This window comes from Canis lupus, chromosome 11 (assembly GCF_011100685.1).
Source record: "Canis lupus familiaris isolate Mischka breed German Shepherd chromosome 11, alternate assembly UU_Cfam_GSD_1.0, whole genome shotgun sequence".
Taxonomy (NCBI): Eukaryota; Metazoa; Chordata; class Mammalia; order Carnivora; family Canidae; genus Canis; species Canis lupus.
The window spans coordinates 14,670,997-14,931,849 of NC_049232.1; the positions used below are offsets into that span (position 1 = coordinate 14,670,997).

The 260,853-nt window shown below is 38.0% G+C and overlaps 3 long non-coding RNA genes and 1 other non-coding gene across 4 annotated transcripts; 3 read left to right on the forward strand and 1 right to left on the reverse strand.

Moving 5' to 3' along the window:
* Window positions 1-18,687: 18,687 nt before the first annotated feature.
* Window positions 18,688-56,426, forward strand: LOC119873875. The gene is made up of 4 exons (XR_005366613.1): window positions 18,688-18,884; window positions 26,511-26,740; window positions 55,054-55,190; window positions 55,834-56,426. It is a non-coding gene; the product is annotated as an uncharacterized LOC119873875 (long non-coding RNA).
* Window positions 18,749-186,516, reverse strand: LOC106559535. Its single transcript, XR_005366612.1, has 5 exons — window positions 186,195-186,516; window positions 128,405-128,523; window positions 87,720-87,880; window positions 21,707-21,798; window positions 18,749-18,832 (listed from the first exon to the last, which is right to left on the reverse strand). It is a non-coding gene; the product is annotated as an uncharacterized LOC106559535 (long non-coding RNA).
* A 9,899-nt stretch (window positions 186,517-196,415) lies between these two features.
* Window positions 196,416-208,861, forward strand: LOC111097924. Its single transcript, XR_005366353.1, has 3 exons — window positions 196,416-196,518; window positions 203,992-204,088; window positions 207,045-208,861. It is a non-coding gene; the product is annotated as an uncharacterized LOC111097924 (long non-coding RNA).
* LOC119874108 lies at window positions 204,783-204,889 on the forward strand. The gene has a single exon (XR_005367318.1). It is a non-coding gene; the product is annotated as a U6 spliceosomal RNA (small nuclear RNA).
* Window positions 208,862-260,853: the final 51,992 nt, after the last annotated feature.

Here is a 260,853-nt window from a genome sequence, read left to right on the forward strand (position 1 = left end):
CAGGGACAGGGCTCAGTCAGGTTTGCTTGCAGCCCATGACAAAAGATGCATGTTCCTCATCTGGGCTGTAAACCAACAGTGTACTCGGCGTCTACCTGAGCCACTCTGCATCACCACGTGGCAAGTGGTGCGGGTAAGGGAGATGGACGTGAACACGAAGCTCATGCTGTTTGCTATACTATGAGTAATAAAGTCCTCTGTCTCTGTCCCAGGGGTCTGTGTTTTCTGTCAGGTTCACTTGTTTGCTTGCAAGCAGAGTAAAATCTCTGATCCTTCAGTCTTGACACATGCTTACTGATCAACAGCTCCACGGAGCCCAAGATTGTCCTAATGTTGTATTTAGAGAACTGCAGCCCAAAGGACCTCTCCTTTATTCTATCTTTAAAAGCTTTATTATTATTATTATTATTATTATTATTATTATTATTATCATCATCATCGTCATCATCACCATCATCATCATCATCATCATTATAGAGTAGCCTGAGTGTCGCCCAGGTTCCACCATTTCAAAAATTAAGCATGCTCAGAGAATGAATTTTCTATTTCTCACAGGTCCTGAGTTACTTATTTCCATATAGAAATCCTTACAAACAGACATGAACAGGAAAGAGACCCTTGGCGGGGAACACAGTCCAACCCTTTCTCCTCCCAAGTCCTTAAACCCATCAGAAAAATTTTGATGAGTAAGGGTCTGTTCTTAAAGAAAATGTAAATTAGGCTGAGCTAGTTAATGGGATGTGGCTTATTTGTCTTTAACTGGTTGTGGACCTCTCCACACACAGTGTTGAATCCATGCCTGTAACTAGCTGGGAGCATCTGCCTCAAGCCTGTCTTCTCTGAAATGTATGGAAGGATTTTTTCCAAGGCAACCACTCTCTGTTGCTGCAACACTAGTTGTGACAGTGAGGACGCGTAGGATTTCAGGTTGCTGGTTTCAGGAAACCAGCCCACTTTTATCTCAAGAACTTTTTAACTTAAACCTGAACTTTCAGAGGAATTATCCCTAAAACACCTTCCTGTGTCTCTCCCTTCATTATTGGTATGTTTATAGGAAGTAATAAATATTTGTTCTATGACATGACAACAATAACCTTCAGTTTTCAATAGATATGTGTTGTCACCTCTATTCTTGAACCCCCAAATGATGACTTTACAAGGGTGACCACTGAAAAGACTCTCAGTTTCTCTTCTAACGCTATGGTTTACTTGACCTAATGGAAGCATGGAAGCATCCGCATATTGGTACACAATTTCATCTTTAAAAAACTTAAATAACTTTATACTCCCCTCATCCGTATCTCCCAGAAAAAGAAATGTTTTTTTTCAGTAGTGATGGTAGGAATACTTGGACCATGCAACTTTTTTTAAAAGAAGATTTTACTTACTTATTTTTGAGAGAGATACAGAAGCCAAGCATCAGCAGGGGGAGGGGCAGAGGGAGAAGGAGAAGCAGACTCCCTGCCAAGCAGGGAGCTGGACACGGGGCTCAATCCTAGGACCCTGGTATCAAGTCCTGAGCCAAAGGCAGACACTTTACTGACTGAGCCACCCAGGTGCCCCAGCACTGCAACTTTTATTAAAACTCTGCCGCCTACCCCTTAACAGCTAAAGTTCCTTATAGCCTCTCATTCTCCTACACCAACACCAGGTCTTTCCTATCCATGTGCCAAGTTATGCACAACCTCTTAGGTCTTTGATCCTCACTGTCCAGACCACACCTCCCATCTCATCTCCCTGGGCCAACTGTCCTCGCTTCCAGCCAGTAGTATAGCACCTCCAACAGCCTCTGTGAGACTATAGAGCTGTTTTATATTGGATCAGTTTTCTCTTGAGAACAGACTTCAGGAGCAGGTGCACTTTCATCCTTTAGAGATGCTATGCTGGCTACCCCCAAATGCTTTGTTCAAATAGGGGAAGGAAAGAGACTTTGACCTCTTTGCATGTGATTATTATTTTTTTTATTCTGTCTTACTGGCCTTGTATTCAGCTCTGCTAACTCTCTAACATCTTGTAGCTGATGATGTTATCACCTGATGGTTAAGGGCAACTGTTCCATGTTTTGATTCTATATTTGGGTTTGGTCCCTTGCTCCATTGGATAGAATTTCTTCTTAACAGCTCATATTCCCAGGGAGTTTATACAAGCTTTCTCAGCTGGTTCGGCAGGACAGTTAATTAGCACAGTCACCTCAGCTGTGCTGACATTGGTTGATGAGACCAGTGTAAAACCAGAAATGTTTTGGAATGATAGGCTGTGTGAACTGATGCCAAAAGAGCCCTGCTGCCTTTTCCTCTTCTGTTCAAAATATGTTTAATTGTAGCTCTCCTTCCAAAGTACAGATAACACTAGTGATTAAAAAACAACAACAACCAATACCCCCTCCCCCAAACCCACAACTGGTATTAGAGCAAGCCAGATAGGAGATAATCACTGGCCGTTAAACAAATCTTATTTCCAAAGAGACAATATAGAGTTGTATGGGTTTGAAAGCACAAAATGATGTTATTTTTATCTTGCAATCCAGTTCCACATATGGCAATCCTGCTGAGCAGTGTGACCAGGCAAAGTTGAGGGACTTGTTACAGTGAGTTTATTAGCTGCAATGGGAACTTGTTCCAGTTAATTTGTGCCAGGAGGCTGTTATATGCAAATCACCAACATGGTACTGAGTTGGTTCACAAGCAAATGTCAGGACAGAATGGAGAACTGTCTCCATATTCTTCTAAAAGTAACTCAATGGTATTATTTCACCCTACTGTTTTTTGGAGACATCTTAAAAGTTGCTTGCCATGTCCTGGTAATCAGAAAGGAAATATCTGAGATGAATTAAGGTCATCATAATTTAACACCCTGGGTAATTCATGTAAGGTGCCACTTTCAGAAACTGCAGAATTATAACTCCTCCTTAACCAAGAAGAAGGTGGTTCCCTACCAGTCTGAGGTACCCTGGAGTATTTCTTATTTATTTTTGTTTTTAAAAGATTTTTTAAATTGATTTATTCATGAGAGACACAGAAAGAAATGTAGAGACATAGGCAGAGGGAGAAGCAGGCTTTCTGTGGGGAGCCTGATATAGGACTTGATCCCAGGACCCCAGGATCACAACCTGAGCCAAAGGCAGATGCTCAACCACTAAGCCACCAGGCACCCCACTCTGGAGTATTTGGCTTCAATTTATTGGACTAGTGTTGTTAGTTCTGCTAGTGTTGTTAGTCTCTGCCCTTCTCCTAAGGGCACCTGACATAAGTGCTTTGGCAAAGCATAAGGACATTGCTCAACAGGAGTACTTCTTGGGGAATGGTGACTGGTTGTGTTCGGCACATGTTCTCTCAACACCAAGTTTTTGGACCTTTTTAAAAATTTTTTTCAGTCACAAAAGGAAGGACATTCAATCAGGTGCATTGGGGACTAAAGGCGACGACCAGGGAGAGGGCTACATCCAATTAAGTGGTCATTTTACAGGAAGACTTATGCTTCCCTAGGACTTCCAGTCTCAGCTTGGAGTTTACATATTTACATGTTTCCTTCAGATGTTTCCTGGCATACTTGAAATGTTCCTAAGAGGCTTTCCTAGACTGTCACTGTTGCTAGAGTCCTCATCTTTTCAGTTTGGCACATGAGACTACAAGAAGTCTACTCAAGGTTGATATTCCAGGGTCTGGCTGTACTGGTGACATTTAGACACCACCTATATCTCGGAGGGTGATATGGGTTCATCTGTTTGGGGAAAATATTACTTCCATTCTCATTTCTCTGTATTAAAAAAAAAATGAAAGCAGTATCCTGAGCTGAGATAGCTTTAATGATTTAATTATTCCAACTAAGAAGATACTTAGATGTGCATGTGGCGTAAAGGAGGCATAAAAGAGAGCCGAGAAATATGTGTGTGTATGAGGCCCATTTACCCTCTCCAGGCCAAATAGAAATTTTGCAGAACCACTGAGCTTTTGACAACTGTGAAGATATTTTAAATAGTCCCTCATGTTCCACAACACTTTTATGTATCTCAACCAGTCAACAGCAGTTGAATGCACAGAACATTCAGATTTTTAAAATAGTTTCTCCCCCAAAGTGTGGCAATCATTTTTACCTCATTGGTAGTTTAATGCCCAATAAATTATTTAAAATCAGAAACTAAACAACATGTGGTCTGACAAGCCGACTCCTGTTCTGCCTTTTAAAAATTGTTCAGCAAACATCAGTTGAAGGCCTCCTGGGCTCTATCTGGACTTCGGTTGATTGCCTTGTCAAGTCAAGCTCCACTAGAAGAGTCTGGGTATCTCTGCACAGACAGAGCACCTTTATGTCTGAATGTGAGGTGTTAATCCCCCGGTGAAGAAGGAAATCTTTTTCCAAGTTCTTGCCACACATTACCTCCTGTATCAGCGTGGAAGCAGGTCCAGGGGAAAATGATTCAGATACCCTCTGACCTAACAGATCTTTTATCCTGTTTTCCTTTTAACAATAATTATATCGTAACATTGATATTGGTGATTCAGACTTTGCCAAAAATGGTCTTATTAACTAAGCAGATAAAGGAAATATTACCACATGCAGTGCACTAGAATGCTTTGATAAAAGTCTCCCTTTGTCTGGCAAATGGAGCTAAGGAAACTCTCTGTTTTGAAGACCTTTTGCCTTCAAAACAAAGAGCTGAAGTCAAAAAACGACAGGCGCATGCCCACATCCAAGTCCCATGTTCTATGTCTGCTTAAAGACAACTCCGGCTGACTTCATATTGAAATTTACTTTTGGACACAATCTAATCTGACCTGTTTTTGCACATTTTTGGATGGATTTAAATTAAATTTAGGAAATAGCCACAAATATTTGCATGAAAAATGAAAGTGAGCTGTGCAAAATACACTTTTTCCTAAAGATTGTTTTTCTATTCTGACTTCATGAGGGAGAGTCAATACGAAAGCAGAATTTTGTTGCTCAGCTCATGGGCATTTTCAAAGAGGACCCACATACTAAAAAAATCCGATTGCAAAAAAACCAAGACAAAACAAAAAGTCAGATTCCCATAGGGGTCTATGTCCCAAAGAAAGGTTAAGTATCACTGTGTTAAACCGTGAACTCTGGAGAAGTTTCTGGTTAAAAGAAATACGTAGTCTTGTATAGCCTTCCATGAGAAGTGGCTGCTCACAAACACTGAATGAAACCACCAGCTAGAAGTAATTACTTAGAGCTTTGCACTTAGAGGATGCATTTCCTCTCATGGACCCAATCTTTTCCACAACGTGACAGGTAATTTGGTCTCAGAGCAAAGTGGCAGACCTGGGTAAGGCTCAAATAAAGGGAGAGGACTCACCAGTTCATTAAAACCAGTGAATACAACTCACTCCATTGTGAATATTGTAGATACATGTCTCTCCATACTGCAAACATCTTCAAATTATTGTCTATTTATTTATTTAGCGGGATGAGGCATAAAATGGAAGGACATGCCATTGTGCAAAACTGCCAGCTGTATAAGGATGTAGGGAATACTGATGAGGTTGACAAGGGTGCGGACAGAGATCCTATTACTGGCTTGGGTCTTCCTCACTCTCTCCTCCCTCTGTCACCCACCCCCACTCTCTTCCTTGCCCCCCTCCCCCGCCCTGTGTTCTCATGTTAGCACCAGCCTCAGATTATAGGAAAGCTATAGCTCTGTAAATGGCCTGAGGGAGGGACAGGCTCACATTTCATTCGCCTGGAAATTTAGAATTACAAATTAATCTACAGGAAACAATTGCTTGAGCAATTTAAAACTGATGTGGGCAACAGTCCACCCAGTCCCCTTCCAGTGGACGCCAAGACGGAGTGATGGAGGGGGCTGGTGTGCTGTGTTGTGCCTCTTCATGCAGGGCCTCACCGACAACATTTTAGCTTCCTCGAAGGGTTAAGGAGGTAATTGAAAATGTGTATAGCATTATGCTTCTAATACAGCTACATTCATTTTTGACTTGATGAAATTATCAGCTATTTAACAGCCTTTTACGTTGTTTTGACTGCAACGTTTTCATTTATACCTTAATGTAAAAATGCCAACTGCAGGATTCCTGTTTGCTGGTGGGGGTTGGCTGCTAAAAAGAAGCCTAGACAATGTGATACACACACAAGATGTGCTCTCAGGAGACAGGTGCTACTTTTGACTCTTTGGAAATTACTAGAACATTTAAATTAATTTCTCTCTCTCTTTCTCTCACTTAGCATCTGCTGAAATATTTGCTTAGGTGAAAAGACCTCGGATCCAGTGTTTTTTACGTTGAAAGTGACAAGCATCTTTACACACTTTGCTTTATTCAGTTTTATTCATGTATAAATGGTATGTCAGCAACATTTCAAGAAGTGATATAAAGTATTGATTTTATATCCATGATAGATTCCTGCATTTTGAAAACTTGGGCAATTAGGAGTCACGGTTTTCTCTATTAGTTTTTAAGGGCCCCAACAGAGGACAGAGCCAGCTCTAGGCATGGTTAATTTTAACGTGTGTATAAGGAGACTTCATTACATAGCCAGTATTTTAGTTAAGTTTTATCTTGGTAGTAGTAGCACATTCTTTCTGTTACTACTCCTTGTGACGGCCAGCCTTCACTGATACCTCCTTCATTATAACTCAAATCAAAGACAATCATGGAGAGTCTGAACAAAGTGGGAGTTCTTAAGAAGGAAAGACTTTTTACAAGAGAAGGACTGGGGAGGCTTTCTGGCATTGCCCGGGTATTGGAGAAAAGGGTAGGATGTGGGTGGGCCTGGATGAGGGAGGAACATTCTGATCACAGCTAGAGTGAAGTGATGGTGAATGGCAGTGGGCACACTGGATGCTGTGCAGACGTGCTGGGAACGCTGTGGAACCCAAGCCAGATGGGGGGCAGAGAAGTATCCTGGAAGGTGGGTGGAGGCAGACCATGGATGGCCTGTCTCGAGCTAGTGAGTGTGCAATTCTTCACCAGCTGGTGGAAAGTCGCTGAGGACTCTGGAACTCAGGGTACTGTGGCATACGGTCCACTCATACCTCCCAGCCCAGAAGCAGAAAAGATGGGAAGAGAGATCAGAACACAGGCAAATGTGAGTCAGCACCAATTCCCTTTCCCCCCACCCTTCTTTTTTTTTTTTTTTTTAAGATTTTTTTATTTATTCATGAGAGACACAGAGAAAGGCAGAGACGACACAGGCTTTCCAAAGGGACTCTGGGATCATGACCTGAGCCAAAGGCAGACACTCAACCACTCAGCCACCCAGGTGTCCCCCTACTTTCTTTGTTAAGACCAAAGAATAACTTTAAAAAGAGAAAGCAGAATATATCATGATACATTCTAGAAAAGCTCTAATCTTTTGGTCTTAAATTTTCTTTTTGTGTCATAATCACATGAAGAAGATCCCCATGTCTTTTCCTGTCTTTCTCTTCCCTTCTCTGCTGGTCACACCCCTCTTGTCTCTACTTAGCCTCATGAGGGGGCATTCTCATCACCAAGCTTTATGGAACCCAGTGCCGAATTTCCTAGACCCAAAGATGCTTTCATGTGACTGGATGTGAGATGACACAACTTAGCTCAAGTCGGTCATCAGCAAACAATTTATTGTTGTTGTTATTATTATTATTGTTATTGTTGTTATTATTATTATTTTGCTTAGCTCTGTAGCTCTATGGTTCTAATCTTCTCATCTGCCTGGAAATTCTGTTCCCCAGTTTGAAGGGCAGTGATCTCAACAGATGGGACAGTGACCCTTTCAAATAATCTATATTATTACATGCCTCTGATAGGAAATTAATAGCTCTAATCTTACTTTCTAATGGAACCAGCAACTTATGGGACCCATTAGTTAACTAGCCCCTTTAATGACTGGTGCTTACCAAAAAGCACAGGGATTTTAGTTTTATGTTCAAAGCTCTGTTTCAGAATAGAAGGAAGGTATTTGCTGAATTGACCAGCTTATCCTCAGTCATGCATATATCTTTCACTCAAAATTATTCTTGCTTTTCTTGGTTTACCCTATGTCTGCTGATGAATTCCTTGCTACATACTTTCTTTCCATGGACAAGTAACCAGGAAAGAACATAAAACACAACATGAGTTTTATACAGTATTTTTTATTTATAAAATTGACCTTTTGCTTGAATGGACAGTTTTCCTCTTTATATTTGATGCATACACCCGGGAACATAATCAGAAGATTCCTATTGATTGTTCTGAAGCAATTTAGTTCTGGTCATGGTTGTACTGGATTTGCAATTATACTGAGGAGAGGTATTATTGACTGGGCCTGGTAATTACCACACTGACATGGGATTCAGCCAGAGGTGAAACTACCCTACAGCTCCATGTTGGCGTTTCTCTTATAAAAGATTTGCACCGGTTCTTCCAAACTACGGAAGAGCAACATATGATGCAATGCATGTTTTAGTCACACAATTTATTTCACTATGCAGTTCATTTACTTTTGAGTATAAGCAGCTTGAGATACCTGACTTAGGAGGGGGCAAACATTCAGGAGGTTAATTATCGACCCATGACACATACACTTTTGTCTAGTAAAACAAATAGGTCACCTTTTGTATTAAAACAATGGTTTCTGGACAGGTCTTATAAGTAGATGGATTACTCTTGCATGTGTTAAATCAGATTGAATGTGGCCTTAAGTAGTGAGTCTATTTTTAATATGAATTTGAATTTCTTAGTTCATGTTAAATAAATAGTAGAGGATAGCCTCCTAGCAATAACTCTGTGTTTATGCTTAGAAAACAGAAATGTTTTATGCACAATAAACTCAGGTATAATTGGTAGTTTTCAGTAAGAAATTCAAGGAAACATGCATATAAATAAAGGTTATGTGGAACAAGCATTCTCTTTTACTTAACACCGAGCCTGTATATAAAGAAAAAAGTGCTAATGTGAAAATCCACTGGTCCAAATGCAGAGAAGGTTGGCTTAACTATAGACAGCAGGGTATGCACACAGAAAACAGGAAATGAAAAATATATTTTCATACTTCGCTTATGATTAACAAAAATCTACAAGTTCAAAGTAACTCCCGAATAGTAATTCCCAAATATTATGCCTCTGCATTTTACCTAATATGCTTACTTTTATTTCCTAATTAAAGTTAATATGATCAGAGTAAACCATAGGAATATTGTAAATGAGACTCTTCATATCTAGAACAGAAGGCTATTCTCTATCAACTATTTTTTTTCTTTAAAGATTTTACCCATTTATTCATGAGAGACACACACAGAGAGAGGGAGGCAGAGACATAGGCAAAGGGAGACACAGAGTCCATGCAGGGAGCCTGATGCAGGACTTGATCCTGGGACTCTAGGATCACGCCCTGAGCCGAAGGCAGACACTCAATTTCTGAGCCACCCAGGCATCCCTTCTATCAACTATTGATGCAATATGCCTTCAGGTTTTGTTTAAAAAAATACAAATTATGATTATAACTTGAAAGTTCAAATGGGAAACATTGTCAGTTGCTTCTGCCTGTAGAAAAAAATTCATTTAATTTGCAAAATCCAGATTATTTCTTCTTTGCTCATTTGGTCAGTTTTAGATCTGTTGTACTTGTATCTGAAGCTAGTTTATTTCACCAAAGATTCAATTCAATGAAAGACTACTGTTTTTTCATTGTCTCATGAACTGCAGTAATTCTAGGATCAATATAACACCCTTAAAGGGGTTGTACTCATATCTTTCTGGACAGAACTGTTATTATTATAGAGTGTAGATAGGATAGTTCTTTAACAGAAGATCCATCTAACAACTAAGAAATTCCTCATAGAGCTAAGAGATCTTGATCACATGACATTTCTGATATCATCTACCCCAGCCACAAAAGCACCAATTTAGGAAAAGGCGTATTGTAGAAGATGTAGCCCAACCATGTCCAATCCATCAGACTCTCATGTGAACCAGCCTATTGAGAAATCTGTGTTTGCTACCTTATGAGTAAGACAATGCTTTAGAAGACTAGCTTTGGGGCACCTGGGTGGCTCAGTCTGTTGAGCACCTGCCTTCTCCTCAGGTCATGATCTCAGGGTCCTGGGATGAAGCCCAGCATCAAGCCTCGCATTGGGTTCCCTGCTCCTCAGGGAGTCTGCTTCTCCCTCTCTCTTCTGACCTTCCCCCACCATCCTGTTCATGTATTCTCTCTCTCTTTCTCTCTCTATCTCAAATAAATACAATCTTAAAAAAAAAAAAAAAAAAAAAAAGAAGACTAGCTTTGAGGAGCTGGACCAAATAGAGATAAAGCTGTATTAAATGATTTCATTGTGGTGCAATTAACACAAAGAAGATAAATAACTGAACTTTGTGGTTACAGGACGCACACAAATATCTGCACAGTCATATTGCCAGGAGGGCCTCTGGCCTCTCAGGGAGCCTTAGAGTACGGATGACTCAGTGCAAACCCATTACCACCACTCAGAAAAACAATGTTCATCAGGGAAAACAGTGAAACTGTCTTAGCTAGAGATCCTTGAGGAAATATGGCAAATTAGACTGCGTCCCAGCTTCTGACATGTGAGAGGAGCATGAAGAAGGGAGGCTTTCTCTGCTGGCATGCAGAAATCACTGAGGATGCAATAACTCAGATGAGCAAGTTTTATCTGAGGTATTCAGACAATTTGGGCAAAAGCAAACATTTGGTTTAAATTAAGTGGATAAGAGACTCAGTTCCTTACTTTGTTTTTGTTGACAGGCCTGGGTTGATGCATGCAGAGAAGACGAACAAGTATATCCTACTTGAGACTCATTAAAATATTTGTAGAGCTTTACTACTATTTGTGAAGATCATGCAGGGAGATGTTAGATACAGAATATCTTATCTCTTTAACTGGACTCTATGCTCCTGCCTGCCATAGAGGAATTCTCATATTTCTTAGCCATTCTATATCTAGCATAGTACAGAGCATATAGGGACCAACCTCAGATTCTCTGTTAAATAAAATTAGTAATTAGTCACTATTACTATTGCTATCTCCCTTTGCTATAGAATATTTGAACCCCTCATTGTATGTTATACAGAATTATCAGTTAAGAACAAAATAAAAGTTTGAGTGGAGTCAAAACATCTAAGTGAATTTTTTTTTTTAAGAGGATTTTGCGGGCAGCCAGGGTGGCTCAATGGTTTAGCGCCGCATTCGGCCCAGGACGTGATCCTGGGGACCGGGGATCGAGGGCTCCCTGCATGGAGTCTGCTTCTCCCTCTGCCTGTGTCTCTGCCTCTCTCTCATGAATAAACAAAAAATCTTAAAATAAAAAAAAAGAGGATTTTGTAGACAGAACAAAGGATGTTGTGTAATTTTCAAACTAACATAAAATTGAAATGAAGGAGCAGCAGAAACTGGGGCAAATAATCCATTTCTTCCCCACCCAAGGTAGGTGCCCTTAACATTCTCAAAAATCATACCAACAGTGATATAGTTAACTCAGCATTTTGGGTACTTTTAAACTTCAATGATCTTTTAGCAAGTCTTATTGTCTTGGGACAGCTTGATGTTCCATGACATTACCCTAATCATTTAAAAAAAATTATTTAGGGGCACCTGGGTGGCTCAGTGGTTGAGTGTCTTCCTTCCACTCAGGCAGTGATCCCAGGGTCCTGGGATCCAGTCCTGTATCCAGCTGCCTGTAGGGAGCTTGCTTCTCCCTCTGCCTCTCTGTGTCTCTAATGAATAAATAAAATATTTTTAAAAACGATTTCATTTATTTGATAGAGAGCGAGTTTGAGAGGAAGCACAAATTGGGGGAGGGACAAAAGGAGAGGGAGAAGCAGACTCCCCGCTGAGCAGAGCCCACCGTGGGGCTTGGTCGTAGGACCCTGAGATCATGACCTGAGCCCAAGGCAGGTGATGCTAAACAGATAGAGCCACCCAGGTGCCCCTACCTTGATCAATCATTTAAAACATGAAGCTTCAATTAGTAGTCTCAGAACAAAGAGAAATGCAAACGGACAGATTTAAAACTAACAACAAAAGCTACCTTCTAGGAAGAGGACTGCACTTGTGTGAGTTTCATACAAAAGCGCAGAAACTAAAGCATGACACAAGGTGCTGTCTTTCTCTTCATAGACACACCTGTATGGATATGCATTGATAAATCGAAACGCGGCAGTCACCATTATAAATACAGCTACCTGGGGGATCCCTGGGTGGCGCAGCGGTTTAGCGCCTGCCTCTGGCCGAGGGCGCGATCCTGGAGACCCGGGATCGAGTCCCACGTCGGGCTCCTGGTGCATGGAGCCTGCTTCTCTCTCTGCCTGCCCCTCTCTATCATAAATAAATCTTTAAAAAAAAAAAAAAAGAAATAATAAATAGAGCTACCTGGCTGTCTGAAAGTCAGTATCACACAGCCTAATCTATTTTAAAAAATATTTTATTTATTTATTTATTTATTTATTTATTTATTTATTTATTTATTTATTTATTTATTTATTCATGAGAGACACAGGCAGAGGGAGAAGCAGGCTCCCCTGGGGGAGCCCAACGGGAGACTCGATCAGGCCAGGATGACGCCCCGAGCCAAAGGCAGATGCTCAACTGCTGAGCCCCGCAGGCGCCCCACTCCCTCTAATTTTGCCAGCGTTGTAGGGCCTGCGGAACCCTTATATTTGCAAAAACTGACTTAGAACTTTAATGCGCTGTAACACGGGATTGACCCAGGTGGGGTTTTCTTTAGAAATGAGGCGCTTGGGAAACCGTGAATCCTCTTTGGAGGGACCCCTGTATGTCCCCTCCAGCCCGTGTGCGCGGCGCCCGGCCGGTGGCCTGCGGCGGGCAGGCGGCCCAGGCAGAGCTGCCCGGGGTCCCGCGCGGGCCACACCCCCGGGGCGCGGTCAGCCGCTGAGATGGCTTGAGGAATGCTGCACCGAACTGTTGCTCCTGTCATTAAAAACTCAACTAGGCAGAAAGCTAGGAACGGAGCAGTTGACAAAGATAAAGCCGAGAGCTCTGTGGCTTATCCTTAATTAGGTGTTGGCATTGGTTCTTGTCAAACAACGGGCCGAGTGTGCGCCGCAGCACACTGACGCACGCAGGCAGCCCTAGTCACAGCTGGAGAGAACACAAAGTGCATTCAAGCTGGCACTGAAAGGGATTTAGATAAGTACTCGAGGTAACAAAAATCGAAAAAGGAGCATGATAGCAATGGAAGCTTTAGATGAATTGCAACGGAGTGCACCTTTATTACAGCTTATCAGCCTCCAGACAGCTACAGACCGACCTTCCTAGCGCATTTCTCTTCGTGCTCTCCTGGATTAAAGGTCAAAGTAACTCAAATTTATACGTCCTGTCTCGCTGTCTCCGGCTCTCCCGTGGCTCACATCGAGGCACCACACAGTTCAGGGATCGGGTGTCCCCGGCATGAAAGCTTCTACTCTTTGACGGAGGCAAAGCCCTTTTCTCATCCAAGAGGTTCCATTTATTTAAAATAATTCTCTTGCGGGGGAGAGGTTGCAAATAAGGCGCTATGGAAAGGTCACAATAACGCTACTGGCAGCAATAGGCCCCGGCAATGGGCCATCTCTAACCGCCCTGGTCCATAGGGTGGTTCTCTTCTGCGTCCACTTGACATATCTGAAGACCTAATATCCTGGTTTATTAGAACACTGTCTATATGGATTCTCAACATACACAAAAGCTGTGTGTTTTCATAATATGTATAAGCACTTCAGACGGTAAGCTGTGCACATTGCAGCTAGCAGATGGTAGCTCTTATCGCAGATAAAAGCACATATATATGTTTCTGTAACTACACCCTCAGAGAGAACGGATAAGAGAAGAATCCTCTCCACATCACAGCTTACATTACCCATCTACTTAGGCAGCAAACAGCATATGTTTTACTGCTGTGGAAAGGCTGTACTTGGGAGGAAAATATGATTAAAATAAACTTAGAAATAACCCAATGGATACATTTTTTTTTTTTTTAAAAAGTGTGCTCAATCCTGGAAGTTGGGAGTGTGTGTGTGTGTGTGTGTGTGTAGCACGGGAACTTTGCATATTCGGAAAGTCACAATAAAGAGCACATCTTGGGGTTGTCAGATCACATGCAAGATGCCCAGTTAAACTTCAAATGAACAGTGAATAAATGTTTGACGTAAGTATTATACAACTATTGCATATTCCACGGTTCATGCAATATCTGGGCTACACTTCTACTAAAACATCATAAGGCGTGTATCAGAAATTTAAATTTAAATGGGCGTCCTGTATTTTAATTTGCTAAATCTGACAACCACAGATCCTAGCTGCAGTTACTGAAGTGTTTAACCAGTGTTCCCAGTGTTCCAGGTGAAGGAAACCGTCAACAAGAATATCTATTTTGGAGTAGGTATGGGAATGATTCCAGGCTCTCTGTGTACACAAAACCAGCAAGGGTCTTGAGCATTTGTTTGAATGCTGCAGTCAATAAGAGATAGTATGGATAATTTAGGACACATATACTGCCCCCCCCCCCCCCCCACACACACACACTCCCCAACCCTGCCTCTAGAATTTTAGATCCCAGTTTGGAATTATCTGGATAATTGTTTCACATGGGTATCTAACTCAGCTTTTTAAAAAAATTATTTATGAATTTGGTTTATTATTTCAGACTAAGATCTATTTGCACTCATAAAAAAGGAGACAGACTTTAAACACTCCACATGTACACATTTGTATTCTTATGGTGAGATCAGCATTCAACTAGAAGGTTAAATGGAGTTCAGATAATTTCTTGTTTTATTCTTTGCTCTGGCTTTTGTCTCATGTCTTGCAGCAAAACTGAATAAAGATGTCTCCATTTTACACCCGAAGATTCAATTACTTTTCCAATGCCGGGTAAACATCTGCAGATGAACGATCTTAACAAATGTATTTTGATTCCACACAAACTTATGTGACACTTTTGTTTTCTCTCTCTGAGAGCAGAGAATAGATTCAAGCCTGCTTTTCTGAGCCTGAGCACTGCATTTTTGGCAGACAGCCAGCCAATCTCTGCAGTCCAATGAAACTCTGATCCCATCTGCTCCAGCAGTGCAATATATTCCACTTCAGGTCAAAAGCAGGGAGCCAGCAGTATTAACATTACACTAATCTGGAAAGACATTTTCACTGGGCTAGATAGGCTAATGTTACACAGGCTTTCAAAGCTCCAAGGGTAAGGAGCAACAGTAATTGTCGGGGGAATACTCAGTGGGCAGAGGATTCTGGCCGAGAATATTCCAAGATGAGGCTAGATGGATGGATCTAAAGAATGAGGGAATAAAGAACTATCTCTTAAAAAGCACAAGCCACTATCTTGTCAGGCGGGTAGCTTCAATACAGCTTTGAATCATATAGTTAGCAATACAAGCTCTTTTATTCTTTTTTTTTTCAGGGGGGTGTTTACTCCTGTTCCCAAAACTTAAACGCGTGTGTGCCCATGCATGCGTGCATACTCACATGCAGGCACACATGCACGCACACACACTGCCTCAAAGCCTACTAATAATTGATGAAGACTACAATCTCCATTACAAAACCTAGATGGAAATGGATTCCTCTCAGTATAACCTTGGCATTATGAAATCAGAACCATTCCCAAGCTCCTAAAAGATTTTTTAAATAAAAGGAAGCATGTGTCTAACCTCCCTCCTCCCCACCCCCAACCCTCCTAACTATTTTGCTGTTTGTAGAAAATATGTTCAGTTTGGGGATATACAGCTCTGTAATCAATTGCTCGTTAAACATAACCTACCAAGGACTTTATTATAGGCCCTTGATGCAAAATATACTGAGGGAAAATACTCTGAGAGCAGATTAATGTATACAGTGGAAATTTAATACCAGTAACCAAATGGGTCTTTCTCATATCCCTAGTTCTGTGGTTGGGGGTGGGGGGAAGTAGTTTAAGATTCATGCCTTTAGGCACATCAGAAACCATTAAGAACTACATTTCAGGAAATTGTAATGAATAAAAATTCAATTTAGACTCCTTGATTTTCTTTTAGCAGAAGACGAAAAATGTTGGGCTGGAAACGAACTATTTGAAAATCCCCACAATTAGTAAGTACACAGCTATGTTTTTGCCATAATTTAAAGTTATTCAGAGTTGATGTGAAAAACTACTTTGCGCCAGAATAATAGATTTTCCTCTATTTGTAACTATGCGATCTCTATAATGTAAGAAAGTAACAAAACATACACATAATCTCAATTTTCTTCCCTGGTAACAGAAGCCAAAATAGAGGATCGTATATTTTGAATAAGTTTTCGCTTATCTTTCTTTTTTCTTTTTTTTAAACTTAAATATGAAAGCTGTTTGGAAATTAGTAAAAAAAAAAATGGACTTTTCAACCTCAGAAAGTAATAAAAATCTGGCAAGCATTTTTATTGTACCGGTTTAACACTTAGCGTCCCTATCTTGTCACGAAAAATCGCTTGTACAAGGCACTAAATCTGCAGAGAATTGAAGACCCTCCCCCTCTAACCTTTTTTTTTTTTTTTTTTTAGTTCCTCGGTCTAAATGGAAAATTCACACAGGGCACAGATGAATGAATATGCATGAGTCTTCATGCATTGATATACATATGATTTCTCGTCTACAAAGACTGGTTTGGAAGACTTGTTATCTGACCAGGAAAGCCTGTAGTAAGTTGAGATAACGGAGACCGACTCCCATCCCCTCAGCCTTTGCAATTGCTTTATATTCTAATCACTGCACTAAGCATCTGTCCCCGGCAGGCAGCTTGTTCAATCTAGCAGATAACGGATGAGTGCAGCCCGCGGTGGCTGCGCGGCCCTTCGCGCCGGAGCTGACGGTCCATTCCTCTGATTAAACAGGCAGCGGGAAGGAGCTCTCGGAGCTGTAATTGCCTCCGTTATGAAACATCTTCACCTGTTAGCCAAAGCTAAGTTGAATCACAGCAGAAATTATTAACAGTGGCTGTTTTCAAGCCAGCTTAATTTGAGCCGATGCTGCTGTTCACTTAGCACAGATGAATAGGTGTGCAGGACAAGAGCCTAAGCGGAGATGACACCCCGATGAATATCTGCTCCCAGCCCTGCTGCGGGGAGCTGGCTCGCACAACCACACACACTTGTCCGAGAGCGAAACGGGGCTGGGCACCTCTGCCTCCCCTCGTGTCGCGGGAGAACTTCCTGACCGGTGGCAGCTTGTGACAGCTAAATCATTTTTTCAATTAGTTTCCACCAGTGTTGGCAAACAAACTGTTTTTTTGGGGTGGGGGGTGGAGGGGGCGTGCACGATGCTGTTGGAAACATTACCCTGCTTCAAACGTGGCCAGAAACCCTCTTCTCCGAGAGCCGAAAAGGCATTAAAATTTAATGGTCTGCTTTCATTTTCTCTGCAGTGTGCTTCAAGATGATTATAAATTATAGCATTCTGCTTACTTTTGACGGAATAAGTCATGTATCAGCATTTGATTTAGAAGCAATGTGTGCTTGACATATGAAACACATCTTGCAGATGTGATTTATCACAGAGCTCCTTTTTTTTTTCCCCCAGAAGAAAATAGTGGCGCAGGAGGGTCACCGCTGTGACAGTAACAGCCATCCTTAGAGTGGGGGTATGACTGTAGCTCCAGAGAATGAATTGTAAAAGTCTGAGAAGTCTGAATATAACCAGATTTTCCCAATTGAGGAATCCCTTTGTGTGTTCTCTGAAGCTTGACGCTGTTCTCCAAGATTTTGCTTTATTTATTTATTTTTTAATTTTTTTTCTGGGAAAAGAGGAGCAAGCCATTACTAGATATGGGAGTATTGTTTCCCGAAGTGGAGGGGGGTGTTTGGGACAAGAGGTTCTCCTGCAAACCCAGGGCCGTTTGGGAAGCTGCTGGTTTGTAGGGTCTCCTCTGGCCGAGGGGACCAGGGGTTGAGGGCAGAGGCAGGGTTTTTCAGTTGGGTGGGTGTGGGGCTAGAGGCATGGTGTATAAAGGCAGTGCCTGACTCTCATCAGCTGTTCTATTTCTTTGCTTTACAGGTTATGTTTGCTGGCAAACCGAACTGCAACCTAGCCAATCCATTTATATCAGCATCTTTTTACCTGGGTTCTGATGGCGACAGCCAAAAGCATTGTGTGGGGCCCTAGTGATCACTAAGTGGTTTAACCAAACCATCGGCTGCGCCATGTTTTATTTATCAAGTCTCACTAATCACTACAACTGAGCTGCAAAAATCCATATTATTTCAAAATCATCCTCTTACAGTACAAGGTGTAACTTAGAAATACGTTCCCCTTCTTTGTCTGTCTATCTTTGTCAAACCAAATGTACATGTCACTCATCTCTGTGCAGCTTTATCCACACCTCCAGTTGCTTATTCATGACCTTATCTGTCTAGACAGTTTATTCTGGTACTTGTGATGTTATAGTGTAATTATCTGTGGTCTTTCCCCCTCCTCCTACTATATTTTCGAAGGTAACTCTTAACCATTTTCTTTTCCTCAGTCACTAGTATACAGCCTGGCACAAATAGATTCTCATTAACATTTCTGAGTGAATTAATGTTGAGTGAATAAGTGTATAAATGAATACACGTGTAAATGAATGAATACTTCAGGCCCAAGGAAGAAGTGAGAGTGCAAAGCAGTGCTGACAATAGTCCCCTATCTGTTTCTTCTTTTCATATGGAAAAAGAAATCCTAGTTTTTAGTTGGGCATATGGCTTTCTGGAATAAAGACTTCATTTCCCAGACTGCCTTGCAGCTAGAGACAGCCATTTTCTAGATGTAGTCAATGGGATGTGGGTGAAAATGGTACAGTAAGTGACTGACCTTGATCATGGCCGGGAAGAGGTTTAAGAACTCAAGCACTGGAAGTCATTTTGGACCCTAGGGTGCCATTTGGACTGAAAACCCTGTAAAGCAGAGCAACAAGACAAGGAATTTGAGGCTTTGAGACCACAGAGAGTAAGTATATAAGCCTTGCACTGATTACTTCCAGGTTTCCAGAATATGGGAAGGGGGGCAAAAAAACTACCCGATATCATGCAATATTGAATTGAAATCCTTACTAGGGTTTACCAGTAGGACTAGCTACATCATTTGTGACATTCCATGTGAATAATTTTTGAACAGAGGAGCTCACTGGTCAAAAAACTGTTAAGAATTTCAAGACAGGAGGAGGAAAGATGAAAGGAAGCTCAGAACCTGTGTGATAGAAGCACCCCTGAGTACTAGGCCTAATACTATCTGACAATTGCCAAAACTTCTCTAAACTCATTTTGCATCAATCCTATTAAACTTACCTACTAAACTTTAGCTACATCAGCCTTCTTTCTGTTTCCTGAAAGTCCTAAATCCTTTCCTGCCTTAGGACATTTGCACTTGGCTCCTCCAAGCTGAGAACACTCTGCCATAGATGACTACAATCCTTGCCCTTCTCATGCTGGTTCCTGCTCTGCCTTTATGAGACAACAAATCAATGTGACCTCCTTACAAGAGTCCTCTCTGGGACCTCTTTACCCCCAGGGCCCCAGGGTTCTAAGTGCCTTTTTACTTCTTATGTAGCACACCTAGACCAGTAACCCATTATGTTGCTTCCTTTTTTGTTTCCTTTTAAAAACTACCCCGTTCTCCTGACTACAATATAAGCTTCCAGAGGGTAGGTACTTTCTGTGCCTTACTCACTGCTAAGAAATCACAGTGCTCCTTAGAACAGCTGAGGAGCTATCTAAATATTTGATGTATGGTGAAGGAAGCCAACCTCAAGCACGTGGGCAGTTGAACTAGATCACTTGGGTTCAAGAAGAGATTTCTGTTTTTAAAACATTTTACCAATTTATCCTATAATTACTTGATTTTCCGTATTTGGTTATATGGAAGTGGCCATGCAAAGATAGAGTTATGTGTGTAAATGTTTCTTGGATTTGTCAGATAAGTGAAAAAGGAGAGATCTCCTCTTTGCTGGACATCTGTCTGTATTGTGATGAACGCACACACACATACACACACACCCTGAGAACCAAAACTACCTATTCCTCTCTCACACAGTTTACTGTCTATACTAACATGACTAACATATTAAGTATTCCTTATCTTCATTAGCATAGCTGTACTCTTCCAAGAGAGTCTTGCCCAAGTAAATTAATGAGATTATTCATTACAAGAACTTTATGAAATATCCATCAATTTTCAAGAAAAAGCAACAACAAATATTTTTTGCCCTCAGATTCTTTGACTCCCTTGCCTCCAAAACCATTACTCTTCCCACCAATTGTAGACCTTTATGATGATCCTTAACCACCTCTAATCAAGTCCCCGCATTGGAAGACCCTTTTTAGAACAAACTTTCCACTCTCAATAAATTTTGATTTTGCCTTTCCTTTCCAAGATCCTGTCAAAGGCAAGGTGGTATTCTCCATTACTGTAATAAGCAATTCAGCTTTATCTTCTCAAGGGTTATATTGCTGACATTTGGGGAGCTGGTGTTTGACAAGTTTCATGCAGTTCTTTCTTTACAAAAAAAAGTATGAGCTTATGAATATGATTTTTCAGAATGATCAGTCGCAATTATTTGGAGAGATAAAAATAATGCACACCCTCTTTCTTTCTCTCAAAAGAAGTTCTGGCCTTATAAACATATCAAGATCAAAGGCTTATATAAATGGTAACATACAATACCCTTGTAAGTCCGAGAATATACAAACATATTTCCACACTCTCATTGCCAAATATGGCAGCCATTAGACACATGTGGCTATTGAGCACTTGACAAGTGCTTAGTCTGAATTGAGATGTGACCTAAGTGTGAAATATACCCCAGATTTAATGATTTAGTTTGAGGAAAGAATGGAAAGCATGTAAATAATAATTTTTTATAAGATTATTTAAAAGTAGTATTTTGGATATAGTGCAATATATGGATGTAATAAAATAGAATACTTTGATGTAATGTATACTGCATATGCATTAAATATATATAATATTAAAATTAATCTTAACCATTTCTTTCTACTTGTTAAAACTATGGCAAATACATAATTTCAAATGACATACGTTGCTTATATCACATTTCTATCAGACAATGCTGCTTTCTCTCTCTAGTTAAAAAGACACATAAAAATCAACTGTGGCAAACTGCATTATCAGTAGGGAGGCATGATATATATATATCATATATATAAACATATTTTATATGTGTATATATACACACATATTATACACACACACACACACATATATATACACATATTTTGTCTTAGTTCTTCAACATTAAATGCTTATTTAAAGGTTCTTACTAATATGACCATAGACAATACTTTCAAAGCATAAAATATTCTTGGTAAATGCACTTTCCTGTTCTACTGGAAAGCATTAAGGGGAATTACCCATAAAGGTTGAAAATCATTTATGAGTTGTTTTGCTTTTGAATTAAATTTTAGTGGAAATTCTTCCATAGCTGACTTTGCAAGAGATATTTAATGAAATGCACCAAACAAGCAACCCCACACATTAATGCAACTGTGTAAAAAGCCAGGTAGATCTGTGATCCAACATGTAATTCAATTGTACCAAGAGGCAGATGTAATCTGTCATTTTTCTCTATAGCTGGCTCTTTCATCTGAAGAATGAAGACTGCCTAGTGTTCACATTGTGGACCATAGAGAAAATATGCCTATCCCCCTCTGTCCTCTTATCTGCTTAAAAATACCCTAAACCCACTGGTGTGAGTTCATCAGGGTGGTATACAATTTCTTCTTGGAAGATGCTTCTGGAAGGATAATGCTTACTTTTGACTAGGGTGAGACAGGGACGTGACAGTCTTGGCCACCGACTAAAGTTAAACCGGAACAGGGGCAGCACTGGGGCAAAGGTTTCTGACCTGAAGTGAAAGAAGAGAGAAAAGCTTGTTAGCACAACAAGTGAATAAATAAAATGTCTCGGTACCCTGAGAGGAAGGAACGTCATGCTTTACCACTAAAGACAAGAAAACTCCGCTTCATTGCCACTTAATCTTCTGCAACATAAGAGTCAAACGGAGAGACCACATAGCCCCCGTCGGGTGACTAAGGTACTTGCTTAATTTTAATGTGTTGAGTTTTTGAGTTTCATCCTTCAAAGTGTTTCGTCCTCTGAAACTGTTTTCACGTTGCATATGTTTGACAGTAGTTTCTAACGTTAAAGTTCTCACATGTTGATAATGTAATGTCAATAAACCATAATTTCAACAGCATATCTCTATTTCTAAGCTGTTCCCATCTAGAAGTTTTCTCATGTTTGAAACAGAGAAATAGGACATGATTGGGGAACAACATGATAGAGTAGTTCTGAACTTGGACTCTTCAACTCAGCTATTCTGGCAGCGTTGTGACTCTTTCCTTGATGAAACTTCCTTAACACTGTTCTGTGGTGTAAGGAATCAAGAAAAAAGTACTCTGAGAGCATTTCACAAGAAAATCATTTGCCCTTCCATGGTCCTTCTAAGTCACAGAACTGCTGCTTCCTTGAACACCTCACATCCCCATACCACTATTTTCTGAGGAAAAGAGAAAACCTCTAAGGCTGGCTTCCAGGAAAATTAGTCTTTGTCCCACTCTATGGGCTGAATTGTGTCCTCTTCAAATTGATATGCTGAAGTCACAATTTCCCACTAGCTCAGTATGTAACTGTATTTGGAAATAGGAACTTATTTAAAGAGGTGATTCAGTTAAAATGAAGTCATTAGGGAGGGCCTCAAATCAATAGGACTGGTGTCCTCATAAGAAGATGACATTAGGAGACAGAACCTCATGGAAGGAAGACCATATGGAGACCCCAATAGGAGAAGATGTCCATCTCCTTAGCCAAGGAGAGTAGCAGCCTTGAGAGAAACCAGCCCTGCCAACACCTTGACCTCAGACTTCTAAACTCCATAATTTTGAGAAAATGAACTTCCTTTGTTCAAACCATCCAGTCTATGGTACTTTATTATGGCAGCCCTAGTCAACAAGCATTCAGAATTCTGAAGCAAATGTTTTGAGGGTCACTTTGATTCAACTAGCTGAGGCTGTGTGCCACCCCTGACCATTGCGACCAACAGCAGTAGGTAATGATGTCACTTGAGTCACCCAGGGTTTGCCCCTGGATCTGGGAATGGGGAGGAGCTCTTCTCCAACCAAACCCTGGGGCTGAAGTTTGGGTGGGAGGATTCTTCTGTAGCAAGTCTATAGGAATGGGCTCACCCTTTGTACCTACAACATTCAGAAAAATAGAGAATGCAACTCCCAGGATGGTGTTCTGTTCAAAGTCACGAAGATACGATGTTTAATCAGGCGAATTCTCCTACCATCACTGGAGATCTCTGTGTGGTTCATGAGTTCACTTCCTTGAGCCAACTGTGTGCTCCTGAAGCCTGCAACTATTTTTAAAATGTAACCTCTCCTTCAATATAGCTATCCTTTACTCACAGTCTTATTTTAATCCAGGTATTTTGGGTTCTCTTACCACAGCCTGAATTTACAGCTCAGGACCAATAGTAAAAGAGGACTCACTCATTTACTACATTTGTCCCCCTGGCAAAAGCCCATTGAGAGGATTTTACTGAAGAAGGAAATGGAGATCATACACTGCACATCATATAACAAATAATTTAGGCATACCTGGGTGGCTCAGTGGTTGAGCATCTGCCTTTGGCTTGGGGCGTGATCCTGGGGTCCTGGGATCAAGTTCCGCATCAGGTTCCCTGCAGGGAGCCTGCTTCTCCCTCTGCCTGTGTCTCTGCCTCTCTCTGTGTCTCTCATGAATAAATGAATAAAATCTTTGAAAAAAAAAACCAGTTTAATAAAACTCCTTACTGAAGATGAGCCAGCACCCTGCTCCTTTTCTGACCTCTCCATGTCCTCCACACCAGCGCGTGACTGCTTCAGGGCCTGGTCCGCATGGCTGCTACTGCTCAGAGTCTCTTCCTTGGAAGTCTACATGGCTACCATCCTCCCTCAGGCTTTTTGCTCAAACCCCATCTCATCTGTGAGGGCTCCTTTGCCATAGTGCTCTCTCTCTCTCTCTCTCTCTCTCTCTCAGTCTTACTTAATTTTGCAGCATTGTACTTGTCCTATATATTTCCTTGCTTCTAGGTCCATTATCTGCCTCCCTCCTTCAGAAGCTTCACAAGGGTGGGAAATTTTGTGTGTTCTATTTCCTGCTATATCTTTCATGATTTAAAATGCTGTCTGGAAAATAAGTCATGCAGTGAATTTTTGTTTAATGAACTCATGTGTTTTTCTCTTCAATAGCCAGTCACTGGGTCTTTTGCCACTGACACCTCCCCTACATGCCTCTTAACCCCAATGTCTACCGAGATAGAATTGCCTTAGAAGGCAGTAAGATGGTATGAAATATATGTGTGTATTTATGTATATTACAATACATGTATTACATTATATTATGTCTGTATTACACATATAGCTGGCCCTTGAACCATGTGGGGGTTAGGGGCATGAGCCCTCCATGCAGTTCAAAAATCCACATACAACTTTTGATTCCCTCAGAATTTAACTACCAATAGCCTACTGCTGAACAGAAGCCTTCCTGACAACATAAACAGTCAACTAACAGGGTTTATATGTTATATTATATACAATATTCTTACCATAAAGTAAGCTAGAGAAAATAGTAGGAAAATCACAATGAAGAAAAAATACATGTATAGCAATGTACTGTATTTATTTTTAAAAAATCAGTGTATAAGTGGACCTGCTCAGTTCAAAGCCTTGTTCTTCAATGTCAACTGCATATGTATGTCCATGTATATGTATATGTTCATTCAGATACACTTGTTCTGTGATACTGTCCCTCTGTCTTGATTGCTTGAATCACCTGCCCGCCAGCGGGAAAAAAACCACATGATCTTTCCAGGCTGAATCCAAGTTTCCCACTTGGTGACCCAATGAAGCTATTTCTCTCCCAGTGAATAGTGTAAAGATAAGAACCCAATGTTTCCTCATGTCTCCTTCAGTTGCTGATCAAAGAGAAGTCATAGCCATCAAATGATCACATTGAGGTGTTTTCTTTTTTTCAGCAGAATGTTTGTATCACTCTGAGATTTGTTTTATACTTTGAATTCATTTGCTTTCCTGAACCTTTAAAAAAATGACAGTACATTTCCCTTTGCCTTTTATATAAGACTCAATTTTTTTTTAACATGGTCATAAGGCTCCCATAATCTGAACCCCATCTATGTGATTACTTTCCCTTTCTCTCTTTCTTTCTCTCTTTCTCTCTCCCTCCCTCTTTCTTTCTTTCTTTCTTTCTTTCTTTCTTTCTTTCTTTCTTTCTTTCTCTCTTTCTTTCTTTCTTTCTTTCTTTCTTCTTCCTTTTTTGCCATACACTCTAGCTTCTTTCTTCCTCAAGCTTCCCACGCTCCCTCTCAGAACACACCACAGAATTTGAAGGTGAGGTTGAGCAGTTATGCTTGTCTTAATGTTTAAAGTCCAAATCCTTGAGCTGCCCCGCACAGCACCAATACTCCTCTACCTCTAAGGCATAAAAAGGGGCTGACACAGAATTAGCTTCATGAAAATCAATTGGGGTTCATTAGGTATAGGGAGAAGATGGAAAAATCATGAATTTTATGACATTCTTCTGGTACTCAGGCCAGATTCTCTGGTTGATGGAAATAGGGAGTAGGTAATTTCCATAAGCATGAGGATGCACAGCAAGCTTTTCCTGACCCGACAGAGTCTTTTAAGTGTGGGACAGTCATGGTTTCACCAGTTACTATCCCATCATCATAGAAGAAGAAAGCCAGCATTAGAAGTACTAGTACCTATAAGAATCTTTTTCTATGTTCTTGGCTCTCAAAGGCAGCTCAGCACTTTTTTGCCATATGCAGGCCCCCCCCCCCCCCCCCCCCACCGTGCTCAAGATTGCAGCTGCTCCTCTTATGCTATCAGGGGAGCCAGGGTTACTAGGCAGAGGAGAATTCTGTGACACACAGGTCTTTTCATATGCACTTTGCTTTGGCTCTGATGCTTACCCTGTGCTTGTTAACCTTTCCATAGGCCTCTAAACTCCATGAACACAGTGATAATGTTTATCTCGTTCACAACTCTATCTCCAGTGGCTAACATAATACCTTGCACATCATAGCACATAGTAATTATTCCTTACACTTATAAATGAATCTTTTATAGAACAAAATTTATACAATGAATAAAACTGATAAAAGGAAGAAAATTTGACACATGGCTTTCCAAAGTTATGTACATGTAAGGCATTTTAACTACCGTAGTCAGATATCATGACAGAAATCACAGAGGATATGCACATTTCCACTTGTGATAAACCACTGGTATGATATAGATAGGATTGGAAATCATACACTAAATTAAAATAACTATTTCTTAAGCATATGCAATTTGTTGTCACTTCAGTCAAAATTTCCCTACTTATTATAACACCCAATATTTAGTTCTTCTACTAAAGACACTAAAGTTCATTAAGGTTAAGGACTTTGACCAAACTGACACTGCTGGTTGGGTGCCTCAGTTGGTACTTCAGTATAGTGTACTCTTCCTGGCAAAAAGTCAGTAGCTTCTGTTTATATTTCCACAACAGGGTAACTGCTGTGGCCATCCCAGGGGCTGTACTGGGATTCAGAAGATCCTGGAGGACAGTTCATAAGATGTTTTAGATAGCTCCATGATCTGAAATCTCACAAGGGCTAATGTAGCCAGAGCAGAGGGCGTTTTGGCTACAGACTGAAAAGGAAGAAAGAAGAAAGACTCAAGAGAAAATGGGAGGAGGTTTATGGGAGTGGCTGCCATCACCCAGGACATCTGTTTTCTGTAAGTGCCGGGGTAACACAGAACAGCTTCGGAAAATGTAGTTAGACCTGGGGTACAAGAACAATGGGAGCTTTCTATGTCAGATGACATGCCAGTATTCTAAATGAAAGAACTGATCTCTTAAATAGGATCCCTTCCTTTTTTAAACTTCTTTTACTTGACAGGGTTTCACTTCCAATCTCATTTGTGGTGATGCTAGGACCAACCTTTCAGAGAAGCTGTAAGGGAGATCTGTGTTTTGGTTTACATACCTGGAGGATGGGTTATGTAAGACTTATTTTTTACCAGAGCAGCTAGAACTACCCCCTCGTTCCTTCTCAATCCTTCCCAAGTAAATAGGACTCAAAAGCAGGATCAGAGACAAGGAGCAAGAACAGGTCTCCATAAGAACATAAGAAACTATAGACTCATGTGAATTGAGAGTTAAGTGTGGAGACCTGGAAGGGTCCAGGACACTGAGACAGGTTGAGGCCATTGAGGCTGCAGCTCAAGTAGACAGGCTTAGCTGCTGAAGTTCTCATAGTCATTCATTCATTCATTCATTCACTCATTCATTCATTTTATATTTCAAATACACAATGGAGAAAGGGAAAAGAATACTCAATAAATAGAAAGAGGAAGTATAGATCATTAGAGGTGTGAGGGTGAGAAAGAAGAATTGAATAGTAGTTTTGGGGGGGGCCATACAGTGAAGTAAAAGTCCTCAAGTTTGTTTTAGGCAGTCACATGAGTGAAGAGACTGAGGATCTAGGAGTGATTAATAAAACAATGCCTGGATGATGTGATAAGACTCTATACCCAGATGGAGGAGTTGGGTTTGACAAGCTATAGGATACTTCTTCCTTTGAGACAGAGGGAGGAGATACTACTGTTTAACTCTTTCAGGAGGTCCTGTTCCAGAAAATCCAAGGTTTGCTGTTTATTAAATAACCTAAAACACCAATTAGCTTCATATATTGTCATGGATCAATGATTAAAAGTTATTATGGAATGGGTAAATTATAAATCATCTAATGCTTCAACAATATTTACTTATTATTAAGATTTTGGGGTATAAAATCTTACAAAAATACCCAGTTTCCACCCTCAGTGGACTAACAGAGTAATGGTGACAGGTAAGTAAATAGATCTTTATGAAGGTGCTTAACACAATGATGAAGCATGCATTGGGTATTATAGGTACCCCGAGGAGAGTGTATCCTTCAGTGGCTGGATATATATTCATGTATGTATTTGGGTATACATGTTAATATCAGAAAAGAAGTTTTGGAAGTAATGTGGTGTGAGGTAAACACATTTTAAAACTTTTACAACTTACTTAAAAAATTCACATGAGTATAATACATGTGCACTATAGAAAAGAAATTAAATAAACCAGAATTAAAAGAAAAAGAATCCTTTTATCCAAAATACAGTATCACTAAAGAGTACTGGACTTAGTGTCAGACTTTGATGTGTGTGTGTGTGTGTGTGTGTTTGTGAAAGACAGACAGACAGACACTTTGGACAAACTTTATCACATCTCTGAGTATCAGTTTCCTCATCTGAAAAATGAAGATGTTGGCTTCCAAGGCTGCTTAATCTCTGACAGCCTCTAAATCCAAGAATCTAAATCCAAATTAATATAGCACTGAGAGTATAAGTGATTTCTAATTGCTGAAGTATGAAAATTTTAAATAGGAAGACAAAACGGTCTACATAATTAGCTCTGACATATCTCCCTTTATGACAAAGGTCAGTCATTTCAATTTCCTCTGTCTTGGTTGCTCTGTCCCCAAAATGGGGATCACACTCTTGATACCTGCCTTTTTTTTTTTCATGAATCTTTTGTCCAGATTAATAAGGACCTTATTTCCCTGAAGGAAATAGCTCCCATGTTGGAGGTACATTAATTCTTTTAGGCCATTAGGGCACCATTTACTTAATTTGATTTCAAAGTGACAGCCATGTACCCTATTTTCCTTAGCAAGCTCATGACTTGCTTCAGTTTGAAATGCAGGAATGCTATTTAGAAGAAAGAGTATCAATAATCACAGAATCTCTAAAGAGATGCAGTTATGTTTTCATTTCCAGGTGTTTTTTCTCTTTAAAATATCATGCAGTTATTTACAACAGGCATTTAATTTCCCTTCACGTATCATTTACCAGATGGGAGACAGAGCTCAAGGTGGGAAAATTGTGAGATTTTATAAAATTAATTCTCAGAAGGACTGCTTTAGACTCATCTGAGGATATTAGAATCTTTATTAGGAGATACACAACAGGGGCACCTAGATGGCTCAGTGGTTGAACGTCTGCCTTTGGCTCAGGGTATGATCTCGGGGTCCTGGGATCAAGTCTCGCATCAGGCTCCCCACAGGGAGCCTGCTTCTCCCTCTACCTATGTCTCTAGTTCTCTTTCTGTGCCTCTCATGAATAAATAAATAAAATCTTAAAAAAAGTAGATACCCAAATAACTCAAACACCTTTGCTATCAACCTGTTCTTCACTAGCAAGAAGGTGGCAGTTGGTCACTGCAATGTAAATATGCCATATGGAGCTACAACATTTGCTGAATGAATTCAAGTCAAAGAACATCAGTTTAGTGCAAACTACCAGCAAGGCACTGTGTTAAAGGATATGAAGATTCCCTAAAAAGGTCTACAATTTAGAAGGATGGAAATCTGCAATGTCTCCCTAACTTCAAGAGGGGTCTAATTAGTGGTTCAAAGAGCTGTGGGAATTCAGAGCAGAGGCAGAAATGATAGAAAAACAGCACCTTTTTGGTGAGTCTTCGCTCTACTGAAATAAAATATTCCCATTCAAGTATGAAGAGGGGAAAAGTCTGTCTTGAATTTTTCTCCCACAGCTTGAAAGAAGGAGACCTTAACTGTTGACAGACACCATGCCTACATTTACCTCCCCAGACAGAGTCAAAGAGACAGATTGTATTGTTACTGGAATTACTGCAGACTGTGGCACTGATGAATCACTGCTTGCTTCCTTTCAAGGTTTAACTTCTCCAACTAGTGTCCCATTCATGACTACAAGATCTAGAGGAGAAGTGAAATCTCTAGGTGCTTTCCAATTTGGACACAGACACTTGTGCGGAAATAGCAATTTTCCCTTCCTTCTCCTTTGCCCTGCTTGACACGTTAGCCTCATTTTAGAGTGGAAGGAGAATGGATGCTAAAATGGAGAACTGGACCATTTAAAGTCTTAGAAGACTATGACTGCCCCTTCTGTTTTTCTGAAGCAATCTTACAAAGTAAATAACTAAAATGCTTGGAAAAAAAAGTAAGAAAAATATTTTAAAAATTGCTAAGAAGTAGAGTAAGTATATTATGTGTCAGATAATGCCATTTGATTTTCCAAAGTAGTTTTATATAGTTACAAGGCTAGTGGTATAGTGTAAAATTTCTGTTCCGCATCCTTGCCAACATTGGGTAATATCTGACCTTTAAATTTTTAGTAATCAGTTGTGTGTAAAATGGTTTCCTAGTATGGTTTAATTTGCATTCTTCTGATTATAAATGAGATTAAGCATCTTTTCGCATGCTTATTTCCCTCTCCAATTATGGGCTTGCATTTTTTTTTTTAGCTTTTTTATCTTGTCGATGAGTAGGAATTCTTTCTGTGCTTATGATTCTAATTCTTTATGTATTATATGTATTGCTAGTTTCCTCTTATAATTTGTGGTTTATCTTTTCACTTTTTTTTATAATGAGTGTTGATAAACTAGAATTCTAAATTTAATGAGGTTAATCAATTTTATTTCCTGTATTTTGGGTTTATTGTATCTTGTATTAAAAAACACTTTCTTGTCCCAAGATCATAAAGATATTCTTGTATATTGTCTTATTAGAAGTTATCAAGAATTGAAAATTTTGTGTAAGGCCACTCTTTCACTGAGATGTGGTTGGGATTGGGTCAGAATAATGATAGTTAAGAGTTGGAGGAAAAAGCAGGAGGAGGATTTTGAGGCAATAGTTTCAAAGAATCTTAGAGTGTAAACTATTGATACTTTCCTTCTAAGAATTGTTTGGTCATTGGGAAAATTCTTGTAATAAACTACCGAACCACTCACTTGGGTAAGAAAGAGTGAAGAAATGCTATGAAGACAATGGAATAGCACAGTCGTATTAATAATGTCAATAGGTGTGATTTTAGTTCTCACTGTCTAGGCTCAGTATGGAGGTCGAAGGTTTCACTCCTAAATGTATTTCTGTTCTGGGCTGTCTATTTTGTTCCTTTGGTTATTTGTCTGTGCTTGCTCCAATACCATCCTTTCTTAAAAAGTATTCTATAAGTCACAATATCTGGTAAGTTAAGGGCCTTTCATCTTGGTTGTTTTTTTTATTTATTTTTATCAGTTTCTTCAGTAGTCATGACTCTTTCCATAACAATTTAGAATTAGCTTCCCAAACTCCTTACACATATACAAATGTATGTATGTGGAATTTGTCATAATTCTGATTACATTTGTAGTGAGATACTGATAAATTGTGGCAGAAATGATTACAATATTTAGTTTTCTACATACATTACAGTTAGGTGTAAAGAAAAATTTTGCTTCTTTCTATGGATCACTCAGAATTTTATCTGACTACTAAAATTGGGTATTATTTACTATATATATTCAGTCTATGAAAGAATACTACTTAAGGGCAGATAATACAATTTATCTTATTCTACTTTTAGACTGTGGACATAAGAAATTATATGTCTCATCTTCTTTAATATAGAAACAGAAAACCATGAGATCCATAAGCTTGAATTTAACTCTAGCTCTTAAAAATCATGCTGTAGCCAGAGACCCTAGGTCTTCAATTAGTAATGGTCAGCAAAGAATTTGGGCAGGATAAGAAACTGGTGACTCAGGGTTCATGATGAGACAAGGCTCTGAACTATGAAAGCAGTTGGAACTGGACAGAGAAAGATGAAGCTAAGAATGTTTGTCTTAGATATACCACAAGTATTAAGGGTGTTAAGAATCAGAATGAAAGCCTTTTAGTGTCAGATTTATGGTTCTTATCAGAAATTCCTGAAGCTAGGTATAAAAAATTCACTTGTACAGAAGAGGTGTGAATTTCCATTATTACTCGGAGAATTCCATTATTACTCGGAGAATATCAGAATCCTTGTTTCTGTGTTTTTCTTAAAGCATGTTTATAATAATTGGCTTTAACAGCGTCATTAAAAAATGAACTGGAAATTAAATGCCACTCTCTTGAACAACCAATAAATTAAGGAAGAAATCACAAGGGGTATTAGAAAAATATCTTGAGAGAAATAAGAATGAAAACACAATATACTGAATTATATTATATACAGCAAAAGCAGTACTAATTGTAAGTTCATAGCAATAAATGCCTACATTAAAAATGAAGAAAGACCTCAAATCAGTAACCTATGTTTCTGCCTCAAAGAACTAGAAAGAGGAGGACAAACTATGCCCCGAATTAGCAGAAGAAACAAAATAACAAAGATTGGAGCAGAAATAAATTAAATAAAACCCAGAAAACCATAAAAAATCAATAAAATTAAGAGTGAGATTTTTAAAAAGATTAATAAGTTGGCAAACCCATAGCTCAACTAACTACGGAAAAAAGAGAAAAGGCCCAAATCAATAAAATCAGATATGAAAGAAGAGAATTTACAACTAATGCCAAAGAGATAAAAAAAGCTCATATTAGATAACTATAAACAATTATATGTCAACAATATAGAACAAATAAACAAATTCTTGGTAACATACAACCTGCCAAAACTAAGTCATGACGAAATGGCAAATCTGAACAGATGTATAGCCAGTGTGAAGACTGAAGTTATAATAAAACATCTCCTAACAAGGAAAAGCCAGATTACATGGCTCTGCTAGTAAATTTTACCAAATACTTAATGAAAGATTAGTAGCATCAATTCTCCTCAAACTCTTTCAAAAAATTGAATAAGAGGAAACACTTTCAAACTCATTTCACGAGGCCAGCATTAGCCTGATACCAAAGCCAGTAAGGATATCACAAGAAAAGAAAACAAAGGCCAATAATAATGCTGAATATAGATGTAAAAATCCTCATAAAGTACTAAAAAACTGACTTCCACAGCACATAAAAAGAATCATATACCATGAGCAAGTGGGATTCATCCCAGGGATGTAAGGATAGTTCAACATACAAAAATCAATGTGATATACTACATTCATAGAATTGAGTCTAAAAATCACATGATCATCTCAACAGATACAGTAAAACATTTGACAAAATTCAATACCATTTCATGTTAAAAACTCTCCACAAACTAGGAATAGAAGGAAAGTACTTCAAAATAGTAAAGACCAAATGAATATAAAAAAACTACAGCTAATATTCTTAATAGTGAAAAACTGAAAACTTTTTCTCCAAGATCAGAAACAAGTAAGAATGCCTACATTAACCACTTCTGTTCAATATAGTACTCAAAGTCCCAGCCAGAGCAGGGAGTTAAGAAAAAAGAAATAAAAGGTATTGAAATTAGACAAGAAAAAGTGTTCCTGTTAACAGATGATATGATCTTATACATAGAAAACCCTAAAGACTCTATCACAAAACTGATTAAACTAATAAACAGATCCAGTAAAGCTGCAGAATATAATATCAGCATACAGACTTTAGTCATATTTCTGTACACTAACAATGAACTATTTGAAAAGGAAAGGAGGAAAACAATCCCATTTACAGTGCACCAGAAAGAATTAAAGTACTTGGGGATAAACATAACTATGGAGTGTGAAAGACTTGTATACTAAAAACTATGAAACATTATTTAAAGAAATTAGAAAAGATACAAATGTAAAGATACCCATGTTCATGGATTAGAGGACTCCATATGGTTATATATGCACATATTACCCAAAGCAATCAACAGATTCAGTGTAATGTCCAAAATCCTGGCAGCATTTAAAAAACAGAAAGAGAAATAACAATTTTACAATTCATATTGAACCACAAAAGACAACAAATAATTGAGAAAGAACAATAAAGCTGGAGGCATCACACTTCCTGATTTAAAATATATTACAAAGCTGCAGTAATCAAAACAATATGGCACTGGCATAAAGTCACATACACCAATGGAACAGAATAGAAAACTCAGAAGTAGACCCATACATAGTCAACTGACTTTTGACAAGGGTGCCAAGAATACATGAAGAAAGGATAGTCTTTTCAACAAATTGTATTGGGGAAACTGTATATCCTCATGCAAAAGACTAAAACTGTACACTTATCTTATACCATACACAAAAAATTAACTTAAATGAATTAAAGACTTAAGTAGAAGACCTGAAACTATAAAACCTCTAGAAGAAAATACAGGGGAAAGCCTTCATGATGCTGGTCTTGGCAATGATCTCATGGATATGGCACCAAAAGCACAGGTAACAAAAGCAAGTAGGGCTGCTTCAAACTAAAAGCTTCTGTATAGCAAAGGACAGAATAAAATATGTGAAAAGGCAACCTACAGAAGGGGAGAACATCTTTGCTAACCATATATCTGATAAAGGGTTAATGTCCAAAATACATAAGGAACTCCTATAACTCAACAGCAAACAAACAAAAAAGCAAAACAAAACAAAAAGCCCCCTAATAATTCCATGAAAAATTGGGATAAGGACTTGAATAGACATTTTTCTAAAGAAGAGATAGAAATAGTCTACAGGCTTTTTTTAGATTTTATTAATTAATGTATTTATTTAGAGACTGAGTGGGGGGAGTGGCAGAAAAAGAGGGGGAGAGAATCCCAAACAGACTCCGTGCTGAATGCAGAGCCTGATATAAGACTCAGTCCCATGACTCTGAGATGATGACCTGAGCTGAAATCAAGAGTCAGATGCTTAACTGACTGAGCCACCCAGGTGCCCTGACAACAATGTTTAACATCACCAATCAATAAGGAAATGTGAATCAAAACCACAATATGATACCAAATTGTATTCATTAAGGTGGCCACTAGGAAAACATAGAAAATAACAAGTGTTGGCAAAGATGTCAAGAAATTGGAATCCTGTGTACTGTTGATGGGAATGTAAATTGATAGAGCTGCTATGACAAACTGTGTGGAGGTTTCCTCGAAAAAATAAAAAATAGGCTTTCCAAATGATCAAGCAATCACACTTCTAGGTCTATATTCAAAAGAACTGAAAACAGGATCTTGAAGGGAAATTTGCATATATGTTGTCTTTAGCATTATTCACAGTAACTAAGATGTGGAAGCCACCTAAACATGCATCGAGAGATGAATGGTTCAAGACAATGTGTATGTGCACACAGTGGACTATTATTCAGCCTTAAATAAAAAGGAAATCCTGTCGTATTTTATAACACAAATGAACTTTGGGGGACATTTACCCAGTGAAACAAGGAAGTCACAAAAAGGTAAATACTAAATCATCCTACTTATATAAGGTATCCAAAGTATTCAGTCTTAGAACCAGGAAGTAGAATGGTGGTTGTCAAGGAAAGGGGGGAAGGGAGAAAAGTTGAGCTATATAATGGGTATAGAGCTTTATTTTGCAAGATAAAAAAATTGAACTCTCATTTAATTCAGCAATTATAAGCTCTTTGTGTCAACTGGTGAGAATGTTCAGAATAGTGGCTTATACTGGGTGTAGGATAAATGCTCAATCTTAGTTCAACTAAACAATGCACACTGCCAAAAGGGAAGAAGTTTATTTACAAATCTGTAGAGTAGAGCAGTGTTTCTCAGCACTTAAAAATGCATTGCCAGGGCGCCTGGGTGGCTCAGTTAAGTGTCTGCCTTCAGCTCAGGTCATGATGTCAGGGTCCTGGGATTGAGCCCCATGTTGGGTTTCCTGCTCAGGGGGGAGCCTGCTTCTCCCTCTCCCTCTGCAGCTCCCCCTGCTTGTGCTCTCTTTTTCTTTAACAGATAAATAAAATCTAAAAATAAATAAATAAATAAATAAATAAATAAATAAATAAATAATAACAAAAATGCATGTTGTTTTCAGCCAAGCCCAAAATATCTCCCTGTCTTTTGATATTATTTGGAATTTAAAACTAAATGATAGAGCATGAATAAAAATGTGTGCCCATCCCTCACTGATTGTGAAACACTCCTCAAGTAATTACATTCTCAGGCTTGGAAATGCTGCTGGAATCTAAAGCAAAGATGAGAATAAAGACTCAGATGCTTGTCATTTTCCTCTTTTTAATCCATGGTAGGCATGGACCATGTCACTTTCTTTTCCAGTGAGCCCAGACACAGTATCTGAACTCTTCTCAACACTACCTTCTACACAGCTACATTTTTTTTTTTTTTTTTTTTGGCAGCTACATTGATAATATTGAATTGAGGTTGGCCTGTAAGGTGAGATCAACTTTCTTTAATTTTTTTTTTATTGGAGTTCAATTTGCCAACATATAGTATAACACCCAGTGCTCATCCCGTCAAGTGCCCCCCTCAGTGCCCGTCACCCAGTCACCCCATCCCCCGCCCAGCTCCCCTTCCACTTCCCCTTGTTCTTTTCCCAGAGTTAGGAGTCTCTCATATCCTGTCACCCTCACTGATATTTCCCACTCATTTTCTCTCCTTCCCCTTTATTCCCTTTCACTATTTTTTATATTCCCCAAATGAATGAGACCATATATGTTTGTCCTTCTCCGATTGACTTACTTCACTCAGTATAATACCCTCCAGGTCCATCCACGTCGAAGCAAATGGTGAGTATTTGTCGTTTCTAATGGCTGAGGAATATTCCATTGTATACATAGACCACATCTTCTTTATCCATTCATCTTTCGATGGACACTGAGGATCCTTCCGCAGTTTGGCTATTGTGGACATTGCTGCTATAAACATCGGGGTGCAGATGTCCCGGCATTTCATTGCATCTGCATCTTTGGGGTAAATCCCCAGCAGTGCAATTGCTGGGTCGTAGGGCAGGTCTATTTTTAACTCTTTGAGGAACCTCCACACAGTTTTCCAGAGTGACTGTACCAGTTCACATTCCCACCAATAGTGCAAAGAGGGTTCCCCTTTCTCCACATCCTCTCCAACATTGGTTGTTTCCTGTCTAGTTAATTTTCACCATTCGCACTGGTGTGAGGTGGTGTCTCATTGTGGTTTTGATGAGATCAACTTTCCATTCTTAGTTTAGGGTGTAATTTCCAGGTACCTGAATTTACATGTAAGGGTCTGTCAATCAAAATAATGAGCATACCAATGTAACACATAGCACACTCAGACTCTGAATGAAGGAGCTACTCCTCACTTCACTGCATCTCCTGTAAACTCTTAAAAGTGTACCTGGTCCAAGCATCTGCATATAGGAGAACATGGTCATTCTAGACATTGGAAATACCTTTTTTTAAAAGATTTTATTTATTTATTTATTCATTCATTCATTTATTCATTTATTCATGAGAGACAGACATAGGCAGAGGGAGAAGCAGGCTCCTCGCAGGGAGCCTGATGCAGAACTCTATCCCAGGACCTCGGGATCACGACCTGAGCCGAAGGCAGATGCTTAACCACTAAGCCACCCAAGCATCCCAGAAATGTGTTGAAAAGATAATAGAACTGTATTTGGATGATATACACGCAATAATGTGAAGTCTTTAACATTTACCATATAGATCCATATATGATAACATTTAAAGAATATACAAGGGAATCTGCTTTCAGCCTCTGTCTCCTAGGATGGCACGGCAGTTACTGAATCCAATGGGCAGGCTGTGGAACAGTGTCCACGAGCAAGTGTTCCGCAGTACCATAGCCAAATATACTGCACATCTGCTTCTTACTCCAGGGCTGAAAAAGTTTTTTGTTTTTATCTTTCCTAGGAAGATGCACTTTTACCTTTCACATCCAAGAATGCTTTGTCTGTGGACTAACACTAGCATCTTTCTGATCTGTATTAAATAGCAAGGTCTTTACAAGTCATTGAGCTGGGTCTGTGTACATGTGGAGGTGGGTTGGAGGTGGCATTAGGCTGAGAAGGGAGAAAATAACCCATTAAAATTTATTCTTTTAATTCAACAAATGTTATTGGGAAACCACTACATGTCAGGCACTTTCTGGATTCTAGGAATAAGGGTAGAAAGAAAACAAAGTTACTGACTGTCCTCCATCTTCTTGATATTTTTGTTTGAGGAGAGAAGGATGAACAAATAAGTAAAATCTACTGTGTGTTTATGGGAAATGAGTGTTATTTAGAAAAACAAAGCAGTGCAAGGGGATAGGTTATAGCCAGGTAGGGGTGATTATTTGTTCTGGAAAGGTCCTCGAGTATGTCAGTGATGACATTTGAGCTGAGGACTGGAGGGAGTGAGGGTGGAAGCCTTGTGGATGGATACCAGAGGGAAGGGCTTTGCAAGCAGAGGCCATGGACTGAAACAAGTTGAGGAAAGTTATGTGGCCATGGAATTGAGTGAGGGGAAAGTCGGGGGGAGAGGAGGTCCTAGAGTTCGAGAGGGAGCTAGAGAGTCATTGCCCTAGATGTCATTCTAACATCTCAATTTTCTCGGAGAGAGTTGAGAAGGTTTTTTGTGTTTGAGTAGAGGAAGGGCACGGCTATTGTTCTAGGTGAAAAGGACCCCTCTGGCTGTTATCTCAATGAATCATCCTACCATGGAAGGCCCTTAAGTGACATTGAACACTGTGCCATCAGCACAAGTTGCCCCTCTGGGAGCCCTTCTGGGTCTATTTGGGGGCATGCAGAGACAATGGGAAGGAGATCTAGCTGGTGCAGTAGGACAGTGAACTTCTTGCCCTACTGTTAGGGGAGACCTTTGCATTTCCCAAAAAGTCTTTCTAGACACCATAGATCCCTCAGGAACAGCGAAAGGTGGCTGCTTGAAGCCATTGTTGAATGACCACCTAGGTCAACCAACTTTTTGGAGGTGTGAACAACATTCCAGAGCATTCTCCTTCCATTATCTCTACTTGGCTTTAGCCATTTCCAGCAGCAAGGACCTCCTTTGAAAGTCAAGCTGTCAGGGTAGCTGCCCTGAATGAAGGACTGTTGAAAGGCAGGATGTGTGGCCGAACAATCTCCCGTCCTACAAACATTAACAAAGTCTGCAGTCCTGAGTCAGCTTATGGAGTCTTGAGAGACTCTTCCCTGCCCAGTTGTCACTGAGACAAAATCTGCCTGGTCAATTTGGAAAAAAAAATACTCCCCACCCCCCCACCCGCCCCCCCGCTTCAGTCTGGCTTTCTTATGAGAAATAATCTCTGAATTTGTTGGTCATTGATAGTCTGCTTTTTTGGCAGAGGTCAGTGCTCCTTATATTTTCCATTGACATCTAAGGTCAGCCAACACCAGAGGAAGAGATTCTATATATATTCTATATTATCCTGTATGGCAGCTGACTTCCTCATCCAGCTCAGGAGTCAGGCTTAGGAAGTCACTGGTTAAAATGTACAGAGTCGTCTCTGACCTGTCTCAAGGGCCCAGACTCACAAAAATATAGCTAAATCTGACAGACATTGTCATTTCAAGAATGAGACCCTTTGGTTTTCCTGTTTCCTGGTTTTCCTCCCCTCTGAGCAGTTCACTGAAACAGCGTATATCCTACATACTGAAGCAGGTGGAACTCAGCATCTACCGAGTTCTCCTCCATATCAATTTAACTGAAGTAGAAGAGAGAGAGAGACAGACAGACAGACAGACAGAATGACCCTGGAACTGTCAGACCTTTAAACTGGGAAGCACCCTTGACAGAATAAAGCAAAGAAAAACTAAGATTTGTTGTTGCTGTAATTTCACTGAGGGGCGGTGTCTTGCTTTTTTTTTTTCATTTGGTTGTTTTGCAAGCTTGGCATTATGGAAGAAAAATAGAATGTCAATAAATTCAACTTTGAACATCTATTCAATGAGTTATTTCCTAGTAGGAGGGAAAAAAATTGAACCAGCCGAGGCAGTCTAAAGGGAGACCGTGTAAATGACTTGTAACTAAGGGGATACGACCCTCTGCATAATTCATAATCATTAGTCTAAGTGACACTTCTGCAGTCACTCCACCAGGGCACTCGAACATGGCGGGGCTGAGACCCATGCAGGCCACTCAGCAGCCATCCCTGTGTGATCAGGTTTCTCTGAAAGACGACTCCCTGAAAGGCTAGATTTGGGCTGCAGGTTTTTTTTTTTTTTTTTTTTTTTTTTTTTTTTTTTTTTAAATGCAAGTTGCTGGCTCAGCTTCATCATGTGTGCAATTTAAGGGTTGCTCAAGTGATTCTTTAAAACTGCATAAAAGCAATTCTGCTGTGCCTAGGAGACAGTATTGCTATAATGTTCTGTGCATACATCTGCATGATTTCTCAGAGCTAATTCAAATTTAATGCATTGGTAATTCCTTTTCTGCCGAAGCCACCCAGCAGTAATCTGAAGGTTACAGAATGATCTTCCAGCTCCAATAACACTTTTAGACTAGCATAAATGGAGAGGCAGGAATATAATGGGCAGAATTAGGCTTGCAATGATACATTCCACCCTCATTACCACTCTGACTGAGGCTGACCAGAGTTTAGAGTGTTTTTAGAAGGATAATCATAATAGAGTTTTAATAAAACTGAAAGTCAAGCTATAGTGGTCTTTTATCAGAGACGGTGTAATAACCAAAATGACAGCATATGAACAACTTAGAAAATATTTCCCTAGCAAATGGAAAGACCGTTCTCAGGGTAAAATTAAAGCTTTGATTAGAACACTTAGAAGAAACCAACTCACAAGTTTATGGGGCATCAGAGAATAATAACTTAGCTTGGATGTCATAAAAATATTGACATCTAATTAAGGACCATATGAATAATAACAAGAATAAAGTGGGGAGTGTTTTTTAAATTTTTAATAAACTTTTAAATTTTATAATAAAATTAGATTTTTATAGAAAAATTGTGAAGATAGTACAGAGTTCCCAGAGGCCTCGGGCCTGTTTCTCCAATTATTAATGTTTCACATTACTGTGGTACATTTGTCATAATGGATGAACCAATATTCATACATTATTATTAATTAAAGCCCATATTGTATTCAGATTTCCTTAGTTTCTACCTACGCCCTTTTGCTGTTCTGAGATTCCCATCCAGGATACCATGATAGCTGTACTGTTGCCTTACATTTCTCCTCCTATGACAGTTTCTCAGACTCTCCTTATTTTTGATGACCTTGACAGTTTGGAGGAGTACTGGTCAGGGGTTCTGGAGAGGGTCCCTGAATTGGGACTTGTCTGACGTTTTTCTCATGATTAGGGTTTACAGGCTTTTGAAAAGACCACAGAGGACAAGTTCCATGCCTGTCACGTCATATCAAGGGCACATGCTATCAACATGACTTATCACTGTTGATGTTAACCTTGATCACCTGGCTGAGGTAGCATTTGGCAGGCTGATCTATCTTCCTATTTTCTATACTATATCCTTCGGGAAAAGATTACTCTTTGCAACCCACATTTAAGAAGTAGGGAATTATACAGATAATATTGTACTTGAATTATCTAGAATTGTTCTTCAGAGGAAATTTGTCTAGTCTCCCCATTTATTCCATCATTTATTATAATTAATTATTATCAATATATTAATATGGATTCATGGATGTTTATTTTGTGTTTTGTGTTATAATCCAATACTATCTTATTTTATCGTTCAAACTGTTACAATTTTGGCCATCTGGAACTTTGTCAGTTGGCTTCTATTTCCCTTTGATATAAAGACTGTTTTTTTAAAGATTTTATTTATTTGAGAGAAAGAGACAGAGATACCAAGAGAGCGCACAAGCAGAGAGGAAAGAGAGAGAAGCAGACTCCCTGCTGAGCAGGGAGCCCAATGTAGGACTCGATCCCAAGACCCTGGGACCATGACCCTAGCTGAAGACAGATGCTTAACTGACTGAACCACCCAGGTGCCCTGGTTTCTTTTTATTGTATGTTCACTTGTTTTATTGAGCACTTTCTTACTTTCTGGCACTACAGGATGCTCCAAACTCATCTTGTTATATTTTCTGTTCAAACTCTAGAATCAGCAATTTCTCCAAGGATGCTGGTTCTCTTTATTGGAGAACAGAATTAGAAAACAAAATCTGGGAGCTAGGTACACTGGTTGCTCCTGAGGTATTATTGTTTCTATGTCTTCTTGGCTAAAAGAGCAAGGAAGCACATGTGTGTAAAGTAACTCATGTTTGGTACTGTATCTATAAATGTTTCTGTGTCTGTAGAAAATATAACATGAGTTCATACTGAGGTCTCCAAGCCTAATATTCATAAATCACCATCGATTCCTCCCTCCTTTATCTGTAGCCTCCCACTCCAATACTAATAAACTTGGCCAACTTAGGAGTATTTTCCCCACTTACTTTGTGACCTCGGTGATAGTTCCTAACTCAAAGTCTGTCCTGTGTGACCCCCTCTTATCCTCTCCTATCTGGTGTAGAATGTCTTTCTATTCCAACTCAATATATTGACATTTCTCAAAAGTTTAAAGGTAATGAGCTCATGGGCCATTTCTGAAGTGAGTCCATGCCAAGGGTTAGTAGAGTCTTATCCTTAAATGGGGTTCCCTCAAGACTTAAAAAAAAATTGTGAAAGAGATGGCACAGCCTTACTCTATGGTGGTTAAACAAAAGCATTTGGCTTTCAGTGTTGTCAAACTAGTAAACTTCATAGGATTAAAATCACTAAAAGCTGTTTTTCCCTGAAACCAAGTATTAGTCATTGGCAGATGTTATCTGTTAGTAAAAGGATTGCAACCAATAAATGCTGGGGATCAAGGTCCTACTTAATACAAAAACCTGACATCATCTGTGTCACTTACAAATCTGGTATTAATTATTTGATAAGCTTGGGGCTGATTTTGTAACACAGACATTTTGTTGTATGAATGGTGAATGTCAAGGATGACTTATTACCCTGAACACATTTAAAAGGAAGGCTAATATGATTTCTTACAGGAAAGACCCAATGGCAGCTGTACCAGAGAGTGAATTACACCGTTGTGTGCACTGTACAAGACTTATTTTTTCCAGAGCCAGAGAAAAAGAACAAGGCATAGGCATATCTTCATAGTGATGGTGTTTTGGCTTCTCTGATTTTTGGGTTACAAATCCAGGAAAAGAAAAAAACAGAGGATAGGGAGGAGTGCAGCTTAGCAATCTGAAAGCAGGGTCTTTTAGTCCACAATGAACTCATGAAATTTCAGTTCACAACAACAAAACAAAAACAAAACCACCTTTAATAGAATACCAAGTTGAGAGGACATGGGGAAGGATGTCAACATTATCATCTAACACAGCTGGATTTTCTGTCCTAACAACTTTATAAGGAGACATCTCAGAACATAAGTTGTATAATTCATTGCTTTGTTTGTTTTTTGTGAACATGAGCAATGTTGAATGTGGCTCGTGAAGGAAAAAACAAATCAACACGGAACCAAAAATCAAACTTCACGAGACTGACTAAACAACAGTATATAGATATAGTATATAGATACTGTATGTATGTAGCATATAGTATGTAGTATACGATATACTACACTGTATAGTACAGTATATAGATATTTCCTTAAAGTCCAGTTTATATTGTGGTTGTTTACCCCAAAAAGAAGAGTAATCTTTGAATTAAGCTGAGGGTAAATTGAAGGCAAGCATGTGGTCCCTGAGCAGACCCTCCCTGCCTGTCTGCAACAGCAGAGATATATAAAAGGAAATGAGATCTCTGGCAGAAACAATCCCTGTCTGCTCCTGGTTGATCTGTTCTCTGGAAACTCCTAATTGTCCATATCCTATCTTGACAATTTTATAAACAATATTGTTACTGAGCATATAGTTTTATTTCCAGCATAGTCACACATCATCTAGGCAAACTGGCACCTGTTTTTTTTTGAACAAAAATACAGGTTTCATAGTCATAGCGGGTCAATGAGGCAGGAGGTGAACAGAATATACCCAAGCTTCATAAGAAAGGCTGAAGCTCTGTTTGCCTCTGAAAGCTGGTGTTAGAATGAAGTCACATGCATGATTATCAAGAGGCATCTGAAAGCCACCGCCTCCTACTATACCTGATTGTGTTCCACCTGCTACAGCAAGGCACACTCAGCCCAAGAGCTGCAATGGGGACTCTAGTGACCCTTTGGAAACACCATTTAGTCGCTATGGGTTTCTATGACCACTCAATACAGTGATGACTAAGTAATGGTCCATACTGTGGTGGAGAATCAGGGTGTGACAAATATTTGAGAATATGAATGACATGAAAGTTAGCCATTGTTCTTAGTCCAACCCCCCCCCCTTTTTTTAAGGAATTCAATTACTATGGCTGATTTAAGCAGAAGAAAGGAGTATTTGTTGAGAAATGATTGATAAACATGCTGATTTCATTGAGTTTATGTGGCTAAATATATAAGGCAGCACCCCCCCCCCCCCCATTGGTACTCTATGCATGAAAGCTTCACTCTTAGCTTTCTTGGGTAGGGTACTCCTAAAACTTGAAAGCTTGATTCCCCATCCAAATAATTTTTATTCCATAGGCTTCAACAGTAAATTTGATAGAGTCATTCAGAGTATAAATAAAAACGATAAGATGAAATGAGAATAATCACAAAATATGATTTGGTCCTTTCTCTTTCCATTTTACGAACCAGATATTATCAACACTTAACTTTTTTTTTTTTTTTTTTAATTTTTATTTATTTATGATAGTCACACAGAGAGAGCGAGAGAGGCAGAGACACAGGCAGAGGGAGAAACAGGCTCCATGCACTGGGAGCCCGATGTGGGATTCGATCCCGGGTCTCCAGGATTGCGCCCTGGGCCAAAGGCAGGCGCTAAACCGCTGCGCCACCCAGGGATCCCAACACTTAACTTTTAAAGATACAGTGATTTTTAGTTCCATGATAATGTTCAAATCTATTAGTATGGTATAAAGATTTCTTCAAAACCTGTGTCCAAAAATGGCTACACATAGGGGCACCTGGGTGACTCAGTGGTTGGGTGTCTGCCTTTGGCTCAGATCATGATCCCGGGGTCCTGGGATCAAATCCCACATCAGGTTCTCCGCAGGGAGCCTGCTTCTCCCTCTGCCTGTGTCTCTGCCTCTCTCTTCCTCGAATAAATAAAATGTTTTTTAAAAAAACAAAAATGGCTACATATGTTATGAAAATATGCTCAATTATACTCTTTTTAAGAGAAATACAAGTAAACAATCCAGAAGTGAAATGTCCCCCTAATCTATTTGAAAATTTTAAAGGCTTCATGATATCCAAAGCTCCTGACAGTTCTGTGGGAAGAAGAGCACACTTGATAAACTACTGAGGGAAGGAAAACTTGTTGGAAAGAGTCTAAAAAGTTATTTAGCCAAGACATTTATATACTAAGATATTGATAACATTGCAATTAACAAAAAATCCAGAAAGCTATGCAAAAAAACCATCAATCAAATCAGTTGTTTTAACTCTACAGTAGAATATAGTAGAATATGATGCAGCTGCTAAAAATACTCTGTAAGTTCTATATGTGTTGCTGTGGGAGGATCTACAAATGTGTTATAATGCTTCCAAAAAACCATCAAGATGCAGAAGAGCATGTAAGGTATAATTTATTTTATTTAAAAATTCAAATTATTCAAAATACATCTTCCTTAAAGGAAACTCAAAAAACTATTAAGCATAATTCTCTTTGGAGAGACACATCAGAGAAGAGAAAGTGATGTCTTTTACCTCCTTCTTGTCTTTTTATGTATGATTTAACAAAAAAACCATACATACATTTGTGATTTTATTTAGAACCTTGTCAACAAGGCTAGTTAATTATTGAGATTATGAATTTTTTTTTTTGCTTTCTTTTAAGATTTATTTATTTGAGAGAGAGCATGAGCTAGGGAAGGGGGAGAGGGAGAGGGAGAAGAAGTGCTCAACCCTGGGATCATGACTTGAGTCAAAGGCAGGCACTTATCTGACTGAGCCCCCCAGGTGCCCCTTATTTTTTTGCTTTCTTCTTCTTACTTCAGTATATTTAAAATTTTGTGACACGTGCTATTTAAAATTCGGAATAAAGACTAAATTGTCTTTTTAGCTCCCTTTCTTCCTACTCCATCCCCCTCCAACAACTTAATTTGCTATTTTTAGAATGGGTCATATATTTTCATTTCTTTGCATATAATGCTTTGTGCTGGGAATATTTTCCTCCCTCTTTGTGAATCTGGTAAACTCCCCTCCATGATTTCATAGCAACTCAAATATTCTGAGTCTGCTTTGTTCTTGGTATATGCACTGTTTAACCTAGTGTCGACCAAATGTTACTTGGCATTAATTAATTTTCCTAAAATGTTCTAAGTATTATGGCACTACTTTTAAAGATGCTTAATACTAAGAGTTTAAGAGCGTTTTTTTTTATAAGCTCCTATTGGTGAAGTTTATAATAGCTTTGGTTTCTGTACAGAATCTGTGATATTCTGAATCTGAAGACACTTGATAACAATAGTGTAACGATACTCATATCCCTATTTATACCTTACAGGTTCATCCAGCGATAACCTAAATCTCATGTCCAACCTCCCCCATGTGAAATACTTATCCCTGCTTTTAATAGACATTAAATGTGTAGGCTGGGGCTCAGAATTTTTCTTTTTTTTTTTTTTTTAACCTGCAGGGCAGACTGTAGCAGCAGAACTAAGGGAGAAGTAATGGAGTGCACTGCGTGAGAAATTTACATTATTATCTGGCAGTAGATTGGTTTACTTACTCTGTATCCACCAGCTCTGTCCCTTGATAATCACCTTCACACTCAGCTGCACTTCAGAGCTTGTTTACCATGTTGCAATGATGTTTATTCCCTGAGTTTATTTGATGTTGGCCATTTGAAAACATTATCATTTAAATTGGTTCCTGTAACTAATGAGCATATGTTTCATATGTGTTTCACAGGAATGAGCCAGGGGAAGTATCAGTGTGAGAGGACGGTTTCTGTAGGTAGTTATTTCAGCCACAGTATCATGTCAAATTTTAAACTGTTCAGGTGCTAAGGGGGGAGATCTGGCATGAAGTGATAACAGAATTTTGTGAGAACTAAGGAAAAAAAAAAAACTTGAAACCAAAGCTGAGATCATTATAAGCTAACTTAAGAGAAACCTTGAATGCAGAATCTTGAGACTTGCTTTGGGACATTGTGAGTCTACTGAATGACATAAGTATTCCCTTCAAACTTGCTGGAGGGAGATGACAAGAATGTCAAATTCCTCTCTACAACTACAGACTGCTGTAGTGGGTTACCCTGAATGCAAGCGTGCAGAATATAGTTATCTATAATGACATTGTGAAGGGTGAGGCTTGGTACCCAAAGCAATCCCCCTCAACTAGGAGAACATGAAATAACTGCACTGAAAGTGAAGAGAAAGAGAAAGGTGAGTAGGAATGAGAGGTAGACTCTGAAATATGATTTCGTGGAACTAGAAAACTAAAAAAAAAAAAAAAAAAATTCAAGTGTGAATTCGCCACTCAGTATGTCTCCAATGCCCTTCTGGGGTGCCACCCCCATATTTCCCTGGAGAATCACGTCCTCCTTGGCACTTAGCTCAGTGTTTTGGATACGGCTGACTTCTCTGACCCGAGGAGGGCACTAATTCTACTCAGTCAGAGTCTTGTCTTCTCTTGGCCTCAGGGCCTGGCTCAGGCATTAGTGTGTAACCCAGTCAGATTCCATGAAACCTAAGACTCTTGGCAGGGATTTCTGATAAATATGTATACATTGTCCTGTAGACGTGGACCTAGGGGAGTCAGATAGCTCTGATATACAAAAGGGACAAGAAGTGAGCTAAGATCTGAAGAAGGATCAGGCCCTGTGGCACTCTGCCACAGATGAAGCTACATCCATCCAGGACTTCTTAGTAACATGACCCAATAATGTGACTCTGCCTATTTGGGTTTAGCTTGGATTTTCAGTCTCTTGCAATGAAAAGCATCCTGATGCACTATAGAAATATTTAGATCAGTATTTCATGTAAAAATGGATATAATGAAAGTATCATGGTCTTCAAAGCTCTGAACCAGATACTAACTAATCTAGAACCCGATCATAATGTCAATGAACTATTCAAGAAGAGTTTAGACAATAGCCGCAAACATGACGGTTGGCATCACTTAGGTGTTTTTCATTATCTTTTCAGCTTTGGATAGTATTTTTCATTACCTGTACATACGCATATTTAAAATGTCAATTGTACTCCTTTTGCTAGAACAAGTGTGGCAACTGACTCTCTATTAAACAAGCAGGAATTTAACACCTTAAACAGCTTTTTAAACAAGTGAAAAACTTTAGCTTTATTATTGGGTCAAAAGGCTATGAAAGTTCAAACGATATTATTGGCATTTTTTTCAGCTCTGTTATAAATACGTGTAATAGTTACATGATTCCTTGGCAAATATTCATGACTATAAATTACACTAAGCAGAGTGTGCACTTAATGACAGAACAGTATTTTTCATTGTATAATAAACTCTGAAAGCATTTGCTACAATAAAAGAAACAACATTCATAAACCTTAGCTTGGGAACTGGATTTTCATTAATAGCTCTACATGCTGCTCTAGGAAGATGGCTGTCCTAGATATAGAGATAGTCATGCATAAGAGATACTACAGAATAAATGTCGGTGTCCCCCTCCCCTCAATTCATATGTACATCAACGACCTAGGTATATCTTGGGATTCCATTTCAGTAAAGCTCAAAGTTAGCAAAGCTAAGTAACGTATTGTTGAGGAATATGTACACATGAGCTAAAATCCTTTTTAAAAGCAAAGAAAAAAGCATAAGCAACAAAAGCAGAAGTAAACTAGTAGGATTAGATCAAACTAAAGAGTTTCTGCATAGCAAAGGAAACTAATAAGAAGGCAACTTATTACCGAATGGTAGAAAATATCTGCAAATTATAAACCTAATAAAGGATTAATATCCAAAATATTTAAAAACTCACACCATCCAATAGAAAACAACAACAGTCAATTGACTCAATTGAGAAAATGAGCAGAGAATCTGAATAGGCATTTTTCCAAGAAGACATACAGAAGGCCAACAGATACATGAAAAAATTCTCAACATCACTTATTATCAGGTAAATGCAAATCAAAACCACAGTGAGATACCGTCTCACACCTGTCAGAATGATTATGATGAAAAATAAAAGAAATAACAAGTGTTGGTGAGGATGTGGAAAAAAGGAAACCGCCATGCACTGTTGGAAGGAATGTAAATTGGTGCAGCCACTCTGGAAAACAGCATGGAAGTTCCTCAAAAAGTAAAACTAAGACTACCATATGATCCAGCAATTTTACTTCTGGGTTTTTATCCAAAGAAAATAAAAACGCTAATTCAAAAAGATATATGTATCCCCATGCTCACTGCAGCATTAACTACAATGGCCAAGATAGGAGAAGATAGAGCCCAAGTGTCCACCAACAGATGAGTGGATAAAGATGTGGCATATATACACAATGGAATACTATTCAGCCATAAAGAGAAGGAAATCTTGTCATTTGTCCAATACGGATGAACCCTGAGGACATTCTGCTAGGTGACTTAAGTCAGAGAAGAATAAATACTGTCTGATCTCACTTATATGCGAAATCTAAAAAAACGGAAAGCAAAACACCAAGTGAATAGATTCAGAGAACAGATTGATGGTTGCCAGAAGTGGGGGATGGAGAGAGGTGAAATGAGTAAAGGGAGCCAAAAGGTACAGATTTCTAGCTAAGAAATAAGTCATGCAGATATAGGTATACCATAATGACCATAGCTAATAATGCTGTATTACATATTTGAATGTTGCTAAAAGAGTAAATTTTATGAGGTCTCATCATAAGAAGAGCAGTTTTAACTGTGTATGATGATGGATGCTAATGGATGTTAACTATTGCGGTGACCTTTTCATAATATATGCAAATACTGATACATTATGTTGTATACCTGAAACGAATATGTCAATTATACTTCAGTTAAATAGAAAACAGAGCAAGGGAGTGATAAACCCAAATTCCAGATGGCAGTTATGTATTTTGGGGCAGGGAGCTGGAAAGGGCATGGTGAAGGGGTACAGAACTAGCTCCTCATGGCATGGGTGATGTCAGCAACACCGTAGGACTTGGGTTTGCTCATGGCATCACCAGTGTTTATTTTAATTTCATTCTTTGTAGTAAGTATATTAGTTTCATATATTCCTTTTCACATATCAAATATTACATAACAAAAAAATATCAAAGATGCCTGGCTAGGAGTGTATAAGTACAGATAGTTTTGACTGTATAAATCTAATAGTTAAGGCATTAAAATTCAGGCTTACCATTCAAAATGTATTAAACTCAAGGTTTAACTTGGGTCTAAATGGACACATTCTCAAATTCAGGATTATCCCCAACACCTTACATGCCTCTTTCCCCATTTTTTGACAAATATCAAACTAGTGGAGGATCCCTGGGTGGCTCCGGGGTTTAGCGCTTGCCTTCAGCCCAGGACGCGATCCTTGAGTCCCGCATCAGGCTCCCTGCATGGAGCCTGCTTCTCTCTCTGCCTGTGTCTCTCATGAATAAATAAATAAAATCTTTTAAAAAATATCAAACTAGTGGCAAAGATAATATTGGTAAAATATGTAAGAAAAGTTAGTAGTCACTTTTCCTTCCTAAAATTTATGTGAACTGTAAATTTAACTATTTGTCTACCAGTCTTCTCTCCCTTTTTATCTTACTAAGGAAGACAGGTTAAGATAAAGGCTTTCAATCAGCCAACCCAAGCTTCCAAACAAGTTCTGTGTCACTTACTGGTTGTATGACTTTGTGGCAAGTTACTTAACCTCTTTAAACTTCATTTTCTTGATGTGTAAAATGAGGTTAGTAATAGTACCTACCTTGCTGAGCTGTGGGGATTAAACGAAATGAATGACTATAATAAAAACAAATGTCTATAATAAACTTGGTCTCAGGCCTGGCAACTAGTAAACATTCAATAGATTTTAATTATTATAATTATTATGTCAGCAAGCATACAGTAGTTAAAGCTGGTAAAAAAAATTACTCTTAAATATCAGAGGGAAAAAAAAATCACTTGCTTTTCCAAGGTTAAGACCTCAAATGTATACTTACATTTGAATTCTAGAAAGTGTTACAAGAGAGCCAAACATCCCCATTATGAGTTTTCTCTTTCAGCTTGAAACACTTCCCTAGCATCTACTATATGAAAGTATTAAAGAACAAAAACCCCCAACTTTGTAAACTTAACATGCAAACCTATATGTGGACATGTTTTTCTTGTAACATTGTACACATTGTACTATCTGCCTGGGCAAGTAGCTCACAGAGTTGATTAAAAAAATTCAATAGCCAAACAACAAAAAAACACCAATGTAATGTGGGCTTGACAGTGAAACATGAGAAATCTTGATGATTGAACAATTACCTCATACTTGAAGAAAGTCATTCTTAATTGGGGCATCATAAAAAACAAACATGCAAAATGCTGTTTGTTCATATAATTCCAGCATTGCAAATATTTATATATAAATTTAATTCATTAATATTCATAAAAATTTGCCCCAAATATAGATGTTTTTCTCTGGGCTTCAAACATATAATTTTGCATTGGGTAACTATGACTTATCTCAAATTTGCCTCAGGAAAAAGTATAACTGAACTGAATCACAAACACTTAGTTGTAGTTGCAAATGAATAGCCTTTTTTCTTTCTGATAGAGTAATGTCTCTCCTCATGACTTGGAAGTCAGTATTTAAAAACATAATAATTTTAAAAAAATCCAATGTGTAGTTCTACACATCACCTTTCTTGTAATAGCCTAATATATTCACTTCTTGCCTTCACCAAATAAAGATTTATTTATATATTTATTTGAGAGAGAGAGAGAGAGAGATCTCTCATAGAGTGAGAGGAAGAAGCAGACTCCCCACTGAGCAGAGAGCCAGTCACAGGCCGATCCCAGGACCCTGAGGTTGTGACCTGAGCTGAAGGCAGATGCTTAACTGACTGAGGCACCCAGGTGCCCCTTGCCTTCACCAAATAAAGTATTTGGACTTTCCTACTATTTTGCCATAAAATTAGTCCTTTAATGCTGTATGTAAGAGAGAGATAGTGAATTGGATTCTTCAGGGGTTCATCAGTGGGTATTGTGGGGAGAAGTGACACCTGCACTAGTATCCCATCAAAACTTTCCTAGGATGGGCAACACTTCTAGCTTAGTGCTTGAAAACGAGCCTCATGAGCTCCCCTAATAGTTGATACATTTGTGAAGGTCAAGAGCTCATCTTATATCCTGTTGTCTCTAACATAGAGCCTAACACCTCACACAAGTCCTCAAACATTTGCTAACTTGTAAAACAGAACAAAAGAAAACAACAACTGTAAAACAATAGCCTGCATTTTCAGGCTTATATAATATTGAAACTAATTCTGTGCAGCTAATTAAAAGCAGAAAGGGGACATAACTGTGGATAATTGAGTAAAATTAAGAGTCCATTCAGCATGTTGATGTGCACTTACTAGAGCCTAGGTGGAGAGCTACTCACAGCTATAAGCCAACTGTGTCCAGATCGTGTGCACTTGTTGTTTGATTTGTGCTGTGAAGATCTATTTGTAGTCTTGGTGGAGTAACAAGATAAAAATTTATTTGATCCTCTTTACCAAGGGTAATTACAAACCAAATTGAAGTATCTCTCAAGTTCGGAAAAGTTCACCCAAACATTGCTATATTACACTTCCTATTACTCTCTGACTTTCCTGAGTTCACAAGGGCTTTTGTTCCAAGCAGATCCACTGATGTAACATGAAAGGCTTTATTCTAATTTTCACCTGGATAAATCAGAGAGTGTGGCACAGTTTGGCAGAGCAGACTTTAGTGCGATTTACTGTGTGAAATCTACCTCAAAGCAGATCATGAAAGCAAAGTTGCCAGATGATTGATTCAGAATTAAGTTGGGGTTTCACGTTTTGTCACTTCTGGGTTTCTAGTAAAAAAAACAAGTTTCTCTTTTTCAGTTTCACAAACTGTATGAAAGTCTGTTATTCCTCTGTGGCTTCCTGACTGCCACTAATGGCAAGATTCCATCTGTTTTGGCTTTCCTCATTTAACTCTGACATTTTGAGCTTTGGTTATTGACTAAATGACTGACTTGGGAGGCAGTCTCAAGTAATCTCAAGGTGTATGTGTATTCGTCCAGATGGCCTGTGTGCCTCCGTGTGTGTGCACGTGTGTGTGCAATGATGGACATTCTGAGCAGACAGGGATTATCATGTTTGGTATTCTGTTTTCACTATCTAAATCCTACCCAAGACAACAGGGTTAAAACCTCAGTAATTTGAAAAGCAAGGATCACCACTATTCTGAGCCAGTTTGGGTGATTTGATGTTTTAGTTAAACAGCTAAACAAGAGGGTATTTATTTGGCGAGGGAATCAGAGCTACTTAGAATGGTGGGCCATTTTGACTAGATTCAGACCAACTAAATGAGGTGTTTTATGTTTGTTTCCCCAAAGGATAAAATAGAGTAGAAAAGGTTTGTCCACATCCAAAATAGCTTGTCTCTTTTCCTTCAAACATCCTGGATTCCAATTTCTAGTTTCCTTTGATATAATGAGGTACAAGAAGATCTACACACTGAGCCCATCTTAAACATTTTCTTTTTCTCCTTTAGGATGAAAGGCTACTTTGTGAGTTGCACCTTCACACTCTAGTGTCTAGCCTAGTAATCCCATGGAGGTGCATAAATTTAAGTTGAATGATAGAACTGCAAAGTAGTAATTTGTTTTATGAATCTAGACACCATAGGTTTATATTTTAAAAAAAAGCTGTAAGTGGGTATAAAAGTGTAGATGGTCTATAGGTCCCTCTTTCCCTTCTAAACATAGGTAGTTTACATCTAGGACTTAAATTTAAGATCTTAGAGGAATTCCTATTTGTTTTTATGTGAATTCTACTCACCCTCCGCATGCTTCAGTTTTCCTCAGAAGCAGTAGCAATGGGACCCATTCTAGTGTTGCCGGAGCCGTCAGTACTCAGGCTTGGCCTAGCTGCCAATGCAGATGTGGATTCCAGAACATTTGAGGTTATGGGGATAAATAATGTGTTCCCCACTGAGAATACCTTAGGGTCGTTTCTTGCTTTGAAGTAACCTGTGGTAAATTTCTTTCTATAGGTAGCAGGTACTTCATAAAAATAGGTTCCAGATTACTGGGAACATGCTGGGTCCATGTGAATTTTTTAAGAGTCCCAAGGCTGGGAGGGAGAGCAAGGAATCCTGATTGAATGTCAGACATTGTTAGGCGCTCTATGTGGGCTGTCTTTTCAAGTCCCCAAAATAGTTCTGTGAGGCCAAAGACTTCTCAGTGATGAGGAAACTCATCAAGGGGTTCACCTGCCTGCTTGAAGCCAAGGAACTGAACAGAAGGAATGCAATCTGAATCCAGGTCTGATTCCCAAGCACAGTTTTTCTCACTGCACTGTGTGTGATGTGTCTGCAGGTCTCTTGCTAGACTGGAGGGTACAGTCAGATCTCAGTACGAAGAGATGGTTTATGAAAAAGAGACTCTTTGAGGGTGATGATTGGTCATCATTTATAGGGTGGTAGGAAGGGGTGCTTTTCTTTCTTTATGGGGGGTAATTATTTTTACTCTATCAAAGGGTTCTAATGCTATCCTCTGAAGACAGAGGCTTCAAACAACTTTCCTTAAATTATAGTTTTAATAGAATGAAAGGAAATGTCATATGAAGGGAGTGCTTTCCTGAGTTGAAAATGAAGAAGATGCCTGAGCATCCACGCTGATGCTAAGCAGAATCCTCACTAGGAACTTTTGTTCCTTACGCCCAGAGGACTGGTTTTGTTATTAATCAGTAAAGAGCTAAGTACGTACATATAGATGATACATTGCAAATCATAAGACATACTGGATTAACAAATTACAATTGATCATAGGATTTTCTTTTTCCTTTTTTTTTTTAACCTCTGGGAGATATTTTGGTTTTGTAGGGTGTGGTTTTCACAAAAAACTAGTTGTTCCCTTCTCCTTCAGTCCTTTACACACACACACACACACACACACACTTATTCTTAACTGCTTTTAAAAGATTCTTGAGCGTGGCTGGAGAGCAAAGCAGCATAGGCAGCAGGCTGATGAGGATGATGGAAGCAGACAGAATCAGGTCAGGGAGCTGGGTATGAGGACATGATAGGCATGATCGTTAGACAAACACTTTATAGGTTTTTAAGTTATTATCACGGTGTATGAAAAATTCATACAAAGCTGGGATGAGATATTTATAATGGACATTGAAATAACATATATTCTTCTTTCTGATCAGAAAGTAATACAGATATGTTTGGAAAATGTATGTGCACGGAAGAAAAGAAAAATCAAATAATCCCACCCGGCTGAGACAATACTCTCAATTGTATCAAGATTGTGACGTATTTCAGACCTTTACCACATCACTCAGAGGTAAAAACAAAAACAAAAACAAAAAAACCCCCAAAACCCAAATGACTATAAACCATATATTATTCCTGTAGGTTCTGTCCCTGAATGGTTGTGGGAAAACAAGGTGATAAAAAATGCTGAACTCCTTATAAATAGATCCAGATTGCATGACAGAAGTCAGAAGTTTTAGCAATTTCTATTACATGCTGGTTCATTTTTGAGGGTAAACACTAATGAAACTGGAGATGTTTAGGGTACTAGTTCTGGGTACAGAAACACTGTTCTGCACTTCACTTGCTTTTCTCATGCTTTGCAGAAACTAGAAAGCTCATACCAGGCTGAAATGTTAAATTTATAATTAATGATGTTTAACTTCTTGTAAAGAATGGAATTTATAGTAAGTGAAAGGCCAGGAAATATTGCAAAGGGAGTAAAACTATCAATGGGCAGTCAAGCATTTACATTTACTGTTCAAATACATTTGATTTTAATGCTGGAAAAAATCCTTGCACAAGGTATATATATATGTCAAATTATCATGTGTGCACTTTAAATGTTCTACAGTCTTGTCATTGATACCTCAACAAAGCTGGTGGGGGGGGGGAGGAAAAACAAGTCCATATTCTAACCCTTGGACCCTGCTGATATACTGTCTTATACACAGCAAAACACACTTTGAGGATGTGACTAAAGTTCCAGCTCTTCAGATGAGGAAGTTATCCAGGATTAACTAAGCCCAGTGTAATCACATGAGTTCTTAAAAGCGGAAAAGGAAGAAAGCTGGCAACTTCGTGAGAGAGAAGTGATATGAGAGGGTCCTAGCTTGCTATTGCTGTCTTTGAAGATGGAAAGAGCAGGTCATGAGCCAAAGAATGTAGGCAGCCCTAGAAGCTGGAGATGGCCTTCAGCTAATCACTGTACCCAACTGAATTTTGCCAACAACCTGAAAGAGCAAGAAAATAGTGACCTCAGATACAGAACTTTAAAGAAATGGATTCTCTCTTGATGTCTCCAATAAGGAACAGAACTCTGGTGACACATTGATTTTTAACCCTATAAGACCAGTGTGAGACACCTGGTTGGCAGAAATATATTAGATAATAAATTTGTTTTAAGCCTTGAAATTATGGTGATTTGTTACAGCAGCAACAGAAAACTAATACACCCTGCATAGGGTTTGAACCATTTTGCACTCTCCTCAGCAAGTGGTGAGTCTTTTCCCCCACATCTTCTCCAATAGAATATGTTGCCGGACTTGGAGATTTTTGCCCATATGGAGGGTGAGAAGAGTACCTCTGTGTGATTCTAATTTGCGTGTATCTTAATATGAATGAGGTTGAGTGCCTTTTCATTTATATTTATTTGTATTAAAGAAATGTCTTTTCATGTTTGTTGCTTATATTTCTATTGAGTTACTGGTATTTAATCAAGGTCTAAGGGTTCTTTACATATCCAGAAGATGTAGGCTTTACATGTAATGAGAATTACAACCATTTTTTCCCCAAATCATTCATTTTCCATGTGGATTTAAAGGTGAACACTGACCCCTTCACTATTATCTCCAGTTTCTTTGAATTTTTCATCAGATTGTTGTAGGTCTCTGGGCAACATAAGCTAAAATACCAAGAGAACACATTTTTGAGGGAAGAAATAAAAAAAGAAAGAATAGTTAAATAGACTTGCTTCTTTCTTTACCTCCTCACCTCCAGTCTGAGTCACTGTCATGGCTCCTTTACTTTTTTTTTTTTTTTTTTAGATTTTTAAATTTACTTTTTAGAGAGAGAGTATACAGGTGGGAGGGGCAGAGGGAGAGGAAGAGGGAGAGAGTATCTTAAGCTGATCCCATACTGAGCATGGAGCCTGATGCAGGCTTGATCTCATGACTCTGAGATCATGATCTGAGCTAAAACCAAGAGTTGGATGCTTAAGTGACTGCACCACCCAGGCACCCCATGTCATGGCTCCTCTCTAACACTTTGGACTGAAGTCTACGTGTAGCTCTCAATTCTAGAGTGGTTACCATCAGGAAGAAAAGGCTTTGTGTAGTATAATACCAGGATCACAGCAAGCACAGCATTTTGCAACAAAGTCTTCAGTTAAAAGTTGCATTCTTGGACTTTAAACTGTCCAAGAACCCCAAGTTTGGTGTTTCATATGAGCAGAGGCAGTGGTATCATTATTCACAGTGAAATGCTGACAGGCCCCTCTCTGCGGTGACACCAGCCAGCTCAGGTTATAATTATCCTTGTTACATCATGGCTTCCCTTGCTATATGCAGAACAAGCCAGCTTGTGCTTGGGAGACAGATTTGTGTTTATAGCCAAAGAATTGTTCCTTTCTAATTCAAATCAGGTTTGCTGATAGCTAGGGAGGGGGGCGGGGAGGGGGGAGGAAGAAAAACTGTTATAATTAGAGTATCATGAGGAAAAACAATAAACACATAAAGGATGAAGAGGTGATCATCATCTAGTTTGAAACAGAAGATCAGGGTGTAAGCCAGGCATTTCTGACAAGGATATCAGTACTAGGTTCATTAACTGCCCTTCCTGCTTTCAGAATATTTTAAATGTGGCAATTTACATTAAAATGGATTTAGTGACACCATCTTCTCATTACTGTCAGTTTACATTTGGGTTCATAAACTATAATTGTAAATAAAATATGCTTTTCATTACAATGTCTATTTAGTAGGATATGGTAGGAAATTAGAGGCATAATCATGATCTAAATTATTAATTCAGTGATATTTTTCAGGTGCCATATGTAGATTCTCCACTGTGCATAATGAATAGGCATGCAGCGGTTGAATCAGGTCTATATCTTCGTCTCCTCTTCCCTGCCTTTATGTTATTTTGTTTTTACTTCTTCACTTCCTCACAATGGTACATAGTAGAAGGGGGTTTCTCAAGTACTAAGTCTTTGATTATATGACATTATTTCCATTTCATTTCTCCTACTGAGTTTCAAGGGGAACTGTAAAAAATATCATACTTCCTCCTTGCCATATCCTAAACATTTTGAGAAATCATGAGTAAGACAGATTGGGAGATCAAAATATCAGCTTTATCATGGACAGAATTTAATTTGGAGTGTGTAACTTAGTCTGTGGGCCAAATGGACTAGAATTTGGTAGATTCCTGCTCTGTCGATAATGATGAAACTGGACAGCACAGGCTTCCTCACGTATTGGCCTGAATATCAGCCATCCAAAGATGTGAGATCTTAACTTCAAGCACCTGTCAATGTGATATGGTAAAGTTTTTGCAGATGTGATTAAGAATCTTGAGATGTGGAGATTTTTCTGGACATCAAAGTGGGCCTCAAGTACCTTTAACAGTGTCTGGAGAAGGCAATGTGACCAGGAAAGCAGAGATGAGAGTGATGTGGCCGTAAGCCAAGGAATGCCAGGAGCCCAAGATGCTAGAAGAAGCAAAGAGTAGCTTGCCTTGACCCCCCACCTACTCTCCTGAGGGAGTGTGGCTCTCCCAAATCCTTGATCTTGGCCCATTGAAACTAAATTTGGACTTCTGGCCTCCACAACTCTGAGAAAATAAATTTCTGTTGTATAAGCCACTAAATTTGAGATCATTTGTTTCAGTAGTTTCAGGAAACTATATGCTCCCCAACCATTTCTGGTAGAAGGCCTCCAGAGGTGCTGAGAATGAAGGCAGAAGTGCTGAGAGGGCTACTCACGTTCACTTCATGTGGCCCCTCCACTTTTTGTGGTGTGGAGTGATCAAAGAACAGGGAGAAGCCAGAGATGTATTTAGGGTAAATCCCTCTGCACAGAAACACATTCCTTCCCTTTGATTCATGGTCTTCCTTAAATTCTAACTGCAATGCTGAAGTAACTTTTGGTATTTAAATAGTATGGTCATTGTTAAGTTTGAACAAAGGCTAAAGTTGAAATTAGCTTCTACAGTAGAGAGTTTTGAGGTTCATGATTTCAGGGTCCTGGGATGAGGCCCCATGTTGGGCTTCCTGCTCAGTGGGAAGTTTGCTTCTCCCTCTCCTTCTGCCCTCCCCTCCCCTACTCATGCTTTCTCTCTCTCTCTCTCTCTCAAATAAACTCTTTAAAAAGAGACTATATTTAACTATTTGAAATCTTTTCTTTTTAAATCTTTTACTCTTGCCAAAAAATCTGACAAACTAGGGAAAGTTTAGAAATGCAAAATCATATATAACAAAACAAAACCATTACCTATTGATCTTGCCTCAAAGGAGTGTGATTCATGCGGCATAACCATGTGTTCAGCATTCCTGTCTTCCCTTTCATGTGGCTTTCCTAATATGATGTGTTAAACATTAGTTTCCAGTACAGGTCTAAATAAACTGTTAATTCAACAAATAGTTGTTGAGTGCTAGCACCACGTGCAAAGAATTATTCAATTAACAACGAGGGCCACTGTGATGGACTTACTTTTTGATGGCTATGGTATCCTTTGGAAAGCTTGATTTAATTCATTTGGAGGAACAGGTTTCCCTAACTGGGCATAGATAAGCAATGAATAACATATATGACATAGAAAACATTCAAGCAATGGAGAATAATCATTTTCTTTCTTTCAAATGAAAACTAAATGTTGGACAAAATATTTGAACAGGCCATTTCTGCTCATTGAAGAAGGGATAAAAAGAGATGATACTGTTCTACTGAATCCTTCACATTTACTCCTTAGCCCTTTGAAGCATATGCTCGAGATCTAAAAGAAACCAAATAGACATTTAGTATTAGAGTATTTCGTATTATAAGCATTGTACTTTTTATTTTTTTTATTTTTATTTTTTTTAAAATTTTTTTTCTTTATTTATGATAGTCACACACAGGGAGAGAGAGAGAGAGGCAGAGACACAGGCAGAGGGAGAAGCAGGCTCCATGCACTGGGAGCCCGACGTGGGATTCCATCCCGGGGCTCCAGGATCGTGCCCTGGGCCAAAGGCAGGTGCCAAACCGCTGCGCCACCCAGGGATCCCGCATTGTACTTTTTAAAAACAGGAATATGTTGTCTTCTCTATTTCTCTTTATATTCACAGAACTGTTTGGGAAGCTGTAAGTTGTTTTTGTTTTTGCTTTGTTTTGTTTGCCAACAATGAGCACTTGTGTTTTAGAATCTGGTATCAATGCTACACATAGTTGTTCTCTTATTATTCCATCTCTTTCCTACACAAATATATTTTAAATTCTTTTGTAAGGTTTCACTGTATTTTATGTTATTCTTACTATTTCAGAATACATGACATTTATACACTCCTCACTAGTTTTAAAAAGTTTAACAAGGAAAATACAGTATGGACATGCAGCTGACTTCTCTGACGTAATGTGCTCTTTTTAGTTTGTGGGGAAAAGATAAAGAATTAAATCAGGAAAGGAGGAAATGAGTGTGAATTATACATTTTTTATATTTGTTTTTTCTTTCTTTTCTTTTTGAGAGAGAGAGAGAGGGAGGGAGAGGGAGAGAAGAGAGAGGTGGGGGAGGGGCAGAAGGAGAACCTTAAGCAGGCTTCACAGTCAGCGAGGAGCCCAACACAGCATTCTATCTCATGACCCTGAGATCACGACCTGAGCCAAAATCAAGTCGGACACTTTAACTGAGCCACCCAGGTGCCCCATTATATTTGAATCAGTTTTGAATTCCTTTTGCCTCTAATTTACAGGGTTAAAGAAGTCTCACAACAACTTTGCAGAATATTCATCTCAAAATTATCATGCTTGACTACTGTTTATTGATTTGGTTTTATTCTTTATTTTGTGAATCTTGAATTACCCATGAAAAATATTATTTTTTCCTTCGAGAAGTCAAGGATTTGTCATTGCCTAGTTTTGTTTTTTGTTTTTTTTTTTGCTAGTTTTTTTTTACCATTCTATAAAGGATTCTATTTGTGCTCTTCCTGATTCCAGGGACTTGAAGGTATTTTAGTTCTCTCAACATCTATAATTTTGTTTGTTGAGTTCAAAATTAAGTTTTCACTTCTTGGTAGCAGTGTAGTTCACAGAGGTCACATAACTCGGAGGTGAGTGGCAGGGAGGCCATGCAGGGCTTGGTTCTTTTTCCCCCTTGATGGCCAGCTAGAAAGTATAAGTCACATTTCCTGTTTCCACTTTCATATCCTACTTATTCCTCAATCCACTGCAATTTGGGTGTCAATCTAACACTCCTTAAAATTGCTCTCTTTTCTATTTTGGGATTTTCTGGCCATCTGTTTCATCTGGTACTAGAATCAACATTCTACAGGAACAAGGATGTTTGTCTGTCTTATTTTCTGCTAGATTCCAGTGCCTAGCACAGAGAAGGCCTTCTAATGGTATTTGCTGTAGGAATGAATGTATAACCACACATTTTTGAAATTCTACTGTAGGCATCCCTGACACAACTCTCAGTTTTCTCTTTCCTCATTCCCTTTCAGGTTCTCTTTGCACCTGTCCCTCAGATCTCAAGGTTCCCCCAGGTTCAATTCTAAACCTACTTTCCTCCTCCTATGTACTCTACCTGGGCAGTTGCATCCATCCCTATGGTTTTAATTGGTACATATACATATACTTAACCTTCCCAATCTCTTATTTTTAGTCTTTTTCTCTTTTCCAAGCTTTTGACTGGTATTTCACCAAGTGGAGTTGACAAGCTACCATAACCCGAATCACTTGGAGCATTTGTTTTGAAATGAAGATTTCTTTCTTTTCCTTACTGAATAGATATTTATTGATCCTGAGAATCAGCCTTTTCAACCACCTTCATATATATTGTTGTTGTTTTTCCTAAATAAGTTTTAGATGGAGAACTGACAAGAAGCAGACTCAAGATGACACTAGTAACAGTGAACTGACTGGTGCTACAGGTATTCTGAGGAGGTAGTAACTATTGCAGGGCAAAGTCATGAGAAGCTAGGACTGAATCTGGGTTCTTACAAATAGGAACCCCAAATTGTTTCCCAAATATCCATTTCCCTTCATCCAAAGCTTTAACCCCTCAGTTTGATCCATGATCACCTCCCAGGTAAACTGTGGAAATGATAATTATAATGACACTCACCATCATGAAAGAACAAAGATGAAGGAGAGAAAGAAGCTGATTTCACAATGATGTCTAACATTTATTGAACACTTAAAATGTGTGAGACTCCTCTACATACTTCATAACTACCCTAAAAGGAAGATAACTAATACCCTTCTTCCCCTCGTTGCTCCCTATAATCTAACTTCCATGCAACAGCCGATTTAAAAAATATAAGTCAGGTGATAGCTCTCTGGACTCCCAGCACATGTATATGAATCCTCTTGGGGCTCACTACTGCACTTAGAAAAATCTAAGCTGTTGTGACTCACATTTCTCTCTGATCTCTTTCTTCATTCTCCATCTGGTTCACCCCACTGGCCCTTCTTCCTTCAAATGCCCTATGTCTGTGGCTGCCTTGAAGTCTCAGCCCTTACCCTTTGCTAGGGTTCTCTTCCTCCCTGTTGCCTCTGGTTTGCTTCTTCCCATTAATGTCCAACATAAATCGTCCCCTCGTCAGCACCTGCTTCCTGATGTAAAGTAATCCCCCAGGCTCCCTCTATCAGTGCACCCGTTTTTTTCCTTCTTAGTATTTAATATTCTCTAATGTTATCTTCTTTACTCTTTTATGTACTCATTTATTGATCCTTCCTACTCCATTGAACTGGTGTCTCTTTTCCATTTCTGTCTTTCTTACCTGCCTTGTAGTGTTTATCCACAGTAGACACTCACTGGATGTTTGTTGAATTGGTAAATGAATAGTAAGAAAATGTTCAGACAGATGAGGAAAGTGTGTGATTGTCTGGGGTACTGACATGTATGAAGTGCTGAGAATTGTTATTTGGGGGCACAAAGAATAAATGTACAGGATACAATTGTTCCTTTCTTCAGTGATTTACAACATTTAGGAAGTGAGCATGATACGAAAAAATGACTTGTTTCTTCCTTCTTCAAAAGTAAGCAACACTTAAGAATTCTAAAAGCAAAAGTAGGTGGCATATATTTAAATGAGAAGGGAGCCATTAGGTCTAAAATCTACCCACCATTACCATATTCAAGAAATTAGGTGCACTCCAAAATTAAAGGTAGAAATTCAAGAGGTATCTGCTTCACACCATAGATACACAAATTAGCAACTATTCTGTGAATTAGGTGTTGACATATAGAATGCATAATGTGTTAATATTTAACTACATACCGTTACTATTTTTATATCATATTTTATATCACTTTTTTTAGTAGAAAAATCATTTACAGACAAAATGCCCAGAGGCAAAAAAATGGAAGAAGAAAAATTATTTGTCACTGGTAGTTCTTTTTTTTTAAGTTTTTATTTATTTATTTGAGAGAGAAAGAATATGTGTGTGTGTGTGTGCGCGCGCGTGCGCGTGTGTGTGTGTGTATGAGCATGGGGACAGGGAGAGGGAGAAGCAGACCTCTGGGTGAGTGCAGAGCCTGATGTGAGGCTCAGTTCCAAGACCCTGAGATCATGACCTGAGCTGAAGTCTGATGCTTAACTGACTGAGCCACCCAGGTGCCCCTGTCATGGGTACTTTAAGGACAGTTTGACCTAAAAAGAAAAGAAAGGGTACTTCTCTGTGCCCAATCTCTTATGGATGGCTATACGATCACATGTAAAAGACAGGCATTGCTAAGTGATCAGTCATTATAGTAAAAATTCTGCATGACTGGAAAAGGGCTTAAAAATCACTGGCCTTCGTCTCTTTGAAAGTTCCCAATTGTGTTTTCACCATGGGAGAGACTAACACACATTTGTAGATAAGGAACACACGGGTCTCCTTTTTAAGGCTAGTGAGACTAAAGAGTTAATTGTGTATACATATCATTCATCATCAGTCAATCAGGCAACTAAAACCTTCGGGGTCAGGAATGTAATAGGACTGACATTGACAGGCAAGTTGACAGTCCAAGACCTGCCACCTAGATAGCAGGTTGTGTGAACCAAGCCATTACTTGTGGGGGCAGATGGCACAGAGGAAGCTGAGCTCCTGGGTATTCCTCATGCCAAAGCTACAGCAGTCCTCTGGAAGAAGCAAAGGCAACCTCTCAGGCACGTGTTATTTCTGTTAGCAACTGCTGGTCCATTTCACGCAAGATTGGGGTGTAAATGGGATCACATATGCTGAAGCGAAAAGAGACCTTGGGGCTCACCTAAAATAACCCCAGATTTAACCAATGCAGATACTGAGCCCCAGAGTAAGTGAGACTGTTGTAATCAGAACCCATATTTCTAAAGATTTATTTATTTGAGAGAGAAACAGAGAAAGAGAGAGAGAGCATGCATGCATGTGTGGAGGAGGGGACTAGGGAGAGAGAATCTCAAGCTGACTCCCTGATGAATGTAGAGCCCAACATGGGGCTCGATCTCATAACCCTGAGATCACAACCTGAGCTGAAACTAAGTGTCCGATGCTTAAACGACTATACTACCCAGGCACCCTGCATGTTTCTGACTCATAATCCAATCTTTGGTTTACTATATGGTATGTTATTTTAAAGTTAAGCATCTGACATACATCTCTCTTTTTAAAATACACAGTAGACAGATAATTAAAAAAAAATCAAAGTAATGCCATTTAAGCACATATAAATATAAATTAGTTTTTACAAAAAAATAAAAAATAAAAAAATAAATTAGTTTTTACTCCATTGGTTTTCAGCCAGAGGTCTAGTTCAGAATCACCTGAAGATTTTTAAAAGCACACATGCCTGATCCCTACCACAGACTGCTGAATCAGCACCTCCAGACTTAGCCATCATATATGTATGCTTGAAAAAAATCATATGATTTCAACATGCAATTTATATCAACAATGTGGACAATCCTACTCTTACAAACACTGGATAGGAAAATAAAAATTACAACATCCATAGTTTAGACAAGTATCAAACCCCCTCTTTCTACCAGATGTTCCACCACTCCAAACATCTTTACAATTATTTAGCCTAAATAGACTGCATTGTGTCCAGATGCGGATACATAAACAGTTATATTTCAATTATAAGTTTAGATGGGAAACAGTGAGAGCAGAGAAAACAAAAAATCCATGGGAAATTCTAAAACTTCATTTCTGTCAAGAATTCCCAGGATTTCCTCACCCTTTATGATATCTATTTCCAAGGATATAGGCTGGCTTGTTTGAGTCTTGTATCCTTGAACTACATTTGACAGAGATAAGAGTGAATAGTACAGTCAAGATAATGCAGCAAGAAGAAAAAGAAAAAGGAAGAAAGAGTCCTTTACACAAAGGAAATAATTAATCCTTAAACATACTAGAGGGGTCTAGAATGAGTAGAAGAAAAACTGACCCTTAGAAAATTGAAACGGCAGCTGACGGCAGCTGAAAAACTGCTGAATAATACCTGCCCCCATTGTTGGTGAAGGGCAAGAGTTCAACATTTCTTTTATACTGAATTTAAGAATAATATACACTAAAGAAAAGTTTTTATTTCAGAATACAGCAGTTTTATAAAGAGGATTTCTGATTTTTTATTTTTTATTTTTATTTTTTATGGAGGCCTAGGCATATCCCAGAAGATGAACTGCCTCCACTATAGGATAAGAGTAAGCCAACTACCAACTCCAAGTCTGAGCCAGGGCCTGTGGTTTAGAAGGGTAACCAGTTTGGAAAATTAAACTAGTCTCCAACCTCACCCCTTCTTCATTTTGTCCTCTGGCCTCAATGTTTTATTTACAGGGATTCAAGTTCTCTTGCTTAGGGCAACAGAACAGACGGAGAGGAAACACAACTACTCCATGACATACTTGCTTTTCTATCGCGGTTTGGTTTCCTGGCAGCTATCAACACCTCTCGTTCCAGCATGGCATTGTGACTTCCAGGAGTAATCCAACCCAGCCATGACATTTGTTCCCGAATGGAATGTCTTCCTATTGGCGAGAATGCAGTGGGAGTCCACTGTTTTGTGTTTGGTTTCTCTTTTAACAGCCTCGTCTTTCAATGACATCACTCACAGCCCTGAGATATGACTGCACTTCCCTGGCTGCCTGATAGTAAAGCAAAGGTTACCTTCTATCTCACAGCAGTGTTGTCATCAAAGAGCTCTATTTCACAGATGTGACAATGCAATAAATAAGATTTTCTCCAAGTGTGCAGAAAGGCCAAAGCAACCTTTACAACGGGAAACCAATGAGGCGGCAGGATTCAAATAGCCTCCCTAACAGATAACCAGCTTGGCTGCCTCTGATACCCATCCCAGTCTTCGGCAAAGAGCGACTGCTTTGTCTTCAACTTTATCTTTGTTTGGTTCTTTGGGACTCAAAATTAGACAAAGAAAAAGACCCTTTTCCCCAGGCTGGATGGGCAAAACACAGCTATTCACCAGCCACGTATAAATAGACTGACTTCATAACGACTTGGATTTCACAGAGACTTAGAAAAGTAATTTGATAGAGCCTTCAAGAAAGTCATGGTGAGAGTTCTAAAAATGAAAAAGAAACAGCCTGGAAAGCATTCATAAACCTTTATGGAAGGATTCTTCTGGGCACGATTGTATTTCTATTAGTTTGGCCCGAGAATACTTACTAATTGGAGTCAGTCGCTCAAGTCAAGTTTTTCATTAGCTGAAGGGAAGCCATTTCTTCCTTTGAGCAATGACAATGGCACTTCACCACAAAAAATAGAGTTTTGTATGAAACTGCTGTGTAATTAGAAGCAGGCTGTCCAAGTATCTCAGAATAAACCAGCTACACGTGTTACAGCAGGTAGAAATTACCAGCTTCCCTTCCTTGGTCCATTTCATCAAATGTTTACTTCATGGGAAAAGGACAGGTTCACCCTGGAGCACTCTCAAAATCTCTTTGCAAGCTAAAACCAACACCAAACCCAGACCAAACCAAAACACTCCAAAGCCCTGTTCTGGTACATCACAGGGCAAGCAGGCTCTTATATAAAAGATGGGAGCTTTTCCTGAGTGTGATGGTTTGACAAGGGAGAGGTGAACAAAATGCCATCTGAGAACTGGTCTCTGCAATGCTGTATTTCAGAGGTGCTCCGGAAGTTGTAGAGGAAGGTCAAGGAGCGAATCTACATCACAAGGTGATTCACGGATGCTGGGTGCTCTGTGCTAATCACTCAGGTGGTGCTATGCCCAGTCTTTCTTCCTTCTGCTTACCCTGTCACCTGTGTCACTGCTGGTTTGTTCCATGAAAGCAGTCTTAGCCTGGGGCCCCCACATGCCATATGAAATTCCTACCCAGAAGACCTGATATAGTACCTCTGCTCCAAAGGAGGGTAAAGAAAAAAAAATTTTCTGGCACTTATCTCTCTTCAACCCCTTAATTTTCCAGAGACTCCAATAGCTGTTTTCTAGTTTTCCGTTTCTCCAGCTCTGTGGCCCCACCTTACTCTGAGGAAGAAGCATAGCCCAAGGAACAGAACATGGCTCTGGAGACTGATCCTGTCTAGGCTGTCTTCTAGATACGGGTCCTTGAAAAAAAGAATCGTTTAGCCCTAGAACCCTAATTCCAACATCTGTGAAATGGAGATGATGGTGATGATGGGTCATTCTGATGATAAGTGAGATCATTTGGGCAAAGTTCCACTCATGATGCTTGACAGGTAGAAGGGAAGCAGTGCCCATCATTGCCTTCCCCTTTCGTGAGATTCCCCTACTTTTTGTGGGGCATCATTCCCTAATTAATACATATATTTTGGAAGGTGAAGATACTGAGGCCAGGCAGTTGAGAAAGGACAGAGAGATCTTTTGACATTGATTCTGGTGTGTGTTTCCTTCTAAGATCGGAGTATCTGAATGGCAGCTAGCAATACAGGAGAGGGTGCTCACATTATTCCACTTGAGATTTGAATTTTGAACTGGGTTAAAGGGAAGTGGAGGCAGTCTCTTAGTTAGCATACAGTCACTTCCAGAAATCTAGTATTTGAGATGACTTGCACCTCTTTTTTTGGAGTGAACTACACTTGGATTCAGCTCATCCTCTCAACTGGAGCAGTACTCTTGTATTATTGGGCTCTTCATGGCCAAACGAACTGTCCATCCTTCATGGGGAAAAAATAGTGCTGCTGTTTGTCATTCCAGGCTTGAGGCTGAGTAGGTATTGCTGCAACTGCTCCATATAGAGTCCTTTGTCATTTTTTGTTTCCTTCTGACTAAGTGCCCAGGCATTTAGAAGTGTCAGATTCACTCATGGTGATCCATTAGAATTACCTGGCAGCTTTTAAAACACGCCAATGAAATTTCAAACTCTTGGGGTTGGACCTGGGCGTAGGCAATTTTAAAAGTCCTTCAGGTAACACCAACATGCCTCCAGGATTGAGAATCACTGATTTATACCCTCAACCCTACCAGGGTTATTATTTCATAATGATGCCACTGTGAGGTCTCCAACCAAAATCAATTTTGGCCTCTCACAGGCATATTTTTCCTTTGCTGTGGTGCTCTGTTTTTATTGTCCTGTGCTCCTTAAATTATCTTTTGAATTCTTTCAGTAAACACACCATAAGTTTTTAATAAGCAGTAATTTAGACAAAAATTCAAGGAAAGCCCAAACACTTACGGAGGTAAAAATTGGGTCCTCGAGCTGGTGCTTGGTGATTGAATAGGAGGGCTTCAAAAGCAAGATTCTGAAGTAAGCAAAAATTAAAACACAAAAGAGGAAGTCCCATCTCGGGGAGCGTGCACTCAGGTGTAGGAGAACAGCATCCAGGCATCCAGTCTTGTAACTGGTCTCTTGTGTGCACTTCCGTTTCCTTACAATCTCATTTCCATACCAAAGCCTGAGTGATCTTTTAAAAATGCAAATCACTTCCCTGCTGAAAACATTCTAGTAGCTTCTCACTATAGGTAGAACAAAATCCAAATCCTGTTCCATGGATAACAAAGGCTCCTGCTTACCTCTGTGTTCCCAGCTTGTAGCCTTCTATGTGCTTCTGACTCTGCTCCAGTCACACTGGGTGTCTTCTGTTCTTGACTAATGCACGTACACTCACCACTTTGGCCATTTGTTCTACTCTGTCTGTTTGTAGAGCTCTTGCCCCAGACCACAGAAGTCTGGCTTGACCTCCTGACGCCCAACAGCCCCCCTCCAACCCTTCTCCGTCTTCCATCTCCTTGGCAGTTGTGATCCCTGGTGTGGCCACGTCTTAAATCATCATATTCATTTTGTTCCCTTTCTTGAAGGTGAGCTCTACAACCACAACTGTGATTTGTTCACTGCTGTGTCTTCAGCAAATGCAGGGTACAACTGTTGGTCCCTATTTCCCTCTAAGAACACAAGAAAAAGTACCCCTCTTGACAAAGGGCTGCAGACCCTGTCCCAAAGACCCACAGCTCTAGGAGTCCCTTTGAGGTATTTAAAAACATGTGCTCCTTCTTCCAGGGAGATGCAGGCCTGCACTGAGATACAGGCAGTACAGTAGCTTGAACAGTAGCTATTCAAGATAGTAGCTTGAATTTTGGTTCTTATTTGGTACAAAGGTAGGAGGTGGCCAAAGTGCCTGAAAAATGGGAGGTACCCAGTAACTGTTTACAGAATGAATTTATATTGTGGCAATGTTCATCCACAGAACATATCCCCCTGTGTCTGGATGTAGCAAGAGAGTCAGCAGCAAACCAGTTGTATGCTGATAAATGGGAAATAAAAAAAAAAAAAAAAAATGTCCAGAAGAAACAACAGGCACCATGACATAGTTTGTAGCATTACTGAATTTCCGTGGTGTAACTAGTCCTACCATAGCCCATTTAAAGCTATTAGCATGATGTTAATGGCACACGAAATTCTTAAAAATTGAATGCTTTCACCATCTATTATTATGATGTTAACAGTTTATACTAGTTCCCACACACCAAATCAAACCCTACCCCACTGTTGAGCCCTGGGGGTGTCACATTCCTGTTCACAGAAAATGACTAATCCCACACTTCCTCACAGCACAGGCAGAGATTTTTAATATATTGTCTGTTGGCCTCATCATGCATATAAGGACCAGGAAATGGCTTATCTTCAGGGCAGAATGGGGAACTTCAAGGTGTTTCAGAAAATAGAAGAGAAAAATAATATTGAAGCTGACACTAGTCACCTAATTCATTGAATCTTGCTTCCTTCATCTATAAAATAAACAATTTGGACTAAATACTCTCCATTTCAACTGAACAGACTAGTATTCTACATGCCATGTGCAGATTCATGGGAAGGGAGGGGAAACTAGAGTGTCTGTGGTTTCTATGTGTGAATGAGTTGGTGCCATGCATATAAGTTATGTATCAATCCCTTTAATGAGTATTTACTACACATTTCTCTTTTTAGTTGAAATAAAATGATTTAGATTAAATTTGCCCTGGAACTAAAAACAAGGCCTAAGAACATTTCTAAATGCCAAGGACGGTATCTAAGTTAATAAGAACCCAACTCATCCTATTTTTTCTATCAGAGCTTGTGTACTGATTTTCCTTCTTACTTCTCCGTGAGCCCCACTTGACATCCTTTGTTTGGTTGTAGATTTCAAGCAGAAGTTAGACATGTGCCACGGAGCAGAGACAGAAAGGAAATCCAAGCCATCAAGCTGGGGAAGCATAAACCACTGTCATCAGGGGCTCAGTAACAGCTTTAAGAGTTATAATTTCTGATGTTGACCTATCACTTTGCTGGGCAAATACTAGTGTTGAAATATATTATTACTGCCCCTCTCCCCACTTCAACCACCAGAACAAACAGCCAACTTCCCAGAGAAATTCACATGTGCATGGATAAGGCAGGAGCCCTTTGCTGCAGCCTTTAACCTAGGACACCAAGCTCTACTAGAGTCTGCCATCCTGACACGAACTACTGAATCATGTTTATACATAACTTGCATATTAAAAAGCAACAGCCACCGTCAATGGTGCCAATATAGAAATATCTTAATAGCAAGTAACTGACTAATGAATACTACTGTAATAACAGTTTAATTTGAGGAATTCTGACAGCTGGTTGCTTTGATGAGCATGGTTTCCAAGGAGTCCTGTTCCCATGCTGAGAACATCTCCAGCCTGCTGATGGATAGCAGCAGTGCAGAACTGTTAAATGTCACCACCTCTCAGCTCAAGTAATAATAAACAGGAATGTTATGGTTAATTTTTCTGTATGAATTGTTCAGGCTCTATCTGGTAAGTACCAACCAATAGGGCTTAATAGCTGCCATCCTCTTGGGAGTTGTAACTGGAGGTGAGCCTTTTTTCTTTTCCTTTTTTTTTTTTTTTTTTTTTTTTTTTATCAGCAAGGCTTATATATCAGAACGAATGGAGCAATTCTTGGTTTTCTGGTGGATTTATTTTATTTCTTTACAGAGCTCTCGCTCATCTCATTCTGCTTAGCAAATGTAATTACTCTGGTTAAGACGTAGCTTCCTTATTATTTCTGAACTTCCCAAGATAGTTTAAAGCAGACAGCTAGGGCATGAAATATACGGTTCTACAACTATCTTAATTATACTGCGTGACTCTGGGTTTGATACGGAATAGCAATGTCTGGGAAGTGAATTTAATCTCTACAGATTTAGGACGATTGCCAAAAAGATTCATTGATTTTTTTTCCAGAAGCACGATCTTTTATTGTATAAATGTCAGAAGCTTCAAATTATTAGGAAATGTGTCAAGAAGCTCAAGGTATAATAACATTCTTTAGAGAGCTTGATTCTGAAGACAGTGCAATGAAACGTTCAGAAAGAAAACATGTCTTATGTTCTTAGAGAATAAAGCTCTGGGATTCGTTTTAATTTGTCATTTTGAACAGGATGAGGCCTCCACTGGGTACTTTGATGCAAAAGCCCTGGGTATGATATACAGCCATCCCTTGGTCATCCACAGCTTGACGGGGACTTTAGCAGTCCTGGAAAAGGAGGTACTGACTTGGGACTTGGGGCTGTGGAGCTGAGCTATGAAAAATTACTGGGATTTATCTTGGTGAAGAGGTCATGAAGAGGGGGTCATAAAAAAGGGAGACAATATTAGGAGCTATGTCACCAGCTTAGGCAGAGCTTTTCTATGTCCTAAAATCAAGGGACTATCCTTAGCATTGGGCAATGTATTACTTAGGGTGGTGATTTTATTGCAAATAATATAAGACCTCCTCTAACTGGTTCAAAAACCAAAATATAGTGGTTCACATATCTGAAAAGTCCAGAAGTTGGGTGGGCTTCAGACACGTGGGATTCAGAAGCCAATGATATCATGAGGGTGCTAGCTCCATTTATTATTTTTGTCATTGTACTCTGTCTTAGGCTCTGGATTCATTCTCAGGCTAGCTCCTAGCCATGCTCAACTCTGTTGTTTCTAAAGACCTTCAGGTAAAGTCCTAAGTTTAATGCAAATTTGATTGCCGCTCTTATTAAAAGGTTTAAAGTCACAGATTGGCTTAGCCTGGGACTTCAGGAGGCCCAAATGGAAAGCAGGAGCTCTTAGGATGATGACAGTAGATGCTGGTGAGGTGGCCAATAGAAGAGTTTTCAGAGATGGGTACAGTCTTCTTTCTGGACAACTGAAGGCTGACTCAAAGGCCTAGAAGGTATGGATCCTATTGCAAACCTCTGCCTACCAAAATATTAATGTTTTCAACCTATACTGAAAACTTAATAAGCGTTCATTACTGCCTCAACAACATGGTCTATTTATTCAGCTTATCACTCAAGACTTCCTGCTCTGAGTTCATCTGAATTTTCTAGTTGAGACTTCCACTGTTCTTCAGCAGGAAGCCTCCATTCCATCTGGGCTGTTCTGATCTCACTTCCATGACTTTGCTCTTGCTCACTCTTCCTCTACCCTTCATTTGAGCAGTTACACCTGACTCACCCCGGAAGGCTATATTGGAGAAGGCACAGTACAGTAACCACAAATGGAGGTGCTAGAGTAAAACTGTGTTGGTTCAGACTCAGCTGTATTAACAAGTTATTTAACCTCACTCAGCCATAATTTGCTTGTATTTAAAATGAGAATATAATGGTACCTAATTCAAGTGTTGTTGCAAGCATTAAATGAATCAATACATCTAAAAAGCCTAGAATAATGCCTGACAGCATGCATTCAATAAAAGTTAGATATTATTATAATTCTTTATGAAATTATCCTCTGACCATCCCATTTCTCCTCCCTTTAAACTACTGTGCTGTTTAGGCCCAAATTCTTCATTTTACACTTACGGATGTATGGTCAGATCATTTTATACAGGATAGGAGGCTCCTATTAAATACTTCCTATTTATCTGTATAATTCAATGCTCTAACTCTATGTTCTACATATCTACAAATCTAGCAAATATTTACAGAAGAAATGGAATGTGGCTAAGAGTACTTCTAGGAATGTTCAGAAAGGATCACAGGTGGCCAAAAATACCAATTGAAAACACCCATGAAAATTCACCTTTCCAACAAATACTGTTTTGTGTACACTAAATTAAAACATTAAGCCTATGGAGCTAGTGAAAAGTTTATCAGTTGGTTATATAAACACAGGTTTACAAATTCTATTCTTTACTCTCACAGGAAATATATAGTGAGGGTTAGGATGATTTCTGCCTTTCAGAATATTCTTGGGAAATTTACTAGGTACAGGAAGATGGAAGGAAATAGGACAATTTCAGACCTAACAGAAAAGGCAAACATTAGGTATTACCAATGTGATGAGAAATGTAAAGGAAAAGTATAAATCCTATATACTGAATGGACATGTGCTTATCAGTTTGAGATATGGCACCAATTTTCTCCATCTCCCAGGTGTACAGATGAACAGTAGCACTACTGGCACACATACAAAGCTGATACATTATGTGTAGATAACAACAGCTTATCTGTATAATGCTATATGTTTTACATGTCACCTGTAGATTACATGTACATTATATGTAGATGTCATCACATATAAATAATAGCTTACCTGAAGGATGTTATATACTTTACATGTACATCACATGTAGATTACATAGATAACAGCTTATATGTTATGTTGTATAATTTTACATGTACATCACATGTAAATTAAATGTAGATTACATGTAGATAAGAATAGCTTATCTGTATGATGCTATATATTTTCTATATTACTTTCTTATTTCTCATCTGATATTCATCATTATATGGTACAAAGATCTTATTCTGTCAATTAGAGTTTGAACAGACTAAATTAGTTGAGAGGAATTAAATGGTATTTTCAAGATCAGAAACGTAGAGAGGAGTGAAGCTGATAGTGGGTTTTACTGACTTCATGTTCAGCAATCTCTGCATAGCCTCCATTTGGTGCCCCTCCCCCTCCAGTTCCTTAGTATCAACTGCTTCTTACATATATTTGATGAGAAGAAAAAGGTGAATATATTTGTGATAGCAAATGTAGCAATCCTTTAAGGACTATCAGACTGGATATAAAAAGAAAATTTATTGGCCTAGCATTTGTCTATTGCAAATGATACTCATCTACCAAGATCTACCTTCTGTCTTTACACACTAATGCCTCTTCATCCTTGGAGATTCAGCTCAGGTGTGCCTCATTCAGGAAGCATTTCCAGGTTATTCTTCTAAGTCTTCTCTTTCCTGAGTTCACACATCACATGTATTTATTTCTCTGTGTACTTACTTCCTTAAGGAGCATAAACTCCTCAAAGCAGGGTCTATGCTTCATCCATCTTTGTATATTTAATGTCTAGTATAGTACTGTGGGGAGAGGTGAGGAGAGAAAGAGGAAGGGGAAGAAAAATAGAGAGAATGAATATAAGAAAGAGAGAGAGAGAAGGAGGGAGGTGTTATTATACAGTGCCTTTTGAATTACTTTTAAAAGTTGAGCTTTCAAGTTACATTCTTGGACTCCAAGAGAGACATAAACTCTAAGGAAGTTCTTTAAAATCCTAGCATATCTAACTCAACTTTTTCTCCACAGAAAATTGCTGCCTAACCTGTGGATTAAAGTCAGCAGTTGATGAATAAGAATAGTTTAAAATCACATATAGCTCTGCAAAAGGGAATTGGACTAGATAGAAGTCAGGATATATAAGTTCTAAGTGTCACTTCATAGATCTGAATCTCATTCTTTATGATCAGAAGAGTTTTGTAGTAGGAATTTCAAGGGTCTCTTCTAGTTTTAAAACTTATGGGGGTATGAAATAAAAAATATATATTATATAAACAGAGGAAAATCAGATTACAGTGATAAAATTAGATAAAACTGAAGTCCCCAATATACCAGATATTGCAGAAAAGAAAGGCTCTTTATTCCAGATGGCTAATTGAATCAAAGATTTGTGTGAATGCACATGAAAATGGCATGCATAGACATAAACTTGGTACTAAATAAATCAAAATAATCATGCAGCTTTTTCTCATGTAAAAACTTCTATTTATAAGCAAAGATAAAAGAGCAAAGGACAGAATAAAGATAAAGGAGCACATGCGATTCATTTATATACTCAAGGTTCGTGGCTTTTAATGACAGATGAAAGGAAATTATTTTCTTCTTGGATATATTACAAGCTATTTGTAGAGATTGAATACTATTTCAGCTAATTTGTATAGAAGTTCCTACTCTTGCTACTAAAAAAAGGCTTATTTTTTTTTTTTTTTTACAGCCTGGCTTTTAATAATCAAAGAGATTAAATGGAGCATATGTTGAGACTATCCATCTTTGGCATCCCAACTGTCTTCTCATCAAAAAAAAATCATATCACATAAATAACACATTAGTGGCTGTATCTCCTGCTTGATGAAACTTTTTTCTTGGTCCAAGGAACCCTATCTCTCTGGCATAGAAAATCTGGGGCAAAGGGGATGAAAAATCAATTCTTTTTAAGGTACACATACGGCGAAGGAAAGAAAAAGATGGTAGATTAGGTAACCATCAAAATGCCTGAACCATAATGGATAGTCAAAGATGAAATGGCATATATATAATAATTATCATCAGTAAATCTGCATCAAATTTCTTAGCTGTTAATAGATGTGTAACTAAATGTTATTAGGAGCAACTTGAGAAATTATGGCAAAGCAAACTACATATTGTTTACATTCTGTCAGTAATAAACCAGTACAAACTGAGGGCACAGATTCCAGTTGCTGCTTATACAGTTCTGTCCTTGACCTTGCAGGTCAGGGTCAGAGCAATAAAATAGCCAGGGAAATTTAAAGGTTGGAGACACTACATAAAGATCTGACATTTTGTAAGACAGTATGGAAAGATCCTTCATTCAGCAACAGATAAATGTAGGTCAAAAGCAACATTGGGAAGGATATGTTGAATTTGGCTTACCATGAACAGTGTCTTGAGAAAGTTGTCATTCTCATCACAAACTGCAAAAATGTGACTCTACTATCAATCATGCCACAGCCCACATATGGACTATCCTTCATTTTCTAAAAGCTATGAAAATTGCAGATGGCAACAACCTTTAGGAAACTAAATAGCAACTTAGTAATGAGGTGTTTGAAGGAATCATGTTGAGACAAACCAGGCTCCAGATAAATCAGTGTATTTTTTTACTTATTGTTGAAAAGTCCCTTTACCAGATTTTTTTTTAACAATAGAGAGAACCTGTAACTTGTTTAGATGGTTCTTTTCTAGGAGAGGGTGAAGAGACAGTCTTTTTTTTTTTTTTTTTTTCTTTCCAGGAAGCCAAACACCAATCTTTCCTAAAAAAAAAAAAAAAAAAAAAAAAAAAAAAAAAAAAAAAAAAACCAAAAGACTTCTTTGTATGTAGTAGGAGATTTCATGAACTAAAAATGTTTTCATTTCTCTTTGGTTTCTAATTTAGGAAAACATTAGCATCGGTTAATGGAGTGTACTTTAGGTAGAAAGCCTAGAATATGCTTGCATTACATAGGAAAAACATCGTAGTGTTTTACCTTAGTAGGGTTCACAATTCAGACATGCATAAGGTCCTAAATTCAATCACCCTCAGCCTATGTTGATACTCCAGCTCTGTATTTTGTGACATCTCCATGTATTTCAATATATGAAACAGCATGTCAACAGGCTAAAATTTCTTGAGAAAAATCACCTATAGATTTACAGCAATTTTTTTCTCAAGACCAATTCTTCTCTCCATGTTTGCAGCATTTTATTACGAAAAATTTCAACATGCAGCAGAGTTCAGAGAAGATTACAAAGAACATCCATATACCTATTACCTAGAGTCTACCATTAATACTTTACTTGCTTTATCATATATCCATGTGCCTATCCATCCCTCTAGATATCAATCTATCCATCTTAACTTCTGATGCATTTCAAAGTGCGTTGTAGACATCAGTGCACTTTCCCTTAAATATTTCATCGCATGTCATTAGCTAGAGTTCAATGTTTGTTTACAGTTTTATTCTTTTGATGTAAAATTGACAATGAAAACAACACAGCTTAAATGTGCATTCTAAGTTTTGAAAAATGCATGCATCTGTGTTACAACTCCTAGCAAGACCTCAAACATCACCATTATTGCAGAAAGTTTCCTAATACACCTGCTCAGACAATACTTGCCTTCAGCGTTCCAGAAACAACCATTGCTCTTATCTTTGTTCCCACCATAGATTTGTTTTCCCTAGAAAATCATGTAAATGAAATCACACAATATATGCTTTTGTGTAAAGCTTCTTCCAATCAGGATATTGTTGGGAATATTAGCACTTTGCTCTTTTTTTATCATAGAGGGATATTTTGTTATGATTACACTACAATTTATTAATTCTCCTGCTTATGGACTTGAAAGCTGTTTCCAATTTTTGACTGTTATTAATAACGCTGCTGTGAACTTTCCTATGTATGCCTTTAGAATCTCACTCCATCTACAGGCATTCTCAGTCTCTTCCCACACAACTAATGGCCCATTTTCTTCATGGGGAAGACTGTGTACTTCTCTGATCACAAAGTAAGTTTAAATTTCAGGCCCTGCTTGCACTTGATAAGCTCAGTAGAGTGTTTTTGTTTTGTTTTGTTTTGTTTTGTTTTGGGGTGTGTGTGTGTGTGTTTCATTGAACATTTGAGCACAGATGGAAAGAATAAAGAAAAGGAAGTAATGACCTTAGGCATACTCTTGAAGGGTGAACGCATTGTTTTCTTCTAATAACTTATACGTGAAATATCAGTTTGCAAATCTAGGAGAAAAAAAATAAAAGCATTGCTGTATAATCTCTGTACTTTTTCCATAAAGATTGACTGTGACTTAAAATAGCCTAGGGTTATTAATGCTTTAAATCTCTCTGAAAGAGATTTCAGCGCTTGTTCTTCTTACTCTCAAGGAAAAAAAAAAATGTAGTGTATCATAGATCTCACATAAATGACACAATTTCAAACTCTATCAAGATTAGAATTTTACTAATGCCCAGGGCTAAAATGAATTATGGAATTCTTATATATTTCTCTAAATAACCAAATGTACTCAAACAAAATTTTCTACTGTAGAAAGACCATTTCAAATGGCCACCTGAACACTTGAAGCATTAACGTCCATAAGACTACACAAGAATGAGGATTATATTATCAAATTAGTTCTTCAAAGGAATTAGAAACAACTAATTAGGTGTGATTCTAAGTAGCAGGGTGGGGTGGGTAGAAAGGAGTGAGTATAAAGTTTCCATCTAACTTATGAAGTTTTATGTCAAGAGTTCTTATGATGCTATCAAAAATTTTCTTCTCTGGAAACCCATTACTACACAAACACACAATTGGAAATTCTGTGTACATGATACAAATGATTCCTCTTAAATATAGAATGATTTTTTAAAAATAAAACAAATAGAAAGAGGTTATGTTTACTCCATCCACTTTTTAAAAAAATTCAGCTATGCTGCTATTTCATCTTTATCCATTCACCCACAATATTTCATTTCTAAGACTTCTGTGTTTTTCAGGAAGTCAAATGTACACTCTAAGGTATTACAAAGAAAAGGAGATAAAGTAGCTTTATTAGGTTAATATCAAAAAAGTTATATGTATGTGCAATGTACATAATTCATAGAATGATAAAAATCTATAATCTTAATGAAGCAGATACCATATCAGCATTTGGCATGACAATAATAGCAGATCCTTTCAAAATTTTATTTTTCCTATTTTTTCTTTTAGGTAATAACAGAAAAGAGCCAATGGGCAATGTTTTCTTAGCTATCTAGGTCAGGAAAGCCATCTGGCACTCATTTTAATCTCCATGAGAGCATTGAAAGAACCAATAAACCCCGTACTAATATTCCAATCTATTCATAATGGTGATAATCAGAACATCTGGTTAGGGTTTCCCCTACAAAGGTCTCCAAGGATTATATTTGGTATTGGAGCCCATCCTGAGCAGTGTTGACTCTCAACAACAGCTTCCCACACCCATCTTTGCCTGACTCAAGCCAGATTGACCATCTTGTCTTTGCCTATGGCCCAAGCCGATCTACATTCTAAATCTAATCTCAGTGTTTATAGGAAGCATGTCATTCACAGATTCTAAGAAGCAACCTTAGCTCCCACTATTGTTGCTGTAAGCTTGTGCCTGTTCCTCTGTGATGTGCCTAGACTCTAAAGTTCTTTTAGTCTGGACTCTTGTCTTCGGTTCCTGCTGTCCTAGTGTTATTGGTCACCATCCACTTTGGTAGCTCACCCTTAACTCTTTAACCTCCTGTGTCTTTTCTCTGTTCTCCTCCAGTCTTGAGGTATTGTTTCCCCAAAGTTCCTTGATTCCTTCCTCGTCTGTACATCTCTTGACCTCTCTATATTAGACCAAATGGCTTTAGATTTATCTCCATTTTAGCCAATGCAAATTCTATGTATAATAGAATAATAACTGGACCAGAATTCTAAGATATCTGGATTCTAATTTGGACTTAATTCTAATTAGCATTGCAATCTTTTGGGACCTTCTGGGATTTCTATTCATTTATACCACGGAGAAGGCAGCACTCCAATTTTGCTTCTAGTTCGATCATCCTATAATTTTGTATGTATCTTTATGATGATAACAATTATGATCCACTGTCTGCTAGTAACTAGGTTCAGTTACTTTCAGAATTTCCCAGTTAGGATGACTATCCCCAAATAAATGAGATTATCTAGGTAATCGAGAGATTATCTGAGTCAGTTCTCAGGACGGTTGCACATAAGAAATATCTGACAAACTTTTACAGAATCTATTGCCCAGGGCCCATTCAGACCAATCAAGTAAAAATGACTAAGAACAGGGCATAGGTATTATATAAAAGCTCACACATGTAATTCTAATGTACAGCTGAGATTATGAACTCCTATAATAACCAATATGAGTCAGTTTATTGGACACAGGCTCTAAAAACAATCATTTCAAGGAGTGAATCAAAGTATTTCCTGGAACAACACAGATATTAATAAATAAATACATGAATTCAAGAAGCAAATTGTACTGTCAGCACAGACAAATCTTAACTTTTAGAAAATATAAACATGATTTTTGGTCCCTAACTCTGACTTTTACATATATATTGGTTGATCTAAAAGATTCGAGAACCCTTTAACTATGCCAGATATGCTTCCTGTTTGGAAATGGTTGCATTTCCTTTAATAATCTGGTAACATACACTCTGTCAGTAGAATTCTGCTTGTGGTGCTAACATCACAGACTGGCAGATAATGTTGACCAGGAAGATTGCCTGGGTTTACTTGATTGATTATGAATTACTCATTACCTTTCCACACTCTTGCTGTTAACAGTGAAATTTCACACATATTCACACAAGTATTAAATAATAAGAGCGAAGGACAAAGCCCATGAGTAAGACAAAATGGATAACAAAAGTAATCACTGTGTATTACCACTGTAAAAATCAATAAAGCAAACATGTTCTTTTTAAGTGTCATATTACAATAATGTTTTTCTGAAAACTGTTGTCTGCATCCAGTTTAAAAAGGCATCTGCTTGTGTTTGCTTAAAACAAAAGGGTGGTTGACTTAATGAATTATTTACAGGCATGCAATATGGTAACAGTGTCATTACGAAGTCTCTTCTAAGATCTCCTCTGGCTACTCCTGGCAGGGTGTCAATTTGCTTGTTTTTATGGTAGGTACACGAAAATTGTGAAGTTATTCAAAGAAATGAGATGCTGCCATTGCACTTATGGATGCACACAAACCCAGTAAGAAAGCCATAGTGACAAGAATGGCAGAAACTTATTTGGCATTAAAATGTGTAATGTAGAGTCCATGGAAAGAAGGAACTATTAGACTCACATATAGCGGAAAGCAGCCGAGGGCCTAAAGAAAATCAGGACAGGCCTGTTAAAAGGAGCTGGTGAGGAAAAACAAAAAAAAGTATCCTCTGTGACTTCTTTCTTTTCCCTGTTATGTATACTACCTACATCTCAGTATCTGCTTGGCAGGGGAGGAATGGGATTGCTTCTGCTTCTGTACCACATGATGAAGTAGAAGAAATTCAATCAACTTTGGAATTTATAAGCCAAAATAAAAGGCTTAAAAGGAGAAATTATGGACACAAAGTAGTATGACAATGTAAAATCCAATTATTATTATTATTATTATTATTATTATTATTATTTTTGTAATCTCTCATCAATCCCAAATTTGCTAAAACTTTCTTCTATGAAACCAAAATACCTAGACAGGCAGCCTAGCAAGCAGGTAGGTGGCTGTCAGAAGCAGGTCAAAGTCCAGGCCAAAAAGAACACCAAACTTCATAGAGGAGATTATTACCTACCTTCAGGTAAGAGCCATGTGTACTTGGTGCAACGCTTTGACTATCATCACTCATCAATGAGACTGGTTGATGGAATCATTTGATCAAACTGAAATTTCAATTTATAAGAATAGCCCTGGGACAAGATTTTGTAAACTAAAATCAGTTACTGTAGTAATTTCTTCCCCCTGAACCCACAATGCCAGTCTCAGAATTTGAGAAAGAGGCTATGAAGAGAATGAGTAGGAGGTGTAGCTGTGTATTTACATCCTCAAAACTCTGGTGATTGCCTGCCACGTGTTGTGCCCTGAGCTAAGCCTGGAGCATATGATGGTGATCCAGGCCTATGTCCTCCCTGCCTTCATAGACCTTATAGTCTAGCAGGGATTTTTTTTTTTCTAGTAGGGAATTTTTGCTTGAACTTCGGATGGTCTTTATATGCTAGGGATTCTAGTGGAGAGCTAGTACATTTATCTTTAGATGCTTAGCATACATGAAGATCATAAATGTTTATAGTTATTTTTTCATATTTGAATCAAGGACATCAAAAGATAAAAGTAGTAGATTTTCTTAAGAACTCTTTGAAAGACTAACTTTTAAATGCTGATAAAAATGTGAACAGAGTATGACTAAGGTGTATGTTATATTGGATGCTTGAGCTACATGCCCTCTCCTGATGGTATGAACGGGTTCTATTGTAAACAAAACAAAACACTTGTGAGCTACAAAGACCTCTGGTAGAACCGCAGGACCAGCATATACAGATTGTAGCTGGAGCATTTTATAGTTTGAAGGATGAAGAATTGAGAAAATGACCCCCTTCCCACAAGAAATGATGACTTCTCTAACAGCTTTGAGACACTGTTCAAAGGAAGTAAGAAATTAGGAATCATCAAGCCAGCAGGTAGGACTGATTAATGTACTCCGGCTCTAGTCACAGATCAAATTCACCAGAAAATTGCCAAAGTACTTTTGCTCTTTTGTAGTTTGAGATATAAATTTAAAGTTAAGATTAACAAATCTACTGGTCTTTTTATCTTTTTAGGGTTCCGATAGCCATGTGATATTTATGCACAGAAAATAGCAGTAAAGACAGGGTTAAGGGTATGGACTTTGATGCTTACGAATCTTGGGCAAAAGAATGGACCCTTTCCATGCATGAGCTGTGCAGTTTTGGATAAGCCGCTTAACCTTTCTGAGCTTCTATTTTATCACTGGAAAATTTGGAAAATAATAATACTAATTATTATAGTAATATCTAAAGTAATGATTCTCATGAAGGTTAAGATACTTAATGTAATAGTTCTTAGTCTAATAAGCAATAGTAGTACATGCTCAAAAATGTTAGATTTATATTATTATCATTGTTCTAACTTTAGTTTCCCTCTCAATAAAACTCCTCTGACAATCCTTTACTATTAAGCCAACAAGCAATTTCTTAGAAGTCGTATGTGACCCCAAGTCTACCACTTGCATGCCTTGAGCAGTTACATAAGAGGGAGGCAGGAAAAGAATACTATTTTAAAATCAGTCAGAAATTTATGTATGTTGTATGACCTCTAACTTCCCTGGAGAACTCAGGCTTTGTCTCTCCTATTTACAATTCTTTTCACCCCCAGCCGGGGGACCTCTGGTGTGTGCATCAAGCAAAGACAATAAGGTCACTACAATAAGGATAGTGGGAAAAGAAAAGAGGTTAAGGGCTCTTCCTTGCCAGCAGAGTATTCTTTAAACTCGTTTCCTTTAGGATTTATTTTCTCTTTGGAATTTCTTCTTCTTTCTTTCTTTCTTTTTTCTTTCTTCTTTCTTCTTTCTTCTTTTTCTTCTTTCTTCTTTCTTCTTTCTTCTTTCTTCTTCTTCTTCTTCTTCGGCTTCAAATTCCTCCCTATTACTTTGTTGCTCCATCTTCTCTCCCAAGCTACTGCTGAGAGACTTAAAGCTGTCTCCTGTTTGGGCAGAGCCTTCTGAAATGGAAAGGTGCTGAAAGACTGGGATGAGATCTATTGGAAAGGAACAAAGGAAACTCTGCTCTAGAAAGTGAATCTTTTTTCCCTTGTGTAGGGCTTTCATTTCACTGTGTTGGTTTACCTCAAGGATCAAAACCAAGGAAGAGAGACCAATGGGATGGGTCTTCCTCAGTCACCAAGTCGAAGGCCACAGAGGATCCAGAAGCTCCAGAATTGGGAATGCACTGGCTGAGAGGATCTTTTCTGAAGTATCTATTCTTCAAAAGATCTGCTGCCAGATTCCAGGATTGTAATTCTGTTCATATACTGCCGAGTATTGAGGAGCAGAAGTGATGTTTCTCAATGTTTTAAGTACTAAATGCCTTTACTTAAGCACTCCTTGGGAAACCACATTTGACTAATATTCTGCTCATTTAATTTTAGTATTTCTACTAAATTGACAACATAATACTACCAATAAGACCTGTCATGTAAGGCCCATAATCAGTAAATAGCCAAGGAATGTAGAATCAAATAGGCACAATTGTTTCTTTTTTTCACTTTTTTATAGTTAGTAGCAATTTTGTGTTCATTTTAAGTTTTAAAAATTAATATATTTAAAAATAAAGAAACCTATTTAAAATACAGTTTATTATAATGTCTTTTACTTATACAAGAGCTAATTACTTTTAAAGTATTTACATACATATTATGGAATTAAGACAATAATCATACCCAGTTTATTATTATCTCAATCTTACAGATAAATAAACTGACAGAGAATTTGTATCTTGTGTAAGTCCCCAAAGTTAAAAAGGAACAGAAGTGGGAAATAAAACCAGATGCCCTGAAACAGAGTTTTAGATCTTTTTTTCACCTCATGGCAGTTGACTTTCTGTTATGTTATCAAAGCAGAGAGGAATTTTGTATCCCAGTGGCTTTCAACTTATTTTTAGCACTGATTTCATTCCTCAAATGAAATATCATGCATACACCGGATGCATGTGATGAATAAAAGTGGGTGGTAGACCATCTGCTTGATTTCCAACCATTCCCCCTCCCCCACCTCCACCTTGGAGAGGTCTCTGAGGAACTTCCACTAAATCCAAAGGGCTTCTCAGAATACAGCTTGGAGACACTTAGTCTAGATGTATCTCATCACCTCTGGGCATAATCACAAATGGGCAGGACTTGTTACACAGTTTGTGGAATCCAGTGCAAAATGGAAACACGGGTGCCATGTTAAAAAATTAAGAATTTTAGGATGGCAATGGCAGAACCAATGAGGCTAACATGAGTGAGAGTTCTAGGTGATTCCACAAGCTGCATGTCTGTGACCCCTGCTCTGTGTGTGGATCAGAATTTATCTAACTCTTTTACTAAATGGTCTCTAGACCAGCATGTTTATCTTTTCTCAATGACCCTTGTCTACACTCTAGTTAATTCTCATATTTATATTTCTATTGGGGAAGGGCTACTAAAGCTATTCAAAGTATATTATAATGGGGTAATTTTTAAGTTTTTTAAAAAATATTTTGCCCCATGCCTACATACCAGACCTTCACTGTAGCTGAAAGTAGACACTCATATTCCAGAGGAGATTAATTATTGTTATTTTTTAAAGGAACGTAAAGTAAAAGATACTCATTTTAAGTCATGGAAGCTCACAGCATGAGAGTGGATACTGAAAATTCCTTTCATCTTCTTGTTCTAATCCTTAACCCACTCTTACAATACCAACTATCAATCTTGGTGGGCTCAGTTAATAGACTGTGTCACTAATTTGTGACATAGACATTGCCATATGTTCATCACACCTGTCTCATATTGTGCTGGACACCCAGGAAGATGGTGTTTCCTGATCTCTCCTGCAGTTAAACAATAGTAAGAATAAAGAAGGAGTGATGTTTATCACTTCTAAGCCTAGCTCCCAAACCTATACACTCCTCCAAGCACATGCTCTTTCCTCAGCTACAGCCAAATGCACAGAACCCAGAGGGGAACACAGATATCTTAGAAGTTGAAAGAGCCAGAACATGGAAAGATCCCAGGGCCCCCAAGGAAGTAAGTCCATACAACAGAGTATCTTAGTCCCCAACACTGGTCCATACTGAACTGTGGGGTGACTGAGAAGAAATTGGTACCATATTATGTGACCAAGATCTGAGGCTGTTGTTTTAAAAGCCAGCACCACTTTATCTAATACATAGAGTACAAAGAAGATAGTTCTTTTTTTTTTTTAAGATTTTATTTATTTACTCACGAGAAACACACACACACGCACACACACACAGAGAGAGAGAGAGAGAGAGAGGCAGAGACACAGGCAGAGGGAGAAGCAGGCTCCACGCAGGGAGCCCAATGCAGGACTCGATCCAGGGTCTCCAGGATCACACCCTGGGCTGAAGGTGGTGCTAAGCCACTGAGCTACCCAGGCTGCCCAAAGAAGATATTTCTGACATTATTGGAGCTTAGCAGGAGTTAAGATGACATTCGTGATCATTTTAAATAAGACTCTTCTTCTGATACCAGAAAATTTGTGTGAGGAGACAAATGGAAGAGGTACAAAGGGGAGTTTTATATATAAATATAAATATAAATATAAATATAAATATAAATATAAATATAAATATAAATATAAATATAAATATAAATATAAATATAAATATAAATATATATATCTTGAGTTTTCCTTTTTGGGTATCATTTTGGAGAAAAGAAGGCATGTTAAGTAAATTGACAGGACTGTTGAGGGTATCATTTCTTGCCCTTATCTACATTTGTGACTTTCAGAGGGGACTTTCTTACCCCAATAAAGGATAAATCACATCAACCCAGTGATGCACCAGGTCCAGGCAGAGGAAACCCCTGGTATCAGCTTTTGCAAGCAGCCCCTGGTTCCTAAGTGGTGCAGACAGAATATATGTAGAGCCTCATTGGAGAAGAGGCTAGAGGAATTACTTCAGTGAGGAAACATGGATGCCTGGCATGGGCAGCTGAGGAGATGGGGCTAAATGGAAGTCAGAGCCATGTCTCACAGAACTCAACAGAAAGAGGACAAACCCAAATGAGGTCAAAACCACCAGAGAGTGCTAATGGGTCCTGACTGAAGTAGATCAACATCACAAGTGACCCAGCCACAGAGTTTAGCTGGGAACTCCTTCAGAGCAAGCAACACGTGGATGATAAGAGGCAGGAAGCATGGGTAGAAGGGCCCTGACTATTTTCTACTCCTGGAAAGTTTCATAAGTCACCTCGTTCAACCAATGTACCCAGATAATGCTGCAAGGAAAGAAAGAGGAAATGGGTACTACCTCAGAGAAAAACGTGCTTTGTCAAAAGACTAAACACTGTAACTGGGCTGTTTAAATTATCTGAATGTTTTATACTTTAAACAGGATTGGACACTTACCATTTTTTTTTCCTATTAATCACTAAGTGGGGGATGGGGAGTAGGCAGGGGATGGAGGTGTGGGTGTGTGTGGATAGTGACAGGGTTGGAAGCTCAGATCAGCTTAAGACAAAATAAAGCATTCATGTTTTCTTTGCACATCGGAGTGTTGACAGGAGTTAAACTTGGTCAATCTTCTATCTAAGATAAAAGAACAGTGAACTAAACTATCTCAAACTCTGCTAAAACTCCATACACCTCAGAGCTCTTTCTCATGGGAAAGCCTGGCAATGACAGAGTTTTCTAGATGGATGTCACTCTTTTTCTCCATTCAGTGGTGCTGCATTATTTTTTAAAAGTCCACTTTTCCCACCTCCATTCTTGTGCAATATAATACACAGGGAGGAAAAGGGTATAAAATAGTGCCAGGTTTTTCGTGGTTTTTCCTCAAGCAGTGCCCTGGAAAACCAAGCCTGCCAGGAACAATGTCAGAACATCAATTGACTACAGCGATAACAACATACCCAGAAGGCAGATTGTCTGACAATAAAGTTGCCAAAAAAGAAATTGCTGTACCTGTGGAGACCTCGAGTCGCTCCACGAAGGTGGTCCATAACCAGTAATAAAGGCAGCACAGAGCAGCTGTGAGGTTTCTTTTAACCCAGTAGGCACTTCCTGAGGATTGTGCGCCAGTTGGCTTTGCTGAGTCACTCCAGGAGAGACACACGTCCTTCATCCTGAGCAATGAAAATTTTATTTAGAAGACAAGCACCACCACCACTAAACATTTCCCTCATCATGCTATTCTTTACATTTCACTTTGCTTAATGATTGAGACCAAATCTCATCCCCTGATAACGAGCTGCCAGATACAATTGCATGAATATAAATGTGGTTATTTATTCTCATTTTGTGTGAAACTTCTGCATCTAGCCTAAGTTGCTTTAGTCAACCCTTTAGACCAATTCTTAAGTGCACCAGAATGACCAACTAGTTACAGCCACAGTAGGAGAGTCTAAACTTGAATATTTCTGAGTTCCACAGGAAAATGGATGTATAGTTTTTGTATGAACCAGAACATTTTGGGCCATAGCAGATTTTCTCTCCTGCCTGGAGGACTTACCAGACCAAGTATCCTTGGGAATCTGAGAAAAGGCTGAGAGCATGGAGAACAAGAGTGGAGATGTGTCATAAAGTCCTTGGGATTGATGGGAAACGTTTATAAAAGACTATGTTCAACTCTTCAAAGTGAGGCTGACTTCTAGCTTTTTTGCTTTCCATTTTCAAAGTGTACACTAGGAAAGTAGAAGGAGCTAGGAGAAAAAAGACATGGACTTTGTGAACTCGTTTCCTGGTAAAGTATCAAGGTCTGCATGAGTTGGGGTGTGTTACACATTTGCAGAATAATCCTGTTTTCTGGCCAATTATGCAGTGTCTCTTGCTGTTCACCAAGGAGCCTGCGAGCTCATTTTTGCAGGGATATCATGTCCACCGGGGTCTTAACAAGACGCCGCACTCAAACTGGGATAGTTCAAAGAAGCTTTAAAGAAGAAGAAAGATGTGGGCAAGGTGTAAGGAGATCACAGGGAATGGTAGAGTGCCCAGGATAATTAGAGAGCTACTGTCACCACCTTAGGCTCCAGGAAAGCTGCAAGAAGAGTCCTGGAGCCTCTGCTCTGTGACCTTTCCACCTGGTCAGTTGAAAATGGGCCAGAGAGGGGGAGAGAGTTTTATTACTTTGCTGTCCTTCCTGCCCTGGAACTCCACGGGCTGAGCCCAAGGGGGAAGCCAGAGGGCTCCCAATCCCCAGAGGCTCTCAGAGCAGAGAGCAGGGTTGTGAAGGGCAGAGTGGACCGGGAGAGGCAAACAGAAGACCCTCAGCAGAGACACATTACCTTTCCTCTCTTAAATCCATAGCACCTGGCCTCAGCAACAAGCTGTTTGAGAGGTTGCTCTTGGCATCTCAGTGACTCTTTTTCCTTATCTGTATAGTAGCAATGCACCTGCCTGCTTCCAGTGCCCACAGGAAAGAAATGCTTTATATCTATTTGAGGTGCCCTAAAAGAACCTGACTACAGGAGTGATTCGAAAGCATAATTTAAACCAAAGCAATAACAGACCCCTAAAATCCCTGATTAAGAGTCCTAAATAAATTCGCTTCTGTAATTGCCAGTACACGTCTGTGTCCTCAACTTTATGAACCAACTCTGGCATCCCAGAGTTTACCTCCCTCCTTGATCAATTCTCAGTAAGGAATTTACTTCTCTAATAACATGCTTCTCAACATCACGCAGGTCCCAGAATGACCATCAAACAGAGACAACGTGAACAGCTGGGACTATCTGATGGTAGTAAACACAGATGTGCCTGACAGGACATTAACTGCTTAGCACGTTGATGTAACTGACTTCCCAATGTTTGGCGAGGCCCTGCAGTCCCTGAGATGCTGCTGCCTGGGTTTAACGATCGCTGCGTTCCCCACCCGCTCTTTGGCAAAGGTGTTTCTGGAGCATTTGATGCAGTGCCTCAGCTTGGTGTTAATTATGGGATCGGCTCAAGGCCTGTGATTTAGAGCCTGGGCTCTGAACCCTTTCAGTAATTCAGTTCCCGTAAGTCTGTGTTATTGGCTCCTGAAAGCACTTGCTTAAGCTAATTAAAAAATAAGCTGAAGAAATTCATTTCTTATGCAAAATTAAATCTGATATACACACTGAATATTGCACCTTGTCATGTTCATTTCTAGGCTCAATTCTACCTTTTACTGTTTGCTTCGCAGCTTGAGATTTCCCTTTTAAAACAAATGTTTGTATTCTTGAAAAGACAGCTTGGCCTTTTGAAAATATTTGGTTATGAAGTAACTTTGATAAAAGGATTAAAGGACAAAAAAAAAAAAACAACCTTGTCAATGTTCTGTGGTGTGATCAGTCAACCAACACCGTCGTGCCACTGACAAATTGATAGTCTCTTGATGAAACGGGAATGATTCTTCAAATAATCTGTCCTTTGCACAGGAAAATGGCATTGGTGGACCTGATAGGCATTAGGTATCAGCAATGATAACTTGATGAGTGGGGACTGTAATCTCTACCCTGTCCTACCCAATCTACCTAATAGCAGTAGAGGTTGATGAAATTAAGGGCAGGCTTTCCCAAGAAACAAAATCTCCTTTCACTTTTCAATGGAAACACATGAAACAAAAGCCACCCAGCTGCAGACCAGTGTTCTGGGTGTCTGTTCATGGCTAGGCTTTCAGAGGTAAGGGAGAAAAATCTCAGGGCAGAGTCCTTCCTAACACCTCTAACCTGAGCCAACTCTCTTGGAAATGCATTCTTCACACACAGGCCATACTGACCTATGAAATACATCACTGCTCCTGAAAATCTTCTCAATAGCCTCAGCCTATTGTGGAGAGGCAAAGAATGTCACTGTCCCATAAAGCACTTGGCACACACTTGGAAAAACTAGAGTACTCTTCCCGCTTAGAGAAATACTGAAGTCTCTTGGCAGTTTTGATTATTTAAAACAGTTATACGAAGCAATGATCTAAGGCACTGCCAGGTGAATCCCAGGTTCAGGGGAAAAGAGGGTAGGATCAGCTGCGAGCTGTTGGAGGAGTAAGCCTATATTTTTTTTCCCTTTAACAGTAGCATTTAATAATGGTACTGTGGGATAACCATAAGTTCTACTTCAATTTTAAGAAATCCTCAAGACTGGCCATGTGGGATGTTGTTACAGGAGGGCAAGCATGTATTTTACAGGCAGAGGTTGATGAGGAGATAGGCTGGACGCTATTAATGAGACCACAGTGGTGGAGGTAATGGAGGAATAGCTGACCCTTCTCTGATCTCTTGAAGACTACTACTGGGTAGGAGATAAGGAAGCATCTACTGCTTTCCTAGGCAGCAGGAGGCCAAAGACAATGAATAGAGAGTGACAAGAAATTCTGATGAAGGAGGTTTGAGTCAGTTCTTGGAGCTGGAAAAATATACTCCAAGTCTTTGACCACAAAAACACATGCTTGACCATCCACACCCTGACCTACAGTGTGTTCTTAAATATAAAAATGAGAGTGGGATGTAAAACAAGGATGCCTAAAGAAATTATGGTTTTATTTTTTCATGATGACTACATCAATTCTTTTTTTAAATATTTCAAATAGAAACTACTTTCAAAAACTGCATATGCTTAGTTTGACTTCTAGGTATTAGGTAATGCTAGTCTTTAAGTATCTGGGTTAATCCCAACTACCTGGAGCTCAACCAGGTCAGCTCTATGCGGATAAGGTCTGTCAGCTAGTTACATACCCAACAGGGCTCCATATTCTGAGCATTGTAGGAACTAACAAATATTTGCAGGTGGACGGACTGACAGATTAAATGAATCCTATGTCTATTAAAGGGAATTTTCACCTATTCTTATCATGTTGGAGGTAGAGCAAATAAGGGATATGTTACTCATTTCACATAGGTAGAAAACACGTTGTATTTCCATAATGCAACATGTTTTTTATAGCTTTTATTTTTAGATTTCATTTTCTGGAATATTTCTGTTATTTTCTGGTATCACTCGCTAATTGCCACCTACTTGTCCTTTATGAAATTAATTTAATTTTATTATTTGTTATGAGATTAATTTTAATCAGACTATATCTGGTATTTACTTTTTCTTTTACCTATTTCTCTTCCCTGTTTCACGGCTGACTCTGTGAGGAGAGCAGATAGAACTGTCTAATTTATACCCATATCACCACAGCCTGGCACAGAGTAAATGATCGATATATATTTGTTGCAAAATGCATGACTGTCTCCTTATTTCCTCCCTCCCTCCCTTTCCCAATTGGAGCCCTCTAAGTAAGGTCACCATAAAGTCTGTCATTGAAACTAGTAATCTTTTTTATATGGAAAGGAGATGCTCTTGCTGATTATATGAGGACAAAATCTGCCACGGTCCCACCGAATTGGGACATATGGTCGTACTACCTCAAGAGGTGTCTTCCATCTTTTTCCCCTGGAACTTTACTAATTGGAAGAAATGGGCAAACGAGTTTTAGATAGTAGATGTCAAAATCCAGCACATTTCATTATTGCTTATATACTCACCAGCCAATAAGTTGACAGTAATGCTTGCCTCTGTCCTAAGACCACACAGTAAGTCCTCTCTCTGGCTTTTTATACTTTGTTTTGTTTGCATGCACGTGTGTGTGTTTCTTTTAAGGATCTGTTGTTATTAGGACTGGCTTTCTGGGTGATTCAGATTTTCTTGATTCTTCCAAGTCTTGCTCCCTGCTTTTCATTCCCTAATCATCCTTCTTAGTTATTGTAGACTTCCAGTTGGAAGCTCTTCTCTGACTTAAATGTTTGGCTTCTGCCATTCTGCTCAACTTCCTTTGGAGCTCCTGCTGGCAAATTCTAAACCTCCTCTTGACAAGAACCAACAATGCAGATGAGTAAGCCTGGATTTTGGGCTAAATTCTCATCCTTCAGAAGTGACATGGAAGCTTATCTACTGCTCCCCCCTGTCTTGACTGTGCACTTAGTCTAGATCTGGACTAAGGGATAACACTGTTGCCTTCAAAAGGAATGTGGACCACAACTTTCCAGGGAAGACAGCTTTCACTCTAACTGCCATCTGTCATGTGGCAAAACTTAGAGAAAACTCAACCAGGCTGTGTGATACGGATTCTGGGGGAAATTTGTAAAGCAAGGATCAGAAAGAAGAGAAAGCCTGCAGACTCCTTCCTTCCCAGGATGTATTGAGAGTTCTAGACACTCTGGGAAGTCTGCAGGATGCACAGTGGATTTTTGTTCCAGTTGCTCTCCATTCTCACAGGGTAGGCATGACTGTACTGCTAGTGTGGGTAGAAAAAGAGTGCGAGGGTGCCAGTCAGTCTGAATTTTACAACTTGGCTGTTTATAGGAATTGTCTGGGAAACACAGCATCCAGACCTAGCAGTCTCCAGGCCCACGGGACATTGAGTCCTACTAAGGTGTGGAATTCGTTGGGTGTATGAGAGGTTGAGTCATAACACTGCTTAAGAGATGAGCTGTAGATGCTGTGTTATTCACATCCTATCTCCCTGCTTTACAAGGAGTCAGCATGACTACAGCTTAGGAGCTTCAAATAAAAATACAAGTAGCCCTAGATCATTTCAATCTAAAAAACAGTCAGGAAAAAGGCCTTCCTATTGTTTTATTGCAAAAGAAACTTCATTGCTTTCTTGATTCCCTTTTAATAGAGATAGTAATAAAAGTAAAATGGAAATGAAAGATTATGGATGGCCTGTAGGTATCTTCTTCAACAACAGAAAACAAGACATATAAATAGAAATATTAATCAATGCTCTGAGCTTAGTTCAGGTGCTAAGCTGTGGAGTGTAATACATCCCACAGCTTAATCATTATTTTTTATGGGTATAGTGGCCCAATGTACCCCAGGCAATTGCATCAATAAAATCTCCTGCTAGAATGGGTTCAGCATAGAGTTGTACTACTTTGCTGCCAGGTGAACAGCTTTGGATTTATATGAGATTCATGCTAATGTTCTGAGCAGTGTGTCCTGGATCTTCTTCATTTTAAATGTATAGTTGAAGACACCTGTATTCAGTTCCCAAGGTGGGCCTTAGTTTTGTTCTGGAAATGTGCCTGCTCACACCAAAAAAGATGTCAATTGAACTGAGCCATGTGACGCTACATAAAATCAAGCTTGCTACAAAAATAAATTGGGTGAAACAAATGCTTTCATCAGAAATGTCACTACCGAACAAGAAATAAAAGAGATATTTTTTTCTCTCTCCTGGGCAAGAGTAGTAGATGACAAAGAATATTGTTCCCGGTATTAAATTTTAAATATAATTTTTTTTCTACAGGGAATTAGCATTTGTTTAAGGCACATAAAGAAAGTAGATCAAAATTTCTCTCATCTAGCAATGACTCTTTAGAAAAATAATTTATTTTACTGCAGCCATACTTTGTAGGAAAAAAGGAAAAAAACTGCAGGGGAAATCATGCCAGATCATTACTTTTCCCCTCTAGGTTGTCATATTATCAACCTATTGTCACTAATTACATTATATTCTCCCACTTTGTAAGATTAGATTCTTCAGGCTGGCTTCTAAGGATGATAAGGCCATCAAGCATGCGAGAAAAAGAAAAGAAATCCAAGGAACTCTGTCTTCACCCTCTTCTACAAACATTCTTTCTACATGGCATTAAACATTTCCATCCTCCAAACTGGGAAATGTCTCCGAAATCTGGCTGTCCAGGCCGGGTTCAAAACACTGACTCAGTGAGGGAAACAAGTTTGGAGTGAAATGCTATCCTTACATTCAATATTGACTTTTCCATTTCCTTTCCATAAATGTTCAATAAAATTTATTCTGAGATACAAGATTTTAATTTTCATTTCTCTAGTTTTCATTGATATGTGTTTCCATGCCATGTGGTTTCATCAAATATGATTAAAAGACGATATCAAATGAGCTATCAATGGCAAACTTTTAAAAAGAAATGTAACGGTAATCTTATATCGTAGGGCTGTGTCTTTGCAATGTGCAAACATATAGATGTAAAGAAAAAAATGTCCCACTAACCAGATGTTAACGCTGAAGTAACTTTAAATATTGGGACACTTTATCTGTACTTGCTAACTGGTCCAGTGTTTCTTAGTATATGACTGTCCATACTCTGTAGACAAAAGAGATGGACAATCTAACAGCACTAATCATTTTTTTATCCAGATGTCCTGCCATCGTGTTAGCAAAGCCTTTCCCCGGTTTTAACAGTTGATACTCAATAGAAACTCGAGATCAGTATTGTTACATTGATGGTTTTCCCTGAAAAACCCCTGATTTTTAAAAATTTCTGATTATTCACTCATTATTATTCTGAATAAGTAACTAATTTGACATGTGAAGCTTATTAAATACTGTTAATATGTTGTTAATGGTGAGAGGAAAGTATTATACACACCATACACATACATTTCGACATATATCTATATAGATCATTGTGCAGTTTAAAAATTTTATGTATGAACCCTATTCTGTTAATTGGCTTCTGCATTAATAATTGGAGATGACACCAGCATATAAATAAACAAGTAGGTAAATACATACAAATATAACCTAAAATTTCCCTCTTACATGAATTCATTTCAACTGTTCTTCTGCTAAGGTATACAAAAAAAATAAAAATAAACCTCAGGCTATTTCATATGTTCTTTGTAAGGAGACAGAATCTTTATATAATTTTAAAATTCTGAAGATTTATAGCTTGCGAGGTTCTTTTACCTTCCACTCTAATGGCCCGCATCACTTAGACTGGGAATTTTAAAGTAAGTATATTTATTTTTGCATTTCTTCAGAAGCTCCAACTTAAATATTATCATGACAATAAATATCTTTGCGTTAAGAACCCTTCATAAAATGTAAGAGCTTTTAACGTGAAATAAATAAATGCATTGTTCACTCAGATTAGGTCAGTGTCTTTGAAATATACTGTGTTAGAATGTTAATTGAGTTTGACATAAGCATGGATATAAAATGCATCGTGCCACTCAACTTACCAGCGGTGAAACCAATTACCAATTCTAATCGTCGTCTGCCTGGTGACAGCATACCGAGATGGAGATGTTGAATATTTTAGTTTGTGATATTATCATGGTTGTTTAAAGTACTGACTACGTGTTTTGAAACCAATAGAAGTAATTGGTATGCATGTAAGAAATAGCAGGCTGAGCACATCATTTATTTAGAGAGTCTTTTGATGTAACTCTATGGGGGAAAAAGTTAATAAAACATGGTTCAAAGATAAATTTATACTCAGCACTATAATATGACATAAAGCACAAATTATTGTACTGAAACAACTGTTTTCTAGTGAAACATGTTCTTTATCCCTTCCGAAGCTACTCACGAAAGCCAGAAAGACCAGGCTAGGAGGAAACAAAAGGTATGCAGGTATTGTTCATTCTTTTAAACTTTTTTGAAGCAACCTGTGACAATTACAATCTGTGTGCCAACGGAGAAAAATCAAGAAATGTGACAGAGTTCCCAAACCTTTACATTTGCTCCCAGAAATTAGGTTATGGTCTCACAGGGCAGGCTCACCACCAAGTCAGTATTGAGAAAGACTAGAAAACACGCTTAGGAAGTGATAGGGCGGCCTTGTGTGAAAGGTCAGAGGTAGAGGGTAGCTCCGTACACACATCCTTCTGCAGCGAGGGCACGGACATGCTTAGTCTCTACTCAAGTGGGAAAGTACCTTTTATGACAATATTAATTAAATGCCTAATAATGGCCAGAGAACTGCTGACTTCAAACCTGATGGGCTTCAGGCAGCGTCTGAGATTACAACTATGTGTTAGCAAAACTTGAAAAACCGCTCACAATAAAAAATTCGTTAAGAACAGTGTTGTAGGCTAGACATGGACAAGCAGGGAGGGAAGAGGGTTTCGGTGCAGGCAACTCTCTAGGGAGTGTGACTGACTCCTCTCACCAGTGTGGGGAGAAGTGTTCCTAATCAGTGGAGACCACGCACAGGCGTTCTTGGGGGATCACCCTGAAAATCAGAAGAGTCGATCTTTTGACTTTTAATGACAACTGTGTATTCTTAGGCAGGGATTTGAATCCTTCTGAGCTTTATTCTCTTTATCTTGGACTAGATGGTTTCCCACTCTTCTTTTAATTCTTGGTTCTACAATGCCTTCTTCTCAAGGATGTTAAGTGGGAACTTCTAGGTCCAACAAGTAGAAGAGATGGGCCTGATCTAGGGCTTACCTGGGTGATCTCATGTGATCTTCCTGACAACCTTGTGAGATATTGTATATCCATTTTGCAGGTGAGGAAGTCCCGACACAGTTGTCATATACAACTATATTGAACAGAGCCACGATTCAAATACAGGCAGTTTGGCTCTAGAGCTCGGGTGCCAGACTTCAAAAGTATCACAGTGAATGAACATCTGTGCCTGGCCCAATCTTTTCTGCTGCATGTGACCCCTGCCTTTTGTGATCAAGTCACTAGCCATGGGGTGGGGAGGGTGGCTAGGACAGCTGTGAGGAGTAGCTTGGCTTAATCTGAGAAGAGTTCACTTTCACCTACACACAGTTGCTACCTCAGAACTCTTATCCATCAGATTGCCACCATGAGAAATTCTGTCCTTGGTTCAGCTGACTGGGGGGAGCATATGAGGAGCTCTCCCCTGTGTCTCCTCTATGATCATTTCATCCCTATAATTGGGCTTCAGTGTTTAAAGTCTCTATGTCAATAGTATTTAATTTAATCAACCCCACATTCATCAAGCAGTGTATTATAAGCGGAAGCTTATGTTGGAATTCCTATTAACTTGCATTTTTTAAATGAGGATTTGAGGATTCAGAATGGCCACTTTTGGCAAAAATATGACTATAAAAATAAAAGCTAATAATTAGAAAAATGCTTGACAGTTCCCCTTCCTACCTACACTTATTGCTTCTGCTGATACTGCATTTCTGCCTAATGAACTCACACCCTTTCATCAGCCACAGCATGCTTCTGCCAGGCTCCATCAACTTTCCAGGCCTGTTCATAATTTCTGTCATTACTTTCTTGTCACTACGGAGGTCAGTGTAAAGAACACATCTCCTAAGTTTATGGCTAAACATGTAACATTTCATCAACTCTTCCTAAATACTGGATACTCAAGATGTGTAGATCAGTCCAGGCTGCTATAACAAAATCCCATAGACTGTGTGGCTTGCAACAGATGTTTATTTCTCACAGTTTTGGAGGCTGGAGGCCCAAGAGGTAGGTGCTGGCAGATTCAGTTCCTGGAGAGAGTTCTTCCTGGATCGCTGACAACCATCTTCTTGCTGTGGCCTCATGTGACAGAGAAAGAGAGCTCTGGCTTTTTTTTCTTCATCTTCTTCTTTTTATTCTTCTCTTTTTAAGAGTTATTTATTTATTCATGAGAGACACAGGGAGAGGCAGAGACATAGGCAGAGGGAGAAGCAGGCTCCCTGTGGGGAGCCCTATGCAGGACTTGATCCCAGGACCCCCGGATCACGACCTGAGCCAAAGGTAGAGGCTTAACCACTGAGCCACCCAAGCGCCCCTCTCTTTGTCTTCTTATAAGGACACAAATCCCGTGTGTCATGGGGGCCCCACCCTTATGACTTCATGTAAACTTAATCACCTCCCAAAGGCCTCATTTCCAAATTTCATCACATTGGTGGTTAGGGCTTCAACACAAGAATTTTGTGGGAGACATAGGCATTTGGTCTACAGCAAAGGGCAATGAAAAATTTTCATCTTTTCATCTTCTGAACGGAAATGACATGAGTCCACATAGAAAAGGCAGGACTTTTATTTTTTTTTCTCTTTCCCATTGACTTTTATTGCCTCTTTTTGATCTTTGCTTATTGATCTCCCTAAAAATGCACTCTCAGGGGTGGTGAACCAGATTTAAGGTTGCCTTACTTACTCTTGCTTCAAGTTCATGCTATCATGGTTTCCAGATTCTTACTCTCATTCAAAAGAACAAGTCTTAGTAAATTTTATAAACAGCGTGTTTCCACATTTCTTGATTTGTGGTTAGTTTATGACAGGTGAGACATAAAAGTTAACATTTAAGAAGGATAAGTCCTCTCCTAACCAAAATTAATTAACATTAATAATTATTAATTAACAATTAATTAACAATTAATAATCAAATATGTATAAAATGTAGACTGTAATGGTAGAAACATAAGTTATATATATATATACATATATATGTATATGTATATATATATAAAGATTTTATTTATTTACTCATGAGAGACACAGAGAGAGGGGCGGAGACACAGGCAGAAGGAGAAGTAGGCTCCCTGGGAATAACCTGATGTAGGACTTGACCCCAGGACCCTGAGGATCACGACCTAAGCCAAAGGCAGACGCTCAACCACTGAGCCACCCAGGCACCCCAAATATGTATTTATAGATTAAGGATGAAAATACCCTAAACAAGTAACAGAAATTAGATTTCAAAAGTTTCCTTCCAGGCTTATGAAAGTTAAGTGAATAATATAAGACATAGTCAAGTTAGACAAATCCTCATTTTCTTCTCTATGTGTTTCTACTTTCTTGATCCCTTTTTTCTTCTTTTTTTGTCTTTCTTTGTGGTCACAGTTTACTGACTTTGTAACTCTTTTATAAAGATGCAATTTTATGGAATTTACACCTCTCACTTTTTGCCTATATCAGAGAATATAGATAAAATCTAATAAGTCAGTGAGCCAGGAAGCTGAGAATAGAAAGGAAATGTAAGTCTTTCACTGATATCTCTCCTTCCTGTTTATGGTTTTCCTGTCTGCCAGTCTAGGTCTTCTATAATGTCAAGTCAGTTGGTTAATTTTTCAGAACCAGGTAGTTGGATTGAGGACTGGACAAAACAAATAGAAAAAAGAAATAATAAATTTCAGAAGAAACCACTTCTGTAGACAAAGAATTTTCTGGTTGCTTTAAACTGTAGTGGGTCACTAAATCCATTCAGGACATTTCTCATAGTAACTGTATAAATATCAAATGTTTACTATGTGCCAGATACCAAAATAAGCACTCACACACATTATTTCATTTAAACCACAAAGGAACCTCTTGAATTTGTTTTTCATATAAGGACCCAGACCATTTATTAAAATAGTTTAGTGGATGATCACTGGCATTAAAAAAAATTAGATTAGAAAAAAGCACAGTGACTCCCATATTGTAATGACAAATACTGCTTCTTAAATTCTTTTGTTTCAATATATGCCTGAATATTTGTGTGTGTGTATATTGAGTCTTACTATAAAATGTGTTTTTTTACTGATAGTTAAAAGCTTCAAAGCCCTGCCCCATAAAGTAGTAGTATTATCTTAATTTTTAGAGGAAAAGTAAAAAGATCCAGCTTTATAACTGACTTCCAAAGTTCTCAAATCAATTAGCTTCCATTGAGTTTTTAATGGTGCCTAGGATAACGTTATTGTTGAACTTACTTCGTTACTGTCTCTCTCATGGTTTGCATTTACTTAGCATCAAGGCGGCCCTAACACAGGGTGATTAAATCTCCTCAGATCAGGCCATCTGTGCCACTGAGTAAGCGAGATACTTCAAATAAGTGAATGATGAATTCTGTTCCAGACTGTCCCATAAAATTATAATAAAAATAATAATGAAGTGCTCTCTAATAAAAAGAAAGTCGTTACAAATACTGTCCTATTGATTTCAAAGGGCAGTAATTTTAGAGGAGCTCTTTCATCTGTGTTATAAATCTCAGCAACCAGTGGAGAAAATGTCAGGATTTTAAAAGCAAACAAATAGAAGAAAAAAAAAACATCGCCTCACTGCTCATCTTTCATGCTGTTTTGAGTAAAACTAAGGTAGCACAAATATTTAAACAGATGGCTCGATGATATGCTTTTTTCTTTACTAATCATAGTTATTAAAGCACTCAGTTTATTTTTATTGTGTTTTAAACGAGCAGAGAAAATCTGAGTCTGCTAATGACCTTTGTACATCATGCTGCAAATTGATTTTGATGACCTTTCACTCTCCAATAATTAGGCTGGCTTCATGCACATTCATCTCCCTCCTCTCGTCTCAACGTTCGTGGTGCAGTGTTTTTTCTTGCCATCCCACAAAACCTTATTCTCCCCCTCTCCTAGCTTTGTCTCCATCATTGCTGGATTGGGTTTCTATCTCTTCCCTGAAAGCCACGGATTCTTGCATAAAGAATGAATAGAGGTATTTAGAGGCTGGCAAAAAAAAAAAAAAAAGAAGAAGAATAGTTACTTCACTGAGGTTTTGAATGATCAAATATCTGAATTGTCATGTAATTATGACCATTACAATGATGTCATTGCCATAGTCACTTGGCAATTGTGTACATTGTGTTAAAGACTTATTACCACACTGAATTATATCTTGGTAGTTTAATGAATTTTATAAGGGTGTTTCTCTGTGGCTAATGTGAACAGATGGTAGAAGTGGAAAAGAAATAAACTATGCCTCATTTTCCTTTACATTTTCTCGGTTATTATGCTCTGAAATTAAGAACATCAGACTAACACACATTTATACAGGCATATTTTAAATCATAATCTTTAAAAATACATTTGTCAGATATCCCCCAATTCCATATTTTCTGCTTTCTTTAGGCTTATTTTTGTCACTTTAAAAAATTATGGTAAAGTATATAAAACATATAATTTACCATTTAACTGCTTCAATGTACAGTTTGGTTGCATTAAGTACATTCACAATATTGTGCAACCATCGCCACTCTCCACTGCCAGACTTTTTCATCATCTCAAACCTTTAGACAGATTCTGAAGCAAGTACATTTTTAGTCCATTAAGAAACTTCTCTCTCTTCCTTATGTAAGGTTCATTAAGTCATATTCTTAATATAATCATTTATACATGAACCCCTAAGTCTGAGGCTAATTATGAATGTATTTTCCTCAGCACTACGGAATTCCAGAGAATAGCTTACTGAAGGATAGTAGTCCAAGAAGCCTTGCAGGTGATGATAGCTAACGTTTATGGAACATTTATTTTGAGTGAAGCAAGAAGCTCATTACTGTACATGTTAAAGAGAAAAATTAGATCCTCAAACGCTGCTTACAACATCCCTTAAGGCAAAGGTGATGTTATTATTAAGAAGACCTTTCCTACAAAAATATAACAGTTGAGTTTTCCAAACCTATGAGCACCAATCCACAACAAGTAAGGCAATAAGCAAACTGCACCCAGTCTTGAGAGTTTCTAGGTCCCACTACTGCTCTGTTCCTTTCCTGGTCAGGGTTGAGCCGGGAAAACACAAATCAGACTATGATTTTTATGTTTATTTTTATTTTTTAAATTTTTATTTATTTTATTTTTTTATTTTTTAAATTTTTAAAAAAGATTTTATTTATTCATGAGAGAGAGAGACAGAGAGAGGAAGAGAGAGAGATAGTGACGCAAGCAGAGGGAGAAGCAGGCTCCATGCAGAGAGCCTGATCTGGGACTCAATCCTGGGACTCCAAGATCATGTCCTGGGTGGAATGCAGAGGCTAAACCACTGAGCCACCCTGGGATCCCCAGACTATGATTTTTATTTTTATTTATTTATTTTTTTAAAAAAGATTGTATTTATTTATTCATGAGAGGCAGACAGAGAGACAGAGAGATACAGGCAGGCATACAGGCAGATACAGGCTCCATGCAGGGAGCGCGACGTGGGACTGGATCCTGGGTCTCCAGAATCAGGCCCTGGGCTGAAGGCGCGCTAAACTGCTGAGTTACCCGGGCTGCCCAGACTATGATTTTTAAATGGAAGAAAGTTAATACAGGAAATATGGCACACAAGTGATGGTAGTGCCTAAAAGCCAGCAGGAAATTGCTAGGCAGCCCGTATGTCAGCAACCACAGGAGCCATTACAAGGCTGCTGGGCCAAAGTGGCAATGCAATGTTAGGAGAGCCCAGGGGCAGGAGTCAGCTCCTGGAAGCTGGAGTCATGAAAGAGACACAGCCATTTTTTGGTTATTGTTAAACACTAGCTCCCATGGAGAGGGAGGAGAAATATTCTGATCTCTCTCTTCCTCATATATTTTAATCTCCTTACAGTTCTTCTCCTGGACAACCCAACCAGAAGTCAATGTGATAAGTAGCCTGGGACACAACTTGAATGGAAGAGCAACACCCCCCACCACATGGTATAACAAAGAACAAAGCAGGGGGTGGGGTGGGGAGGGACTTAAGAGCAACTGGGTCAAAGACTGGCCCTAACTTGCCAAATCAGGAAATTGTGAACTCCCTTCCATCAAAGATGAACAGAAGAAAAAAACAAGAAGAAAGAACAGAAGAAAATATAGAAAGATTGATGGAAGCCATGATGACTGTAAATGGAAAGCTTTGATAAAGCTTCCCAAAGAGGATGCCACTTCTCACCTTTATAATCTTTGATTCCTTTCTTTTTCCTCATTCTTCACACCCAGTTTCAAAGCAAATCTTTTCTGTATTCTCCAATACATGTCTTCCATCCAACTACTCCCACCATCTCCATTAGTATGTACCATCATCTCTCACTTGAATTTTCACAATGATTTCCTATTTTATTTAGTCTTCTAATTTGTTCCTTACATAAAAAAATTAAGGAACATTTTACATACAATAAATGGCATAGATCTCGAATTCTGATAAATGTATCTACCCACATTTTATGGTCAAGATACACAACTTTTCTAGTACCTTTTCATCACTCTTTACTAGAAAATCCCCTCATGTCCATCCAGTTCACCAAATTTCACTTCTCATAGGCAACTACCATTCTACTTTTTACCACCATGCATTTGTTTTCCCTGTTAGTAAACTTCATATAAATAGAATCATACAGGATGTATTCTTTCATACTTTGTTCACTCATCCTAATGTTCTTGAGAGCCATCCATGTTGTTCTGTGTCTTTTACTAGTTTTGGATCAGTACTGCATTTTGTGGATATACTACAATATGTTTACTCATTCCCCTGTTGATAGATATCTGGACTAGCTCTGGGTTTTTTTTTGTTGTTGTTGTTTGTTTGTTGGTTTGGTTTGGTTTGTTTTTGTTGTTGTTGTTGTTGTTATTGTTATTATGAGTAAAGCTGTTACAAATTTTCAAACACAAGTCTTCTCAGGGATATATGTTGTCATTCTCGTGGGTAGATTCCTAGACGTAGAATTGACTGGTTGTAGCATAAATGTATGGTAACTATAAGAAAAACACTATGCTGTATTCTGAATTGGTTGTACCATTTTACATCCCCTCCACCAGAAATCGAAATTGTTCCACAAACTTGAAAACATTGATATTACCAGTATTTTAATTTAGCCATTCTAGAAGGTGGGAAGTAAGATCTCACTGTAGTGTTAATTTGTGTTTGTCTGACAATGAATGATTTTGAGATTTTCATGTACTCGTTGGCCATTCATATGTTTCCTCCTGTAAAGGGCCTGTTCAAGTTTTTGCCCATTTCTTATCTATTTATTGTTACTAAAGTGAGTTTTAATAGTTCTTTATACATTCTAAACTTAAGTCTATTTCTTCTAGTCTGAGTTTTATATTTTCATTTTCTTAAGACCATGCTTATACGTTATAATTTTGACGATCTCAAATTTTCAATTTTTGTCTTTTATGGTTAGGGTTCATTACCTTGTACCTAGTTATTGCCTACCCCAAGCCCCTAAGGATATTCTGTTATGTTTTCCTCTAGAAGTTTAAGAAGTTAACATTTTAGCTTTTACATTTAGGTCTATAATGCATCTTGATTTTTTTGTATCACATGAAAAGGGAGGTGGAGTTAAGACTCATTTTTCCTTCATATATTTGTCCAGTAGTTCCAACACTATTTGGGAAAAGAATTTTTCCACATTAAATTGACTTGGTGTTCTGTTAAATACCAAATAGACCCATTTACAATTACATATGTTTTTGGATTCTATAGTTCATTGAACTATTTTTTTTTTAATTTTTATTCATTTATGATAGTCACAGAGAGAGAGAGAGGCAGAGACACAGGCAGAGGGAGAAGCAGGCTCCATGCACCGGGAGCCCGACGTGGGATTCGATCCCGGGTCTCCAGGATCGCGCCCTGGGCCAAAGGCAGGCGCCAAACCGCTGCGCCACCCAGGGATCCCTGAACTATTTTTTTATCCTTATTTGTCACTTTCTTGATGTGTATGACAGCTTTGTAATATGTCTTGCAAAGAGATAGTATATTTCCTCCAATTATTTTTCAAGTCTATTTTAGTTTTTTTCTTTTTGTACTTCCATATAAGTTCTAGAATCAACTTGTCAATTTCTACATAAAAAAATATGATTAGGTTTTGATTGGACTTGTATCACACATGAATTCAGGGGAGAATTGACACTTTTACATCATGAAGTCTTCCAATTGATTCACATAGCAGATCTTTCTATTTATTCAGAAATTCTTCAATTTCCCCAAGCAACGTTTTGTGGTTTTTGGTGAAGTCTTGCACATGTTTTGTTTATTTCTACACTTAAAAAATTATTTTGGGGGCTATAAGAAATAGTATTTGTCCACTTTCAAGAAAGTTCCTGTAGATTTTCACTTCTCGATATGTTTGCCAGTGTGTAGGGATTCCCCACTGGATAAAACTAACCTGAGTGACCTAGAGGACATTTTGGGTATGACTGAGCAGGACTTCCCAGGCTTGGTTATAAATGAAACTGTGATTTCTGCCTTAATCTTTTTTTGCTGTGGGGGAAGCTACTGTCACATCATGAGGACACCCAAGAGGTTCTATGGAGAGGCACGTGTGGTAGCAACCAAGACCTCTTGCCAAGATCAGCATCAACTTGCCAGCCTTGTGAGTGAGTCTTCTGGGAAGGAGATCTTCCAGTCCACTCCAGCCTTCAGAATCATACTACTCTGGCTGACATTGTGATTGAAACCCCCTGAGAGACCTTGAGCCAGAATCACCCAACTCAGTTGTTCCCAAATTCCTGATGCACAGAAACTGCATGAGACAATATATGTTTGTTATAGTTTTCAGCCATTACATTAAAAGTAATTTGTTATGCATAAATAGATAGTATAACATTTTTAAAATTTTGTTTTCTAATTATTTCTTGTTAGTATATAGAAATAAAATTGATTTTTTTTACACATTGATTATGTATCCTGTAACATTGTTAAATTCATTTATTAGTGTGAGTAGCTTGTTTGATAGATAAGTTAGAATTTTCTAACATCAACAATCAAGTCATCTGCAAATAAAGACAGTTTTACTTTTTCCTTCCCAGTGTTTCTGCCTTCCATTTATTTTTTTCCTACCGCAATGGACAGGGCTTGGAGACAGTATCAATCAAAAGTAGTAATAGCGCAAATCCTTGCCTTGTTCTGACTCTTGAGGGAAATGCTCACTTTTTCATTGAAAATAAGTATAATGTTAGTTGCCATTTCTCATAGATTTTTTTTATCAGATTGAAGAAATTATCATCTATCTATAGTCTGCTGAGATTTTCAATTAGAAATAAATGTTGACAAGGTTGTTGACTTTTAAAGAAATTATGAGAAAAGAAAAGATGTTCCCTTATATTTGGCCACATGGTTACATATCCAGAGTTCTTCCACCGTTTTCTTTACATCTGGGTATTACTTCTCTTCACCTTGAAGAATAAACTTTAGCATTTCTTAAAGGGAGATTTGCTGGCAAAAGATTCTTTCAGCTTTGGTTTATCCAAAAATGTCTATTTCCCCTTAATAAAAAAATTTCCTCAGAGTACTTCACAATGTCAACACTTACTTAATTTACTCATATTTCCTTCTACAAGAAGGTGAGTTTGATGAAGTCAGGAGCCTTCTCTTATTTACTTCTCTGTATTCACTTCACCTGCAACTGTGCCTGTCACAAAGTATTGGCCAATTTGTTGGCAGAAAGAAAGATGGAAATAAATAGAAGAAAAGAAGAAGGGAAGAGAGGCAGGCCACCTCAAGATGGGCTTCTCTGGCAGGAACATTATTTTGAGTTAAAAGCAATCAAAACCCCCCAATTCAGGGAAGACTCCTTACCTCCTCTCTCAGCCACCTGTCTATACCACCTGTCTATTAACAGTGATTTGTCTTTACCTAAGAAACTCTTCCACATAATAGGGCAACCTTTGTTTTCTAAACATCTCCTCTTACCTTCCTGCTCATAGTCTTTTTCCCCCTTTGTAGTCTCAGACCCCACCTCTGTCCTTACTTTGTATAAGCTTCATGATGGCCAATTATCTTTGGAATTTCCATGTCTGTGTGGAGTCCCGACAAGTAAACTATTAAATTTGATTTTCTCCTGTTAATCTATCTCATGTTAATTTGATTCTTAGTCCAGCTAGAAGGATCTTGAATGGCAGAGCAAATTCTTCCTCCCCAACAAAAAAGAAGAAGAAGAAGAAGAAGAAGAAGAAGAAGAAGAAGAAGAAGAAAGAAAGAGAGAGAGAAAGAAAGAAAGAAAGAAAGAAAGAAAGAAAGAAAGAAAGAAAGAAAAAGGAAGGAAGAAGGAAAGAAAAATGGAAAGAAGGAAAGTAGGAAGAATGGAAAGAGAAAAGGAAGAAAACTAATTAGCACTGCTAGTTATGGTCTCTGCACAAAAGTTTGGGGTTGACATTTCTTGAAATAGCGGTTATATTAATCAGGTGTTTGGCATAAATTAGTTTGCTTATAATAGCAATAAAACATATTGGGCATGAAGGAGTAAAGGAAAATTTCCATTATATATATATATGAAAATTTATAGGACATTTTAAGGTATAAAATAATAATTTATTATAACCTTGCTGTTATAACCTTGTTGTGTGTATCTCTTTATCTATAGATAGATTATGGGATTTATTCTCTATTTCATATTCCATATGGAATATATTCATGGAAACCTTATATGTGTAAAGAAAGCATATAATCTTTATTATAAATAAATACTACTTATATATATATAATCATCCTCAAAATTACTGAAACTTTTTCAGAATATGCCTACAATGGTTCTGTACCTAACGAAAAAAAAAAAAAAACCATGTACAGGACCTGGGAGAAAAAAAATTGGTGGAAGGGGGCAAAGATAAAGACGACAGGCTTAACATAAGAGGGGACTGAAATAATAGATACAATATAGTTGATTGACAAAGATATTTTTGATAGGAAATATTTTGAAAACATGCACAATTCCAAGTAACTACTTTGAGGTAACAATGATTTCTTAGCCTGCAAAAGGGAAATAGCTTCTAAGTAATGTCATTTATATTGTTCACAATGTTGATTATAAATCAGCTAAGATTGCTCATCTACAAAACATCAGGCTTTATAGCAGTAAAATTTATTTTCTAGGAAAGAAATGTGTGGAATTCAAATTCTGAAGTTGTAAGCTCCATTGTTTTATAGAACAATACTCTAGGACAAGACTGGAAACACTGAGGTTTGGGTTATTTAAGATGTGCCGGGGGGAAAGGCGGTAACATAAGCTGTGCAGATCAATTTTGTGGAGAGAGATGTCAGGTGAGTGGACAGGGCTTATTCATCCCTAATTTTGATGTGGGACAATGTTTGATAGAGCATTGTCATGAGAAGGTTTTAATTTAAAAGATTTTTGTTTAAAGATTCATTTATTTATTTAGAGAGAGTGTGAGCAAGTGCAGGGGAGAGGCAGAGGGAAAGAATCCTGCAGCAGAGGGAAAGAATCCTGCAGTAGACTCCCTGCTGAGACCAGAGCACTGTGTGCAGGGCTGGATCCCAGGACCCTAAGATCATGTTCTGAGCTGAAACCAGGAGTTGGATGCTCAACTGATGGAGCCATCCAGGTGCCCTGTGAGAAGGTTTTAAATGAAAATACTTGATATTGGTAACTTGGGAAAGATAAGTAATGCCAGAGTGTAGGTTTGGGAGATAGACCGAGTTCAAATGTAGGGTTGGCTTTCTCCTTTGTTTACCATGATAGATAGTGTCCCGAATTATAGATTACAAGGTTACCCAATTTAAATGTCATCTCTTACTGTGAGAAACTGGATGAGTTTCCAAGTCTAGGTTTCTTACTTTTGAAACGGGAATAATGAAAAAAATAAAATAAAATAGTAATAATGATATCTCTTAGGCATGTTGAAAGGTTTAAATGAGATAGATCTCAGAAAAGAACCTACTTGTGCCGGGCTGGTCAGTTCACACCAAACTATTATTCCTTTTTGCCTGCCGCCTCCTCAATGAGATAATTAAAGCCATCAGTGATATGACCCCAGCTGTCTTTTTCCTTCATCTACCTTTTTTTTTTCCTTCATCTACCTTAAACTCAAACTTCACCTGCCTAAAATTTCTCAGCCTTTTCCAACTCTCAGTCTTGGGCATGTTATTTCTTAGCTTGAAATGCAATCTCCTTCTTTTATCTAAATTCTCCTTAATCTTGATGGCTCCCATTTTTTGAATATTTGTAGCTAGAAGTAATTCTACTATTGTACACATAAGCACCTTTTTAAACTTCACTTCATGGCAGCGCTCACTCTTTAAAATGATTTCAATATATGATTAGGTGATAAAATATTTTCTATTATTTGAATCTATCCCAATTGTATTTATTTAGATATACCACAACTTGTTTAATGTATCTCCTACTGAATGATATTTAAATTGTTCCCAGTTTTTAAATTATTATATTTTTGTTTAATTATACATCATTATGTTTTAAATTAATATTATATACAATGCAGATAGGGCTATACTTTTTTTCTTCATTGCTTTAATTTGTATTTATTTCAAGGTCAGGAAAGTTGTGAATGTTTCATATATTAACTACTTTTTTTTCTTATGAAGCATCCCTTTTTGTTTAGTTACTATTTAGAGGGGCCTATTTTTGTATATTTAAGATATTTTGTATATCTATCTTAAAAATCAATTTGTAAGTATTTTTTTTCAAGATTAAAGAAATTAGTTTCTATCACTTATTTCTAGTTTTAGTTAAATGTCTTCTGTTCATAATGTTTTAGACCTTGCTGAAAAGGTTTTCCTTTTAAGTGCTGTTTAAATGATCAAATTTATGGTTTCTGAGTTTTGTGTCTGTCTAGAAAGTTCATTCCCATCCCAAGGTTATTAAGAAATTCAGTCATGTTTTCATCCAATACTTTTATGGTTTCATTGTTTATTTTAAATTGCTGATCCATCTGGAATTTATTTTTATGTAAGAAGTGACTTGAAGATGTGATTCTATTTTTTCAAATGACTATATAGTTACCACAGATTTATTAAAAAATTCATCTTTACCCCCATTAGTTTGAGATGCTCTCTTTATGCTAATTCCCATATGTACTTGGGCTTATTTCTGAACTCATTCTCTTCCGCTGACATTTCTGTGTACTCTTGGGCCAAAAACACAAAAAGCATATGTTTTATTATCTGGTAGAGCTCTTTATTTTTCTTCTTTGGACTATTTCTAGCTAGTTTTATGTGTTTATTTTCCAGACTACTATAGTCACATGGTTTTGTTTTGTAAATTCTACAGCATTTTGTGGTTGTTATTGTTTTTGTGTTTTTTGAAAAATTTCTGTCTTAACGATGTTGAGTCGTTATTTCTAGGAACAGTTTAGGTTGCATTTTTTTTTTTTAGGTTGCATTTTAATGAAAGCTTTTATTGTGTATTTCAATTGATAATGAAAAATTTTCACCTTATAATATCCTAGAGATTCCTTATAAAGTCATTGCTACTTGGGACTATGATTGAAATATTTTCTTCCACTATGCTTTTATTGGTTATTATTTACATATAAGAATTTATATTCATTGACTGTAAATATTATATGTTTCCATTTGTAATAACCTCCTAGTTCATTCTCTTTTTTCATATATGTAATCATATTATGGGGAAGTAACAATATTTTCATTTTCTTTTCAAATGCTGATAGTCTCTTTCTCGGATTAGTATAATTGCTGATAGTAAACTGCTCATCGGGGTTCAATGCAAACATTGTCAAATTAGTTAATGTTCTAATCCTTGGGATGCCTGGGTGGCTCAATGGTTGAGCATCTACCTTTGGCTCAGAGTGTGATCCCAGAGTCATGGGATCGAGTCCCACATCAGGCTCCCCAGGGGGAGTCAGCTTCTCCCTCTGCCTATGTCTCTGCCTCTCTCTCTCTCTCTCTCTCTCTCTCTATCTCTATCTCTATCTCTATCTCTGTTTCTCATGAATAAATAAATAAAATCTAAAAAAAAAAGTTCTAATCCTTAGTTTTCTCATCTGTAAAATGTAGAGAATAGCAGTATTTACCCTGTAAGGGCAATTTAAAGATGAAATTGGTAATGTGTACAAAGCAATTAGCAAAATGCCTAGAACATAATACACTCTCAAAAATGTTAATTATTGTTTTATTTTTCCTCAAAGTTAGTTAAATAGTCTCGTATTTTATCATCATTAAATAATGTTAATAGTCATTTTAAATGACTTTCAATAATGATGTGTGAAATGGCCTAATGGTTTATTTGTAGTGTAGGGATTATAGCATGATAAACGTACAGTGTAGACTTAACAGGGTTACAATATCATGCAATTTTATTATTTTAAATAAAGACTAAATTCTTGTGAAACTAAAAGTCACTTAATTTACATTTTTGGTGAAATATGAGTGAATTCACAGATTAGAGAAAGGGTGAGGATAATGGGAAGTCTTGCATTATGTTAGATTCTTAACTTTAGTGGAAGTATTTATCACCTTATATTTGTATCATATGTATTGATTTACATTTTCTATCTTCCTTGATAGAAGACATAGGTGCCATGCTCAGTCAAATCATCTGCATGGTCAATTTGGGCAAATGACAAACACTTCTGGCACATTCAATAAAATACTTTGGGTAATGGCACAGATAAACAAACAGTTAACATGAAGAAATAAATGGAATCACAAACTATATATTTTTCTAGGTTTCACAGGGTCCAAGCATATGCAATAGAAACATTGTGGTATCCCATCCTCAGCTGACGAGAAACAGTATCCTACTTCATCTGTCCATAATGCATATAACATTCTTCAATAGGAGAAATATATTTAATCTGGAGCCACTATGGTACAAAAAAATTGACTAAAGGTAGGAAGTGTTAAATGTTCTTTCATCAAGGAAGATTTTTTCCCCTTAATGCACATGTGCTACATCTTACTCTAATCAGCTAATTTTTTGTCTTTCACTCATCGTGGAAATTGCAGAGAGCTTGCTTTTACTGTAAAACCTGATTTATATGCTTCTGCTAAATGCAGGGATTTCATTTATGAAAGCTAGTCAGTGATTTATATCATTGTTTTCCTTTTTGGACAAGTCACTACAAAATAATTTTTTTCAAGCAAGATGGTATTAACCTTCTCTAACTTCAAAGCCACTCTCCTAGCAGTATCAATATTCCTTTGTCATTTCTGTCACTTTATTACATTTGGTAAACAAATAAATACAGCCCCACATATCAAAAACTAAAATGACTATTTTGAGGATTAGCCCTTTGATAATCATCTACAACAGATTAAACAGCCTCTATAATATTTCAAAGAATTGGCCTTTCTCCAGTTGATACTGATATTGGGATTTGAGTTAATTGCCGGTGCATCTCCAACAACAGAGCAGGTGCTGGTAGAAAGAACAGTTCCCTGTAGTTTCTGTTATTTATTGTCAGAGCTCTTTTGCACTAAACCCTTGAGCTGACTTTTTAGAGCCCACTGTATAACAATTTCATTCACTTTCATGTCAACAAGCTTGGGCTTGATAAATTAAAACAGAAAAATGCTGGCTAAAGCACCATAGCCCTACATGATTCATTTTGTTGCAAGTTTCTGGCAGCTGTCCAAGAATGACCGGCTATCTTCCTAGGGTCCTTATCATTTTCCCATCTGGAAAGGGCTGAACCTTACTTACACTGGGGAGTTAAAGGCCTGTGCAGGCTGTATCCAAAGGCCATTAACAATCATAACTTTAAAAATCATCACCTTCTTTCAGGCAAGGTTAACAGTAGTCTATAGAATAGATAGGAAGGTCAGTATTTTACCTCTATTTAAATAAATATGAAGCAAATGGCAGGATTTCTTTAATGATGTAGAACTACATGCTAACCTCAAGCACTGTATCTTTAGACTTTGTGTTCATCCTTAAAATTATCGAAAAGTGATTCTGAAGAGCCCATGCCAAATTAAGCAACTTCTGGTATTAGGTATTGGTTTACTATTAAGCAAAGTAATTCATTTATTCTTCCTCTATACACCTCAATTTCTCTTAAAGGGTCTTAGGTATGATGGTTATTTTAGTAATTATTTTAGCAATTAACTATCAGACTTCAAAGGTCATTAAGAAAAAAAAATAATTAAACATTTTTGAAAAGAAAGGCTAAATAATAGCAGCACAAGTTTAAACTCTAATATTTAATTTTAGTAAAGTTTTAAAGCTGGTTTTCTTAAGTAAGACTATATGTAGATTCAAAGTAAATTAAATTTAAATGTGATACCAGTTCAGCATCTATCACCCAAGAAATTATTGAAGCCTAAACATAAGGCTGTAAATTCTAAACAATTACAATCTTTAGAAACTGAAAGCTCCCTTATTACTGGATATTTAAAGTGAGAACTTAAAGCTTTCATCAGCTAACTTATGATGCATATTAGTGATTATTAGCCTTATCTTCAAAGCAGAAAAAAAGGTAGAGATGACCAGAATCCCTGACCAGACCCATTGCCAGGTTTAATGAGCAAGGATGGAGCAGAGTGGGCAAAGCCAGGCAAACAGCTCTCTCTTTCTAAAAGAAGACAATATAGAGAGAAGTCAGGTGGACTCCCCAACCTTTACCCGAAATAGACCATTTGTCTAGGAAACGTTACCACTTACAGGGGCTACTGGGTGGTGAGAGAAATTTGGGAGCTTGGCCCTAGAACCTTGACTGGTGGTTGAAAACACTGGAGCGCTGTGAAGGGAGAGGGAAGAAGAAGCTGCAATTCCAAAATCTGTGTTGCTGAGGCACCTGGGTAGCCAGTTGGTTAAGTGTCCAACTCGTGGATTTGACTTGGGTTGTGATCTGAAGGTTGTGGTATCGAGCCCCTGCATGGGGCTATGTGCCCAGCCTGGAGTCTACTTAAGATTTTCTTTCTTTCTCCCTCTGCTCCTCCCTCCTGCATTCTATTTCTCTCTCTAAAATAAATGAATCTTTATTTATGATTTTTTTTTAATAAATAAATCATTTTAAAAATTGTGTTGCTAAAGTTAAAAACTTGAATTCTGCTTAGTAAGATGCTTATATTTGGGGAGAACAACTCCAAGAGGATTTTGTTTGTACAAAGATAAAGCCTAGATCTAATTATGGAATGGAAACTGAGAGTTAAATGTCTGTGAATAATAATACAAGAGGTTATCTTCAGTGTGGGTGGATTTGAGCCAGTGGGGATAATAATAGTCTGGGTGGCAGGTCTGAGAATAGCCTATCAATCTCTCTGTGAGAGTCAAGACTTTGGGGGTGGGAGCATTAACTCCAGGATAAGAACATAGTCTGAGGCTCTCCTATGGCATGGGAGATGGCCTGAATCATGAAACTTTTTGTTCAATTGTTAAACTAATGTTCATTTGTTGGACACATACCCTGTGATGGCATTATCTAAAGGGGTAAATTAAAGAAACTTTGAAGTTGGTGGCTACAAGAGCAGGAATTCTTATGTGAATTTCCTTCCTTCCTTCCTTCCTTCCTTCCTTCCTTCCTTCCTTCCTTCCTTCCTTCCTTCCGTCTTTCCGTCCTTCCTCCCTTCCTCTCTTTTTCATTCATTCATTTGCTGCCCCCATCTGTCTCTGTGTGTGTGTGTGCTGTAAGTTCCTTCACTATTCTCAAGCCATTAGTGAAATTGTATTAAGCCCCATAACCAAATCTTAGATTGTGATTAGAGATTTTAAGGAATGTTTTTCAGCTTAAAAACCAAAGTGACTTGGCTGTATAAAATTGCCAACATTGAGAGTGAAGAGAATCATTTTATATGATAGCAATAGATGGCATAGATTAATGGGGCAAGATGCCAGCTTTCTAGAGGGACCAATAACCAGAGAATAAAGTTATGGGACATAGTAGCCTTTCTCAGGAAAGTCTTAGAAATGCCTCCAGAGTAGTGCCTGAGCAAAAGGGGTCCCTTAGGTGCCAATGATGCTGTGAGGCCGAGGCACCACGAGCTTAGAACAGAAAAGCATGAACCTTCTTTCTGGTTTTGTTGTTGTTGTCACTGTCATTGTTGTTTGTTTGTTTTTCTCTTTCAGGATTCTCTCCATCCTGTCTACCTCAGCTCACCTTTAACAATGGTTGAGCAGATGCACTAAGAACCTTCATGATCCTCACCTATAGAACTTCCAGGGTCCTGTGGTCAGGACTCAGTTCCCAGATGGTGGCCTGGAAAGTAGATTGTTCCCATGGCAAGCCTGGCATATCTTTGTGGGATCATGTAAAACTGAGCTTCGAGAAGGGTGCTGGCAAGCTGACATGTTCCCACTCAAATGAAACACAGGATGATATCAGGGCTCTGGGCTACTGACCACCTACTACTGACTTTTGAGTTTGAGCTACATGAGAAAGCCATGGATTGGTTCCCTTTGAGTTTTTACCATCATGCCACCTCAAGTCTACCGAATCCAAAGGTGGCAAGGTGGTCCATGGATGTGATTTCCTCTGAGTACATAAACATCCCTGCCAGTAGCATCCAGAGTGGTCACTCCACCCCATCATCAGGCAGTCCAGAAGAATAGGCTTATTGCCTCTGTAGGGAAACAGGTGCTACACAAAGCCAACAGGCCCTTCTATTAACATACTTCTTTCTTCTGATGTGGTTATATTTTATTCTCCGTGGTCTGTCTTATGCTGTGCCAGACAAAAGACAGACATTCCTTGTGAGAATGAGACTATTCTTTTCACTCTACCCAATAGGACTTTTGCCTACTGTCCCTGTTAGTTGTGATATAGGAAGTCAAAGGAGCAGTGAACATTGAAAGAAATCACATTATAGGAATTCCGTGATTACAGACTACAAAGGTATTATAGAAGATGTGTTGTTCTATGTTTTTATACTAAAATTCTATATGGTAAATTTAACATGACCAGAAAATAAAGTAATGTTCATGTTTCCTTACATACTCTCAGTGCACATGCATTGTGGTTCTATCAATGAAAGTCAGTAACAACCTTTGAAATGGTCATTTGGAAGCCACTGTTCATAGGCAACAGAATGGATGATTCAAGGTCATGAGAAATGGTGAACCCAATAGTAAATAAATAAGATTCAGGAATTACAGAAACAAGAAAATGTTTCAATATAAAGAAGTTCTGAAGAGCACAGCAATGTCTACAATAACATTGTTGCTGTGTCTTTTTTCTCAGTGGGAAATGGGACATTAGGATGGTGCATTTGACAAAAAAAGGACACAAAAGGTAATACTTGTGACCAACTTTATCTTGGACAGCTGCTATGGCTGAGGATCCCTTTAGTTTGGATCAAATGGACCATTATCTTTGAATTAAAATCAGCTTCATTTGCATATTTTCCTCAGGCCCATTTCTTATCATGGCTCTTAAGACTATCCAGTGGTCAGAAGAGAAGGGGAAGGAGAAGAAGGGATGAAGTAAATGATGAAGGAGGGAAAAGACATTGGAGAGGGTGAAAAGCATCTCAAGGGAAAGAATGGTTCTTCTTAACTTAGGAATCAAACAGTTGAGTGCATCTAAGGGACTTGGTAGGTTATATAAATGGGTACAGCTTGTGGGCTGAGACAATAAGGAGTGGTAGAGGCTTACATATATGCGAACCATGTCAACATGGGATAGCCACACTCAGCTCCAGGCGTTATTATCATAAAAGAAGCAGGGCCCAATATCCTAGATCTTCTAATTTTTTAAGATGCCCCAAATTAAACTTCTATGTGAAATCTGCGTAGTTTTAAACATTGGCAGTTAATTTGAATGTTAAAAGTTCTGTGCAAACCATAGAATATATCTGGTGCCCCTATAGTCAGTGTGCCAGCTAAGCTCCAAAACCTGGAGAACAGAATAGGTTCATAAACCAATGATATGTAAGCCTTCCAAGAATAAGAAAGCCCCCATCAAGCAGGAAAGACTACAACTTTTGGGAGAGGAAAGAAGAAATGCTATCAAGAGATGGAGTCCAAATAGTGTTGGAAATCAAACCATCAAACACTCTTGGTTAGTTCTCTCATCTATTCCCAACCTCTGCTCCCTGGAACTGTGGCCCTAATCTGATGGCTCTTTGCTTCTTCCTGAAAGTATAATGGGAGAAGGGTGTGCTAGAGTTGGTCTCTTCCTGGATAGTAAAGAAGAGCCTGTGACTCTTTACCATCCAGGATATCGATTGAAGTGATATCATCAAGATAGTGACATAGGTCATTCTCAATTGAGCTCCTTTCAGAAGAACAACTAGCAACAGCTATTGACAAGACATCATTGTGAAAATCCCAGAACCTGGGGGTGAGGTTAGGTACCCTCTGGACAACAAAGACTGAGAAGGGCTGCATTAGAAGGGTAAGAAAAACAGTTCCATTTTGACTATATCACCTCACCCCCAACCTTTAGGCCATCATAGCACTATATCAAGAGGGCCCCCTTGAGACTATGATTTCTCCAGTAGGATAAGAGAATCCAAGATGAACATCTAGCTCCTCTAGTGTTGCAGGATTATCCAAGAAGGACGACTCTGGTTTTGCCTCATGAAAATTAATAAGAGAATTGGTGGGGCTCAACCACTAGGGATTAGAGACAGAGAGAGGATACAAATCTTAGAGCACCCATCAGTCAGATCTTGTTGTACTGTATTTCTGCTTGCAGTGGAACCCAAGCAGAGATCCCAGCCAGTGGATCCACCTATCTGCAGAGTCAACTAGTGGCCATATCTGGCAAGGGAACTTAGTCAGCAGTTCTACATGACTGAGTCCCTGGTCAAAGACCTTATCCTCCAGAGGATAAGTTAATGGAGTAGAGACCATTACACTCCCCCCTCCCTGCCCCCACCCCAGGCAGGGACAAAAATTCAAAGCCCTACCCAACTTATGAGTGTAGCCTACAGACCCAACCATACAAGACAGTTGCAGGATACAAAACCATCATACAAAAATCAATTCCATTTCTATACCCTACCATCAAATTATCTGAAAAAGAAATAAAGAAATCAACCCCATTTATATCAGCATCAAAACCAATAAAATACTTAGGAATAAATTTAACTAAGTGAAAGATCTCTACATTGAAAACTATAAGACTTTGATGAAAGAAATTGAAGATATCACAATAAATGAAAAGATGTCCCATGTTCATGGGTTGGAATTATTAATATTGTTATAATGTCAATACTACCAAAAGTCATGTATAGATTCAATGCAATCCTTATCAAGATTCCATTGGCATTTTTTTTTCAGAACTGGGAAAAACAATCCTAAAATTTGTAAAGAGCCTAGAGACCCCAAATAGCCAAAACAATCCTGAAAAAGAAGCAAAAAGCTGGAGGCAACACACTTCTTAAATTTGAACTGTCTATAGAAGTATAATAATCAAAATAGTATGGTGCTGGCATTAAAACAGACAGAGACTAATGGAACAGAACTGCGAGTTCAGAAACAAATCTTCACATATATAGTCAATTAATATTTGACAAGGGAGTATAGATACTCAATTGGGAATAAACAGCCTTGTCAATAAATGGTAACAGGAAAACTGGATATTCATTGCAAACAAATGAAACTAGTTCCCCATTTCACTAAAAAAAAATTATTTCAAAATGGATAAAGATCCTGAAATCATAAAACTCCTAGAAGTAAACAGGGAAAAATCTCCTTGATACTGGTCTTGGAAATGATTTCTTGGATGTGACATCAAAAGCACAAGCAATTAAAGCAAAAATAAATAAATAACACTACATCAAATAAAAAGCTTCTGTATAGCAAAAGATATGATCAACAAAATGAAAAGGCAACCCATAGAGTGGGAGACGCATTTGTGAACCGCATATCTGATAAGGGGTTAATATCCAAAATACATAAGGAACTCCTACAACTCATCACACATACACACATACACAAACTATAAGTGAGGTGACAGTATGTCTGTTAACTAATCTTACTGTACTAATCATTTCACAATATACACATACGTCAAATCATCACACTGCAAATCTTAAACTTACATAATGTTATATGCCAATTATAGCTCAATAAAACTGGAAAAAGAAAAGAAATATAGATTGAATTTTATTGGAAAGACATCATTTTGGGCTTTGGGGATGAAAAGGGAGGAGAAAGCTCCCAAGGCAATCAGCCCATTGAAGAAGAAAGAGTTGAAGAATCACACCTCTCTGGGGCACCTGGGTGGCTCAGCGGTTGAACGTCTGCCTTTGGCTCAAGTTGTGATCCCAGGGTCCAGGGAGCGAGTCCCACATCGGGCTCCTCATGGAGAGCTTGCTTCTCTCTCTGCCTATGTCTCTGCCTCTCTCTCTCTCTGTCTCTTATGAATAAATATATTTAAAAAAATAAAAAGAATGACTCCTCTCCAAGCCAATTCACTCTGTGGGACCAGGTTGGCCATGGAGATGGACAAAGGATTCAATTACATTGCCTGGACTAAGTCAGCCAGCTTAACCACACATGCTAACAGTTATGTATATACTCATATTGCAGTTAACTATGAAATTAGTTCAATGGAATGTTCTTGGAAAATTTAGGCAAACTTACATGGCATTTATTATATGCTCCACGCTCTTTTGATATATTAACCCATTTAATTTTCAACACAATTCTAAAGGTAGGCACTATTTTTGTACTCCTTTTACAGTTAAGGCAAATGAGGAAGTGAGAAATTAATCATTTGCCCACAATCAGCCAGCCAACAAACAGGGGAACCCAGGAGACCAAGGGAGGTTGGCTGCAGAGTTGGAGACCTTCACCAGATGATTTATTGGAAAGAGCAGATCTTTTCTTTCACTATTGATTTATTTATGTTGTAAAGCAAAATCAACTGCTAATCAAGAGTGAAGAATATTGACTGAGGTATGTTAATCAGAAGAAAAATAAGGTCACGAATTCTTCTTGGATTCAGACTTTTAGCCAGGAGGCAGAGACACTGCATAGGAGCGAGAGGAAGACTTAGTGTGATTCTTGCTGTGGGAGATAATTCAGTCCTTCCTGTGCTAGGAAACAGTTCGAGGAAACAGTGACTGTGGAAGTGTTAAGTTTGCCGAAAGAACTGAACTCTTCCCTCTTCTAAGCAAAGAACAAGTCAGTAGACTGGAGTGAAGAAAGAGTTTAGGACAATTCTGAAGGAGAGAGAAGATCAATACTAGATAAGTAGATTTTGTGTGCCTGGGATTAACATCTTGCTCTTTAGAACTCTTCTCTTCCAAAGCACACTGTGATAAAGACTGATAAATTACAGTTTGCCAGAATAACCATCTATTGGCAACTCCATTGCTGACCTCTGCACTCACCTGCAAGCATATTGCCAGGGCTCATATATATTGTCACCCATTTTATTGATGGGAGCGCTGACTCAATTTACTTGACTTGTTTAATATCATACAGCTAATAAGGAGCTAAGAGTTTGCAACTCAAAAAAAAAAAGTTTGCAACTCCTTCTTGCTTCAAAATCTGTCCTCTTTCCACTGTCCTCTTTGCACTCAACCCTTATTTATATGAAATGCATTGAGCAGAAGGGCTTGCTCCAAAACTATTCTTTAGATTCCTTTCTTTACAACTCTAATTACTGGGCCCATTTTTTTTGTGTGCTGTAATCCTAAATTTTGTAGTGATAGGACTATTTCTCATCAAAATAAGCAGGTGGTTTGGCCAGGGGACATGGAGTTTAGATAGGGAATGAGGTCTACCATCATCAAGTCTACTATTTAGCAAGTCAATGTAACTGTTTTATGGTGGAAAATGATTGCAGGGTTTAAGAAATTATTTTAAAATCACAATTTCCCTCCTTTTGTCTATGAGGATTGGTGACTGACAAACAGTTCACTAAACATGGTGGCATTCAGACTCCCTCTTCTTTGGGCAATGGCCACCGTGCCAGACAGTATGTAATAATATCTTTCTTACAAATGATAGGATGCATATTTTAAAAGTCTAAACAAAAAACTCTGCCCAAATAACTTGCTATATTAAAAGACTTTTTTTTTTTTGCAATGTTGTACTGAGGCATACTCTACCTAGAGTATCTTTAACTTTTGATTCTAAGATATTGTTTTATGCAGTGGCTTTTCAGTGATTCTTCCAAGTAAAGCAAAGCTTAAGTCTCAAGGTTGTCTGTGAACGGATCCAGACCCCTAGAGAAATTCCCTGACTGCACACAGTTGAAAACCCATTATGGCTGCTCCACAGCCAAACATTTGAGGCACCGATCAATGCTGGAAGTGCAAGAGAGGGAGAGCTGAGGGGTCTTAATACTGCCAGTTGTTTTTCATCTCGATTCAGCTTTATCAGCATTAAAAGAAATTAAAACCAAAAAAAAAAAAAAAAAAAGAGGAAAAGAAAACACTGAGTCCCAAATTGAAAAACATATCTTTCCCCATAGCCCTACCTCATCTGTCAGCATCCCATTTGGTTCTTCTTAGTAAATTAACACATCAGAATAGCCTTGTAGATGCAAGATATAGGTTCCTAGGGACAAATAATATGCCTTTAACTCTTTAAGGGAAAGAATGCTGCCTTACATTATTATTGTGTGTCAGTTTTGTTATGAAGGAACATAAACCATCTTGCTGGACATGAGGCACTTGGAAGATTAAGGCTTTCAGCCACCAAAGAAATGACAAAAGAGGAGGAATCAGAGTTTAAAGACTTCAAACAAAACAGTGACATTAGTATTTATTACCTGTGCATCGCTGAGATTTACAATGCTTAAAATATGCAAGCAAAAACATTTGTGAAGCAGATAAAGAAGACTACAAAACATCCAAAGAGATTGCTAATATTAACACATAAAAGAAATATCACACCTAAGCATGTTAACACTAATGATTTAAAATACTACTTACACTTTAAGTGGCTGGCCTATGAGACATATTTTCTCACAACCAGGACAATTACTAGAATTTTTTTAAGTCCTTGTTAAATGTGCAGTGTCAAGGGTTATGGAAACAACACCAGGATTTCATATCTTGCATACATTTAAGAATCTGAATTGAAAATACTTGGTATTTGGGATGAGGCCACTGTACGTGAAGCTTAGGAAAAGCATGTTTGAATACAAAGAATAAACACCAGCTGAAGCCAATGGAGGTGTAAAAAAGCCAAAGCACAAGAAAAATAAAACACAGTAGAAGTGCGCCTCACAAAAATACCAACTTGTGGATTATTTATCAGCGGCGTAATTGGCATCCCTTGATTGATTGATCAAAATGTGAATATTTTGATTTTAAATTAAAGGAGGTGACAGTGGAGTTGTCATAAAGAGGAAAAACAAATTTAGATACTTTTTCTTACATGTAATATCTTACTGAAGTTTTTAATGCTGTGGGTTTTTTAAAAGATTTTATTTATTTATTTATTTGAGAGATCGAGCAAGAGGGAGGACAGGGAGGGGCAGAGGGAGAGGGAGAAGCAGACTCTCTGCTGCTCACGGAGCCCAACATGGGGCTCGTGGATCCCAGGACCCTGAGATCATGACCTGAGCCAAAGGCAGATGCTTAATTGACTGAGCCACCCAGGTACCTGCCCCAGTGCTTTTTTTTTTTTTTTTTTTTAAGAATTTAATCAACTTCTGATTGTTCTTGTGCTTATTCTCCTCAATCATCCAACCAGTGGCTTTGGGTGAAAATCCTTTAGAGAGAGATGATTTGCAGATCTGTGACAGGAAAGCAAACTTACTCTTCTTTCTCATGATTTGCTCTTCCTTCTCATAAGTTAGAGGGCTCTGGACTGCCCAAAAGACAGAATGATGACCAGAGCACTGTTGCATTGGCAGCAGACAGACATGCCAACATACAAGAACAATAAATATAAATCTCACTGACAACAGATTTGGTTTGGGGTCTGAGTTTCCAAGAAAGACATGAATATAGGTTCTTCCACTTTAGGGAATGTTATTTTCCCACTTCTTCAGACATTCTCTATTATTGTCCAGATTCATATTCCTAAGGTCAGAACTCTTCCCTTTAATTGTGAGCACCACCCCATAGGCAGGCAATGCTTGAGGAACTTATTGGCAAGCATTGTTTTTAGGGATTCACTCTATTTATTTGGAGGCAGGCACAGTGCTGGGGACTTTACGTGTTGTACCACTTAGGATCCTCAAAACAAACAGATGCCATGCTCAAACGGGGCTAATTGAGGAAATCTGAATAAAAGGGCTATTTATGAAGGGGTCTTTGGGGCTATAGAGAGAAACAAGGGATGTTGCAGTGCATCAAGACTAGCAACAGTAGAGAGCCTTTCCCATTCCGACACTTCGAAGCAGAACCCAGAGGGAGAAAGAGGCTGCTTAACCAGAACTGCAGCCTTCAGTAGATTGATGCAATTTGCCCACAGGGATGGAGCAGGGAGACAATGGAAGAAATCAGTACCCTGACTTCACTCTCTTGTTTTCCTATATTTCTTCTGCTGCTCTCTATCCACCAAGCTAGGCCAGAAGGCAGAGGGCAAGACTGTCCATAGATTTAGTTGATAAATGTCAACCAGGGCACAGAAAAGTGTATAAGGGGAGAAAGTGGATTTGGAGGAGCAAGTGGAGAATAGCCAACATACATAACATCTCGCTCACCCTCACCACATCCTCATAAGCCATACATTACCAACATCTGCAATTTATGTTTAGGGAAAGTTAAGTTCAGAAGGTCAGGGGATTTTCACAAGAATACACAGATAATAAATGATAGAATGAAGATAGAAACCTAGAGCTTCTCAATCCAAAGCTGCTCCCTCCCCTGCCCCCAGCAATACTCCCCCCAAGAACAGAACAAGGGTAGGCAAAGAAAGCAGCTGACACCTACTGAGCACTGGCTATGCCCCAGCCATTGCTTTAAGCTTTAAAAAAATGTGCAGGATCGCATCAGCTCTCTCATCAGCTATATGAATTAGGTACTCTCATCTCATTTCTCAGAGGAGGAAGGTGTGTGAAGATCGAGTAAGTTATCAGGGTTGGCCAGCCAGCAAGTAGTAGAATCTCAACCTGTGCAGATTCTGGGCTCACACTTTTAGCAATGAAATCAGAGGAAATGAGGGAGGTGGGGGAAAGACAAGACAGAAGGAGTCTGAGTGTCTGGCATGATTGCCCAAAACTCTCAGGTGTTCTAAATGCTTTCTCTTGACACAGGCAAATCACTTTTTTCTTCCTATCTCTTTTATGTTCATTTTGCTATTCAAGTGTTATAGTGTCAATGGTGATGACAGTGGCGCAAAAGGAAATGGAGCTTCGTTCAGGCTCTTTATTATTTTGGGAACTCTTATGCAAATCTGACAGAGGCAGTCAAAGCTGAATTCACCACATCCCCTCGACTTCTCTTACATGCTCTCTCATTTATTTATTAAAAAGATTGTATTTACTAATTCATGAAAGACACACACACAGAGAGGCCGAGACACAGGCAGAGGGAGAAGCAGGCTCCATGCGGGGAGTCCAATGCGGGGCTCGATCCCAGCACTCCAGGATCACGCCCTGGGCCTAAGGCAGGCGCTCAATCATTGAGCCACCCAGGCATCCCTGCTCTCTCACTTAATGGCACAATCTACTTTTTGTAATCTACAAAAACCTGAGCACCTTCCCATACTGTTGCTATTATTATTTACTGGACTCTTCTTTGAGAGATTCTTTAAAATTCTAACTATATATTCTGTTCTCTGCGTAATTTTAAAAGCACTCTAATCTTTCTTGGGAATATTTATTGCACTCCTTTGAAATCATGGAAATCTATGTAATTATATCCATATAGGTATTGAGATCCCTGATATATATCATCCGCATGAGTGTATATCTGCATACATGTGTCTGTAACCAGGTACTACATCTTCTGCGCCTCCACCCCGGTCTTCTGTGCTGGGTACATAGTAGTGCCTCAATAAATAGTTCTTGAACGACCCAATGGAAATTGGGCTTCTGTAACTTCTCGGTCGTGTACGAGAGCATTAGACTTGAATACTGAGAAATGGATGCCTCAAATTTTCCAGGTTTTCTCTCCTAGCAAAGGCCAGGTAAGGAGGCAATTGCCTGACTTTCTTTTTTGTTTTCTTTGATATCATACCTGATGTCAGCCCTGCTGTTCTTCAAATGTCAGACTGTCTTGGAGCTGATCCTTTGATATTCTCTTTTCATGGGGTTTGCAGCTACTGAGTTAGGTGCATTTTGATTCTCTTTGTTTCTATTTTCATGAACTCTTTTAGAGGACAGTGGTCAGAAAGTCCTCAAGGTTAACTGACACCTAAATGGCATTTTTTTCAACCAACAAGACTGTATTTTGAAACTCTCAAATGTTTTGGACATCCAGTCAAATGTTTTGACACTTGTCCCGATCATTAATGATTTCAAACCAGAGTGGTCGGCAAAGGATTCTTGAATCAAAGGTACCAAAGTAGAGTTTCTTTAAGGTCACTGAACATAAAGCAGTATCTTTTAGCTTCCAAAAGAGGTGTGCACAGCTTGCTCTGAAGAGAACAGCAGCACATAGGCTCTACTCTTCAGATTTGGAATGCTACTTACAATGTGTCCTCTGCCACAGAGACAGAAGCCTTCGAAACCAACCTCTCTCTCTCCCCACCCCCCCCCCCCACCTCCCTGTGTCCTATTATGTCTCAGCAAGCCATCTTGCTGAGAGAAGAAGCTGGGTGCTGTAGCATCTGTGGGGGCGGCCTTTCCCACCGAACTGGCATTCCACCCCAAGTGCTGTTCCCAGTGGCCTCCTCTCCATAGGCATCCGTAGCAGCTGCGGCTTCTTCTGGCTCAAAGGACCCCATGTTTGCCTTTAAAATGTCATTCCTTCACCTCTCTCAATATTCAGATGCACTCATCAGTTTGTTTCCAGCTGCCCTCAAATGTATTCAGAATAAATGGTGCACGAAGGACAGTTTAAACTCAGCAAAGCATCTCCAGTTCACCGGGCTGTTCTTCCTTACCAACAAGTGTTGTATTGTCATGTAAATGCGTTTCTGGCACTGGAGACATTGGCTGTGTATCTGCTTTGGCAACTGAAGAATGTTCCACGGTTGCCGGGCAAAGAGTAGAGAAAGGAGTAGATGAAGAAGCTTAGAATGACAGGTTAATGAGAGCTGCTTTTCCTCTGTTTTCTTTTCAATCTCACCGCCCATCATCAAGTTAGGCTTTACCAAGGCCAAAACCTAGTACTGTCTCTCTTCCCCGCCCCTTTCTCTCTATGGCATACTTGCACCATGATCATATTAAGTCTCCCTCAAGATTCTCAAGTTCGGTATTGGATTGTTTTGGAAATGAAAATATGATAAAGCCATTGTTAGAGGGGCGTTTTTGTGCAATATGAGTTAGCATGAAATATGAGTTAGTGTGCAGTGAGCATAGAAGAATCTCACCTAGAATTTCACTCTTACAATTCAAATATGGTCTCTTCTGCAGGCTTAAGAATAATGTAGCTCAAAAAAAAAAAAAGAATAATGTAGCTCAGTTTCTAATTTTTAAAGCATTAAATTCACTTATTAAAATGACATCACTGCCTCGCTGCCATTAGGGCATGACTTTGAATTATTTTTCTAGTGGCTAATTGACGAGTAATGCAGATAGGTTTGCACTGTGTGGTCTGCCTCCTTCATGATCCATTTGCCTCATGGTTAGGGAGGGCTGAAGGCTATCTTTGGCCAAGAGCAGAATGAATCCACAGGACCCATTTAGGCATTAAACCTATCATTTCACTTCATTAGCAATACTTTCTAACCACAAACACGGTCTTCAGAAAGTAAAGTTTCCATCCTGTTTAGTCTTAATTTTTGAGATTAAGAGAAACAAAAAAACATTTTTTTAGAGCCTAAATCACTCCATAAAAATTGTCTTACTTTCTTCATAAACGTGGTTCACATAAGAAAACATTAACTTGCTTTTTTATTGTTATAATCACAATAAACATTGTATAGCTCTTGCTATGTACTAAAAGGTTCACTTAAAAGTAGTTGGGGCACCTGGATGGCACAGTCACTTAGGTGTTAGAACTCTTGGTTTTGGCTCAGGTCATGATCTCAGGGTTGTGGGATAGAGACCCACGTCAAGCCCTGTAAGAGTCCCACTTTGGGCTCCATGCTCAGCAGGGAGTCTGCTTGAAGGATTCTCTTTCTCCTTCTCCCTCTGACACTCCCCCCACTGACATGCTCTCTCTCTCTCTCTCTCTCTCAAATAAAAAAATAAATCTTTTTAAAAAGTAGTAAATGTTAAATTAAATTTTAATCCTTACAAAGTTCTATGAAATAGCTGTTTTTCTAGGGTTACAGGTGGGGAAACTGACCCGCGAAGTGATTATGTAGATTGCCCACTGACAGATGATGAGTGGTGGAACTGGATTTAAGCTGAGGCTGCAGGTGCAGAGACCGTGCTCTTGACCATCATGCTATCCTGTTCCCCATACCCATGGATCTTGAAATACCAACAGAGGCAACAACAAACAACATGTACTGTCTCCAACTTTTTGTTTTTGTTGTGATTCTAAGCATTAGTTAGTGATCCAACTCAAATGTCAGCTTTTTCTATTCACTTTGCCTGAGATCTTCACACAAATAATAATTATAGCCTATATATCAATATTTCTTTATTCATGCTTTTATTTTGAAACTATATACTAATACAGGTATTTGTTTATGTCTCTTTCTTTCCTATTAAGCTTGGGCAATGCTGGGTTCATATTTGTATTTCTAGAATCTAAACAGATTTTAGCCTTCAGTTAGAACTCAATATTGATTTATTAAATTAATTGGTTCTAAATAAAATAGTTGATACTGTATCTGCATATGAATCTGAAAATTTGTAAAAATTAAAGACATTTATATAGCTGAGTATTACTGTATTGCAATACAGAAACTATTCATTTGGTTTACTGAATATATATTTAGTACCAAAATTTGAACAGGTTTGAAAATTAAGGGTTGGGTGGCAAAAACTTCAAACCTTGATCTAATAGGGATCTCGAGGTACAAATAAGTATTACTTTCTGCTAAAGGTGTACTTGTAAAATACCCACAAACTTTATTAAAACATATTTCATTCTACTTTGTCAAATGCCAGCTTGGTTGCAAGCTGACACAGTTAGGTCATATAGTTTAACATTTAAAGTAAAATGATTATTTGCCCTCCTTGATAGTGGCTGCCTTACAAAACTGCTATGAAAAAGGCAGAGTGTATGCTTTTATGCTGGCCTCTCTTCTTCAGTGTAGCCCCCTCACATGCACAAACTGAACCAGGATGTTTTCTTCTCCATATAGCTGGTATGCCTTGGGCATGAATCCATACTATCTGGAGATCCATCATTATATCCTCACATCTAGACATAAGCAAGTCCTCCCAAAGGGATTGACAATGAAGATAACTAGCAAATCCTGCTCTCTAAAGAGAAGACTGAGTTTACATTTGAGAATATAATTGACAGTTACCCTATACGGGTCAATGATGGGCTTTCAATATTCTCTTTTTCCCTTATTTTCCACATACATTCCATCAGGAAGACATGTCAGCAATCCTAAATCCTACCACATTTTTACAACTATCACTCTGGTCCATCTCTTGCCTGAATGTTTATTTGCTATACAAAAATGACTCTAACTTACCTTCTGGCTTTCACTTTTGAAATCTGTCCTCTAACTTCCACCAAGTGTTAACTTGAAATTGTAAATAAAATCACATCACTCCTTGGTTTTCATTGACTGTCTTCACTGGCTTCTTCACCCTTAGAATAAAATCCAAATACATTACTGTAGGCTCATATGATTTGACCCTGGCCATCCCTTCAAACTCTTCTTTCCTCTCCAACTCTTACTCTTTGCCCTAGAATTACACTGGCTTCATTGGTGTTCCTTGAATATGTCAGACACATCTTATTCCAGGGCGTTTGAATGTGCCTCCCAGGATCTCTGCATGGAATCCTCTTGCCCCACATACTCATGATGTTCACTCCTGTTTAATTCATCACCATTTTAGAAAGCACCTTTTTCTAAAAATACTATTCCCCAGTCACCCTCTATTCCCCTATTTCCTTCATCTTTTTTGATAACAGTCTTCTACTGGAATGTAAGTTCTCAAGTTAAGGACTGTTGTTCATCATTTTATCTCTAGCAGATAAATATGGGACATAGTAGGTAATCAATACCTATTTGTGGAATGAATGAAATACCTAGTCTAAGATATGAGTTTTTAGAAAGCATCTCTGTTTAGTACAGTGAAATTTGAATGGTTCAATTTCAATAATTACTAGTAACATTTTAGGAAAATTCATGAAAATATTAATTTCTTTAGTTTTTGAAGAACATTACTGACACAGAATAGAACAAAAATGATTTGGATATGGATTTAGGGACATAGCAATAGAGAGATAGCAGTTGAGAAAGAGAGAGACAGAACCTAAAAGACGGGGCCCTCCTATTTCCAACAATTTAAATGTGAGTCCTGCATGCATATACTTGACATGTCAAAATCCAACAAAAACTTGTTAATGTGATAGATATGAATGATAGGATTGGATATTTAGATCTTTTTAGGCCTTATTTGGAAGTCAGTAGATTTGAGGTAATGCTTTAGACCTCAAGCTCTGACAATGTTTGCCAAACTGCAATCCTTTGGGTAAATGCTACCTGAGCCCGGGCATCTGAGACAGGTCTATGGAAGAAGTTGAATGCTATGGGTAGGAGGAGGTCATTGCATTATCTGTGGGTTGCACTTGCAGTGTGCTGGAAGGTGGAGGTTCACTATTGTCTTTTACTTTAAAAACTGGGTTGCATTGAAATTCCACATGAACTGATTTATTCAAAAGTAACAAATGTTGATAAAGCTTACGCTCACATAGCTCCAACCACTATTTTGCATGATGTTATCGAATGAATACTTAGTGATTTCCTAAAGGAAACTCTGGCACGTTTATCCTATCATACACTCCCAGTGTTAACTCTTATAAATGCTCAGCTCATAGACAGGTTGGCAGCACTCCGATGGTGGCATTGACAATAGTTTGGCACTTGGCTGAAAAAATACAAGATATATGCACCACAGACTTGATAGGTTGTAATCTTTCACTACTGAAGAAACAGTTATATAATTTTAGAGCAATCAGAGACTTTACATGGCATCTACGCAGACTCCTTGACTTTATATTTATAAGAAACCACTTCCCAAACAGGGCAGTGGCTACCCATTGACAGATTAGCTGGCAGTAGAGGTGAAATTGGAACATGGTCTTCTGATTGTTACCCCAAAGGTATTTTTTTTAGGGGAAGGGATTTATTGCAAGATTATGAGTGTGGGAGGCAAAATTCTGGCCCCCATAACCTTATCCTTCTGGTATTCTACACATAAGTTGTTCTCTCACATAGCAAAAGAACCTTTCCAGGTGTAACTAAGGTTACTAAGTCTCTGAAATTAACAACATAGGCACATTACCCTGATTATCCAGTTGTGCCCAATGTCAAAGGAACCTTTAAGAGGAGAAGAGAAGCTAGAGAGATTAAGAAGCTCAAGAAGCCCTAGATGTGCCATGGAAGGAGACCGTGTGGAGATGGAGGGGTCATGAGAATATGGATAGACACTAGAAGTCTCAGCCAACAGCCAGAGAGGAAATGGGACCTCAGTCCCTCAGCCATACAGAACTTAATTTAGCCAACAACCTGAAAGAGCCTGGAAGTGGATTTTTCCCCAGAGCCTCCAGAAAGGAATGCAGTTTTGACAGCACCATGATTTCAGAGCCCAGCCGAGTCATGGAACTAAAATAATAAATGAGTGTTATTTTAAGCCATAAGTTTTTTGTAAAGCAGCAATAGAAACCTAATACATCCAGTTTGTCAAAATTCTTCTCCCAGTTTCTCAATCTTTTATAGAGTTTATAAGGTGCCCTCAATTTCTCTTTCTCTTTTTTCTTCAATTCCTTCTCTAAGCAGGAAAATGTTTATGCAAATATCAGCTTGCAATGTGACTCCCACCCACACACAGAGAGGGCTTCATCCATCTGAATACAAGCCCTCAGATCTTTGTGGAGTTGTCTAGTGGGATGGATCTCTTATTTTTTCACCAAAGTTGCTCCTAGTTCTTCTCTGGCCCTGTTTGCTTGCTCATTTCCATTGCTTTGCCAATGCCCCAGCACATCCTAAGATCATTTATATATAACATTAGAGAGGTTCTGTAGGATGCTCCCAAAGCTTTGAATCTCAGGAAGCAGGAGCTTTGCTGGTTCTGCACAGAAGCAGAGAATAGCTTGCTCAGTCTCTCCATTCTACTCGTGGTTGCTGGGCTCCAAAGCAGCTTTCTCTGTGCATGGGGGATTCACGAGGTCCTTTTCACTGGTTGTGAGGAACCACATGCCCCATCATAGCCTTCTGCTTTGTATCATCTCTTCTTAGACGGAGAATGAAAACCACTTCATGGGAGGTGATGGAGAAATCCTGCCACTTTCTTTCCTTTTGTTTCCCCTTCCTCCTTACCTTGGCTTTTCACCAGTGAAACATGTTTTCTGCCAATGACAAAAATAAAAAATCTCCTTCCCACTCCAATGGAGAAAAGCTGGTGGGTGGGCACATATATATTATATGTGTATAATTATTTGACCAACACAAATATTCCTTATAAGCCTATCGATTATTTGCCCTTGGTTAAAATAAAATAGACAACTTTTATAATCATCCTCAGCATATTTTGATAATAGACACTGCATGGGTGGAGTAGTATCCTTCAAAAAGATATGCCCACTTCTTAATCCCCAGAACCTGTGAGTCATACATTATACAGCAAAAGATATGATTAAGCTAAGGGTTTGAGAGGAGCTTATCCTGGGTTATCCAGGTAGGCCCTAAATCCATTGAGAAGTATCTTAATGAGAGTAAGGGAAATTTCACAGACACACAGGGCACAAACATACAGAGAGGAGGAGGCAGTATGGCCTTGGAGACAGAGGTTGGAGTGATGTACCCACAAGCCAAGGAATGCCTGGAGCTAGTAGAAGATGGAAGAGCAAGGCATAGATTCTCCCCTAGCACACCCTGAGAGAGGATGGTCCTCTTGAAATGTTGACTTCAGACTTGTGGTTTCCAGAACTATGAGAACATAAATTTCTGTTTGAAGTCAAGGCTGTGGTAATTTGTCACAGCAGCTGTAGGAAACTAATATAGACAACAAACCCCTAGATTCTAATTGTGTAAAATATGCACAATTCTGTCCATTTCACTTGTTTGCTTGTAGATAGAGGAGCTCTACTGCTTATAGATTAGTGTTCACTGTCACCTTGTTAGATGTTGAACTTATGAGAATGTTTGCTCAAAATATCTGTCAATGAACTAGTTCTCCCTAAATGTCTGCGACATTGCACTGTACATTATTAATCTGGTTGTATTTATTGAAAGCTTACTCTGAATAAATTAAGTCAATATGCCAGTAACTATGGGGAAAGGGGAAACAGTACAGAAAATGAAACAGTAATATAATAATAATTAATAATAATAATAGTATCTAACTCTTCCTAGCACCATGTGTCAGACACTGTTGTAAGTATCCAGCATATAACACATTTATATATTATAATATTTCACACCCCCATAAGGTTGGAACTTTTATTTATCCCACCGTATAGGGAGTACTGAGGCAATGGCAATAGTCGGGTGATTTTCTGGTCCCAGAGGTGGTGGGTGGCAAAGCCAGGATTCAAAGTCTGTGCTCAATGACTGTCACGAGCCCTTGGTCATGGAGAGAACCATACCTCAGAGTTCGATAAACTGCCTAGAGAAAATTTCAGTTGCTGTGGAGCCCAGCTACAGATAAACTTTAACAAACATCACTACCATTGATTATTTACTTCTATTTAGGATGATTTCCAAGAGATGAGTTCAGATTCTTATCAGACCTTGTAATGATAGCTTGCCCTTAAGTATCCATGTTTCTTCTCAGGGCTGAATTCGGTCTTACCACTGGTGAGAGTGGGGTATATAGCATCTCCATTCTTTTTTATTCTACTCTAATTAATTAATTAATTAATTAATTACAGAGACAGACAGCATGAGTGGGAGGGGCAGAGGGAAAGGGAGAGAGGATCTTAAGCAGACTCCAAAGCTAAGGGCAAAGCCTGATGCAGGGCTCAACTGAGGACCCTAAGTTGAAATCGAGTCTGACCTTTAACTGCCCAAGTTATAGTTGTTTCTTTCTTTTTTTTCTTTTAAACCCAGGCCCCAAAGTTCTCCACCATTACCTAGCTCTTGTCTTTGACAATCAAGGCTCTGTTTCTACAAATGGACTGCATGAAAGAATCACACCCAGAACAAGACTTTTTTCAGTGGAAGGATCCCTAGCCTGGAAGGTGAAGGGAGGAGGGCATGGTTAGAGCTGTTTGTTTTACTTCCAGGGGCCCCCTGTTTGGAGCGGTTTAGAATTTCCTGGCTGGGCTGCACCACTGCAGGCAGATGTTCGAAGCCCTTGTGCTCCATGGAGGTGAAGCTAACAAACAGCCCCTTCGAGAGGCTCCTCTTTTTCACTGAGTTGATGGACAAGAGGCTGTGAACTTTGATACACCAAACAGTCGGGCTTGTGGGGGTTGAAACTGTGCCAAACAGCTGCCTCCTTTGAGAGAGGCAGGGAGCAGAGCCCCGCTGGCTGGCGCTGGCGGTGGGGGGCGGGAGGGTGTGTGAGAAGGTGTGCCAAAACAGTTCACAGAAACCATGAAGAAATTTCAATTTATGTGGTTGCAAAAGAGGAGGGAACCGAGGAAATTGAACTTTCAGTGAAGTCTGATAATTAAACTCAGGAGTACTGACAGGGTAGCTGAACACAACAGATAAATAACTACTTTCCGGTAATTATAAGCCAGGATGGTAACATATTAGACAAGCTGGTTCACTTGGTATTTTCAAGTCTGACATTTCGATTCTAGAGGATATTTGGATCTGTGCTAACAGATTTCTTTCTTTTTTCTCCACTCACTTTCCCTTTCCCACTCCCCATTGCTTGCTGAAAATGAAATATGATTTTAGGGCGGCACTTTCCAGCATGTTCTGTATGTAGGCCTTACGTGATATAGCACACCTCAGAGCCCACTGCTGCTGGGCACAGTTGCTCAGATGGTGCCTGCTTTTCCAAACATCATAAAATATTATTAAAAAGAGCCCAGGCGTTCCCTAATAGAAAAACACGCTACAAATTACACATTCTATTTATAGCCTGTCCTTCATTAATCATAGAATGCGAAAGCTTTTAACAAATCATCTCATAGTACAAACACTTCATTTCACAAAGAAGAAACCGAGGCAAAGAGTTCTTTTCTAAGACGTACTGTTTTCAAAAGGAATAAAACAGACACTTAAGTCAAGGGAACAAAACCCTTCTCTTTTATGAATAGAAATGACACAGAGACACACAATTTTCCTTCTCTCTTTGAGAATAATGTTAGAATACTTTTAACAGCTGAATTTACATAATAGGATAAAGATTTTTGTCCTTTTCTGTGTGGTGTGTGGACTGGATGGGTGCCACGGTCCTCAGGCAGAAATGAAAATGAACGCTTTTTTCTGTGCTGGTCCCACAATGAAACCACCCATGAAGAACTAAGAGGTGTCCATGTGCGCCTGCAGCTTGAGCGATCTCAAGTGTCCTGACCCAAACTCCAGATGGTATAGATTTTGCTTTGTTGACTCTCAACCCCATGTTTTCTTTACTTTTTTTTTTTTTTTAATTCACAGAAACAGTGTCCTAATTTATTAACGTCTGTGGGGAAATCAAGTCCCAACACCAGCCCTACGACGGCCTGGCAAGGAGACATCATTTCCCAGCTCCGTTTGAGAAGACTTTGTCCACCCTGCTTGGCACTTGGACAGGCTGAAACGGAATGTCTTTTGTTGTAAACACCTAATTTGTTTATTTTGAACTGTCTGAGTAGCTAGATCAAAGACCAATGTCAAATGCCCAAAGCAATGTTTGTCAGCAGTGGACTTTTTTTTTTTTTTTTAAATTCTCCTTGTCCTTAAAGCAACCGAAAGGGGGGAAAAATACTCATACTGTATTTCCACAAAAGCGTAGGAAAGTTCATTTTGGCAGCCTCTTGCAACAGAATGAATACATGCTACTGAGTACAGACCATTTGTCTCCTGATTACAACAGACCCCAGGGGAACTGGTGTTGGCTTTGAATTCCACCTCTCTTTCTCCCACAGCCTCCTTGCTGTGACAGTTCCACCCCCAATCCTCAGAGCACAGAGCACTAGGGAGTCAGATCTCTTCGCCGTGTGTTTTAGTCTGCTTTCTAAATTAAAATGGGGCTTTCTTCTTTGTAACATGTTGACTCGTCTCGAAAAAAATATATCTTTAAACTGTCCTCCTTTACAATGCACTGGTGCTATCATGAATGCAGTCAATGTGCGTGTGAGTGTCACACACATGGCAATGAGGGCATCCAGTCCCTTCTGTGAAAAACTGTACCAGCTTGCTAGCTGTGCTTGAGCCCCTTTGCACTGTTTGCTTGTTGCTTTATGAAGACTCACATTGTGTTTTTCTCCTTGTAGGATTATTGTTTTAAAACGGGGCGGAATGTGTTTTTATTACCCCAAAAGCGCAGTTTTATTGTTAGACAGTCTTGAGGGTGGCCAGGATGTATTCCCCTCGATTACACCCATTTTCACTGATATTCCATAAGCACGGCTAAGACCACCACTGGGAGGGAAAGCCTAGGCTGAAGCGTTCAGTTCACACTTAGCAGTGGTTCCTGCCGTGAGCACTTTTTTCCTTTGCACTTTTGTTTTGTTGCTCATTTCCTTAGAGAGAAAAGTAAACCACAAAATATTTTGCAAAAGCTTCCTCTGTTTCAGATTATATGAATTTGGTTGATACACTTGTCTCTTTCTTCTTTTATATTCCTACTCACTTTATTTTCCCCCTTCACAATTATTTTTCGTGTGTGTGTGTGTGTGTGTACAGATGAAGCAGCAGCAGCGAGCTGTCATTTGGCAGTTTCTTTTCCATTATGTTTTCACTGCTGGGAAATGCTGGAACAAAGGCATCCAAAGTGTTACTGAATGGGGATCAACACACAGCCTTGCTGGTGAGGCTGTAATCAGCCTGTCTTGGAGGAAAATGCATGCTTTTCAGCACTGGTTGGAGATTTTTGTATTTATCTTTGAAATGCATGCTTAGCCCACGTAGGCAAGTGATGTGTTATTGCCATGTCCTTATGCGGCCCACCACTTTTGTGAGCAGAATGGAAGAAACGGAATGTGACCTGTCAACCCTCAGTGAGCATGAAGTAGTCCAACAGACGTTTTTAAAACACAAAGAGAGGCCCAGCTTATGTCAGTGTCAATTTCTAAAACACGTTTTTATCAGGGATTTTGTTCTTGTCCTCTTCTGGCCAGATATGCACGTGGGGAAGTCATGCTGCTGCTGCTGCTGCTGACGTGTTACTCGTGAACAGTTCTGGCAGGGGGTCAGGGGCAAGTAGCAAGAATAGGATGAGCTGGGGCACCTGGGTGGCTCAGTAGGGTAAGCGTCTGCCCTTAGCTCAGGTCACGATCCCAGGGTCCTGGAATCAAGCCCTGAGTTGGGCTCCTACTTAGGGGGAGTCTGCTTCTTTCCCTCTGCCCTGCCGGCTGCTCCTGCTAGCTCGCTCTCTCTCTCTCTCCCTCTCCTCTCTCTCAAATAAATAAATATTAAAAGAAAAGAATAGGATGAACTGAAAAGGTAGTGGGCATTCTCAGCACTGGAAAAGGCATAGGAGTGGGGTAGCAGGGGTGGCATCTAGGTCACACACCAGTTCCTATGGAACGCGCACCCCAATCTGGAATTAGAACACCCCTAGGACTCAAGATAGTTCTCTTGTACACCTTTTCAGGCAACTCCCCACCCCCATCCCACCGGTCACCACTCTTCTGATTTCTATCCCCATAGATTAAATTTCCGCATTTGCTTTCTAATTGCCAAGCCATAGAATGTAACACGATATATCAGAAAAACAAATCGTGCTGCTTTGAGAGTTAAGTCTTATGTATAATTTATGTAATACTTGGGATTCATCTGACACTGTAAAATGTAATCTCTGTGTATTAAAGATTCGTTGAAAAATGTTCCTTGATTTTCCCCCTAAACTACTTAGTATTAATGATATGTCCTGAAAAAGTAGAGATTCAATGAATGAGAGAAGTATTTGATTTATAAACTAAAAACACAGATCTCTTAAGTTCAAGTTTGAAATGGCACAAAGCCTCCAAGTATCTTAAGACCACCGCTTCATAGTACAGTAGCAACTCTTTAGCCTTAGAGGATTAGGCAAAGTCCTCATTGCCTCTATAAGTAGAGTGACTTAATGGCCACTGAGTTCTGCAAGCAGTTGGCTTCTGAGCTCTTCTCAGGTGGATCTGTTCACTTGTCCCCACTTCTTGAATTGGTGCCTACCAAGCATTTACTGTGTTAATAATCACACAAGGTTTAATTCTTATCATAATTCTTTCATTTAATAAGTATCACACCAACTGGCCAAATAAGAGTGTAAAAGAAAGACTACTGAGTTTCCACAGAGGGAAATTTTATGCCAAAGACTCAATAAAGTTGATTTGTTAAAATGACAAAAGAAGTTGATATCAAATTAAATAGACTAGATCACTGTTAAAAAAAAAAAGAGAGAGAGAGAAGTTCTCTTGAAATTCATAGTCATTTGAAGGAACTAAGCTAGAAGTCAAGCTGAGGCATTATAAAAGTTGTTTTGTTTTTATTTATTAAAGAAACACTTAATGGTATTTTCAATGTACCAGGAACTGTTCTAAGTGTTCTAGAAATATTAACCCACTTAATCCTTATAACTACTCTATGTGGTAGGTAATATTATGCCATTTGTCATATGCGGAGACTAGGGCACAGGGAGGCTATGCAACTTCCCATTGAGTTACACAGCTGGCAAGGAGCAGAGCTGAGATTCAGAACCCAGGCAGCTTTGTCCAGAGGCCATTTTCTTCCCACTGTGCTCCCATAACTCTCCTTATCCATGAAAATCTATCCATGACAACTCCCTGACTGGCACATCCACTTGCAGAGGAAACAACAAAAATGCTATAGTCCATCATCTTAAGACTGTGAAGAATGAATGTTTAAACCTAATTCACGTTTTTGTTAAACAAAGATACTGACATTATCTAGGTTTCTCTCTTTTTGAATATTAGCTTTAACCTATTTGCATTAGTGGTCCCAGTTGGTTCATTGACTAAATGGGCTTCTTCTCCTCAACCAATAGCTCAACATATTCATTTCCCATCAAGGTTTAAGAGAGCACAGCTGTTTACTGGAATTGTTAGGAAGGCCAAGACTATTTGTAAAATGAAACAAAGTTGGATTAAATGACTTATTGGACCCTTTTTAACACCAATGTTTTGTTGTCATACATATCTAGAGTTGGAGTGGTTTTACTAGCTTTACTTTGTTTTATGAACACAGATGTACATGTCTTTGAGCTCACCCATCCATTTCATAATTGAAAAACAGAGAAAGAAGGTACTTAAGCCCAAACCATTCACTACTATTGGCAAAACAGTTGATACGTCATTTTCTTATGTGAAGGAACAAAATCTCTCTTTTTATTCTTATTTTTATTAATTAAAGAGTAATTTACATCCAATGAAATGCTTAGATATTGAGAATATGGTGCTATGAGTTTTAATAAATATGTACACTAATGTAACCTACACTTCAATCAAGTTCTAGATAATTTCCATTCCCCCAGGAAGTGCTCTCTGCCTCTTTCCAGTCAATACCCTCCCCACCCTACAGGTAACAACTGCTCTTCTGATTCCTATTGCCATAGATTAGTTTTCCTGTGAGCATATTTGCTTTAAAATTGCCAACCAATATAGTTTAATACAACATATCAGAAAAACAAATAGTACTGTTTTCTGAAGTGTTAGGTCCAATTTATACAATACTTGGATTCATCTGACAGTATGAAGTGTAATCTAGTAGTCAAATAATACCATGGTGATTTCATCATCTGCTGAAATACTGATTTTTAAAACAATCTCTGAGAAAGGATAAAAAATGAATTTAGAGTTCTAAGGTTTCCAAGTTTTATCACTAAGTTTCTGTGACTCTGCAAATTGTGAAATCTCTTATACCTTCCCTTTCTCTTTGATGCTATATTGTTCATTCATAACACTGTATTTAAAACACATTATAAACTCAAAATAAAGTCAAGACTTAAAAAATTGTCCTTTGATTATGTGGAAGTCTATGTCAATGTTGTAGAATGAGGCATCTATAGAAGAACAAATTACTTTCAAAGTCATTAGTTCAGTCAGTATCCATATATTTATAATATTTTGTATTCCATCACATGCCTCTTGAAAAGAAGGAGTCTTCTAGTTGTTTATTTCTATGTAAGAAACTTCCACAAAACTTCAGAGCTTCAAATAATAATTTGTGAATATCTCTTACAGTTCTGTGGGTTGACTGGATTCCACTGGGCAGTTTTCCCTGGGGTTTTGTCCTGTGGTTGCTATCTAATGGCAGCTCCATCTGGAGTCCTCTGAAAGCTTCTTCACTCATGTATCTTGTGTTAGGGCTGGCACAGCTGACAGAGCTGGAAGTGGTTGGGTACCACTCTCCATGTAGTTCCTCCACATGGCTCATTTGGTCTTCTTTATGAGGATGATGGTCTCTGGATACTTTGACTTTTTATGTAATGGCTGGTTTCGCCCCAAAGTGAGTCATGTAATCAGCAAAGACAGAAAATTCTAGGCTTCCATAGGTTTAGCTTCAAAAGTCACAGGGCATCATCTATCACTTTTTCTGTAAGTTATTAGCAATTAAATCATTTCACCTATCCAAATTCAAGTGGAGGAGAATTAGATGTTACTCCTCAGTGAGAGCAGTAGGGAAGAATTTGCAGTTGTCTAATCTACCACAATGAGGTTTATGTTTTTACATCTGCAGCCTGAAGCTCTCTCCTTGTGCTTAAAACACTTCATTGCATAAATCACTACTTTAATTGTCAAGTTATCTATAAGTAAAAGATCAGAGAGATCTCATAATGTTTAGAATTGTAATTTTGATGAAGTCTCTCCTTCTGTTTTAAACTTGGGTGTTTTATCTGTAAAACCTGTCCCTTATCCCCTCAGAAGGATTATATAGATCAGTGTGATAATATGTGAAAATGTAAAACTGTGAAAAATCATACAGAGTTAAGGTATTATCTTGGTTATCATTAAAACAATAATGAATAGATTTCTCCTGCAAAACAATAAAACCAAAATAAGTGTCTTTTTAAAGGTAGTTGAATTCCCCGAGACAGTTCTAAATACCTCAACTTTTTTCCTATTGTCATGAGGACCTGGCTCACAGAGAGTCCTCTGCCTCTGATTCTGCTGACCTTGTTGTATTTTTTTAATAACAAGAACATTTATCTCCACCAGAAATTATATTACACATTCATTCATCTACCTGTTTGGTTTTGTGTCTCTTCTGGAACATGAGTACCTTGTGGGCAGAGACTTCACTTCCTCCATACTCATAAGTAATTGGCAGATATATATGTCTGACACTTCACAAACATTGTTGAATAAATGAATGAATAAGTAAATGATTGGTATAAATGACTGCCCAATCTGGTATCCTAGTTTTGAAGTCTCTTTACCTTTAGAGATCTAACAACTGTCTGTCTGTCTGTCTATCTATCCATCTATCACACAAACCTTATCTGGATACAGTCCTTCCTAAGTTGTAACATATATGCACAATATATTACAGTGCTCATCTTGAAACCAGTTACTTCCTGGCACAGCTCCTTTTCTCTATCTCCTATCTCTGAATATGGCTTCTTACAGCTGCAATAAAATCCAGGCAACCCTTTCTGAGGTATTTCTTTGGTCTATGTCTTATTCTTTCAGTTCTGACTACCATTGTCTCAAACTCGGGATTCATCATGATCTTTTAATGTAGATGCCTTAGCTAGTTTCCTTTCTCATCATGCCCTAGATGGTTTCCTTTCTCATAATTTTCCACAAGCATTAGCATCCTGAAACTTTAGTTTTGTAATTTTATTCTGTTCTGCAGAAAACCTTGGGTGGTCTGCCATGCCTCTCGGATGAATTGCCTCTAGGATGAATTATGGTCTAGCTGTGACCCCATCTAGTTTCTGTCTACCTTTTTTCAGGAGGGTAGACTTCCAACAGTCCAACAATGCAAGCATTCTAAACTAGTTAGTATATTTTACTCTTTCCTGGGCATACAAAGAACCTGGGATACTGTTAATATATAGATTCTGATTCAGAAGTTCAAGGATAGAACTTAAGATTCTGCATTTCTAGCCAGCTCCCAGGTGGTCAAACCTCTCTTGGACTAGCAAGGCTCCATAATAGATTGCATATGTCATGCACTTCCACATACCCGTGTCTTATTCTGTTCTCCTGCCCAGAATGTTCTTTCCTTACCTCACCGCCTGGTGAACTCCTCTATTCCAAAGACACAGATCAAATACCATTTCTTACAGCCTTTCTTTCTACCTTTATCTAGAAGAATTGAAACTTAATCTGTTTTCTTCTAGTGCTTTGATGATACTGATTTAGTACGAGTTTTTCTTCCTAAGTTAGGTGAGTTCCTGGCAGGCAGTGACAATACCATTATTAGAATTTGTGTGGGAATAAAACTCATACCCAAAGTAATTATTTTGTGATGTATAACATATAAAATATATAATATAGAAAGTAGAGAGTGCTCACAAACTCCTATGTGACTACAGAGGTATATGAAATAATTGTTGCATGTCAATTATGTGCTAGCCTTCTATAAAATGCCACATGTAGCAGGTGCACAATATATATCTGTTACAATGGTTTTAAAGAATGATTTTAAGTTCTAACACTTTACTAGAGAAAATGCTGGTCTGGTCATCAGACATTCTTACTCTCTGTTGGAGAATTTGGTAGACCATAAATTACCTTCCTGAAAAATGTATAATATTTACTATCTAATTTAATGATCCAAAAATCTGTACTGAATCAGAAATAGAAATGTTAAAGTAATTACACTGAGAAGTCAATTTAATGAATGCCCAATATGTGAAAGCATTATTTCTGTAATCTTTTTTATTGCCCAATTTATCATTTTTATTGTTCATTTACTTATGCTATATAGTTCAAGAATGAATTATAATCTCTACCCCTCCCCGTTTTTTTCAAGTAGGATCTCTTAGAAAGTAACAAAAAGCTTCTATATGAATAGTATTTTTGTCCTTGTTGAAGTGAATCTGTTTGATTCTTAGGTGCTTTGGATGATTTCCCTAGAGCCTTCCCTTAATTATATCATACATATGTTTAAACAAGCATTTGCTTTTCTCACAGTCTAAATTCTTCTAACTTGATTTTTTAGGGTGGCCGCAAGATCCAAATTGTGCTGTCTGCAATCACTTAATGGCTCTGGTCTTATAAGCACAGAATTCCGAGTTTGGAAGGCAAAGTCTCTGTGCAGTTTGAATATTTGCATCGCACAAACAGCAGAATATAACCGCATAGCTGACACAGGTCATCATGTGACTTCAGCGGCCCCATCCCCAACCCATCCTGGTTGCAAAACAAAAAGTAGCATACATCATGTGTCACCATCACAATGAAAGAGTTTTGTTTTTTTTGTTTGTCTGTTTTTCTGTCAGAATATACAGAAAAAGGGATCCCTGGGTGGCGCAGCGGTTTGGCGCCCGCCTTTGGCCCAGGGCGCGATCCTGGAGACCCGGGATCGAATCCCACGTCGGGCTCCCGGTGCATGGAGCCTGCTTCTCCCTCTGCCTGTGTCTCTGCCTCTCTCTCTCTCTGTGACTATCATAAATAAATAAAAAAAAAAAATTTAAAAAAAAAAAAAAAAAAAAAAAAAAAAAAAGAATATACAGAAAAAATTCTTGGTAAGAATGGAGCATCAGCTTTTAAAAAATTGATTCAGCTTTAGCTTCAGACCCTATTAAGAATTTCTTGCATGATTTTGGCCTAATATATCTTAAATACCTGTTAAAAAAACCCGTAACTGAAACATTGCAAAATGCTTCCAAAGCATTTTTAGATCATCAGGCAATTCATACATGGCAAGAGAATACTTCTACCTTCAAGTTGATTGTGTTAGAGAACTTTAAGAATCAAACAAATGTACATTTACACAAGATAGTAACAATTTTCAATTTTGTATATTAACCAAATAATTCAAAAAGAAATGTAATAGTAATCCAAGTATTACCAGATAAGTTCTTGAGCCCATGAAGAATGATTAATGATGATGAAGAAAAGGAAAGCTTTTAAAACATAAGCTCCAGAAAAGAGTAATTCATTAAAAAATGACTTAATCATTTAAATTATTTGAGTTTATTTATAGCTTGTCCTACCTTAAAGTAAATTTTATTTTTCTAACAAATTACAATGATAATAACAACAATACCTGCCATGCTACTTTATTTTAGAATTTGGAGGTGGCGGTGGGGCAGAGAACAAACTTCTATGGTTGTCATGTTTTTAATGTGGGGAAAAAATTTCTTGGGAGGTTTTAGATGCCAAATCGATTTTGCCTGAATATAACTGATAAGTGAGTCTTGGCTGATGAGTGCCATGCTCACTGATATAAACTGCTGATAGATCAAGTTGGTTGAAATAGGTCTAGAAATGTCAAGCAAACCCTACTTGCTAAGTGTAATAGCTTGATGGTAGCCGCAAATTATAGTTTGGATAGTCTAGTGTTTCCAAAGGCAAAATGGAAATAGTCTTTCATAAATCTGAAAGTGTAGACCAGAGTCATTTCAATCCCATCTGTGAATGGGTATCTCAATTTAATTGAAGCATGATTTTCTACCATAGAGATGGCCACTACCTATATTGTGTGGGTAGCTAGCTACTTTGGTGTTTTCACAGTGGTGAAATGCCCCATTCCTGAATAACCATTCTAAAACTGTCCACAGTTGTTCTTTTCCAGGAATCAATAGAAAATTGTGGGCTTTTCAGCATACTAAACCTAGGCTTCTGTCTCTTGAGACTAAAAGCAATGTGCGGTAATGAGGGTAGATTTCAGGCTTTATCTTTGCATCTAAAGAGATAATGATAGTAAACATTATGAGTATTGTTCATGGAAATCATTGGAGATTTTGTTTCTCATGTTTAGATCCTTATTTGGGTAATATATTGGGGGTGAGATACTTTAAAGCAAAAAAGATATATTTCTTCCCCGTAGGCAAAGATAGTAGAGAGGAAAGCTTTATGGACTGCAACCAAATTAAGGTAGATAATTACAGCTTTATCTGGGATTGTGTATGCTGATGAGTACATGTGACCACTAACAAAAGAAAGGCTAAAGAGAAAAATGACCTTCCTGGGAGCGGGTTTTTTTTGTTTGTTTGTTGTATTCAATCATTTAGTAAAATAATCACAATATAGGAGGGGGAAAAAAGTGCTGTTTTTCTCTGTTAAGATGAAAAGTTTTGAAAGGGAACACTGAAGCTATCTAAGAAACTGAGGGAAGTGCAGCAAGCAGAAATGACCACACAAGCTATTACTGCGGCACTAAGAGAGTGGTCCAAGCTAGAGGGTAGGAGAAAGGGTCACAATGCACAAAATAGCAATGAGGCATAAGTAGTGTAGGACAAGAATGTTCCCTGTTACCTCTAGTCACTTAGAGACCCAAGAAACTGGGACATCACGAGCCATTTACATAGCATATTTGAACTGCATGGTTAATGCTTGTTGCTCTCTGTTAAATTTCTTCCCACGGTACTGCATTGTGCTCTTTTAAATAGGAAGCTTTGGCTTATCTAATAGAAATGGTTTCCCATTTGCTGAGTGGGACCTCATGTGAAGTGAAAAATCAAAGCCCCTTAAAAAAAGTAACCTAGTCCTTTGGGCCAGGGTCATCTTAACACTAGAATTAAATTATGCAAATATAAATTGAAATTCAAGGTGATTGCTCTGTATAATCCATTCATCATCTCTCTATTTCTCTTTGCTTGCAGAAACAGCTAGACAGTATCTTTTGTTATAGAACAAACTCAAATGGCAGGGTTCACCATAGAGTAATTCAACCCTATTACAGAAGAGATCTCATGATTAATATAAACCATTTGGTCTTTGAAGTTGTCTCATTATAAATAGAAATGCTGTAGTCAAATTCCCTTGAGATGGAATTTTGCTAGATTTGATCTCCTTTCCCTGCCTTCACTTCCCTTCCTTTTCCTTCTCCCCTCCCCTTTCTTCTTTCCCCTTCCCCTTACTATCAAGTATCAAGGTAAACACTAGGGGTACTCTAGGTTATGATGATTTTTTTTCATAATTTTCATTAATACCAGATGTCAGTGACAAATGCCACATATTAATACTTCTAGCTGAAGTTTGTATCAAAATGCTAGTTTCAAGGCTGGTATTTTGCATGTACTGGGAGCCTAATATCACTGGTGGCCTCCATATGGACTCTGAATTGTGGATCATTCTGAAAATTCTACCATGAATAGCCAGTAATCCCCAAATACAAAACAATAGTGGAATCTAGGGTAGACTCCTATTTGGGGAGGCTAGTGTTGGAAGGGAGGACAGGATGATTTCATGCTATGCCTACCCTCCTTTCAGATAAGTAATAACTGGAAGACATTGCTTAAAGCTATTTGAATTAAAAGAACAAACTAACACATAAAACTCCAGAAATATTATGAGTCAGCAGTAGGAATGTTCCTTGTCAATCACAGGATGCTAAGCTTCATCCATTTAGAGTGTATATAAACCCTTAGGGCTTTTTTTGGCCGGGGGGGAGGGAGAGGGTCGCTGTCTCAGTCCAAAAAAAGAACTCCAAACATTAATCCTGCCAGTTTAGATTTTACTGGGGATTTAAAGTCACCACTACCTTCCATAGGGTTCATTCACGCTCAGTTGGGACAAATAATGGCTTAGCAGGAATTGGTTTACAATCCTGGTGGACCCCTGTGGAGTTAATAAGTCCAGAAATACCACTTGGATGGAAACGTATGATAATCATATGATTATCTTTTTAAAAAATCCATTCCTTAGTCTCATGTATAAAAATAAAAAATGCACAGGGCTTAGACATCCCTTTATTGTATCAAATTAAATCGGATTTAATGCTTGGTTGTGTGTCATCCAGCTCAGACCCATTTGTACAAGGCTGTGGAGTGACGAGCTGGTTCAGATGAATGAATAGCTTTCTCATTACTTCACCCCCATTCTGCTGTCTCTTTTCCTGTCCTTTGTATTATAATGGAGGACAGCTGTGGCAGTGAAGTGAATATTAACTAACCCCAGTGCCTCAGCAGATTGTGACTTTAATCCCTGCAAATACCACTAAAATCAAAATTTAATTACACTCAGAGTAGCTCTGTTAATGCCTGAAAAATATTTAACAATTAGTGGTTGGCTTAATTAAGCAAACTGCCTTTCACAAAGCAACCTGAAAAGTCCTCCCAAACCCTTCCCCCATCCTTTTTTTTTATTTTTTATCCCTTAGACTAATTAGTCTGATGTAAGCTCACAGCACTTCATTTACTGTTACTGAGTCTGCTGCGTAGCTGATCTAGGCTCTGAGCTTAACAGCCTGTAATAGAAGGGGAAGTTGTAAGAAGAAAGAAATTAGGTTCACTGCACGCAGATACTTAATAAAAAATAATCCTTTTAATAAACTGCTAATCATTGTTAGTCATTTCCTCATTCATATTCATATCTGTATAATATATGAATATATGTTAACATGTATACACAACAGTGGCTATCTCTCATTTACAGTATTAGTTATGGAATATTCAGGAAAGCCATTAACAAATAAATTAACCCAGAATAACTTCTAGCGAAAGAATTATTCTTTGTCCATATGGATTGGAAAACTACATTTGAATTTAGAAGAAAGGGACAATATATACTTTTGTTTGTAAACTAAAGAGGATGATAGAAGAATGAATGACAAAATAGCTGTTAAAATGTAAATCCTATTCTCTGATTGATACATGATACCACCTGACCTACTTTGTTACATGTTTATTCCCTCATCCAGGCATCAAATATTTATTGATGATTTAATATGACTTGCTGGGCCAATACAAGTATATTACTATAAATCTTTGCATCAACACCTATGGAATGTTTTAAAATGGCACAGAAGGGTGGCTTATACAATCTATTTTTTAAGCTTCATTTTCTACTTGGATTCTTAGGAAAGATCTTGCCACTAAATAATTGAGAGACTAAAATACAATAACACTTGAGAAGAAGGTCACTTATTTGGCAAACTAAGAAAAGAAACAGGGATCAGAGAATAGCAGCAACAACAAAAATTGCCTTGAAGAACCAAACAAGTCCCAGAACTATCAATGAGCTTAGAGACCACAGAATCCGATCAACCTCATGTTTTACAAAAGAGAAAACTGAAATTCAGAGTTGAAGTGATCATCCAGGGTCATATGAAGAACTGTTGCAGAGTTACTGTAGAGCCCTCCAGACTTCCTGCTCCAGACCTATTCTCTTTCATCTGATATTGGACACAATTAGAGCAAAGGATATTACATGATTTCCCAAATCACAGCAGATGAGAAGTCACAAATTAGAGGCTGAGGGAAGTTTCTAGAAGTTGAGAGTTCAGCTGTTGTGAAATAGTAGAATCTATGATCAAATTTGGACATTGCTAAGTAGAAATTTAAGTAATCTGGAAAAGACAGTCTCTTGGTAACACTCAAATGCAGGGTATGAATAAACATCACATTTTAAAATTTGGTAATGCATATCTGTGCTGCCTCAGCTTATCTAATTTTATTGTGTAGGTATGCGTGTGTGCGTGCGTGTGTGTGTGCGTGTGTGTGTGATTCTCTCCTTTGGGGCTTTTAAGACAATAGGACACACACACACAAGATTAAGATAATAAACTGATTTAGTTATTTTCTTTTTGAGAATATCAAAAGGAAAATACTTTTCTCTGCTCCTAGTAAACTTTGAGAGTTTTAGCTTCAATGATATGTTAATTTGTCCAGTGAAGAAAAAAAAAGACCTGTAGTCTAATTATTAAGAGATTTTTTTCACTTGTATGGAGTTATTATTCCTTACTTAAGACTAGTTCCTGAATATTTTGGCTATTGCTTAATTCAATGATTAAGGGGAAAGAAAAAAAAGAAAGAAAGAAAGAAAGAAAGAAAGAAAGAAAGAAAGAAAGAAAGAAAGAAAGAAAGAAAGAAAGAAAGAATCATTCATGTGTAAGTGTCTATACATGTGTTCCATACACCCACACCTAACTCAGTCAGCCATCTCTAATCCCATACAGTTCTGTACATTGCCACATAATTGGCAGGTTATGTTTCAAGTCTCATGGTTGGTTGAGGATGGAGATGAAATCACAGTTTATAATACAGAAGGAGTGCATATGGGTTGTGATTGAGATACTTGTATTTTGACTGAAGAATTGTGGAGCAACTGGATTAACCACTATAAATCCTTCAGTGGCAGCAATTTAACTTTTTAATAGTAAGGAAAATGGCATATTACATTTCAAAATTGGTATATTTGAAAAATGAGTATTAACATGATGATATGAACTGATGCAAAATCTTCTTATGGGTTTTCCAGAAATAAATGTGTTTTAATGCTACATGCAACTTGTGTTTCAAATTCTTGTGTCTATTAGTCACATACACATATCTTTATTTCTTCTTGAATGTATTCTGCATAACTATTAACCAAATGTTCACTCACCATCAAATTCTGTTTCTTTAGTGTGTTTTCTCATTCAAAAGCACATAATCATTCTCCTTAATGATACAAATAATCCACTTCTAATGGACTATTATACCTCTTTTCCATTCTTGAAAAGCATTATTGCTTTTAGGTTTTTAGTTAAATGTTATACAATTTCAACATAGTATAATATACTTAATTGAACTTTAAGTTTCTCTGTAAAAGAGCAGCAAGTATTAAAAGCCAAACAGAAAAATTGCCAAAGTCAATTCACTTCAATTCAACTGTCAAAACTTTCCATGTGAAAAATGAATGGAAACATTCTGTTTCAAATAAGCATATTTAGGGTATGGTATTCTCTTTTGACTCTGAAAATCCTTTGAAAATAAAGTAGCTTGTCCATGCTTGTTTTCAATTTGCAAAATGTCAGCTATATCTACGAAATGGTCAGTGAGCATCGTCATCTTGACTAATAAGGAAAGAACTGTTCTCTTGGAAGAGACATTAAATCTTTTGTGTTTCCAAAGTATCATTTCATATTTTTCAGCAAGAATTTATCTAATAGTGGCTAGTGACATAAATATATAACACCACCTCTTCCCTACATCCTGCATTGCCATCCTGGCCACACGTACCATCCCTCCCCCAACCCTCCTCCACTAATGTCCTAAAAGAAGAGAAATAAACTCTTAACTAAGTTTAATATTTGTTATGATTTAAATTTCAAGTCGATTTATGTTTAAATGTATGGATATATTTATTCGATCATAATACAGGAAAAAGATCTTAAGCTCATTAAGGCCTGTAGCATAAAGTAAACCTCAACCTCGAATTCTATTACAAAGATACATTGAATAATAATTTTGGAAGGACAGAAAAAGCTCAACCTCCCTACTTCAGACAGATGGATTTTATTACTCAGAATAATTCATTTTCAACTTTTTCTTAACTATCCCTAGAGCTGGAGATTCTACAATTAACTAGCAGTATATCATCCTGATACTTAAATAGTAATTTCTAATTTCCATTTGAAACCACTTCCACTTCCTTCTACCAGATTTTCCATGGTGCTCAAGAAGAGCTGGTTAGCACACAAATAGAGAAGACACCATATATAATAGAAATTGATTTATTCCTTCTCTCCTGTAGGCTGAATGTCTAAGATTCACTTACTTCTTACTTTTAGAACTTACATTCTTTCCAAATCTCATGTGTTCTTGAATATTCTACCTTTAAGGAATCATCCTTCCTCATAATGGCCAGATAGTATTTTGAGCTTCCATTCCAGGAAATACAAAAAGTCTGGCCTTTTACCAAGTGTTCTTCCTCATTGAGTTTCTGGATCTCTCTGAGGAATGGTTCCACTAACTCATTCTGAGGGGTCACTAGTCATTTTTAAAAGCTTCCTAGCTTTATGCCACTGTCTCTCTGGAATATAATATGCCAATAACTCCATGCTTCTCATCTTCATACAATAGCTCATCACCTTCATTATAGAATGTATTTCCAAATAGCAGTATTTCCAAATTCCTGACAGAGACCAATATTCAAGATTCTGGAATGAGAAGCCAAAATTCCTGGAAATTCTCAGGTAGTCCAGAAATCATAAATTCTCCTTTATTTTTCTAATTTTTTTCTGTGGTAATGAGTGAAAATAAACTGTAAGCCATTTTTATACTACAGTTTCAGAGACTTTATGTAAAAATGATATAATAATAAAAACATGGCTTTACACGATTGTATCTTTTAATAACGTAAAAAAAACTCTCCTTCTGATATGAACATTTTATGATAGAAAACATTAAAGAAAATAACATCCATATAAAATTAATGATAAATAATTTAGTTCACTGAAAGATAATGCCACACATATTTAATAATTAGAAATGATCTTCCCCCCAAAAAAAGAAATGATCTTCCTTAAAATGAAGTTTTAAAACCCACCAAGTGTTAATTGCCCTATTACATGATCTTGCTCTTTTTCTCAGTCCAGAAAATTTTCATTTTTCAACAACATTGACCAAATTGTTACAAATTTGTCCACAAGGTTCTTTAAGATTACTATACCTGTTCCTTCATAAATCTCATTTCCTTTTTCATGATAAAAATATTTTGTTTGCTTACCCTGGATTGGCTTTTGTCATTGAAATCAATAATGTTTTTTTAATAGAGATTTAGATCAGTTTCTGAATTCCTCTTGAAATACTCCACACTAATATCTTCTGTTTGCATTTCTTCTTTTCAGATATTTACAAAGCACCACAGCATATATCCAATTCCTGGAAACGCCAGGGAATATTATTGGGTAGCATTTAAATAGCATAACATTCAAATACCCTAGCAAAGTTAATAGCAATACACAGAATGCCATGTCAAAATCACTAACTTGAGAATGTATTTTGGCTCTAAAATTCATTTCTGAGAACATCGAATTTGTATAAAATATACTACTCTTAACAATCTTATTAATATCTGTTTGCAAAAAAAAATTGTCAGCAAAAAAAAAATCTGCAAAAAAACCTGTCAGGGTCAGGAACACACTTAAAACATGGCAACAACCTCAAGTAAGATAGGTTAGATCAGAATTACTTCTCTCCAATGTGCTCTTGTCCTGGTTCCAGAAATATCAACTTTAAGCTTTCACTCTGTGTCTGCATTTCCTCCTCTTGCTTTCAGTTTGACATTGGCAATTTCTTCTACCAGTAATGTTTGTCTGTTGATATTAAGCTCTAAATCTTACAGGAAAATTATAGTGCCTTTCTTCTGTTTTCTTGATTCTTTTATTCTCACATCAGATAGGTAATATGCTGAGGTTGTAACAAGATTTGAGGGAGGTGAATGTCATCATGCTTATGATATGTTTTCTTGATTTTTTGACTCTTTTTCTCAGGATTCAGGAGTAGGAAAAAATATACATTTCCTGAGATATGCTTGGAAAGTATTTCCACATGGAAAAGGTAAACCCAAGTTACTCCCTTAGTTCTCCCAGAGCTATAACATGGAGGTGATGGAGGTGGTGATACTCCGTTCTTTTTTTTTTTATCAAAAATATAAAACATATAAAAATTAAGATGTGTTAAAGAACCTCTGGGCATATATCACTCAGGCTCAACAACTACCAATATATGACCAATGTTGTTTAACTTGTGTATCTACCCATTTCCATCACTCTCTTTTCTTGGATTATTTTGAACTAAATCTTATATATCATATCATTTTATCTTTAATATACTTCTGTGTAAAACTACAAAAGATGAAGACTTTAAAAAATATACCTACAAAGGACAAAGTGGAACTGACATAAGGACAGATATATAAGATCACTGGACTAGAACTGAGAATTTAGGGGGAAATTCCAAATACATCTATTGTCACATGATTTTGAAAGAAATCCTAAGACATTCAATGGAAAGAGAGAATAGGCTTTTTCAACAAATGGGGTCAGATAATGAATTTCCACTGCAAAAAAAAAAAAATGAAGTTGGGCCCTTACCCTCACACCATATACAAAGGTTTATTCAAAATGGATCAAAGATGTAAGTGTAAGAAAACTAAAACTATAAGACTCTTAGAAGAAAATTTTATGACCTTAAATTAGGTCATGGTTTCTTAGTTATGACACCTAAAACACAAGCAACCAGAGAAAAAATGGACAAACAATTAAAACTTCTGTTCTTCAAAGGATACACATAAGAAAATGAAAAAACTCAACCCATGGAATCGAAAAAATCTGCAAATCATCTATCTGATAAGAATCTAGGATTCAGAATATATAAAAAACTTTTCCTACTCAACAATAAAGACAATTCAATTAAAAATAGACAAAGAAGGGGCAACTGGGTAGCTTAGTCTGTTAAGCATCTGACTTTGGCGCAGGTCATGATCTTGGGTCTTGGGATATGCCTGCATCAGGCCCCCTGGTCAGCAGGGAGTCTGCTTGTCTTTCTCCCTCTGCCCTTCCCCCTGCTTGTGTACTCCCTCTCTCTCAAATAAGTAAATCTTAATAAAAAATTAGACAAAGGAATAAACACTTATCCAAAAAAGACACAAATGACAAATAAGCCCATGAAAAGATGTTCAAAATAATGTTATCAGATAAATACAAATCAAAGCCACAGTAAGATTCCACTTTACATGCACTAGGATGGCTACAATAAAAAAAAAAGATGGACAATAGCAAGTGTTGATGAGGATGTGGAGTAATTGAAGCTCACATACATTGCTCTTGAGAATATAAAATAGAGCAACTGCTTTGGAAAGTATTTTGGCAGTTCTTCCAAAAGTTAAACTAGTGCTACTATAAGATCCAACAATTCTATTCCTAGATACATAGTTGAAAACATGCTCACCTAAAAACTTGTATATGAATATTCATAGTAACATTATTCATAAGGGCCAAAAGTTAGAAATAACTCAAATGTCCCTCAACTAATGAATGGGTAAACAAAATATGGTATACATATAACAGAATATTATTCATTCACAAAAATGAGTGAAGTATGGTATACACCATAATATAGACAAATCTTTCAAACTTTACACTAAAAAAAGCCATAATAAAAGGCCATATATTGTACAATACCCAGAGCAGGTAAGTCCACTGAAACAAAAAGTAGATCAGTGGCTACCTGTGGCTGGAAGGAAGGAGGAATTGGAACTGGAGAGTTGTTTGAAAGCAAGATATGGACACAATGAGTCCATATCCATTTTCTAATTGGGTCTGTATGCCTCCAGCAGCAGAAGATAGTAAAGGCTCCCACTTCCAATTTCTCTTAGTGCTTCCAGCACTGTCTGGTCCATGCCTTTCAGTGGTCTGAGCACCATCTGTGTCATGCATCTCAGTGATTGAAATACCAGCTGTGCTTCCTCCCACTCTCCACCTTCTAAATACCAGCTGTGCCCTCACATGTTGTCTCTACCAGACTGAGCATCCCTGGCAAGGCTTCATTTCAGAAGTGCACAGCTGACCTGTGGGGCACTTCCCTCAGTGGTCTGAGCAATAGCCATGGATGCCACTCTTTAAGAGTGTCAAGCACCAGTCCCACAAGGGCTTCTTCTTCAGTCTTCTACTTTCTGGTATCAGCGCTTTTCCCACTTAGTTCCTCTAGACTGAAAAGGGCTGTCTGCCCTCTGCAATGCTGAGCTCTTCATATCGGCTTTCCCTCTTTGTGCTTTCAGACTTTCAACACTTATGCAACCTATGCTCTCTATTAAATGCCCTCTGTTTGTAATACCTATTGTGGTGTCTGCCTCTCTGCTTGGTCTCTGACTCACATAAGTACAGTGCCTGTTTCAATAAATGTTAGGAATAAATCTGATACATTTACATTGAATTATTTACAAATTTAGTTTTCTTTTGCACTTATCCCTTGATTCTGTATTTTGGGTAATATTTTGGAAAATGGAACACTTCTAGTTTATTGTTTTAAATGTAATGAAGAATTTAAGTCATAGAAACCCTTTCTTTTCTTTTCTCCCTAAATTTAGTGATTCCAGATAGCATTATTGTAGCATTATTATCAGGCTAAAAATTAAAATGAAAATTTTTTGTTATTCAAAAATGTTTTCCTAAATATGAACTTTTGTATCTGTTCTTAGGGCAAGACAACTTAGAAAGTACCTATTCCTTCCTTAAATCATGGTTTTAAAAGATCTCTTTGGTTATCACCTACCAAGTAGACCAATTACACTTTTACTTATACATATGTATGAGGAATGTGCTTTAAAAGTAAGAAAACAAGGTATCTATATGACCTAAATACTATTAAGGAAAATTGCTTTAAGTTTAAATGAGAGCAGATGGAAGATTCATGTGGCATTTTTGGACATAATTCTGGCACAAATCGGAGTAACAGGAAAATAGGCCAAAAGTTGGACCAAAATGTTAACACAAAAAATCATGTGTACATAAAAAATTCTAGTAGTTCTACAGAGGCAAATGACTTGGAATTAGAAGATACATACTATCATATAATCTATTTTTATGTATTGTCGCTGTATCTTAACATATAGATATATTTCCTACATAGGCTCAACAGATGTAGTGGTATTTTTTGATGACTTGTATGAAACATTAAGAAGTAATTAGGAAGGCATCCAAAGCTCATCAGCACATTAATAGGCCCAGAAAATTCATATTGCTAGGTACTCTCATTTTGTGGGAATGGATTAGCTTTTATGGTAGTTTCAAATCAGCTTAATTTATAAAATAATCATGCAGTGTCATGAATATATGCAAAAAAGTACTGGTTTCACTCTTTCTCTTATTTTTACACTATTCTAAATATAGTCATTCCATGTTATTTTTAACTTACTGATACTTTCATAAATAGATGATTAATCCCCTTAGCTGATTTTTAAAAATTTGGGTCACAAAGGGTCCAAAATGATGCATTAATGCCCAAATCTTTTCTTTAGCAATGAATGTAATAAAGGCTTATGGCTTAAACCAACTTAGTTAACATTTTTTTTTCTACTTTGAATGAAAAACATTATTTTCCCTAGGAAAATGTAGCTATTAATAGAATAACAGTAGACTCTTCATTACACATAATTTGCACTTGCTCACAGTACAAAACCTGACCTCAGATGATTCATGATATCATCATGAAACAGAAGATACAAGACTTGGGAGAACTTCTTGAAAATAATCAGTGCTTTAAGACTCTTGAGAGTGAAATGGAGTAATTCTCTGTTACCACTATCGCTATAAAGTCAGGACAACATTTTAAAATTGATTTAACATTCAGTTCTTTGAATTCCTGCTTAAAACCTGAAAAAGGTGAAGTTTCAAAACAGGTGAGATAGATGCTGTCAAAAATTTCCATGCCAAACTCTGAACTTGTTGAGAATGTTAAAGTCAAAATTGTCTATCAATATTAAAGTCATCTAGAACACTCATTCTAATTGGCATATTCTTATAATTAAAGTCAGATAGTTCTTAGAATAATAGTTGTAATTCAGTTAAAAATATTTTCTTGAAGTTTCTTACAATTGCTTTATTTCTCAACTGTTCAACTGTAGAGAAGGGTTACAATTTGAATGATCTGCGGTGCCTATCAATTGTTTACAACCCTGAAGAGTGAGCGAACCGTGGAACACAAGCACCGGTGAGACATAGTGATTGTCTGGCTGATGGTATCAGTGTAGTCTGCACACAGTGATTCAGAAGAGGAAAAAAACCTTTAGGATTTAATACATGAGTTTGTCTCTCTATTGATCACATTAATTGGATGATTTCCAAATCTCCACTTTACTGAGTATTTTATTGACATAACCTTTGACCAAGAAGCATATAGATTTCAAAATGTCTTTTCTTATAGACAGAAAATCAATTTGGTCATTTTAATAAATATAATTGTTTGAGCAAAATAGTTGGCTGAGCAATTAAAGGATATCTACTGTCATTACTTGGCAGTTGTGGGGAAGGGAAGTGGCATTGAATATGGAGAAAAAAGAGGAAACAGATTTTCAGCACTGAGAAATGAAGAAAGCTACAGAAAAACGCTAGGGAGACAGTTATAGGGAAGAAATGGTATTAGGGGAGCCTTAGTGGCTCTGTCGGTTGAGCATCTGACTCTTGGTTTCAGGTCAGGTTATGATCTCAGGGTTGTGAGACAGAGCCCTGTGTTGGGCTCCCCACTCAGCATGGTATCTGCTTGGGATTCTTTCCCTCTTCCTCTCCCTCCCCCTCTGACTTTCCTCTCTGCTCTTTCTCTCTCTCTTTCTCAAATATACAAATAAAATCTTTTAAAAAAGGAAATGGTATTTTTTAAAAATTTTATTTATTTATTCTTAAGAGACAGAGAGAGAAAGAGAGAGAGAGAGAGGCAGAGACACAGGCAGAGGGAGAAGCAGGCTCCATGCAGGGAGCCCCACATGGGACCCAATCCCCCGTATCTAGGATCACACTCTGAGCTGAAGGCGGCCCTAAACCACTGAACCGCCAGGGCTGCCCTTTTTTTATAAATTTTTTAATTTTTTTAAGAAATGGTATTAAAGCAAAAGAACCAGCATGATAATTTTGACTTTATGTGGGAGTGCTGCATTATAAAAACAGAGTAGATTTGGACATTACTTATAATTTTTTTATACAAATCAATAGCAGATAAGACAAAATATGAATTTTAGCACCTTAATTAGAAGATATTTTGTCTTGAAAATACAACGGATAAATTGTCACTAAAGGATAGTTTTGAATTGGTGCCAACTTCTTGAAGATGAGATAAGTCAGTCCTTAAGAGCCAGACTTCCAGGGCTGGAATCTCAGCTTCACCTCTTATTAGTCACTGAGCCTCTCATGCCTTAGTTTCCCTTTTTATGAAATTTGGAAAATAATCATACTTCCCTATGAGGTTATTGTAAGGATGTAATAAGTTAACAAAGAGGAGCAAATTAATATACAGAAACAAACATTTTGGACAAACAAATGCTCAATAAATTTTAGTGATTTTTTTGGTCTTTATCTTTAAATAACAAATATATATTCCATTCATTTCCTAATAAAATATCATAATATTCTGAAATTAACTTTCTAGGAAATAATTTTAACTAAAAAATGTTAAAATGTTTCATGGTTTTGATCACTGTAGTGTTAATGTCTTTTAATTGATTGGAAGACTATAATAATGACTGCCCCAATTAATGGTGTGATCACATGTGAGAAAAAGATGTACAAACATCTCCACAGAAGGGCAGAGAAGTAACAGCAAGGAAAAAACTTAAAACCACTTAGATTTAATTTACATTATCACGGCCCTTGAGATTATACTGTGCATAGATAATCACAAACTATGAACTTATCCAAAAGCCCAACTTTAATACACATCTTTAAAGACTGTCTAAAAAGATTTAATGAATTTTCTGATTATTTCTACTCTTTTGTCATGTGTAATTCAACTACATTCAAGTGCAATAAAAAGAATACTTTAAGAGTAATATTTTGAGCAAATCCGGAAATACTTCCTTCTGAGTATAATCTGAACATGCCTAAAATCCACAATTTAAACATTGACATAAATATGAACATTTATTTGAAAGCTTGGTTGATTAAAAGCAATAACACTAGAACTAAGCTGATGCTTTTAAAATCTATGTTTTCTCAAAAATATTAGGCATATTCGTTCCAATGAAATTTGTTCTGGACACTGCTAGTTCATATCATCATGTAATTCTTTGAAAATGACCATATGGGGAGAGAATATAAATTGTTTGCTATTTAATAATGATAATTTGCATAATTAAGTTTTTCTGACTTTAGTCTTTCAACAGAGTAGTAAAAGCATACCTACACTATAACAGATGACCAAACTGTATCAAATTGTGTCTCCAAATAGGGACAGAAGCATTGGTATGTGTACATTTCTACTGGAGCAGACGTGAATCCAAAATACAATCTCTGGAGTTCAATTATAAAACCCATATGCTTGAGTGAATGCATGGTAAAAATATGCAATTTCATTACACATTAGAGGCACTACAAATCTCAGCTTTGATTCAAAAAACACTCAGACTGCTAATGTGGTGTATACTGCTAAAAGGCTAATATCACTGCTGTGTGCAGTAATGGGCAAATGGAAACATCTGTATTTTCTCTGCTTTAAGAACATAGCCTTTTAATCCAAAGGCTTATCTGTGTTGAGGATAAAGGCTGTACTAACAAGGAATGCTTATGTTATGGTACCTAGTTAAGAGTAACCACAGAAGAAGTATACAGGGCCATTGAAATTAAACAAGTTATACTTTATCACTACTGCCAATGTAAACTTACTCTTAAAATCATAGAGAAATATTCTTGCTCTCTCTTTTTTAAAGATTTTATTTATTTATTCATGAGAGACACAGAAAGAGAGAGGCGGAGACATAGGTAGAGGGAGAAGCAGGCTCCCTGTGAGGAGCCTAATGCAGGGCTCGATTCTGGGACCCCGGGATCACGACCTGAATCCAAGGCAGAGGCTCAACCACTGAGCCACCCAGGTATGCCTCTTGCTCTCTTTTTTGCATAAATTAAAGATAGAGTTAATGATCTCTGTATGAGTTTTTAGAAAAAAAAATGTGTACTAAGTGATAGAGATATCTTTGAGTGCCTGTGAAAGAAAAATGAAGCAAAGTTCATAAAACCTTTGAGTTGGGATGCCTGGGTGGCTCAGCCATTGGGCGTCTGTCTGACTCAGGGTGTGATCCCGGGGTTACAGGATCGAGTCCCGCATTGGGCTCCCTGTGAGGAGCCTGCTTCTCCCTATGCCTATGTCTCTGCCTCTCTCTCTCTCTGTTGCTCATGAATAAATAAATAAAATCTTTTTAAAAATTAAAAATAAAATCTTTGAGTTTATAAATGTGAAGACCGGGTGACATATCAAGATTATGTACAGATGAAAATGTATTTTAATAAATGCAAATGGAAACTATGGGCTTAATTAATTCCCAATAATTCATTTTTGCTTTAAAGATGTGTACTAAGTGATTCTGGTACTTAAAAGGTATTCTCAAAGAACAAAAGTTTTAACTTTATAGTATTTCTGGGAAGTTATATTACTGAGGGATCAAGTTAATGTTGAAACTTGAGGGGTACCTGGGTGGCTCAGTGGGTTGAGCATCTGCCTTTGGCACAGGTAATGATCTCAAGGTCCTGGGATCGAGCCTCAGGTTGGGAATCTGCTTTTTCCTCTTCCTCTGCCTGCTGCTTCCCCTTCTTCTTCTCCCTACCCCTGTTTCTCTCTGCCACATGGATAAATAATTTTGTTTTAATCTTGAGAAGTTCAATTATCTGGCTCTGAAATCTGGAAAAGTTAAAATTCTCATTTGCTTATGTGGAAAGCAAACACATACTACCTCATAGAGTTATTGAGATTTAGTGATGCAAATTATTTTGAATTCATTAAACTTTTATTCTATATGATAAGTATTATTTTATATTTTTTCTTTATTCTTTAAGACTGACTGTGGTAAGCAGACTTTAAGATGGCTCCATGATTCTCACTTCCTGCTAATCATACCTTGTGTAATCCCCTCATCTTCATTATGGGCAGGGCATGTGACTTGCTTCTAACCAGTGGAATGCTACAAAGGTGATCTAATGAGTCATTATATGTATAAGACCACATTTCAGTGTAGCACCTGTCTTGCTTGATTATCCCTCTGTTGCTGGCTTTGAGGAAGCTAGCTACCATGAATCCTATAGCTGCAAGGAAATTAATTCTGCATGCAACTTTAGGATTCTTAGAAGTGGATCTTTTCTTAGTTGAGTGTCTGATAAGAACCTAGTCCTGGGTGATGCTGAGTTTAGCTTGGTGAGACCCTAAACAGATAGTCCTGCTAGGTTGTGCCTAGAATCTCAATCCCCAGAAACTATGAGATAATAAATGTGTATCGTTTTATGCTGTGAAAGTTCTGCTCATTTGTTAACGCAGCAACAGAAAAAAAAATCTATTGACATTGTATGTATTAGTATACTGGCATATAATACATTTAATATATTAATTTATTTTGAATTTAGTGGGATAAATTTAGGTAGTTTCTAAACTCTTTTCTTACATTGTTCAGTTTTGCTGGCCATACCATGTAGGAATGGCCTCTGGGAATGTGCCAGATGCCTACTATGTTCACTCACTCACACAGTATGACTGAAGTGGAAGAGTCAGAGGGCTTATTATGGCGCCTAGAACCAAAAGTAGAAGAGAAATAAGGTTTGAAATGTATGGAGTCAAAGTTAATCTGTGGAAAGTTCATCAAAATCTTGTATCTACTATTTGGAATAAGACCAACAAAAAATTCCTAAACTTGACAATTCTAATCATTGAGGAGTTGTAAAGCTGAAAGCAAATTCTTTATACTAAACATAAGAAAAAAGATTTCTTGATTAACAACTCCAGAAGAAAAGCTAAATTATCTTTTTTTTTTAATAATATTTTGTTTAGGGATCCCTGGGTGGCGCAGCCGTTTGGCGCCTGCCTTTGGCCCAGGGCGCGATCCTGGAGACCCGGGATCGAATCCCACGTCGGGCTCCCGGTGCATGGAGCCTGCTTCTCCCTCTGCCTGTGTCTCTGCCTCTCTCTCTCTCTCTGTGACTATCATAAATAAATTAAAAAAAATTAAAAAAAAAAAAGAATAATATTTTGTTTATTTATTCATGAGAGACACACAGAGAGAGGCAGAGGCATAGGCAGAGGGAGAAGCAGGCTCCTTGAGGGGAGCCAAATGAGGGATTCAATCCCAGGACCCTGGGATCATGACCTGAGCCGAAGGCAGTCTCAACCATTGGGCCACCTAGGTGCTCTGCTAAATTAACTTCCTATAGACTATAGAAAATAATATGTCAAGATCATTATTATATAAAGAGGTAATAAAATATTATGTAGCCAAACCTATAAGAAAAAAAATTATAGAGGAGCTGTGTTCTTTTCTGTTCCATTTTTGGTGTTGGTTGCATTTTTTGTGTTTTTAACACTTCCACTGTTTTGCAATTTATTTTCATTCTAAATAAATATTTGCTTTTATATCAAATATTATAATCATAATTTTTTCATTCTTTTTCATAAATGGTCTCCAAAATTGCATGAGCTTTAAGTGTCACAAAACCTAAATTTATCCCTACATGTAAAACAAGAAAAGAACAGCATTTAAAAAATATATATTTTATTTATTTAAAAGAGAGAATGAAGGAGATCATGAGCAGAGGGGAGAAGGCAGTGGGGAGGAAGAATCAGACTTCCCTCTGAGCAGGGATCATGATGCAGGGCTTGATCCCAGGACCCTGAGATCATGTCCTGAGCTGAACGCAGATGCTTAACCAACTGAGCCACCCAGGTATCCCAGGAATAGTATTTTTTAAATGCTGCTAGCAGTTATGGTAAGATGAAGGTAGATCAGGGTCCATTTGAATTTGTAATGGAGAATTATTACTGATTTTGACAAGAATTATATTAGGGGAGTGGTGTGGCCAGAACACAGACGAAGAGATTAGAGAATGAGAAGTGCTTGTAGTAAAGTGACAATAGTTACTAACTCCTGTGAAATGTGGAAGTGAGGTTTAGCAAATGGACTAGCTGGCAGATGGAGGTACATGTGAGGACATGGGAGTTTTGCTTTGTTTTGTTTTGTTTTTTGATGGAAGCAACTTCATGTGCTGACAGAATGGACCAACAGGATAAGAGAGATTTACAATTCAGGCTGTAAAAGAGTAACCACATGTGATATTCATCCTCCAAAATGACTCCCAAGGATACTACCTCTTGGCATTCACACACTTGTGTAGGCTCATCCCATTTGTATTACAGTTGGTTTATGTGACCAAGAGAAAAACAAAACAGAAGGGAGGGGGTGGTTCTTTCCAAAATTATTTTATAATAGATTACAGCTTCTACTTGGTCTGTCTCTCTGTACCTGTCTCTCTTTTATATCACTTGCTCTTGAGGGAGCAAGCGGCCATGTTGTGAACAGCTAGATGGAGAGGCTGTAGTGGTGGGGAACTGAAGCCCCTACTAATTACCAGCTTCCACGAGAATGAACTTGGAAGTGGATCCTGCAGCCCTAATTGGGCAGTGTGATGACTTAGGCCCCAAAGAGCTAGACAGCAAACTTGTGAGATTTACCCAGCTGAGTAGCAACTCTTGGATTCTTGACCCTCAAAAACTATGAGGTAATAAATATTTCTTGTTTTTAGTTGCTACGTTTCAGAATTTGTTATATGACAATAGATAACTAATACACCCCAGTAGCAAAGTCCTTGAGAAGACAAAATAGGAAGTGATATTCAGCACAAGTAGAAACCTTGGCTATTAAAAGAAAGAGGGATATGTCTATCCTTTTAGCAGGAGAAAAGATCAATCATATGGGTACAGATGTGCACTGAATTTGTAGATAGTTTGCTGGACCGTTAGGAAATTTTAATTGATTGGCTTTCCTTTTCTCAATTAAGTATGAGGCAAGATTCTAATGCAAAGGGGAGGAAGAAGGGATGAGAAGCTTAAGAACCACTGAGAAAAATTATGAAATAGTCCCCTTGGAGAGTGAGAAAGAACACAGTAGGAAAATGTGACAGAAGCAGGGTTACTGTTGAATTCTGACTGAAGTTTGTGTGTTGTATTTAAAGTGACTTGAGGGATTCCTGGGTGGAGCTGCGGTTTGGCGCCTGCCTTTGGCCCAGGGCGCGATCCTGGAGACCCGGGATCGAATCCCATGTCGGGCTCCTGGTGCATGGAGCCTGCTTCTCCCTCTGCCTGTCTCTGCCCGTCTCTCTCTCTCTCTTTCTCTCTGTGACTATCATAAATAAATAAAAATTAAAAAAAATAAATAAGGTGACTTGAGTCAAATTGTACAGTTTCTCTCTAGCCATATGTAGTTGCTTGGGTTCAGCCAGAGAGAAAACAGATGTCTGGGTTTAACCAGAGTCAGTGTTTGCTAAGTGGGTGCAATAGAGAGGCCAGGGAACTGAGGGTATTTGCGAAAGAAGTATTTCAATGAAGGCATCTGGAATCCCATCCAGGGAAGACAAGGGAGAACAAAAGGTTATCAGCAGAGAAAAAGTGATGATGTAGTTAGTAGGCTGAAGATCTTGCCTAAGAATGCTTGCGCAAGAGTACCTGAGTAAAAGAGGTGCATGAGGTAAGCTGATAGGCGGTTTCTGTGAAGACAGAAAATTAGGGTGGGTAATGAAATGTGTAGTTGAGGTGAGTAGGGTGGGGAAACATATTAAGGTTGGCTAGGAAAGGTTGACTGGTAGAGTTAAGTAAATAAGTATAGGGTTAAAAAAAAAAAAAAACAATCCTGGAAATTCTTGAACTGAGAATACTCGTAGAACATGTGGGATGATGGACATTATTCAACCCCAAGAGTGAGGGAGCCAAGGATATATTAGTAATCTGAGGAAATGGAGTTCAAGGTCTCTGGGGAGGCCAAGCCATGTATAAAATGGTTCTTGTTATCTTGGCACTGGAAACCAAACCTTATTTTAATGACCTTTTACTGAGGAAACTCACAAACAAATTAAGCAGAAAGTCACCAAAGGCCGGGCCACACACTGCTTTCCTAGCTTCACTTTGGGTGGCAGCAAAGAATGATATCAGGAAGGGAAAGACTCTGAATTATATATTTAAGGGTTATCACAAGCCTGTGTACTTGAGAGTTCCAGGGGCTGCCGACCAAAGCTTTGTCTCTGATTTGGAGTAAGTCAGTGCTGCTTCTATCAGCAGCAGCCTTAAGCCCAGGCTAAATTTGATGTTGGACCAATCCAGCAACCAGCTAGTTAGATCGCTCTCCTGGCTTCCATGATTTCCCAGAAAGTTTGGGCTCCCCTAAAGTTTGGGGCAGGGGGTGGGTGGAAATGGTGGTCAATACCATAAAATAGTGCTTGATTATAGGTCATGGTTGGATTTAAGCTCATACTTTAAATCATGCTGGATGATCAAATTAATGTCAGTGTGGATTGTCAGAACGATGATTCTCATTCTCACTGGGGACATATCAACCTCTAGGGAGAAAAATATGTGTAATCTGAAATAACATACTGAATCTCATACTAGAATTTTATACTTAGAAAATAAAATATATTACTCTCATAAATTATTTAAGTCACACACAAAAAGGATAAACATAATAACAAGTAACCATGTATATACATTACCCATTTGAGAATTAGGAGCAACAGATCAAATTGAAACTCTCTGTCCCATGAATGCCACTTGTAAATTTTGAATTATATATCCATAAACAAAATATTTTGTTTTTTCACGTTTTTAAACCAGTTAAATGGTTTCATAGTGTATGTAGCATTCTGCAAAATTTTTTTTAATATTTTATTTATTTCTTTGAGAGAGAGAGAGAGAGAGGGCATGAGCAGGGAGGAAGGGCAGAGGGAGAGGGGAAGGCAGACTTCCTGCTGAGCAAGGAGTCTGATGTGGGGCTCATCCCAGGACCCCAAGATCATGACCTGAATCAAAGTCAGATGCTTAACTGAATGAGCCACTCAGGAATCTCCTGCAACTTGTTTTTGCTGCCCTTATTACTACACTTTCAGATTTATTCATGTTGTTACATGCGGCTCTGGTTCATTCATTTTGATTGATGAATAGTATTCCACTATTTGCCCCATCACAGTTCGTGTATCTGCTCTTCTGCTGATGAACATTTACATTATTTGGTTTTTCCATTTTATTAGTGATGGTACAGTGAACTCTTTTAGAATGTATCAGGGTGCATACAGATGATAGTGAAATTGCTAGGTCCTAGGACATGCATGTCTTCAATTTTCTGATATTTTGATAAATTGCTTTCTAAAGTGGTTGTACAAGTTTACCTTCCCCTCCACCAAGCAATTTATGACAGCCTCTGTTGCCTGAAATCCTCTCCAGTACTTTTAAAATTTGAGACTGATGGCTGTGAAATGGAATCTCTCTCTCTCTCTCTCTCTCTCTCTCTTTTTTAATTTGAAGTTCCCTGACAGCATGTGCTTTTAATAAAAACAAACTCCAGGAAGTAAAGCTCAACAAACTTTCTTGGCTGGTAGGAAAACTCAGTAAGCCATCTCTGTGATTCCTGCAGGATGGGAGAGGAAGTCATGCCCATCCATCCCCCAGACTCCCCACCCCCGCCCTGGGAGATGTATGGAATCTTCTGCCATGGGACAGCAAGGTGTTTTTGCTCATCTAGAACTTCATCATGTTTTAAACGTGATAAAAAGCTGGGTAGCAAAAGAAAGGCCAAATGATATTGTATTGGTTCTATCACTAAGATGAAAAATAGGCAAGGTTAGTACATTAAAAAAGTGATTCAGAATGAAAACGGAGACAGTGGGAAATTTAAAACCTGCATGAAATTAAGGATATGACCTCTGTTTCCTTAGATTCTGCCTGTTTGAATTATATTCTTTTAGTTTACCCTCTCACACACCAGGGTCGCTAAATACGTTTTACTGACAGCAAATGCCTTGTTGACAGTAATCACAGAAACAGAGAATTACAAATCCTAGACATCACTTCATTTTATATATGAGTAAATGAAGTACAAAAAGTTACACATGCACAATGAACAGGTTTTAATGAAATGATTGAAGAAGGATACAATTAGGATCCTATATTTACTACTCTGTGTTTACTGGACTATTAACTTGATCACCCATATAAACAAAACCTATCTCTTCTGTGCTCAACTAGAATATGGTAGTTGGGAGTAGAAGCTTGAGATCACAGGTGTGAGCATGACCTCAGCTCAGCAAATGTTATATGTTGTCATCTTGATCAAGTGATTTGACTTCTCTAAGGTGTGCTCTTATTTATAAAATAAGGAGTTTTAATTCCTACTTGTTCTTACCTTGTAAGAGTGCAGTGAGATAGTATTTTACTCTCTGGCTCATATCAAACAATTAATAAATGGTAGATATGTTTCTATTTTAACATCTCAGTGTTTGAGACACAATTTAGTCATTTAGAGTTCTGCCTTGAAGTGCCAATGGAACAGTGGGGAAGGCTTTGCTAGAGCCAAATAGACCAGCAAGTTTGGCTAGATCTCTAGCACAGCATGACAGGGGATGGCTTTGACTATGTTTTCACCTAAATTTAATATTTTTTTAAATAATGCAATGCTTTAAAAGTTTATTTGCTCAGTTAGTTTCTCTTCTAAGGAATCAATCTATATAATACTTTAGAGTCCTCATAGGAAATGGAAATGAATTTACTTCTCTACTTTTCTAGATTATTTATTTATGGTTTGATTGAAAAGACCTCTGTTTTCCTATTATGAAAACTTTTTATTTCCAAATTATAAAATATGCTCACCTCAAATTCTTCTAGTATTTTTGAAGGAAAAACAGTGACCATTTAAAAAGTAATTATGTCTCTTACTTGGGTATCTTAACTCTCTTTCGTATCTTTCCCTCCACCACCACATGCCTTAAATTTAAATAATTTATTTTACCATTACTTTTCTCTTGTTTATATGTCTGTTGCCAACTCCTGTTTCAAGATATCTGAGTACATGTATACACATAAGCTTACATTTCCTCTCTTCTAAAATCTTACTTGGGGAACGGGGGCGGGGGAACCCAAAACAAAAAAATAATACTAAATCTATAGCAAAACAGAAAGATACTAAGTTCCATCAAGTGGTCAAAAATATTGGGAAATCTTGTGAAATCTCTAAAGCTGATAGAGGGAATTTTTTTTTTTTTTTTTTTTTTTTTTACTTAAACCTGCAAAGCCAAAGAAATACTCACACAATACAGATATAATATAGAAGTGCTGAAATGATAGGTTTCCCTAGAAGGGAAATATTGATAGGTTTTCCTAGAAGTACATGTTGATGTTGTCTTAGAGCAACAGGCTAGAGTCACTATAGTAAACTTTGCCATCCTTTCCAGTTAATCTCTACCTTTTCTATTGCCATGTGACTTGTACCATCTTATACAAAGAGCATACATCTCAATCCCCTTCATATCAGGAGATGTGACATGTTTTGGCCAATGAAAGATGAGAAGACACAAAATATACCATATCCAACCAGAAGTTTTGAGAGTCTTGTGTGCCTTAGTTCTTTTGATTTTATTTTATTTTTCTGTATATACTAAAAAGGGATTGCTCCTTAGCCTAGATCTGGAATGAAGAAAATATATTTCATAAAGCTAAAGGACAACCTGCAAATATTCATGGAAGACACAAAACATAAGAGAGAAATGAGCTTTCTATGGTAACCCACTGAAGTTTGAAGGTTGTCATCAAAGCAAAGCTGACTAATAGAATTAACTAATTAATTCTGATGTTAGGAAAATTTATCCAAAATCTTTTTGTTACTAGTATATAATAATTACTAGTAAAATATAACTAAAGCTAGAATTACCTAACTATTGGAAAAATATTAGGATCAAATAAAATGTGGCCAAGCAAACAATAATCAAGAAAGGAATAATAAACAAGATAAATAATAAGAAACAGAAAACAGAACAGAAAAAAAAATATAACAGAGGATGGTGCAAATAAATACACATATTTTAGTGACAACAATTATAATATTGTACATTAAAATACCTTATTAAAAGACAAATATTTTCAGGTTGGGTAATTACTATTAAGAAATTTAAAAATCTGGTAATGTAAGTGCTGGATTATTTAGTGTGAGACTGTAAAAAGGTCAGTATTCCAAAATTAAATTTTAATGAGCATGTAAAGATACTTAGATAACATTTGATTATTTAAGAAAGTACCCAAACAGAGGCTGGGAAGATGCTGGAGTAGGAGGACTCTAAACTCACCTTGTTTCACAGGTACAACTAGATAATACTCATATTACTGTAAATAATCCAGATAACAATGTGGGCTATTAACAGCCTGAAGGTGAGCAGAACAAACTTCACAACAAAAGGTAGAGAAGAGGTCACATCAAAGAGGGTAGGAAGGGTGGAGATGTAGTGGAGAGCTAAACTCCATGGGTTTGGCCACTGGAGAGAGGAAGCTGTGAGGCTCTAGAGGAGCAAGAAACACTGTCACACCTGCAAGTCTGCACAGGGAAGATGAATTCCCATAACATTTACTTTTAAAAAACAAAAGGGACAAATTTTGTGAGTTCTTACAACCAGCAGGACTTAAAACCTGAAATTTAAAAAACCATCAGGCTCTATTCTGGGAAAGACCAGAGAGCAATAAGAAATAGTTCTTGCCTATAAAGCAGGACAAACAGCCCATGCAGATATAGCATAGAAGCAGCATTTTGAAAAATGCCTGGGACATATAGAAAGGGAGAGTTATTTATTAATCTTAGAGCAGTCACTACAGAGACAGAGATCGTTGGGGGAGTCTGCCAAGAATAAAGGAGCTGGCAGGTACCCTTCTTCCCCTCACCTCCTAGCATTAACACTTGGCCACCTGCGGGAAATACTGAGCAGAGCCAATACTCACTACCTAACCTGCTTGACCCGCCCACCTGATGACTGAGCAGATCTGCCCTTTCTAGTCAGCTTGCCTCAGTCTGGATCCTCTTCTTCAGAAGACCAGCAAAAACCTTGCCAACATCATGACCCATACATTTTGAGGGGCCTCAGTTCTAGGAGCAACAACAGTGGTAGTGTGCCAGGCCTCCTCCCACAGAAGACCAGGGTACACCTTGTTAAAAAATGTGTGTCCCACCTCTTGAGAGTCAGGTCTTAGCAGTGGCTACATGTTCCCTCTTCCTAGCATGCAAATTTCACAAGCCCTGCATGTCCTGCTCCCTCCAATATTCTATTGGCTGGATCCCGTTCAAATCATGGCCACAAGCCTGGCAGTGTGCAAGCAGTCAAAGCAGGAACCAGCACTACTCCAGGGGAGAGGAAAATACAGCTACCCACACCAGTCAGACTGCACCCCCAGCAGTGGACTGGGGGCAGACAATGAGTCTGACAGCAGGCCCACCCACCAACGAAAGCTTCTCAGGGGACAATACAAGAAAAGTATGCTGAAGTTTGCTACTTCATTTCTGGAAAATGCCTAGTTTGACTAAACTCCAGTCCAATGTGGCCCCAGACTGGTCTGCTAACTCCATCATGCATAATAATATTCATATTATAGGGATCCCAAAAGAAGAAGAGAGGCAGAAAGGAGTAGAAAATTTATTTGAAGAAATAATACCTGAAAACTTCCCTAATCTGGGGAAGGAAATGGATATCTACATCCAGGAGTCAGAGTGTCCCCAACAAAATCAACCCAAGGAGGTCTACACCAAAACACATAGTAATTAAAATTGCAAAAAGTAACAATAAAGGGAGAAATTTAAAAGGATCAAGGGGAAAAAAAGATAGTTACATATAAGGGAAACCTCCATAAGCCTATCAGTAGACTTCTCAACAGAAACTTGGCAGGCCAGGAAGGAGTGGCATGATAATATTCAAGTGCTAAAGGAAAACACCTGCAGCCAAGAATACTCTATCCAGCAAGGTTATCATTCAGAATAGAAGGAGAGATAAAGAGTTTCTCAGACAAACAAAAGCTAAAGGAGTTCATGAAGTGCTACAAGAATTGTTAGAGGGATCTCTGAGTGGAAAGGAAAAACTAAAAGTAAGAGTAAGAAAAGTAGGAAGCACAAAAGCAGTAAAAATAAGTGTATCCACAAAGATCAGTCAGGGGACTAACAAAATGAAAGGATATAAAGTATGACACTATATTATCTAAAAGGTAGTTCAAACTTAAGTGACCATCAACTTAATATAGATGCTATATGCAGAAGATGTTCTATATATACTTAATGGTAAGTATAAACCAAAGCCCAGAAATAGATATGCAAAAAATAAAAAGAAAGGAATCCAAGTATAACACTAAAGAAAGCCAACAAACTGTGAGAAAATAAGAGAAGAAAGGACCAGAGAAGAACTAGAAAAAAACACAAAACAAGTAACAGAATCACAATGAATACATACCTATCAATAATTACTTCACATGTAAATGTACTAACTCTCTAATTAAAAGACATAGGGTGATGGAATGTATAAAAAAAACAAGACCCATCTGTATGCTGCCTGCAAGAGACTCATTTCAGGCAGAAAGCCACATGCAGATTGAAAAGGAATGGAGAAGCATTTATCATGTAAATAGATGTAAAAAGAAAGCCAGAGTAGTAACACTTATATTGGACAAAATAGATTTTAAACAAAGACTGTAACAAAAGACAAAGTAGGACAGCATATAACAATAAATGGGGCAATCCAACAAGGAGATATAAGAATTTTAAACATTTATGCACACAACATAGGAGCACCCAAATACATAAAACAGTTAATAACAAACATAAAGGAACTAATCGATAGTAATACAATAATAGTAGGAGACATTAATACTGCACTTACACTGATTGACAGATCATCCAAACACAAAATCAACAAGGAAACAGTTGCCTTGAGTGATGCACTGGACCAAATGGGTATGACAGATATATTCTAAACATTCCATCCTAAAACTCACCATACACTTTCTGTTCAAGTACACGAAACATTCTTCAGAATAGATCACACATTAAGACAGAAAACAAGTCTCAACAAATTAAAAAAGATATAAGTCATACCATGCATCTTTTCTGATCACAACACTATGAAACCAGAAGTCAATCACATGAAAAAAATCTGGAAAGACCGCCAATACATGAGGTTAAATAACATGTTACTAAAAAAAAGAATGAATCAACCAAGTAATCAAAGGAGAAATCAAAAAGTACACGAAAACAAATGAAAATGAAAAGACGATGGTTCAAAACCTTGAGGATGCAGCAGAAGCTGTTTTAAGAGGGAAATTTATAGCAATACAGGCCCACCACAAGAAGCAAGAAAAATATCAAATAATCAATCTAAGGTAACACCTAAGGGAGCTAGAAAAATAACAAATAAAAGCCAAAACCAGTAGAAGGAAGAAAACAATAAGCATTAGAGGAGAAATAAATGATATAGAAACTAAAAAATAAAAATTAAAAAAAAAAGGGAGAGAGAGAGAAAGATCAATGAAACTTAGAGCTGGTTTTTTGAAAAATCAACAACATGACAAACACCTGATCAGACTTATCTAAAACAAACAAACAAAACCCAAAATAGATGGAGTACTCAAAATCACAAATGAAAGAGGAGAAATAACAACAGACACCAGAGAAATATAGTAAGCGAATCCTATGAAAAATTATATGCCAACCAATAGGATAACCTAGAAGAAGTGGATAAAATTCTAGAAACATATAACCTCCCAAAACTGACATAGGAAGAAATAGAAAATTTGAATGGCCTGATTACCAGCAATGAAACTGAATCAGTAATCAAAAAACTCCTAACAAATGAAAGTCCAGGACCAGACACCTTCACAGGTGAATTCCACCAATCACTTAAAGGAGCATTAATACCTATTCTTCTCAAATGATTCTAAAAAATAGAAGAGAGAGGAAAACTTCCAAATTTATTCTCTGAGGCTAATATTACTCTGATACCAAAACCAGATAGACACTACAAACAAGGAGAGCTATAGGCTCATATTTATGATGAACATAGATGTAAAAATCATCAACAAAGTGTTAGTAAACTGAATTGAACAATACATTAAAAAATCAATCACCATGATCAAGTGGGATTTATTCCTGGGATGAGAGAGGGGTTCAATATTTGCAAATCAATCAACACAATAGATCATCAACAAGAGAAAAGACAAAAACCATATGATTAATTTAATAGATGCAGAAAAAGCATGTGACAAACTACATCTGTTTGTGATAAAAATCCTAAACAGACACTTCAACATAATAAAAGCCTTATATGAAAACCCACAGTTAATATCATGTACAATGGTGAAAAAAATGAGAGATTTTACCCTAAGGTCAGGAACAAGACAAGGATGCCCATTCTCACCGCTTTTATTCAACATAGTACTGGAAGTCCTAGTCTCAGCAATCAGACAGGAAAAATAAAAGGCATCCAAAGTGGTAAGAAGGAAGTAAAACTTTCATTATTTGCAGATGGCATGATAGTATATACAGAAAACCTAAAAGACTGCATCAAAAAACTACTAGGACTAATCAATGAATTCAGTAAGGTCAGAGGATATAAAATCAATGTACAGAAATCCATTGTATTTCTATACACTAATATTGAATCATCAGAAAGAGAAATCAAGAAGACAATCCCAGGTATAATTTCACCAAATATAATAAAATACCTAGTAATAAAATTAACCAAAGAGGTACAAGACCTGTACTCTGAAAACTATAAAACACCTGTGAAAGAAATGAAAGACAACACAAATGGAAAGAGATTCCATGTTCATGGACTGGAAAAACAAATATTGTTAAAATGCCTATACTACCCAAAGCAATAAACAAATTTAATGCAACCCCTTAACAAAATGCTAAGAGTGTTTTCCACAGAACTAGAGAAAATAATCCTAAAATTTGTGTGGAACCACAGAAGACCCAGGATAGCAAACACAATCTTCAAAAAATAAAAAGCAAAAGTGGAGATATACAATCCCAGACTCCAAGTTATATTGCAGAGCTATAATAATCAAAACAGTACAGTACTGGCACAAAAACTGATACAGTGATGAATGGAAGAGAAAAGAAAACTCAGAAATAAACCCCTAATTACATGGTCAATTAATGATCAACAAAGCAGGCAAGAATATGCAAAGGGAAACAGTCTCTTCAACAAATGGTGTTGGGAAAACTAGACAGCTACCTGCGAAAGAATGAAACTGGACCGCTTAACTTAAATCACACACAAAAATAAACTCAAAATGGATTAATGATACAAATATGAGACCTGAAACCATAAAAATCCTAGAAGAAAGCACAGACAGTAATTTCTCTGATAGCAACATCATCTTTCTAGATCTCTCTAAGGCAAAGGGAAATAAAAGCAAAAATAAATTATTAGGACCATATCAAAATAAAAAAGCTTCTGTACAATGAAAGAAACAATCAAAACTAAAAGACAACCTACTGAATGGGAGAAGATATTTGCAAATAATATATCCAATATAGGTTTAATATCAAAAACAAACAACTTATATCACTCTACCCCCAAAAAAATTCCCAAATAATCCAATTTAAAAATAGGCAGGAGACATGAATAGACATTTTTCCAAAGAAGACATACAGATGGCCAAAAAACAAGTGAAAAGATGCTTAACATTATTTATTGGGGAAATGCAAATCAAAGGCATAAAAAGATATAACCCACACCTGCCAGAAGGGCTAAAATCAAAAACTTAAGAAACAATAAATGTTGGTGAGAATGTGGAAGAAATGGAACCCTCAGGCTCTTGGTGGTAATACAAACTGGTGTAGCCACTGTAGGAAGATAGTATGTGGGTTTCTCAAATTAAAAACAGAGCTACCCTATGATGAAGCAACACACTGCTGATGCATTGACTGAAAGAATACAAAAACACTATTCAAAGGGATACATGCACTCTTATGTTTATTGCAGCATTATTTATTATAGCTAAATTATAGAAACAGACCAAGTGTCCAACAATAGACAAATGGAAAAAAAAAAGTGGTAAAAAAAAAAAATATATATATATATATATATACACACAGTGGAATATTATTCAGCCATAAAAAAGAATGAAAGCTTGCCATTTGCAACATCATGGATAGACCTAGAGAGTACAGTGCTAAATGAAATAAGCCAGTGAGAGAAAGACAAAGACTATATGATTTAATTCATATGTGGAATTTAAGAAAAAAAAAGAAATGAACAAAGGGGGGAAAAAGACAAAGCAAAAAATGGACTTAATTACAGAGAACAAACAGATGGTTCCTGGCAAGGGGGGTGGAGGGATGGCTGAAATAGGTGAAGGGGACTAAGTACACTTAACTTGATGAATGCTGAGTAATGTACAGAATAGCTGAATCACTATATTGTATATCTGAAACTAATATAACAGTGTATGTTAGCTACCTTGCAGATAAAAGACTAAAAATTAAAATACAGCACTCAACATTCATTTCCACTATTCCCATGTATCTTCTCAGGGCATGAGAAAATAAATGTGCAAATGCACACACACACAAATACACACACACATATATGTGTGTGTGTTTATGTATATACGCATGCATGCATACATATTCTGGAAAATCTCTGAAGACAAAAATATTTTCCTTAAAATTATTATTTTGCATCATTGGCCTAAATATGTCTGACTAACCTAAATAATACTCTCAGATATCTTAAGAAGAGGGAACAAATGTCCCATCCTGCTTAAGGGGAGAATTGTTTTCCTCAGGTACCTCTTACCCTAGCAAAAAAAAAAAAAAAAAAAAAAACCCACAAACTAAGCAAGGAAACAAAAAACCCTTACACACCTAAGAAAAGGACTTTCACCTTTGTGGCAAAACAAAACACATAGAACTGAAAAATATATATATGTATATATAGAGATACAGATATATATACACAAACGTGTTTTTGGTCAGTAGTTTTTTACCTGTACTCCTTTCTAGAGTGATCATATAATGTTTCAGCATAATTACTAGTACCATCCCCTTTCATTCCCCAAACAGCCCTGATTTGGTTGATATAAATTTATACTACTCACGTACCAGCCTCACTATGATCGATTACAGTATATATAATAAATGGAAATATAACTACAAAGATTGCAGCCAGAGAGCTTTATTCCTCTTCATAATAGTGTGCTACAGAATCCTGGGAGATTGAGATTTAGAAAGGAAAAATGGCAGGTACACAAGATGACTGACTCATTAACTGCCCTGTAATCTAGATCCATCACCATCATTAAGGTTCTATTTTACTTTCGTCATCCGTAGAGATAACACATAATTTTAGTATCTTCAGGATATTCCTCTAACACTTCGATAATATAACCTGGAGCCATTTTGAGTGTTATATAGTGCTTTAAATATTTTAAGTGGTTTTTTTTTTTAAGATTTTATTTATTTATGAGACAGAGAGAAAGAGAGAGAGAAAGAGAGAGAGAGACAGGTAGAGGGAGAAGCAGGCTCCATGCAGGGAGCCCGATGCGGGACTCGATCCCAGGTCTCCAGGATCACACCTTGGGCTGAAGGCTGCGCTAAACCCCTGAGCCTCCCGGGCTGCCCTGTTTTCTTAATTATAATCTAACCATTATCTATTTAGAGCATTTAGGATTGTCTTTTTCCTCTTTGATAGCTATGTATGGGTTCATGAAGATCATAATGTCTTCAGGCCATGATGTATTATACCATTTGAGTAGGATAATATTATCTTTAAAACTAGTTTTCGAGCTTAGTGAATTTTTATAGGAGGAGGAATCGTGGTATTATTTTATTCCTACAATTTCCTTAGATACCTTTCTTCTGATACAATCTGAAGTAAAGTAAAAAAGCCCACTTTACTCTCTTGAAGTCCATTTCTCCCAACAGGGAAATAGTTTCCAAACTGCTCAAAGTTTAGCTGCAAACTAAAGACATCCAGAGAAATGTCTCTAATTTTCCTGGAAACAAATGATTTCTGTTACTCAATGACTTTTTTACAACGATGAACTATACCTTCTCTATGAATGACTTAAACAAGAAAGAGGCAAATAAAAATAGCAATGAGGGTCAGATTTTAGTTTTCATCTCCCTAACATGACTAATCTCCAAAATTTTAAATTAGCTGTCAAAATTCTCACAGCCTAACTTTCCACCTACCAAAACAGTATGGCTCTCTAACCTGTTTTAGGAAGACTTTTTAATTACTTCTTAAACCCAGAACATTTGAGGCAAGAATTGATTTCACTTGGCTATTTGGCAAGGCCATCTCTTTTTCTCTTACTTCAAAGTCTGATCCTGGATAACACTAGAAGGAAGTTAACGGAATAAATACACAGAGATGCACGTTTGCCTTGTTCTTGGTCCTGCATAAAACACAGGTTTTAGTAGTTCCAAAACACTATTTGTATTATATAAAGACGCTACTTTTTCAACACGATTCTGAAGGCTTTGATACAATAGTACACTTTAAAAAATATAGCAATCGCTGTCATGGTGTGCAACTACAGGAAAGCTACTGGCATTGATAAAACTCTCCAGAAAGCCTGACTTAACCTTCTTGACTGTTGAGGAATACAGAGAAAAAGAAAACTCTTTCCATGTGGCCTCAGTTCAAAGGAGCACAGAGCCAGATGGAAATATTGCTATCAGAAGACAGGCATTTGCAACATAAGGAAGGTCAGAAAAGACAACAAACCAGCCCCCACCAACAAGGGATTCTTTCAAAAGGAGTTAGCCTCCAAGAACAGTGGTACTGGGCAAACTGTCAAGAAATTTCAGTCCTTCCCTGGTATATCTCCGGCTGAGAAATAGATATACAAACTTTCGCAGGTAACACTAGGGATTCCTTTAAAATATGGTAACCTCCAAAATGATGAGCATTATTATACCTCATTATTGCTTCAGAGTATGTAATCAAAGAAAGGTTGATGCTATTCCTGAAAGGGTTAATTCCTCACCTCTCCTTACACCTAATTAACACCAGGAAGGCTTTAGGCAAAAGGAAAAATAGGACTCCTGGGATTAAGTAATCTCATCCCTGACTCCAAAGCAAACCCAAGGAATACCTGTCAACCAGATAGAAGACAGCAGCATTTAGGATTTGCAATCTGATTTTTAAGTCCTTCCAGGGCAAAATAGTTGTGAAGGCAGGAAAGGAATTTGCTTCAGTTAAGCTTCAGATTTCTAGAGGGCCAGTAAATTAAATTCACAATCTCTCAGAAATCTAACAAGTATTTGCTTTTGCATTTAGTGGAATCTCACTAAGTTGGACTAAGGAAGAGAAAGACAAATTTTGATTTAAACAATATCTTTGGGGCAGCCCGGGGGGCTCCGCGGCTTAGCACTGCCTTCAGTCCAGGGCATGATCCTGGAGACCCGGGATCGAGTTCCACGTCGGGCTCCCGTATGGAGCCTACTTCTCCCTCTGCCTGTGTATCTGCCTCTCTCTCTTTAAAAAAAAAAAAAAAAAAAAAGAAAAAGAAAAAGAAAAAGAAAAAGAAAAAAAACAGTATCTTTAAGGAAAATGCTAAAAAAAATGCTAATGTCTTGAAACTAGATAAATAGAATGTGGCCTCAGGGGAATTAAATAATAATGACTTATAGTTAGAATATCAATTTAAAGTCAGTTTATTACTTGTTTATAAGGACAAGAAATAACAGCTAACTATATGAAAGGCTGTCACACAGTAGAGGCGGCCAGACTGTCTTACAGTGCTCCGGAAGGCAGAGTTAAGACCCATGGGCTGACATATCACAGGCTGATGCTGGCTTTCTTCTGGATATAGATTTACCATTTCCCATGAAGAAGTGAGCATCCTGTCATGAAACATGTAACACAGTCCATCTACCCACTGACCATCTCTAAGGGATGTTGAGTAAAGAATTCTGGCATTTGGTGAGATTTTGAATTAGATTAGTACTTTGATTTTTTTTTTTTAAAAACAGGAAATTTTGAAACCTTGAAATCTTACTCAGAATTTCATTATATACAACAAACAGATGGAAGAGCTGAAATGATTCCTTGGTGAGTCAAAAGTTTCACTACTCGGGAAGAACATACCATGGTTCAAATAACTGCTCTAATACTTTATTGAGGCCTTATGCTTCACAGAGAACAGAGGGAAGACTCACTCCAAGCAGTGGCCTTCTGATGGAGAATAATAGTTTCAAAGTACTAGGAATGATTATTCAATTGAAAACAAAGAAACAAAAAGCTCAGTACTGCCTGAAAATTTGTACCTTAAGTTTAATAGATTCTTTATTTTAACTAAAAGAGCTGTTAACTTCAACTTCTGGGTGAACTAACAACTATGTCACAAATTAGATTCAGAGATGTGGAAATTTTCCAGACTCAGTAATTGCAGTAGCCAGCTTCCAAGGTAGGCCCAATGGGTTCACCTCCTGGTGTTCATTCCCTAGTGTGTGGTTTCCTCCCGCATTTAATTAAGGCTTGTTAATAGAATACTGTGGATGGGATCATGTATGGTAACTGAGGCTAGGATATAAAAGGAGTCACAGCTTTCAGTCTGGTCTGTTGGATCGTTTGCTCTGATGGAAACCAGTGCCATATCCTGAGGTCACTCAAGCTTCCTTATGGAGAAGCCCAGTGACATGAGCTGAGGAATCCTACCATCAGCCATGTGTCAGAGAGATCTTGGAAGCAGCCTTTAGGCTAGCCTGATCTTCAGAAGATAGTCACCCAGCCAATATCTGACTGCAACTTCATGACAGATCCTGAGTCAGAACAGCCCCCACAAAGCTGCTCCAAAATTCTTGATCCAAATAAAATGTGAGATAGTAAATGATGATTGTTTTCAGACACAAAGTTTTGTGATAATGTGGTGTATAGCAGACACAAAGGTAATACATTAGTATCCATTTCTTAGAGATTTTCTTCTAGACCCACTAACTGTTGATGATGGATAGGAAGATGGCCTCAAACATCTACAACCATCATGAAAACATGAGACCACATTGCTTTTACACTCCTGTATCCCTAGTAATTCCCACAGTTCTTAGAGAAGTTCATGTAGATTCAATACCATTTTATTGACTAGATGAACAAATAAACAAGATTGTTGTTTATTATTCAAATATTGTCAAAAGTGAAAATGAATGAGATCACACTGAACCATTTAATAACTGTTTTATTATAAATCCCAAATTTCAATTTTAAAAAAGTAATTTTTTGAAGGAGGAGGTAGAGAATTTCCCTCAATTATTCATCAAATCTCTACAAAATATAAATAACATTAGTCTTATAGTCAGGAAAGGCATGTCTTCGTGGTCTGATTTAAACTGAAAGCTAAAGAACAATGTATGCTCTTCCCTCTGAAATGAATCTGGCTTTCCGGCTCCAGGCTAAATCCCCTTATCCTTCAAGACTCAGCATAGTTGTAACATTGATCTGCAGGTAGCCTTTTCTGATTCCTTTTGTCTGGGTTTCGTGGCACACTGCATTTGAAAGTATGGCACATCCAGTTTTCTTTTTCAAAAAATCCTTGCTGTTTTTACAAAAAAGAGTGCATGCTTATTTAAGAAGAGTAACATAATATATGGCAATGGTTACAAAATTATTCTCTTCCTGCTAATAAAGTATTTAAGTGAGTAACTGCCAAATGATAAGAACAGGTCTAAAAGCAGAAGAAGGTGCAGCTACAGGTTCTCATAGGCTTAAGGAGAATATCATATTCTACGTATGTAATAATAGAAAGACAGTTTCAAAACTTTTCTGAATGCCAAGATTCATTTCTTTATTTGTACCTTATAATCTTCCCTCCTCCTCTGGCATATTGCTTTAACTCAACTTGATGTATTATTTAATTGTATTTTAGGAAAATAATCATTTTTGCAATATGAGTGACTTTTTATTTTACTTATTTTATTTTATTTTAAAGATTTTATTTATTTATTCATGAGGGGCACACAGAGAGAGGCAGAGACATAGGCAGAGGGAGAAGCAAGCTCCCTTTGGGGAGCCCAATGTGGGACTTGATCCCAGGATCCCGGGATCATAACTTGATCCAAAGGTAGACACTCAACCACTGAGCCACCCAGGTGCCCCGAATGACTTTTTAGTCTCTGAACTTCTATCTAGACTTAAGCAAATTCACAAACAGAATATTCTGTGAGTAGGAATGAACATTTTCATATACGTATGAATTGTATACACTGATGATTACACTCCTTGTGCCCACCACCTCAGAATGAAGAATGAATATTCAGGATGCCGTAATTATTTAGATTAATAAACATTTATTGAAGACTTACTAAAGGTGAGCCATTGCTAAATGGCTAGATTTCAGATGAGGAAGGTGAGGCAGGTAAATTCTCTACTTTCTGGGAATTTACAGTTTAAGTAATTGAAAAAGGAACATATCAATTAAGGCCATGTGACCTTTATCTTAAACATTTTTCAACAGCTGGGCATCCTCTGAGATCCAGGCCATGTCAAGGGAGTTCCACCTACTCAAAAAATGGTACAGAATATTTTTCAACTAGATTAGGGCGGCTAATTGACAATAGCAAGGGAGTCTCAACTCAGGCATAGCTAGGTGTGCATTAGAGTATTTGAATTTTTAAAACTCAATCAGCATAATGATGAGAAAACTTGCTTGAACTCTTGCAGGTATTTAGGTACAATAAACACGAAAGATTGATAGAAAAAAGACCAAATCTGCCTTTGTCTAAGTAGCCACAGACAGTAGACACCAGAAGCATTTTCCCCTCACCAGTATGTGATTAAAGCCACAGTGAGCTGCCCTACACACACTTGGGCTCAGAAGTGACTTTATTAATCCTCTACGTGTCTAGCCTGCAGTAAGTGGTTCCTTCTTTCAGGTATAATATTCCTAGATATTATGTTATAAAGTGAGGAGCTGAAAAGTAAAATCACGACAGCACAGTTGTCTGTCTGGACAGGGGCAGAAATGGGGAAAGAAAATAAGAAAGCAGTGAGTAGTCAAATGCATGTATTTCCTAGGAAGTACTGCATGTGTGGGCAGTTGGGGAAGCTGATAAAAAGAGGCATTGCGAATACTTCAATTTGGTCTAACATCTAAATTTTAAAACAAACCAACTACTAAGACTCAGGACTGTTAAGGAGTATACTTCAAAAACTTTATTTTCTATTTTTTTAAAAGATTTTATTTATTTATTTATGAGAGACACACAGAGCAAAGCAGAGACATGGCAGAGAGAGAAGCAGGCTCCTCTCGAGGAGCCTGATGTGGGACTTGATCTCGGGACCCCAGGATCACGACCTGAGTCAAAGGCAGACACTCAACCACTGAGCCACCCAAGTGCCCCTCTAAGTGTTTTTTTAACTGAAACATATGTAATTCAAACATATTTCTGTATGTTCTTTAGAATCACACATGGAACATATAGTGGGTAAGAGAAATTTTGTCGGAGCATGTCTGTTTCTTTTTTAGAAAACCGTGGTTAGCCCAGCAAAAGAACTGAATCAATCCTGTATTTGTCACTGCAATAAAGCTGATAGTAATGGTCCTTAAATGGGCTTTTTGTACTCAAGAATTACGAAACCAACTTGTCACGAGTGATAACTTGAACCAATACCTAGAGAAAAGAAAATTTCAGATGGGGGAAGCCTTCTGTCTTTATTTTCACAAGTATATATTGATGTGCACATTACTTTCATTATTTCACCTAACTTGACTTTAACATGTACAAAAGACTGAATAAATAGCATACTAGGAAAAAAAAGGTAGTTTGAATCCTGATCACAGGAGGAGAGAGTAAATTTTTAAAAATGCAAAAGAATACGATTACCAAATATTTTAGAGCTAAATCATATGACTTATATGGTCTACTCAATAATAATGTAGTCCTTTACGGCTGCAAAGAACAGTCACTGAAGGAAATGCACCTATCTACATTAACTCTACCGAATTGGCAGTTAACAAGGAAATCACAGGTTTACTTCTTCCTATCCAATATGGAAATAAAGAGCTTCCTACTTGTATCTACTAAATATCCTTTTTTTTATTTACAAATGCAAAAAAAAGCAGCTTAAATTATGTACCACACGCATCCTAGAGTTTTAGTTTCAGAAGAACAATGTCGGTTATGCCGCCTCACTGTGCTATGTCACAGGTAAGGCTCACAGAGGTTAAAGGAAGTGTCCAGAGTCACTGAGCTAAGTAAGGGACAAATCCAGGGCTGGAACCTGGGGCATTTTCCATTATCCTAGGCTTGATCTAAGGTCAATGCTATCTAAGGCAACGCAGTTTTGTAGTTCTATCAACAGAGCTAGATAAAGCTACAACACTTATTCTGGTTCACACCAACAAGACCATCTGAGGTCATCATATTTCTAGCTCCAAAGCTTGATCAGCGTGTTACAGAAGCTCCATTAAACTGCAAGGGGAGGGAAAACTTAAAACACAAAACAAAACAAAACAAATAACTGTTTAGGGAAAGAAAAAAAAAAGAAGAAGAAGAAGACAAAGTTCTGTGCATCATCTGGAATGTTCATCAGCCGGGACAGACTTTGCGAAGGCAAGTCACGTGCCCAGTGGGAGTGCTACATCATTTTCTTTGTAAACTGTGCTTCCTTGGAGGGATACAGAATGCAGAACTGCCTTCTCCAAACATGGAGATGTTTGGTACTGGGAGAAGCTTTAAAAAGGGAGTTGGGAATCAGCTCCCTCACCAAGGAATCTGCTCCCCAGTAACTGGATGCACCATATTTGCAGCCATCCCCGAGGCTTGAGCAGGGCAGCGCATTTTTGTCAATCCCCTTTAATTAATCTTGCCGTGAGTCCTACGGTGGGGTGGGCGAACTCTCAAACATTAAACAGTGGAATGACTCGCAGGGTGGCTTTTCCCAAACACCCCCAACCCCAATTAAAGAGCTGTATTTGGTTTGGGTTTCCTCAAACGGCGCTCTTGTTAACACTCATCAAACACAGGAAAAATAAAACAGCAATTTAACTGCGTTCACAGTGTGAAAGGCTTGTGCAAATAATCAGCACATTTCTAACTGGTTCGTAATAGGCAGAGTGCAAAAAACAAATGACCAGATTTATACCACTGGGCAGGTCTGAAAGCAACATCACAGCTGAAATATAGTCATTGACAATTTAAAGCAAGCCTTTCAGTGAATAATTGTTTACATAACGGTGAAGAGCGCTCGCGCAGCACAACTGGGATCCATTTACAATGTGTTAAGCAAAGAACGCATGTTTACAAAAGAGTTTGAGTTCGTTTTGGGGAGAAGAGAATCGTGGCACTCATGCCAACAAAAGCAGAGCAGTATGTACAGTTAGTAAATCTTTTCTGAGCTGCAAAATCGGCGGCAAGATGTTTGAGCCCGTAAACTACGTCAGCATCAGTCACTCTCATTAAATTGGTGCGTGAAGGTAGCATTCTCAGACAGCAGGTTGCTCCATTCTCTCTCTCTCTCTCTCTCTCTCTCTCGCTCTCTCTCTCTCTTTTTAAATCAGCCAAATAATGAGCTGGGGGTGAAGTTCCTTAACCAGGCCAAGGGAAGAAGAAAACGGAATCGTCTTAAAACGGCCATCCTGGATTTAATAGCCTACCACAAAACCCTAAGCAGGTCAACTTCATGGTTCAGCAGTTCCTAAAAGCCTTGTCTACTTCTCCAAAGCTTATCGGTGACGGCTGGTATATAAGAGCTCCCAATGAGGACTGATTTATAGCACTGGAGGGCTTTGCAGTGACAAAGGAGGGCTAGGGTTCTTGAGAGCTCTCTGTATTTTTTTAGATCCCAAAAGATGATGTGGTTCTGTGATAGGAATCTCGTACACTTTACTGGTGACATAAACAGGTCACAGTGCCTGCAAAAGCTTATGTGGGAGTCAGGAGCAATTTCTCTCTCTCTCTCTCTCTCTCTCTCTCTCTTTTTCTGGGTCACAGTCAGATTTTATTGAGTCAAAGTATCTAACTGAACACAAATCATGTGATAGGACCCAAACAGTGTGCATTAAAAATGAAGCAGAATGGGGCCAGGTTTGTCTCAAGCTGGTGCTATAACAGGGATATGTTTCAGGCATCACTTGAATACAAATGAATTTTTTTTTCCCCCCGGCATTGACAAAAGTCAGGCCGGAAAAAAAAAAAGTTGAAAAAAAAAGAAACCCAAAACCACAAATCTAGTTTCATGCTGGATGTATCTGTTGTGAAGCAATATGTTGGCTAAATAGGAAAAGTCAGGTGAGTTAAAGTCTCGTGGCAGCTTGATTTAAACCATGGCTACACAAACCAGAGCCCTGTCCAGATCTCAGGAAAGTGAATTATATATAATAACACTTACAGTTTCCTAGTACTATTAGATTTGCCTTCTTACATAAATGCTTAAGTTATGATAAAAAACAGGGCCATGTCAGTTTCTTTCAGCCTCAGCACATTTGCTATTAGCATAAGAAATGCTGCTTATGGCAGAGCTAGTCGGGCTTGAAATTTCTGAATTAATGGATTTGATTTCCTCTTGAGACAAACCATCAGCCTTGCAGTAATGGAAATAGATATAGTTGGTAAAACAAATAAAAAGCTGGCATGCAGATAAAATGGGTTTCAGTTTAAAATAGTAATGTTGTAATTGAAGTGAACAATTACAGGGTTGCTCCTAGGCACAAAAGAAATACCATGAAAATGAAGTAATGTTTTTGTTAAGTATAGTCATTTCATGAAAATGTAGAGCTGCAGATGTCATTGTCTGCCAAAGGGAAAACTATACTTATTCTTCTATACAAAGATCATTTAATAACATTTGGCTAATTTTAATAATAATTGCTAATATTAACCCTATATTTCACTAGGAGTTTGAAGACAAAGAGTCCCTGCCCCCGCCTGTTCTTTCCTTTCAGTTTGGTAGAGAGCCAACAAGAGCAAGTTCCTGTAAAAAGCTATTGGCAAGGAACTATCAGAAATCCCCACACCGGCATCAGCCTTCTCCTTTTAATGTCTTATTTCTCTTTCTTTGTCAAGCATCTGTTATCAGAAATGGAGCCTGTTAGCTGGCAACTGGAGTGGCAGGAGGGAGTGAGGATAAAGGAGGGGGTGGGGTGGAGACTGGGAACCCCAGGACAGGAAAGTAAGCTCTGGAATGTTCAAATCTGATTGAATCCCTTCCCTGTGTGTGTGTGTGTGTGTGTGTGTGTGTGTGTGTCTGTTTCAACTTGTCTGTGAACCATATGAAATTCAAAACAGAAACTTCCATTTTTAGAACTTGAAATCCTTTCATGTTCATACACACACAAACTGAGGCAGCCAAGGCCACAGGATGTCACGAGAAACATAAGTGTCTCATTGAGTCTGCAAAGGCAGTGACACAAATTCACTCTAACAAAATGCTCAGCTGGGTCCCAGCCTACCACGTGGCCCTCCCTCCCACTCCTCGGTTTTATTGCAGCGCAGGAAGAGACACGCACTCTGTTTCCTCCTCAGGTTTTAGGAATTAAAACAACACTGTCGCTCTGCAGAATTTTATTTGGAAATGCACCGCGCTTTGTTCCCTACAACGCTGACTGCTTGCACACAGCCTTTTTTTTGGCTCATTTGGCATCTTTTATCAGAGGGAAGCACTCTTCCCGGGGTTGGTGTTTTTTGTTTTTTTTTTTTTTTTTTCCTCCCCCTGTATTGCAGCAGAGGAGTGAGAAAATGAAAGGCCCCCTAACAAAGGATTGAGCTGTGACTTCTTAAGAGAAAAGGTTAAATCGACCGGCTGTGTGTCTCCGAGTGAGACGGGAAGAAGGGCCACTTCCCTTTTTACTCCGTTGGAATAATTCATTTCCTAACGCGGCCTACCTGTGACAGGCACAGGTGACCTCCCAGCCTGCTAAGCTCGGATGATTTCCCCTTCCCGTTGCCCAAGTACAACTCCTGCCAGAAGACAAATGTACTGCAAGGCGGAGACATATCCGTGGTGCCGAGGCAAAGCAGCCTGTCTACATATGTCATTTTAAAGCCTAGCGTGGAGATTTTACTGCTTTCTTCACACTCTCACACTTACATAAATACACCCACACGGTACAGGCAAGTCCCCGAGACTCCCAAGCGTTTCTCTTCCATTAGGAGACATTTTAAAACAAATTAGCACCCTCCCCAAAAGCCCATTGGCCTAAAATGTGTTTATTACTTTGTTTGCTGTTTCAAAAGCTCTTCCTAAAGGCTTCAAATAAGACCGGGGAGTTCCTGCAGAATGAAGCACACCCCTGTCTGTTGAGGAACATACACATCTGACAAAGACTTAAATCTTTCCTCCTCTTCTTTTTTTTTTTTTTTTTTTTTTTTTTCCCCTCTTGACACAGCGGCTGGTGACACATAAATGTACTTTTTTCTTTTGACAGAGTAATAAAAATCTCATTATCTCTGAATAGGCAGCAATTTCGTTATCTAATCTTTTTACCAAAAGGTTAGTTAATTAATCAGAAACAAATCCTGATTATTATTTCAATAGAATTAGAAAGACAAATCACCAGAGTACAGCTAAATAGGGCAGGCCTGCGGTTTCACCTGCCTCATTGCCATGCACACCCCGTGATTGTCAGGGCTCCTCCAGGCAGACAGCCTTAGGAACAGCAGCCAGCAGATGGCTGCTCCGAGCGGCCAGCCTGCCTCTGCTCTAATGCCTGTGATCCCATTACCTCACTGAATCCGTTACCAGGGTAACTGTTAAATTGCTGTGAAAGGCATGGTAATAAAGTAACCTGTCACATTGGCAATAAAAGGAGCAGAATTTTCCTGTTCACTGAACTTTGCAGCTCATCAATACTCACTTGATGGAGAAATTCGCCACTACTCCGGGGTCCGCCGCAGGAATCTTTCCATAAGGCTTCTGAAATGCAAACTAAAGTTCATGTAAACACAAGAAAGATATAATTAAAAGCTGGATTCTTAGCTGCACAGAGCTCACGCTTCCCTCTTTTCTGTGGAAGGTTATGGAGGCTTGAAGAACATCAGATCGCTTTCTTTGTTGTTGTTTTTTTTAATTTAAAGCGTGCTAGACAAAAATAACCTTTGCTGGTGAAAGACAGCTGTGATTAATTCAAGACTGGGAAAACAAAGCACAAGGGGAAAAAAATCCCTTGTTCCTAAAAATCTGTCTTTTTCAGATCCTATCTTATTGGCTGTTTTCATTAAAGGGTCATGGTACTTTAAAAATTATTTGGATTTGAGCATTTAACAGTAAGAATGGAAAGCCTCGGTTTTAACAAGCATGAGGAGTTGAAAACAACAATCTCCCCACCCCTCCTTCCCAGCCCAGCAGTTAGGGTCCATCAGCTGTAACTGCAAAGAGATAAACGTATGCTGAATGGATGCATATGACTTTGTCCCCACCGCACCCCCCCCCCTTCTGTAAATGCCCTTCAAGGGTTTCTGTGTCAAGGATTCTAGCGGTGACACCATCAGACACAAGATTTGCTACAATTAACTGAGGTGCTTTAAGGTAAGAAACGAGAACAGCAAACACTCAGCACTAAAGGAGAAGAAATAAATAGAAACCCCCATTTATTTCAATTACATTTTGCAGCCAGCCCTATGAACATACATGGAAAGTGGGATATATCTATCTAGCCCTCATTATTAGCCATTTGCAGACTTCATGCTTTTGGCTCCATTTGGCGCTGTCATTAATTAGGCGGTATTAACCTTAGAATGCGTTAGAGCTTGCCTATTGAAATAACTTTGGACACGCTTTTTTCTCTCTCCCTCCCTTTGACTTGCAAGTGCTTATAGCTTGTTATTGAAAAACTGACAGTATTTCTTTGACTAGCCGGCAGCAGACGTGAACCATTCTTCTAGTGGTAGCTACAACCCATGAAAGAGTCATCTTCATTACAGATTGCTCAGCATGGGATCACAGCCGAGCGTCTTTGGCTGGCCACGTCCGGTAGGGTCTTGGATTGGTGTCTTAGAAATGATGGTGCTTTTCAGAATGAGGTAGCAATGTGCCGCACATGGAAAAGTGGATGAGATTTCAGCCAGAATCAGGCAAATGAAGGCTCTGGCTTTGTGATAACCAAATTTGTTTAAAATATGAAATGTTTTCTGTCCTGTTGAAAATAACTCTTAAACGTGTGTGTGTGTGTGTGTGTGTGTATATATACACACACACACACACACATATGCAAACACACACATACACAATCATGCATGACATAATTTGTAAAATGTATATTTTACTGATGATGCTAAGTAGCAGAGAAAGTAGAATTGCAGAGGTGGCTGCTTGTAAACAACTTTCAGCCCACAAATGGTATGTTATCACTCCTATGAAGGTTTCCATGGGTGTCAGGAGGGGAGAAAGTCTTTTTTTACCCTACAGATTACCTAAATAAATTTGGAAGAACATGATATAATATAAATAATCACCAAATATGAACTAGGCCTTTAGATCAGATTCCATAAATACCGACAGAGCCGGTGCATTGGGAGTAGAAAATGAAAGATGGTGACATTGTGGTCAACTGGATAATCCAGTTCCTCTCTAAAGATAACAATATTCATTACTCAACTGTCTTCCATTATTTCCATGTAGCTGAGGCAAGTTCACTGCTGTCAAAATATTTCGACTTTCAAGAAAATCCTCAATTATAAGTTTTATTAGAACATTCCTATTTTCGAAATCCAACTGTATTAGTTTGCTAGGACTGCCATGACAAAGGACCATAGACTTGGGTATACTAAAATACAGAAATCTATTTTTTCACAATTCTGAAGGCTAGAAGTTTGAGATCAAGGTATCAGCACTGCTGATTTCTTCTGAGGCCTCTCTCGGTTTTGCAAATGCTTCTCCCTGTGTTTTCTTCACAGAGTCACTCAGTGTCTGTGTACTCATGTTCTCTTCTCAAAGGATGCCAGTCACATTGGATTAAGGCCCACCATAATGACTTCATTTTAACTTAATTATCTCTTTGAAGACCTTATCTCCAAATACAGTCACATTCTGAGGTTCAGAGGGTTAGGCCTTCAATATATGATTTTCGTGGAGGACACAATTCAGCCTAAAACACCAGTGGAGGTCCAGACACAAGTTTACTGTAAGATGAATCCTGACAATTATACAATGCTTACAATGTAAAAGCAACTTATTTATGGGCCATTTTAACTTCTTAACTTACTGAAATCTCACAGTAACCCCATAAGGTAGACAATACTATGATCTCTCTTTTATAGATGAGACATGAAGGGAGAGAGACTAATTCACTCATGCAGTATCTGGTAGAGATAGAATTAAAATTCAAGCAGTATCTGATGTTTCTGCTTGGACAGGACAGAGCTGTCCTCATGAGAAAATGCCCTACTTGGACCCAGGAACTGTAAAGGAGAAGCACCTAACTGATGAAAGAGTCGGGACGCCAGGCTCAGTGGGTAAGCGTCTGCCTTCGGCCCAGGGCGTGATGTAATGATCCTGGGGTCCCGGGATCGAGTTCCGCATCGGGCTCCCTGCATGGAGCCTGCTTCTCCCTCTGCCTGTGTCTCCCTCTCTCTCTCTCTGTGTCTCTCATAATAAATAAAAAATAAAATAAAAAGAGTCTTGTAACCCCTAGAAACACACACACAGACACACAAAAAATAAAATAAAATAAAATAAAATAAAATAAAATAAAATAAAATAAAATAAAAAACAAACAAACAAAAAGCCCCACAAAAGAACAAAAAAGCCCAAAAAACAAATAAACAAACAAAAAAACATAAATCATCCTCCTAAGAACTGGCTTCTATAAATGTCATATGGATGCGTACCTATTTTTATACCAATGGGTCTTGCCCGGTCTTTCTGTTGCACCAACTGGATTTGAAGTAACAAAGCAGTCTTTATCATCTAGAGAAGGTCCAGAGACTGAAGGAAAGCAATGTTTGATTAACTTAGCACTCTAGTGCAAAATAGATCAGCATGAGTCTCTGGGGATCTGGGATAATCACCAAGACAAAGTTGGAAAACTTCTGGAAGCACTATAATTTGTGTTTGTTTTGGCTATTGTTGCTGCTTACCCCTTCAGCCACCATTAGTGTGAAAAGTGAAACTGAAAAAAGTCTCGGCCTATTTATTTTCCAGATTTCTAAAGAAGGAATAACTTGGAGATCACATCGTATTTGGAAGTTACTCTTAGGAGACCAGGACCATAAGACTCATAGGTAGCCCTAAGGAGTAAAACTCTGCCCAGGAGCTTTACATAAAACTCAGAATTCTGTAAGAAAGAAGTTGGGGTTTTAGTATTGGTAGCTGAGGCTCAACGAGATGAAGAAAACTTTGGGCACCTTCCTATTTGTTCTCTCTCTCTCTCTCTCTCTCTCTCTGTACCTCATAGGGTAAAGCAATATAAAAAAATTTTTTTTCACATTTTCTCTTCCTGTTACAATGAAATGAAGCAGTTTCTCCACAGGACTCATTATGCCTAGTTAACTGATTTTCCTAACCGGGCATTTTGGAAAAACATTTGAGCTCTGTGAACTTTTGGATGTTTTTCTCACTGCAGACTTGAGAGGCACACACCCACTGATTTTTGTATTTTTAGGCTATGTTATTTGAACACTGATTAAAGCAATTTTTTTCATGCCTTCTATTGACATATAATTTTCTTCCCTGAGTCATTTTTCTTCACTTCTCCTATACTTGCATTGAGACCTAACAGGTTGAAACTGCAATTCTATGTGGAGCATCTGAAACTTAGCAGTGTGAGGCTATATGTAAAAATCGTTCATTATCACAGGTCCAAACTGGAGCACCCTAATGGTGATGCCTAGCAACTTAGAGCAAGGTTTCTTCTCCTTAATGTGAGAAAAGACATTCAGTCTTTTCTGCCAAACAGTTATTTGATCATCCAAATCAGCATTTGCTCTAACTTGGCTGAAATCATGTCAGAGACTGAAGAGGAAGAAGCCTGAGGAAGGTGGGAGGGAACAAGTGAGACAGTTTTGATTTGGCATAGTAACCTAAGATACAGAGGGGTTTTCTAACTGCATTTCTTCCCCTCAAATGCTCTTTGAAACAAAGTGCCCTAAAAAATAAAAACAAAAACAAAAACAAAAAACAAGCTGTGTTTACTAGCTCTTAATATATTGCAATCGGCATGGGTGTTCTCCTAGTCTGTTATTTGTCAGTACCACAATTTAGTCACAAGGTAACAAATTATCTCTAGGGTTTGGAACAAGGTTGATGTTGAAACATCTCAGCTACCTGCTTACAAGTTTTCAAAACAGAATAGCTATGCACCCAAGTAAGTAGCTGAAAAGCAGATTCATGGATGTATATGTGTGTAAAGACTAGAAATGTATTATTATATTATTATAATATATTTGGTCACTTCTGGGTAGCAGGATTATAAGTAATTTTTCCTTTAATCTATGTTCATTTCTTATTCTCAAGCAGTAGATAACAGATGTGAATGTAGATGACGTCCACATCTATATTTCCAGCCTCAACATCTTTAGCTCTTAGCTGTTTCCTTCTCTCATCTAGCTATCCTAACCTGGAAAACTCAAAAGATTCTAAGCTGAACTCTTTATAGGATCCAAAGATTCCTGTTTCCCTTATTTCTGTTCATATAACCATATTCCTTTCAGCTACTCAGATCTATAGGCTGGTGAATCTGAAGTCACTGTTGGTTTCTGGTCTCTTGCCTCTCATAAGTGATCAGTCAAGTCTAGGGGGTAGTGTCACTGCAGGATCTATACATTACAGTCTTTCCTCGTATTATCTGCAGGACTAATACCCCTATTCTTTATCATTTCTTACCTAACTCCCATGTGAGAGATCAATTAGCCAACTGGCTCTATATTTTTAAAATATATTTTCCCTCTCAAGTTATGATATCTGTAAAGAGTTTTATAAATAGCTCTGTCATAACCTCAGTAGGGGGTAATTAAACATATTATATAAAGTATTTTTCTTAGATGTGCTAAATAATGATGAGTAGTGCTCCCAATCTGTAATTTTTTTTTTTGAAAATTATAGACATTTTGAGCAGTAATCTTCATCCAGGATAATTAATTCTATATAAAATTTAATTCCAATTAGTTCTAGTGCGCTGTATCTGGCATTCTAAGATTTTTTTTTTTTTATTTTACAGTTTTTTACTAAAACTTCCATTAAGATAGTTGAACAAAAGATTAAAGGAAGTTCATCCATACAAAGTTAGTAATAGTAAAGTAATTGAAATTACTTTAATTTTCAGTGGGTTTGATAAAGGAAGATGAATTTATTGAGAATCAACGACAGACATAAAATGGATTATGACATGGCAAACACAGTCCACATGAATTGTTACAGCCATCTTGGTAGAAGAGTATCTGATCCATATAAGTTTTATTTATGAAAATCTGAGTCAAGTCATACATTGCCTTTTCTATCCTAAGGAGCTAATAACAAGGGATTTTTTTTAAAGTATTTTATATTTGTCACACTGAAAACCTTCTTAATTAAGAAAAAATTTAAATCATTGAATTTTTCAGAAATTCAAAGTTTATATAATAATCAAATACAGCAGATATTCTGGTAACTTCCTATGTCTCTAGGGGCTATTAAGCAGGCAAGAAGAAATATATCCTTCCTGTGGGATACACTTCCAACTTTCTCAAGGAAAATATCAAAGGAACATGTATCTATTTTCCTGCGCAGAATCTGCTGACATCATCTGAATACAATGAAACCACAAAAGGCAGATCTTTTTCCACACTGATTAAAACTTAGCTAAAAGGAGACGGTAATTACTGAATTCCATCCTACCTTAAATTTCCCACACTTTGCATTCAGAATTTAAACATAAATATTATTTACAAAACCAGTGAACTGTTCAAATGCAACTTATTTCTCCTTCTCTCTCTCTCTCTCCCTCAAACATAAAAACAAAAATCTTTAGAATTCTTCAAAATTCAATCTGGTAATGATAATTGGGTTAAGATCACATTTAGAACAATCTTTTATTGAGAAATGTTTCCTATTTCTCTTTGACAGTGCAGAAGTCCAAAATGGATAAATAAAACAAGTTGGAGAAAAAGAAAAAAAGCAACTCCACAAAACATGCTTGCGGCTTTTGAGAAAATTGCCTTGGGGTTCTTATTTATTTATTAAGATTTAAAAAAATGGTAGGAAACTCTAATTGATGATTTGCTTTTCAGGATATGAGTGAATTCTGACCAGACTACTTTCCATTAACTGATATTTCAAGTTTCACTTCTAAGGGATGCTGATAACCAAGCTTTCTATTTTCAGAAATGTTTTCTCACAGCAACCCACCTTTAAAATTTATGGAGATCTTGGCTGTGTGCAAATAGTTCTTTCTACGTGTTAACTCTGCAAATTACTGCTTGGCAGCTATGTTTTTTTACTGTCATACTTACATGTAATAGAAGTAGAAGTCCATGGACATCTAGGATTAGAGGTATCTCAACCTATGTGGAGGCATCTCACTTGTTCCCTCATATCTAAGGGTAACTGGTATGGATTCTAGAGGCTAGTAAAGCAGCTTAAACATTATTTTTCTACTTTAGCTACTTATTCGAAAAGGTGCTAGAAATAATCAGGAGCAAGATCTTAGAAGGAAAAAGGATAATAAAGCCTCTAATGGTTTCAAACATAAGTAGTGCCAATATTGTGTGTGTGTACAGAAAATTTATATTTTAAAATCATGCATATGGAAAAGCATCCATATTCTTTATTCACTATATGGTGTTAATTTATATTTGTATTATGCATTTGAGAAACTAAAGTACATACAGTGCTTCGGGCTCAAAAGAATTCTGATTATTAGTGATTCTAAGGGTTGTTCATAATAGTCAACACTGAATGGAAAGAAAAAGAAACCTTATTTCTTATTGGCTCTTCTGTTTTACATTTGCTTTTGAATTCGAATTCCAGTTCCCTAAAGAAATGAGATGTGTCAAGTAGTACTTTAAACACAGCCTCTTAAAAACATAGGGAATGATTATTTCAGCAAGTTTTACTTTTCAGCAGCAACATATGCAGTGGCAGCTGTGTATCGGAGCTTGGAGACCAGGGATCCTTTGGAACCCAATAAGGAAACTGTGACTTGCATGCAAAGTGCAAAGGAATCGCTTTTGCCTCATTCTGAATTATGCTGAGACTTCAGGGGGATAAAAGAGACAAACATATTGCAGTTTCAATCTGATGATCTTCTACAGAAAGCTAAGCAAATTAAGATGAAATTAATTATATGAAACTATCCCCCACCCCCACTTCCTGTGAGTATATTGCAGCAGGCAGTATGTAGTATCTAGTTATGTTTCTTGCTCATTAAATAGTATCATTTTCATTGTGTCTTCTCAACATTATCAAAAAAGTCAAGGCCACGGTGAAAGATCAAGGGGAAAATTTATTCTTCAGGTGTTGACTGTGTTCTGAAGTCACTCAAGCATTGCTCCATAGCTCTGTGGCAGCCTCAGAACATTCTATTCAATTACAGGCTGCAGCCATGGGGGATCATGTTTTAATCTGTGTATAAACAAAGGGATAAAATAAAAACAGCACACTTACAAATTCTAAAGATGCTGCTTTTATAGTCTGATATCAGGAATTATTGCAATCATATTACTTGCTTATGGGGAGGAATAGGGCAAACATGCATGTAAGGCCCTCAGGCATCCTCCTTTAGAAATGACATACAATTAACATGAAAATAACCACCCTGTAGTAGCAAAAGGAAGAAATCTATGAATATCATATAGTCATGTAGTTAATGTTAACTTTCATGTATTAAAAGATGCACATTTGCATATTATTGCCTTTCTTCCTGTTGCCTGAAAAGAGAAAAGGAATCAGAAAAGGTGAGTTCCACTTTTAACGCACGGTCTAATCCCATTTTAGGTAGGCTTCTGGAATCTGAAAGAGATCCCATAATTCTGCATGGCTGGTTTTTTTCAAAAATGAAAATTGCTTTGGGGAGAGAAGTTTGCCACAGTGTGCTAGCATCTAGACACAAACAAGAGCCCATAAAAATCCCCTCACAATTCTAATGACTTGTGGTAACCCACCTGCCAGCCACCTGAACCATTTAGCACACCTCAATAAAAACTGTATTACTTTAACATTAAATGTGATTAAGGCTTTATGCTGGCATTTAATTAAAGCTCTCTGCATTTTGTTGCCATTGCATCTCCCGTGAGCATCAGTTTTGCATGTTTTTAAAAGAATAACATACTAATTTAAGATATCCAGGAAACAATACTAGAAATGGTATAACATAGCCTATAAAAGATTTTTTTTCACATTTGTTAGGACAAAAACAAATCTTTTACTGGCCTCTATTTCCTTGCACTGTACCAAATGAAGGAGAATTCTCCATCAGAAGATGATCCAGTCTGCAGTGCTGGCATACTCGTGTTTGACCGTGGACGATTGAGAGGCTGATTTTTGCATGACTTTTTTATCCCTCCACCAGGAATGCTATATTAATTTAAATTCTCATGAGAAAAAAAAAAGTCTATATAACAAGATAGATGCATGATTGGATGACCTTCCTCTCACTGCCCCCTGGACAGGTCAAAAGTGGTAGTAATTCCTGTTACTGTGAAACAATCAATCAACCAGTTCCTTTAGAATAGGACCACTGTGACTGTGAACTTCTATCTCTAGCAGAGAAGTGAGAATGCCCTCATGTTTGGCAGACACCTCATCAATGCTGAAATCAACAACTAGACAGATTGGGAGACATCAGCCATGCTGGGTGCAACCTTCCTACCTTTAGTACCCATCATCTTGACTAGAAGAACACAGGTGTGCTGGGCTTGGGTCTCACCTCGGGTCTGTCAGACCAATTAGCTGGACGATGTTTGTGGAAGTCTAACAGGCAAGAAAATGAGATCAATGCATGTCAATAATTCATTGTGAAATGATCTCAGCCCTCACCGAGGCTTGCATTTGGTCCCTTCCAAACTGTAGGGAATGGAACACGTGGGGGAGATTGTCCAGAGATACGTTTTGATATTCTGAGGCTAAGAACTTAGGGGATGTACTTCAAATGACTGTATGGAAAAAAAGGAGACTATTCAATTCTGTTCGCGGTATATATAATTGGAAAACATTTCATCTCAGTATCTATTTCTCTTATATATATGTGTATGAGATAATGCTAATATCTATAGTTGATACATAATATGAATGACATAAATTAGTATAGGCATAAATGAATACTAATGCCTAGGCTGGATAGAGAAAATGAGTGATTTGACTTGCTTTATTGATTGGTTTACAAATTATGTTTACTGTCATATAGAAATTGTGGCTGCCTTGAACACAGCTAGTTAATTTGCTACATTAATCTGATAGCAACAGAGCTTAATTTCGCTGAGCCCTATCCAAAGTAAATATGCCTGGATTCTCCACCACTGGTAGTTCTAAAATGTTTCCACTTCAGCAAAACTATTAACATCTACTGCCCTAAAACATCATAATTATTGCAATCACCCCCAACCAGGACATTTAATTAGTATTTCCAGGTAGAGGAGGGTATAACTTTAAGTATAACTTAAACTTTTCAGCATGGCTTCAGAATCTCAAAAATCGCTGCTTAAAGAAAACTTGTAATTCAAAAGTACCTATTCAAGATCTTGCTATAAATAAATTTTCTATATCTGTCTTATCAGCAGATGGAGTTAGGGGAGAGGCATGTGGCTGGGGAAGGATGGTATAAAACTGACTCAAGTATATAAAAGACCACTTTTATGAGAAGTTGGAGATAGCCTCTGAAAAATCTTTACTTATAAGCAATCTGCGACCTTTGCCCTTCCTGTTGAAAACCTCTGTCGAATATACACCACAAAAGAAATACTCTCATCAAAAACCCAAACCCTTGAGCTTTGCTCCGTAAGTACAGAAAATGCAATCCAACTTCTTTTGGTTGACGTATTGATAAAAATTGGGAAGTAAACCTTCCGTGAACTTGTAATTAGTTTACCATGCAAAGTGTTGACAAAAGCTTTAGTTCAACACCCTGGATTTCCCCCCTGCTTGGCTGAATGAGAACAGTTCCTAGTGGCAATCATGCTGGGTCATGAAACTAATTGTGCTTTGTGAGGGTGAAAATTCTCCGTTTCCGAGCGGGGGACACTGCTGCATGACGGATGAACGTTAGAAATGTGGTAAGCTGTGCTCTTTCATCTCTGTCACTGGATATTTATTCTGACTCGGCTTCTAAATTATTCATTTTCTTTAAGCAATCAATATTAATAATCTGATTTGCTCCCTGGCATTTTTAGTCACACTTCTGTTTAACTGACTGTAAATAAAGGTCACTTGGAGGCTTCCTGCTGCTGTTCGGAAGGTCCTTGCCTAATTAATTCCCAACACTTTTTTCTCTATGACTGTGATTAGCAGTTGCAATCAAGTTAGGCAATTAGCTGCCTCCTTGCACTGTGATTTGCTCAGTGCAGCCCCCAAGATGAAGCTCCATTTGGTCATTCCGTCATTACTCTCAAAAGAAACCTGAGTAGGGAGGATTTATTTTTCACTTCAAGGTTTACAAATTTGCAGATAATTATACAGGAGATTATCAAGCCCATCTGCCAGCTGCTTTAGTAATCTCCTTGGTTAGGGTCCTCAAATCCTGAGTACCTTGGGAGCAGCATAACTGGCTGATACTCTGCAACCGGAAAGGTTGGGGTTCCAATCCAGGCTCCCTCACCGATGAGTTCTTCGATCTTGAGTAAGTTATTTACTCTCTTGGTCAGTGAAGGGTAGTACTTCCTCAGGGTTTGTAGTGAGGATTCAAGAACACTAAATTCATGAATGGATGCTACAGATGTCTATTAAGAAATGGAAGAGTTCTAGGTGAACAGTTTTGAATAAAGTAAATATGTGGTAGGCAAAAAGAATGGATATATAAACAAACAAGCAAATCCATAAATGTTCACAAGTCAAAGAACAGGATGCTACGAGAGAGAGGCTTTCACTTTAGATTAGGTGGTCCAAGAGAGCCTTCCCATGAAGGATATTACATTTCATGTGTTCCAGGAGCCGAAAGTGAGCTTGGATGTCAATAGTACAGCTTGGTGAGTAGAAGGCATTGTAGGAGATGAAGTTGGCCAGTTTGCTCATGTGGTGAACAGGATAGCAGTGTGGTTAAGTGACTGGGTTCAACTCCCAAATGTGCTACTTATTAAATACATGACACTGATCAAACCACTTAACCTCTTTATGCCTTTTTTTCTACCTCATTGGATTGTTGAAGGCATTAAATGTGATAATTACACATAAAGCGTTCAAACAAATGCTTGAAAATAGTAAGTACCCACTAATGTTGAATATTATCACTGGATGCTGATAATGAGTCTGGATTTTATTAAGTATGGTAAGAAGGCTCAGCGGTGTTTGAAAATACTTTTAAAAGTCAGGAAGACTGGGGCAACTGGGTGGCTCAGTGGTTGATCATCTGCCTTTGGCTTAGGGCATGATGCCAGGGTCCTGGGATGGAGTCCTGCATCAGGCTCCTCACAGGGAGCCTGCTTCTCCCTCTGCCTATTTCTCTGCCTCTCTCTATATATCTCTCATGAATAAATAAATTAAAAAATCTTTAAAAAATTATAAAAGTCAGGAAGACTACAGTGTGAACACAGGATTGTAAGGGAAAAAAGTAAAAACAAGGATTCTGATTGAAACGCTACTACAGAAGTTTAAATTCTTGATCAAAGTCAACAAAAGTGGATATGATTTGAAAAGAGAGAAAGCAAAGTCTCCAATATACAGTAGAGTAGAAGCTCAATAAATATTACTTATCATGACTCTGATCACTTACTAGTCCAATGATTGCCCTTTTATGTACCTGCACCAGGTGATGATGGGTACTTCCTTAACACATAAGTATAATCACTCATCTAAATTATTAGGTTTAGATGAATTAGTTTTCAGTGATCTTCATAGTGTCAAATATAGAACAGCAAATGGGTTGTATAGTATTCATTTTGAACAGCTTTTTTTTCCTTTTTTTTAAAGATTTATTTATTTATTTATGATAGACATAGAGAGAAAGAGAGAGAGAGAGAGAGAGAGAGAGGCAGAGACACAGGAGGAGGGAGAAGCAGGCTCCATCCCGGGACTCCAGGATCGCGCCCTGGGCCAAAGGCAGGCGCCAAACCGCTGAGCCACCCAGGGATCCCTGAACAGCTTTCTAAAACTATGCTGGGAGGTAGCCTAAGAGGAATATCTTATGTGTTATACCAGCTTCTGGCTGGCAATGAGGCAGATCAACACTAGCAGAGCTGGAAGTGGGTGAGAGTTGGGGAGGTGTCAGGGCTGGACCCATCAAGCATGAGGTCTCAAGCAGTGAGGGATAGTGATCCAGGTCACGAATGGGGCAGGACGCATGATGGTTGGGGCAGGTAAGGCCCAGAAACTAGGAGGATAGCAAGATGAGGAGTAACCAAGTCAAAGCAGTTAAGAGGGAGGACTCATTAATTAATTTATGCATCCACTCAACAATTATATATCAAATGCTTGCTATATATTTACTTTTGTAGGAGCTGGGGCTTCAAAAAAGAGACAAAAATCTGTGGTCTCTTTCAGCTTACATTCCAGAATGGGAAAGTAGATTAATGGATGATAAATCAGTAAAGAACTATATTAGAAGATAAGGAAAATACAGAAAAATAAAGGAGGAATGCAGTACTCGTTGATAGCTTTTATATCACCTGGTGAAATAGAAGGTACTAGAAGGTTCTGAGCAGAGGAGTGAGGTGATTTGTCTTTTAAAAGGATCCTTCTCAGGATGCCTGGGTAGCTCAGCAGTGGAGCCTCTGCCTTCTGCTTAGAGAATTATCCCGGGTCCTGGGATTGAGTTCTACATCAGGCTCTCCACAGGGAACCTGCTTCTCCCTCTGCCTATGTCTCTACCTCTCTCAGTGTGTCTCTCATGAATGAATGAATGAATGATTGATGAATGAATGAATAAAATAAAAAAAATAAAAGGATCCCTCTGGCTCACAATAAAATGTATGGGGCACAGGAGATCAGTTAGGGGGCTACTGCAAAACTTCAGATGAGAGATGCTGGTGACTTGAACAGGAATGGCACAGTGCAGGAGCTGAGAGCAAGCTGGAGTCTGGATACAGTTTGCAGGTAAAGCCAATTGGATTTAGTTCTGAGCTAAATGTGATATGTGAGAGAAGGAAGCAAGTGCCCAGTAGTGTGCTACAGCCAGCTCATAGCAGCCTAGGAGAGGTGACTGTGCAATCATTTCTTCCCTCTGCCCAGTGGTCACAATGGTCACATTAAAGCCAGCTGCAATGACAGCATTTACAACATGGAACTCAAGAAAACTCAACAAATACAAATAGATAGCTACACACCTATGCACATTTATATATATGAACACATACTGCATTAATACACACACAAACATATTTATACACACATATACACACAAATACATTTTTTCCCTGAAGAGTTGATTGTGAAACATTTACCAGCACCACACTGGATGATATACAAATGACTCTGAAGGTTTTGGCCTGAGCAATTGGAAGCTGGAGTTGCTATCAACTGAGACGGGTGGACCATATTTATGTGAGGAATGTCTGGAGTTAAAATTTGGATGTCATAAGGGGATGGAGATCTGAATTTAGGAATCAGCAGCATATACATGGGATTTAAGGTCCTTGGCCTGGATGAGATGCCCTGAAGGAGGTGGCAACCCAGGGGGAAGCGCAAGCACTGGTCTCTGGAGCACATAGACATTAAGAGATAGCAGATGAGGAGAGGCTCGTAAAAGACAATGAGATGTGGGTGACTATGAGGGATACATGGTTTCAAAGTGTGCGAATCTGATTATTCAGAACAAAATCATACTTCATGTCATCATCTTTTACAATCCCTGCTGGGCCTGAGCAGGAACGTATACCTTGGGGGTTGAGGGTGGTTTTGAAGGAATGGTCTTGGTCGACAGAAAGCACGGGAAACAATCATACCCTGATAGAGATACATACATCCACAGGTTGGCCCCAGTAGTAAAAGGAGCAACTGTAAGAAGTGAGAGTTTCTGGAAAGCACTTACTTCTTTTAGGAGGGTTTGCAAATTATCAGAAGCAATTTCAAGACAAAGCAAATTCTTTTTGGTGAAATATTCTCTCCAAAGTGTTTCAATGGGCATGCCCAAGGAAACTACACTTTTCTAAGGAAATCCTATCATTAAGCAGCTGAAGGAGGAGCCCATTTTTACCACTGGCTTCCTCTCTTCCTGACAGCTGCAAGCCAAAGCAAGTGTGCCTCTGCCTGAGCAGATTTCCTTTTGCCTTTCTGTTCTGTTGAGCTTGTTCATTTAATCTCACAGGGGATCTGACAGCTTTCTCCAGCTCCTAAAGCATTTCTTTAGCACTCATTGAAAAGCACACGGAGAGAGAAGAACGATGGTGATGGCGGCTCACATGCAGAGACCTGCTATGGGCTACGTGAGCAAAGTCTGCCTGTTTCCCAAGTGTCTAATGCTCAGAATTAGGACTAGAAGTAACAATCCCAGCACTCTGTCTTTATGACAGCTCAACTAATGAATGCAAATGTTCAGCATAACCCATTTACTGGACAGTGGATGATTCATATCATTGGGATGTGTTATAGAAAATGTCAAGTGCTTTTAATTTATGGACTGCATCTACAGTTCATGTGGCTATATTCGCTTCTTCTTGACACACTGAACAGGTGATAGGTATCTTCCGTAGTATATTCTTTGCAGATGGGAAAGACAACTTGACAATCTACACAATTTTGCCATCAGATAAGCTCATTTTTGTGCTCACTAGATAATCAAAAGATTCTGTTCACCCAAATGGACATTTTCTCTAGTGGCAATGCAAGGCGGAAGACTTGATAGAGAAGTTACTTCCACAGAGGACTCTGCAACTTAGAGAATTCATCACCACTTCCTCACAAAGGCTGTCTGCAGAACTCATCCCCAAGGGGCTCCTCCTCTTCTGTCCTAATAGTCCCAGTCACTGACTGCTCAAATCTGGCCCCTCCTGCCTCTCCTGCTAGCAGGGATATGCCAAGGACTCGCTCCTCCCTCTGTATTCGTGAAACCCAAAGCAATCCTGATGACCACAGGGCAATAAAAGGCTAACTGAGATTCTGGATTGTGGGACTAACAGAAGTTCATTGTCCTATAGAATTTTCTATGAGGAAAAAAATGCTCCATTTGCACTGCCTAACACGATAGCCACTAGGAACATGTGGCTATTGGGCAATTGAAATGTGCATAGTCAATGTGGGGATGTGAATTTTTTCTTTTATTTCATTATAATTAATTTAAAATTTTAATCACCACCTGTTCCTTGTGGTTAGCCTACTGGGCAACCAAATAGATGCAAAGTCTCCCAGGCTTCTGTCCTGAGTCTGAAAAGTCAGTTTCAGTACTTAATGGAAAATTTCAGGACTGAGGTATTCCCTAAAAAGCCCCTCAGACAAGGCTGGTTTGAGAGAGAAATTTGTGGTCCTAGCAGCTGGGCCCTAAGGACTTTGTGCTCACTCCATCTCCAAGGTGTCAGACCATTTATGTATCATAGTTGTCTCAATATTAGGTACTTAGGACTTGAGGTTACATGACTCCAGGGATCTTCATTCTTGTCTTCTTTTAGGCCAGTCCACCTCCTGGGGCACAATTCTGTAAAATGTGAATGAATGATGCCCTCTGGAATCATGCAACCTTGGTGTTACGCAAAACATCTGACAAAATTTTCTAGACTCAAGAGAAAGTAATCTCCTGCTTTTTTGGGAGTCTCCTGTTGTCTCATGTAGTCATCAGTGAGGGAAGGGGAAACAGTGCCAGAGGGAGAGTAAGGGTGGGGGATCTGACCTGGATTTTGGATGTCCCTTTCTAGGCACCTTCTATGTATACTCCCTGTCTCTCAAGAGAAGACAGAAAAGCCAAGTGTAACCACCATGTGACTCAGATCTTTTAAACCAGCTCCTCTCCTTGCTGAGATAGCCTTGGTCCATGAGCTTACAGAAAAGTACATGCCTGGTTCCCTAGTTCCACCTTTTCCATTTATGATGTAACTCAGGTTCTCTGGACTTCAAGTTGACAGAACCAAATAAAATCATAGATATACAATATCATTAAGTATGTTATTAAGAGCAGAAAAAAAGCCTTCTAGGGTCATAGGCTGTCTTACTCTGTTTAGGAGCTGAAGTTTGCTTTGGTATGTCCATGATATAAGATTTAGGGCAGGATAGAGAGAATGAAATAAAGCCACGGTGAACTATCCTGCCCCTACTCTCTCCATGCTTTTGGCCTAGAGACCAGCACTGATTTATCAGATGGCTTTTATATCTCCTTTCACTACAGTTTTCACGGGGACCCTTTTACCTCCTTTGCCTTCTTCTGTCAACCTCTTCAAAATCTTTTCCTGCAGCTGTTCCACCTGGTCCCTCAACTACTTCAACTACTTTGACTCAGATGACATGGAAGTGGTTGAGGATGAGGACTCATTTGGTGACATTGGCTACTTAGGCTTGAATGTGCTCAGTAGAGGATGAATCCTTGGCACAGGGTACAGGATTCACCCGTGGAGTATGAGTTGTAGATATCCCTGAATGAGATCTGCTGCCCAGTCAATGCAGATCACAATGTCATATCCCCACTCTGATGATTAAACTTTTTGTATTAAGGATGAAGTCTGCACATTATCATCAAGCATGGCTGAACAGAAGTCACATAAGTCTCCTTCTTCAGGAAGGGCAATGCCATGCCTGAGGACATTCATGCAGATATTTTCCTTGTGCTCCAGAAGAAGTCCATGCATGCTTTTGCCAAGATGGCACCAATGTGCTCTATAGTGCCCTGATCATACCCAAGGAGATGGGGGTTTGAATCAGGGTTCGTGTGTGTCTATAGAGAAAAGAGGGATGATGCAGATTATGAGGACACTACTATTCCTTCCCACAACCTGATCCATTCTTTCTTCTTTCCATCCTTTTGCTTCTTTTCCCACTTACTCTACATCTAGCCTCTTCCTTACTGTTTGCCCTATTTTTTCCCCAGGCACTATGTGTCTTTACCATGAACATTTGCAATTTTGATGGCCAAGAGAGTCTTGTGCTCTGCAATGATATATCATCAAAGCAGGCCTAATGAAGATCCTCTATAGAGAGGCTTCCCATCATCAAGGTACCATCTCAGTGGGAAGAAATAATCATCTCATCCAGTTATTTCCCAGAAAGATTGATGCAACAGATCTCTAAGCAGTATCTACCTTGTTTCTAGGCTCTACCCTGTCTGGCCTAGTGTCCATCAAAGCAATGCCCCCACCCCCCCACCTCCAGCATATATTTAACCAAACCAATGCTTACCTTATTCTATGACTACTGGCCACTTATGCTATTATAAGTATAAAAAATTACTATTTGTGGGAGAGTGTTTCTGTCCATGATTCTCTTTAGGGCTGGGATATTATGGAATGAGATCACCAAGGATCAATTATCATGGCCCTAGATTTCAATGTAGTTGCCATCGAGTAGCCAGAGAACAAGTTGCATACTACTTGAAGATGTAGTCCAAGCCAGTAAATAGCATGTTCTCCTTCCCCTCCCGTCTTTGCTAAAATCTTTTTTCTGCTCCTTTTTTTTCTTAGGCTCCCCCTATCCAGAAAAAGGAAAAGGAGAGAAAAGGCTTTCTTTTGCCACAATTACCACCCTGGGTCCATAGTATCCAGCAGTCAGAAGGCCAAGGTACTGCACACATATCTATGCACAGTTACCACATGTATAGAGCTATCTATATCCTTTCTGGGACTGAGATAGCAGGGGAAGGACAGCTTGTGATCCCACTGAGCATAGGTCACTTTCATTTTGTGTTGGGAAGTTGTTAAGCCCACAGAAGCATACCTGAGAGCTCTTCAACTACGCACACACACATTCTGAGCTCTCTACTGCTCTAGAGCATATACAAGGGTGGATGATGGGCAAGTGATAAACTACCATGTATTTTTATTGAATCTGGGTTAAGAGGTGGGGAGTAAGACCCATCTCCTAGCTTCATTAGGAAGAAAAGGAGCTTTTGGGAGGGAGCGGCTATTCCTCACCATGAGATCCAGGAGTGTGGAGTTTCCTCCACCTTTCTGAACCGATGCCTGTTATCCCCAAACTTCTAGTTTCCCCTTCTATGATATGTAAAGCTACTTGGCTTCTTCCCCTTGCTAGAGTCTGAGTGGGGATTTCTGATCCTGTTATGTTTATGTAACCCCAGCTGCCTGCTAGAGCTCTACAGGAGGAGGGGAAAGACTGTTAAGCCAGGTTTGGGGATTAGGTCTTTTATGATTTTCTCATTTTGACAAACCCCTAAATACTTTTTAAATTAAGCTTTTGGTGGTCGGGGAGAAATAACAGTATTATGGGGAAAAAATGAAGTATTTAAGACATATGAGTGCTCGCTTCGGCAGCACATATACTAAAATTGGAACGATACAGAGAAGATTAGCATGGCCCCTGCGCAAGGATGACACGCAAATTCGTGAAGCGTTCCATATTTAAAAAAAAAAAAAAAAGACATATGACATGATCCAGTGCAAACAATTCCATGAAGCACATGACTAGGAAGGAAAAGTCACAAAAACGTAATAGAGTAGGTAAAGTTCCATATTAATGTGGAATTAAATGAATTGTGCATTGTAGGTATCACTGTAACTTGTGCTGTTTGCATAAAATATTCAAATCAACACATTACAATGTTACATCTGGGCATAAAAAAACCATTCATACTGAATCAATCCACTGACACTGACTAGCTCTGACTAGATCTGACTTGATTGGTGATGTATTTATGTGTTAAACTGGAAGCAAGTCTGACATGCACATTGTAATGCAACAATGGCATCTTAAATGAAGCAAATGTTAAAGTGAAATGTCTTAAAACTGATAAAGGTGCATTTAATAGAAATGTAATTCAACATGCTTCAGTTTTTAAGTTTAAATGAAATAAAATTTATAATTCAATTCCTCAGTCACACCAGCCACATTTTAAGTGCTCAGGAACCTCATGCAGCTATTGGTTACCAAACTAAGCAGTACAAGTGGAGAAGAAAGCTTGAAGACTAGATTGCCTCATGTATCCCCTTCTCTGTGCGAGGGGGTGATGGTGGTCATGGTGGTGAGATGGGAGGGGAAAGATCCCCGAGTTACTCCTATGCTTTCATCCATGATTTCTGATAAGGAGGAGAAAAGAAAAAAACATGCTCTTTGGCCTATAAAGGAATGGATGAGCTGGTGTCTTATTCCTTGGATTTCTTTCCTTTTAGGCACTTTCTCATGACTGATACGTTTTGGGAGTATTCTTAATGAGAAGAGAGGAACTGTTAGTATCATTTGATAAGGCAACAAAAACTAGCTTATCAACAACTAATGGCTGCAAGTCTTAGCAGCTTACTTAAACTCTCTATTTCAGCTTGCTTATATGTTAAATACACTAAGCACTTGTCTTACCTATTTCCCAGAGCTGTGTAATAATGCTTTTAAACATTAAAGTTGCTCTAATTATTTTGGTAACTATAACGGTAACATTGCGCCATGACAGTTTTTATTTCATGGATATATATCTTACTAGAGACAAAATCCAATTCTTTTTTAAAAGACTTCAACTCAAAAAAAAAAAAAAAGACCAACTCATTGCATATTTTAAATAAAAAAATAGGGAAAATTAATATGAGATACTTGAGATAAAGTAAATTTTAATATCATATCAAATTTACTATAGGTCTTTCTTCTTTCTCTTTAAGAAATAATATGTTATTCAAAGAATACAAGTCCCACCAGTATAGCCTGCCATTTAAGAAAACAGACTCTGGAGACAGCTTTGCCACTGCTTTGATAGTGTGACCTTGGACAAGTTATTAAACTTCTTAGTTTCCTCAACTGAAAAATGAGCATAATAATACAGTCTAATTTATATGGTTATTATGACAATAAAATGCACATTGAATGTTTTTAAGGGCCCATATTAAGTTCTGTATAAATATTGGTTATCCTTATGAGTAGTACAGATGTTTATACAATTGTGTGTGGCCAAGATTTATATAAAAGGTAATAATGTGTTTTTCCCAGTCAACACATCTCTGTGATGCACCCATGTGAATATACTCAAACAGAGTGAATTAATTTGACTTATTTGTACTGTTCCAATGAATGTTGATATCATGGGTTATTCATTTTCTACTGACAGCTATTTTTACTGTTTCTATCTTTTTTGTTATTACACCCAGGTAATGCTTGTACATCTTTCCTGGCATACATGTTCATATTCTATTCATCTTTGTATCACAGGAATTAATGCCATTCCAGACACAGGCAGTCTTAATGAGTCACTGTTAGAGTGAACTGACTTTTCAGGTACTCAGATCTGGGCTCCCTAACATGATGGCAAGCTCCTTGAAGCAAGACTGATGGGCTCGAGGCAGATCCTTAGTAAGTTACCGTGGCCCCAGTAGAGTGAGGTGGTGCCTGTGGCTAGTACAGTATATCTCCTGCACATCAGAGGTGAACACAGTGCGGAAGAGGCTTATAGCTACTGTTCCAGGAGCATACAACACTGACAGTCCACTTCAGAGAGACAGCAAGAGGGGAGTTTTTAAAAGAGAACCTGGTAGTGAAACTCGTACTCATATGCTATTTATCCTGGCCTTCTTTCATGTAGATTTTGATTCTCCAACTCAAAGAAAGGGATATTACTCAAGCTTTTAGGACAGCTTGGAGTGGTCAAGCCTCAGCACTCAGAAGACAGAGGAAAGCAGGAAAGGAGGAACTCTCTGCAGTTGTCCAGTGACATCTGGCCACATCTCCACGGCTTTGCCTGATTCCACCTGCCTAAAATACCCTTTCTTCTCCCTCTCCAGCAAACCTCTAAATATCTACGATGTGATCTCATGAAAGAAGCCTCCCAGCCTGGGTTCAGGGTTCTTCACATGACACTGTACTTTTCATATTATGAGCTAAATATGAGACAGATTCTCCCCCTGGATTGATGGACTCACTCATATGGAGCCAATCATCCTACCAAGAATAACTAGAAGAGCTAGATGAAAACCAATCAAATGAAAGAAACCTGTTTGAAGAGACTCCCAAGACAGCAAGGACTTCAAGAGTAAAGGTCTTCATGAGAAGGAAAATTCATAAGGGGGAACATGACATTTTGCACTGCTTTTCCCTTTGGAACATTTGGAGCATTTGCCAATTTACCGTATTGGCAATAAAACCATACAGAAAAGTGAGTAGATTATAAGTAGAAAATTCAGGCAACTGATTACCCTAGAGGGGAGGCAGGTCATTTTGAGACAGGGCATACAGGTTTGATTTTGTTTGTTCTCTCTTTTTAAAAAAGAAACAGGCAGTATCCTATTTCTTAAACTAGATTGTGGTTACATAGCAAATAAGTTTGTTATTTTTCTTCAAATTTACGTGCACATACAGATACATATTTATATATGTGATATATATGTATATCACATTATTTTTCATGCACATTTATCGCGAAGAAGAAAAAGGAAAGAAACTCTAAACTAATAGCTCTTATCCACAGAGAACATATTCCAGCCCTCAGCATGATTTTGTATTTCAGCAGTTTCCTCAGAGTTGCTAGAAAACCTGTTCTTCTCATCCGTCGCTAGTAACTTCTGTTATTCCCAAATGATAATAAAAATCTCCAGGGCTAGAAGCTAAAAAGCTGGTATGCAGAAATAAGAGTATTAAAGAAAGCTGATGTGTGGCCTCATCCTAGGAGAGATTAAAAAAGAATACAAAGAAGGCAATGTTTAGGTTGGGGGGTAGAAGAAAGTGTGAGAAATCAATCTGTTTACAGACTCAGCCATATATAACAATTCTTATATCTGTATACCTTTGTACATATACACATATAATAATGTGTACATCTGTACTGGATTTGGGGAATGAAGGTCAGAAAGAATGCATAACACAAGGGTAAAACGAGATTAGGAAAAGGAATGGAGATAGTAGCTGAGTTCCTGAAGAGATACAGCTTATGAGTTTCTGACAGCAAAAAGAAGAGGATGGATGAGCAAGAACAGGTTGAGAATAAAATGTAAGAGATGGAAAGAACCAAGGAATCAGTCAAGTTAACATCACTTTAGGTGTGGAAGAACCACAGAGATTTCCATACCCCAGGTTCTATGGTGCTTCCAGATTTCCAAGCAGAGGTTTTCTCCTCATGCCCTGGCGTACAACATCCATAAAGAATGGCCTTGGAAGTAAAGTATTTCCATAAGGCAATTGCCTTATAAGTGAGCACACACCTTTGCAGCCTCTATGCTTCCTTAAACACAGTGCAACTTAATACATAATGCTTCAACTAAGAGAATGAGAAACTTCAAGTACAAACACATGGCAGCTTTCTGGAAATCAACTTGAGTACAACTGTCAAGAAGGAAGATTGCTTAATCTTAAACAAATGCCTGGAAAAAAGCATACTGTCTAATATTTCAGATATTTATCAGCAATCTCTAGGCAATTCAATTGACACAATAGGTATTATTCTCTGGGAAAATATTGTACTAGATCTCAGAAATATAAAAATCATGGGACCCGAATGACTTTTTTTCTTGAAAAAACTGGGGGGGGGGGGTCTTTGAAGTGAAAACATCCTGGATGATAATATAAGAAACAATATTAAAATTAATTTTATGCGAGACAGAAAAGCAATGAGACTTTCTGATCAGTAGTAAAAATACAAGTACCTACAGCATATATAAAGTATCTACATACATAATAAATAAATACATATAAGCACACATGTGTGTGCAAAGAGGTAGATTTGACATCTAATTTCTAAATAAAGATAGGTCCGCATCAGAAAATCATTCTCATTATATCTATCCCATCAAACCTTCCTGGCATTGCCTATCTGGAGGATTTTTATTACGCATTATCATATATGCATTCTCCTTTTTTCTTAGATACCTTAGGCATGGTCAAAGAACTAGTATTACCTACTACCTAATTCAGTAATTCCTCATTTTGTTAATGATTTCAAGAGGTATTATAAATTTCTTTAGCAATCAGAAACAAAATTAATTACACTTGCTTTAATTTCTAAAAGCATTTAAAATATTTGCTGTATAATTATTTAGGCCAAAAAATAAATAAATTGTGGCATTAAATTATGACAACAAAGAAAGCCTACTGCAATTCACTAAACCACCTCCCATACCCACCAAGCAACAATTCCAACAGCTATTTCCAAGATATATCCTGAATCCATGGGATCCATCCACTCCTCTTTATATAGATTGCCACAAGCCTAATCCACACCACATTTTCTCTAGTTGGAGCTGAGCAAAACCTGCTAATTCAACTTCTTGTTTTTCCTCCTGTTCCCTCCAAGAATACAAATTTGAATACTTAATATATTTCATAGACATTATTTATATTTTATAGTTTTTAAAATATCTTCACAGGGCAGCCCGGGTGGCTCAGCGGTTTAGCCATGCCTTCTGCCCAGGCTGTGATCCTGGAGACCCGGGATTGAGTCCCACGTTGGGCTCCCTGCATGAAGCCTGCTTCTCCCTCTGCCTGTGTCTCTGCCTCTGTGTGTGTGTGTGTGTGTGTGTGTGTGTGTGTCTCATGAATAAATAAATAAAATCTTTAAAAAATATATCTTCACATAGTATTGAGTGATTGCCATAAAGTATTAATCAGATCTTAATATGTCTCTGTTCAGAAATCTGGCTGTTACTCCCTGCATTTAAACAAAGGCCCATGGATGCCTGGGAAGTTCAGTGTTGAGCATCTGCCCTTGGCCCAGGGTGTGATCCCAAGTCCAGGGATCAAGTCGCACATTGAGCTCCCTGCAGGGAACCTGCTTCTCCCTCTGCCTGTGTCTCTGCCTCTCTCTGTGTGACTCTCATGAATAAATAAATAAAATATTAAAAAAATAAATAAATAAACTAAGGTCCAAACCCTATTCTCTGGCCTCTGAGACCTTCTATGATTTAACTCCTGTTTAGTTCCCCAAGCTCATGTTCCGCACCCTCTCTTTGCTTAAACTACTCTGACCGCACTTCTTTTCTGTTCTATTTTGCCAAGTTCTTTCCCACTTAAAGAGCTTTTCAACATGCCTGGAGAGACTTCTCATCTGCCTTCTCACACCTAATGATTTCTCTTCCTAAAAGTCTGGACTAAAACCTTATCATCTTCATGAGGTCTTTTCTTCATCCAACCTTCCCTCTCATGCTTCTTCTACTACCACTCTTCATTTCCTTTGTAATCTGTCACAACCTTGTTTTACTTTTAGTTTGTCTACTTGTTATTGCCATGAACACTGAAATGTAAATTCTATATTGGAGGCATTTTTTGTACCTTGTTCAACCTTGTATCACAAGTACTAGTTCAGTTTCTGCTATAAATATGCATTTAACAAATATTTGCTAAGTGAATGAATGAATAATTAAAATTAGTACATTTCTCTTTCTCCTCCATATGTTATGCCTATGCTTAAAGCTCTTCAATGGCATTCAGTTGAATTTATAATAAAATTTAATTCTTTACCATGGTAAAGTTCCTCTATAATTTACCCCTTAACCCTTTCCAAATTCATCTTTTATCATTCTCGTTTTATTCACAATGTTTCAACTACACTGGCCCTGCTCATTCTTAAACCATATATATATAATCTTCACCACAAATAATCCCCCAAAATAGTGGCTCAACAGTCACACTTATTACATCACAATCCCTTTTGATCAGAAATTTGAGGTGGTTTATCTAGATGTTCAGGCTTGAGATCTCTAATGGTATTGCAATTAAGATGCTCACTGGGATCTCAGTCACTTGAAGGCTTGCCTGGGGCTGGAAGATCCACTAACACAGCTATGGGCAGCAGACCTCTCAGGTCTTCACTGATTGGTAGTAGAAGGCCTATAGTCCTTGACACATGGCTTTCTTCCTTGGGTTTCTTGAGTAGTTTTATGCTATGTCAGCTGACTTCCCTCATAGCAAGTGAGGAAAAAGAACTAGGTAGATACTTCTATGGCTTTTACAATCTAGCCTCAGTAATCAGACTCTGTCATTTCCAAAATATCATCCTGATAATAAAAGCCTGTCCTTCTCAAAGTGGGAAAGATAGTACCAGGAGGCAGAAATAATTGGGGGTCATCTTGGAGGCTGCCTTGCAAAATCTGCCCTTTGTCCTACAATGATCCACATATTCTCTACATGCAAAGTATACTCATGGCACTACTTCCAAAGTCCCATTCCATTATAGTACCAACTCAAAATCCAGAACTCTGTCATCTAAATAGCGGTCCCAATGCAGATGAGGTTCCTCTGATGTAATTCCTTAAATATAGCTCTTCTAGAAAAGTGTCTTCTAATCTTGAAATCCATGAACTGTAGCAACGAGTTAACTATCCCTTTATATGTCCAACATACACTGGTGAGACAGTAGGATAACTTTTTTTTTTTTTTTTGGTATAACTATTTAAAAGGATGGTAAATTGGAGACACAAAGAAGTCACTGAAATCTAGCCAGATCAATTCTGGAAGTTCCTTTATTAGGTATCAGTCTTATTCCTGTTCAGGAATAACTCTGTATGACTCTTGATTCTGACCTCTGATCTCTTCGTTCCTTCCTGGAACTCATCTTTCCTTTCCCACAAAAGATAACCTATGTTTGCAGCTGCAAAACTTTCTTAACCTGCTTCCATCAATAGAATTTGGGGGGTTTTCTTTTCCTTTTATATATTGTCTCTATCCTTTCCAGTTCAAGCTGTTAGTGTTTCTACCAATATAATATGTTTTAAACCTCTGTGGTTTACTTGTGAGTCACGTTGGAGTTCAAACCTTTAGATAAAATCCACATCTAGAAACTTCTTTAAGATACACCTTTCTTTATGTTGGTCTTCCCTGGAGACTGCTGAGAGACAGAATCTTAGGTTTCTTAGAAACCCTACTGTTTGATTGAAGGTTCTCTGAGGTGCCATGTTAGCTCTTTGTTTGATCTTGACAAATGATCTTTACTGCCACACTCTGACTTTATCATTACACCACATTTTCCTAGCAAGGCCTCAGGTTTTATTTTTGCCTGGAAACCATTTCTTAATTTTAGCATTATTTGGCAACTGGAGAAGCTTAGGATTTTTTTTTTTTAAGATTTTATTTATGTATTCATGAGAGACACAGAGGGCGGGGGGGGGGGGTGGCAGGGACACAGGCAGAGGGAGAAGCAGGCTCCACGCAGGGAGCCCGATGTAGGACTCGATCCCAGGAGTCCAGGATCATGTCCTGGACTGAAGGCAGCGCTAAACCACTGAGTCACTGGGGCTGCCCAAAGCTTAGGATTTTTAAAACCGAAGTCCTGTCTCTTTTTGTTTAACAGCATTTCCTTTAGGTTATCCCTTACCTCTTTTGTTTTGCTGTAATCAAGAAAATATTCGGAAGTCTCTTTAGCTAGATCACTCGATTTATTAGCCACATTTTCTACTTTCCACATGACTGCAGAGAACAGTGTTGCTGAACTTTCTGTCAATATACACCAAGAATCCCTTTTCCCTCAATCCACTTTGAGCCCTCACTATCAGCTTTTTTAAAAGCCATCAGGCTTCTACCCAAAGTCTGTTCAAGGTACTTGTGTTTTTCACTTTCTTCTCTCAAAGCCCTTCCATCTTCTCACTGCCTGGTTCCAAAGGCTATTTAGATATTTGTTACAGCAGCAGGGCACCTCCATTACCAAACTCATTAGTTACATTAGTTGTCTATGGGTGTGTAACAAAGTATCCCAAACTTACTGGTTTAAAACAACAAACACTTATTATTCTCTCTCTCTCTCTCTCTCTCTCTCTCTCTCTTTTATGGTTCATGAATCTGGGAGCGACTTAGCTAAGTTCTGGCTTGAGGTCTCTCATGAAGTTGCTGTCAAGAAGTTGGTCTGGGCTGCCAATCATCTGGAAGCTTACCTGGTGGTAGGGGATTCATTTCCTCTACAGCTAATTCACATGACTGTTGGCAGAGGGCCTCTTTTACGACTGGCTCTTCACAGAATGCCTTTGTGCCTCACCACATCTTTCTACGCATGTTTATGTGAATGTCCTCACAACACGGCAACTGGCTTTCCAAGTATGAGTGTTGCAGGGGAGCAAGATTAAAGCCTTAATATTTTCTATGACCTTGATTCATAAGCCACACCCCATTATTTCTGAATTGTTGTGTTTCTTACACAAGTTAGCACTGTCCATTTGGGCAGGATACTATTCAAAGGCATTCAAAACAAAGGATTCATTGCAGGCTTATTAGCACAGGGATATTGCTTTTTTGCTCTTTCTTTTACCTTCTGCTTCTACCTGGGTCACTTTTTTCTTTTTTCAGATCTTTACAAGGGTAACACCTAATCCTTTAAGTATCTGATCAAGTGTTACCTCCTCAAACCATTCTTCCTTTCCTACTATATCTTGTTATTGCCCTATTCTTTCTTTTATATCATGCCATTTTCTTCACACATTTCATTATTTTAAATCACTATTCAAATATATTTGCTTATTTATTTAATTGTCATTGCTTTTGTTTTTGTTTTGTATTATCAGTGATTCTAGTAAGGCTGATACTTAAGATTTATCCAATAAATATTTGTTCAGTGAATAAACAAAGGTATTCCATAAGGGTTATAAATGACTTTCTTTTTAGAACGATCTATTTCAAGAAAGGATTTAAGTCAGTATTGAAAAGCTCTGGAATTATCCAATACAGAAACATATGTAATTAACAAGAAACAGGTTCTGAGCTGCTTGAGGGTGAAATGTATCACAGTGTTATATAGATCCTTTGCTTGAAGAACCCTCTCTGTTTTCAAAATGGAGTCACCTAAGAAGGGACTTTCTTTCTTTCTTTCTTTCTTTCTTTCTTTCTTTCTTTCTTTCTTTCTTTCTTTTGGCCAAACAGGATTTAAGACCATACCTGGAACACAGGACACATATTAGAGAACTAAGGTAGAGAATGTACAGATTCCAAACTAATATAGAACTGTAGGGGCAGCGTGACCTGGACATGGCAGAAAGCCAACATTTTTTAGAAAATACTAGAAGGCCACCTAAGAGAGTCTCATTGCTTAAGGTAAATGTTTAGCAATTGGAAATGCAAAGGAAATCAAAACACTACAAACTACTGCACAGCTGTGTGATAAAATCAAGGACCTAATGAAGAAGACCAATATAACTAAGCAATACAAGTGTGAGAGAAATTCAAAACTGTCTTCTTATTTTTTACTTACTCTGTATTGTGTCAGGTAATTTCATTAACCTAGAGGTGGAGTCATTATGTATCAGTCAGAATGTTTTGAATATGAGTCACAGAGTACTATTAAAACTAGATTAATCACAAACAGTTTTTTTTTTAAGCTGTTGTAATCTGGAAAGATACCATGGTAAATCCTCATTGTATAAAAAAAAAAAAAAAAAAGGAAACAAGAAAGAAACCCTCAAAAAATAGGGCCTTGGACTATACAACTTGAAACTTCAGGCCAAATGTCTGTTATTTCTATTTGCCTTTCTTCTCTGATTCTGCTTCTTTTAAAATATATTATTCCCTTTGTTTCTTCAAGTCCCTCTACCACTTCTTACAGTATTTTTTTCAAATTGCCTATAATTTAGATAATAGGCTAAATGATACACCCCAGTGTCAGTGATAACATTCAACCAACTAAATTTCATCTTGAAAATTTGCAACTGACACACAAAACTTCTTTCACTGTTGAGTCTTGGACTTGGAGGTCATGAGGCTCCAGAGAAGCCATTTTCAGATGAAACTGAGAATAAGGAGAAAATGTTCATATACAGTGTAAGAGATAATGAAAGAGGAATTCTGATTCTCCTAGTGATGGTGAATTGATTTGCAGCCCATCAATCTTTATAATAAAACAACTGCAAAAGCTGTAAAAAAATATAATAGTAATCTGTTTGAAATATTGTTAAGCTATCAAAATAGCCAGTGCTTAATGGGTCAATGTCTCTGGGAGAAGAGAGAGTCATTGTGGTAAGCCTGCCATTCCATACTGCTTTTGCCTCAATCCATTTGCTGATTCATAAACAGTGTTGCCTGACACACTAGTAAATCAAGCAGAAAAAGTTGACTAAAAAGATATGGAAGCTGAATATAGCTGTCTGGCATCTCATGGAACTGGGAAGTAAAATTTTAATGTTCAAGACTAGCAAGGCAGGGGATCCCTGGGTAGCTCAGCAGTTTAGCGCCTGCCTTCGGCCCAGGGCGTGATCCTGGAGTCCCGGGATCGAGTTCCACGTCAGGCTCCCTGCATGGAGCCTGCTTCTCCCTCTGCCTGTCTCTGTTCCTCTCTGTGTGTGTGTCTCTCATGAATAAATAAAATATTAAAAAAAAAAAAAAAGACTAGCAAGGCAGCCCATAGTTGAGGGGCCGGTATTCTGAAAAGTTGGGGAAGCTCAGAGAAGTAAACCTGACATTCTAAGTAGCTTTCCCTGGAATCATTTGTCATTTATAAATGCAACAGACTGAGAGTCTGGGGAACCAAGCAGAAAACAGTTGCTAACAGGCTGAAAACCTTACTTACCAGTAGTCTCACTGTGCTGAGAGATAAAAATTGGAGGGAAGAACCTATAAAAGTCAAAAGATCCTAGTAAACAGCACAGCCTTCAGTGGGGACATCCAAACAACTAGATAGATCAATCCTTTACTAAAGGCTAAAATGTAGTCCTAAACCAACTCAGGATAAGATTGGGTAAAGCTGACCCACTCTGTTCTAACATTCTGTAAGAAGCTAAAGAAATTCTTCTCTTGGAGGAAGGCCATATTTATTTCTAAAGTCTCTCAATTTTTCTTAAAAATTCTAGCCTTCAATCAAAATTTACAAGTAAGTCAAGAGACAGGACTAAGATAAAAGGCAGATAACAGAAGCACAGATTTTCTAGGCATTTGGGTTATCTCACATGGACTTTAAAATAACTGATGAGAGTTATTTGTGTATTTAACTATATTATGTAAATATATACTTATCTGATATATATTTATAACTGTGATAAGTTAAAGTCCAAAAACTAATTTTTAAAAAAATAGATGACAAGATGGAGACTTTCCTCTGAGAAAAGGAAACTATATCAAAATAATTAAGTGAAAAATTTGGATCTGAAAAATCCTATACTTAATAAACTCTTAATTTAATCCCGGATATGTACTACTATAATATAATTTTATAGTATAGCAACATCTTATTGTGCTTTTTTTTTTTTTTTTATTGTGCTTTTAATTTGGGTTTCTCTTGCTGTGAGAATGTGGAGCAAATAGAAAAGCCACACATTGTATACCTATTTGCAAATTTGTCTAGCAGGATCTACGAAAGCGGAATATGCACATTACCTATGATCAAGGAGTTCTACTCCAAAGTATATATCCAACAGAAATGGACAAATGTGTGTACTAGAGCCAAGTGAGGGCAGCCCGGTGGCTCAGCGGTTTAGTGCTGCCTTCAGGCCAGGGCATGATTCTGGAGACCCAGGATCGAGTCCTACGTTGGGCTCCCTCTGCCCATGGAGCCTGCTTCTCCCTCTGCCTGTGTCTCTGTTTCTCTCTCTCTCTCTCTCTCTCTCTCTCTGTGTCTCTTTCTCTCTGTGTCTCTCATGAATAAATAAATAAAATCTTTAAAAAAAAAAAGAAAGGAAGATTGTCTACAGGAGCACTTTTTTTTAAATAAAGAAGAATGAAAAATCAAATTTCTAACCACAGTAGAAAAGACAAAATGTGGCATACTTGCACAAAGCAATACTATGTAGCAATGAAAACAAATGAAACTGTAGGTAACACTGAGGATGGCTCCCACAAAGATAATGTTGGGTGACAGAGGCCAGGAATAAAAGACTACATATAATAGTTCCATTTTTAGGACATTCAGAATCAGACAGAACTAATTTATGATAGAAGTTCATCTTTGGAGAGGACAGCACTGTGGGTACTATCCTAATTACTAGTCTAGATGATAGTTTCACTGGTGAGTTCATTTTCTGAAAATTTATTGAACTGTACACTTATGACTTTTATGTCAATAAAATAATTTGGAGGGGAGTGAAAGAGAGAAGCAAAGATAGATCTCTGTGCAAGCCCAACATGAGATCCATAGCGCATCCTTGGCTCCTTCTGACTCTCCTGTTCATGCTTTGGTTTCTCTGAAGCCTAGCTGTTTTCTCTGCCTTGGTTTCTGTGAGATTCTTTTCCAATAATTTCCCTCTCCTCCATGCCATCTTTTTTTTTTTTTTTTTTGAGGTACTTAAACAAACCTTGAAAGTATTTCCTTAACAGGGAACTTTTTGAAGAAAAAATAGTAAAAAAAAAAAAAAAAAAAAAATTGCTAGAATTACTCACACACTACTGAAATATATATATATATATTTTATTCCATCTATTTAGTAATAAGCAGCTACAAACTCTTTGAGCATGATTCTGACCTATAATCCCTTAATTTGTAAGAAACTTTAATGAAAGCAAATATCAAAATGAAATTTTCATAGAGCAGTTTAATTGCTTTGCAAGAGCAGATGAAAGTATATTTAGTAAAAATGAATAAATAATCTGAGCTTTTTTTTTTTTTTTTATTCAGAGAATGTTTGAATTAATTCAAAATAAGCAAATGTTCTATTGCCCAACCTCTAGAAAGAACCTCTGGAAATTTATTTCTAAAATAAAATGATGCTGATTAGAAAAGAGATCAATTAGGTAGAGATTGAAGTGTCTAGACAAATGTGTTCATGATGCAAAGTGATTAGCAATGACCATGAATGGTCCATAGTTCCTAAGGATTTTGAGAATCAAATGATCAACTATGTTTGACTCTAATTGGTCCATATGTCTATCTGAAATAGTTTAATTCCAAAGAAGTTTTCAACTGATCATATTTATCTAAGGAGGCTTAACTTATATGTTTTCAATACAGGTGACTTTGTTGGAAACTCCCGTTAGATTTTTTGGATAAGATAGTTATACTAATGAAGTAACTCCAGCAAGAAACCAAGGTAAGTGGAAACATTGCTAACTTGAAATTCTTGAACATCAGGTCTTTTACTTTGTGAAGGGATTAGACTGCTGAGTTGTAAGAGGCTTATTGCAGCTTGTTATTAATTTAACATTTCAAATTTAACATTTCAAAGCATCTATTCATGAGGTTCTATTTAATTGAATATTAATGTGCAAATGTTTAAGGCACCTCCACATAAAATATCTCTGTTAACTCTCAAAAAAAATGCTGTAAAAAAAGGAAGGATAAATGTCATGCTCATTTTTTCAGATTAAAGCTTGGGTACTTTCTCGAAGGACTTGGCGTTTGTCATGGACAGAACTAGAACTGGCCCACAGGTTTCTTCCTTCTAATAAAGTCTTCTTGTCGGTACTTTGCGGTGATAGGTATCAGCTAGATATTGCACAGTTATCTCGATCCAGTCTCTTTATAGGAGTGGCCTCCTCTCTATGTAGCCCACATCTGTCATCACCATTTAAAAAACGTAACAGGGACGCCTGGGTGGCTCAATGGTTGAGCATCTGCCTTTGGCTCAGATGGTGATCCTGGGGTCCTGGGATTGAGTCCTGCATTGGGCTCCCTGCAGGGGGCCTGCTTTTCCCTCTGCCTATGTCTCTGCCTCTCTCTGTGTGTCTCTCATGAATAAATAAATAAAATCTCAAAAAGAAAAAACCCACAACAAATTTATAATTAACACAAAAGCAAGAAATTGTTTATTCATAGAATTTATAACTTCATGTCAATAAGCTTATGTCATATATCTTTCCATCCAGAAATAGGGATATTTAATATTTTTCATAGCTTCTGTTTGATTTATTTTGGTTCCCATTGTGAAAATTCTGTGCATGTGCAGAATGACAGGACTCTAGGACCCCTACACTGAGGTTCATGGGATGAGGAATATCAGAAAGTGAGATATTGGTCATTTTTTTCTGTTTGGCAAACCACTGGATCTCTGCCCTAAGCTTCCATTTTCTATTGTTGGTTTGTCACTGACCTTCCAAGATCTGAGTTTCTCTTCTCCCTGCCTCTCACTGAGCACTTCCTTCCCTGGGCTGCACTACAGTATACACACAAGGACAGGGGACAAGGAAAAGATGTTGAACAGCCTCATAATAAATTAAAACCCCTTTTGATGCAAGGAGCCCAATTTTAAAACCAACGTCTTGCTAAACCCTGCTACCAGTTGGATTTTCCATCTTCTCTGGAGAGCTTTCCCCAACATGAATTGTTTATTCTCTTGGCTAAACTTGGTGTACTTTATATTTCAGTCATTTATATCCATCTCAGTCATTTATATCCATCTCATGTCATTTACTTGATGGTGAGGTGCCTGACGGTAGAGTTTCACTTTTGCTCATTTTTGTGTCTAGCAGAGGGCCTAAGAAAGAATCTCTAACACAAGCCCACCTTCAAGCCAATGGCTTGAAGGCTCCAGGCCTGATGAGGTAGGTAGATTTAGCCCTGTCCAAACATTTATTTGCCGTCATTGCTCACTTTTTCTCATCTCTTTTTCAGGCACCTGGCTGACTATTTCTTACTGGTCGATGGGAATGGCTTGAACTCTATTTAATCCTTCCCAACCAAAGAGTCTTCTTCTGGGAATTAGGGCTGGGTTCGGAGGTGATGTGGGCAAGACAGAAATCGTGCATCCGGAAAATTTTAAAGGCTTGGCGTGAAGAGGAAATTGTAACTATACCATGTTCAAGTGGATTTTTTAACCTCCTGAAATGTGTTTCTCCTTTTCCTAATCACAAAAGCCAGTGTAAACTATTTAATTCTGCAATTACAGGATGAGGAACCGAAAACAACATAGCCTTAGGCAAGAAGTGAGCATCCTCACACTGTACCCTCATTAGTGAGGATAAATGTGCCATCGCTGGGCAACCCATTATGTATCCTTTATTTGTGTATTAATTAAAAAGAAAGCTTGGTGATATAGCATGAATCTATATGACAGAAAACCATACAATTCTCTAATTCCAAAAAATAGTGTTAAAAAAGCAGTTTTAGGGTCTAATTAAAAAGGCCTCTATTTTCGTACTACACTACACTGCACATATGTTCTCGGCTCTCAGGCTCCCATGCTGCCTCCGAAACACGTTTTGTTTCATTCCAGGAAGACTACTGCTGTTAAAACACTGGTTTTTGGATGGCGTTTGGAGAGCAGGGAGAGGAAGGGAGGTTTCTCAAGAAGAGGAGGGATTTCCATTGTTTCCAGAAAATTGCTAAAATATGTGTATGTATGTGTGTGTTTTCCAAGCTTTTCTCACATGCTTCCAAGACTCTGTTTCCCACCTCTGATTCCCCCCCCCACCCCCCACCCCCAGTCTTCCGCCTTGCCTGCTCATCACTAACGTAAACAGATGGGATCCTCCGAATGCGAGGAACGTGATCAGACAGTGACTCCACAGGAAAAATGGAGAGCTCCTTTGCAAATGGCAGATAAAAGTGTTCTGCAACTCAGTTCAGAAAGCAAAGGCTTTTTGTTCTGATTTTTTATTTTTTCAAATGACAGGAACTGACTAAAATGTAAAATCCGGCAATGTTTTGTTCCTATGATGATGCATAAAAGATTGATTGACATACACTTAAGGGAGGCTTTGAGACTGTTTTCCTCAGGACAATTAGAAAACCACTGAAAGGCCATGTGTCTTGAAACAGTATATATTGGAGTTACATCGACACAGACCGGGGACACCCAGAATATTGGCTGTTGCCCACTGTCTCTCCTTGTATGCTTTCAGCTCCTCATCATTAATCTGGAAAGGTTTTCACTTTCATATAGTGGATAGCTGGGCTCTGCAATGTGCATGATTTGAGAGATAAAGGGCAAAGGGGGCTCCCCTCCTCCAATTTTTATAAAAAGAAACATTTCAAAATAAGATAAAGTGTGAGATATTATCTCCTTGTTCTTCGCAGACCCATTACTCACTTTCATCAGCACAAGCAATTTTGATTATGTTAGGATATGAACCATTTTGGCAAAGGAGAACTAAATGCTTTTTAGGTTTACATTTTTTAATAAATAAAGGAAATCAGGAAGGTATATTTTCCAAGTGGATAAGATCATTTCTAAAAATGTTCATCTACTCAGAGCTACAGCTTCATCTGTACAACTGAAGCATTTTCAAATTTATGACATCTTTTTAGCAAAATCATGTCGCTTTAATATGCAGCTTGTATACATAATTAGAAGTGTATCAGTGAAGAAATGGTGGTTTGCATCCATGACCTCATATTTAGGAATAGTACAGTCCACTCTCCCCATACTAATTCCATCTATCCTGAGGCAGAGGTAAAACTGGCAATGCCCAACAACTCTGAAGACCACAATTTCTGAGAACCAGCTTAACTTCCAGTCTACACATGCCTCAAGATTTTAGCATATAAGAAAGGCATTTATAATTATGTGTTACAATTTTTGAAGGCCATGCCTTCATGACATTTAATCTATATTCCTGATCTCTTCTGTTTAATACTGCTTTCAGACCAGTTATATATGAATCAGCAAATGTAGATAATTTAGGAGCAGGGATTTTAGGTTCAAAAATAGATAGAAGGCTCAAAAGAAAGAGATTCCCTCCCCCCTACAAAATTATAGCTATTAGTGATCCTTAACCATGCTGAGCTCTACCTCCTGTACTTATCTTCCACCCCACTTCCGCCTAAGGTGCTTTAATTTGATCTTTGTTGTACATGCTGCTTGAAAGATGAAGCCCTCTGGTGATAGCAATAATCAAGATAAAAAGAGAGAGAAAACCTGAAACCAGAGTGGGCTCTTATTGTCCGTGCACCTGTGCAGAGAAAAGAACTATGGTTTCAAGTGCACTATTAATCTTTCATATTTTCCTTTCTTTACAACCCACCCTCATTTCCTTTCTGGAATTTCTTTGTAAGAAAAACACCCATGTCTTCTCAGGCACTGTTTTTAGGTAAACTAGTTTCAATCATAGTTATTAAAAAGAATTTTGCCCCCAGAGAAATGATACACTGAATTTGAGTAGTCACACGGGGTCCGCTGAAATGGAGCCTTCTTTTGATTCAAAAGATTACTATGCTTTACAAAACATTAAAATTACTTGCTACAGATTGTATGTTGTAAAATAAAAGGTAATCAATACTATAGCCCACTACATTTCAAAGGCACATGTAGTTTTGGAAAAAAGAACTCTTAGTAAAAAGTAACACACTGCTATGCTGAAAAGCATTAGACCAGTTATTGTCTTTTCACCATTTATCTTCACTCCGAAGACTCTGAAGCAACAGGCAGGCCTGATTTGCTTTTGTGTCTATTACTACATAACTATGGGGAAGGACTCAACTCAGCCACACAGTCTGTTCTTTTCCTGATGTAAGCTGTTTTATTGCCATCATAATCACTGAGAGTGACCCTCTCTCCCATCTGTTGATTTTTTTCCTTTGCTGAAACAGTGCTTAGGTTTCAAAAATACTGATCTCAAAATCATTAACCTAGAAAGAACCTGGCCTTCATCCACTCCATTTATGGTATGTTAAAGCAGTCTCAAGGGTTTGCTAAAATAAACTAACAGGCTGTAGAGGAGAGGAACACACCATCTGGCCAAGCCAGTGAGGCTGAGAATATATAGTCTAGGTAATTACTTTAGGTGAATCTATTACAACACATGGAAATGACAGAAAATTTGGGTACTATTTTTCTTCACCCTGTGAGGCTTCTTACCTCTGAACGATGGACGAATCAGCTGGAAGACAGAGGAATCCAGAGCTGAGGTAAAGAAATGATATGTGAGGGATGGGACCTTAGTGACTTACGATTCCTAAAGACCTCTACTGTTCAGTGAAGATGGAAATTCTCGTGGTTTATGGACAGACTTGTTGGAGGGACTGTGTGTAAATACATTTTTGTACACTGAATCATTCAGTACACAAAGGAGTCCAGGACTGTGAAAGGAAATTTGTGTTGAAATCTCCTTATGCCCCATTCATTTACATTTTGTAAGCATGGATGGCTTACATTCTCTCCCTCCCTCTCTCTCTACCCTCCCACCCCCAGATTTAAGAGAAATGATTTAAGGGGAAAATCTCAGGTCTTGCCCTGAGACCTAGATGTTACCAATTAAGAAATATTCCTTGAGGGAAAACAGCTTATAAATGGCCACTTTATTTCCATCTTTCAGAATCAGGACAAATCTCTTTCTATTTTCTCCATTTTCTCATCTCCCAGCTACTGATCAAGCCAAACTGATGAGGCTCTGCCCTTGTCATTCAACTGCAACAGGAGCTTCTTTTTTGCCAAATACAAATTCACAGACTTTCATATCAAATTATTTAACTTCGATGGATCATCCAACATCATTGTCTCCTCCTTCTCGTAGCATTATTTTATCTTTGTTTTCAGGGCACCACATCTGCTTGCTCCTTTCTGCCAGCTGTATCAGCTGTTTTGTTTCTTTCTCTCCCCTAAATCTCTATTTTCACAGGACCCAGGATATGGGCCTCTCCACAAGCTAATCATCTTTTTTGATGACTTTAGAAATCATTTACTATGCTAGACAGAAGAAGCTAAGTAAAAGCCCATTGATTAGTCAATCAATCAATCTTTTCTCTTTTTTCTGCTTTTCTAACTTGAGTATGTTTGACACACAACATTAGTTCCAGGTGTACAACACAGTGATCAAACAATTCTGTATGTTATGCTATGTTCATCCTGAGATAGCTACCATCCAAAAGTAAAAACTCAGTAATTCTGAATTTAAAAATACAATATCAATATGAATGTGTGATGTATCTCCTAGCTGTAACCACAGTGACAAACCCAATAACAATGAGAACCCAGCCTGTGTCCTCTAAATATCATTTTCAACTAAAAGGGACTGGGGTTCCTAAGAAAAATGCTTGATTTCAGGTATAAAGCAAGAAATGTGTCCAAATTACCCAGAAACCAAACTGAAGAGGCTTTTTGCAACATTAAATGAAATAATGGATCTAGGCAGTGATCATCTGTGATTGCTAATATCAGAAAAAGCAAGACAACCAGACATTTTGTTCCCCTTGATAGAAATAACTACCACGATGGGTGAAATATTCTGAGCCAAAAATAAATAATCGGAGTCTGGTAGAAATCTACAGATCCAACCACTAATATACAGGAAATAATAGAGAAAGAAAACAATGGGGTAATTGATACCATCGTGATGAGATCAGAAAAATACAGATTGTGAGAATCTCCATAAGACCATAAATTTAGTTTATCAACAAATAAATTGCCAAAGGCAAAAAGGAGAGGAAAAAGAAAGAAACATAAGAGAAAAATCAATTAATTATAATGTATGGACCTTATTCAGATCTTGATTTGTAACAAATTTATGGATAGGCAAGGAAATTGAAACACTGACTCAGCATAGGATAATTTTAGAAATTTCTATTGTTTTAGCTGTGATAAAATTTTTAGAAAGAGTCCTCAACTTTTTAAATTCCAATATTGAGTGATGATGGAAATTATATGAGATCTAGCATTTGCTTCAAAATAATCCAGTAGTGTGGTGGTTGTGGGGAGTAGGGGAGCAGGGAATAGATGGATATGGTTGAACAAGACTGGCCAGGAGTCAATGACTATGGAAGCTGGGTTAAGCACACATGGGGAGCCACTGTACTAGTCTCTACTTATGTACACATTTCAATCCCTAACAAAAAAAAGTTTTAAAAAATCCATATGCTGATGTTGACAGAAGCTGTATCAGCCCCATCTCTCTTCTGCACACAGGAGTGCAGTTATATATCACTATCTCTTGTCATCAAAGGGCTTATCAGAAACTCAGATTAACGTATGCAAGATACAACTCAAATACTGTAAGTCCCACTAAAATAATAACAACAAAAAGAGCAATAAAGCCTGTTTTATATTCAGTAGAAATTCATTTCCCCTTTCAGTAATTTTTGCAGCATACACCCAATTGCTCAGTCCAGAAACCTGGGTGGAAGCCTTGATTCTTCCCTCTTCCAAACTTCTTCATCCAGTCCATTGCCATGATTTGTTAGTTCTACTTCTAGCAATTATTAAAATGAATCCAAATCTATCTCCTCTGCCCCATTTATAATCTAGGCTACTACCATCACTGCTCACATAAACTACTGCTCATAACACTACCTATATATTGGTTGTGGTGGACAGAGAAATATAGCAATAACAATAATAAAAAAAAAATGCTCTTGGGGAGCCGGAGTGGCTCAGTTGATAAAGCATCTGTCTTCAGCTCAAGTCATGCTCCCAGGGTTCTGGGATGGAGTTCCACATCAGGCTCCCTGCCCAGCGGGGGGAGTCTGTCCCTCCCTTTCCCCTCTTCTTGTGCTTACTCTCTCTCTCTCTCTCACTCTCTTTCTCTCAAATAATAAATAAAAATTAAAAATCTTTTAAAAAAAACAATTGGTCATAACTATACTACACCATTAAGGAAAAAAAAAAACCTCTCATTATCCATCCCTGGCACTAAGACAGAGCAAACTCATTGTTGTGGCACTCTTCACACTGGAGGTGCCTGGTGTTAAGAGTCTATGCTGTGATCTCCATTAGCCGCTAATTTATCCAGTTTTGGACACACATCATTAGCTGCTTGCTTTTTTTTTTTTTTTAAAGATTTTATTTATTTATTCATGAGACACAGAAAGAGAGATGCAGAGACATAGGCAGAGGGAGAAGCAGGTTCCCTGCAGGGAGCCTGATGCAGGACTCCATTCCAGGACCCCAGGATCATGCCCTGAGCCGAAGGCAGATGCTCAACCGTTGAGCCACCCAAATGTCCCAGTTACTTGCTTTTCATAAGAAAAGATGAAGACATTGACTCAGACCTCAAATGTAATCTGTGTGAACAAGATGGATACTTTTATGGTTCTGTAACTCAGTGAGGACACAGGCTTCCTACAGTGTCTAGACCTTGTCCTCTCCACCAGAACAGACCTTCACCAATCCTTTCCTTTAATGTTTTATATTCTGAGAAACAAAAATCCTAGTAATATTGTTTCAACTGCTTTATCTCACTTAAAGAAAGCTTCATTTAATTAACACCAGAGGTGAAAAACATTTATGGTCTAATTTTGTGAACCAGGAAAAAAAATCTAATTTCTTTATTCAAAAGAGCATATTAATAACCTAAAACCTAAAAAAACCTAAAAACCTAAAAATACTTGACATCTCAACATGGACAATCAGAACGATTGTAATTTTTCCGTTTTTTTTTTTTCAAGAGAAATAATCATCACTATTCATGAGGAAATTTCTTGTATCAAGAATTAAACAAAAATGATGAGCCATTAATCCATAAAGGGTCATCATGGGATAGTGGAAAGTCTTATAAATTCTTAGGGGACAGGATTGAGATCCAACTTAACAATCACCAGTTCCATGCATTTAGACAAGTTCTATAAATGCTCCCTGCCTCTATCTCCTCATTTGGGAAATAACAATAATGATAAAACAACTCATAGGTCTATAGTGAAGATTAAGTTAATTAATAGAAATAGAATGGTTACACAGTGCCTGTCATCTTGTGAGCACTCAATAGGTGCAAGCTATGTTTAGTTGCAGCACAACCCTAAAAGTATTAAGAAATTTATTCGAGAACAGACATGACAGTCCATAAACCATATATGTTATTATCAAAGACAAAATAATTCATTGACCCAAGGTCTGATATGGTAGAGTAACTCATGTATTACTAAGTTTCCAGACTGGAGGTTTTTTACCTAATTGGAGTGGTCTGGGCTTCTTGTCAGAGCAGAACTTGGTATTGTCTACCTATTGCAACAGCAGATACAAGGGACCCCCTACCCAGAAGATATGATTTGGGGATTTCAGAGTTAGATAAAGATATCATAGTTTACATCCCTACAGGGACCTGAATTCCCTCTTAGGACACTCTGATGATAGTGACACTTGCAGAAACACTTTGCCTGGCTTCTGATATATAGCAGGTGTAGAATACAATGGGGCATCTCCATGTTCCCATACCGTTACATTTCTCCGAACACAAATGCATAAGGAACCTGAGAAGCCACCTGCCAACAGTTTTCAAAATATGTTCTGTAGACCACTTCTGCTCTATTTCCTCGACTTCCACTTAACCCTTACCCCTGCCAGCACAGATTTCAAAGTTTACTTAGCTTGGGAAAATTGTGTCTTTATGTGTAGGATCGAGTTTACAAAACTCAGAAGCATATTAAATGAAGCCAGGAAGGAAGCTGCTTCAATTTTAAGTTATCTGCTTATCTCTTGGCTCTCAGCTTTGTTCTGCAGGGCTGGGAACCACATTTACAAGTCTTCCTTGCCTATGGGAAGAGCTGCTGGAAACTAGACAATAAATAGCAAGAGGGGAGAATTCAGTATGCTCTCACTTCCCTTCAATGATGCCTCCTTCAGGGACTATATCCTCACAATGATTCCAAGCCTATTGGAAAAACCCTTCCTTTCATGATCCCAGCTCTTAAAGACAACCCAAGAACGGGTCCAGCTCCTGCTGGGTGGCCCTAGCTCTGGAAGTGCCACTTATGGTGATGGCACTTTCTTTTATTGCTCATCTCTGCAATATTCCATAAACCCGGTATATCTCTCAGCTCTTCTACAACTTGTGTTAACAAATCCCTATATTTCAGTCTATTTGTTCTATTTTACTAGTAGAACCCTGATAATGCCATGAGTACTTCCCAATGAACCTAATTATGGAAAAGTTTTGAATTGTAAAAGCTGTTTCCATTCTTTAGGGCACAGTCTGAGCTTTTGGGAAGTGTCTGAACCACCCAAAAGGCAAAGCAGATTTAGATAGGTCAGATATTTTGAAAATATATATACATTTAAATATATACTATATATATACATTCTGCTTATCTCCCCTGATGAATTAAGAAGTTGCTCAATAGATTCCACCCCACTTTGTCCTATGAAGTCAGAACCTTCATCTCATTTCAAATAATGGCTTTTCCCAAAGGAAGTGTCTCCTTTCAGGATATCATAATAAGCTAATGGACTGAGTGATCAATGTTGTGTGCGGTGGAACATTAGAAATGTGCCATAAAATATGGAAAACAATTTAGCCACTCTCTAATGCAGGCAATTCTTGTAAAAACTATACATGAAAAACATGTACCCAACCATTTTTTTCATGCCTTACGACAAGATTAGATGCAATAAAAACCTTGTCTTAGCAAATCAGCACGTTAGAGGATGCTGTCAGCAATAACTTTGCAAAGACATGTCCATTACCAAAGAGGGGCATTATCCTAAATTTACTCTCATTGAAGATTGATGTCTGCTATAAGCCACCATCTGTCTCTAGATTCTGTGGTATTACAATGCTGTCACTCCACACAGTGGGAGCAGTTTGTGGCTCCTTGTTTTCTTTCCACTTTTTATCATTTCAAATTGGAAGATGGACAGGCAATTGTCAGAACAAAACAATAAAGTATGACTGACCATGTGAAGTGTAAAGATCAAGTCCAAACAACTTTTTTTCATATGTAAGATGAACAATGCATAAAATGAATTGTTTGAATGTGATTACCTTACAGTGATTTATCAGCTATTTTGAGGCAAGAAAGTATATTTCAGCACACTAGGTCAATTTCACAAATTCTCCAAAATAAATACCTTAATGACATTTTTACCAAGCAAATAATAATTTTCTTCATTTGAATATCTTTTTTTAAGGGTAAAAAACAGATGTTCTTTGTCCCAGTGCTGTTTATCTACTGAATAGAACAGTAGTCTCTAACTTTTTTGATTCCTTTTCCTTATCTGGAATAAATGTTTGGCTATTCAGTCCCAATAAATATTTATTTGTAAATTATATATAAATTATATACATACTCTACTATACTACTACACTGTATACACTGTAAAACAACACCATATAAATATACAATGATGGGATAAAAATAAATGTACAAAGGATTTCTATTATTTTGAATCACATTCCTTTAAATCATTTCCACCAGACCACTGGATGAGCGCTCTCAGCTGTCAGGCTATGTTGAGAATTCAGTTTTGATGCCAAAGTTCCCCTTAAATCTTGTCTTTTGGAGGTAGACTTGCCAAATACAATACTGAACGCCATGTTAAATACTGATGGAATATACTTACACTAAAAAATTATTCATTATCTATCGCAATGCAAATTTAACTGGGCATCCAGAGTTGTTTGTTTACTAAATCTACCAATTCATCCACTGGTCTGAGGATCCACCTAATACTTTTCCAGCCTCATCCTGTCTACATCTCTCTTCAACTTCCTCAGCAGGTCTGTAGTCGCTGTCTATTAACACAGAACTGACAAGTATAAAGTCACGTATTTTGCTATGATTTCTTTAAATGATATTCAGTGAGTTCTATGTTTTCAGATTTATCCTACATGGTAACTGTCTAAATAGGACATCACAAAGCCACTCTTTATATATCATTTAATTGGTTATGTGAGTGTACGTGTAGTGTTGACTGAGTAGACTCATTCATCAATCATTTATTCAGTGCCTAGCATGTTTTAGGCAATGGGCCCAGTACTTGTGGTATTCAGGAGCAAAAGACATGATTCCATTTCTCTCAGAGTAAATGCCAAGATCCTAAAAATGATCTATGTGGCCTCACACGTATGGCCCTGTGGCAGTCGTCAAAATGTACCTCACAGCTCTCAGGATATAACATTCTTCCCCAAATATCTCCATGGCCCATTCCCTCATTCTTTCAGATCTTATTCTCAAATGCCTTTTATGTGTGTGTGGCAGAGGGGGGCAGGGGAATTTTCAATTGGCCAACTTCTAAAATTACACTTCATCCAAAATGTATTATCTCTCTTTATGACGTCATTCTTCTCCTTAGCATTTACCATTAACATACTTCATGGTTCATTTGTTTACATTACTGTATTTACCCTAGGGGGATACAAATTCCATGAGGGTAGGATTTTTGTTTGTTTTGTTCATAACTATAGAACTGTGCCTAGAACAGAGTAAAATCCCCAATAAATACTTGTTAATAAGTGAATCTCTGCTCTCAAGAAGTTAAAAATCTCATAGGGGAGACATAAACTAATGAGATAACTTACTTTAACCTCTTGTGGATGGAAGGATAGAAATATAAGGTAAGGCTAAAGGTATTAACAGTTAATAATAATAGGGATAGATAGTATTTTTTTATTTAATGACTACTGTGTTCCAGGTTTATTGATTTATATATATTGTCATGTAAGATAGATAACTTATATAGATAAATTCAAATTTATAGGTAAGGAAACTGCAACTTGGACTTCCTCAAGAGAAAAGCTTTCAGTTCAGTGGTTATGGGACAGAAGCAGGATTTAGATCCTGAAACTGCTTGAGTATTTTCCTTTACATTAAGCCTTTTTCCTAGATTCCCACAGCACCCTATATATACCTTGTTCATAGTACCGAGCACACTGTGTAATCTCTTTTTATTTGTCCCCTGGGTATAAAATGATGAAGACTTTAGTTCTATAAAAAGCCAGCTGGTATGATTTACCACAGGTCACCAACCTGGATGAGAACAACAAAGCAGGTTTCTGGAGCCCAATTTACTGACTTTAAATCAAAACAAATTGAGCCTCCAGCATCTGTACTCAGCAGTGCTTTGATCACCTCCCTAAGATTCTTCCCTAAAACCATGAGCTCTAGATTAAAAAATATATATATATTGGACCTAAGGAGGCTTTCTACACATTCTGTTCTGAATCCTTCCTTCTTCCACCCCACCTCTCATCTTGAAACTTGGAAGCCATAGATGTGTAGCATATCTGGTCACTGCCTTGGAAGGCCACAACCCATTATCATACCTAACATCTAAGATTTTTTTCAATCTCCAGGCCAGTGTTCACACCTTTGGAGGTGATACAGCCTTTGTTGACAATACATGGTCTAGGGAAATGCATGTTTCTCATAGTTGACTTTCTATACCTAGACACATCTTAAGAATACCAAATCATCTTAGCAACTAATCACTGGTACAGCAGACAAGATTGAAATCAGGAGTCCTGGGACACCTGGGTGGCTCAGCGGTTGAGCGTCTGCCTTCGGCTCAGGGCATGATCCCCGGGTCTGGGATCCAGTTCCACATCCGGCTCCTGCGGAGAGCCTGCTTCTCCCTCTGCCTGTGTTTCTGCCTCTTTCTCTCTCTGTTCCTCACGAATAAGTAAATAAAATCTTTTAAAAAAAGAAAGAAAGAAAGAAATCCTGGCTGTGCCTCTAATAAAGTGTGGTAATCTTAAGTAATTTATATTTTCTGGTCTTGGTCACCTTCATTCTAAAACAAGGGGCGCTATTGTGTATTAATTCCAAGATTCCTTCCAGTTGAGAAACTTCATAAACTTATGTAATGAGTCCTGCTTCTTAGCTATTTTACCCATTTGCTTTTGGAAGCTACATAGCTCATGATGTTAAGACAGTATTAATGGTTTCGTTTGCTGGTGAGAGATATATAGTACTTTCCTCTTTTGTATGACTTGCATTTGCATTGTAGGACAGCAATCACGGACTTCCATAGATGTCTTGAAGAATATCATAAACTTTTATTTCCTTAAGTGTTTCTGCATTCTCATCAATGGAGGCTTGAATGATATGGCAATATCAGAGAGATAGATTTCCTTCACAGTTTGGCATCAGAGGTACAAATATTCATGGGATCTTGGCTGTGGCACTATGTGAATTAAAATGAAGTAATGAATCTGCACTGTGTTCCATGGCTTTAAGTTAGACATGACCTTTGAATCACATTTAACAGAGTGCAATCATAGGTCACAAATCACAAAGGTTTAAGTAATGTTCTCTTCCATCAAGGAAAACTGATTTAATCAAATTTGACTTTATATGGTGCTCAGAATTTAGAGAACTTTAGAATGTCACTGTGAGTTACAGAAATCTATTAAAATATGGAAATGTTAGAGTTTGGAGTATTTCACAAAACTGTACTGTACACATACACACATGAGTTTTATTTGTATACATTATATAAATATATATAAGATATAGCTCATCTTAGGACTTGAAAATTGCAAGAATTACATAATCAGAGCATGAACCACCAGGGCACTTGTGAAAGCAACAGGGTACTTCTTTATTCAAGAGAACTCTGTTAGAAATTCTGTATAACGATGAATTACTTTTGTATTATGAATAGTTCTCTTTACTCCATTTATTTGTTTCAAAAATTTGTGTTCTATCACATTTGTTTTTGAAGAATGGGATTCTTCCTCATATTTCTCCAGTTGTTTCTAACTCCTCCATTCTCTTCGTCATTCCTTGTTTTATCAGGAAGGACCAGCAGCTTTTCACAGTATTCCTTGGAGTGAGTTTAGTTTTTTAGACTAATCAAAGCAACAGATTCATGAAACAAAGAAATCTTTATTTTAAAAATATTGACTGTTATATACTTTTATGGTAACAGTCTCTGTCTTTTTATCATGTCATACAAAAAACTCCCATCTCAACGGGGTGAGAGGGGAAGAAAATAAGAGTGCAAAGGGCATTAGATCTTTCATTCAACAACACGAGTACAGAGTTATACTCACAATAAGACCATAGTATTTGGGATTTAAAAAAAATTATAGTACACTATTAATATGCTCTGCTCATCACAGAAATATTAATAGATTACAACATCTTTTAATAGTATATTATTCTACTCCCATTCTACATAGTTGAATTTGGGAAGAAGGGTTATGATTTATTTAAATATGACATAAGGACAAAAATGTTCCTAGAAGATTCTTCTTAAATGCAGAGATTAGACTAGGTACATGCATTCATCCATAAGACAGAATCATTTCTGTTTTATTTTATACATTAGTTTCTATCAAATTTTAACCCTTGCCTACTTTTGGAAATCTGTCAACTACTAGATTTATTTCAAATTCATATAAGAGTATGCTAAACAGCACCTTTGCAGCTTATAAAAATTAATGCAAAAACATAGATCAATTATACAAATCTAATAAAATAGTTTGACAGAAAAGGATGGCACAAGATTGTGTGATATTTGGAAAGCAGCAAGACAAAGAGGAGGCTTTATTTATTTTATTTTATGTGGTATAAGGTAGACCTGAGCAGATTTGTAAAGGAATTGGTACAGCAGAGGGAGGGCAAATAGGGATCCAAGTGAGATCAAGTTGGATCAAGTCTCTTTACTAACTGGAATGGAGATGAAATCAAGGTTCAAGGTGGAAGGTTGATCTTAGAAGGAGGATCCAGAAGAGGAGATAGCTAGATAGTGAGGAAAGGAATTTTGAATAAGTATTCCAATAATGAGCTGATCCTGAGTGTAAAGGTTTATATTCCACATAATCACCTAAGTGCTAAACTAAACCAGGATCTACTGGCAGAAGCTACAGGACACAGATTTCAATGATTCCCAAGGAAGCTTTTCCTAGCAATATGATCTGTCCATGAGTAGAAAGAATGATCTCAGGAGGTACTGAGTTCCTATCTTTACCACATGTCCAGAACACCTACTTGGCAGATGGCTACAGAGAAGATACAAAAATGGAATGAGGAAGGGACATGCCAAGCTGCATGAACAAAAGCATTCAGTTACTAGTAGAGATACTCAGAAGGCCCAGTTAGGGGACATCTAGTCTTCCTGTGATGACTTTATTCAGTCACTTGGGAAAAGGAGCCAGAAAGTTGAGTAGAATGAGGTACTTTAGCTAGAGGAATGATAAAGTGGGTACAGTACCAATTGGAAGGGAAAATAATAAAACTAGAAAGAAAACCATGGCCTGGAAGAACCAGTTTGGAAGGGTTAAAAGACCAGATGTTTCAAGGATGACAAGATCAGTGAAAATTACCTCTCTAAAGGATCTTTGTCCTCCCTGCAACTTGCAAGTCCTACTCCAAACCTACTTCCTTAACCTATCTCAACCAGGTGTCATTCAAGAACTTACGGTGTGAATTTACCCCAAACTAGCCTGGAATGACTTGCTGGTCATAAACCAAGTTAGTTACATTTTATTTTTAGGAACAAGGCTTTAGGGACAATAATCTCATGGTAATACCATTTGTAGTGTCAATAAGTTAAAAAGATATACTCCCTCCCATTCAAAAAAAAATCTTGCTACATTCTTGATAGGTTCTTTAATTTAGGTTTTGTGTACTTTGCAAGTCAAATGAAAATCTCAAAACAAAAGAGAACAAAAAAATCAACAACCCAAAATTACTACTAAAATAGGGGGCAGTTATAGAAAACTTAGATTGTAAATATACTTTGGGCCACCTCTGAGTTTAAGCTCCTTCCCAACTGTCCTTATACCTAGTTCTTCCCATTAACATAAAGTTATTAAGTTGGAATTAGAAGAAGTGGATAAAAATGAATTTGTATTGATTTTTTTCATCACTGATGACAATTGAAAAGTATTCTGCATTTCAGCTAAAGGCAAAAAACCATGAAACAATAAAGTGTGGTCAGGAGGCTGTTTCAAGAACATTTCACCAACACAAAAAGTGCATCAATGACTTTCATCAGAAGACTGTATTCCTCAAAATAGCTGCCAGCTGAGCTTGAGATATTATGCGGAAACAAAACTCAAGAAAAGACAGACTCTCGTCCCCTTACATCATTAGTGAGTATTTAGGTAGACATCCACCCAACTGAGCTAGGCTTTTATTCCTATAAAGATAAAATTTGATGTTATACAGAACCCAGTCAGTCAAATTTTGCAAATAAAATGCCATGGTCCATAAGACCCAAAGCTGTAGATAAATCATGCACCCTGTAATCCATGACCCTTACATCCATAGGCTTATAGATATCAATTGTCACTTTTAAAACAAATGCTTTAGTGGTTAGATGAGATAAGAGGAAACTCGATTTCTGTAATAGCAACCTACTAGTGTGTCAGCACATCCTCAACCCGTGATTTATAAAATATGAGAGTAGGTAGGAGGGATGCTGCCAATATGTCTTGAACAGTTGCAGAGATAAGCATGCATTTGAATCACAAGGTGCCAGGATTTTACCAAGACGACAACATCATGGTCTTTCCCTCAGAAAATATACATGCCTGCATAAGAAGATGAATTTTTTTTAAGATTTTATTTATTTATTCATGAGAGACATGGGGGGGGGGGCAGAAACAGGCAGAGGGAGACGCAGGCTCCATGCAGGGAGCCCAATATGGGACTCGATCCCAGGACTCCAGGATCATGCCCTGGGCCAAAGGCAGGCACCAAACTGCTGAGCCACCCAGGGAGCCCGAAGATGAACATTTTATGGGGAAAATGAACAGTTGTTTCAGAAGCATTTAGTTGTCACTCTGTTAAGCATCTTTGTTTCTTCTCTTCTTCTTTGCTAATAATCCATAAGTCCAGTAAAAAGAAGAGATTACTATTTAGCTGATCAACTTGATAAAAGGAACTTTCTGTCTCCCTAGGGGTTATGGGGAATTTGGGTAGAAGATGGAGACATGAAGAGGAAGGGAATGGGGCATCTAGGTAGCTTTTGTTCTTGCCATATTGGTCAGCCATCACCAAGTGTCCATCTTACTAAATATTATTTATTTTCAATCACTGCCTCAATTATTTAAAGGGAGGCACTTCTTACAATAAGAGTTGACTCTAATAATTTGTCCAGGGGAAGCACGCCTTACTTCTTCAACTAGATTATCAACACTCCAAAGCTGAACATCTAATTATGAATTTCCTCCTAAGGTCTAATATAGTCTTGTCTGCAAAAATAAAATTGCTTGAGAAACTCTTGTAAATAAGATTGGGTAACTGCCTAGCTAAACTCCTCCTCCAGATCACTGCTAGTTCTCCAGTGTCACGTTTTAGTGAAAATAAAAGCAAACAGTCAGCTTTTTATTTTGAAGAATTCAATTCTTTAGTTTCTTCGAAGGGTTGCTTTATTAAACACACACACAACCCTATGAAGCAAATTTTTAATGCTCGATATTCTGCTAGTTTGTTCCCTAGCCTACCAGCTACGACTGTTGCAAATGAAAAACACCATTAAGGATCATTATCTCTGACAATGTAGAAGCACACACTTAACTACCAAGAAGACTCTTTTGAGATTCTCTTTATGCTATACTTTCAAGGCCAGCTCTTTGCAGTTCATCAGGAAATGTGGCTCCAGAAGTCTCAGTATTTATTACGTTTCGGGTACAAGATCTTGCAAGTATGCGCAGAGAACCCACAGCACAGGTAAATCAGATTGATGTTTATTAATGCGAAACTGTTTCCTCATCTGGACTTGGCACAGATCCACTGTTCTTTCTAATATGGGATATACTTTTGCACATATACAGAGTTATTCTTCCTTAGAATAAATTATTTTCAAAATTCTCTCCAACTTTTTTTCTGTATGAAGGGCACGCTGCATTGCAATCTTATTCCTGGATTAAGTCAACCGAGTCGTCTGAATTAGCCACTCATGAGAGCACTTCAATATGCTGTTTTTAAATGTATAACATTCTGTATACATTCTTCGTATATTATGTACACCATATCATTCTATGATTAGCTTAATTTAAGATGATTCACATATAAAATCTTGACTAATTACCCCTTTGAGACCAGGCTAATTTGGGGTAATGAAATTGTTCTGAACTGAATTTTGGTTAAGTCTGAGCAATTTTGTGAAACTTTACTAAAAATCATTGAATTGTGCAGTTTAAATGGTGAATTTAATGGTTATGTAAATTCTATCTCAGTAAAGTTTTTTTTTTAAGTCATTTGGCATTATTTCCTACTTGAATTTGATATGAATGAGGTTTTCCAAGCAGATTTTATGCTGAGCTAAAATCCATGCTTGTCTGTAGATGTTCAGTAAGCACTTCCTATAACTGAGTTTCCTTTCACATACCTGATCTTATCCAGTTTAGGGAATTCCAGTGAACACCCCCCAGAAAAAACAAATTAAGTTCATGAACTATCTGAAGCAACTCATGTATCATGGAGAATAAATTAAAAGTTTTCAAATGAACTTTATATAGCTTTAGTCGTGAGCAGTTTTCCCCTATTTTAACTGATAACCCCACAAAAGAAAATGAGGGAAAAAAATTAGGGTTTTAAAGGAAAGACTAGGGCAGCCCGTGGCTCAGAGGTTTAGTGCCTCCTTCAGTCCAGGGCATGATCCTGGAAACCCCGGGATCTAGTCCCATGTCGGGCTCCCTGCATGGAGCCTGCTTCTCCCCTTGCCTGTGTCTCTGCCTCTCTCTCTGTGTGTGTGTCTCTCATGAGTAAATGAATAAAAATTTTTAAAAATTTTAAAAAATTTAAAAAATAAAGGAAAGACTATAAATCATACTATATATTAAGATGTACAATCACCTATGCAAGAGTGAACCTAGATTAACAGGAAGATTCCATGCAGCTGGTAGATCCAGGTAGAGCTCATAGAAAAACATCTGGACAGTAGGTGGTCATGAGCAGAGTCTTGCCACGGGCAGTAAGTGGTTAGTGTCATGGTAGGCCCCTACTTTGGGATCAAAGCAGTACTCTCAGTATTCTGAAAAGAAACTCAAAGACTAACAAGATAGGCTACTGACATAGAGATATGGGCACAAGAGTAAAAACATGGGAAGCCATTCCAAGTGGATTAAACACCACTTAGAGGTTGACTACAAAGCACACGAGCAGAGCCCAGCTTCTAATACTGAGGTAGAAGATTAAAGTGAGCTAAGCCACAGGCTGACCTGAAGTGGATTTGCCTGAGAGACTTACCTAGACTCCTTTCCCTGATTTGTTCCAGAACCTGGCTGGAGATGCAGGTAGGGGCTAAGTGGCCCCAGCTTTAGGGAATAGAGAGCCATAACCCAAGGAGCCCAATACATCATTACATACAGTATATGTAACTGGGACACACAACCATTCATTTGTAGACTAGTGAAATATTTAGGCTGATTGAGACCTACCTGTTTCTCTGCCCTCCATCTTCAGCAGAAATTGCAACTGAACTCTTACCTTCCCTCCATTCTCCACATGCATTGTGGAGTTTGGAGAGGATACTTTTTAAAATCGATTTGCTTACAGTAAAATTTGGGGAGGGAGCCCCAACTGTAACATCCAACTGAATATGCTATATTAAAATAACTGGAAAGGAACTTTCTACAGTTTGGTGTTCCTATTTATGTCTAAAATCTAAACCTTAACATTTAGAAAGCCATAACATGGAGCAAATAGTCTGTCAACTTATAAACTAAATTTAAGAAAATCATCAATCTCTCTTACTCTCTCTGCCCACAAGCCTAGGCAAGATGCTAATAATGAACTTCAACGCAGTACCACTTTTAAATCGGCCCTCTTCAGGCACACAAACCCACAGAATCTCATGCTTTCAATCACATTGACAAGATAAATTCAATAGTTTACCATCCTACCAAAATAAGAAAAACACAGAGAAAACTAAAATCATAGCAAAATGAAAGTGCTACTTATTTATAGACTGTGAGTCCCCAAAACCAGAATGAAAATATGTAGCGTGAATGTCCAGAAAACAATTCTGCAAGTCAATATAATAAATCAGGCCCAGATGTCACAAACACAATAAATCAATTGAAACTGCCAAATCACTTTTCTCAACCTACTGGATTTAATTAAAACCACCACTCAGTTCATGAGAGGCCTTCTAATAGAGAAGATAGTATCACTCAGACTCAGCCATCCACCCAAACCTGATATGGGAGATGTAGTATGTTAAATTTTCATCTACAGGCCTGTTGTACATGGCAGGGTTTACTCCACATGTAAAGCAATGCATCGCAGTCCTTTTCAGATACTCTTCTCAGCCTCCCAAAGCACTCGTTGAAAATGCCATCAATCAGCTTTTGCCATTGGAACACAGTAAGTCCAGATAAATGCTGGAGGAATATTGACTCTCTGGTCCTTGATTTTGTATTAAAAACATAGCACCATCACTGAAAATTAGAAGAGCATATTTAATCAAATGTATAAGAGGTGGCTCAGTGCCTGATGTTTTAGATTCTTTCTTTTTTTTTTAAGATTTTATTTATTTATTCATGATAGACAAAGAGAGAGAGAGGGGCAGAGAGAAGCAGGCTCAATGCAGGGAGCCCGATGTGGGACTCGATCTCGAGACCCCAGGATCACACCCTGGGGCAAAGGCAGGTGCTAAACCGCTGAGCTACCCAGGTATCCCTGATATTTTAGATTCTTCAGTGAACCTTCCTAAGACAACCCAACTACAGAGCTCATCGTTTGTAAAGATCTGTTCCTAAACAACCAGTAGATGCCACTCAGGAGAAAGAAGGGGGGGTGGGACTGAAGCACTCACAAGCGATTATGAATTCACGAGGCTGACGAAGGGCGCAGGTTTCCAGGCATCTTCTAGGACTGGAGGTTAGGAGTCTCATTGGCCCTTAAGTAGAAAAGACCGCTTGAGTTTAGTACAGAGAAGACACAGAGACACCCAACCAAAAGGTTGTTTTAACTTGAAGGATCACATTATTTATCATGAACAATCTCTAAACTCAGTCAGCAGAAGCCTTCCTGGCACTTTCCTTGTGTACACTTGGCTCCATTTTATAAAGACAGAACAGACTATGTTTGGCATTTTTGCCTTGAGTTATTGACATGTTTTAAATTATGCTGTTTTATGTCCATTCTTAATAGAACAGAAATCTGCTACAAACGATCTTTATTAACAGACCGCCTCAGGTGCTGAGACTCTCGATTTAACAATGTCTCCAAACAGACAGGCAGGGAGCTTGTTAATAGGCTTTTCCAACCCTTTGGCTTCTGTGAGACGTAAGTGGATTATGGAGGTTTGTTTGTCAGGCTATCTTTTTACATCACTGTCTGAATAATTGCCACAACGGCCTATTGCTTTGGCCTAATTAACAAAATGTACAAAATCCTGAACATGGAACTTTTATTGATTAGCATCTCCATGGGAAACTTTTGAACCCTCATGACTCCTGGCCCCAGACAGATGCTCTTCATGATGTTATACACTGGACCATAGCCTGTTAATATAACAAGGACTTGGCTTAGCACTCTGGGCTACTCGGAAAGTGCCACAAGAAACCATGTTTATTGGTTATCCTTTAAAAATCAGTATCCTTGGAATGGAATGAGACAAATTCTTATGTAAGTTTCACCATTTGTTTACTATAAAACAATACTCTCTGTTACATTTTTTCTTTCATAGAAACTGACCTTTGAAGAGGTGGTTTCGATTATAAAAAATACACGGTTAAGAAGCAAAGTTTTTATCTGAACGAGGGAAAATATGAGGATAAAACATGAGAAGGTAAAGTCAGAAACATGAAGGAGATGTGAGTCAATTTAGTGTTCAGTCTTCCTTAACTAAATAACTATTTCAATAAATACTTCATGGCTTGTGTTTCAGACATCAGTTTTAGGCACTAACCTGGGGGCAAGAAGACAGTATAGTATCTCTGCTTTTGTGGAACTTTTAATATCGAGGGTAACAGATATTTTAAAAGCCCGGGTATTGAAGCTCAACAACTATATCCACCTTAGATTATACTTAACTTTTCTTTAAAAAAGTAAAAAGCCCATACAATAAAAAATTCTGTCTGATGACATAGGAAGTTAGATTAGAAACAGGAAATTAAGCCAAGGATAACATTTTATGTACTAGTCGGTAGGCATATACTGAAAAAGATGCTATAGATATTTTTGGCAGTTTGAGAAGTCAAAGAATACAGTCTTAAGGAAGTTCAATTTAAAATGGGAAGCAGGACAAATAAAAATTTCTTATGCACCTATACATACATATACATTAGAACGTTTTGACCAAATTTATGTTTTTGTTTTTTGAAATCAGCCAAGTAACCAGGTAATAACTGCACAGCAACTAAGATTAAATTCCAACATCTGAATGAGCTTTGATTGGGTACTCAGCTAGAGCAACATACATAGGGTTGAATTAATTCAGCTAGCTTCTAGACCCTGAGAGTAAATTACATTTTTTTCTTTTTATATTTCCCAATGTGAAAGGGGCAGCAGTAGTCTTTTTTAAAAATATGTAGATGATAATTGTCTTTTTAAAAAAAGATTTGTATTTATTTCTTCATGAGAGACACAGAGAGAGAGGCAGAGGCATAGGCAGAGGGAGAAGCAGGGTCTCTGCGGGGAGCACGAGGCGAGACTCAATCCCAGGACCCTGGGATCAGAGGACCCGGGGATCACGTCCTGAGCCGAAAGCACATAATCGACCGCTGAGCCACCTAGGCATCCCAATAATTGTCTTTCACAGAAAAAACAAAAAAAAGATGAACTCAGAGAGGGAGACAAACCATAAGAGACTCTTAATCATAGGAAACAAACCGAGGGTCTCTAGAGGAAAGCAGGGTGAGGGGTAACCTGGTGATGGGCATTTAAGGAGGGCACAGAATGTAAATGAGTACTGGGTATTATGTAAGACTGATGAATCACTGCACTCTGCCTCTGAAGCCAACAATACATTATATGTTAATGACTTGAATTTAAATTTAAAAAATAGTAAAGCTTCATTTCGAAGGACAAAAATAAATAATAAAATCTGTAGATGATATCTTGTCTAATCTTGGGAATGCATGCTGAATTTTGGAGAAAAATTTATCCTAGCCAAGTTTATGTGTGTGATTATAAGCATACACACGTGGGCATTTGTCAACATGAAACTGAATTTAACAAAAACAAGGGGCTCACACCCATCATGCATCAGCCTCTCTGCTCAATGCTAAGTATTAAGGTGATTGTCATAGCAGCTATCTTCAAATATATTTAAAAAAAAAAAACAAACATCACAGTAGAGGAGCACCAAAAGGTTAGGTAAGGTCAAGATCAATGTGCTGAACAAAAATATGAGAACTTGAATATTCTTCAAGTGAGGATAGATCATGCCAAGAAAAGGCAAACTCGACTGTATCAGCAGCTCCTTCCAAAAGCCACTGGGAAACTGAAATAAAAGCATAGACTTTCTTTTAAGATCAACAGCAATAAAAATAGCAATATCAATAATTAATAGAAACTATAATTTGGGGAGTCAGGATGGCTCAGTTGGTTAAGTATCCAATTCCTTTTTTTTTTTTTTTTTTTTTTTTTTTTTTATGATAGTCACAGAGAGAGAGAGGCAGAGACACAGGCAGAAGGAGAAGCAGGTTCCATGCACCGGGAGCCCGACGTGGGATTTGATCCCGGATCTCCAGGATCGCACCCTGGGCCAAAGGCAGGCACTAAACCGCTGTGCCACCCACGGATCCCAAGTATCCAATTCTTGATTTTTGGCTCAGGTCATGATCTCAAGGTCATGAGATCAAGCTCTGATTCGGGCTCAACCTGGGGTTGGGGCCTGCTTAAGATTCTCTCTCTCCTTCTCCCTCTGCTCCTCCTGCTACTCTCTCTCGCTTTTTCTGGAAAAAACCCAAAAACAAAAACAGAATTTATTAAGAACTAACTGTTTCCCATTTACTTTCCTCATGGCTTACATTCCTGAGCATCATTGATCGTAACACCACAGAAGTAGATATTACTATCACTTCTGTTTCACATGTGAGGACGCAGAGAGCAGCAAATTTTGCAAGATCACAAAGCAAAGAAGATGCAGAGTCAGTTTTTAAACCTAGAACCAACTCCGAAGCCCATCCCTTTATCTGAACACGAAGTTTGCCAGGGCCTGATGGATGCAGAGGCATTTTAGTGACTGTGGAGTGGGGGAGGCCGCGATTCATCACTCTGCCCACCCAGCTGTTTTCCCTGTCTTTTGCAAGAGATCGTGTTTAAGGTAAACTGGTTATCACGTGCCTAGACACCAGTGATTTACAATTACTTCTTTATTAAGAAAACGTTCAGTGTGTGAGTGGTCTCTCTCTGAAAAAATGCCAACAAAGAGGCCTTGTCAGTTTTTTGGCAGAGGCACATCTAAACACATAAAAACAAGTTTAAACACTATCATTTATGCATAATTCTTTCTTGGCATCATCTCTCACTTGCCACAATTTGCAGCCAGAAAACACTTATTTCTACTTTCCTTACTCTAGAAATAATCCAGCCTTAAGTGGATCTAATGCCTCCCCAGAAAAGAAACAGCCCTGTCAGGACTTGGTTGTGTGCGCTGTGTTTGAGACATCAAGGTTCCCATTTACTGCACAGCTGCACGGACCCGAAAGCTGGTGCTAAGCCAGAGCTCTGTACCCACTGAGATCTGTAGTCTGGAATGATAAACACACAGCTGCCTGTGGTGAGGGCCACGGGCATAATAGATGGCCACGTCTCCACCAGAGTCAGGCAGGGCCAACACAAATCATTAATCCAACTGCTTATATGCTAAATATCACAAAAGGTGTAGGAAATGGGGCGCTGTCTCAGTGGAAGGCAGTGATAGGTGGGGGGAAAGGTAAAAGCGATTTAAGGGAACCAGAGAGAATAAGTGTTTTTGAGGCCTTTGCAAAGTCCTGCTACAGAGCTGATTTACTGCCATGAAGCTTTCTTGCTGCAAATAGTTCATAAAGCCTATGACCTGAGGACTTGCCCACGGGACCACAATAACATTTATCTAGCATAAATTAATGTGTTTCAACCACTAATTCAATTTGGCTGTCTCATTCTCCGGGTTTTGGCAAAGCCGAGCTTAGCTATAAAGTCACTTGGTGACTCACACGAATGGCTGTGTTTGCTAAGGAGTCACACACCACTAGGAACAAAGCGTGCTATTAGTTGAGCAGTCATAAAAAAAATATACCTCCAGAGCACATTTGGAGCTGTGCTAATTGAAACTTCCTCTTTAGAGGAGCCTGATCAAAACCAGCTGTAGGAGTCAAGCAGGAGCAGATTTCAACATCGCATTAGAAGCCCGGCGGATTCAAGAAAGAGCTGCGGGTCTCAAAGAAGAGGGCACTGCGTCCTGAACACGCGCTCTAATTGGCTCCTGACACGACACTCTGCAGAGCGAGCTTGTGACCGGAACCTGGTGAGCGGTGGAAGGAAACCTCCGCGAGCAAGATTTGCAAAAAAGAGCCCCGTGGCACAGTGCCCCCCCCCACCCCCGCCCCATCGCGGCCCCCCATAAAACCCCTGATCTGCCAACCTTCTCAAGGAACATGTGGGAAAAACCACAAAAGCCTCGTAAATTTAGGAAAATGAAGTGGGATATTGTTCTGAAAAGGGGAAAAACAAGCGCTTAAGTATCTTCATTGGCATTATAGCCTTTTAAGAACACCCCGCTAGTATTAAAAACAACAACAACAACAAAACGTCCAACGCACAGAGGAGCAAATGCTCCAAATCCAAATAAAAAGCAAAAGCCTGGATGAAACGCAAAAACACAGACTATATTTAAAGATGAGAATGCGAACTAGCTCATCCTCTCTGGCTGTATGTGAGTTTCTCCTTCCAAGACATAAGGAGTGCATCCTGCCAATGTGTGTAGAAGCAAAATCCATCCATAGGTTTGCAGAAGATGTGGGATAATCACGCATTTTCTGTTTGCTTTACTTGACGGTGGGTTGGCCATTTGTAAAGGAAGCAGTCACTGATACATAAATATAAATAATAGCATATTTTGCCCATCAAATATGTGAATTTTATTTAATTTAGATGAGTGGAGTGCCTGGAAATATTAAAAGCAAGTTTTGTTTTATAACACCTTTAAGTAGCATATAAATTAGGAAGGACTGCTGGTCTTTTTAATTTATTTACTCATCAATTTAATGGAGTGTCTAGTTTGGGAGCTGTGTCACAGTGATTTGTAAAGATAGAGGGTGGGGAGGTTTATTTATGTGGATGTGGAAAGGATCATTATGTTTTATGCCACAAAGGGATGAGAGTTAACTATATGTAATATATGAAGTATAATGATTTTTCTGGGGGATATAATTGTAGCCTCACAAGTAATAACCATGAAAGTTGAAAATTTGCTTCATTTTCACCCTCTTTTTGGAATGGATTAAGTGGCTGACCTCTTCTTATTTTTTTCCCTTTTATCACATATAAAACATATTAAACTAACTCACTAGGTTTAAAAACTAAACCTCGCAGAAGTAGAAGTTAGAAGGTTGTATAATTCTGTCTGCATTCCTTTTTTTTGTGCATAAAAACTTGCAACCAGAATTTAACACTCACTGACATAAAATGTGGCCTCTGGTGTGTGTGATATGGTCTTCTAAATTTCTGCAGATATGAGTAGAAAGTAGTTCTAATGCTTCTTTATTATTCATATGACTTGTCAGATACTGAATCATTCTCAATGCATAATGCAATTCACAGTTGGAATGCTGTGCCCTTGATTTTATTTATCTTGTTTGTCCAAGTACTATAGACATTAGGGAGGCTTAAATTTAGTGCTCTTAAGCCTGATGAAGGAGGCTGAAGAATTTGGAAAATTTTCTGAAGATATATCAAGATGAAATGATGAAAAAAAAAAACATGTAAATAAGCCAAACACAACAATATTCTGATTTAAAAGGAGGTCTGGAAAGAAGTTATTGACTCAGCTTATCCCAATTTTCTCACTAAAATATTTTCTTTAAAATTCAGAAAGGATAAATCCTCATATGTTGTCAGCATAACTCAACTTGAAGTTAACTAATACCAGAATCAAGGAGTTTCCAATTACGTAAGAATTAAAACAACACAAAATAAAATGATTTACAGGTTCCGTACAATTAGAAACAGTGGAAATCAGTCCACTCAAAAGTGATTTAGAGCCCTTCATTTCTTTCCTACTTTTTTACCGCTTGCTTAGAAAAATTGTCTATAGTAGAACCAAGCCAGGCAGCTGTTCTCAGACCAAGGGTGCTGCATCCTGAGACAGCACTATGCTGTCCTCTTCTTCCCTTCCCGCTAGCTGGGATTCCTGACTGAGAACAGAAAGAGTCTGCTGAAACTCACAGAAGTGCAGGCAGAAAGTGGCCAGGTTGCTCTGGGAGGTGGTATTACATATTCAGAAATTAAAACGCAAATGCAGGGTCAGGACCCAGGGAAAGAATTCACCTCAGGCCAGCAGGATTGTAGTAGATAAAAGGCTGCTAAAGTCTGGGAATTAGGCTAGGAGTTGAGCATGCTCTTCTCTCTGAGAAGAGAAACAGACCAGAAGCCACTAGAGTGTGCAAGGGTAGCCCAGATAAATCCCCCTTTATTCTACGATAAATTTTAAAAATTCATTATGAATCATATGAAAAATATTACATAACAAGAAAAAATATTTTCATTTATATATGTATTTAAATGAAGAGCAGATCTCTGAAATGATGAGTTACAAGACTCAAACATTAATTTAGAATATCTGTTAGACTCATGTGGCACAGATGTTTCGTCTCTCATTCTTCCTGGGCTGTGTATCTATAGGTGCTTTTCTCAGACACCCTTAGAGATGTGATCAAGACTAGGGTTTCCTCAGTGGAAGGTGAGCAAATGTGCTAGGACCCTGAAAGCCACACACCAGGAGTAAGAACAATTTGGATATGGACATGCTGTTGCAGAGATGAACACTAGCTAGCTTCAAGTCACTTTTATTCAATTTTTGTGATTGAAATGGTCTCAGATTGCTAGGGCCAGTAGTTGTCTACTAAAATCAAATGTAAAAAATGACATCATGTTCATCCTTAGTTGACTGCTTTTTCTCAGTTGAAGTTCATTGGGGTACAATTTACATTCGGTTAAATTCTCTTCTTTTAGTGTATAGTTCTATGAATTTTGACAAACACACCTGAGAACCACTTCCATGATAAGGATGTAGAAGGTCCTTCACGTCCCTTGTAATCATTTCTCCCACCAACCCCCTGCCCACAGCAACTGATTTGATTTTTATCACTGTGATTCTCTGTCTTTTCTGCAATGCTGGCTTTTGAGTCTGTATATTTTAACTTAGAATAATGCATTTGAAATTTATCTGTTTTTATATAAATCGGTCATTTTTTTTTCGACTTTTTTGCTAAGTAGTACTCCATTGAATGAATGTACCAGTTTATCATTCATCAGTTCATGGGCATTTTAATGGTTCTAATTTCTGGCACTTTAAAATAAAGCTATAATGTATCCCATTTACATTTATAAATATCTTAAAAATTTTAATTGAAATTCAGTTTGCCAACATATAGTATAACACCCAGTGCTCATCCCATCAAGTACCCTCCTCAGTGCCTGTCACCCAGTTACCCCATCCTGCTGCCCACCTCCCCTTCTGCTACCCTTTGTTCGTTTCCCAGAGTTAGGAGTCTCTCATGGTTTGTCACCCTCCCTAATTTTTCCCCACTCATTTTCTCTCCTTTCCCTTATAATCCCTTTCACTATTTCTTATATTCCCCATATGAGTGAAACCATATGATGACTGTCCTTCTCTGACTGACTTACTTCATTCAGCATAATACCCTCCAGTTCCATCCATGTCGAAGCAAATCGTGGGTATTTGTCCTTTCTGACAACTGAGTAATATTCCATTGATACATAGACCACATCTTCTTTATCCATTCATCTGTTGAAGGACATCGAGGCCCTTTCCACAGTTTGGCTATTGTGGACATTGCTGTTATGAACATCGGGGTGCAAGTGTCTCAGCGTTTCACTACATCTGTATCTTTGGGGTAAATACCCAGTAGTGCAATTGCTGGGTTGTAGGGTAGCTCTATGTTTAACTCTTTGAGGAACCTCCACACTGTTTTCCAGAGTGGCTGTACAAGTTTGCATTCCCACCAACAGTGCAAGAGGGTACCCCCATCACCACATCCTCTCCAATACTTGTTGTTTCCTGTCTTGTTAATTTTCGCCATTCTCACTGGTGTGAGGTGGTATCTCATTGTGGTTTTGATTTGTATTTCCCTGATGGCAAATGATGCAGAGCATTTTCTCATGTGCTTGTTGGCCATGTGTATGTCTTCTTTGGTGAAATTTCTGTTCATGTATTTTGCCCATTTCGTGATTGTTTATTGCTTGGGTGTTGAGTTTAACATGTTCTTTATACATCTCGGATACCAGCCCTTTATCTGATATGTTATTTGCAAATATCTTCTCCCATTCTGTAGGTTGTCTTTTAGTTTTGCTGACTGTTCCTTTTGCTGTGCAGAAGATTTTTATCCCGATTAAGTCCCAATAATTCATTTTTGCTTTTGTTTCCCTTGCCTTCATAGACATATCTTGCAAGAAGTAGCTGTGGCCAAGTTCAAAAAGTTTCTATTCTGTTCCATTGATCTATGTGTCTGATTTGTGCCAGTACCACACTATCTTGATGATCACAGCTTTGTAGTACAGCTTGAAATCCGGCATTGTGATGCCCCCAGCTTTGGTTGTCTTTTTAAATATTCCCCTGGCTATTCGGGGTCTTTTCTGATTCCACACAAATCTTAAGATGATTTGTTCCAACTACATGAAGAAAGCCCATATTATTTTCATTGGGATTGCAATGAATGTGTAAATTGCCCTGGGTAGCATTGACATTTTCACAATATGAATTCTTCCAATCCATGAGCATGGAATATTTTTTCATCTCTTTGTTTCTTCCTGAATTTCTTTCAGAAGTGTTCTATAGTTGTTAGGGTATAGATCCTTTACCTCTTTGGTTAGGTGTATTCTTAGGTACCTTATACTTTTGGGTGCAATTGTAAATGGGATTGACTCCTTAATTTCTCTTTCTTCAGTCTCAGTGTATAGAAATGCCACTGATTTCTGGGCATTGATTTTGTATCCTGCCACACTGCCGAATTGCTGTGAGTTCTAGCAATCTTGGGGTGGAGTCTTTTGGGTTTTCTATATGGAATATCCTGTCATCTGTGAAGAGGAAAAGTTTGACTTCTTCTATGCCAATTTGCATGCCTTTTATTTCTTTTTGTTGTTGGATTGCTGAGTCTAGGAATTCTAGTACTATGTTGAATAACAGTGGTGAGAGTGGACATCCCTGTCGTGTTCCTGATCTTAGGGGAAAGGCTCTCAGTTTTTCCCATTGAGAATGATATTTGCTGTGGGCTTTTTGTAAATGGATTTTAAGATGTTGAGGAATGTTCCCTCTATCCCTACCCTCTGAAGAGTTTTGATCAGGAATGGATGCTGTATTTTGTCAAATGCTTTCTCTGCATTTATTCAGAGGATCATATGGTTCTTGTTTTTCTCTTGTTGATGTGATCTATCACATTGATTGTTTTACTAGTGTTGAACCAACCTTGCATCTCGAGGATAAATCCCGCTTGGTCATGGTGAATTATCTTCTTAATGTATTGTTGGATCCTATTGGCTACTATCTTGTTGAGAATTTTTGCATCCATATTCATCAGGGATAGTGGTCTATATTTCTCCTTTTTGGTGGGGTCTTTGTCTGGTTTTGGAATCAAGGTGATGCTGGCCTCATAAAATGAGTTTGGAAGTATTCTGTCCCTTTCTATCCTTCAGAACAGCTTTAGTAGAATGGGTACTGATTCTTCTTTAAACTTTTGATAGAATTCCTCTGAGAAGCCAACTGGCCCTGCACTTTCATGTTTTGGGACGTGTTTCATGATGGCTTCAATTTCCTCGCTGGTTATTTATCTCCCTTCTTCTGCCTGATGTAGTTCTTTCTTTTCTGTCTTTCTCCAGTTACTTTAGGTGCAAGGTTAACTTGTGTACTTGAGGTTTTTTTTTTTTCCAATTTTTTAAGAGAGGCTTGTATTGCAATGTATTTCCCTCTTCGGACTTCTTTTGCTGTATCCCAAAGATTTTGAATTGTATCTTAATTTTCATTACTTTCCACGGATCTTTTTAATTCTTCTCTAATTTCCTGGTTGACCCCTTCATATTTTAGTAGGATGCTCTTTAACCTCCATGTGTTTGAGTTTCTTCCAAATTTCTTCTTGTGACTTCTAGTTTCAAAACATTGTGGTCTGCAAATATGCAGGGGACAATCCCAATCTTTTGGTATCGTTTGAGATCTGATTTGTGACCCAGTATGTGGTCTATTCTGGATAAAACATGTGCACTTGTGCACTTGCTTGAAGAATGTGCACTTGAGAAGAATGTGTATTCAGTTGCGTTTGGATGCAATGTTCTGTATATCATCTGTGAAATTCATCTGGTCCAGTGTACTATTTAAGGCCCTTGTTTCTTTGGTGATGTTGTACTTAGACGATCTGTCATTTGCAGAAACTGCCGTGTGGAAGTCTCCTATGATTAGTGTATTGTTATCTAAGTATCTCTTTACTTTGGTTATTAATTGATTGATATACTTGGCAGCTCCCACATTAGGGGCATATTCATGATTGTTAGGTCTTCTTGTTGGATAGACCTTTTAAGTATGACATAGTATCCCTCTTCATCTCTTACTATAGTCTTTGGGATAAACTTTAATTTATCTGATATGAGGATTGCTACCCCAGCTTTCTTTTGAGGACCATTTGAATGGTAAATGGTTCTCCACCCTCTCATTTTCAGGCGATTTTGTAGATTTTGTAGGACACCTGTAGGTGTCCTTAGGTCTAAAATAAGTTTCCTGTAGACAGCAAATAGATAGGTCTTGATTTTTTATCCAGTCAGATACTCTATGTCTTTTGATGGGATCATTTAGCCCATTCATGTTCAGAGTAACTATTGAAAAATAAGAATTTAGTATCTTTGTATTACCTATTCAGTCCCTGTTTTTGTGGATTATTTCTTTGGGCTTCCTCTTTCTTTTACAGGGTCCCCCTTAATATTTCTTGCAGAGCTGGTTTGGTGGTTACATATTCATTTCAGTTTCTGCCTATCTTGGAAGCTCTTTATCTCTCTTTCTATTCTGAATAACAGCCTTGATGTATCAAGTATTCTTGGCTGCATGTTGTTTTCATTTAGTACCCTGAATATTTCCTGCCAGCCCTTTCTGGCCTGCCAGGTCTCTGCAGAGAGGTCAGCTGTTAATCTGATTATTTCTCCCCATATAAGTTATGAATCTCTTGTCTCTCGCTGCTTTAAGGAATTTCTTTTTATCTTTGGAATTTGCAAGTTTCATTATTAAATGTCAGGTGTTGAATTGTTTTTATTGATTTTGGGAGGAGACCTCTCTATCTCCTGGATCTGAATGCCTGTTTCCCTCCCCAAATTAGGGAAGTTCTCAGCTGTGATTTGTTCAAATATACTTTGTGACCCTCTCTCCCTCTTGGCGTCTTCTGGAACCCCAATTATACATAGATTCTTCCTTCTCAGACTATAATTTATTTCCCTTAGCCTTTCCTCATGGTCTCTTGTTTTTCTCTTTTTTCCTCAGCTTCCTTCTTTACCATCAACTTGTCTTCTATGTCACTCACTCTTTCTTCCACCTCATTAACCCTAGCATTTAGTACATCCAGTTTGGATGGCATCTCATTTAATTAATTTTTAATTTCGGCCTGATTAGATCTAAATTCTGCAGTAACAAAGTCTCTAGAGTCCTTTATGCTTTTTTTTAGAGCTGCCAGTAGCTTTATAATTGTGCTTCTGAATTGGCTTTCTGACATTGAATTGAAATCCATATTCTGTAACTCTGTGGCAGAGAGTACTGTTTCTGCTTCTTTTTTTTTTTTTTTTTGTGGTGAATTCTTCCTTCTAGCCATTTTTTTCAGCAGAGTGGCTGTATTAGCAGGCTGAGTCAAAAATATCAACCATGACCTAAGTAAATTCTATCCTAGATGATTCCGATGAGGTCAGAGACCAGATACTGAAAAAGAAGATCAGAACAAAATAAGACAAAAGGACCACGAAAGAGAAATTTTTAAAACAAATTTTAAAACAAAGTAGTAAAAAATAAAAGGCAAAAACCCCAAAGAAAAAGAAAAAAGAATTTTAAAAAAGAGGAAAAAGAGAAAAAAGAAAAAAGGGGGGACACTGGGGAATGGTGGTGGTGAAGAAGTGATTGTGGAAGGAGAATGTAGTGTACCTGAGGGATCCTAGAGGGTGATCCTGTTGGTTCTGAGTGTATTTTGTTCTGTATGTTAGAAGATGCTCATTCCCAAATTTGTATAAACCAGCAAGACTTGTAGAAAGCCCTAACGCTGACCACCAAAACACATACAAGATAAAAGAGTGGGATGGAATGGGAATGAAGAGAGAATATAATCTCACAGAATGATCCAGCAAGGTATTCCACTTGGTTCTGGGTGTATGCTGATCATGTTTTAGACGCTATTAACTTCTGCCATTGTAGAACAAAATGAGGCAGAGAAAACAAAACAAAACAAACAAACAAACAAAAAAACACAAAACAAAAACCCATATCTTGTATATCTCCTAAAAATACATTGAGTATGTTGAAGGGAATGCAGAAGTGAAACATCTAAAACAGTAATTGTAGAAATATGAAAGTCAAAAGGAAAAAACTTAAAAATGAAGAGCTGGTAAAATATTGTAGTTAAGAGAAAAAATATTGGAAATTTTAGTCTGATATAAAAACGAGTTGTAATCGAAAAAGGAAAAACATTTTCCTTTAAAAAGGGAGGACCCTGTATTTCTATATACTATGTTCCCTCGATTTTCCCTTGGTCCTGGAGCTTCCCAGCGCCGTGTGGTCCACAACTTGCTCCTTCCTGTCCTTCCAGCTGGCCTTCCAGGGCGGGGCTTGCCGCACTGACTCTCAGGTGCGTGCACCTGCGGGAGAAGCCCCGCCCCCTCGCCAGGTGCCGGGCTCTGCCTGCGCTGCTCCCCCGCGAGGCCTCTGTCCCCCGGGCCCCCCCACCCGGGCTCAGGGGAACAAGGAGGAAGCAGCAGGACGGCGGCGGCCGGCTCTCCAGCCCTGGAGTCAGCTCCGCGGGCAGCACCGCAGGCTACCCGCCCCCGCCCCCCGCCCTGGCCGAGGTGCTCCCGGGGCGGCGGGGGCGCTGCTCGGCGCAGCTCGGGGCGCCCAGCGGCAGGAGAGGCCGCGCTGCCCTGGGCCCTCCCCGCCTCCCCCGCAGCCGCCGCCTGCCCCCCCTCCCCCCGCTCCCCCAGATGCCCCGGGGCTCCAGCCCCTCCCCGAGGTCGGCCCGCGGGGTGCGGGGAGCTCTGCCCGGGCGCCCCTCCCCTCCTGGGGACCCCGGGAGCCTGGAGGCTCTCCCTCTCCCTCTCCCTCTCCCTCTCCCTCTTTCCTCTTTCCTCCTTCCCTTCCTTTCCTTCCTTCCACCTTCCTACCCTGTTGGAAGCCAAAGCCCTTCTCTCCGTAGAGTCCCGGCTGTTCTCTCTTTAAACCCCAGGGCGGATTCCCAGGCCTTCCGGAGGCCTTGACAGTTATCTAGGCAAGTTGGTGGGAGCCTGTGAGTTGAGGACTCGCGCTCCTCTGCCATCTTGCCTCCGCCTCCCTATTTATAAATATCTCAAATTTATATTTACACATTTATTTATTTACAGGTTATTGTGTGGATGTATACTTTTTCTTGGATAAATTTCTAAACGTGGATTTGCATATGGTAAGTATATACTTACTTTTTAAAAAAGATTTATTTATTTATTTGAGAAAGAGAGAGCAAGAGTGAGGGGAGAAGCAGCAGAAGGAGAGGGAGGAGCTGGCTCACCACCGGGCAAGGAGGCCCATGTGGGACTAGATCCCAGGACCCTGAAATCATGACCTGAGCCAAAGGCAGAAGGTTAACCAGACTGAGCCACCCAAGCACCCCTATATATTTAATTTTTAAAGAAGCTACTCATTAGTTTCCCCCAAATGCTTATAACCATTCCGCATTCCTTCCTACAATGTATGAGAATTCCAGTTGCTTTATGTAGTCACTGCACTTGGTGTGGTCAAGTTTGTTTGTTTTTTAATTTAAAGAATTAGCAAATCTAAATGTACATTGGTTTTTCTTTCTGTTTTTAATTTTTGACTTCTTCATGACTAATGATGTTGCATTTCTTTTTACAAGCTTATTTTCATCACTTTACTTTCTTTGGTGTTCAAATCTTTTATCCACATTTTAAAGGGTATTTTCCTGTTGAGTTGTGAGAATTCTTCATATATTCTGGATACAAGTCCTTTATCAGATATACATTTTGCAATTATTTTATATTCTTCCATGGCTTGTCTCTTCAACATTTTTCAAAGAGTAGAAATAGTTAATTTTAATTAGGTCTGGTCTATCACTTTTCTTTTTGTATGGTTTCTGCTTTTTTGTGACCTAAAACATCTTCATCCAAGGTCACTAAGATTTCCATTTGTTTGCAAACATCTCAATTGTTCCAACTACAGTTATTGAAAATACTCATTTCTCCATTGAATTGCCTTGAAACCTTTGTTGAAAATCAACTGACCATATGTGTGTGATCATATGTATAGGCTGCTTAGTCTATTTCAGTGATCTGTATGTCTGTCCCTTCTCTTTACCTCTACTGTCTTGAGTGTATAGGTCTTACAATTAGGTACTTCAGTCTTCCAATTTTTCCCCCATTTTGGGGGGAGCTATTCTAGCTTCTTTGCTATTTCTGTGTAAGTTTCATAATCAGCTTTTTGATTTTCACACATGCAAAAAGTTTCTTGGTATTGTGATAATTGGGATTCCACCAAATCTGAGAAACATTTTTGAGATTTAACTTTCTACCAATTTTGACTTCTCTAATATATGAACATTGTTTTGGAGTTCTCAACATACAAATCTTACACACATGTTGTTAGGTTTACCACTAAGTATTCATATTTTACTGTACTGTAAAAGGCACTATTTTATTTAAATTCAGTTTCTAATTTTTCATTGCTAGCGTAGCGAAAAATGATTTTGTACATTGGTTTTGTCCCCAGTGATCTTGCTGAATTCACCCATTACTTCCAGTAGCTGTTTTACAGAGTCTTTGTGATTTGTTAAGGCAGGCCATCATGTTATTTGTGAATAAAGACTGTTCTATTTCTTCCTTTTCAATCTTGATGACTTTTACTTCCTTTTTCTTACTTATTGTGCTAGCTAGAACCTCCAGTGAACAGAAATGATGAGAGTAAATATTCATGCTCTGTTACCAATCTACCAATCTTAAGAGAAAATAATTCAGTCTTGTATCATTAAGTATGATGTTATCTGCACATTCTTCAGTTTTGTTTGTTTAATCAATATCCTTTATCTGGGTTGAGGAAATTCCTTTCAATTTCTAGGTTCCTGGGAAACTTTAAAAAAAATAATGAAAGTTAAATTTTTAAAAAGTACAAAATACTTTTTGTGCATCTCATGATATCATATAGTTTTTTCTTCTTCTGTCAATTGATATGATAAAACTGATTCTTTTTTAATGTTGAACCAATTCTGTATTTGGGATAAGTCCCTCTTGGTTATGATGTATTATTTTTCCCCATATTGCCAGGTTTAATTTGCCAATATTTTTTGAGAAGTAAATGTTTAAAAATAATTGTTCATATGCAATGTCTGATATTCAGTAAAAAGTAACTATACCCACAAAGAGATAATTCACCTTGAATGAAGACTGAGAAAAATGACAGACATTGGAAATAGACTCAAAAGGACTGGCATAATTTAAAAACTCTATATGTAATGTATTCAGTGTAAATGAAAAGATTTGGAATTTTGGAGAGAGCTGAAGGTGGTGAATCTGTATCATTTCTTTCCATCACCTCTTTACCTAGTAGGAGTTTTGTGCTATCCTATTGGTATCCCTCTAATGCAGACAGGACTAGCCTGACTTACATGGAAATGAGATGGCCAAAGACCGTCCTAAGGCAATGTGGGAAAGAGGCAAGTACATCTCTGACAAATCTTCTACTTCTGGTTGACTTCTACCCACACTGCTCACTCTATCACACTCTGCCCCCATACACATAATCAACACATATTAACCAGTTCATAAATAGACATCAGCCTCCCCAAGAGAGAATCTCAAGATTCCCAGATTTAGAGTATCATTTAGTCTCTCTTTTCTTTCCTTTCAGTATCAGTTTGGGTGGAGATGGACAGCAGTTCCTATTAGTACATATCTTGTTAGTACCTACACTTTCTACACCTAGGGACTAGAATACTTTTTTGCGTGCTTTCTCTAAACGACAAGAGAAGGTAATAGATGTTTTTGTATTATAATGATTCCTCTTCCTCACCACCCCCAAACCAATTTCTTTTATACTTGCAAATTATTTGCTGAGAGTTACTTTTCCATTTAATGAGATTCTGGTTGAATATGCTTGATTATAAGAATTCTATTTGAATGTTTATTTTCTATCTACTTTTACATCCTTGAAAATTTTTTAAAAGTCTAACATTTACTGGTGAGAAACAGAATAGGTGCTGCATTTATTAAAATTCCAGGAGATGAGTTAACAATAGATAAAACGGAAGTTAAGACAAAAAGAAATAATAAGGAAAATGGCATACATGATAACCAAATAACAATTCACTAATGAAGTAGGCTAGATAATCAATAACCCAACAACCAGATAATTAGTAGTGGTGGTAAGAGCAGTTATAACATCACGTATAAAATCAGCCATAGCACATCTATGTAGACGTAAGTGTGCCAGTACTAATATTAGACAAAATGGAATTTAGAGTCTGTAGCACTCAAGGATCTGTGTCTCCCATAGTTTCCTTGCAAGAGGACTTGTTGCCAGGGGAAGGGGAGAGATAACTGGTTGACATCCTGTAGCTGCTGCACCTTCAGTTCTCTCCTGTTGATTTGTTCTAAGGTGGTGCATCTCCTGAACTGGTCCCAGCAGCCTAAGTATGATAGAAGTAGTAGAGGAGGGCTATTTCTGTCCAGGGTGGGACTTCTCGATATTGTACAGAATGTCACATTAAGCTACTTTGTCCATAACATCATGCATATCGGGGAGGATGAGCACAACATGGCTAGGGGCTTGAGGCCAACTGCAGACACAGGAACTACAGTCCTACTACCATGGCTCTGAATTTCTCAGTCTCTTTACAATTCTATTTTACTCTATGCTTCAAGACCTTATGGCTTTATTACTAATTATCTAGATGATCTTCTAAGTGGATTATTTCTTTGCTTCGTTGGCAGAGCTTGCCTTTTGCATTTTTAATGCTGTGTCTTTGTGCTAGTAGACTCTCTGAGAAGTTTATACCTAAACAAAATTAAGCATGTAAGAAGTTTTTTGGGGAAATCTTATGAAAGAATGAAGGAGGGAAAAGAGGAATAAGCATGGAATGCCTTCAGTATATGATACTGGTCTGTCTCCTGTGAAAAGGGAGAGAGGAGGAAGAAGGATTAAATAGAAAGAGATTCTGACAACAGTAATATTCTGAACATGTCTCAACCATGTCAAAAGGGAGTCCTTGACAAAAGGTTGACAGCATAATTCCATGCTGAGCAGAAATAACTTGTCTCTAGCACTCTCATTGTGTTCCACCCTTGGCTGGTAGTAGTTTGGTTTAAATGGATCCAAATGTGGCATCTGAAGGCTGTCAGTCAACTATGTTTTCACTGGCAGTTTCTTTTGAAGGAAGATATGAGTTGTATACTTCCTTGAGTGCCACAGTCTACTCTACCTCTTAGACCATGCAGATCTGCTTCATATATTTTGAATGAACAGCCACTCCATTGTTACTGTGAGCATCTTTTCCTGAGAAGGAAACTCAGAAGGAGAAGTTAGTGAGACAAACCACTTAAGCTCAGAGGATTTACATGATATTGTTAACAAACCATTAAGGGACATACAGTTCTTAAAACAAATTATCTCAGGGGCCAGAATAAAAGGAATAAAAATACTACCATTACTAATAAGCATTAGGTTCAGATGTATATGACTGAAAACTTTAAAATAACTGGAGCTTTAAGAGGATAGAACTTTATCAGGCACACACACACTTTTTATGGCTGATATGCAAGGAAAACTTTGTAGCATCTTCAAGAAACCACATTCTCATCTTTCTCCACCACCATCCTCAGTATGCAGGTTTCCATTTTCAAGGTCATGCTATTATTCAATATGGCTGACAGAGCTCTAATGATCATGTCTCATATGCCAGATAGAAGAAAAGTAAAATGATAAGAGTGCATACCTTTTCTTTAAAAACAAAAAAATTCCTGAAAATCTCATGCAACACTTCTGTTTGGATCTCGCTGCCTAGACCCGGAGCCATCAGATAAGACTTCACTATTGAGGTTACATGAATCCAAGAGAAACATTTCACACAGTAATGTGGCAGCCCTACCAGAATTATTACATGGTCACACCTAGATAAAATTGAAAAGAAATATTCCAGAATATCATTAGACATTTCTTATCAAGAATAAAAGAGAGTAAGAAAGATTTAGAGAGTGAGGTCAGTAAATGTCTCTGCTGCACTAATCAAATCATTTTCTGAAACTAGTATACCTTCGATACAAAATCAAAACTGAACACAACAGTATCAGAAAATTAGATACATTACACTAATGAAAATACATGTAAATAAAATATTAGAAAAGCAAATCTGTCATAGCATAAAAGGCAATAAATAATACAGTTTAACCAATTAATATGTCTTAGGAATTCAAGTAAAATTCATGAAATTCACCATATTAAGTGACTAAATGAGGTGAAGTGATAATTTCAATATGCACAGAATTTTTTGACAAAAATAAAAACTGATTAATCTGTATAAAATATTAATAAACTATAAATAGCATATTATTAAAGAATATCTATTAAACATCTATAACAGACATCATACTTAACAGTTAAACTTGAAAATCATTCTCATTAAAAAATAGACAAAAATTATATATGTCAATTGACACTATTTGACATTTTAATAAAATCCCTAGCTTATGCAAATATATAAAAAAAGTATCAGATTTTATAAGACAACATTTAAGGTTGACATGACTGCTTTACATATAAAATTCAAGAAGCTCTAGAGAGGAACTGTTAGAACTAAAAATGAATCCAGCAATTCACTCTGCTGAAATCTAAGACCAATATTGCAAAACATTTTGCACATCAAAATCATCCCTGAATGAATACCCAACCTAATAATTTAACAAAGACAAGATACCATTTATAGTAGCAATAAATATAAATAAATCTAATTAAAGATGCATAATTGTAAGGAAAATTATATTAGTAAAAGAAATAATTTTTTGAAAGTCTGAATTAATGAGATATACTCATGACAGGAATACAATATTTAAGGATATATATTTTTCCCAAAATTCATCTATAGGTTTAAAAGCATTTTCAAGGAAAATCCTATATATTTCTTTTTTATTTACATGGCAAGTTAATTTGAAAATTTAAGTGGAAGAGTAAAAAGTCAAGAAAACTAAGGCCATTTTGTAGAACAATAAGAATTTCCCTAGGAGATATCAAGACTTATCAAAAAGTCCTAGCACTTATCACATAATGTTACAACATAATGACTTTTTGATAAGTTGCCATGTAAGTCACCTAGTGTGTGGTACTGTGTTACAGAAGTCTTAGAAAATGAGTATTTTGTGATAGAAAGCTACCTTGTATTTCCAAATGCTCCTGGGATGAACATTGCACCCATTTGAGAAACTACTGTAAAAGATTCTTATTCCAGCACATGCACACTAGGAAACATGGACAAGACTTTTGTCACAGCCATTAAAATGAACATATATATGTTTCACAATGGAAAAGCCACACAAAATTAACACTGAGCAAAAAAAATTGCCGCAGCATACTATATATAGCATGTTATCATTTATATACATTTAAACATGTAAACATACTGGATATGTTGTAAATTTACAAACATCTGGCAGAAGTATAGAAACCCAGATGGAGAATGCCTATACCAGCTCCAGAATTTTGGTTACTTCTGGGGGCAGAGAAAGAAGAGAATGGGGGAGAGGGTTAGGAGTACTACAAAGGTGCCTAGTACTGATTCTGAGAAATTTTATTGCTTTTAGAAAAATCTATGGCAAACATGGCAAACAAGTGATATTTATTAAACTCGAGTGGGAGATAATCACGTATATTAAATTATTCTCTTTAGTTTTCTAAATGTTTTAATCCCCCCACCCCCACCCCCGCAATGATCGGGAAAGGTAATGTAATCCTACATTTTATTATTATATTATAAAACAAGCCAAATATAGAAACACAGTTTCCTTACCATCAAGGATTCACTTTTAAATTATAGGTAACAGCTGGTAAATTTGGGGAGCTATTTGGAGGATACAATTTGTTGCATCTCCCTCATTTACTCCTTCCCCTTTGTATGGACTCCAGCTAATCCAGCAATTCATGTGCTTGCATTCTCTGCAGCTGTGTGCTAATTCTAGACTAAACCCCTCAAATTAGCAATGGATAATAATACACTAATTAAAACTGGAACACAAAGCAATTTTTCCAGAAGCAATGTGAAAAACCCCACTGATTATTATCTGTGTATACTATAACAATTTTAGAGGTTCGTTACTGAAGTTTAAAAGAAAATACACTAAGATAAACATACTAAAGTTGCTTCTTGAGTAGTGTTTTTACTTCTTAGCTTTGGAATATGCACAGATATCACTATTTCTGGGTCTCCTTCTTCCTTTTCCCAAAAAAGTTCCATAACAAATACATCAAAACAACCATCACCACAAAAGCCAAATAAGATAGTTAACATATTTAGAAAGAATTTTGTTATATTTGTAATACAAAATTACCTCCTCTGGCTATTTATTTTCTCTTTGTAAAGCTATTTGACAGTTGCCCGAT